We start from the raw sequence: 288,358 nt of genomic DNA on the forward strand, positions 1-288,358 counted from the left end.
GTACTTATTGGTCATTTGTGTATCTTTGAAGAAATGTCTATTCAAGTCCTTTGCCCATTTTTTGTTGAATTGTAGGAGTTCTTTATATATTCTGGATATTAATTCCATATCAGATACTTGATTTGCAAATATTTTCTGTCATTATGTGGGTATCTTTTCACTCTTAATAGTTTCCTTTGATGCACAAAAGTTTTAAATTTTGAGGAAGTCCAATTTATTTTTTCTTTTGTTATCTGTGCTTTTGGTGTCAAATCCAAGAAATCATTGCCACATTCAATGTCATGAAGCTTTCCCCCTATGTTTTCTTTTAAGAGTTTTATATTTTTAGCTTTTACATTTAGTTCTTTGATCCATTTTGAGTTAATTTTGCATATGGTGTAAGGTAATGTTTCCAATTTCATTCTTTTGCATATGGTTATCCAGTTAACACCATTTGTTGTTAAAAACTATCCTTCCCTTGAATGGTTTTGACACCTTTGTTCAAAATCATTGACCATGAATGTGAAGGTTTATTTCTGGGTTGTTTGATTTCACTGGTCTATATATCTGTTTCTATGCCAATACCATGCTTTTTTTTTTTTTAACTTTCATTTATTTTAAGTGTGTTTTTCCAGGACCCATCAGCTCCAAGTCAAGTAGTTGTTTCAATCTAGTTGTGGAGGGCACAGCTCACAGTGGCCCATGTGGGGATCAAACCGGCAACCTTGTTAAGAGCACCGCTCTCTAACCAACAGAGCTAACCGGCCGCCCCGCCACACTTTTGATTATGATAGCTTTGTAGTAAGTTTTGAAATGAGGAAGTGTGAGTCTTCCAAATTTTTTTTAAAAAAGATTGTTTTGGCTATTTGGGGTCCCTGAGATTCCATATAAATTTTAGTATGGATTTTTCTATTTTTAAAAAAAACACCATTGCAATTCTGATAGGGATTGCACTGACTCTATAGATCACTTTGGATAGAATTGCTGTGTTCACAATGTTGTCTTACAAAGTTGGTCCCGGCAGTTCCCCCATGTCGATGTTTCTGAGACAATGAGAGCTTGCAGCTTCCTAGTTAACCATTTTGCTTACAACTCTCCTATTTAGCCACAGTCTTTTTTTTAACCTGACCTTACAAGTGATACACCATTGCTTCTCGCCTATGCTGTTGTTCATACAGACTCACCCTGGAGCAATATGGGAGGGCACTACAAAGGACTGAATGCTGGGAGATGGGGATCACGGGGGTCATCTTAGAGGTTGCTTACCACAGACTAGGACCAGAATTTTCCTCCAAATGATCTTGGTTGAAACCATTGAGTTTTATACATTAAAGCTAGAACTTTAGTTTGGACATTTTAAGGGAAGGTGTTTAGCTCCAATGACAGTGATTACTGTTTGCCCTGGCCTGACACTGACACTCTGCTAGATACTGGACTTTCCAGAACGAGCCAGGCACAGCTTCTGCCTTTGAAGAACTCTCAGACACCTAGAACAGATCATTTCAAAGCACTGTGGCAAAGTTCTTCACAGAGGGCTAGGGGAACGTGAGAAGTATAAATAGCTCAACCCAGAGGGTGAGAAGTATTCCTGTTCCAAATGACACCTGAACAGAACGTGGAGAGATTTGAGCTGGCGGGAGAGGAGAACGGTGGCTGTGTTGGAAAGCATGTGAAGCAGAAGGAACTGCGTGAGGATAGGTTGGAGATTAGTAATGAACGCAGTATTATACTTTCTGAGAACTAACCTTCTGAAAACAATTCACAAGATTATAAACTAAACAGTATAATATGGATAATTCATGTTTTGAGAAAAGGATGCAGAAGGCACTACCGGAACCCATCAGAACTTCATAAAAAGACACAGGAAAGTCCTGTCATAGGAGCTTCTTGGGTTAATTTTGGGTGACTAGAAAGTAGCTGGGTGGAGAAGGTCGTTTCCTGCAGGATGAAGGGGGAGTGGAAAGCATAGGGAATGAGAAAGTGTGGCATTCTATGAGGAACTACCAAGAAGTTCATTATGACGTGAGTGGACATTGCTTGGGGTAGAGACTGCGCAATGGAGGGGAGAGGGTGCTGTGAGAATTGTGCAATAAAAGGCTGTGTGATCTTGTATCCTAGGGCATTTGAAGTATTTTCTGTAGGTGAAGAGGACAGCCAATGACAATCATCAGGATAGTCACACAGTGTATAGGGACATGAGTACTACTCTTTATAGACCCTTATGATAATGAATACTTTAAAATATAGAAAATATTTTAAATTTAGTTATTGAAAACAATTCCAATTATAAAATTAACTCATACTCATTATGGAAAACGGGAAAATGTGTAAACAAAAGAGAAAAACCGTCAATCTCATTACCCAAAGGAACTGCTTATTAACATGTCTGTGTATATTTTCCAAATACATTTATATATTTCAAAACCAGTCTCCAACTGTACAGATATTTTGAAATAATATTTAGTAATTTGTATTTTAAAATTTGTTTTAGAACACATCATCTTGTTAATTGAACACTTAATTGAAATGTAAATGAAAAAAACATGAACACTTTAATAATAGATTTTCTTAAACTTTTAGAAGTTGGATCAAAGACACACATATTTTAAACCCTTTTGTTATGTATTGCTGAATTACTTTTGAAAAGGAGCGTATCAGTTATGCTATTGGTATTTTGTAATGTTCATTCTTTGTGTTATTTTTATTGAATCACTTTTACATAGCATTAATGAGAGTCTGTGAGAGCCCTCCAGTGGCCAAGCTAATTTCTGCAAAAAACATTATCAGTGAAATTAGAAAGGAATTCTATCTAGTTGTTAAATCTTAATGGCAAAAAGAGAGGAGTGACTAAAAATATCTTAGCTGTTAAAAAGGCCTGATCCTGTAGTTAGAGGAAAGATGCCGTTTGCTTTCCTTTGAAGTTCTCCATCTGCCACCAGATTATGAAATGTTTCTGAATCTCATTGCTGTGTAATATGAAGGTTAAGATTACGTTGGTTTTCAGTAGGCTTAGAACAACTGATGAACTACTTTGGTATAAAAGCTAATATTTATTGAGACCTTACTATGTTGTTCAAGATTTTTACGTATAGCAATGCATTTAATTCACATGGTTATTATGAAATAATTACTATTTTTAATACCATTTTCCTGGCAGGAAATGGCATATTGGTTACTTAAACAGAGTTACTTAACATAAAGATTGAATAACTTGCCCAAGGTCACACAACTAGTAAGTAATGGAGACAGGATTCCAACCCAGTGCCCTAACCATCCTGCTCTAATGTCTTCCTTGAATCTTGGTGTCCAAGAATGTTTCCCTTCAGGATAATTGCTTAAAGTAGAGTCATTATTTATGTAAGAAACAAGCAAAGAAAAGGATTGATAGGATTGAGACATAGGTTTCGCTTCTAGCCATTTTTTAACAGAGCAGTATTACGCATTGAATGAATAACAAGAGGGCACGTGATAGTTTTGATCGCTTTATGATTCATGCATTTTTAGCAAAAGAGTTAAAGTTGGACAGATTGTTCTGTATTTTGATGTCCTAGGTAGCTAAATGGAAAGAACTGCTCTTACTTTCTAAGCTAATTGAATGGTGTGGCTTTCTAGTTCATTTTCTTCTTTTTTCCTTTCAGTCCTTACATACTTTATTACTATTATGGTTTTAGAAAATGTGATCTCCAATTTGGCTGAAAATAAGAACTTTTACTGTTCTTCAGAGTATGATTTAATAGGTTGAATTAGACACGATATCATCCAGTATATTCTGAAACTTCTGGTAGAGAAACAGATAAATAGAATTGGCTGTTTGAAGGCAGAAGAGAGAAAACATTCTGGAAAGGACTCAAACCTAACAGTCCAGGTATAAACTTTTCATGATTTTGCTTTATCTCCAAGTTGAAGGAAGGGAATAAAAAGGCTTCTAAAGGAATGGTATTATAATGGCACCATGAAGGCCAAGAAATGGGACCTTGAAAGGCAATTTTTCCCCCCGAATAGCTGAATTTGAAATTCTACTCGAAGTAATTTGTGAAGGTGCTGCTCTTTTCTTGATGGAGATACTATGATAAATGCCAGCATCTCTAGGTGATTAGGGTTTTCTGCTTGAGGCCTGAGCAGCATACCTCCCTTCTATTATAGATGGCTCCACTATACTAAGGACGACAGGTGAGTACCTGAGACAACCAATCAACTTCACTCTGTCTCTTACCCACTCCCAGACCAGTTTTAATCCCCACCTTCTGATTTCTTCTGCAGCTTGTCTTCAGATTCCCATCTGCTATGGGCTGAATATTTGTGTCTCCCCCGAAATTCACATGTTGAAATCTAGTCTCCTATGTGATGGTGTTTGGAGGTGGGGTTTGGGAGCTGAATAGGTCATAAGGATGGAGCCCTCACGAATGGCATTAGTGCCTCTAAAAGATGCCCCAGAGAAGTCCTTGTCCCTTCCACCGCATGAGGACACAGAAGATTGCTGTCTATGAACCAGGAGGAGGACTCTTACCAGACACTGAATCTGCTGGTCTGTGCCTTGATCTTGGACTTCCAGCCTCCAAAGCTGTGAGAAATAAGTTTCTGTTGCCTATAAACCACCCAGTCTGTGGTATTCTGTTATTGCAGCCCTAATCGACTAAGACTGCACCCTAGTCAGACTTGGAGGCTTGCAAATTCAATCTCTCTTCTTTAGAACTCTTCTATTCAGCTCCATTGAACACGTGTATAGAGTGGGTTTATGTTTGTTAGGCACTGTGCCACATGCAAAATAGACAAAACCCCAAAACTCACAGGGCATGCATTTTTCTAAGTCTCTGTTTGATACGTTTGTTTACACTATGAATTTGTACTACAGTGTTTCTAAAAATGTGCGTATGTAAAATTTTTGTATTATCAAATATTAAAATCCACCAGAGGGATTTATCCTTTAAATGGAGGTCTTATTAAAAGTATTTTTAAATGAATAATCTCACCTAAGTAATTTCGTACATGTCCTCTGTTTTCATGTTTGGTTTCCTAAAGTGATGTATCTTTCTTAATATCTGAAGGACGTTTTCATAGAGCAATGTACACTTCATTTGATTCTAATGATCACACGTTTGGAATGTGGGACGTTGCAGTTAATCATGTTTCTCTACCAGTCATGGGCCCCTCCACTCAGAAAATGTTTTCCAGCCATGCAATGATAAAAGACAACCACTAGCAGTCACTGCGAGCCCACTCCTTTAGTCCACGCTTTGCTTTCAATGTGGGCTTCAGAACACATTTGCCAGTGCGACATGGATTAGCACTATAACTGAAGCCCATGTTAAGTTTTAGGTGTAAACAGTAGAAAAACTGTTAACCAGGCCGTGTCCTTTTTCAGAACACATCTGGGGTTTAGGGCACTAATTGGCTCTCTACTCCTCCCCTTGACAGGTCTTCAAATAAGAATAAGATTAAGGAAGTTATGCTCAAGCCATAGGAAAGACTTACATTTTTCATAATGGAAAGAGTATGGGACCTAAGGTGGAAAGACCTGGAATCATGTATCAGGAAGAAACTGGAATTACTTGTTCTGTTATATACTGTAGAAATGTGAAAAGATGGCAACATTTTCTGAGAGAAAAGTCCTAGAAAGGCCTTTGGAAGGTCTGGGGACACACTGTTGATATTTATCTGGGGTGACTGGACCCTGAAAGTCTGAATCTCACAACTGACAGAGTGCCTGGGATGGTGGTAGACCTGGGATGTCAGGTGGTTAAGTTATGCTATACGGGAGGTCAGATTCTCATCGCAAGGAGGGCTTGGCGAATCAAGTCACAGCCAAGGAATGTGGACCACATCCTTGGAGTCTGTGGGCCACCATACCATCACCTGGGGCTAAGAGAGGGTTCCTATGGCCGCTGTCTGCTTCTTGTCTCCCAGCTCCTTGTGCTTCCCTGGCTGCCCCACTTACTTTTCAATGGACCCGGCCTCTCTTTACTTATGGTTAATTCATTCTAACAGGTTATGCTTTGCTCGCCTCCTTTGACTGGCTTTTGTACATCTATGCCGGGCGTGTTCAGAATTTCAATTGCTCTACATTGTCTATGAATAATACTAACAGTAGTTAACATTTATGAGGGCCCATCAATGCTCGGCACTTTGTATAAGTTATCTCACTTAATCCTCACAATAACCCTATGGGGGCATCTGCTATTCTCCCTTTATAGATGAAGAACCCGAGGGTCACATAAATTAAGGGTAGCCCAAGTGATGAAGTCAGAATATGAACTCAGGAGGTTCCGTTCCAAGATCTTCACAACTCTTTCTACCACTCAGTGCCTGAGTTCTGAAATCTGGCTTTATAAGTACCTCTATGTGTGTGACCTGTGGAGGATCTGGGCATGGTTGAATTCTGATTGGTTGAATTTTTATCATTAGAATATCAAATGCTAACAGAGGCATAGGAGTACAGATTTTATAACTGCTTTTTCAATGAAATGATGTTGCTTGGATATATATATATATATATATATATATATATATATATATATATGATATATAAGATTTTATTGGGGAAGGGGAACAGGACTTTGTTGGGGAACAGCGTGTACTTCTGGCACTTTTCCAAGTCAAGTTGTTGTCCTTTCAATCTTAGCTGTGGAGGGCACAGCTCAGTTCCAAGTCCAGTTGCCATTTTTAGTTGTGGGGGGCGCAGCCCACCATCCCTTGCGGGAGTCAAACCCAGCAACCTTGTGGTTGAGAGCCCGCGCTCTAACCAACTGAGCCACCTGTCCGTCCCGGATTTTTATGTTTTATATTGTATTAATATAAAGCAGCCTTTAAAAAAAAATGTTGTAGGGAAGTATCTGAAAACATGCAGATCAATAGACCTTGGTGATAAAATGCCCCCAAACACAATGACTGACTCATAAAAAGGACATATTCCTATAACACAATTTCCACAAATCAAACTTGTATGAACACAGGAAGAACACATAAGAGTGCAAAAGAAAGAGTTTTGAACCATCATATTATAATAACACTAACCCAGGCTTATGGAGGACTTACTTTGTACCAGACATTGTTTCAAGCTCTATATGTATGTTAACTCACATAATCATCAGGAAACCTGTGAGGTACGCACTATTTTTATCCCCATTTTACAATCAGAAAATTGAGGTCCAGAAAAATGTAGTAACTTGGTCCCATAGCTCGTTAAGTGGTGGGGCCAGGCGTTGAATCCAGGCAGCCTGGTCTTCCTTCTTAACCACTGCCCTCCTGGGTGATTATGGTGGCTCTTGTGATTGCAAAAACTGCAGTTACTTTTGCACCAACCTAATACTTGACGCTCTGTCATCTATTACACAGCCTTTTCTTTTTGTGTGCTTGATTTCTTTGGGGTCTCCCCCAGGTCAGTCTTCCCTGGAAGACATGGTGATTTGCCCTGACCCTCAGCCTTAGGGACAGCTACGGCAAAGCTCAGTACCTATGATTTATGATCCACATCTTAGATTTAGAGTGTTGAGTAGGAAGATTTTGTGCTGGAATCCTTCACGCCTTTGCATCTCATGACTGGTGATAGAGGGATATAATGGGATAAGCCAATTGTATAAAAGGAGTTAAAACTGTTTAATGTCAATATAGGAGGACTTCTCTACCTGAGAAAAAGAGGCAACAATAGGTCTTGTTGGAATTGCTGGAGAGAAGATGGATTAATGATGTTGATGATGGTGACAGCTCCCACTACAGAGCACTCTGAGCCAGGCCGCGTTCTCAGTGGAGGGCAGATACTAACTTACTACAGGGCGCCTGGAGCAGTCAGCCTAGCTTTTAACGTGTCACAAATGGGATTCATGAGCCCTTTAGTAATTTTCAGGCAGTGGTAATCAGGACAGGTTCCCAGGAATGGTTAGCGGGTGGTGGGTGGTGAGATGGGCCCATGGAGTCTACCCCTTACCAGCTGTGTGAACTTGGGCAACTGAACTTCTCTCATGCTGTTCCTAGCTCATCAGTTACAATCCTGGGCGGAGGAGGAACTGTATCAGGCGCCCATGGAGTACGGCTGTCCCTGTTCTCATCTGGAAAGGAGCGAGCGGGAAGAAGTTGAGGTGGGATGGAGCGTCGCGGAGACGCGGAGACAGAGATGCGAGGGGCAACAGGAAGACACATAATTGCCAGCAAGATAGAACTCTTGCCTGACGTGAGCCCTCTAGACGCTCTGCATTTCTTGGAGAGAATTAGGTGAATTATTTTACTTTCCAACCCTGGCCGTGCGACGCCGGCGCGGCCGGGCAGGGTGACCGCCCGGCCCCCTTGTTCCCCTCCACACCCGACTTGGGACCCGGCTCTGCGATTGGTCGGCTCGACCCAGGGCCGTTGCCGATTGGCGCTCGTCGGCGGAGGCTACAGGGTTTAAAGCGGGGGGCGGGGGCTCGCTGCCCAGCCGCATCGCTGTCCCCTCCGTGAGCCCGTCGCTGTCCCAGCCGTGCGCCCGTCGCGCTGTCGGAGCCAGACTCGCAGCCTCTCGTGGCCGGTCGCCGCCTCCAGCGTCCCGCCTCGGGCCGTCGCTGGACAGCGGTTCGCGAGCGCGGGAGAGGTGGGACCAGGGCAGGAGCCGTCCAGACCGGTGCGCAGGCAAAGTCAGTGAGGAGCGAGGTGCGGGGACGCCGGGGACGCTATGATGGTGGCCACGTGCCTGCAGGTAGTGGGCTTCGTCACGAGCTTCGTGGGTTGGATCGGCATCATCGTCACCACGTCCACCAATGACTGGGTGGTGACTTGCGGCTACACCATCCCCACCTGCCGCAAGCTGGACGAACTGGGCTCCAAGGGGCTGTGGGCTGACTGCGTCATGGCCACCGGGCTGTATCACTGCAAGCCCCTGGTCGACATCCTCATCCTGCCGGGTAAGGACCCCCGCCTTGCAAGTGGCTGCTCCCAAACCCTTGACAGAGAGGGGGGCACTAGAGAAAACATTTTGAGGGTTTGAAGACTGTTGAGCACATTTTTTGACACTTTGAGTCCCACCTTGTTGTAGAGGAATTAGGTAGCAACGAACTTAACCTCTCTCAGCCTCAGTTTTCTTACCTGGAATTTGGGAGGATAGTAGTGGCCACTGGCCGAGTCACTCTAACAACTTAATGAGCTGAGACTTAGATACACAGAAGGAACTCAGCCCATGTCTTTGTGGGTTGTGCGCATTTAAAGACATTTCCTAATTTCCTTAACAAGGGAAGTAACTTGGGCCCCCAACGCCGTCAGTCTGGGAGCCGGTCCCTTTGTGCCCCCGCCCCCCCCCCCCCCCCGACTTTCTGCTCCCCCTTTAAGCCTCTCCTTAAGTGCCTCCTATTAGTCCTTGTAGTCAGAGTCAATCTCCCACCCCTACCTGTTGCTGCCCTGGTATTGGCTCTTATCACCATCAGGGCACTTTTCTACTTGTTTTTTGTTCATTGTTCATAAGTCCACTTCTACTGCATTTTCAATTCCACTAAGATGTTGATGGTGTCCTATCTTCCTGCATCTTTTCCTGGACTTAGCACTGCCACCCGCACACAGGAGGTATGCACCATGCAAGTCAGTCCTGTGGTTTCACAATCCTTTTCTCCATTTTAGACTTTTAGAATGACAGAGGTTCTGGACCCAGCTTCACGGCATGCTGGCATTGGTAGGTCTTTGTGAGGCTGTCAGGTCCCTTGCTCACAGTTTGGGTGATTTGGACAAGTTACTAACCTCTATGAACCCCAGTTGTCTTCTTTTGAAAATTAAAATCAAACCAATCCCCTATCTTTCAGGGTTATTTTGGGGATTAAATGAGATGAGAAATGTGAACCTCTTTTGGTGTAGTAGATGCTCCAGTAGTAGATGTAAGTGGTAGCTATAATTTTTTTTATCAAAAACCAGGCAAGATATTTGTAGGAACCTTTGACTGAAGTGTAAAAGTATTCTCTGCTTCCTTTCCCTGAAATTAAGTTTATGAAGCAGTCAGTGCCAAGCAGTTTATTTTTAAAAAACATAGACCACCTGACAGAGGGGAGTGCATTTTAGGGAGGGCCTAATCCGTCTTGCTCTCCCTGTCCCTCACACTTTGGGTGGGAATGTGGACAGATTTCAGTCTTCATCTTTTGATTTCCAGACATGGCCTTGACACCCAGCACGTGGACAGCCTGCGTCATGAATTTCAGAAGCTCGGTTTCTATTTGACTGTCTCCACTGTGCCAGCTCCAGCTGTCCTACAAGCCAGAGGGGCACAGGGCTATGGTCAGAGGTCTGCTTCAGACTGTGGGTCTCTCTGGGTATCTTCAGGGCAATAGATACTTGATTGATTGATTACCCTTAGTTCTGAAGAAGCTAGATGGGCGATGGTCAGAAGAGCACTCTTACAGAGTTTGAATTCTGGCAAAGCATGCGTAGCTTGCTAAGAGAGTGTTACAGTCGGGTGTTGGTGCACAGGGCAGCCTGGCCAGGTTTGGTATGAGGGTCCTGGTGTGTGAGGCAGGAGCTGGGGCTTGTTTTTTAGCTTGGTCATTAACTGCCTCTCCCAGGCCATGCCACTAGCTCTAATTCACTCTAAGCCAAAAGGGAGAGTAATACATACAACCCCCCCCCCTTTGTTTTTGGAGGAGGGAGAGTGGTTCAGTGAGAAACAATATATTTAAGTTTGTCATATTCTCCCAGTATCTTGTCAGATTTATTTTACATAAATATTGTACATATTGTAAGCTGTTTCTTAATAAAAGTGTTACCTGGCATTTTATTTGACAGTGTCAAGTTCGAGTTTTACTCTGCTCTTATTATTCAACTTGCTTATTCCTCCATTCATAATTGTACTATGTTTGCATCATCTGTTGTGGGCATTGTGTTACCTCCAGGTGTCTTCCCTCTAGGAATCTCTGGGGCTAGAGGGATGCCTTTGAAGCAATGATCATGGAATACTAACACCAGTAATAATAGCCAACCTTTTTAGAGTACTTAGCAGGTGCTAGGCACTGTTCTAAGCGCTGCATGAATTAACTAGCTTGATCTTAGTTGAATTCTATTAGAGAGACATAGGTACTACGATTATTTTTACTCTATACATGAGGAAAGTGTCAAGACACAGTAGTTCAGTAACTTGCCCAAGAGTCTGTCAACAACTGACTATCAACAGCCCATCCATCACGGAAGACTTCTTGGAAGATTGAAGTTTTATTCTGAATATTTCCAAGGTGATGTCATAATGTAATCGGACTCGTGGCCCCTTCATCCTGGAAGCTTGGACAAATGGTCTAGAGCAGGGATCCCCATCCAGTCTCTCCAGCTCTTAACCTCCCTTTTTTTGTCACTGTGTCACTTTAAACATGTGAAGCGATCACGGGTAACATTTAACACATCCTAAGTCCTGAAATGGGCAAGAGGGAGGAAGACAAGTGGTGCTGAATTCCCGTGAGGCAGTGTTCAGGATCCAAGGGGCCCCTTGGTCTAACCCACCCTGTCTGCTCTCTTGCTTCCAGGCTATGTGCAGGCCTGCCGCGCCCTGATGATTGCAGCCTCAGTCCTGGGCCTACCGGCCATTCTCCTGCTGCTGACGGTTCTTCCCTGCATCCGAATGGGCCACGAGCCTGGCGTGGCCAAGTACAGGCGGGCTCAGCTGGCTGGTGTTATGCTCATTCTGCTGGGTAAGACAGCTTTCTGTATGGTGCCCAATTCTGAGTAAACCTGGTGAGTGTCAGCTCTTGCTGCTGCTTCATCCAGCTCAAGAGACATGTGAAAGGAAGCCAAGTGAGTCCTCTGCAGAATAGACACCCCCCACCCCATGTATATCCCTTTGTGTGTCATGAGCAGTTCACACAGAGGGATAAGTCATGTCTGTGGGGGGTGGGTCACTGCACATGAACATAAGTTAACAAACAAAAGGATTTTGAGGGTAATACCTAAGGGAGAGACCAGAAGGATGGAAAAAAGTTATGCAGTAGCTCTCCATTCAGACTTCACGATGGACTTCCCCTTTGAAAACACCATTACCCAGGCCCCAGAGCAGGTCAACTGAGTCAGAATGTCTGGTTATTAGCCCAGACAAAGATATTTTTTGAAAGCTTCCCAGGTGACTGTTACATGTAGCCAGGGTTGAAAACTTCAGTTAAATTATAAAGAAGAATAGAGAAAGAGGAGGGCAAGAGAAAAGTAAGATGTTGAGGGTGGTAAACCACTAGGTGAGGATTTAGCCTTTCATTTAATAAGCATTCATTGCACGCTTGCTGAGCGCTAAGCACCACGGTGGCACTGGGGCTGCTGGAAAGAAGGCAGTGTCTGCTTTGAGTACTTGGGCATCTTGATAGAGTGTGGCATATGCTCATCTTAAAAAGCAACACAAGCTGTGCACACACTTAGCAAGGCACCTAAACCAGACTGGGGGACCCAGAGCAGAAGAGGACCCCAGAGAGTTGGAGGGAAGGTGATCAGGTTACGGATTAGAGGGAGGGACAGTCCTCACACAGAAAATGGCATGGATTCATTCTCTTCTCCTGATTACTCCCTCACACCGAGGGCTTGATTTAACCACCCAGGGACAGTCTGTCTAGCTCTGTTCTCTTCAGCGATTTCATATCTATTTTTTTCTTGAATGCTAATTCCATCAGTACATTCTGAATGCTGTCTAGACATAAATAAGAACAGCAGCTCTTGTTGCAAAGTGCACTGATATATCAGTGAGGAGAACTGGGTTAGATATAAAGTCAGGTTCTCCTGGGACAAGGAATTCCTATCCCCAAACTGGTATCAGACCATGTGCTTGAGGGATAAGGGGAAGGGATCAGGGCTCTGTTTGGGTCATTGCCACTTAGTGATGGTCAGCAACTGTGACACCAGGGAGGTGAGGGGATGTGAGCGGTAGGGGCACCATTTCACAAGGTGGCAAAGCAATGAAGGTTTTCAGAGGCTTGTGAAGCCTCAGAGAATTCAGTGTGGGTTTGTGTGCGTGTATGTGCACGCACTCGCGGTGACAGGAGTGAAAAGACCAGAAAACCACTGTAATTTCCAGAGAAGAATGTGGGCATGGACATTTTGGTTCCAGCCACAAAGAATTTGTGTGGGAGTGACACACAGAATACGGAATCAGCCTCAAGTGCTTCGTCTAACTCACGGGGGTCCCCTTTTGTGGTACTTTTGATGGTCAGACCTTTGTATCCAAATTCTCTTTCCAATGGGTAGAAACTGGTTTGTAGAATCCAGAGAAACTCTTCTTATCCTAAACATTTGCTGTTGTTTGTGACTTTCCTCTCATTCTTACAGAAGCCCCAGAAGGTTCTCTCTTGGGCTCTGAGGATGCAAAGCTGAAGGATGAGTCTGTTGTGTTAGGTATTCATCTTTAGAAATTCTGGTCTACAATATAAGAGTCACAGAATATCCACAAGGAAGAGAATACATTAAAAAAAACCCCACAAAACCAAACTCAATCCCTATGGAACATAAAGATATAAAAGCAAAACACATATAGACAAATTGGTATATAACACCCTCCCCACCAAAAAAACACCCTCCCCCCCAAAAAAAATAACAACTGAATTGTCTAGTTAAATAAGAAGGGTTATTAAAAAAACAGCAACCAGTTGTTTGAAACTTCCTACCTGAATTAAATAAAGTTTTATCTTTTTCAAATGGGTGGGTGGATGTGGACAGAATCATGGAAAGGAAAGTGAGGTGGGACTGGGTAATGATATGAGTTCCTCAGTCCGTTTGCTGCCTGGAGTAAAACGATGGCAGGGCTGTTGAGAGAGGCTGCAGCTTTCTGGTCACTGGCTGTTAGGACTGGACAGAGGGCACTGCTCCTTGCCCTCTTTGTATCGTTGCATTTCCAGGGTTACCTGCTCCCTCTTTGGTGACTCCTGTCTGGATTTATTTTTCAGGGGGTGGCCCCTTGCCTTTGGGTTGGATATTATTTTGACTGAAACGAGCTAGCTCTGGAAATGTAAAGCTTATTGTCTCAAGTGTAGCACCTGCTGGACTCCTCTAGGTTTCTCCCCATGGAGCCAGAGAGCCTTGTTTGCCCTGTTGGCAGAGGGCGGGAGGAGCTAGAGAGAGTGAAGGCTCCCTTTGTGTTACTCTGGATTGGGTTCTGCCACTCTCCCTCTCCAGGAGAAGCCAGTGCTGGGATTGCGCTGGGTCCCTGAGGTCACCGATGGTGCTCCAGCTGAGGTGTGGTCACTCACCAAAGGGACCAGACAGCATGGGGCTTTGGGGACCTGGGAAGTGGAAATAGTGTTGAAGCTCATCTTGGTATGGAAACTAGAAGTTAAACTATTAGGAAACAATTAGTTAAAATCAGTTCTTCCTGACCCTGAAAATCTTTAATGATTTTTTTTTTGAAAGCTTAAAGACATTATGTCTGTTGTACAACAGCTTTGTCTTCTCGGCAGTCTAAGTTTAATGGTGTGAGGGTTTAGTTCCTGCTGTGGGGAAGCGAATGGGGGCCTGATGCTGCTGGCTTCTTAACCAGACGAGTAGCTCAAGGAGCAGCCGGCTGCTCGTATTGGAACGGATCTGAGACGAATCCAATCTGTGGTTTTTCAAAAGCCTCTGCTGAGGCAGGAGGTGTCTATGCCCCAAATTGCTTTATTTTATTTGGAGTCAGACCAACTGTACTGAATCTCGGATTTACCATGTTCTAGCTGTGTGAACTGGAGCATTACTTAATGTCTCTGAGACTTTATATAAAATGGGGACAATAATACCTCCCTCTGAGGTTGGTAAAAATGGTGAAATGATATATGCAAATGATTTAGCAGAGTGTCTGGCACATAGTACATGCTCAACAAATGGCTGCTATTGTTATTGCTGTTGTTGATTAGAGGAAATAGAGATCTACTTCAGAGGGCAATTGGGAATTCTTCGTTCATGTCTAATTTCTGCAGGGTAATAATCTCCACATGTGGAACTGGTAAGGAGAGACAGTGAACTCCTGGAAACACTAAGTGTAATCTTAGTCTAATAGAAATATTTCCTTTGCTTACTTTGTAGAAATGTGTGTAGGGATCAATAGTTGGAGTTTTTTTATTCCATTATAAAAAGCCACATTAAGCTACCTGATTGAAAATGCTCAAGCTTAGTTTTGATTCAGTCTGAGTCTCACCTCACTGTAACTTAGAAAGTACTTGATTTGGGTATTTTTTGGGGATATGGGGTGAGGAATGGAAGGAAAGGAAATGCATTTTCCTTCCTGAGTGGAATGCTTTCATCTTCTCTCCTCCTTTTAAAAAATATGGCCCCAGGAATACTACTTGTATTGGAAAAAAGTGTTTTAAGTTGGAACTAACAGGTTAATGAAATTGCAGTAAAATAAAGGGTGTATACAAATGTGGCACAAATTGAGCTTGTCATGCACACAGAATCAGATGTCCTACAGGGAACAGGAATCCTTGGGTGTGGAATAAACAGTGATACCCTTTATCTTGGGGTCTTAATTAGAATAGTTAGAAGAGGTCTTCCTCCAAATTCATCAGCTTTATACAAACGAGTCCTTAATCTACATCAAATGGCATCTTAATATAGTTGTGGCTTAAAATGACCTTATCAGTAAAATTGGAAGAATTCAGTGCTTTATGAGGTCTCTCCAGTCTCTAAATTCTGTGATATTAAAAAACCGAAACAAACAAAAACAACACGACCGTGAGATTGGCTTTGTAAAAAGGACATAGAAAAAAAATATATAATGATGTGTGGAATAGAAATAAAGGGAAAAAATGTTGAAAGCAGGCCAGGAAAATAATGTACTCAAATATTCCATTGACTAGATGGTTGTGGTATATATTAGATCTTCATAAAAGTCATTGTCTAAGAGATCTATGTCCCTTGGCAGCTATGTTTTCCTAAGTCAAAATTTAGAGAATGATAAATGAAAAGAACTTTTTTTCTAATTTCAAATTATAAGGGAACAACAAATAAATATAACTCCAACCAACAGCTTGTTAGAAATCTCATTACTTGTTGCCTTGAGTTAACTGGCTTCTTTGTGAAAAGCTAGAGCTAACTGCTATTTAGATCGTGTGTGATAATAGTATAGATTGTAGAGGACAGTGTTCAATGCATTGTGAAGTGTTAAATGGGGGGGAATTTTTTAAGAGAGGATTTATTATGGAAAATTTCAAACATACACATGGTAGAAAGAATAGTCTAATGAACCCCACAAACCCAAATTCATTCTCAATAATGATCAACTCATGGCCCATCTGCTTCATCTGTCTGCTTCTCTTTTCCTTCCAGTCCCCAGATTGTTTTTTTTAAGCAAATCTCAGATGTAATATCAAGGAAGATTATTTTCAATAATCTTGATATAAATCAGATTAACTTAAGTGATTTTAATGAAAATATTGCTTTGTGTTAGAAATGATGCTTTTAAAAGTCCTTTCAGTGCTTCATACTGAAAGTGACAAAGCCTGAAAACAGAGGTGCTCATTGGAGAAAGGAAAAAATGTTGGTTTCATGCTCTCTTGTCTTTCTGGGCCTCTTTGTCTGTCTCTTTCTCTAAGTTGTTACCTCCAAACACACCTGTGCCAATTTTAACTTCCTCATATTTATTTAACTCCATATATCACCATATGTCATCAAGTCCCTAAAGGTATTAAAAACTACATTTACATTTCATTGCTCTAAAATTGGCTTTCCAAATATTCTGTATTTGGCTACATCAAGATCATTGTTAACTTTTAATAAGGGTGTATTCTATCAACTAAAGAATACATTATATTACATTATTTGAAACTTACCAAAAGAGGCAAACAATTTTATTCAATGAAGAGCAAGGAATTCTACTTGTAGAGGACAAGGCCAGATGAATCTATATGTGCACAGCGAAGCTTTCTTCTGCCCTTCTCTCCTTCTTTTGTTTTTTAAGCTAAGACTATCCTCAATTTTCACTGTCTTTCCCTCCACAGATGACAGAATTTTCCCACTTGTGCAGTAAACTATTGCATCTTCTGAAGGTAGAAAGGAGAAACAGATTGAAAAATCTGAGTGTTAAAATTCTCCTGTCCTATTTTTAGAGATTTAATTTAAAAATAAATTCTGATGACATGAAACCAATGAAAATTCCCTCTATCTTTCTTCAATTTTCTTTATCTTACAGGTAACGGTGACTTTTTAAGAGAAACATTTAAAAAAGATTCCTTAAATAACGGAGGGGACCATTAGAATCAATCAATCAATCAATCAATCTCTCTCTCTCTCTCTCTCTCTCTTTTTCTCTCCCTCTCTCTCTCCAAATAGAAATAAATCTAACATGTCTTCTATGTCTTCAAGAAGGCCAAAAATTAGGCTCAAATAAACTCTTACAAAAGTTTAAAGAAAAAACCAAAAATCATTGCCAGTGCTATTAATATTTCATGTTTTAGTTGAGTTTTGACTTTCATTTTTAACTTTATTGATTAAAACATCCCCTTTTCCTTTCAAATCACTGCTGAAGTTGAGTAAATTCTCCCTTTTTAGTTTATAAACATTCTTCATTGTGAGTTCAATTGAAGGTCACTGTTTCCAGTGAACCTCTCATTTCCCTTCATGTTGTGTGGCGGTCTGTCATCCTGTAGTGGTTTTGATGTGGTTGGTCTTTGAGAGCCACAGGAATTCCACTCAGAGTTCATTTATCTAATAGGAAATAAAGACTCTGCTGGTGCTCATTTGTCTTGTTTTGCATGGATTATAAAAGAAGGCAATCTTTAATGAGGTAAATCATGAGCTTGTAACTTTATGTGTGTTAAAGTCACATGAAGGTTTTATGATTTTGGAAGTCAGTTTTGGTGGGTGTGAAGTGGAAAGTAGACTTGAAATGAGACCACCTCTCTTCCACCCATCCATATATGTGTCTATCCACCCATTCACTCATCTAGTCCTTTAGGTTCATTATTTAAATATTTAGACGTTTTTATGATTTTTCCTTTTTTCTAGTGAATTATACTGGAAGAAAATCTAACAAAATCCCTAAAACACTCAACATCAAGATTGATGATTACTTTTGGAATACTGAGCCTGATTCTTTCCTTATGTGAAGATAATCTTGTTTTATTAGTTTGCTTATTAAACTAATAAGGGGAAGAATTAAATGAAGTCAGAAGTAATTTCTAATCTTATTCTATGAAATCTAAACCAAATCTAAAAGTTCAGTTAGGTTTATGTGACCTGTGGGGAATGCTTTTGTGTGTGTGTGTGTTGTATGTGTAAATACAAAGAATTGAAAAATATAAAACTTAATTTAACTGTAAGCTGTTTTGAAACCAGTTAATTGTTTATAGGAAAGATCAGTTGGATTGAACCAAATCAGTTGTTTCAGAATCAAAACTTCTTTCCTCTGTGGCATTCAGCTTTACATTCCCCAACTTTTCTCTCTGTTAAGCTTGGGTGTTTGGAATCCATTGCTAGATTGCTGTTTTTGCCCATAGCAGACAAATTCCTACTTTTGGGGTCTAGGGGTGTTTAGCTGGAGTGTGTATTGATACAGAGAATCTAGAGCAGTAATCTCTGGCTGAAACACTGGCGAAGAGGTTTCAGTCCCTTGTCCTGAAAGAGAAAAAGGCTTTTCTTTGTGCCTCCCTGCGAGTATGCCTACGGTAATAGCGAAGCAGTTCTCCAAGAGTGCCAGAGGTGGAACATTGGCAAGAGGAAGGAAAGAAAAAGACTTTCCCCTGTATCAGGTGTTCAAAGCCCTAGGCTGGACAGTGAAGATTCAATTAACACTGATCTTCTGGAGGGCATTTTATTTACAGAAGGAAAATACATCTTCTCATATACAAATATTACAGAAGCTGGCATGATTGTAGTCACTCTTGAACAAAAATACAGCCATTAACATATGGATAGATTTTTAGCTTCTTAGATAATTTATATAAGCTGCTTAAATATGTGAATAGTTCATAATTAACAGAGTGAATTCAGGCTCTTAGAAAGTCAATTTGAGCAATTCAAAGGCCCTAAATTCATTCTCTCCCTCTGACTTCCACTTGGGATCTATACATTTGTAGGATCGGAATCACATCTGTTGAGGTCTGTCTATTCCCAGTTTGTGGGGGTGGACTTAGTCTTTTGTCAACAAAAGCCTGTGTTACAAGCTACACAAATGCAATGAGATAGTTTAAAAGGCCTTTCAAAATGGTTAAGACAAATCTTTCCTTCATTTTCTAATGTACCAGGCTGTTAGATTTGAAGGTTTATGTTAAAGAAAAACTATATTTCTTCTCTGTGAGCATAGAGGTAAGTTAGAAAATCACTCTGTGAGTAGAAATCAGAAAAAGTTTGCTGAATTAAGAGTAACAAAGGTACTAAAGATAGGTATTATTGCAATGTTCTGTCTTGAATTTATTGAAGTATTTATGGTTAATGATTGGAAACATTAGTATTAATATTATTATTGTTGTTGTTACTATTATTAGTCTGTGAACATCAATGTGTTATCCCAGCTTCAAGCTTTAAAATTTCTCTTCTGCTTGTAATTGTGAGAAATCACATGATAAAGGAAATTATGGAGTTACTTTGTCTAGTGCTGTGTTGTTCAGCACAATAGCCAATATGATTATGTAAATTTAAGTGAATTGCAATTCAGCATTCGGTTTTTCAGTCTCACAGGCTTCAGGAGAAACAGTTGATAACCCACGTAGCTTGTGGCTACACTATTTGACAGTGCTGATCTAGAGCTTTCTTTTTTTTTTTTTTCTTTATAAGCTGCTGCCTGCCCTTGTTTCGTTCCTTTGTTAATGAGGAGGGGAAAACCTAGATGATATAGAGGCTGTTTCTTATTGTAGTCTTTAAAATCTAAACCAAATCTGAAAGTTAGACTTGTTGGTACAAGACTGTGCAGTGCTACCATCATGATCCCATCACAACAAATATCACCATAAAATCCTTGATTGGGTAAACTGTTTTACTCTAAGACTATTCATTTTAGTGTTGAGATTTTTGTGATTGTGAACAGCGTAACACAAACTCAGACTCTTAGCTGATACTCCACTGATGTCTAGCAATAATTTACCACAGCAAGAAAATTTTCATAGCTTTCTCAGGTCTTTGTAATGTGAATTCACTAAATTGAAAAAATATAGTAGAAAATTGAAGTGGGCTTTATCTTGTTTCTCATTTCTAAATAGCTCAGGTCATTCAGTTTTTCAACTGATATGCATTGAACACATACTATGTGCTTTCCTGAACTAAATGCTGACTTTACAAACATAGGTTAAGACATGACCCTTGCCTTCAAGGAACTTGGAACTTGAAATGGAAAATAGACATGTATAGGGATAATTGTTATACAATTAGGTAAATGTAATAATAAAATTATCACTTTGATATATAAAGATATATAAGTAAATACAAACACATATTTTGAATTTAAATGATTTATTTCTACGTTTTTACATTGGACTTCTTTTGTCTCCGCCATCTGTTAGAAAAATAAGGACCTAGCAGTTTGACACAAGCTTTCGATCACCTTATTGTACATGTGCAAACATTTGGGTTCCGATTACCCAGGGAGTAGAGCTGTGTGTATCGATTTTTCCTGGAGTTGGTTGAAAGCCAGGGGTGTGTGTGTGTGGAATGAAGGGCGGCTTGCTCACTGCCCCTGGTGTATGATGGGTATGTCCAGTCACAGCCTTCTCCGTGTCTCCCCAGCTCTGTGCGCCATTGTCGCCACCATCTGGTTCCCTGTGTGTGCCCATCGTGAGACCACCATCGTGAGCTTTGGGTACTCCCTGTACGCAGGCTGGATCGGCGCTGTGCTGTGTCTCGTGGGTGGCTGTGTCATCGTCTGCTGCGCTGGAGATGCCCAGGCGTTTGGCGAAAACCGTTTCTACTACTCTTCGGGTTCCAGCTCCCCTACTCACGCCAAGAGCGCCCATGTATGAGAGGGCTGCCGGCCTGCCCATGGAGGCGCTGCAGGTGCTGGGCCCATGGCCCTAGGTTTGCTCGCCACAGTCGTAGTGGGGGAGCCCACTCCTCTGTCTGGCTCCAAAGCCAAAGGTCTAGAAAAGCATCCTGTCTGGCATTTTGTAGTCTTAACAACCCCGCCCTCCCCATTTTGTTGTCTTAAATCTTTAGCTCAGATAATGCCCACACAGTTTTCTCATGGTTTTGCCCACTATTAGCTCTTGGGCATTCCTTTCTTCATATATATATATATATATATATATATATATATATATATATATGATTTTTTATTTTATTCTTTTTCTTCTTTCTACATTTTAAATACGTTGCAAACATTGCTGAACTGGGTGTGGGGGAGAGAAATACAAGAGACTTTTCAAACTGTTACAGATGACAATGGGCGCCTCATAAAGATGCCTCTCTGTTCCCTCCCTCCTCTTCAGCTCTAAGGTCACTTAGTTATAAGCGATAGAAAAAGATAGACTTGGGGACGCGGGATGGGCAAGGGAGGGGAATCGTGGAAGTTTCCCTTCACGGGAGTTTCCCTTTTGTAAGTTGAGGACAAGGGGTGGGGATATTGTTTAGTTTGTGATTTTACATTTATCTGTACATACTTTTTCAAGATTGTTCATTTTTATAACCATGGTTTTCCTGAAATTCTCAATTCATCAGTATGAAGGAAATGAACCAAATAGACTTTGTGTGATAAATAACAGTACAAGTGAGCATAACGCTAACTGACATTCCACAAAACACTTTTGGTTTCCAGGTTTGTGTGATGTAGTTTTTAATCCTGCACTTGCATACGCTTCCACTTAACACATTTTAAAGGCTTTTTTTCCTTTTCTCTATTTTCATTCTGTTAGCCATCTTGAAGTGATATTAACATAAATTGTACTGTTGAATTTGGCTTTACGGGTGTAAACACTGATGGTGTATCAGTATCTGAGACCCCAAACTCTCCAAATATTGATGGTGCATTTTGTTCTTTAAGTGAAATCTGTGCAATAAAATAACAGACTGTCTGCAAAACTGGCCTTTAATATTCTGTGGTATCTAGAGGTATGACATATTGGTGTTAAAAGGTTTCATTAATCTCTAGTAATTTATCGGGAACCCAATCATTGATGCAAGAAAACTCATTCTGCACTGCCCTGAATAATTAAAACATTATATTTTATTCACTATATTGTGGTGGTAATGTGTGGTCATAAAAGTATAACCTAGATGCTCTCTGGGTTTCTGATGCAGGGTGACATTATGGCATCTTTAAGTCACATATAAATGAGTGGTAGTCAGAAACCATATGTCAAGCATTATGCAGTTAAACTTTTAAAATCTACTTTGTAATTTAGTAAAAGAATTGAGTAGGTATAAAAGAAACCCATTTTTTTAAACCTTTAGGTAATAATATCTAAATGCATTATGTCCAAATGTATACATATAGATATTTGGAAATTTTGGACAAAGACAGACACATTGAGTTGATTTTTGTTTGTTTTCTGTTCCAGAAACTGTCCAGTTATGATTCTGCTCTAAAAAAAAAACAGATTACAATCTACTTTGGCAGTATTTTTCCAGCAATACTAATTTCATTAGCTGATAGTATAATAATTGGCAAACATTTCCTCTTTGGAAATATCCACTCGGGCTGGTCATTTTGGTAGATATTTGTGTACATTAGGAGATTATAACCTGATGGAAACTATTTCTGAATTACTTACATAGAAAAGACAAACTTCACATTGGCCAAAATATTTGCTTAGTTATCATACAGTCATGATAAAGACACTAGTCATGTGATTATATGGGAGGACCCTCCCTACCTCATGAAAACTCAGCAGGTTATGACTGTGAACATGAATGAAGCACAAGGAACTTAGTAGTGGGGGCTGGACAATTAAGGCTTTGGGTCCCCACATCCCCTCTCCTCCCAACCATGGGCCTGAATCAGAAGTGTCAAGTCCTTCTCTTCTTATGAATGTGTGTGCCCACTCACTTATCTCCTCCCCTACGGCTGCTGCTTTCTCATGTGCGAGGGTAGGCATGCTACATAAGCCCCACTTTTCCCTGAAGCAGAAGAAACACCCTAAATCTCTCCAAACTGACTGCTGCCGGCCTAACTAGGGAATTCCGCTTTTGAGGTCCTAACTCCAGTATGAGGGAGCTAAGGAGGGGTAGCTGTTCCTTTAGAATAGCACTGTCCAGTAGAGATATACTAGGAGCCACATATGTCTTGTAAAATTTTCTAGGAGTCACCTTAACAAAGCTAAAAATAAATAAGTGGAATTAATTTTAATATATTGTGTTTAATCCAATACATCTAAAATATTATTTTAATACTTAGGCAGTTAATGGGCTATTTTATGTCCTTTTTTTGGTATTAAGTCTTTGGATTCCAGTGTGTGTTTTACACTTACAGCCCATCTCAATTGTACTAGCCACACTTTAAGTGCTCAATGGCCATGTAGGGCTGGTGGCTATTGGATTGGACAGCACAGCTACAGGACAACAGGTCTGGCCCAGAAACCATCAAGAGGGATTCAGTCTTGATTTTGTCTGCTCTCATTAGAGCTCCATTAGAACCTGGCAAGTAGTGTCAACAATTGTCACCCGGGGAAGACAATATTCCCCATCACAGGTAACACGGCAGACCCAAAGTGCTCTACCCGAAAAACAGGGAAAAGGGAACTCATGCTCTTGAAACCTGTTTGTGCCAGGAACTTCACACGTTTAATTCTCCCCCAGTCCCCATTGTATAGATGATGAAAATGAAATGTGGTGTTCAGATTGTCAAGGTCAGATAGCCACTCTATAGAACTAAAATTGGATTGAAATCTAATTGTAAAACCCTAGTTCTCTAATTTAAGAATCATTACTAGGAAGTCAGGTGAAATACGGATTCGCTGTCTTCACCCTCACAGACCCAACTCTGCTGGGTACCCCAAAATCTGTATTTTTATTGTGTACCCTCAGTGATTCTATGAGGTAGTCCCCATGCAATATAGTGAAGGGAAAGCCCTCTTTCTCATGCCTTTCTGGAGGTCAGCTAATCCTCTTTGTCCCGCTTTGATGGCCCTCAGAAGGGAGATTACTTTGAGAGCTACATCCAGAGTCCCCTTACCCCCCCCCCCCCACACACACACCTTTGGCCTATTCTGAAGAGACTACATGCAGGGGATCTTTGGTCTGAAATGAACCAGTTTAGCTCATGCTTTCCAAGAATTTGATATAAACCAAATCAGAGATAGAATGTTTCAAGGAAATCTCTGAATGTAGGGATGCTAGTTACAAGACAGCAACAAAAAAGAGAAAGTTGTGTACTTAAAGGATACAAGTTACATATTTGTGCTGAGTTGGTGGTTTGGAATAACAATAGAACAAAGTTTGGTTGTATCTTGCCCTGTGTGTGTTTTTTCTTTTAAATTTCAGCTTTGCGTGTCAGGGTCCCTCTATACAATGTACACAATGTGAACCGCAGCATCTTAAATGTTTGGCAGGACATTCATGCTCATGACATCACATGCTGGCAGGACAGGGAGGCCACTGTGGGGCTGGCCCCGGGAAGAGGCCGCATCAGTGCTGCCATTGAGATGTCCCCACAAAAGAGTGTGTGACAGCCAGATGTGCTGCTTAATGGAGACTGAACCAGAATTGTAAGTGAAGCGTTGGCACATGCTGCTTGGGGCTTGAATAGTAGCTCTTGAGGAATCTATATTTCTTTACCTCAACGCAGAATCTGAGAGCTCAGGCTTTGTGGTCGTGTGGCTGGGGGAGGGAATGGAGATGGAGGGACTTGTCACTGCTCCATGACCCATTGTTGAAATGAAAAACGTGGAAAGGTTAAACCATTTCTAGAGGACTGTGGAAGGTAAGAATTGCTTATGCTTTATATCAAAATTACCTTTCAAGGAGAACCCAGCTGTCACAGAGCCCAGTCTGGGGCTTTCTTTAATTAAAACGGTTCTTTCTCTTATGTTGAGTTCTACACAGCTTTGCTTTCCAAACTGTCATGTGCATACAGATCACCCGCGGATCTTGTTAAAATGCAGATTCTGATCCTGCAGGTCTGGGGTAGGGCCTGGGATTCTGCATTTCTAACAGGGTCTCCGGATGCTGGCGCAGTTGATGTAGACTCAGACCTGGAGTAATATAGAAAATTTGATCCCCATAGAAAAATACACATCAGAAAATAAAAGTTTCCCATCATTACATCATTAGAATTTATTTTGTATATATTCTTGGTCATCATTTTATTTTAAAACCAAAATCACTAACATACTCTATGTATAGATTTGTAACCTGCTGTATAAAAAACAAACAATATGTAGAGAACATTTTCTATCTCATGAAGTGTTTTTCTAAAACAACGTTTTGTTTTTTTTTAATATTTATTAGGGTGACAATTATTAGTAAAATTACATAGATTTCAGGTGTACAATTCTGTATTACATCATCTATAAATCCCATTGTGTGTTCACCACCCAGAGTCAGTTCTCCTTCCATCACCATATATTTGATCCCCCTTACCCTCATCTCCCACCCCCTCCCCCCTTACCCTCTGGTAACCACTAAACTACTGTCTGTGTCTATGAGTTTTTGTAAAATGACATTTTTAATATCTGCATAATCTTCCATTGTTTGTGTACCATAATTTACTCAAGGAATTCCGAAGTATATCTTTGTTATTCCGATTCTTTTCTAATTTTTTCTAAGTAATTTTGCCATGAAGATCCTTAGATGTTTGCACATACACATGATGGTCTCTTTAAGATAAATTCCTAGAGAGGAATTGCTGGATCGAATATCCCAAAAGTGTTTTAAGAACCATTCATGTTTTTGCTAGAGAGGTGCCTAGTTTCCCCTAGCTCTTCTAACAGAATTCGGTATATCAATTTAATTTGCTGTTCTTTTAAAATTATTAGAAATAATTAAAATTCACTGATGTTCATATGGAAATATGTAATAAAATTACCTAAGAAAATACTTATTAAAAATAGTTAATGAAGACGTTTCAATAGTATTTATGATGGGAGAAAAGGTGTGAAGAGGGGAGGCTGAGGGTCTGAAGTTCAGCCTGTTCTACATTACAATTCTGCTTCAGTTGACTCTGGTCAAAAGGAGTCCAAACAGGAGCATTTATCTCCAGGAGACCTTGTGTTGGGGACAGTGATGCCAGTAGCATCAGAGTTATGAGGGGGCAGCTCTGGGACTAATGTTAGCTAAATCATTTTTTAAAATTTTATTTGCTCTCTCATAATCTATTAAGGCTAATATATTGAGACAAAAACAAAGCAGGGTAAAAAAAAAATGAATCCGTTGCTCTGTCCCCAACCCTTCTAGACATTAATTTTGTGTTTAAGATAAAAAGAAAATTTACCTGGGTTCTCTTGCTGCCTGTTTTTTTTTTTTTTTAAAAAATTCATGTTTCAACTAAGGGTCAGGAAAAATGCACATGAAGGAGTCCTTTCAGAGGCATGAGAAGGTCCAGGACTGTTGGAGATGAGAGCAATTGTACCACAGGGCAGACGGCCTTTCGGGTGTTGGCTTTGGCTTCCAGGAGCAGGGTAGAACCTTTCCCCGGTTGGGCCAGTCATCGTACCTCAATGCCCTGAGAGGACAGGGAATAGCCCCGGTGGCCAGCAGTTCCTCCATACTGGCCTAGCCAGAGCCCATCCTTTCCTGGAACTGTGGGTCAGAGCACATCCCTCTCTGATAGCAAAAGTGGGAAGAGGTTAGCCTGAGCTCTTAGCAGCTGTGGTTCCAGCCCTGTGGAAAACGTGAGTCTGGGAAAATGAGGCCAAATGCAGAGGGACGTAGAGGCAAAAGAACAGAGAAAGGGCTTTGTGGTATATGAGGGCCGGGTTTCATCATTTCTGAGGTCAGCCTCACACGTGATTTGTTTATACAAACCGATACCCTCACTCACACCTTTACTTTTCTTAATCAAGTTTTGTCAGTTACAACCAATTCTGATTAGAGAGAGATTCTAGTTATAGACATAGGTCCCACAGTGTCCTCTTCCTTTGGGGCATTGCACCTTCTCTTTCACCAGCTGCATGGTCTGAAGGGACCATGACCCTCCTCCTTTGCCACAGTGAAAAGTTCAGAAGATGGATGTGTGATCCAATCAGTTCCAATAAAGTGACTCAATAAAGTTCTCTCCTGGCATTTTTCAAATTGATATTAAAGAAGGAGACCGTTCTTGTCCAGTTAAGAGAGATTCCAGTATCCTTGTGATCTGTCAACCTCGTGAAGGAGCATATCTGTAAGAAGGGCGAGGACGGCAGAAATAAGAGATGGAGAGCAGGGTGCCCAACAATACTCAGGACTCTAGTTCTAGATGACCCTGGAGCCAACACCATCATTTTTAGTCAAAGCTAGTCTGAGCTGGGGCACGTTTAATCAAAAACGTCTTCTTTAACAGAGGGCCACTTGAACCGTTTGTTTGGTTTAGACCTCAAGCCCGAGGCAGTCTCATATTTGGGCCACTGCTTGTGGTAAATTTATATAGGGCAGAAGGCCAAGGTTTCATAACTAATGTTTATCCCAACTGAAACCCATAGATACCCTCTTCACCTCCACCACTGTCCCCTTACCACCTGTCCCTTATATTAGCTGCTAAGTCAGAGATTAGGTAAACGGAAACCACTTTAAGTTTGCAAACGGAGAATTTAATACAGGGAATTGGTTGCAGATAATGGAATAGCTGAAAAACCACATAGGATGAGGAAGTAAATCAGAGTTTGGCAATAGTGGAAAGCCACTACCAAGCGATGGAGAGGCAATGAGAGGCCATGCCTTTAGAACCCAGAAACTGGGACCATGTAGTGGGAGCTGGGACTATGGTGGGGCTGCCAGATGAGGGCTGAGACCACAGAGGGAGGGGTTGTCCTGGGGGATCTGGGACCATGGGATAGACTCGGCTCCTGCTGAGGGAGCTACCCACAGCAGAGCAAAAGAGGGAGAAATACTCTGGTTTCTCCCCTCCTCCCGCTCTACAGAAGCAGCCAGAGGTCAAGGAAGCCTGGGGAATATAGATAGAAGAGTAGGAGAAGGGTAGGAAGTGGTTCTCAGAACAGACAGACAATTAAGGCTGAATATGGCAGAGCAGATCTAAGGATTAGGGAACCTCAAAATCTGGTAGCTGCTGAGGCCTCAAGAGGGGTGGAGTGGAGGGCAGGAACCCTCTGAGAGCCTGCTGTTAAGTGCCTCCCAAATGAGTACTTCTGGACTTGGTTAGGACATTGATTCAAAACTGATTGCAGTCCAGCATGGCGGCACCCAGTGGTGGTGTGAACTGTGAAGAGTTTGTGGAGTTCCAGGAATTACTCAAGGTGATAAGGCGATTGAGGACAGAATAGTACATTTATTAAACACTACGGTTCCAACAGCTTTCTTTACAGGGAAATTGATGCTAGCCAAACCCGTAAACAACTTGATGCATCTTTGACGGCAGCTCATGCAAGTAGGAACAGTCACAAAAAACCGTACAGCTCAGATCTCATCAGTAATAGAAAACCTCCGAAAAGAGAGAGAAAAGAATTTGGACATTTCAACATTATTAAAGCAACTTAGAAAAGAACAGTCAAAATCGAAATGGATGTAGTTAGAACTGAATGTTGAGGAAGTGGTAAATGACAGGAACTGGAACTGGGAATGTATTTAATGAACGCTGCTGAATTCACTTCAAGCCTCCAAAGAATGAATAAAAAGACACTTTTTTCTCTTTTGTTTCTTTTTTAAGGACCAGGTTATCTCATGAGAGCTCAGCATGACAGCCATCAACAGGACAAGCTTCCTAGGATGATTTCTGAGTCAACACTCCAAGAGCTTTTGTTGATTTCAGTCCCACTTAGCCAAGACATCAAGTATAAATTATTCTGATTCTGTAACACATCATTTATATATCACATTGTGTGTTCACCACCCAGAATCAGTTCTCCTTCCATCACCATATATTCGATCCCTTTTATCCTCATTACAGAATTGCACAACTGAAACCTATGTAACTTTACCAACAATTGTCACCCCAATACACTTTAATTAAAATAAATAAATAAATGAATAATTCTGATAATTATGGAGAAATCAACCATTATTTTATAGCGATTCTTAAAAAAATTGTACTACGATAATTTTCTGAAAATAAAAGTAAACAGAAATGAAAAAAAACCCAAACTGATTCCCAAATCTACCTTCCTCAATGGAACCCAGTATGCGTTTGACAGCACTCAGGATGTCTCACAGTTCGACTGCTCAGGTTCGGAGATGAACCTGCTTCTCTTCTGGTGCTTCCTGGAACCGAAACCAGAACCTGAGCTCTAGACCACTTCCTTTCCCATTGATGCTACCTTGGCAGGGCAGGGCGGGGGGCCCTTTCTCATGTTCATTCTCACTGTCTCCTTGTCGCCTCAAGACTGCATTATCTCCTTCCTGGATGACTCCTTCCTCTCCTCCTTCCAGTCAACCTTCTGCTTCATCAATACACAAATCTCAGTATGTGTTCCCCTCACTTGACATCCTTTGATGTGTCCCCTTTGCTCTCTGGATAAAGTGCAAATTCCTTAGCTTGGCATGCAAAGCTTCATACTATGCCTACCTGGCTTTTATGAAAAATATTTATGAGTAAGAGAAACAGACTCTAGTGAGAGGAAACAAAAAAGAGATGTTTTGGGGGGAGGTAGGAAAATAGGACTTTGAGGAAGAAAACTTAGTTTCCACAGGAAACCAAACCCAGAGAAGGGAAAGTGCAAGGACAGTTTTGCAAGGGCTCTGTTGCTAGGATGAAGGAATTCCAATCATGTTTAGTTTTTTTTATCACTTAGTTTAAGATTCAAATACCAGGAAGGGAGCATCTGATTGGCTAGAAGGGTCATGTGGGTCAGACCTGGGACATATGCTCCATGTATATTTCTTTTCCTGGGGGGTGAGAAAGAGAATGATTCTGCCAAAGGAAGTTAGGGTCCTTTTAGCAAGGAAAGGGGACACTCATGCTGAGAGGATGCAAAATAACTCATGTCCATTACACCAATATCCAAAGGTTTAATTCAATCATTAACCTTCTTTTCCATTGGCTCCCTCTGCCACATTGCCCCATGAGCTCATCTAGAGAATGTTTTGGAGGGAGTCAATCATCACTGAACAATGGATACTTTATAGGAGAAATCACCTGGAGCATTATTATAAATTTTACACTCTTTCCGTAAAGCTATTTATATTTTCAGTACATCTAAAAAGCGATTATTAATTAAAATAACTCCCTTAGTCTGTCTTCTCGGAATGGAACAGAATTCTGAATTAAGTAGGCCTTCAGCGTATGATGTCAGCTACACAATTCATGGCTGTGCTATGTTTTTAGATCTGTGCTTCCTTAGAGCTTATGGATATTTTATTAAGACTTGAAATCCTGCTTATTATTTAAAAATTTACAAGCTCTTAAAACTTTGGTCATCTTAAAATGGGTTTTATGAGCATCTGATAAAATTATATTATTTATTTGTTCATTAATTGATGCATTTGTTAATTAAGTAAACATTTAATGAGCACTTGCTATGTGCCAGCCATGCATAGCTATAAGATATAAAAAAGAAAAAAGAGCTCCAGTCATCAAATAACTGACAGTCTAGTGGTGTTTTCAGGTACATCATGAATAATGATGCCATTTGCTTCTTTTTGTTGTCACCTTTAACATACTTTGGAAAGATATACCCTGACTAGAGGGCAAAATAAAATACCAACAGATGCACATTATGGCACAGATTAAAGATAAGCATTTATAGAATATAAAGGCATATTGACTAGGTCTTCTTCCAACGTTGCACCTTTTTTATGAGTGTTGAAAGTCAGCCAATCCCTAAGCTCCCTAAAGTCTATTGATTTAATTATGAGCAAAACAGTGAGGAATCAGCAGGAAAGTGCCTTCCACTCCAGGCTTCCGTACAATGTCCTGCTAAGATCTTCAGCAGAGGAGTATGCTGTTTTTTCTTGGGGCTGGAATTTACCTGAAGGTGTCAATCTCCTGTTTCTCTGAATGATTTAAAAATTCCCTCTCTGGGTGAGATTTAATCGTGATAGTTGCAACAGAAACATAGCTAAATCAGCTGGCATTGACTTATACATAAAATGCATGGCCACGTATAGTTAGCAGAGTAAAGTGGAGACTTGAAGCAATGACCCCCATGCTGGGGACAGTGAATAGTCTGAGTGCGCTGAACTGTTCCAAAGAGAAATAGGAAGAATGATATTTCTTTTCATAGTTGATTAAAAAACAAGAAAACAATAAAAATGAAAGTCTCAGCTTTATTGAGTTACTAATATAGGTATCACATGAGTCATTTCATGAAATGCATTTCATAAACTGTAAAAGTTTGGCAACCCACAATTTTTGCCTAGTATGGTGGTTCTGCCTCACAAAGCCCTCAGGTCTCCGACTCCTTCTAACTCCCATTTTACTTAAAATAGAAACATGGAATGCAGCAAATACATGTATTTGTTCATTTAATTTTTAAAACAATTCTATGAGTTAGGAGCTATCAGATAGCTATTTTACAGATGAGAAACAGGCACAGAAAGTTTAAATAAATTGCCTAAGATTCCATAGCCAGGATTATAACCCTTGCAGTCTGACTATAGAACTTGAAGTATTAACCACTATTCCAGCCTTCAAGTGGAATTTATTCCCTAAGAAAGTGGAATGAATTACAATGGAAAGTCATTTAATGAACGCACAGATTCAAAATTAACATAAAACTCTTTAGCATAAATACTCTCCCAATGAAAAATGTAGGTTTAGAGGTAGGGTTAAATTCTGGACCTGTTTGTTTTCAAAACAAATATTTTTAGAAAGGGATCCTTTCTCTGTAGTCAACTGGAAAATAAAGGGAACTCGAGCTTCTCTACAGTATGAGGGTTATTGAACATTTGTTTCTGCAGAGAGAGGAAATGTAGACTCATATTTTCCATTACTACACAAAAGGATTTTCAGGAAATAAAGGGAATTAGCTACCAAAGAGAGCAAGCACTCATGTAGGCTTTGAAGTCCTAATGAATGGCAGAGATTCCAATCTGTATATGAAAAATCACACGGGACCACCTTTTGCTACGTCTCGGCTGCTGCAGTCCCCACTTGCTAGCAATTCCCAGTGTTCAGACCCAGGATTTGGTTTGCACACAAATGCCAAAACTAGTGCATAACTCTGTTTTTAGCAAAGAACTCATTGGGCTGGAAAACCCTCAATCATTCAATAAGGCCTCCTTAGGAAAACAATGTCGTGATTTTTGCAGAGCCTTTTTGAAGTTAACCAGTTTTGGCTTACAATTTGAAAATAAGAGAGCAGCGCAGGTCAGGAGGTCTTTCTGAGTTTTCAATTTCGCAAGACCTCTAGAAGGGAAGTGGGGCCTTGATTTTGCTAAAACACACATGTGCTCACACACACACACACACACACATATATACGTATGTATACATATGTATGTATATATTTGGATTCAGGATGGAAAAGAAAGAGCCAGGGTTCTAATTTTTCTAGTCATGTACTTTCCCTCCTGGCCCATGGAGGGTGGGCAGTGCCAAGACCTGGGAGGCTATCAAAGACTCCCTCTGTGTCTTAGGATTTGGAATTTATTTCTGATGTCATGATAAGAACAAAAGAACCTTACTCTGTGTCTGGCTGGGTAATTGCAGTGTTCCTGATGGAGATGGGAGTGGAATTCGTGTCCTTGAAGTCTGTCTCCAAAGCCTGAAGTTTTCCCTGCACGAACCTAATTTTATTTAATAACGCTTTGGAGAATTATTCCCCACGCACGCTTCTGAACCCTCCCTGAACCCATGTGTGCTTCAGCTAGCACTGTCACTTGGAGTTAACGAGTTCTGTATGTTTACCGCCCATGGTGAGAATAGTTATTCCATTTACTTGTCCTCAAATTGTCTCCTGTAAGCTGGCTGCTTTGTCCCGTCAGTAGTTCATTTGGTCTCTACCACGTTTGCTCACCTCATCACAAGGGTCAATAAACTGATCGGGACACTTGAGAAGGAGCCCCTTGAGATGCAAGTTTTGCTGAGGAAGATAGGGTAAACATTCTGCAGTGATTGAAGGTGTGGGCGCCACAAGTAAACTAGTTTCACATGCATCCATTTTCTAATCTGTTAAATGGAAACAAAAGCTCCATAGAATTTGAGAGAAGAAAATAAAACATGTTTCAATCTCATTTTCAAAGAACTATATTGCTATATAAGGTAAATGATAAAAATGCCTCTAATTTCCCTTTATGTTCTTTTCATGAACTGGCTGGGCATTTTCTGGAAGCATAGTAGGATTTCATCATCTTCATGAATTCAAATTAGGAAAGATACTAGAATGTGACTTTGTTTGGTCAACTGAATTTATTTAATGATTAGATCTTGAGAGTGTGCCAGAAAATGCCACTAAACTTCAGTATTTAATTGCTGATACATTTTCTTAGCTGGATATATAATTACATGTTATTATCTTTTACTCAGTGGTATGGTTTAAATTCTAGGAGATAGGTTAAATTTTAGTGATGATTTCTTTCCCTTTGATTACTTATAAAATAAACAGACCATGGCCTACCTAAGAGTGTTTTTTCTTCCTCTATTGTGTCTTCTTTCACTGTCTATGCACAGGAGTCATTGGCACTTTTTATATCTCTGCTATTAAATCTTATTTGAAAATTTTCATTCTGCAAACTTTTATTAACTATTTCCTCTGTCTCTAGATGTACATATGTATGTTTATTATCTCTACAGATGAACAATTGTATTAATATATTATGTACAGTATAAAATGTACACAAAAATATGAAAAGAATGGGAAAAATGAGATAACACTTTAATTTTATTTCATATTATTTATTAATAATACAAAGTCTTTTTTCCTCCCTTTATGTTAGTAATAATGTTTTAAAGAGAGCAATGAGTTTGGACCTACTCCCTTGATTAATACTGGGACAAAAACATTCAAAAATCTGATTCTTAGTTCAGTTAATTTAACTACTTGGTTTTAATAGCTGCTTTGACTGAGAAAAGATACCTCGTATGAATACATAGAACCATATAGGAGAAGTAAGCACATCACTGACTGTCTTCCTCAATCATTATACTCCTGTGTCAATCTTCTCCATGCATTTTGAAAAAATCTGTACTAAAATTTGACAGTTCTCCATCTTCTTTGATGCCGTTCACTTGCGTTTTCAAACTAATCAGACAGGTTTGCACTTGCATACTTTCTAAAAAATTGTTTGAAAGCCCACAGAAACTCTTCATTTGTAAGATTTCTAATCAGATTTTAAAAATTTAAGTTTTCTGTATGTCTAGTAGGACTGTTTTTATAGTTTATACATACTATTTTCAGTAATAAAATCACATATATGTCCAAGTGTATCTTTTCAAGATGATCTTTCTATTGCACTAATTTCCTTCTAAATGAAATTGCTTTTCATAAATTGTTATAAGACTACAGATTAAAAATGCTTATTTTGTTTTTAATTCTTGTTACATAGCAAACTTTTGGCTCCACTGTTTTTGCTGCAATGGCTATTTTATGGTTTCTTTGCAAGAATCTTTTAAAATCACTAGCTCTTTTAGTGGAGTTAGTTTAGTGAAAACAGATAAGGCAATCTGCAAATCCACTTAAATGGGTATTTGTAACATACAAAACATAACTTGAATGAAACAGTAAGCGTGGTAAGAGTGGTGCTGTCTATCCCTCTTCAGTGAAGATGATTCTCTGTCCTCAGGAGCTCTTAGAAACCAGGTGACCACTGGACCCTTAGAGGGATGGTCTGATGACTATGTGGCCCAGTATAATTCATAATAAGCTCCGCAGTATAATACAATACAAATCACATTAAACCTTACATTCAACTTATTCAATAAATTACAATAATATGTTAATATATTATAATTTATATACTATAATATATAAATGTTATACAGAATATAAGGCTTAATTTTATTTGTATATAAAATATAATATAAAATATGCACATTCTCTATATTATTTATACATAACATACTATATAATATAAATCAATATATAATAATATATAATACACTATGCTCAACATATTGAATATATTATAATAATATGTTAATATACAACAATGGACATATAATATATAATAAATATTAGATAATATTATATTACTATTCTACTTAATATAATTATATATCATACTTAATTATACTTAATATAAGTCTTAATTTTGTTCTTAATTTTTAGATTCAAATATTTTAGAAAAATAGTTCTAGTATTGTCTTTTTTGTATCTTTTTGGAGGCTTTGGTCTCTAGGAGGAGAGAGACACATAAACAAATAACTGTATTCAACGTGTAAAATGCTATAATTTAAAAAGGAACGCTATGGGAACATGTGTTTAGAGGAGGAAAGGAGAGGAGAGGAGAGGCTAGGGCAGAGGTCAGATTCTGGAAATTCAGAGGGAAGATACATTTGAGAGGAACTTAAAGCATGAATGGGAGTTTGCTGAGTAGACATGGGGATGGAGGACATTTAAGAAGACACAGGAAGACAAGGGAGTTGCCTAGGAAACACTGAGGAGTCTGTTGGAGTCAGAATATAGAGCAGTTTGGGGAGGGTGAGACATGAGACTGGAGAGATGGATGGGATCCAGGGAGTGAAGAGCTTTATTTTGTTGTCAAATGGGAGCCACTGGAGATTTTAAGTAAAGGAATGACCCTGGTGAAGGATGTATTTCATGTATAAGTCATAACCAATATGTACTTTTGAAAATATTTACATTTTTGGTAGGTGTGGATAAAATTCTGTTCAATCTGATTTAGCAAATAATTACTGACCATATTCTGCGTGACAGGTAGTATCCCTAAGAGAACACAAAGGTATATCAACGCATAATTTTACTTGGTAGAAGGATTAAGCTGAATACACAAATATCTGCATTTATCCTTTAAAATTGTGATGTCTTTTTGACATCCTTGACGTTTGGAAAAAAATTAACACTAGTATGCATTTAATACTTAACAACATATATTTGAGCCAAGTGTCTAAGCTAACGAACTCTACTTGAGAATGGATTCCTTCTGCTGAAGGAGTATAAGCGTCTTAAACGTGTATGTGCCAATGTAGAGAGAAAAATCTGTCTGCAGTATGGCTTTGAGGGATAGCTTCTATTATTTGTGTCATTGCCTGGGGAGCCTGCTTGGTTTGCCATTTAGGACCTGGGAAATATTTGAAAATGCCCTAATGTTGTAGAAAATAAAGATTGACAACATTTTATTTTTGAAAATAAAATATATTTTGAAGAACATTTGGAAAAACCAGAACAGTATAAAGAAAAAATGCAAAACCATCCCAAATAAGACTTCTCAGAGGTAACAATGGTTAACAAGTCATATAATCTCCTAAATCTTTTTCTATGCATTTCTAAAATACATGTTTTTCAAAACAAAAGACATACAATATATAATCTTTGCATCCTACTTTAAAAATTTAACATAGTGAAGATCTCATGTCATGAAACATTCTTTAAAGACATTTTTAGATGGATGCATAGTATTGAGTTTCATAGTTACACTATAATTTATTTAACCCTCTAGTTTGGGATGTTAGGTTGATTTTAATTTTTGGGGTATTTTTTCCCTGTAATTACAGATATCTTCTTTGGCATAAACTTTTACCATTGATCTTAGGATCAATTTCTAAAAGTGATTCAAAGGATTTGAAATCTGTCAGAAAGGTGAACTATCAAGTACTTAAGTAGTGATTGAAATTGTTCTCTACTTTGGCAAAAGCATAGGGCGGGCCTCTGGATGATGAAGGAAAACTTAATGTTTATTCATTCATATCTTCAACAGATATTCATTGCATGCCTCCTATGTCCCAGCTCTATACTAGTTGCCAAGGTGCTCCAGGATGCAAGAGAGATGTGTTCACTGTCCTCCTGGCAGTGATCTGGAAAGTTAGAAATCACGGTCAGGGTCGCAGGATGGATCGGTTGGTTAGAGCATGAGCTCTGAACAACAGGGTTGCTTGTTCAAGTCCCACATGGGCCAGTGAGCTGCACCCTCCACAACTAGATTGAAGATGAGCTGCAGCTGAGCTTCTAGAGGGAAGCTGGATGGCTCAGCTGCTTAGAGCATGAGCTCCCATCAACCAGGTTGCCGGTTCAATTCCCATGTGGGATGGTGGGCTGCACCCCCTGCAACTGAAGAGTGAAAATGGCTACTGGACTTGGAGCTGAGTTGCGCCCTCCACAACTAGATTGAAGGACAACGACTTGGAGCTGATGGACCCTGAAGAAACACACTGTTCCCCAATATTCCCCAATAAAATTTATATATATATATATATAAAAAGAAATCGTGGGTCAACTTCTTGTTTGTATATGAGGAAACAGAGGAAGTGGCTCGCCCACCTTTACACAGCAAGATACGAAGAGCCAGAAGTGGAATATGGGTTTCTCTCTCTTGCAGTCCAAGCCTCTTTGCACCCCATCAGCTATCTGTCCCTTCAGAGTGATTTGGGGCATCAGTCAGGGCAGGTTGATAGTGTCTTTCTCCCTTGTTGTATTTAGATCTAGCTCTAGGCAAGGTTGTGAAGTAAATGGGGTCAAGTGTGCCTACGGGATCTTGACCTCTCCCTTCCATGCCGTCTCCTGTCCTGCATTCCCCCAACCACCTCGCAGGCACACAGAGACCTTATAATATTTTCTCATGACTTGTGAAAATCTGCTTTCTGAGAAGAAACTTTTACGTCATTTGTATCGCAATGCGGATGAGTTAAGACACTGTGTTCCTTCTTCCAGGGGGAGTTAACTGTGGAGGCATTTACAGATTTTTTTCTTATTGCGGAATGATGGACATTGTTTCCAATGGAGGCATTTCGGGCACCAGAGAGCAGATAGGGTCTGGTGCCCTTCCTCCACTGGTCCTCCAGTCTCATAGCACATCTTCATATGCCCTTTCCACCATGGTTGGTTAGCCCAATCTCCACTTCCTTATACAAGATTGACAAGGCAAGTGAGAAAGTTGAGGACGTTGTATCCACACCTGGAATTATTTCCAGTACATTAAAGGGGCTGCTTTGGACACAGAGCTTCATAGAAGAGGGAAACCCCATTGCTAGGACACCCCTTAGCTCTTCCCCATCCTGCCCTGTGAGGAGTGTCTCTGCTAGGAAGGAAATTCAATCAGTCTTCCAGCCACCAGAATTGAATTTGAATGGAGTATTTCCTCTTTGGATTCTGTTCCAACTTGTATTCCTGTTGCTGTGTTTGACGTTAATTAGAGTCACAAATCATTCATATTTCCCTTTTCTGAAGGAAAGCCTGCCACAGTATTTATCTCAGTCAGTTAATTGATGTAAAGAGGGCTCATCCCTTCCTGAAAACAGTGTAAATGGCTCCTCTGATGGATAGGTATCAGGCTTACGTATATAAAATAAAAACTGGGAGAATTCAAATTTCTAGTTCATGGGGGCACGTGGTTTTTTACCTGAGCCTCATAGCTTAGAGTTTTTCTTGATTTGATTGAAGCCACCTTGAGAATGGAAGAAATCTGTTCCCAGATAGGGGAAAAGATGCATGTGGGCAAAGGAGCGGAAGGAAACTTGACACAGAAAGGATTCTCATTGCCACTCAGTGAACTGATGATACTTGAAAATGATATCTGGACGAGCTGTCAATTTAGTGTTTACAATATGAGGATTGATCCCTTAAATTTCTAACGGGATATTTAATTTTTAAAATGGTTTTGAGTTATGGCCTAAGGAGAAGACGCCTCTAAAGCAGCTTTGATACTCTGAATAACCTTTTAATTTTTTTCAATGTAAAAAACTATGGTAAAATATACGTAATACAGAATTTACTATCTTAACCATTTTGCAGTGTACGGTTCAGTGATATTAAGTACTTTCATATTGCTGTGCAATGATCATCACCATCCTCTTCTGAACTCTTCCATCTTGCAAAACCGAAACTCTACCTTTTGAACAACAGCTCTTCACTCTCCCCCTCCCACAGCCCCAAGCAGCCATGATTCTCCTTCCTGACTATGGTTTTGATTACTCCACGTACTTCACAATTGGAGTCACACAGCATTTGTCTTTCCGTGACTAGCTCATTTCACTTAGCATCGTGTCCTCGAAATGTATCCGTGTTGTAACATGTATCAGAATTTCCTTCCTTTTTAAAGCTGAATAATATTCTATTGTATGGATATACCGCATTTTCTTTATTCATTCATTGATGGACACCAGAGCTGCATCCGTGTTTTAGCCATTGTGCATAATGCTGTATGAACATACAGCTTCAAGACCCTGCTTTCAATTCTTTTGGCCATACACCCAGGAAAGGGATTGCTAGGTCATGAGGCAATTCTACGTTTAGTTTTTTTGAGGAATTGCTGTACAGTTTTCCGCAGGCGCTGTACCATTTTATATGCTCACTGATGGTGCCCGAGGACTGGACTCCACATCTTTGTTATTAAATAACACTTGTTATTAAATAACCTCTTAATATTGAGCCCCATGGAATGAGGTTGTATTTTGGACTGTTAATCCAATTATTGTTTTGGTCCTGGTGATCCCAACTTCTAGGTTGTCCTGTGACCCTTGTTGGATACTATTTGTAAATAGGCAAATGGGAAACCCTTCCACTAGTAAGACTAAATACGAGGCTTATTGTCCCTAGGAAGGAGAATAATATGTAGGGGGTATTCTTGTCAGGCTGAAAGAAGAGTGAAAGCCAGCCCCAGCTGGCCCTACTGGATGGTGGGCAGAGGAAGAGAAATAGAGGTAGGATAGAGAGAAAAAATACTTGTCCACGCTTTCCCCCTCTATGGTGGGGGTGAGAGAGGAGTGACACAGCCTGAAAATGTTGGATGGGTTAGTGGTATACTTAGCTGGAAAGGATATAAACAGTGGTATGCTAGTAGATGTGTGATGGACAGCTCTCTGGAAAAACAAAAAGAAAAAAACACTCTGATTTTATATCATTTCCAATTTGCATGGTGTGAATTCTCCCACCCTGGCTGATTTCAAGCAACCATTGCAAACCTACCGAACATGGTGTTGGGAAAAACACATGCAATAGAATGTCATTATGTAGTATTTCCCCCATACAGATATAATAGTTGTAAATAACCATGAGAGCATAGATAACAGTTAAATGTAGTAAAATAATTAGTTTTGAGTATTTATGACCTCTGTTTTCAATATAATTAATTGTAAGTTTGTAGAAGTAAAGTTTTAATAAAGGTTGTGTTTAGCAATGGACTCGAAAAGTCATAAAAAGTTAACAATCATTCTCACAGGTAGGGTGCAGCACACCACTGGCTGTAAGCTTCGATGAGCAGAACCCAGAAATGATAGGGTATCATTAGTGAAGGAAGTGGCTGAATACTTGAATCCTAGGTGGTGCTCCTGGTTCCCCAGGGTTCAGGGGGGTTGCAGTGGGTTCTAAAATGGAGGTGCTGAGGGCTTGGTGGACCAGCAAAGGTCTGGAGTCCATACAAAGAGGCTTCAATGTGTAGGAGCTTCATTTTGGGGTGAGAAAGCCTGAAAGCATTGGATGGGTTAGTGGTATATTCAGCTGGAAAGGATGTAAGCAGTAGTATGCCAGACCACTGTGGATTAAATGCTAGACCTATGGATTTTGGAAGTGAATGTCATCATGAAACATTTGGCTATATGGGTTGGTCCCTCTTCAGGGGTCACCTGTCCAGGTAGCCATCCAGGTAGCCATTCTGCAGCAGCATGCACTGTGTCCAGAGCACCAAGTTCTCGTCTGTACCACGAACTTATGCTCTCATATAGGCTCTGTTCCCAGATGCCATTTTGAAGAGAAGCAAGGGGGAAGGGAGGAAATCCAGAGACTGAGCATTTACCCCGAAGAGACTCAATCATTTCAAGAGCCTAACCAGGAAGACAACTGCGATTCCAGAAGTGAATACATTTAGTTTGTTTTTCTCTCCCTTGGAGCCTAGGCAGGTGGACTTTTACAAGGAAGATCATGAATTGTAGGAAATATAGACATGTCGTCTGTGCATCTCACGTGATGTGGAGGACACGTGACCCTGCTGCACCACTGTACCTTTTCTCTGGGTGTCACTACCAGTATTATCAAAAAGTAAAATAAATGAAACCACCACGAATGCTATCATAATTGGGGGTGGGACTGTAGGCAAGTAATGTTTCTCCAATTTGTCCTTAAAATGAACGGGACAATGGAATTAAATGCTCCATGGTTCTGAAGCTGGAGGGAATGTGTGGCTGGGACTAGGAGATGGCACTGGGAATGGGTCACGCAGCAGGCAGCAAAGTGAGCCGGGTCCCAGACAGAGCCCTGCATCGTGTTAGAAAAAAGTGATGAGAGGCACATTGAATTATTTCACGTTCTCCCAACAGTTCACTAAAGCTGAACTTGAATGTTCTCTTCATGGAAGTAAAGTGAATTTAAAAAGGTAGGACGGCACTTACTTTCTTCAAATTTAAATTTTAATAGTCGATGAGCTGTAATTTTTAAAATATTTTTATTCTGAAAACAAATTTTCCACAATAATGCAATTAGTTCAAAAAAAGAAAAAAGAAAAAAATGAGCTTATTTATCTGGCTTTTCTACAAAGGACGATCGAAACATTTAAGGCAAGATTCACTTATTCATCTCCATTTCAGAATGGAAAGAAAGTACCAGACTTCAGGTACTGGTGAAGGTTAACAAAATACGGGAAAGCTTCTTTTTCTTTTTTGTTTTTTCTTTTGGTAGTCTCCTGTGTAAAAGCTTTACATTACTACGGATATTTTATAGTAAGACACTTTTGTTTTTGACTTTGTTTATAAACCCATTTTTAAACTTAAAGGCACACAATAAAGCTTTATGCATTTATTAAAATATACACATTTTGGTAAATTTAGAATTTTCCCTTACTGTCTTTGTAAATCAATATATTGTCAACACCACAGTCATTTCAGAATTAAACATACTCCGTAACATATCTTCATATTATTTCTTTCTTCATGATACACTACAACACCCCATTGTACAGTGCACCAATGGGAATTGAAAACCACAAAACGAACAAACTAACAAACACAGCAATTTCATACCAAAATATATATATGTGTATCAGAGAATGACACCAGAAATTACCAGCTGTAAAAAGCAAGTTGTACTTCTCAAGGACCAAACAAAAATGAAACAAGTGAGTAAAATTTACAAACTGTACTTACAACTTTGGATATGAATTACACAGTAACCTTTCTTTTCCACAGTGAGAAAAAGCTAGAATGTCACGTCCTGTTGTTAGATGGTATCACTACATGGGATGAGAACAATAGCTGCTCCCTTAAAAACCTGCAGCCCCTTCTGCAGCCCAGACAGTTGAGGTATTTATGTGCCATTGTAGCATTACCAGTGTCCTTGCTTTGGAAAGTGGGGGTTTACGGTTTCCAGTGTAGATTCTCTCCTTTGAGAGCGTGAGACAAGTGTATCGGCAACTGCCAAGACCAATTAGGAGGAGATGTGCAAGGGACAGTCTCCTTATCCCAATATCGGAATGAACACAATCCTTCATAGTCTGCACTTTCTGGGAAGTTCACGTTACCCACAATTCCCGTTAGCCAGTGTTACCAGTTCAATGTCAGGGAAATATAATAGAGAAAAAATAAAAAGCACTGAAGGAGTCCCTAATGAAAGAATCTATGCTGCCTCTGCTTCCTAGTTTGAATACAAAGCCATTTCCATTCGTTATTGTACCAAAATGCACTAACTGTTCTCAAAGAGTAAGGAATTAGAGCTAGCTACTTTCAGAAGACTTCAGCCCAAAGCTGTCTTTGTGAAAATCCTATATGAATTTTGTAATTCCATGCATGTAGAATACTGTTTAGTGATTTCTAACACTATTTTATTTGATACTGCAGAATACATGTTCATTTTTGATGGGCTTCAAAACTTCCACTAATCCCTTTTGGGCTTTAAATTCTTAAAAAAAGAGAACATTTTCTTGGAGAAGTAATTTTGGCAAAAGGCAACTGCCTAGGTATTCAGACAGATGCATGTGTTACTCAAGCTGAATATGAAGAGAAAAGCATTTTAGAAAGGAAGTTGCTCCTAAGGGGGGCGGGGAGGGAAATCACAGCAGCCTCTCCTCTAGAGAAAATAAAAGTAGGACAACAATTGTGCACATGAAAGGGACTTTTTGCTACCCATCACCATTCCAACAGAGAAATATGAAGTAAATAAATTCTGTGGTAAAACAGCATCCTGGCGTTCTCTCTCTCTGTCTCTCTCTCTCTGACTACAAAGGGCCCTGGTAGACAAACAGGTCCCTAGTGTCAGGGAGGTTACATGCATACAAGGGAAACCTAGGCTTTGTAAAAATTTTGGATAGAATCACCCTCCTTGACCAGTCTGGTTCCAAATGGCATGAAAATGGAGTGCTGTCATGCAGACCTCATGGCCACCTTGGGAGTGTGTGTTTCCTTTGCACTTCCTCTCCACACAAGCATAAGAAATGAAGGCCATCTGTGGATTGCTCACTAACCTGAAGGCTTAAATCCAAGAGTGGACCGTTAATTGCCACTGGACTCAGAGAGCTGACCCCAGCTCTGGCTTTAGACCCATTTCCCGATTTCTGACTTCTCCACCTAACAAGATTTTCTCTTCTGAGATACAAGATAGGTATTTGACTGTCAGTGGGCTTCCACTGATATCTCAGGACCTTGGTAAAAGCTGGTGGGAATTTCCTCTCGTCTTTGAGGCTGATTCTCAAACTCTTGTAACTTCTCTTTATAATGCAGAGAAGAGGCAATCCCTTGTAAGGTAGACTTCCAACAACTGTGTTGTAGAGGAGGTCAAGTTTATCAACTCTTTTCAGGAGAATAGGGAAAAGATATTTCTTTACAGGAATCTGTGTTTTGTTTCCCAATATATACCAGGTTTACATGCTGACTAGCCCACAGGTTCCAGAGAAGGAGGGATCATTAAATCCAATAACTTTCTTTCCTGTTTATTTAAACAGGCTCATCATGACTATTATGCACACATTTGATTAGATATTAGTTAGTTACTAAGAAGTAGAACTGGATTCTTAACCTAATTCTATCGTTCCATTCCTTTCACTAGTTCAAAGTGGACTTGCACTCCAGCTGAGTAAAATCTTGAGCCAAGGTTTTACTGTTTAGATAAGATCGATATATTAATAAGAACTTATTAGGTTTGGTTGTTTCAACTTATTGTTGAAAAATTTGAAGTGGCTGCAAATAACTTTGCACTGTTTGTCCACATGTTAAATGCTTCTCCTAGGTTAACGATCAAATCAGACACAGGACTCAAAGGAAGAATCATAAATTGCTTTAAGTATGGATATTTTTTTCCCCTTAATATGTTAAATCAACTTGTAGTGTGCATGTGATTTGTTAGCTCCTTGAATAGGCAGATGAAGGCAAGGCCCCAGCTTCTTAAAGTCCAGCCTTCCCTGATTCATACTTTCATCATTTCTTCAGTGCGTCCCCACCCAAGGAGAGCCAGCCAGCTCATTTCTTTGTTGACGTCTATCTGTGGGTGAGCCCTAACCTGCTTTCTCAGCCTGATTGCTTACTTACTGTTCCATATATAAGTCATTCATAAATCATAAGCTCCTGTCAGACTAGCTTCTTGCTTTTCCTGGAAGGAGGCACAGTACATAGTCTACACCTTACTCACGCTGATGCTCCACTTAGCAAGCCTACCCCCGTTTCTACCCAACACAATTCTGTCCGTTCCACGAGGCTCAACACAAGGGCTGCATTCTCTATGATCTTTCCTTCCAATCGAAGGAGGTCCTTTCCATATTTGAACTCCTACGGCACATTATAACTCCCTCATCTCACCTGTCACTTTCACTATTGCTCTTTATTTATATACCCTATTTCCCCTATTTCTTATGCTATAGCACATAATAAGCACTCCACAAAAAACTGTTGAATAAATGATATTTCATTTTTTCTTTCATCCACCCATCCATCAACCTATCTGTCCTTTCATTCATCCGATCATCAGATATTTATTGAACATCCACTATACACCAGGTACCTGTACCTGGCAAAATCCAGGTCTGAAGCTTATCTGTGGGTTTCAATAATCTATGCTGTTGCAATTCTCTGCACGTATGGGGAAAGATTTGTTCTTATCATGCAGGAGTACTTGTTTCTGTCATTACCAACAACTGCATTATTTTTCAAGTGGCCCCCTCACTAGCAATTAGCAATGCAGAGCAAGGTTCTGCATTGTACACTAAACACACTTCCAGCTTTGTCTTATCCTTTCTTTTTTCCCTAAGCTCCTCACTTAATTTTTTTGGTATTACATGTAATTTGATAGCCACCTCAAATCCTTTTGAGACAAAGCAGACTACCAATACATAGACTACAATGAAAAACAATCAAACAATTGTCTCCAAACCCCAAATCTACATGATGAAACCTCGCTGGAAGAGCTCTTGCTATAGAGAATTCAAAAATGTAGGTCTTCCTTGGACTCCTTTCCAGGGGGCTAAGTTTCTATGGTAATTATTTATAAGGTGATCTTATGTTTAAGGTGGTTTCACAAATGTGGTCTTAAGAAAATTGTTAGGAAACACTAATAAAATCATTCTAGATTGATGGTATTTTGAAAACTGCATTGTGAAACCTGGGATTGTTTCACAGAGGCTGTGCAACGTGAAGAAAAACATATCGATTTACCTTAAAATAACCTTTTTCTAACATATTGACTACTTTTTTTTTTAAAGCCAAGGTTCCTAGGGAGATGAGTAAACAACTTTAGAGAAATAAAGAGAGCAAAGCTTAAAAAGATTATAGAAGAGACTCCTGAAATAAGAGTGGTTCATAGAATCTTCCCGAAATCACTACCAACAGTGTTTACCAAAGCATGTGCTCTTTCTTCTCATGCCACAGAAATTGCATATATCTGCCACCAGACCACTATTACTTTAACAGCTAAACCTCACTAGTAAAAGGAAGCTCTTCCACCCACATTAAGATTTTGTTATTTTGCATTCATATTTCTCTTTGAACACTTTTAATGAATATAGCCCCACCCCATCGATCTGGATGTACCTCAAGCTTAACAGATTATATTTAAACCAGGCCAATTTGTGGAGTTCTAAAACCAGTTCAAAACTTCATTTTCACCCAAATTACTGATAATTAGTTTATAATTAACCCTCAAAGATGTATTTCACAGACTAGGTACTGTGTCTTTATGGTTAAATTTAGGGGAGAGAAAACATGGCATTGTCAAACATCACATTAAAATGACCTCAGGAAACCAGAGTTATAAACAATTAATATAGAGGCGTGAAAAAGAAGATCTAGAAAATAGTAATTATTTGAATTTAAATGGCATACGTTGGCTATGGGTATGATATGCAATTTATTTAAAAGCATATTAAAATATAGTTCCAACTGACTGTTTTCTTTTATCCTATGTTACAGCTAGTGCATCACCCATCGGGACCTGTCAGGTTCACCTGTTTTATCTACAGTTAACAGTCTCCAGTTCTGCCCATTCTCTGAACTGTGAGCCTCCCAGGGCAGATGTCACACATCTTTTCATTGCCATCACTTAGCACTTGGGACATCGCAATCAGTGTTAGTTGAGTGAAAAAATGGATGTGTGCCTCTCTCTATCATCCTAAAATGTGCCAAGACGGCACTAGCCTCACCTGTAAGACAGAATAAACTTACACATTAGTCCATGTATTCTGGAAAACTTTTGGCATAATGCTAGATCCAGGAGAGAGAGAGAGCAAGGAATTTGCTACTTTGCCTCCCGTTCATGAAATTCTTACAAAGATTTTAGTTTGATCCAAAGGGGGCCTTTCCACATATGCGTACATATCTCAGTGCTGTGCTGGATTCCCTGTAACCCGAGAGGAGAATTTATAGATCCCTTTTTTTCTGTTGCAGGTTCTCTCATCTAGCTTGTTTCTGAGAAAATTCCTTTAAGAGCCTCCCTTGTGGCCCAGATTTAGACCATACCAGGTAGATATTTTTCTGAGCTTCAGCGAAACTGCTCAGGGAATTAGCAGGAAAAATACATGGCTAACAGTGAGCTACTCCAGGAGAATAAGTTTCAGAAGTGAAATGTGATCTCATGGAATGCCATTACCTAAGACGCTGTGCTTCAACATTTCTGTTTTCAGAGTAGCACCCACCAATCAAGTGGTGGCATATCTCAAAAAGCTACAGAAATGATAATTTTAGAAATCTGAAATAGAATTTGCAATGTGATCTCAGTGGCTGGGTCACTTCTCCTTGTAAAGATTTTTATCTGATTATAAAACAAACAGCCTCCTTCTTCAAGGCATATTAGTGCCATGAAATCATGCTCCAACTTTGCCCTCTTTCATTATATCAGCAGGAGCTTAGAGTCCGGTATAAGAGAAGACATGACAGAGAGTTAGTTTCTGCCAATGCCCTTCTGGCCTTCACTGCAAGAGATAGTTATTTCCTTTTTTTTCCTGATCATTGAAGGAGAGCTTAGATGGTGCTTCTCACCACATTACTGGGTCTGCATGATTACTTTCTGGTGCATCTGACACCTTAGGGGAAATGGTCTCAGAGTCCTTGACCTTTGCTGGACCCCAAAGTTACAGTTTGGAGACATTGATGAATAAAAAGAAGCATGTATCTTTCCATGAATGCGTTTTTGTGCAATTTCAGAACAAAATGTTGCTTGCTGAGGCAGTGCCAGTGCCACCTGCCCACCCTTGGGGAGCAGCTCTCAGCCAGGCATGCTGAGCACAGAGCTTTGCCCTTGTGGTCTCAGGTGGTAGAAATGCTGCCTTGTGCCCACACCCACCTGCTTTGGCCCATCTCCTGGAGGAGCTCAGCCTCAGTGTGGTCCAACATGTTTGCTCCTTGCTTCTGGGGGTCTCAGTAAGAAGCAAAAAGATTCAACCAGCAAAGCAAAGATCTAGGAAACATCTGCTGCCATCAGCTCTGACGGTTGCCCTAAGATAGAATGTCTTGTAGCCTCTTGTTTAGTTTTAGTTTTTGTTGTTTACAAGGGGACCAGTGAGGGGACCCAGGTTAAACCCTTTGACAGAACTACCCTGAAGAGCAAAAGTAGCAAATGACAGGCTATGACGTTGGGGAATGCTGGAGTTTTGAAATGAGAGGCAAAAAAGTTTTCACCTTCTAGCCCACAGGTTAAGTTACTGGAAATAAATCACCACCATTTCTATACACTTCTCGTGTGTTTTCCCCTACTCTGGAGAGTAATCTAACTCATCGTTTGCAATCAGGGCCTCGGAGTTCTGTTTGTGTTTGCTTTTACTCTTCGCTTTGCTACTTGTCCGGGTGTTTGCCTTCGCATCTGACATCTGTTGGTAATAGAAGCCTTTGTCTTCAGCCGGCCCACCCCAGTTCTCCTGGCTCTCACCCTCCGTGGCGTAGGAGAAACCCTCCTCCACGGAGAAAGGGTCATCCACGTCGTAGCGCTGGTATGTGCTTTGGTGCAGGGCCTCTTCTCGGGCGCTGATTTCCAGGGTGCTGTTCCAGATGCCGTATCCAAAATAAATGAGCATACCTGCAGGAGGGGAAAGGCACAGGTGAATGAGCTGTTGCTCTGGGATCCTTGAGACCAATGGGGAGATCACTCTCGATGGTGCAAGCAGAGCAGGTGATGAGTGAATTTTCTCTGGTCCATATTGTTGTTTGAAAAGACTTGAATTAGAGGCCACTTAAAAATTGGGAGATCTTGCATTAAGCAACCCATATGTACAGCTTCCCCTGAAAAAGTCAGAAAGTCTGACAACACTGCACCCACATTCCTAGATGGCAACTTTAGGCTGGCGGTAAGAACTAGTTGACTTGTTAGACAGGATATGGGTTCTCTAGGTCACCACAGTCCCCACCTACCTTGTTGATATCCAGCTTACTACACTTGTGTAGGTGCCAGCCAGGAATTTACATCTTTTAAACCCTGGGTTAAATATTTATGGATCAGCAACAGTGTATTCCCAACATTCTCACTACAGTTTATTATTCTTTGCCTCCATCTTTTATTTTGCCACTCAGCAACGTGTATATATTATCCTACGATTTCCCTTGCTGTTTTTCTCTCACTAAAAGCATAATATGTTAGTGCCTCTCGGAGTGTCTAGTGCATGCCACTGTTACGGCCCTTTGAACATCTGTTGTGTGGTGACCCGCACAGCGTGGCTCCATTTTATAGACTCTGCAGAAAACCGGCACTTAATGTTTGTTGAATGAATGAATGAGAACCCCTAATGAGCATGAAATATCCAGTGCAGCTCCTTGTTTTGATGTCATTCCAAGCAAAAGAAAGAAACATGCCTTCTTAGCTAATGAGTAGCCTTAATATGGGCTAATGTTTCATTCTATTAGAATTTTTTTGAAATAATATATAAAAATAGTTTGAAAGCCCTGATTTTCTACCTGGAAAAGCCCATGAAGTTTCAGAGCTTGGAAAGCTGAAAACCATAGACGTGGGAGGTAATTGGGCATGACGATTAAGAGGGTGAGCTGTGAGTTCAAATCCTGCCTCCACTTAGCTATGTAACCCTGGACTAGTTACTTAGCCTCTTTGTTCCTCAGTTTTCTCTCCTGTAAACCTATGAGAGTTGTAAGTTAAACGGTGTTATATCTATAACATGGGGTTGCTGTAAGAATGATACTAATTAAGCAGTAGTTTTCAACGCTGGCTGCACCTGAGGGGTCACCTGGGGAGTTTTTGAACCATCCTGATGCTCGAGCCCCACCCTTGGAGATTCTGATTTAATTGGTCTGCAGTGTGGCCCAAACATAGGTATGTTTTTAAAGGTCCACAGGTGATTCTAACAGTCAGCCAGGGCTGACAACCTCTGAGATCAGGAATGTAAAGCTCCTGATGCATGTAATCCACTGCCAACTCTGGCCGTATTATGGCCTGTTCACTTGGGGCCACTCAGTTAAGCTTCCTTCCAGCACCCCTCCCCACCAACCGTTTTCTGAGTGGAACCAGTCCCTTTGACTTTACAAACCCTGCAGGTATTTGCTGGGCTTCTTGCTTAGACCAGCAAGGTCAAGCCTGCTTTCTGCTCTGGTACTTGAGAAATCCTGCTCCTTTTTGAATTTGAAATGTGTCTGTTAAAGCTTGGATTTCTTCTTCCTTGTCTCAAATCCCCCTCCACCCCCACCATGAAATCAACTTTTCAGGAGCCAAAGTAAGCAGACATTTATGGTCCACATTGGTAATAAACCCTAGAGTTAATCATTTGCAGATGTAGCTATTACTTCTCAAATAGCTACTTCATTTTTCTGAGCACAGATCTTTACTCTTTCTTGTCTGGGGGTAGGGAGTCACCATGGGGGACAGTTACTTCCCCTCTGTAGAATGAGGCATCGAATTAAGACCTCTTTTAAAAGGGCCAGATGTCTGTCCCTTCACGGAGAATGCCTTTGTTGGAAGCGTGTCTGAGACCCGCAAATAAATTTCAGGGGACAAAAGTGGAATTAGCACACACCTTCTTTTGACCAAGTTTTCTTTTTCTCTCTCTCTGTTTTCTCTTAGACATCCAGGCAAGTGCCAAATCTTGCCTCCTACTCCAGCTTGCATCTATTATATCAGTTCTTGCTTCTCTGATCCCCTTCTCTGACCGTACTTATTTCCATGCTGAACTCAATGCCTTTTTTCTTCCCTTTCCTTTTGCCCCTAACTTCTTTGCCTCTCCTCACATCATTCAAGCACTGGTTTGGCATATGTTCTGACAGACCTTCTCCTGCCCCCACCAGGAACTGGGGTATCAGGTAGATTGATATTTATGGGAACTCTTTAAGAGCCTTGGTGCGATTGCTCATAGGATCACTGGTATTGAGAACTGGAAAAGAGTCTATAGATCATCCACCTATTTGAATACCCTCATTTTACGGAAGAAGAAACAGAGGTTGGGAAACACTAAGTCACTTGCCTGGGTCTAAGAGGGGCAGAACCAGCATTCTTCCATGTGGATCTAGAAAAGGCTCTTGCATGTCCAGTCCTTCGCACCTTCCTTCCCTTGGCTGGTTTATAGACTATGTTTATTGCAGTAAATATTTAATAAAAGACTAGGTCTACATTTGTTCTTTGGGAGTGGCTGGGCCTGGAAAGAACTGTGTGTGTGTGTGTGTGTGTGTGTGTGTGTGTGTGTGTGTGTGTGAATGTGTTGACTATGATTAGTTTGGGAAAGCAGCCCATGGAAACCTGCCACATAAATATTTATGGGCCTTTTAAATGTTTACTCTGAGCCCCCTACAGTTTCAAAGGTGTGTCACTCTGTCTTGAAAAACACATTTCAAATATGAGTGCTGTGAACCAAGAAGGGACAGTGCGTGCAGCCTGACAGAATAGTCAGCTTGGGCAAAGGCATTCTCCTACTAGGTCTTGGCATTCGGTCTGCCTTTGTCCTTCTTGCTAGCCCCTTGAGTCAACTCGGGAAAAGTAGGGTGAGGCAGAGAAGGATCAGGGAAAAGAAAAAAAATGGAGGGTGACAAAGAAACAGAAGGGAACAAGTGAAGTGAGGGAGGGAGGGAGGGAGGGAGTGAGAGAGAGAGAAAGACAGAGAGAGGAGAGAAACATGTACTACCATCTGTCACACATAAACAAGGGCTTTGTGTTGGAGGAGTAAACAGAGCTGCTAAAAGCCTCCTGTGTAGAAGCAGGGTGTTTTGTTTCTGCTCCTTCTTTCACTTGGCTCAGAGAACTAAGCATGAAGTAGTTTCTGAAAAATCTGTGGGGATTCTGGGAATCCTGAATCATCTAAACTAAACTTCTCACAACATCTCTGGGTGCTGAGGCCCTGTAATGATGCACCATTAATGTTGTACCTTTCTTCCAAGGAGCTCAAAATGTTAAACAGATGTTATCTTGTTTAGACTTCTAGCATGCGTGTGTGTGTGTGTGTGTGTGTGTGTGTGTGTGTTTATGTGTTTATGACTATGTGCGTTTCACAGACAGGAAACTGGGCACAGGGCAAAATAAAGGATTGTCCACAGCCACGTGGCTCACGGTGCAACTATGAAACCTTCTGGGTCTCTCCATGTCCTAATCCAGGGTTCACTCATGTACCAGAGTGACTATGAGGTATAGACTGATCGAAAGCAATTTTGCTTAACACTTTATTTTGAAGAATTTCAAACATATACAAAAAGGGGGAGAATGATGTAAAGAATTCCATGTACTCATCACTAGCTCCCTTCTGACACCCACCCGCTCCCCTAGTCCCTTCTCTTTAGATTATTTTGAAACAAATCCCTTCCATCCTGTTTCATCTATAAATATTTTAGTATGTATTTGTCAAACAGACTCCTTTAAAAAACTTAGTGTCATTATCACATCTAAAAACTAATAAGAAGCCCTTAATATCATCTGATATCCAGCAGTATTAAAATTTCCCTGAGTTATTTATACCTGTGGGGGAAAAACTGTTCATCTTATGAGGCTATGCACTTATTTCAATGATGCTATCATTGCTCGAAATAATTCTGGGGCACTGTTACTTCGGTTGGCACTGGGACTGGTGTCATATCTTTTTGTAAACGCTTACAGATGGCAAACTTTTATTTTTGAGAGTGAGTTTGGTTTTGGCATAAGCCAGAAGTCATTTGGAACCAAGCCTCAAGCATAAGATGTCTAATTGTTAAATAATACTATTTATTCTATTTCCACATTTAATTCTGCTATTCCTTTAAGAACTTTGATCTATTGCTTTGTTGTTACACATCTTATATCTGTAATAAATGAATGGCAGGTGTGATGTTGAAAATCATAAGGGAATCAATTTTTGTGCTGCAGCCCAAAAATAGGGGACCTGGAGGCCCCCCTGTTGGACTGGAGTTATTTTTTCAGTTGACGGATCTGGTGGGAGTGGGCACTGAAGGCAGTGACTAGTTAGCAGCCGGCACAGAAGTGTTTCAGTGTTTAACAACAGACATGGCTGTACCCGGGCACATGGGCTGAATGCCAGCCTGGGTCAAAGGTAATGGTTATGAATCCTGTGAAAGGCTGTTTGCAGCGAAGGGAAATGTTGAAAGGGAGGTTTCGGCTTCTTTTCCGGATAGAGTTCTCTGGTGGAGAGGTTCAGGCTACACAAGATGAAGAATCATGCCTTCGGCAATTGAATGGGCTTTCTTTACGCAACAGAACACTTTGTGATTGTAAAACCCTTCATAAAAAAAGCACTTTCTCATCCCTCATCCCAGAGAAGTGAAGAACTGCACAATAAATCAGTGATTGAAATGGCACTGGATCTCACATTGCTTGAGTCTAAATGGATGGTGTTCTCGTCCCACCTTGATGCCCCCAGGGAAGGTTTAGGAATGCCAAGCCTGCCTTCAGATGCTAGGGGACCTCAGCATGAGCTGGCAGAACACCTACTTTCTCTACTTGTATTGATCCATCCTGTGATAATAATTAAGCAAATGACCCCAAACTACAAGTGAGAGTAGTGGGAGGTGGAGGTCCTCTGGATCATATAGGAGAAAACCTGGAACAAACATTCAACTCTGAAAAGAGACTGGGTGACCTGGAGATAGACAGTAACAGATTTCCGACTGTGCGGGCACAAACTTGGGTTATGGGGCAGGTCCTTGACCTCTGGAGTCCCCCAGGAGCTTCCTGCCCTGGGCATGCATGCGGCTCCAGGCTCAGGGACAGAGGAGGTGGGCCCCCTGACCTCAGGCTGGGTGGAGCTGCCTCTTCCTGGGGTGCACTTTCCAGCAGGATGCCCTGCCCGCTGCAGATAACTGAGGTGCTTTGTTATGCTCAGAGCCTTTTTTATTTTCACTACTCTGGGATTAACTTTCCAAAACAGACCTTTGACAATGCAGAAATGAAGACTGGATGGTAATACGGTGTCCTCCCATTCAGCGCAATCCCCCAAAACTTTGCTGGTTATTTTTTAAAATACCACCACAGCCCTGTTGATTGTAATAACAATAAAGTTTGTTTCATATGATGTGGCCAGGTGGTGCAGCTTTAGGGTGGGGTGGTGGAGGGGGTTCTCTCCCTGGCCCTGCAACTGATCTAACATAAAAATCACATTACTTTATACCTCAGTTTCCCATCTACAAAATGGAGTTGCGGACCCTTACTTTATTTGAAGGGTATAACGTCCATGAGACACAATGTGCTCTTGTTAAAGGATATTAAAAAATCCAATAATCGAAGCCAGCAATTCCACTTTTAACTCAATAGAACCCAAAGGAAATGTGTCCATGTGACCACCAAACACATGTACAAGAATGTTCATAGCAGCTCTATTCATAACCGCCCCAAACTGGAAACAAGCTAAATGTCCACGGACACTAGAATGGATAAATACCTTGTGGTATGTTACCACAGGGGAAGGCTGGACGGCAAGGAGAATGGACAAACTAACATTATAGGCAACAAGGTGGATGAATCTCACAAACGTAATGTTGGAGGAAAGAAGCCCAATACCCGTTCTTTCATGGCTCTAAGTGTGTCCCAGGGCCTTCCACCTCTGCGATGGTCCCCTCTCCCTTCATTCTCAGCTGGCCCTGGGGGCAGAACTGTGGGATCACCCTCCCTTTCCTCCCCACGTGCTCCCTGTCCAGTGCAGCACCTCTGCCAGCAGGCAGCCTTGACTATTGCAGGATTACTCTCTATATTCCCTCCTTCTTGGAATCCCACTGGCCCTGTTGCCACCCTCAGCCTGGACTTCACGATCTTTCTTGCTCTTCTGAGAATGATTTTGATGCTGAAGTTGCCAGTGGTTTTCTCCTCCGCCTACAAGGAGAATTTCAAACTTATTTATGGGACATATCATCAGAAATTTGTTTACCTTGGTGCCCTCTCAGATCCCAATTCATAGCATCCTTTTTCCCTCCTCTTCCCTTCATCAAAATGGCCGCGTTGGTCAATTTCCAATAAGATTTCAGATGCTAGCTCAGACAAAGGTCATAAGGGCTGGGGGGAGGGGTCTTCTGTTTGGAATATTTGTGTTTTACTATGGGATACATGGGGTCCATTGCCGAAATCACAAGTTCTAGCATTTTTCTAAATCGATAGATAAAAATGTTTTTCTCAGAGGGACTGAAAACATTCCAGATGAAAACTTGGCAGCTCTCAGGGTAAGGGGGCCCACGAAGCAATCTAACAGATGATCAATTCATAATAAAGACCCATAGGAAACAGTAGACCTCGAAGATGCCCATGAAAATACCATCAGACAGTGATCTCACTGCTCCTGGCTACTTCACATCCCCTGAGACTCTGCCCGACTCTTTTAGGTGTTTTTCTTCACAAAACTGCATCAGCTAAAAGTCAGGAGAGTGAAGGCTGCTTTGTGCTCATTTTGTTGGGATTATTAAACATTTGCTATTGTGTTCTTTCTCTTTTCTGAAGGAAAAGAAACAAATGCTAGGTAATCTTGTTGGGATTTCTGCCTCATTCAACTCTATGAGTTGTGTCTTCTGAAGGTCAAAGCTCAGCAAAACATTGTGACAAAAATGCTGTAATTAAGATTCATTTAGAGAAGGCTGGGTAAAAAAAATGTATCCAAGAAGATTATCAAGTTATGACTCAGCCTAACCATGTAAATCTTCTTTATAAAAAGTAGCTGATGTTTCATAAGACGCTCCATTTAAAAATATCTCTACTCTTCTCCCCAGGAAAGCTATACTCTGAATAGAGATATTAAGAAGAAAAAATCTGACATTTTGGAGACTCAGAAGTTTAGAGATGGGATGTTTATTCTATAATATTAAAGATTTTGTCAGCCAGTCAGGGGTTGCAGGATGGATATATTTTATATATGCAAAAATTTGTTTTGAAAAACAGGGAGCTTTGTAAATAAATTATCTGCCTTACTTGCTCATATCTTCTTCTCTCTAGATGAGTGGCTTTCAAATTTGAGCATGCCTCAGAATCACCTGGAGGACTTGTTCAAACCTAAATTGCCCAGGGAGATTCTGATTCTGTAGGTGCGGGATGGGGTCCAACAGTGCATTTCTAACTACCGTGTTTCCCCGCAAATAAGACCTAACTGGAAAACAAGTCTTAGCATGATTTTTCAGGATGACATCCCCTGAGCATAAGCCCTAATGCGTCTTTTGGAGCAAACGTTAATATGAGACCCGGTCTCATTTTCGGGAAAACATGGTAGTTTCCACATAACCTTGATGCTGCTGGTCTGGGAGCATACTCTGAGAATCACTGTTCCAGATTATTGTAAACCTGGCTGCACATTAAAATGATCTGGGGGAGATTTAAAAAAACACCCCAAATTGACCATAACAGACCAATTGAGTGAGAAAATCTCTGTGCAGAGATCCTGAGCATAGAGTATTTTAGAAGTGACACAAGTGATTCTGACGTGTGTGTAGTCAGGGTTGAGAATCTTTCTTGTAGGTGAAACTCAACACCAATCTTCAAAAATCATGATACCAAAGCAGTTAGTAGCTCGCAGCTGGGTGATGAACTGTGGGCTCCTGTACCCTCTGTCTGACCAGCCCAGGCAGCAGGGGGGCACCCTCCCATGTCAGTATAGGTTTCTAGAGTGCGTTTGAAGTTTGTGCTATCAGCAAGATTACAAAAGGCCCTCTGGGAGTTTTCTCCTGCCTGATAACTGGGAGGGCAGCCTGAGTCAGAACAGGTTCACGTTGTGCTTTGGCATGTGATAGCTAGTCTGGGGGACAATGAATCATTTTAGATGTTGAAAAGAAAGGCAGGAAATAAATAGTTCTTATTGCTTTCCCAATATTTTCTTACTAAAGCACCAAATAGCAACCAGATCAAGGCTAATACATTATCTCCCTTTTTATAGATGAGTAAACTGTAAACTGAGGCCTAAAGGAATGAATTTCCCAAGGTCACAAGACACAGAGGTGGCGGAGCTGTGATTAGAACCTGGGCCTGTTGGACTCCAAAACAAAGGCAAGGGTCCCTGCTACCTCACCACTTTTGCAGAATGCCTTTGGTATTCCAGAAACCATAGATACTATGCTGGACCAGCTACTTAATTTGTGGATACCGGTGTAAAGTGAAACCATGGAGCCTCTCGTTGAAAAACTATGAAGAATTCAAGAAGGCAGCAGCTGAGCATTAATCCCAGTGCAAGGGCCTTATGTGATTGTACAGGTCATATGCCCTGGAAGCCAGCCCTGATGTTACTTGTTAATCTGCACACACTCTATATGAAACATTCTGATCCAATGAATAGGTCTGCTCAGAGGCACCCTGGTAAGGGTGAGCCCCAGATCTGAGCATTGAGATAATGGATTGTAGTAATAGCTCTGTGAATAACTTCCTGTGAATTATTCCTGTTGACCTTGAGCATGCAATTTAACCTCTTGGAGATTCAGAGGACACAACGTTGAGCACCCACATTCCTGGCCTAAAGGCCTGGATGGACTACTAATCAAAGAGTTTCTACACGGCCTTGCCCAGGCTAGTGGATTCACGTGTATTTGTCTTGCTCCTCTTTAAGGCAGAGGTTACTTATTCTATTACTTTCCTATTCCTCAAAGCACCTAAGGATTCTCCTTAGCTAAGTATTTGTTACCAGAGATCCTAGGGTTACTAAGTTGTATAGGGACATAAAAATAATGACTAAGGAACTTTAAAATTAATCTTCACTTACTCTTTTCTCTCAAGTTATCACAGACACAAATCCCTGCCATCTCATCAACATTAATGATTGGTAGACATGATAAACATATAATGTGTTTGTCATAATATAATATAAATGGATCACAAAGGAAAATTAGAAATATTGGGAAAGGTACCGAACTGTCTGAAGGCAGTAAAAGAGAGCAACTGTAACCTACACCCAAAGCTATGGACAATTGAGGACCAGACAGAGTCATATCAGTTATCAACAGAAGAGAAAATTATCAAGGATGATGGTGTGATGGGTACTTCTCAAGAGAATGATCAGAATAGCAAAGGATGAAGAAGGACTTTGGGAAAAAATAAAACAGTCTTGAATATTTTATAAAGGTCAGTGTGTTAAATGGTGCCATGATGTAATTTTGTCAGAAAAATTATGCCAAAAAATCCACACTTAATTAATACTTTGATCATTTAAAAAAATAGGCCCTGATTGGTATTTTAATTTAATTTTGTCATACGTAAGATACTTTTTGCCCCCATAATTTTTAGTTTCATGAATTTTAGTTGCTAAGATAAAATTTCAATCAACCTTTCCCACCCTCACTTTTACGATGCTATTTTCTCTCCTTTTTTAGGTGGATTAATTTAAAGTGGGCTTTTTATGGTATTAATTATCCATAAGAAGACCGTCCGATATTAGTATGAAGTGATGGATTGATCAGCATCATTCTTCAGGACCAGTGACAGAGAGGGTGCGGCTGGCTCTATTGAGTAATGCAGAAAGTGAGTGTCCACAGAACCAGCCAGGTGTGTCTTGGAACAGCAATCCCTTGCCCAGCAAGGAGGTAATTCTGGAGTAAGTCTGTTTAGGCCTTAACAGGAACTTGCACAGCTCTAAGGGAAGTTGCTTACCCACAAAGCACCAGACAGCAAACCGGATCCAAGTGATGGTGGAGAGCTTTAGCATGAGATAGATGTTCACCAGCATGGCGAAGGCAGGCACAAAGGGGAGGCAGGGGGCCATGTAGGGCAGCTTCTTGGGGTTCTCTGGCTGCTGCAGGATCACAAACACCAGGGCGCTGATCAGCAGCAGCATCAGAACAACCAGCAGGATGGCCCACCAGCTCTGCTCGGAGATGTATTGGGAACCAAAAATGATGAAGGAGCAGAAGATGAACATGAGGATGAAGAGCAGGAGCACGCAGATGGTAACCGTGTGCCCTGTCGCGGCTGTGGGACGGTCCATCTTGCCTGGAAGGCCCAGCCGGATCCTCATGGTGTAGTAACGGGGCCCGATCAGTTTTTTTAACTTGATGAGATAAATGTTTTCAGACTCCTCGGCTTCTATGCCTGTGGTCATGTCCACCGTGCCGTAGTTGGGGTGGTTAACAGTGTAGGCCGACTTGTCTGATTTCCCTATGAGCATCTCATTGTCTCCCAAGGACGGTAAGTTCTTGGCCCCGCATGTGTTGGTGGCGGGGCTGGAAAACTCTTCCCCTTCACTCATAGGAGAACACACTTCCTTCTCACCGTCAGCCAGAATGCCCTCCTTCTTCTTTGTGTGCTCCTCAGACAAGAACTTGACAAAACCATCGATGTCGCTCTCTGGTTGGTATCGGAGGAGCAAGACGCAGACAGAGACCAAGGTGTAGGCGAGGAGTGTGCCGATGGACATCATCTCTATCAGGTCCCTCAGGCTGACTAACAGCGAGAGGAGAGCCGCCAGGAACCCCGACACAATGCAGGCCACCACTGGTGTCTCTGTGTAGGAGCTCACATGAGCCAGAAACCTGGGGGTTAACGGAAGCACACGGTTAATAGATGGGGACTGACTCTAGCCTGGCTGAAGGCCTCCTGGGCCTGCCCTTCCAATTTATTTCTGGATTCATTGCTATAAAGACAGCTGTGATTCCTACCCCAGGATTTGGTTCCTGGAATATAATTTTAAAAGATTTTACTGTAATTCCTTAGTTTCGAGACAAACTTTTTTGTTAAAGTTCCTAATTCATTCTGTGAGGAGACTTGAATCTAGGAGGTATTTCAGAAAACTACGTTGAAGTCTAGGCTTTGCCGGGAAGAAGGGGATAGTTGGAGAAATCACACATCTGCTTGGGGTCCTCTAGACCCGCGTTACCCAAAGTGTGGTCCGTGGGTTAGCAGCGCGGACATCACCTTGGAGCTTGTGAGAAACACATATTTTCAGATTTCACCTGGGGCCAACTACCGTGTTTCCCTGAAAATCAGACCTAGCTGGACAATCAGCTCTAATGTGTCTTTTGGAGCAAAAATCAATATGAGACCTGGTATTATATTATATTATATTATATTATATTATATTATATTATATTATATTATATTATATTATATTATATTATATTATATTATATAGAGACCCGGTCCTATATTATATTAAAATAAGACTGGGTCTTACATTAATTTTTGCTCCAAAAGATTCATTAGAGCTGATTATCCAGCTAGGTCTGATTTTCAGGGAAATGCGGTATGTGAAACTCTCTGGAGGTGGGGCTGAATAATTTTCTTGGAAAGCAGAAAAACCTTTTGGATGTGTGAAGTTGTCACACCTCCATCATGGTCAGGTTCTTCTTGATCTGTCCAGCTCCTCCAAAATAGCAGCTCTGACCTGGTGATGAGTTTAGGGGGTGGGCTGAGGAACTGGAGCAGAAGATGACAGCCTGTGGTTGAGATAAAGTCCCTGAGCTGGATCCCTCTGCACCTCCTTGGCTTCCATGGTTTACTCCTTGTTTTGTGCACTAGAAGAATGTCTTCCTTGCAAGCCCCTCACAAATGGGCACTGGGAACCAAGAGATAGGGCCACATTCTATTTGTACCATGGGCAGATAAGCCACTTCATGGCCAACATAGAGGGGTAGAAAAGTCAATATATTGGTGTGGTTAAAAGTCTGGTCTTCGGAGTCAGACAGTCCTGAGTTCAAATCTTGCCTTCCGCACCCGCAGTAACTGGGGGACTTGGGGCAAGTTGGCTGTTGGTTTTTTTTTTGTTTTTTTTTACGTCTCTCTGAGCATACTCATCTAGTGTACTAATCTGCAGAACAGTTATTGTGACAGCTAAATGGGATACTGTGTATAAAGCACCTGGGATACACAAACATTCAATAAATGGTAGCTATTGTTGCTTCAATTTTTTGGTTTTGTTCATAGGGCCGTATCCCCTCTTTGATTATAACTCTGAACATTTTCAACTTCAGAGGGGCTGTGGAGAGAGGAACAGTTACTAGGCCTCAATATGAGGGTAGACCTAAGATGTCTCTGGGATAGATTCTTCCTTTTGGAGGCCACCTAGTATAGCAATTTGGCACCCAGCATCTTTACTAAGGAGCACACAATGTCAAACAGGAGGAGAGGGGACGGTTAGGGGAACAGATCAGTTTGTGCTAGATTGAGGGACCCAGAGTCAAGATGAGGGGCTGTTTCAGGGCCTCAGCTCTTTCCACTCAAACTCTTTGCCAGGATATGTGTGTGACAAGTGCCACAGTCTATGTGACGGGCACTCACATCAACATTATAGTCAGGCTGATAGTGGGTGACATTCTTCCTGGACAGGCATAGCAGAACAGAACACATTCCACAGAGCATAGCCCTTACCTGAAAAGGAGCCCATCACCAGCCATGGCATAAATGACCCGTGGCATTGGGAAGAGGGAGCCCAGCAAGCTGACTGTCAGTCCTGCAACCGACCCAATGGCCACTATGAATTTTGCAGCATAGAACCCATGAGCCACAAACATCTCCATGAGTGGGGATTCCGTGTCGATGGCATAATATGGCACCATCAGAGTTAAGATCATGCTCACCTGTTAAAACAAGAGAAAACATGGCTGGAGGTAGAGGGGATCGACAGCATGGACGAATGTCCCGTAGGAGAGGAAGAGCCCTGGACCTGAAGTCAGAAGTCCTGCACGGTGGTTCGGATCTGCACTTCTCGAAATATGCCTTTAGTTTAAACCAGTCATTTGGCCTCTGGAGCTCTTGGTCTCAGTGTTTTCTCCCCACACGTGGATTTAGTGGACTAGACCAGATAAACTCTAATATCTCTCTGTGCCCTTTCATATTTGAGGAATAAGTCTGCAGGTATTTCAGCCTCATGGAAGCAGAGCTACATTGACAGTCCAATGAAGGACAGATATTACCCAGTGGAAGGAGCTGCAGTCCTGGGCACGGGAGCCAGGGCCTGGCAGTGACCATGGGCACCCAGCCCACATGGACAAGCCTCTCGTTGCTTTTATACTTTCGGGGTCCTACATGGTCTCAGCTGTACTCCCTCTCATCCTGAAGGCCAGAGATCAAAACTCCAAAGATAAGTGCATAGAAGATCTGCAGCCAATGAACTGATGGGACCCAGATGAAGACTCATATTTCCACCTCCTCTTTCTAGCTCAGTCCCAGGAGACAGGCCGGCCAATAAACAAATTATGGCATCAGGGTGGAATCTGGTCCTACTCTGGGCTACAAGACCACCATGGCTTTGCTTAACCAGGACCTATCTCCCCTCATAAGTCATGGATCTGCCATAACATCTCCCCCTTCAGAATTGGCCTGAGACAATAAAGCCCCTTGGCCTCTAAAGGCCAATAATGGCATCAAGAAGGCAGTTCAGAGCCTGAAAGGGAGAGGGCGGTGCATTTCTAGATCACTTCTTTGCTTACTCTTCAGGGAAAGGGAGATGCTGAGGGGGGGTTGGAGGTGACTGAACTATTTTTGTGATGGAAATTCTAGGATGGCAGCTGAGAGATAACACATCAAAAGTGTGAGGAGTGTCAGGTGTGATTCTGAGGACACAAGGCTGAAGGCTTCATTCTGAGAACTCCTCTGTCAGGGAAACCCCAGGGGTGAGCTTGCACTGGTGTGAAAAGAGGAAGCAACAGCAGAAATAAATTGCATTTCCCTCTTGGATTTAAGGGGAAGAGCGTCTCTAGAGTATGATGCAGTCTCTCCCCACTCTGGGAGAGCCTGGCCTCTTCGCTGCCGGGAAGCTCCCAGAAGACAGAAGAGCATTGAGGAGGGTGCACAGAGGCCCACAATGCCTCTGCTCGCACACCCACCCGTTACTGCCAGCCTATGATCTGTGCTATTTGGATGGCGGCCCACTCCCGGCACGCCATCCCTGGGCAGCAGTGGACACCAAGAGCCTGTGTGTAGGGTGGGTGGGGATGGCAACTCGGAGGTCGTGGCTGAAGTGAGGGCCTGGGGCTTCTCCCATGTCCTATTTGGAGTCCTGATTTTCTTCTCGTCGTAGGTGGGTAGGGATATAGGGGGCATGGACACATGCATACAAACACAAAGAAGCCACAAAGAAAGGACCACTTCCTGACAGAAGGGAACCCAGTCCCAGAGCCACATTTTAAGGTCAAATATGACAAGGTCAAGATGAGGGTGCTGCAAACATTTGGTACTTACAGATACATATGCTGTCAGGCAGATGACCAGGGAGGCAGTGATAGCATAAGGGATGGACGTATTGGGATTCTTGGCTTCCTCTCCGGTGGTGGCAATGATGTCAAAACCAATGAAAGCGTAGAAACACGTGGCTGCTCCTTGCAGCACCTGTAGGGATGATGACATTTGTCAGACTCTGAGTGTCAGAGCAGCGCCAGGGCATTCCATGTGGTACCCACAGTTGACCAATGCCCAGCAGACATTACTGAGTGGCCAAAGGGGTAACATGGTAGAACTTTCGCTAAACATTCATGTTCTGATCTCCTCTACTTTCTAGCTGTGTGACACCGGGCAATTGCCTCATGTGTAAAATGGAGAGAAGAAGAATTATGCCCAAATAAAAAGTAAGTCATTCAACACATTCAAATCATTTTTGGAAATAAATGGGGTTATTAAAAAAAAAATCACTAAGTTGGCTAGCCCTAAATCCTGGGGGAACTCAATAACCTCTCTGTGCTTTTATCCAGTGGTTCTCACCATAACAAGGGGCCATGTGACTGCCCCTTGGGGATGTTTTTAAATGTGGGGAGGTACTTGTGACTGTCACAGAGACTTGGGTAGGGCTCTTTTGGTATTAAGTATGGGGGTCCCAGATGCTTCTGTCCAAAGAATTGTCCTGTCCAAAGTACCATTAGTACCCCTGATAGATTTCTCTATGGTAACTTCCAGATCTGAAATGATATTAAAGATTTTCAGATCTCCAGATATCCTATTGTCTTCCATGGGAAGACAGGTAGAGACAGTTTGACTTTTCTTCTTCTTTTGGGAGCTTCAGTGACCTAGTTGGGCTGTAATGCAGAAGTTATGCGGTATGAGGCAGTGTAAAGCAGGGGAAGTGGTATCCAGTGACACCTGCTGGATGTCTAACAGGAGGGTACGTGACTCCAAGGATGGTTGGGCCTTGAAAAGTAAAGATGTCAGTAAAAAGCTTTCACTGAGGAGTGCGTAAATTTCTTTCAAATGATCTACTAAAGTGAAAATGAAGTTTCCCCATCTTAGTATTCTCATTATCAATTGACAGAAAATAATGTGCCTCTTTGAATGCTTGAGGATGTCGTTTTAGGGGAAAGTGAGAGATTGTTTTGGACTTGTGTGTGTGTGTGTGTGTGTGTGTGTGTGTGTGTGTATGAGGTGACTTGGCACCATCCACACTCTAGCCAGGGGTCCAGGAGTGAGGCTCTTTTCAGATTGCACTTTTTTTTCTTTTCTGCTATTCAATTTGTAAATGATGAATTCAAAACATATGCCAAGCAGACAACTGTCCTTAAATTTTTACTCCTACCTTTCCCACTGACTTCTTAATAAGAAAAAAAAATTTACTAAATACTAGAACTTACAAGGGACATCACACTATTGAAGATTTCAACCCTTCAAAAACCACCTTTGCTCATCTACAAAATGAGTTGGTCTCTTCTACAGTATCTCCCATTAGGATTCTAAAGTTCCAATTCTCTAATCGGGAGTTCTTACCCTCCCACGCAATCCAGGGGGAGTCTGTGAATTTTACTGAAAAAAAAAATGACATCTCTATTTTCTCTAGCTACAGACTGAATGTTGGCATTTCTTTTAGTTGTGAATATAGGCCATGAACTATTATAACTGTACCTATAACTTTGTCACCAGTAGTAATCAGACATTTTCCTATCGTATTAGAGTTGCTGCAGAGATCTTAGAATGTCACTTGTGTTCATTGCTACTTTCAAATTATGATAGTTATTAGACTTAAACATTAATATTTAATGTACTAATAAAGAAACACATTGTTATTAAATCATAATTTTAAAATGTGTTAATAACTATATTGCAATATAATTGATTTTTTCTGATTGCCTGTGTAATTAGGAAATTTGTTTATAAACACAATTCTCAGAAGGGGTTTACAGGCGTCACCAGACTGCTATGGAGTCCATAGCACAAAAAAAATCTAAGAACTCCTGGTCTATTCGAGTAACTCGGCTAGAAAGAACTTCTCAAACAAGTGGTTCCATTGCCAGAGCACCACTTTCTGGGAGAGGAGATAACTCCCAATCTCACTCCAGCAAAGTCTTTCAGGGCATGGAAAAGGTATTTGGCCTTTAGACAAGGAAAGAAAACAAATCTCATCTCATCGCTCATGGAAGTTCACAGGCTTGGAGACGAGCTCATTTTCATTTTCCTAGAAAATGTGTCTGGTCTTTAAGGATTAAAAAATGCTGGGATTTCAGGCTTGCTAAGCTCCCCCAATCAAGAAAGTCTTGCTTTCAGACAGCTTCCAGAAAAACAGGTCCTGCTTTCTCTCTATTTAAACAAACACCTTTCTACACACACACACACACACACACACACACACACACACACACACACACCCCTCTTGTAAATCATCCAGTGACTTGTTAGGACAATCAGTCTGCAGATGCATCACTCCCAATAAGGATGTGTCAGGGCTACAACGCCATGCCTGTTTGGTGTGGCTGGTTCTGAATCAACAGGTCATAGATACTGGGCGAGCTCCCTGTCGAGGAAAGGAGGGTAGGAGGGACCTAAACAAGAACTTTGGGTCAAATCTACCCTAGAAAAAGGTGAGAAGTCTATAAACTGCACCATGTGAGGGACAGCTGGGGACCTGGGGATGTCTAACTTGAATAAGACAAGACTCAGTGGAAGTCCTGGGGGCTACCTTCCAACTGTGAAGGACGGTCACGTAGCAATGGAAGGAGAGGTATACTGTACGCTCCAGAGCCATGCATGTGGGTGCGATAGGATTTGGTTAGGAGTACAGACTTTGTAAACTGTTGGACCTAGATTGCTTCTGCCACCTACTAACTTGGTGACTTAGAACAAGTTCCTAACCTCTAAGAGCCTCAGTTTCTTTATCATTTTAAATGGAGATGATACTAGTACTTAGCTCATAGGATTAAATGAGATAATATAATAAAAATTGCAGTCCTGGAATACAGTAGATGCTCAATAAATATCAGCTCTTACCAGTAGTGTTTGTATAACTATTGTAAGTTTTTCTAGAACAGATGAAACCTAAGAGCACAAATTCCTCCTCCTCCTTGTTCTCCTCCTTGTTCTCTTTGTTCTCGACATGTATTTATTAACTGTTCTTATGTGCTAGCACTGTGCTTGGCTTTCATAAGCAAAAAATGCTCCAAGCTTGACCGTATGGGGCTTGGAGCCTAGACAATACTGCATAACCCCAAACGCAACCTTGACTGTGGTAACAAAATGAACAAGATTAATTAATATCTATATGTTTTTTAAAACACAAATGTTACTATTTTCCAAATGAGTGAAAGAATAGATGGCAATTACTGATAAAGATTAGATATCAGAAAGTTAACTATAGTGAAGTTGGGAAGAGACAGAATAAATTTGCAAAGAGAATGTCTGTTAGCCTGAATTTGTATCTATAGAACTAGAAAGCAATTATGGTTGAAGAGAGACTGGATAGATCAAAGGTAGGACATTTGGAGGTTCTACTGCATCAGGCAGGAAACAGAATGTAACTCAGATGGTTCAGATGAAATGAAATGATTTCAATGACAGGATTATAGAAGCCAAGGCTGGGAGGGAATGAGGAGGAAATACCCTAGCCTTGCTTTCTTCTCACATTGGCTGAACACTACAGGAAGCAGCAAGCAGGGGTCTCCTGGAGCACAGAACAGAGCTGGGAAGGGGAAGAATGGAGTTGGGGAGTGGAGACAAAGGGAGAGAAACTGGCACACCTGCCAAGATCAAACAGACCCTGCTGAACAAGATATAGATGAAATAAACAGATTATCAAAGAGAACATAATACAATTAGCAAATAAGGTCACCTTTTCACTTGGGTTTGTTTGAATGAGTTTTTCTTTCTTGCAAGCAAATGATCCCTGATTGGTAAATACAGGAGAGCCATGAAATAAAACTGTGTATGGGTGTGTCTCTACTCAAGTAACCACTAAGACTGCTTTCCACGTTACTCAATCCAGATCGCAGGTCTGGCCCCTGGTATTTAGGATTAGGACACACTTTCATGCCAGAAAGAATGTGTGTGGTCCCTAGGGGTAAGCATCTGAAAATTGGTGGGTGAAGTGTGTGTGTATGTGTGCATGTATGCATGTGTGCTCCTGGGTTCCCTAGTGCTTTAGTCTAACTTACCTTTAACGTTTTACGTAAGTTAAAAAATCGTATTGACTTTTTGATTTGATGACATAAGCGGAAATTGTTTTCTGAAGTGAACCTCGAATAGCTGCTCAGCCAGGCGATCCAGATCAGCCTACGTCTCTATAGAGCTTTGCTGGGGAAGCAGCACTGCCTCAGTTGCTGGAGGGCTGCTGCTTAATTAGTTGTCAAAAGCAATGTCGTTAGTGGCCTGCTACTCACGGTGTGGGTCCCTAAGAGCTGGCCCCCTGTACCTTGCTGATATTTGAAAGGCATTAGGATGAGGCAGCCCTCCCTATTCAGCTTTGGCCAATCTGCCAGATGCTTAGGAGATAATTAGGCACCTTTATATAATTCACTCTCAAGGTAACAAGACAACGTTCCAACTTTAATAGCATTTTCTACCACAGTCATGCTCCAGATCTATTAACAGCCTGTTTGCAGCGACAGTGGAATGTGCTAATAGGTTCCAACAAATGGATTGAAATGTAGAGAACATGAAAAAAGAACTTTTCCTTTGTTTGGAGACTGTCAGCATTCCCCACAAATACTTGCTGTGGACCTTTTTCCTGGGAGATATTTGTGCTGGTACAGCATCTTGTTTGGTTAAAGAAAAACCATAAGATAGCATCAAGAACAAATAACATACAGGGAATACACATCCAACAATATTTGGGGGCTGAAGAATTGCAGATGGAAGCAGGGGTTCAGCTGAGGGCCAGCAGTTACTTGATATAGGGGGAAAATGTTTGTTGTTCTTAAGCTCTTCAAGACCAAAGAAGCATTTGACCCAGAACTTGTAATTGAGTAAACCATTCCTTAAGCTATTTTTTTTGGAAGGAAGTAGTTGGAGCAGAGAAAGAGTAGGCTTATAAGGGGTCCATGGCCAGAGAACAGATTGCTCATTAACCCTTTTAAAGTACTTGAGAATTGTATTTCAAATCATGTAATGGTATCTTTACAAACCATTCCCTACATTAATGGTTTCCTTCATCCCATCCTACCTAAAGCGATTGAAGAACAACGTGGATTGGAACTCTGAACTAGTCCTCTTGTCGGGGGTAGGAGTCAGGTCTTCCCTATGGAGTGGAGAAGTTCATGCAGCTGCCAAGTAGGCAATTCACTTTTGTCGATAATTGTTAGATAACAAAGTAGGGAATGTGTTTATTAACTTGGTGGATGACATGCTCATGAGAAGGTGTCAGACCTTAAAAAATAGGATCTACATTCAAAGTGGCCTTACTGGATTGGAAAAGTGACCTGAAACCAAAGTTGAGAAAGAACAGGTCCAGGCCAGTTCTCCAGGGAGGAAATTTACTATGCAGAAATCCAAGGCCAGGCAGATAGCAGAGAGGATGAGTCAGCAACATCTTCACACTGGGATGTCCTTTGTGCTCAGATGATGCTTTTATTCACAGCCACTAGGGCACATATTTGAATTTCCTGCAGAGAAAATGAATTTGCAGTGAAAAATCCCAAATCCCATCCAACCTTTTTTGGTGGCTAATGACAAGCCTACTCAAGGTAGTAGGTTTGGGTTGGAGTGAAGTCAGTGGCCAAAGGTGCAAAAAAAGACAATTGGTCCCATGTCCACTACCTAGGGTGGGGGTGGGGGGAGTGGAGCACATAAATAAGGGCTTTGGCTCATCCAGGACAGGGATCGAATTTCACCTCCTTTACCATCAAGATCTATGGTCTTAACTTTTCTAAGCTTCGGTTATTTTGATGTAGAAGTGTAGATCATTGTACTTATTTTGCGGGGCTTTTGTGAAGATTAAATGAAAAGTGTATATGGAAAGGTTTGTCATAAAGAAAATGTTAAGTGTTGGAAATGGCATCTTTCCTTTCTTTTTTTATGCCTGATTTCTGATCTTCATTTCTTGCTACAAAAGTTACTGAGAACCTGGGATGTGTAAATGGGAAGCCTCTAAGCCTGGCTTGATTAGCTCCTTCCTTGATGAGGCAGGCTCCTGATGGAGGAGGGACATAGAGGCCCTGAGATGGGAAGAGGAGAAACTGAAAGAGAATAAAGACCCCAGAACAAAGCATTAGGGGAAAGACTGAGAGACTGGTCTTCTTCAGCATGGGCATGAGGTATTTACACAGAGGGTATTAACTTTTTCCAATTTTAACACGGCACCTTGACTGTAGTGTGTGCCATTTAGGTAAGCTGTTAGGAAAAAGTTGAAAATTAAACATGATCCAAGTAATTAAGGAAAGCTTTTAAATTACTCTGACATGATATCTTGGTAAACAGTGTATATTGGGCCCGGACTGGTTTAACCATACTTCCATTTGAAAATAAGAAAAGAGACTAGGCTATCTCTTAATATTCCTCCCAGTTCCAAGACTCTATGACTTTGGGAAAGTTTAGAGGAAATGAAAATGTAACGTGTCAGATTAATTACCTTCTTTCTTTTCTTTTCTTTTCTTTTTTTTTTTTTAAAGGAAGCTCAGCAGAGAGGGTCATCGTACACAAGACATTGATATAGTGGAAAGGGTTTTGTTTGAGGCCACACCGACGGGGACAGGAATTTCAGTCCCAGGACCAACTAGCTAAGTGACCTCAGGTACATTACTCAGCTTTTCTGAGCCTTGGCCTCTCCACCTGTAAGTTGGGGATAGCAGCACCTGCTTTAAAGATTTGTTATAAGAGTGAGTTAATATTCATAGAGCACAATGCTGAGCACCTAGCAGGTACTAGGAGATAAGTTCTCGCTCTTTCCCCATGTCGTTATCACTGTTGCTAACCACTATTGCACATGGAAGCACAATGTGCACGTAAAAACATCCAAGATTTTATTCTCTTTGGAAACATTTGGTATAATTAGTTTTCACACTTGATAGATGAGAACATCTGAAAGCACCAAAGTTAGCTGTTGGCTAAAGTCTTATAGTAAGTCCATGACCCAATAATTTCTTACATTGTTAAGAGAATGGTGAGAACATTTTTGTGTGCTATGATGAAAATGCAATTGAGTTCCAGAAAAACATTCTTTCTTTGTATCTCTTATAACTTGTTGTTTCTTTTATTTGATAGGAAAAGAATGATTTGTGTTATAAAAAAATATAGATTTGGGGATCCAGAAGGGGGTCAAGAAGTGTTTCTTTGTCTCTTCTGGTTTTAACCAGCTTCAGGATTTATTCGTTTCAAGGAGATGGAATGAATTCTGTGGTTCTGTGGAATTTTTACAGATAAGCAGAAGACCAGAAATCTTGGCTGAAATTGCTTCCTTGCTTATTTCTCTGCATTGAACAGCGTGGCATGATTCAGAATAACAGAAGTTATTTTGAGTGTTCTCCAACAGAGATTTCTGGTCCCTGAACATCATGAAGGAAAAACAGTCTAAGCAAAAGCTACAAAAGCAAAACCGGTGGAATCCTAGACTTGCTTCTGCCACCATCCTAGGCAGGTTTGCCTGTCTTGGCTCAGTTTTTCCACCTGTTAAGTGAGGGGATAAGATTAGGGTGAACTCTAAGATCTCTTCCCACTCAGAAGTCTATGATTTATGTTCTATTGTTAAAAAAAAGAGGATGGGCTAGTGAATTTTACCAACGAATCCATAAAGTAAGTATTTTCAGTCGCCGCAGAGAAAGAATCCAGGTGTGACTTAGAACTACTGGTCAATATAAAGAATTTGCCACTCGGAGCTTCCCGTTTTTCTTAAGCATAAGTTGCATCAACCTGGTCACAGGAGTGGAATCTGAAAATGTCCTTTTGGTCCAGCCCATTCTCTTGCCAACCTGCAGACCGCACCAGGTAGATTTCTCTGTGTGACCCATGACACTGGAATGAAATCTATAACCAGGACCCACAGGGCCAGCTCAACTGCCCTCAGACCCCAGAGGGGCTCTCCACCTTGGGTCAAACATTTGGATTAGAGTTAAAAACTGTTCTTTCCCGAGTTCCATACCCAGACAACACTCATGTCTTCCCCACCGTCCTTTCTCCTGGCCTCCTTTACTTCCTTGTTCATTTAGACTGCCTCTATTCTGAATCGACTGTAGAGAGACTCTGTAGGACTGAGCTGCTCATGCACAGGTTTGGGAGTCAGACAGTCCTGGCCCTGGGTCCTTTGTGCTTACTTACACTGTGTGCTCAATAGCAAACCACTTGACCTCTCTTAGTGTGAGTTTTTTCATCTGAAAGACCACAATGTAAATATTTTCCTTGCAAAGTTATTAGAAAGATTAAACAAGATATTACATACATAGCATTTAGCATAGTATTAGGCATAATTGCTAGGGACTCAAAACATTGAATCTATTCTTGTTATCTGTATAAAATAAGATCTTAATAAATATTTGTGAAACAAAGAAATAAAACAAAAACCGCTTCTTCAGAACATTCCAATGAAAGGTGATGAAGAGCATGCCGTGAAAATGATGAGACAGGGCAGCATTTTCCTGAAACTGTGTCTCAGATTGGTCGCAGGGTGGAAGGCGGAGCGTGTGACAGGTACGCGGGGATGTAGGCGTGAACTCACCCCTGACCAGCCGTGGGGCAGGAACTGGCCCTCAGCCCAGTATTTCCCATTGATGAAGAAGAGCCCTGCAATCATGATGAACACCCACACGGCCAGGTTCAGCACGTTGAGGACGTTGTTGAAGCCCACAGAGTTCTTCACCCCCAGCGCGATGATGATGGTGACGATGACCGCGATCACCAGAGCCAGAAGGTCCGGGTATGATTCTTCACCTTTCCCTACGGGGAAAGACACGAGTTAATATTGTCCACCAAAGGGAAAAAAGGGCTGTGCGAGCTCCCAGCCCCACCCCAGGGCATCTGTGCTAAGCTCTGACAGGGGTGGTCAGTTTGTCACAGTGCGGGGAGGGGAGAGGGAGAGGGAACTGTGTGTGTGTGTGTGTGTGTGTGTGTGTGTGTGTGTGTGTGTACTCTGGGCCACAAGTGTCTATGTGCAAATGGGAAGGTTTGGGGATATAGGTAAGATGACCTGATATCCTGGACCAAAAATTGGGATACATGCTGTGACAATTACAACAGGGCCTGTGGAACCATGGTGTAGAACATGAGCGGTCAGGCTCGTCCTGGGACATTTGGGATGTATATATGGGTCTACCATGTTATTTGGAAAATGTTTGATCTTCATTGTTGTTCACTTTATAGTTCATGAATTTTCCTTTCCATTCTAGCAACCTTTCCATTATTTAGAAATTTTAAAATGTGTGGTTTTGAAAACGATTGGAAGAGGATGTTTTTTCCATTTATGTATGTGTGGTTGCCGAGAAAAGACCAGTGGACGCTCCCGGCCTGCTTGGTCTTGTCTGTTGGCCGGTGGACTCCTGCCCTCTATAGAGTGGAAAAGGCACTGCTTCAGCAGTCAGGCTCTTGAACTTCAGCTGTACTTTTGCTCATAACCAGAGAGGTCAACTTAAATGAAATTAAATTGCTATTAAGCACATGATGTAAGGAAGCACACAGGCCCCCGAGCCAGGACCGTTTGGCTCTTTGGGTAGCTGCCTCCTTTTTCTGGACCTCATCTGTCAAGCGAAGGGGTTGGAGGACGCTTTCAGACCTACCATTCTATGAAATCGGTATGCTGAGGAGATGCGGTCTTCATACTTTGTATCTTCTTATGGCATCTGGGTGCTTAGCATTTTAATTGTTAGCTACATAATATGTCCGCACTTAATCATTTGTGTGGTTAATATTGGCATATTAACTAGTTATTAACACGGAAATGTAGCACATGCAAAAGATAATTTAACACTTTTAGAGTGCCTACTATGTGCTTGGCAGGGTGCTAAGTGCTGGGAATAAAAAAGGACGAGTGAGACATAGCCCTACCCTCAAGGGGAGATATACCAGAAAACCAGGGTACACGCGGGCTGTAGAATATTCTCCACTGTAGAATATTTAGACTATTTCTAATTTTTTTGTTTGTTATTAGACATAGGGCTGTGATGAATATATTTTTGTAGAAAGCTTTTATGGAGGTTAGACTGATTTCCTTAGGATAGATCCACGGGAAATAAATTAACTTTGCAAAACAAAAAAAGGACATATTTAAGGCTCTTGATACATTTTGCCAAACTGCATCATCGTGAAAGGGAGCCCATGTATTAGGCTCAGTAAGTTTGCATGTTGGGTAAGAGGATGTGGCAGTCTCACCCAGGCCGTTGAGGGTGCCCACGCTGTCCACCATCCAGCGGCTGATGGTGTGGTTAGCCAGCGAGTCAAACATGCTGCTCAGAGCGCTGGCGCCGGCCGCAGTGCCAATCAGATACTCCAGGATCAGGTTCCAGCCGATGAAAAACGCCACAAACTCCCCGACAGTCACGTAGCTGTAGGTGTAGGCTGACCCCGTGGTCTTGGGGACGCGGACTCCAAACTCTGCATAGCAAACACCTGCATGGGACAAACACACGTGGATGATGGACTTCAGGAAGTGAGCGAACCTCCTGGGGGCTGACCGTCTTGAGTAAGAAAACATTGGGACTATCTGGGATCTTAGGACGAATACACAAAGTTTTATGTGTGTGAACCAATCCAAAGTCAGCCGTAATGTATTCTAACCTCACGTCTGAAAACCATTTTAACCTGAATGCTTGAGAGGCAATCGGAACGGAATCTAATAAACTACTGTAAACTGATCTTCTTTATTTAGAGACATTCCCATTTGTTGTATGTGTCTCTGTGATTGTTCCTTGGGTGTCAGATATCCTGAGTGAGCATGGGCCTAACTCATCGTGACCCCCTCAATTGCTGGCACCAGTGTTAGTTAGTTTATGTATAGCATTCTTCTCGTTCACTGTTACATATTGCCAAATGCGCTTCTCATTTGAGAGTGATACTTTGAGTGATCCCTGAAAATCCTGTACGATATCTAGGAGGGACGATAAAAATGCAAATACAAATAAATGACTAGTTATTAACACGGAAATGTAGCACATGCAAATGATAATTTAACACTTTTAGAGTGCCTACTATGTGCTTGGCAGGGTGATAAGTGCTGGGAATAAAATAGGACGAGTGAGACATAGCCCTACCATCAAGGGGAGATATACCAGAAAACCAGGGTACACGCGGGCTGTATACTGTAGAGGGCTCAATACCGTAGAGATATACAGGAACCATGAGAACAGAGATGAGAGACAAGTACCTCAGCTGGTTTGAGGTATATTAAGAAATTAACTGGGCATAGAAGGTGGAGAGAGCAATGTGAAGTATTTGGATGGAAGGGATTGTGCATGAGGCTCAGGGAGGAAACGAGGCTGGGAAGGCCCATGTCCACCAGAAACATGTATTGAATTGTAATGTCAGATGGAGATCAGGAATCTGCATTTAAAAAAACTCCCCACTTATATTTGAAAAACACTGGTATATTGCCTCATTCTTTGATGAAATTAGAGCTCAAATGAGAAAGAGACAGGAATACACCAACCTTCTGGGAGTTGGGAGAATTTCCTACATTGTGCTAGGAACTCAGGGTGTGAGGCCAGTGGGTGGGGTACCAAGTTGGAGGACAGATATAGGAGAGCTTGGAGGGAACACAGCAGGAACAAGATGAGGAAGGACGTAGGCGAGAACTCACACTTCACCTTCAGTCCCAATTTTGTTAAGGACCAACGCTGAGGTCTCTCATCACAAATCGGGGAACAATAGTTCACTCTTTTGTGAATAAAGACAGCAAATTTCTTTTCTCTTCTCTTTGTTTGAAGGGGGAGAAATCAATGCAAAGAAGCAAAAATAGAGATGTCAAGAGTAATGACACAATGAATGATTAAATGTGATTCCTTCTTTTTAGTGACAACAGTAGTCAGGGCGTCCATGTGGACGCAGCACTGGACCAGTTGGGCTGCGCTGTGGCCTCAACTCTTCCTGGAACCGGTTCCACCTTTTTACATTCAGTTTCTTTTTTTGTAAAATAAAGGAATTAGACTGGGATGCTCGCTTAAGGGTCTTCCTACTCTGTCACTCCAGGATTCTACCCGCTGTATTGGAACGTGCTGAAAAATATATTGAGCATAATCTAACTTTCCTTTTACCTCAATCATTATGCTGCTCTGTAGGCTGGAGATGCTTTCTAGCAAAGCTGTTTGTCCCTACAGTAAATGGCCCAGGCTGCTATTTACTTTGAGTTCCTATGTCAGCCCCCCGCCTCCCCCTTTGTAAAAACAATTTTCCATCTCCTTCCTGGAGGTCAGACTCTAAGTTGCTTCTTCTTGTTGCTGTCAGACCTCCTCTTCTAAATTGCTGCTTCCAACACCCGATGTTTAAATTGTTAGAGTGAGTCTAAAATTAAGAGAAAGTGGTCTTCAAAGCAAGGCTTGAGGAAGTCCTCTGTGAGGAAATTACAGGGTGTGTGAGCACTAAGCAGGAGGACCTGGTGGTGGTATTTTCTCGCTTGGAGGACTTTTGTGTTCTCTTACCCTGAAGAGAGCTGTTTGCTCTTCTAGTGCAGCGTGAGGCAGGGATCAGGAGGCAGCCAACCTCTCTCTGGTGGAGGAGCCACAGCTTTACCCAGTAATTCTCATACGCCATGAGCTTCTTCTCTCTACACTTCTTGATCCCCCAACAATAACAAGGCTGACGAATAGAACTTTTTCCAAGCAATGCTTTTGAAACATATCAATTTGCGAATTTAATTTGGAGAGCCAGTGTTGTGGTTTGTGCAATCAAATGTTGTCTGCCTAATATTTGATCTGCCAAATCGAATTAAAAAATACCCAGTTCACCATCAGAAGCCAATAGCCAGTACTTCAGTAGGTCTCGTGCAGGGAGCAGCCCCTCGCTGTCCTAAGTTGGGGGAAAAGGCCCTGGGCTGTGCTGAGTACAGGGACAGAGGGGATCCTAGCCGTTCTTTCCCAGGGTGCTGCTTGGATCCTGATGACTGAGTTTGGGGAAAACAGTGAGCACATCAATTAGGCACTAACACTGTAAGACAACTTGTGCTCTCAGAAAGCATTCTTTTGGACACATTGTAAGGCATTTTATAATATTTTTAAAATCCTTCTCGTTTATTTGTATGTGGGAATCCAGGCTTTTAGTGGGCATTAGAGAGTATCCCACCTGGCACTGAAGCTTGGCGGAGAGGAGCGAGTGATTTTAACCCCAAATATCCTGCAAACATCTGGAAAATCTTGTGAATCATTCAACTATTTTCAGATATCTGATGTGTAAGAGAGAAATTCAAGTGTAGCTTTCTAACTGCATAAGAAATAAAAACCACTGAAAGGGAAATCTTGTTTTTATCCTAGATTATGTAGTAACTGAGTGTCCAAGAGCAATTAACTTACCTCACATGGATAAAACGAGGGGGCCAATTACGTAAGATTTAGGGTCCCTTCTATTGCTATCATTCTTTGGTTTCATAGCTAGAGTCAACTCTTAATCATCTGAGTCAATGGGGGAAGCTTTGGAGAAAATACTGCAAACTAGTGGTTCTCACCAGAGTTGGTACCGCCTTCTAGGGTTCAAATTCTTGAAACCTTTAGGGGTGCTTATGGTTCTCATGATAACTGTGGGCACAAGCTGCGTTAAATAGGCAGAGGTCTGGCTGTTAGAGATTCTGCAAAGTGTGGGACTCTCCCAAAGAATTAAGCCTTGTCCTGTGTCTTACACATATGTAAAAATCCCTAAGGACATTCATGCAAGTAAAAACCAGTTTTTAATTTCTGAGCCTGAATTTATCTCCATTTTATGTATTAGGACAAAGCATTATTTTTTCATAGCTTTATATACAGTAAATTTTCCAGGACTGCAACAACTGGGTAAATTGAGGGACAGTTGTAATTTGTTCTGTTTGGAATTTACCAAGAGATGGTCATCATTTTGGAAAAAACCACACCATCCACAGCAACATAACTCATGGTCTTTGGACACCAAACAGCACCACTATGTGAGTGTGCATTTGTAGCAGTTGTGTTCGTAGTCGTTGTACAAATGATGGCAAACATCTGATGACTTCATTATGTCCCCCGATGGGCTTATGCTCCAGCATTCACATTGAAATAATATTGTTCTTATTAGAAGTTACTTTTTTATCTTTTATACTCAGGGTATATTAATTTAAAAATAACAGTAAGTGTGTAGGAAGGTAATATTATCTTGAGTTTGTATTTCACAATAGTAAAGGAGCATTGCAAAGTATTTATTACCTAAAGTTGACTTGGTGTACTGGGTAGAGAATCACTGTTCCCAATGAGAGATAAATGTATAAATAATCTTTGCTCAATTTAGTAATGCATTAAGAAAACTTCTTTTCCCAGAGTTACCTTCCTAATCCTATTCACTGATGCTATTGTCAAAGTGATTTTGCATTCCTTGGCTACCCATCAAGTGATTGCAGAAGGAGAGGCATATTGATTCAAAAAGGATAACCATGTAGCTGGAGAAAGCAATATAGAGTACAATGCTGAGGTCCAGATGGCTATCAGTGAGCGACTGCATACTGTAGACCACATGATGGAAGTTTTCCCATTAGAGTTGTTCAGAGATAGTAAGTCTAGGTCCTTGAGAAATATGGAGGATCCATTATAGCAGGCTGGAGGGAATACAAGTAATTTCTCACAGTCTGCGAATCTGATCTCCTTTTCAATTACCCACTCTTGAAGTATATTATAAATATACCTCTGTTTTCATTTTGTCATATCCCTAGTGCTTTGTTTTATTTTTATACCTTGAAATATTTTTGGTTAAATTGACACATTGCCAGCCTAAAAAGCAGTCAAACTTAAGACTCACACATTAAAAAGAGGGTTGAGACAAGATACCAGGAGATTCCATATTTGAAATATTCTTTATCAATCCTCTCTTGTATACCCCAAATGATGTACGATTTGGGGTTCCGAAAAATTTAGTCCCTTTCAATATGAATTCTTCCCAACTCAGAGAGTCTATGGTTCATTCATATCTAGGCATAATAGGCCAGCCTTTGGTTAAATACTCCCGGAGAGCCCACAGGCAATGGTGAACTTTCCAACTGTCCCTAAGACAGGGCCACACAATAGTAAAGATAATCACTACATGTGCCTCCTTCTCTAATTTCATCCTGTCACTCACAGCCTGTTCTGCTTCTCTGTTCCTCTCTTAGAACGAGGAGGCCAGTATTCTCCAACCTAGGAGGGTGTAAAGGAAAGGAGAAAGACGCAGCTGAGAGTAAGGAAAGGCAGCAAAGGGTTTCTTCATTCAAAAAATCCATTTTCTCCCATATTCCACCATAGAAAGCCATTAGATAAATAAGTACTTTTTAAAAATATACTTTCACCTGAAAAGATTAAATCTAGTGGTTATTCACACTCGAATGCTAATTACTCAGAGAAAGAGAGGTTTCCCCATTAACATGTAGTTTAATTTATCGACTAATTCCCTAACCTACTTATCAACTGATTCACCAGTTTCCTAAATAACTTGTGACTTCCTAATTTCCTTCCTTTATGTGGCACACATTGCTAAGTGCCTACTAAATTGATCACTTTGGTGACTACCAGAGACACAAGTGGTAAGTAAGGGAAGTCTCCTGACTGTGAAGCATCTTTCAATCGGGAAAGAGTTTAATAAACAGACGATACCATGTGGCCAGTTTTAATACTGTAGAGTATTTATGAGGTGCTCTTGAAGCTCTGTGGGTGAGTGTGGTTCTTAGGGAGCAGGGGTCTTTGGTGGCTGCGGGAGTGTTAAGGAAGGGGGAGGCTTTGAGCCACATCTTAAGGGAGAGCTGGGCTTTGCCAGGCAGAAAAACATGGGAAAGGCAGACGAAAAGGCATAGCTGGAATGACACATGGAAGCTTACTTTAGGGTTTGAGGACGCTGAGTCTGCAGAGGTGAACTGTTATCCAACGATTGAGAGGGTGGGACCTTTTCAACAGATTGAGGGAATGTAGCTGAAAAGGACTGGACGGTTCATGTACTTCTGTAGTTTTAAAACTTTGTCTTGGTCGTAAAACTCTTTTGCACACAAAGTCTTATTTGAGAGCCTAATACATAACTAAGTAAAAGCACAGCGGCTCTGTTTGAAGAGGGGTGGGAGAACTGAGGCTGGCCTACTCAGGAATCCCCCTCACCCCACACCTCCCCCAAACCTCTGACCCTCCTCTGTGGACCCACAGGTCTGTAGTGAGCATGGCATGGGGTTGGGGTGTCAATTGTTCATTGGGTTTGTTCTTTTACCTCAGATGATGCATCTGAGCTCCAGACCTGAAGTTGCATATTCAGTTAGTGACAGAGCTGAGCTAGAATGGAGGTCTCCTGATATCCAATTCTAGGAGCTTTAAATTCATTCATTCATCCAACACATTTATAAGGTACCATCTCTGTGATTCTATGTTAGCTTTTCGGGACTAAAAGATGAACAGGAAGAATACTGTTTATGTTTTTGTGTGCGTCTTATAGTCTACTGGATGAGGCAGACCAGAAAACCAACAATTACAACAAAACAAGAAAGGAGCTCTTGGTTGCAGGTGGGTGGGAGGGAAACACATGAGCTGCGCTAAGGAACTGCAAAACTGAGTTTTGAAGTAAGGCCTTTAGACAGCCAGAGGACTGTTCAAAGGCAAAGAGGGTATCAGGAGATGAGAAGGAGTGGAGGGAGGTGTCTAAGAAAACAATTTGCCAGCTCTGCAGTTTGATTCAGGCCTCTGGGATCAGTGTCATGGTGACTGTTGCTCAGAGGGTCACTCCCAGAGGGTCTTGCTTTGTGTGGTGGGCACAAGTTGCAGACATCAGGCCTGATGAGTTGTTTTGAACATACTGTATCCTATAATAAGCACTTCATCCTGGGGAAGTAGGAAGGTTGGGGTGGGCTGATCTGGCAAATGGACGAGGTCACCGATTCCTCATCCACGAAGACAGCTCCTCCTGAGTGTCAATTACCTATCATTTTCCAGACACATGATGGAGTCAGCTGTCGGACTACACCAGCGCGACTCACCACTTAGGCCCAAACATATCCTTAAGAAAGTCCTCACCAAAGATAGCATTTTGCCGAGATGCTTATTACCCATTTCCTCCTCATTTTCTTAGTTTTTCTTAAAACATCTTTGTTCCGTTTGTATATTCACAGCAGAACTAAGCCATGTCATCTGTACAGCTATGGTTGCTTAAATGTAGATTGGGAATGGGGTGTAAGGAGAACCCACAGGACCTCTGAGAGAAGCAGAGCTTGAATTCTCTTAGAAATGTTTGTGTGCTCTGTGATGCTGAATCCCAGGTGGTGGGTGATGAAGTGTCCCTATCATTGCTGTCCCTTATGAGAAGCAGGTTGCTGGATTCTGAGACTCAGCGACTCAGCCCTGCCATGTGCTACAGGACCCTGTGATCTGTACCGATGTCCTCTTCCCAAGGTTTTTGATTAGCCAAGAAAACTGTGGGTTTCTTTTTGAGGGAGTAATCCATCAGGTTCTTTCTCCCTCCCATCTCACTGCTACTGTCCCTTCTCCCTGAGCAACCGTGGCCACTCACCTGTCAGTGAATCCCGGGCAATTTTTACAAATGTGTCTGGAAGAAAAGCAATTTGTCTGGGAATGCCTAGGTTTCTTGGCGTCGAAGAAGAGACTTATAATTTTTCTGCCAAGGCAGGCCCCAGGTGGATGCTAACAGCCTATGTTTAGGGGATGGACGGCATCTTTAATCAGGGTGTGTGTGACACTATTAGTTACTAAACCTGACAGGGCTCGAATTAAAGTTGGGTAGGGCGCCGAAAGAGAGCTAGAAAGTTTCCCAAACCACAGCGCTAATATATCAACATATAAACAGGAAGGAAAGAAGCTGCCCACATAGTCAGAGAAGTGACCCCTGAAACAGGTCAAGGAAGTTTAATCATTTGCTGATTAAATGTGACCAGACCATCTATTTAACTCTCTTCTCCAGATGTTCCTCAATGAAAATATTTTAGAGGTTATTCAAGGCCTGATGTCTGTTTCTGTTGTTCCCATAACATGACAAATTCGAGTATTATTTTGTCTGGTCATGCTATTGTTAACTGTTTTACTTTATTGCTTTATCAAATGATGATGAAGATGGCAATAATAATAATGATCATGTGATTGCTGCCAATGGAAGAACGCACAGGGTTAGCTGTTCCCTCAGGTCATCTTCTGACCCAGCTGGGTCTCTCTTCATGGCTGAGGTAGCAGAGGAGCTAGAACTGCCTTTTTCTCTGCTCTTAACATTTTTATGTAGGTGACCTCAGGTTAACATCACAGGCAACCTTGGATAGGAAAAGACTTTACAAAGGGAAAGGCAAAGGCATGTGTTTTGGAATCTACCTATGCCAGGCCCGTTGTATGATTCCTCACCTGACGCTCAGGTGAGCTGTGAGGGAATGCCGAGGCCTCTATCAGCACCCCCTCTTTGCTTTGGGAGACGTAGTGAGGTGTTGCAGGAGCCATACAGCCTCTGAAGAGAGCCCCAGAGAGTGGTTATGACAGTTAAAGAAAATGCACACAGATCACGCTGCCCAATGCCTGGCACACAATACATGCTTAATAAGTGGCAACTAAAATTATTACCAATCGTGGCCTTGAGCAAGTGATCTAATTCACTGAGCCCTAGTTTCCCCATCTGGAAAATGGTAATGATGACATCTACTGTGCAGGTTGCTACAGGTCTTCAGGAATACATGTGTGGTTCCTGGAATACAGTGGGCCCTCCTCCAGTGGGAGCTGTGGCTATTATTACACATGAGAAAGAGCAATCTCAGGGAGTTTTACTTAGCATTGCTCTGGAATGTTTACACAGGAGCCTTTGCCTTGGAGGTGGGATTAAAGGGGTTGGAAGCAAGTATTGTGGGTTGATGGTTTTATAGACACAGCATTGGCAGGGATATCAGAAATTATCTAGAATCTGGACCAAACCCTATATGCGCTCAATTCACTTCTAAAACAGAATGGAAAAATTTCTTCTTAGGTTTTAAGTCTTTAATCTAGAAACATCTGTTCTATTCCACAAATCCAGTTAGAAATGGTGAGGTGAAGAGAAATTTCCCATTTTCTAGCTCAACCTTTCTTTATGAGACCTGTAGCCCCTTGTCCAGATGACTCTGATAACTGGGATAAAAAGGCTTTGTGCAGAAGGAAAAGACAGTGGGAGTTGAAATGACAACCAGCAAGGCTCTCTCACCCAAATGTTTGGCAGCTCATCACTCTCCCAGAGTAGGTAGTGTCCCATTTCTAAAGCAGATGAAAGTGGCACCAATAGAGATGGCAGACCTAAGGAGTTTCTGTGAGGGGCCCAGGCTGCCACTCCCTTGCCCTGAGAATTTAATGGACAGAGTTAAAGATGAGCACCATAAACCCTCATGTGGTCTCCTCAGCCCACTTGAGGAGCAGGTGGAACCGAGATTCCACTGGCATGGGCTGCATTTTTAGCAGATGCCCAGGGGGGTGAGACACAGTGAATCTTTTGTGGGGCTGGATCTGTTCTCTGAGGACCTTCCTAGAGACATCATAAACCCCTCATACAAGGGGTGCCATCTTGACTTCTTCCCAAACTGGACCAACATACAGGGAGGCTGGAGCAGGGCCAGAGACCCAGGATTTAGGAGATGGTTGGAGCGAATCTTTGGGCATGGGGATTTGGTTACAGCTCCTACTTCTAGTTCTCCCCACTCCTCTGATAAAAACACCTACCACTTTCACCTCCCTCTTTTTCCCTTCTCGTTTCCTACTCCCTGGCCCTCAAAACTTTAAAAGAATTTAGCCTTCTATAGGGCATAAGTGTAAAATGTGTATTTTAAGGAGGAAGTGTTGCTACCTACTGGTCTATGAGGATGGAAAGATGGTGTGTGCTTGGTACTTGGTACTGTGCACAGTATCTGTGCATACCTGACAAAGACCCGCGGGTTACTGTTCTTCCTAAGATTCTCACCTAGACGGTCCTGATATATTGTTTCCAAGTGGGCAGTCCCTATTGAGTGCAATGACAATGGTGACAATGACTTTTCTGCAATTCGACTGTAGTAATGAGAACAGTGACTCCTTTGGATATGTTGGTGGCTTCTTTTTTATATTTTATTTTACTTATTTATTTTTTTAAACATTTTTTCTTATTAGGCTTCTTGAAAGAGGAATTCCCCCAAGGCAAACATCAGTGCTCTTGGCTGATTTATAGTATCAAGTGCTTTCATAATGAAAACTCTCTTAGTAATGTTTGCAAAGGAGTAGGCATTTATATTTATGTTTCACCTGTAAGAGAAATTCATTAGACTGGTATTTTCTTAAAAAGCCTAAGAAATTATAAGCTGGGGTATTTATAAATAAAGTTTCAAGATAAATAAATACAGCCGAGGGCTATTATTAAATTTATTCCAAAATAGAAAGTTCCTAGAGAGTTGATAGGATCTAAAGATATGTTTGTGTGGATACATGTATATGAAAATATGGATGTAAATGTATACATGTATGTATGTATGTTTTCAACTACTTTGCAAGGGACTTTTTTGGGGCCAGATCCATGAAAATGGCCAGTGGTGAAGTATAGTATGAAATGTTTGTAATGCATATAACAGATCATTGCTTTTCACACATAGCTACTCACAGGCACTCAGTAAAGCACAGCACGGATTGTGTCCAGGGTGGATGCATTCCTTGGGTTGTTAAATCCAAGATGCATTCTGCTGCTTGCTATTCCTGCTTCTCCATGTCAACGCTTCCCTTTGCATTGTGATGTCTGCCTACACTACAACCCAGACGCTGCCAATTCTAAACCGTAGGTGGCCAACGGGAATGGCCTTTTATGAGTATTTCTGCAGCATGTGACCCAGGGCTTACATCTTCATTTTCTTGTGTAAGGAGCTGTTCTACTCCTACTCCTCTGCCCACTTTTTTTCTTTTTCCCCTGTTGCTTCTTATTTCTGTTCTCCATCTGTCTATAGGCATTTGACAAAGTTCTGCCCTTAGCTGTTTTCTCTGCTTGCACCCTTTGCTTTGGTGATCTCACCCCCTGGCCAGGGCCAGTGGAATTTGCTGGGAGCTTCCTGAGTCCCTTGATAGTCATGGCCCCTTAGCATCAGTGTCTGTGACCTTGCAGTGTGAGGAGGGGCGTGAGTGTTCAAGTAGATGTCCTGGCACATGCAAAGGCCCTGAGCTGTGTGGTCAGCCACTTAGGCTGCCCTGTACCAGGCCTCTGAGGGCGAGGGCTGGTGCTTGGTACGACTCCTCTCCATGGGTTTCCATTGGCACTCCCGTCGCAAACGGCTGTCCTGTGGCCATCGCGCCTTACACATCTCTAGCACCTATTTCAGTGCACAGAGATGAGGCTGCTTAAATATCATTTGTTCAGAGAGACTACTTCGCCATGGTGCCTTGTTAACTTCCTTATAGCACTAATCACAATTTTTAATTATTATATGTATTCATTTGCTTGTTTTCTGCCGCATAGTCCCTTTTTATGTTTTGAAGCACAGCTTTTTTTTTTGAAAGGGGTTGTCCCCATAGGGATGACCGTTCCTCTTGGGCAAATACCTTCAGAAGTAAGAGTATGCTCTGTGTACAAAATTCACCTGGAGAAAGGGTTCATCTGGGGTAGGAGGCAGGCCTGCTAGCTCCTAAGCTAGGTCTGCACCGAGGGCCTTCAGAATCTGAACCAGGGACTGCTCATTTGCATAAGGACACACCCAGCCTCGTGCAGTCGGAGACCTGGCCAATAGTAGTGGTAAGAGTGAGCATCACAACAACAAATATTACTGAGCATGTATATGCGCACCGGCCATACTAAGCCCTTTACGTACCCGATCTTAATCATTACAAGATGGTTATGCTGCAAAGGCTAATGTTATTTACATTTACAGATGATGAATCCAAGATCTGGACAGGTTGTCAGGACTTCCCAATCTTTTCCACCTGACACAACAGACCTAGCTAATGATACTATTTGTATAGAGATGAGAAGGAGGTCACGTATCAAGGGGCGAGGATGCACAGGAAGAGGCGACTATCCTGGGGCCTTTGCCGCTTTCTAGCTATCTGAGGGCTGAGGGAGCAATGCCTTGGCACACCTATCATTTGGGGGCAGCTCTACGTTAAGTCTATTTCCCAAGTCACACAAGTAATAAATGATAGAGCAGGGCTTGAAGTGAGGTAGATCAGCTACAGGAACTAATTGCAACATGGGGTTGGGAATCTGTGCGTGTGTGTGTGTGTGTGCGCGCGTGTGTGTGTGTGTGTGTGTGTGTGTGTGTGTGTGTGTGTGTGTAGGGAGGGGAGTTGAGACACTCAGTCTTTCTTTACAAATCTTTCCCCTCCCTGCGTCCTTTGTTCACTCCGTCCCATACAGGCAATGTAATCCAACCTCTTCACTTTGCAGAGGTGGCAAGTGAGGTCAAGAGACATGCTCGTCTGCCCACAGGTCCCAGTCTGCTGAGCGACAGAGCTGGAACTCGATCTCAGGTGTCCTGACTTCTGATCAGGGGCCTAGTGGCCCCTGCAGCGCTCACAATTGTTTCCCAGGTGCCTGTCTTCTTTCTTCACTTCGATGTCAAGCTCTTTATCTTGGAGTTTTTCCTGTGCTCGGCAGCACCTCTGCCATGCTCAGCCCAGAACAGGTGGCCAGCGCCTCCCACAGCCATGCCAGGCGCTTCTGGTAGGCACTGTCCACTCTGCCAGGCGCTGTAGAAGAGGTAAAAGAAACCCAGGTTCTCCTGGGTTTGCTGGAGGAAACTCAATTTCACAATCAGCAATTTGAGAAACTTGCAAGTTTCTATTAAAATGTGCTCACCTTCTCTGAACTGGTAACTGACATCCTTCCTACCAGGCTGTCACTCAGCTCTGTATAGAAAAGTTACATGCACTTCACAACACCTTTCTCACTGCTGACAGGTGACAGAAAGGCACTGAGCTTAGAAGTCATTTTTATGACCTGGGTTACAAAGTTTTGAGCTAGGAAAGTGCTTTCCTAATCAATAGAATAGAGTGAGCAACAGGCTCTTTTGAAACCCTACTAGGAATGAGGGGTTCCTGGATTCATTTGATTCTTTTTGGCTAGTTTTTAAATGTTGGGCATGTGCATCTGCATGAAGCGGCTTGGGGGTAACAGTCTTTGGAGCTAGGCAGAATTCAATTTAGACTAGGCATTTCCCACTGAATGCCTTGTGGCCCTGGGCAAATCACCTAACCTCTCTGAGCCTCAGGTTAGTCCTCTGCAAAATGACTATAATAATGGTACTTACTTTGTAGGATTTTTTGGGAGATTATGCAACTCATGTTCAGTTAGTGCCAGGCACATTACACGTCCTCAGTGATTTAGCTAATATGATTCATCACAAAATAGAAACACTGACATCCACCTAGCAGGGACATCGACAGGATTAAAGGAGGTGATGTATGCACAGTACCTGGGGCACAGCATTTGCCTAATAATAATAATAATAATAATAATAATAATAATAAATGATAGTAATAATAGCAATGCCTAATATTTATTGAGTGTTTAATAAGTTATATCGTAGATACTTTACAAACATTAGGGGTAGCTGCTATCATTATCAAGATTTTAATAGGTAGCTGTATATTTGGACACTATTTTGGAGAACTCCTCTTCAGAGGCTTGCAGACTGGCGTGCATTTGTTCATCTTTGCACTTCCTCCGCACACTCTCAATATTTCTGCCTCTCACACCCCCCCACTGTGGTTAAGAGTAGTTCTCAGGTATATTTGGGGGAACAAATAAATGCAAGTTTGTGGAATGAAGGAGTGATCCCAGATTACTGAGAATGGGTTGCAAAAGGACCAACCCTCTCTCTTGGTGTTCACCTCTCAAGGCTTCCATTTGAGGAGGGGAAATTAGTTCTTTTCGATAAAACAAAATAAGGAAACTCACCAGACTAACTAAGTAAACTTCAGAAATATCCCTTAGTCATGAAAATCCAACCTGAGATGGATACTGGAATGGGGAGACTCTGCTTAAGCTTTGCGGAGTTCCACAGAACCAGCCCAGGGAGGAGCTTAGGAGCCTTGACTGTGGGAAAGGCATCTGCTTGACAGACTTCTGCTCCCCTTACCACCTCCCCAGGGACTCAGGCACCGTGGGCTCACCTGATGATGACTCAGAAGATGCTAAAGAGCAAATGAGGATGATAGGAAATGTGAATTACAAACTCTGGTGAGTGCTAACCCATAGACTAAGAGTGCCAAGAAAAATGCTACTCAGTGGGATGCTTCTTTATTGCCTTTAGACCCTTTTCAATAATTGCAACTTATTAATCCACATCTACGGTAATGAGAAATATTGGCTTCAAGGATCTCAGGGAGGCTTTCTGAAATGGAAAACCATGAGTTTTGAAGTCCAACCGTCTTAGATTTGAGTTCTGGCTCTGCCACTAAATATGTGCCTGCCTCTCAGGAAGCGACTCTAACCTCTGACCGTCTGGCCCCTCATCTGAGGGCAGAACTAAAACCTCAGATGGAAAGGAGGTGCTCCATGAAAGCACTGTATGAAGTGTCCTGCACACAAAAGTTAGTTGACTCCCTCACGTGGGGTTCTGCGGGGGTCCTTTTTACTGGAGTTTTCTGTTTCTACTTTCACTTTCTGTCACCAGAGCAGTGTTGTACATTTATTATTCTAATGACACTATTTCAAAAACATTCTCATTTATTCTCTGTTTTTTTCTCAGCTAGAAAGAGCACTTATCCTCAGCCTCCCCATCCACGCATGCCCAAATCTTCTCCATCCTGAGCTTCCTTTTGGCATCCCCTATCAAGGCCTACAGCCTCATAATCTCTTCTCTGTTCTACACAGTATGTGCACAACCAGTGTCTCTACCTCTCTTCTCCCCCCACTGCTACTAAAATACAGATCTGGCCATGCCGCTGAGCTTCTCAGGGACTACAGAATTATATCTAACCTTCTTGGCTTGGTCCCCAAATCCCTCCTCTTAGAACCAATTTTTTTAGTAAATTATCTTAATGGACCATTTTGTTCAAGGGTGATAGTCTTGAGAATGGCCAGGATGAATTTGGGAGGGAGCTAGAGAGAAGCAAACTGCTCTGGATAAGATACGGACAAGAGTCTTCGGGCTTGACAGTGACCAGGCTAGGGAGTTTGAAGGAGCAAAGCTGCTCATTAATGGAGCTGGAGGCTGGAGCCAAGACTTTCTCTAAAGACAGGGAGAATTGGAGGGTCCTATATTCAGTTGTAAGCTTGCTGTCTGTTGCAATGGACTGCACTGTCTCTCCCATCTCTGGCCCAAACTTTCCATAAATCCACTGCACATACAACCTTGCCTTGCTGATGCTCAGAGGAGAAACGATTGTGGTGTCATCTGGTTGAATGATGAGATAAAGAAAAGGGCCATCAGAAAGTGAAATGCAGAGCAGAGACAGAACATGTGGAAGCAGAGATTCAGGTTTGGAAGAACGAGGAGAAACGTAAACCTCACTTCCCCCTTGGTTTATTGAGGGGGCTCTAGATTTTCTAACTGTGCATCACTGGGAATCAATTTTACTTAAATATTTCAGAAACAAATTGACCTCAGCAAATGGGAGGGCTTAGGGGTTACACATCCATTATAGATCTGGCAGTGACAGCCAGTTTTCCTTTCCTTTGCCGTCAACAGAACCTCTGTAATACTGAGGGTGGCAATATACCCAATCAGTAGACTACATTTCTCAGCCTCACTTGCTGTGGCGAAGTGTCCAGGTTTTAGTCAATGTAAGCAGAAGTTATAGGGAAAAACTTCTGAGAAAGCTTCTTTTAAAGGGGATAGAAGTGTAGGAAATGACCTGCCTCAACTTTCTGCTGTCCTTCCTGCCTTCTGGAACTCAGATGTACTGACTGGAGCTATTGCAGCCATTTTGGATCTTGAAGTCACCTTGAGGATGGAAGCCAAGCATCTGGATGGTAGAGCAGAAAGATCAAATAGCCAGAGTCCCTATGATGATGGAGCTATAATAGCATCCTCTCTCTCTCTCTCTCTCTCTCTCTCTCTCTCTCTCTCTATATATATATATATATATATATATATATATATATATATATATTTAAATATATATATATTTAAATATATATATATATATATTTAAAGTAAAAGATAAGTGAAACTATCTCTCACTTTTAGTTTTCTATTGTATGCAATTAAACCTATTCCTAATCTGCTAATACAGTAGCAGAATAGCAAAGTGATTAAGGAGTGAGTTCTGGAGCCAGACTGCTTTCACTTTATTCCTTGCTCTGTCACCTCTTAAGCAGAAGTCTTAAGCAAGTTACCAAGCTTTTCCATTTGCTCATCTTTAAAATGAGGATAAGAACTTCACTTGTCATATAGGGCTTTTGTGAGGATTAAGCAAAACAATATGGTAAACACTTAGAACTCTTTTGGTACATAGTAGGTCCTCAATGGTAGCTGCTGCTGTGACTATTACTATTATTACTACTATTATTGCCATAGTTACTTGCCAGTTTTGGTGTTCATCTCCATCAAAAAGCGATGGGTCCTTTAGGGTAGAGACAATTTCTTATTTATTTTTGGGACTGCCCCAGGATTATATGATGGGTACCTAAAACATCTTTATTGGGCTATATCTTATTAGATATTTATTATGAGTAGATGATAAAAATTACTGGCATTGTGCAGCAGTCAGGGTACCGATGCTGTGTATGCATACTCTCATTTAATCCTTACCAAAACCATTTGAGATACAGGCTTGAAGGGGGATTGTAGAAAGTGGATGAATTTAGAAGTCATTCAGACTTATATTTTGTTTGAGGTTCAATTTTAATAATACTAAAAGAGAACTGGAATAAACTTAGAAAAAAGTTAAACCTGCCATCCTTCATATGAACTCAAGTTTGCAGGAGCCTCTTGGGAAAGGTTGCTTTTAACGGCCAGATGTCATGGTGGCTTTGCTTTATGTTTCATCCCAGCCAACTGAATTGGAGAACCTCTGTAAACCATCTTGCCACCATCCCTCAGTCTCTCAACAAAGCTGTTAGGTGGGAACCGGGGCAGAAAAACCATTTCCCCTATCTAGGTTACTTAATCTGATACATACAAAAGGGTTTTTAGGTTTGGTGATAGGCATGGGGTCTGGTTGTGGTCTGCTGAACTGATAAAGAGTAGATAAGAACTTTTGGACCAAGGGTAAATGTTACACCACGAGCTTCTGCCTCTGAAGTTTCCCTTTACTGTGACAGGGCTGTGAGCAGTTCTTGGGTAGGTGAAGGACAGGTAGGAGGATCTTGGAAAGTAATTGTACCTTGGGGTCTTGTCAAATTATAGAGAAAGTGGCTCTCTCTCCTCGTCAGATTTGTTTCACGTTATAAGCTGGTTTGCGTGGCATGGGATATGATGCCAGGCGGCTAAGAAAATCTCTTAAGAATCTGTTGGTCACATAGTTTCTATCTTAACATACATTTCCTCTTCTTGTAAGTCATGGCTGCAGAGCAGTTAGGTTCTGGGTCCTGGAACAGAGCACTTCTTAACCCTGGCTTCACATTCAGATCCTCTGAGGAACTTAAAAATATGCCAACCCCCGGGCTCTATCCCAGGGCAGCTGAATTAGAAGAGCTGGAGGTGCAGCCTGAGCATCAGTATTTTTAAAAAGAAATAAACAGAAATTGGAAGAAAATTCAAAGATGAGCCATAAATAGGGAGAAAATATTTATAAAAACACGTATCTATTGTAATAAAGGTCTTATATCCAGAAAATATAAAGAACTCTTAAAAGTTAATAATAAGAAAATGAGGAACCCAGTTAAAAATGGGCAAAAGATTTGAACAGACACTTAAAGAAGATATATGGACAGCAAATAAACACAAAAAAATTAGTAATTAGGGAAAAGGAAATTCAAACCACATTGAAATATCACTATGTACCTTTTAAAATGGCAAACAAACAAAACAACCACACACATACACACACACACAAAACCACATGACAATTTGTTGGCAAGTGCTGGCAAGGAACAGAGCAACTGAAACTCACATATAGGCAGATGGTGAGAATGAGAAGTAATACAGCTACTATGGAATAACATTTGGCAGTTTACTATAAAGTTGATTATACACTTACCACAAAATCCCACAATACCCATTCTAGGTATTTACTCAAAAGAAATGACAACCGTGTTCACACAAAAAACTGTACACTAATATCTGTAACAGCTTTACTCATAGTGGCCCTAGACTGGAAGTAACCCAAGTGTCATTCAGCTAGTAAATGGATAAGCAAACTGTGCTGTAGCCATACAGTGCGATACTGCTTCTCAGAAATAAAATGGAACAACCCACTGATAGAAACAATATGAATTTATGTTGCATCATACTAAGTGAAAGAAACCAAACTCAAAGGGTTATACACTGAATGATTCCACTTATGTGACATTCTGGAAAAAGCAGAAGAATAGGGACAGAAAACAGATCAATGGTTGCCAGGGGTCTGGGGGAGGGAGCAGAGGAAAACTACAGAGGTAACATGAAGGAATTATTTGGGGGTAATGGGACTCTTGAGGTTATGCAATTGTACATGTTGGTTGAACTCATAGGATTGTATATTTTAAAAAGTATATTTTATTGAGTGTAATTATAACTCAATAAAGCTGACCCACCCTTCCCCAATCCACTATTCACAAAAGAAAGTTCCCTAAGTGATTTAAATTCATAGTCAGGGTTGAAAGATAATGTTGGCACAATAAATTTGAATCTAGGTTCTATTATTTAAATTTCAATTTTTTCATATGTAAAACTGGAGATAATAAAACCTACCTTGAAGAGCTATCATGAATTTTGGATGTGATAATATATGGCAAGCTCCTAAAATGGGGTTTGGCACAAAATAGTAATAACAACTTATTTAGTGCTATATATCTGGAGGTATTATGACCGTTTCCAAAGTGGAGAAACTGAGGCTCAGAGAAGTTATGGAACTTGCTAAGGTTTCACAGGTAGTCAGTGGGTGAGTCAGGTTCCAAGTCTAAAATTAACATTACTGATTATTGTACCACTTCTGAAATCTTAACTTCAAATATTCCACTCTTCACTTCACTTCTGTACTAGCACACTTTCTCAATATTTTTATTTCAATGATTTCCTGAACTCACGGAGAACTCCAATCTCCATTGATCTTACCACTTCTCATGAATCACCGTTACTGTTAGGTTCTCACTTTCAAGCTAGATCATGTGGCCCTGCACTATTTCCTTGGAAAACACTCCTAACCCCATTGCTTTTTTCTCTCTGCCTGGAAAGAAGCTAAACCTAGTTAATCCCAACTTTTTCATTTACTCCACTGTTGCAACCAAGCAGCCATTTATCCTGGAGATAAGTGCAGACTTTGGAGACTGGACTCACCTTCAACTTTATGACCGTGAATCTTACATGGGCAGTTGATTTTGCTCACTCTGACATGCATTGTCCCAAGAGCTTTGCTTATATTTTCACATTTACTCTTCATAAGAACACCATCAGTTAAATACTATTATTATTCCCATTTGGCAGATAAGGAAAACAAAACTGAGAACTTTGAGAGATTCAGTAACTTTCTGAAGAACACACAGCTAGAGAGTGGTGGCGCTTTGATGTGACAGTGGAAGAACAGGGATCTGGAAGGGGCAGTGGGGAGGCAGACCCTCCTGACCTCGTGTGTGGCCAGGAGTTGGGGAATGGCCTTCTCCCCAGACTGAGTGGCAGGGAATTGTGTCCTCATGGTTGAGCCAAGTTTTAGTGAAGACCAGAAGGAGAAAAAGACCACGTATGAAAAAGTCTGAGGGGAGAGGAGAGTTCGATTATTGTGATATGGAGAAGTTGTCAAGGGAGGGATAACACAGGGATAATGATATGGGAGTGGAAAGAAGACAATGGAGGGGGCTTTCCTTAGTGCAGTGACGAAGCATCATAGAGTGAGAGGTCTGGTTGAAGAAACCTGCTATAAATATGCTAACTTTGGCACAAGTTATTTTGGTCTTGTCTCTGGCTGGGGCTCTTGGGGGATTCTGGGTGGCTTCCACAAGTGATGAATCAATCATAAAGGGTAGAGAAGTGTTCTGGACGTAACCATTTGTGGAGAAGGGAGTCCCTGAGGGGGGAAGAAGTAGGCTTTTCTTTTGGTGGCTGGTACACTGGTGAAGGCACCAGTTACTGGGCAGTACCAGGGCCTCAGCAGAGCTAACAACCAACTCTCTGAAAACAACCTCTAGTTTGTAGCACTTGGCAATTTCTTTGGTATAAATACTCCCACCATAACTGATTTCAAGTTGACAACATGACCTCACTGAATGAGAAGTTGGGAAGAAGTGTGCTCTCAGGGCTCTTCGCAGCTGGTGGGAGCAGACCTCAGCACAACACTGGCTGATCCAACCTGAGGCCGATCTGAGCAGCAGAAGTCTAGGTTCTACAGCTCCCATGAGCACTATGACAGGACAGCAGGCTCCCAGAATGCAACCGGGCCCTCTTCTTGTTTCTAAATGTACTATAACATTGGGAAGGATGAGATAGGGGTGATTTATTTACAGGAATCACTGGGGTTTGGGGGACAGGGTCGTAATAGGATGGATCTAGAGGAGACTGTGCAGTCTGCATTAACTGAGCAGGACTCTTAGCCTTCGCCCCATGCTCTCTGCAGCTCCCCCTGGTTATGTGCCTGCCTTTTGTCCTGTCATTGCTAGTCTTCTCTATATGCCGACGCCTTTAGATCTATACATTTATGGTAAAAATCTGGCATCTTTTCCCAAATAATTTCTTTCCCAAATATGTTTGAACATGATTGCAATCGAGTTGATAGAATGTCAACTCTCCATGAAATTTATCCAGGTAAGTCATTTATTGTCATTTATAAAGAAAAAAATATCCTCTGTTCTGCAGGAACCTCAATTATTAGGATATTTATGCATATTAGAGAATGACTTCAGAAAAAGGAGATAGTTGTAAAACCAACAGGGAAGTAAGCCACGATAGGAGACAAATAAAAGCCATCTGGAAATATTTTCCTCGTCAAATTAAAAAGCTGTCCAATATAAACCAGTGCACTTTCTGGTTGCATGTTCCCAGTCTGTGCATCCCTCATGGATGGAGACTATTTAGTCTGGATGTACAGTATTAATGTAGAACTTTTCTTGTGATGGTATGTAGTATTAGTACACAGACCTCCCAATATAAGTTAGCATTCCTGCTTCTCATGAAACATCCAAAAAGACCACTCACCCATTCATGGGTTGAACCACATGATCTGCCTCATGCTTTTGCATTACAGCCATCAAGAAACAGAAAGTTTTCCTTTTCTTTCTTTTTCAAGTTGGCCATTGACCTATCTCTGGCATTCTGGGAAGGTACTGTGTGGATCACAACTCAGGAGAAGAGGAGGGAAAGGAAAAGGAAATAGGACAGCCATTTCACAGATGATAAAAGTGTAAGTCCTGGTACTTTATTAAAAAAACAACAACAACAAATGAGTTTTATGATTCTTTATCAAAGTGAGAGAAGTGCTGGTTGAGCTACCTCTGTGGAATATCAGTCTTTTGAAGTGCTCTGCAGATGGTGCTGTGTGAGTCTCACAGTGGCGTCACATTTCCTACCTTGTTTCCTCATGCTTGGGGGTCACATTGCCAGTGTGAGGCTCATCAGATCCCAATTGTATCAGATTTACTGACTTGTCATTTTGCTACTCTGCCTATCCTTTATTTATTATTTATATCGCAGCTCTGTCCTCCCTTTCCCCCTTACAAAAGGATTGACCTATCGTCCAATGAAAGGCACTTATAATAAAAACAGAGCCATTAGGACATGGCAGGGAATGAGACAGGGAGATGATGGGACACCAGAATAATTACTTGTATGGAAAAACCAATGAAAAGGGAAGCTACTACAGTTGAGCCCAAAATGTAGTCCTGAACTCCCTGGCAGTCAAAGCACAAAGGACGCATGATGACCCCTTCTCTGCCACTTCATACATCTCACCACTAAATACTCTAGAATTGTGGGGTGAACAGGCCAGCAAGCATGCTTTTCACAGGCTTCCCGCAGCACTGAGTCACTTACCTGATAATATGGATGCAACAGCTGCAATGATGAAGGACACAATGACTCCAGGTCCTGCCATTTCCTTGGCCACCAGGCCGGACACCACATACATCCCTGTGCCCACACAGCTGCCAACGCCAAGTGAGATGAGGTCCACGGTGGTGAGCACCTGGGCTAGTTTGGTGCCATGTGCTGTGGTGGCCCCAGTTCCCTCCAGCATCGACTCCACTGGTTTGGTACGTAGGATCCTGGAGTGCATGGCGTACCAGGCAGCCCCCCACTGCACCCGCCGGGGGTCCAGGGAGGCGAGGAAGCCACTCATCTTGGGAGTTTACGGTGAAGGTCAACTGATGGAAGAGGGCTATGGAAGCCTTTAGTGGATGCTTCTGGAACTCATCTAGTGCTCAAGGATCTCCCTTTTAGGAAAGGTCCAGAGGGACCCAAAGAAGCTTTCTTCTGGGCATGAATGTCTGCAGGAGAAAACACAAGAAAGGAGACAATGAGATCAAGTGGGAAATAAACCATGACTTGGAGGCATGGTTTGGGGGTCCATGTACTACACTGGGAGAACTGGTCTAGCCTGTGTACTCATATACAGGAGAGTTGCATTTCCCCTTTGTGTCCCCTCCAGTCCTAAATGACAGTGTGTAGTTTGCACTGTGTCACGTAGTTGTTCTGAAGAGGATGGCCTGACTCAGGGCACCGCCACTGACTTCTCTGGGACCTCCTGTAAGTGACTTCACTTCTCTGTACTTCAGTTTCAGCTGTATAATAGGGATAATAAAGTCTGCCTAGTGTTGATGTGAAAAGTAAATTAGGTTATATCTGAAATGAGCTTAAGAAAATTCCTGGCACATGGAATGTGCTCATCTGTCTAAACTCTGAAGGACTTCTTACCTGGCTCGGCCAAGATTTGATCTATGATTCTTGGGTATACTCTTTGGGGACAAAGTATCCTCATTTTGTACATAAGGATGTACAATTAGATCTATGACTCTCAAGAGGGGCAGTGCCATCCCATGAGATTGTTTGGAACCTTACTCTCAGATGAAATGAAAATTTTTTTGATCTTTTTTTTTTTTTTTTCCTCTCAAAGATTCGGGAATGGGGAAGTGATCCTGGCCTTTGGAGGGTGGGCCCCAGAGATGCTAACTGTGTGGGAATATCTCATCAGACATTATTCTTCTTCTTCTTCTTCTTCTTCTTTTTTTTTAAGATTTTATTGGGGAAGGAGAACAGGACTTTATTGGGGAACAGTGTGTACTTCCAGGACTTTTTTTTCCAAGTCAAATTATTGTCCTTTCAATCTTAGTTCAGCTTCAAGTTGTTGTCCTTTCAGTCTTAGTTGTGGAGGGCACAGCTCAGCTCCAGGTCCAGTTGCTGTTGCTAGTTGCATGGGGCGCAGCCCACCATCCCTTGTGGGACTTGAGGAATTGAACTGGCAACCTTGTGGTTGAGAGCCCACTGGCCCCTGTGAGAATCGAACCAGCAGCCTTCGGAGTTAGGAGGACGGAGCTCTAACTGCCTGAGCCACCGGGCCGGCCTCCTCATCAGACATTCTTGTAGATGAAAATTCTAGTGATGGTGGTCTGAACCTAAAAGCTAACTCTGTTTCACATACAAACACATGGGATTTGGGTGGATGGTTTTAATATACAAGCACATTGAATTTTCCAGAAATGCAACTATAGAACAAATTGAAGGAAGATAATAATTTCTTTAGTTTGGATGTTCACCATTTCCGAAAACCAAGGCCCCCCTGCCTGGCAATGTTACCTTGGTACAGCATCTCCCACACAGCATGTGTATAACAGCCTGCCATTTGGAACTGGCCCATTTGCAGGATTTCTTCGTATAGTGCCTGTATTGGCCAACTGCCCTGGGACATGCCTGAGTGTTCACATACGGAAATGTGTTATATACACGTAGATTATCCATGAATTTTGCTTCAGGACGTTAAAGATGAGTGTGACAAAACATTTATTACAAAAAAGAGGTGCTAAGTCTGATAGAGTTGAGAGCTATTGTATTAGATGATTTCAAAAGTTTTGTCACGTTAGAAAATGCAAAGATTATATGGAGCTACTTTCTTTGGAAGCTAGAAGTTTTATAAAATTCTATAAAGAAAAATGTAAAGTACAGCTGAATACGGTCCTGTGCTGATAAGCCTAGCACATTTACATTTATCATAAGTACCAGCCCATGTAATCTACCGACATTATTAATTAATACTACTTAGCACCTAATGTAATACTTCTCTGCTTCTAAAGCCTTTGCAAACACTACCTAATTAGAAGAATCAGGTGAAACACATCAATTTGCTTCACAGGGGTTGGGTGATGGCCCTACTCGTTAAATTTCTTCCTAGATTTGACAGAGTTGCTTCAAGCTGTGTTTTAATTATTGACAACAAGAGTGGTCTGAGGTGTGGCCTCGATTTAGGGATTCGTTCAAGCTCCCCAGGTGAGTCTAGCAAGGCAGGGTTGGGGCCTAGTGCCCTACACCACTAGGCGTGGCTGAAGTGCGAGGTGTGCAAAGCCAGGTACTGCCTGTGGTGTCTATTTTTGTGAGGCAACCTCACTGGGCTAAGGGATGCCAGACAGCTGGTAAAATATTATTTCTGAGTGCGTCTCTGGAAGAGATTTGTGTTGGAATTGGTAGACTGAGTAAAGGAGATGGCCCTCACCAGTATGGAGGGGTGTTACCCGATCTGTTGAGGGCTGAATAGAACAAAAAAGTGGAGGAAGAGTGAACTCACTGATTCTGCTTGGGCTGAGACATCCCTCTTCTCTTCTCCTCGGACACTGGTATTCCTGGTTCCTGAATTTTGGGAGTCAGACCGGAACTTATACCATCGGTCCCTCCTGATTCTCAGACCTATGGACTCAGACGGAATTACGCCACCGGTTTTCCTGGTTCTCCAGCTTGCAGACAGCTAACAGTGAGACTTCTCGGCCTCCATAACATGTGAGTCAATTTCTGTGATAAATCCCCTCATACACATCTGTATATATCCTATTGATTCTGTTTCTTTGGAGAACCCTGACCAATATATTGACATTTCCCCCATGGGGCCGCAAGTCCCACAGGCCCTTCCTGTTTATCTTCCTGAGCAGGTAGCTGGGCCCCTCAGCAGCTCTCTTCTGCTGGCACTGGCTGTGGATGCAGTGCTGTGTGGAGACACCCTCTGGGATATTGTTCTGATTAGCCCTTCATCAGAAATTATCACAAGGACACCAAGAAATGAACAAGGCTTGTTAGAGAGGCGATGGCTTTTATTTAATAGACAATTAGAAACTGTGATGAAAACATAGAGAATCAATTAGAACAAAAGTTGAGGGTGGTGAGAATTCCTTCCTGGCTCTATTCCCTCCATGTAAGTCTTCTGAGTGCTTGCTTTATTGATCCAAATAGGGGCTTGGAGCATTTCCTGTCTTGGTTGGACATTTACTGGAGAGAACAAAGTGTACAAAAGCAAACATGCTTCTAAGTGACTATTGACAATATCCATATTCATTAACCCCCAGCTTATGTTAATCGAAGACAGTTTTGGAAACTCAATGCTGTTGCTTTCCAAGATGAGCAATAAATGTGCGTTGTGTTTTCTCTAGCACTTTAATTCAAGTTTCTCAAAATACTTCACAGGTTTAACTAAGGAAGGCTTACAAGGCCTCTGGGAGAAGAATCATCACTGTGGTGTTTGCTGGGGTGCTTGAGGGTTCAGTGGGCTCTAAGTATAATGATGGTAAAAGCAGGTTTGGATAAGGATGAGAATAATGATGGCTTAGAAATTCACTGAAGAGGTAACATTATCGAATTAGGTTGGAGTTGGCCTTTGGAGGAGAGGAGAGGAAGGATAACAAAACAGTAAACAGCCAAAAATCATTCCTGCCTGGTTTTGCAAATACACTAAAGGATTACAGAAACCCCTTTATGACATTTCCTTTGAGTAATTGTCCAGCCTTTGCTGGAACATCTGGTGTAGCAGGAAACATTGGCTGGCAGAAACAGCCCTTCACATGGTTGGACAATTAAGATTTTTAGTAAATTCTTCTAATCAATGTCCCCTGGTAAACAAGGTTACTGTTAGAGTGAAAGGTTCCTGGTTTGATGAGCCTCACCTAGTGACTACAGGGTCTCAAGGAGCTTTCGAAGGCCCCTCCCTGCTCCTGAACCCTGGGATCCTACGCAACCCTTCTCCCCACCAGCCTCACAGCTTTTCCTCCTCTAAGCTGAGCTCCTGGCTCCTGGTTAAAGACATAATTCAGCAGCCAGGTTCTCTGGGTTCAAATTCCGGTTCTGCCTTTACTAGCTAAGTGACCTTGGACAAAGCCTCTGTATGCTTCAGTTTTGCCATCTATAAAGTGGGATAATAAGGGTCTCTAGCTCCCAGGGTTGTGGTAAGGAGCAAAGGAGGTAATACATGTGAAGCTTTTAGCAGAATGCCATGGGAGCGTTGTTAGCTAGCGTTACCCTGCTTTGGTCCCTGACCAGTCTTTTTGTCCCCTGCTGTTGACACCCTCTCCCACCACCTCCACCTCCTGAGGCAGCTCCCAGAGAGACTTTGGCTTGTTGCCCAGCCCTTACACGTGGCTTTTCTCTGCTGAAACTCCCCTGAATTTGTTCTGGCTGCATACTGAATGCCCTGGTATTTTCACTGCAAGGAACCTTTCTCATGTTTGTAGAGAATGGCTTTCTCCTTTCCTGTGTTTCATTACCTAAAGGGGCATCTCAGCAGATTTGCTTGGGCATTTGGAGGTTATACCACCTCTCATTCTTTTACACCCGGGACTTTTCGGCCCAAGAGGCACACGCCAAAAGGTGGCTAGGACATGGTGTGTTCATCTGCAAGCATCACCCTGGCCCGAAAGCACGACTCCCTCTGACCTTTATGCCTATGGCTCATTTGGCCAGAGTTCTTGATGGCAGAGTTTCTGCTGAGGCCCTTGCTTCTGTTGCTCTCTTCTAGTCCTTCCAAGCTGGCCAGATATGGCTCTGTGTTTGTACCTCCACTGTGATGTGCTCACCTGTCAGTCACGATGATCTGCACTGTTGGCCAGACACAGGTCGAATGTGTCTGAACCTGAAGGTCGGCCCAACCCTACACAGAACACAGCAAACTGAATTGAGATCTGTGTCCTGGCAACTTTCTTCTGTTGTCCCCAGTTTTGCCATCTGTATCTATACAGATCAGAGCTAATCTGCTTATGAGAAAAGCCTTTAATTTTTTGAAGGCAACTAGTATACCTCTTGGAGTCTTATCTTTCCCAGATTAAACATCTTCAGTTTCTTCACTGTAGTGTCTCACATGATACAACTTCTAGATCAATCACATTCTGATTTGCGCTTCTTGGGCAGGTTGCAGTTTTTCTAGTTTGACATATTTGGGCCATGAAAAAGTGGTAAGGGAGATGTCCTGTCCTGTGAGTGTGTGTGTGTCTGCGCACATGTGTGCATACGCCTCCTAAATCATACAATGTCGGTGCCTGACAAATGTACTCAGATACACAATTGTCTTTAAAACCAAGATTTCTGATTTTCAGATTACTAACCTTCCCAGTTATATCTTTGCTAAGTGTTTGATAGATCAGATCCACCTCAAGTATTTTTTGATCACCCACCATATTACGTAACAGTGTGCTAGCCCATTGATATTGTATGTGGAATCTCAGACACAGATGGCTTTGTTTTGCTTGGAAGGTCTTTAAAGGGGAGTTTGAATCTCTGACAACCGAGTAGCTATGCAAAAGAGGACATACCAATCCAGCTTTCTTTTCAAAGCTTGCTGTTTCTTTTTCTGTTTCTAATAAACTATTGAATGCATTAATCAGCTTTTGCTGCAGTAACAAACAACCTCGAATTTCAGTATGTCACAACAATGACATTTATCTCTTGCTGTGACTCTAGTGTAGGCTGTGGATTGGCTTCAGATCTTTTCCTCAATCTGGACTGTGAGTCTCCACATGTCTTCTCGTTCTGGGATGCAGGCTAGAGGAGCGGTCCCTACCTGACACATGGTGTTCTCTCCTGGCACAGGCCAAGAACAAGGGTCTGGTAGAAACATGCAATGCCTCTTCTACTTCTGGTTGGAAGTGGCATTTCCACAGACTTTCCATTGGCTAAAGTAAGTCAAATGACCAAGCCCAAAGTTAATGGGGTGGGCTGTATACCACTCCCACAGAAGGCAGGTGAGTCATATGGCAAAGGGTGAGGTTGTATGATTTTCTTATAAAGGACGATGTGAATAGCTGTGACAATTATATAACTTATCTCATGAGCCCCTGCTATGTACTAGGTAAAGCAATTGTGCTTTGTTCTTGAGGCTGTTTGTTTGTTTGTTTGTTTGTTGTTTTTGGCTTTTTGTTTTCTGGAATGGCTGAAGTCTGTATATCTGAGGTATAAACTTAAAGAGACTCTGTTGTGTTCATTCCTGTATTTCTACAATTAATTCTGTAAATGTATAAATATTGATTTCCTTTAACAATCAGTATAAATCCAAAATTTATCTACTTCTGACACCAAGCAGAACAAAACAGTAACAAGTCATTTTAAATTCATTTGCTTGAAACAAACAAATCTTTTTTTCTTTTTTTTAAAGGGGATTTTCTTTTCTTTTTCTTTTTTTTTTTTTTTTACAAGGATTGATCTTTATCTCGTTTGGAACAATATTTCTGCTTAAAAATGTTTCCCATTCTGCTTCCTTGTTTGTCAACACTCCAGGGGTTGAGAATATTATCTGTGTATTTATTTGGCAGAAATTATTGTGAAAACACTCTCAAGAGAATGTCTGGCATCTACTTAATGGGAGAAGTGAGGTAAGCTTTTTCAGATATCTGATTACTTCGCACTGAGAAACCTTTCTCCTCTAGCACCCCACTCAGAGAGGAAATCACAGCCTGACATTATCTTCCACTCTTTTTTTCCCACTGATCCAAGATCCAAGATTTCAGGTCTTTGAGTGGCATCATATGTTACTCACTGTGCATATAGTAATATTAACAAACCAGAGCCCAGGGAAAGGAAAAACTCTCCATTAATCAGATTTCAATGGGTAAGCCTTCTTTTAGAAGGGGCAAATCACACAAGAAAATCAGTTAATCTTTCCATGCCACTGCAGAAGAGCTAAGAAATTGTATTAAGTGAACCATTGCCAAAAGTATTTAATGAGTTACTACTATGTGTTTACCTCGATGGCAGCTGTCACACCATACCAGAAATGACTATTCGACATAGGATATCAGGAATTTAGAGGCAGAAAGCTTCAAAGTGTACCAGTGGCCTCTGTTTGTCCTTCAAGATCTTCTCTCACTCACCTACTTGCTGTGTCCTGCGATGCTAACTGGTATGGGACACGTCCAAGGCTCCCTGCCCCTCTGGTTGGATTAGTCAATGGGAGGCACCAACAGGAGATTGGAGGGTGGAGGAGAGGGAGGCTAGGTTTCATCTTCAGCTCCCCTCTGCTAGGTTGCTGTGGGTTGGCTGTGTCCATCTACCAAAGACAAGGTGTGGCACCTGCCAGGTGACCCTCTCCACACAGCCCTCTCCTTCTGAGTCCTGATAACTCTTCTCTCCTTTCTCCTTTCAGGCAGAGTGTGGTGCCCCCAGAAATACACCTTGCCTCATGATTTCTCTACTTGTACTTCATATATAGTTATTTTCATTAGACTGTCCTCAGAATGCCTGATTTGCATGGGTTATCTGTTTCTTGCTGAGACCCTGACTGATACATGGGAATATCCTAGGGCTGGGAGAAATCAGGGCAATCAACCACACTGCCTACTTGTATGTCTACAGAGACATTGGGTTTGAAGCAAAACACTGAGGGCTGAACTTTGACTCTGCTGTGTGATTTTGCGTGAGTCTCAAAATCTCTGAGCTATCGTTTTCTCATATGAAAAATGGGAGTGCTAATAGTTACATTGTAGAGTTGTCATGAGGATTCAACGAAGTGATGCTTATGAATGCAGTTTGGAAATTACAAAGCAGCCTGTCAGTGTAGGCACTGAAACGGTGACCAATATCCCAAATGATGGCTGAGATGCAGTGAAAGACTTAGCAATGAACAAAAATAGACCAAAAGCTGCTTGCCATGCTGGTTGTACCAAGGAAGGATAGCGAACCATTAAAATTTGGAAAACCCCTGGATAGGAAGAGTAGTACGTACAACAATATTTTTTTCTGGTTCACATTTGGTTAGCTAGAAAAGTTAGCTAGACCATAGTTCCCAAGTATACCAGTTACTGGGAGTTCAACTGCATGCAAATGTTATTGGGAAACATGGTAAACCCATAGGCCATTTCTAAAACACATGCAGATTTTCAAAGTTAACACTGTGACAGGTGAGAGTGCATCATCATACAATGAACACCCAACTGTGACTCAGGAGAGCTCAGCTATTGCACTTAGCCTTGTCACAAGCTATCAGTGAAACCTTGAGTAAGTCACAGCTTGCTGAGGATTCTATTTTCTCATTTAAAAAAAGATGGTGACTTACTTTTTAATGCAACACCACAGGTTTACAAAGTACATTCAGAGGTGATGCCTAAGGTGGATTTTCGCACAAAAATTCTTATCTCCCCACCCCAAATGTGATCAGAAAGGCCATTCTGAAATAACAAAATCATGGGAATTTTGTGTCTGAGCTCATCCAACCGAACACCTTCATGTCCCATGTAATTAATCCGGTGTTGCTGAGCCTCCAGAAGCCAACCTTCTCCTGCTTGGGCTGGAAGCCTATCTCAGCACATCATTACATCCCAGAGAGAAGCTCCAAGTGGACTCCTAAGGTGCTGAAGGGCGAGTAGACTTTACTGATACCTTCCTGATAAAACAGAAATGCTATCCCACACCACACATAAATCCATCCTGTATCAGTTCTCTGTGGCTGTTGTAACAAATGACCACAAACTTAGTGGTGTAAAACAACCCAAAATCATTATCTTATAGTTCTGAGTCTGCAGGGCTGAGTTCCTTCTGGAGGGTCTAAGGACAATCTGTTCCTCGCCTTTTCCAGCTTCTGTTAATTAGAAGCCACCTATATTCCTTGACTTGTGGTGCCTTCCTCTGTCTTTAAACCCAGCAGCACAGCACCTTCTCTCCTCTCCCTTCTTATAATGATCCTTGCGATTACATCAGGCCCACCCATTTCGTCCAGGGTAACCTCCCCCTTTTAAGACCCTTAATTTAATCACCTCTGCGAAGCCCCCTATATCATATAAAGTAACATATCACAAATTCCAGAGATTAGGATGGGGACATCTTTGGCGGGTCATTTTTCAGCCTATACACCTCCTAAGAACCGCGCTTTAGACATATCTCTTTTCATATTTCCACACTCTGTGGCAAACTTCCTCTCTTTTCTCTCGTTCTTTTCCTGAAAAAACTTGGCTCAGCCTTTCTCCATACCCTGTCTCCAAAATGTTGTCCCTAATTAAAACAAAAGCTTAACCAAAACTACATCTACCCTTGGTAGAGTAAGTCAGTGAGCTACTTTCAGATGAGCAGCTCTGGAGTCTGAGCACTGAAGTGACTTCTCCAAGGCCACACACCAGGTCATAGCAGGTTTCCTGACCTCCACACCAGTGCCCACCCTGCTGCTCCATATTTAAGAAGGTGAACGGAGCTGCAGTGGCACACTGTAGGTAATCAATAAATATTTGTAGAATAAAGATTCCTCCATAGTGCTAAAAAGAGTACAGGGCATAACGTATTTCTTTATAAAAGACATCATTTATAATAGCAGTTTATAACAATCCTTGCTATCTTGAGACATCTATTGCAGGGTAAGATGACTTTCTTTGCTAATTAGTTTGTGCATAAAATCAAAGAACAAAACCTTAGAAATCATCTGATTCAAGTCTCAGATTATACAAATGAGAAAACTCTCTTTTCATTGAATGCCTTCACAGATCCCTTTGAAAAACTAAATTGTCTATAAATAAGTATATTTAATTATAAATAAGTTATCTTTTATATTTTTGTATTCTTTTATATTCGTGAAGTCAAGGGAAGACAATTAAAAATCTACATTATTTATAACATTAATATCTTTAATACTGAAATTTAGTTAAGGTGAGAGATGTACTTTTTGACGTAGACGGTCCATGTAGCTCCTGGGAGACGTCAGTCTTTTACCCAATCAGAGCAGTAAAAACCTCCTAACTCACAGACTTTTGACAGCCTGGAAATTTAACACATTTTTGAAAAATGGAGATCGGCTTTGCCCTGTGGGTGCACTCTTCATTTCTAGTTTTTGAGTCTACTTTGAGGATGGTACCTGCACAGAGTCTGTGAGTCTGTAGGCCCTTGGGGTGCACACTGGATACACAGCCTAGAGAATTCCTCTCTGGAGGCAAGTTCCTTCCCTGACTATCATCATGTCTTTTCATTAGGAAATGTGAAAGCTAGGAAAGCATATTTCAATGCCAACAGCCCTAAGTCACAGAGGAATGCCAGATTTCATTTGGGGACTTTTAAATGAATTTCCAACCTACAGGCTATTGAACTGAAAAGTGTTTGCTTCCAAGCTGTTGTGTTAAAATTTTTCCAGATTGCACGTTCTTAAGTTCGAATGTATTCCTCACAGAGCATCATAAGGGGGCAATTGTTAATGCAAATATAAATATTCAATAAGAGGGAACAATATGTCCATTATCAGAAGTATTCAAAGAAATGCTAAATAAAAGGAGACATTTTCTCTTATTAACATGGCAAAGGTTAAAAACATAGAAATACTTATTGCTGATGAGGAATCAAAGAAATGATTCTTCCATACATTGGTGGTAGGAATGTGAACTGACATAAATGTGTTTTGGAAAGTAAAACTATCATGTGGAAATAATCAGGTGCAAAAAAGTTTTTTTCTCAAGGGAATCCATTGCAGTATTATTTATAGGGGTAAAAATATGAGACAACATACTGTTCAAAAATAGGAACAGAGTTAAACGAATTATGAGGCATTGAAAGAATAAAATAGTAAGCAAACATTAAAATATTGTTCTAAAATAATAATTTATGGACATTAAAACTACTCAGGATGTATTACATTAAAACAATAAAGGATATAGAATTGTACACAGCATATGATCCAATTTCATTCATATGCCAAAATGTTAAAAGTATGGGTCTATGTACGGTGGGATTAGGAATGATTTCTATTTTCATCAGTTCTGTGACCAGAATGCATTCCTTTAAAATCAGAAAAAAAGTTGAATTAAAAACCAAAACAAAACACAGAAGATCCCAGAATAATGAACATGCTCCTGTTCCTGACCAGGAAGATATATCCTCGGTTTTTGTTTTTATGCTTTTATGCATCTCCACTATAGGAAACTGTTTTAGGATCTGCTCCCCACATGGAATTAGATTAGCCGACATTTTCATCATTCTTTTCACTTTGGAGATTGAGTTTTCAGGCCCAGGGAAAGCTCTAACTTGGTTACAGAATCAACCTTCCACAGCAGATTCGAATCACCAGAAGCCTGGAGATGAGATTCTCCCAGTTGCCACCGTAGCTCAGGCCAACAGCCCTGCTCAGAAGATAAGATCTGCACTAAAGCAAATACCTCAGTTTTATGACCTTGGGTTCTCTTAGCTTGATTATCTTTCTTTCCATGTTGACCATCCCCGAAAGGCAACTAATTCTGGTAACTTCACGGACTGTTCTAAGAATTCTAATTTCACTCAATAGGTTCATCTTACAAAACAAGTGAAAAAAACCCCTCCTTCCACAAATCCCACACCCCCTTTAGGTATTGCCATGCTGTAACTATTGTCCTCCACTGTCTCCATGTCTTCATATCTTAGTCATTAGCCCTCGTCATTCTGTCTTCCACATCTTCCTTGCCACCAAAATGTCTTTTGCTGACGTCATCAATGTTTCCATGTTGTTAAATCCAATGAATGTATTTTAGCTCTCATCTTCCTCACTGGATATGTGAGAGGCATTCAACACAGTTGTTCAAGTCTCCTTCTCCAAATGCTCTCATTTCCTCTTTATAACAGTGAGAGCGATGTGTGTGTGTGTGTGTGTGTGTGTGTGTGTGTGTGTGTGTGGTATGCAAGCTTGACGGTGCTCTCTTATCATTCTTTTAGGAATAAGCTATTGTGATTTTTTTTTCTTTTCCAGTATAATGGAGTTTTAAAAGGAGTAACACATCCTCTAGAAGATCCTTTCTGCTGGTACATTTTCAGGCCTTAATATAGTGACTACTATTAAGTGGAATCACAGAATGAGATTTAGATATGACCATGTATTGGACAGTGTGAGGCAACATCAAGAATCCATTATGCCATGATGCCTGGAATGTCTTTGCTGAAAGCATGGTTTAGAAGGGAAAAGGACACTATCTGAATGCGCTTTAGTTCAACATGAAAAAAAAAAAAGGGAAACTTTGTTTGACAAATATGAATAAAGATATAAATATTCCTTGAGGTAGAAGGTCAGATGGTTTACAAATGTTCAGGTCCATCCGGACAGTTTGGTCATCTTTGCACCTTGACCCAGGCTTGGAGCTGATCTGTCTGAGACTGTTGTCCTTTCTGAGAACTGAAACTCAGGGTGAAAGTGCAAAGTTCCCTTAGTTCCCTTGCCAAGCTAAGCTGGTCGACCGGCTGCCTTGGTGCATTTGGTCTTCTCTCTTCCCCCAGAAGACACCAGTCCAGAGCTGACCTGTTCTTTTATGCTTCCTCCAGAGGAGAAGTCCCTGATGCCTGATGTTTAGAATCAGCCCAAGAAGAGCCCATTTTACTATGTTCTGCATCAATGAGATCCTTGAGCTCATAAGAAGCACAATCTTTCCAGTCCCAAGCATAATGGGAAAGGAATAGGCCAATATGCGTTTCATATTTTGACAACTGAAGGGTATCCCAACAAATGAGCCTCTGCAGTCATAGCCTGGGATTGAGACCACTTAATTGGTTCCACCTTTCATAGGCAGGTGCTGACACTGTAAGGCCTTCTTGGGGTTTGAGTCTGACCAGGACCCTCATTCCACTCTGGTAGTGAGAAATCTCCAAATAAAAAGGGGTGAACTATACCTTTGGGGCATATCACAGGATTGAAACAGTCCCCTTATTATTTTGAACTCAGGGTTTCATTCTGTTGCAAGTAGATAAAGACAAAAAGAGAATCTATTATTCTGAGGCTAAAAACTGAGAAGTTAAATGGTAATACATCTAAAATGCAAATCATAGTGCTTAAAAAAGACAGCCTTCTCTCTCTGCCTTCTATCTTTGCATATCTGAGGTAGAAATATTTGCCCACCCTCTCCTATGTACAACATGCTGCCCATATCTCATCTTGAGTAATCTTCACCTAAAAATTGCACCATTTATATGATGCTTACTATGTACGAGGGATGGTTTTAACTGATTTATTTACAGAGAGTGCCAAAAAATGTATATACATTTTAAGAAAAGAAAAACTGTATTAAAATTGTAATACTCAATATATACCAATAACAAAAGATGAATACAAGTCACTTTTGACTTCTGCAATTACAAGAGGTGCTCATAGTGGTTACCATCAGCATTCAGACACTTCTGACTACGGCAAACTACTGCTTGAGCAACGTTGACCAAAGTGTTAACATCTCTTAAAATGTGTATACCCCCAGTATATTGTTCTTCCAACAACTCTATGAGTGAGATATTATTTTTAATGACCTCCAAATTAAAGATGAGGGATCTGGACCACAGAATATTTAAAGCATTTGTTAGACTCACTACTAAGTGGCTCAGCTGGGATGTGAATCCAGGCACCGTAGCTCCAGAGCAGGGGACTCTCTAGAGCAGCTGTCCAGCAGAGCTTCTGTGACCGTGAAATGCTCTTCTGCAGTCCAGCGCAGTAGCCATAACCACACGTGGCTACTGAACACTTGAAATGTGGCTAGTGTAACTGAAGGACTGCATTGTAAATTTTATTTAATTCACTTAAATTTAGATAGTCACATGTGGCCAGTGGCTATTTTACGGGACAACACTGTAGACTTCCCAAGTAACATCAGAATGGAGGTGCTATCCTGTACAGAAGAAGACACTGAGTGTCAGAGAAGTTGGCGGAGGTATCCAAAGCTCTGAAACCAGAATGTGGACGAGCCAAGATGCCAGGCTGTAAAGCCACATGCTCTGGTCATCAGAGATGCCCTCCTCCCGCCCCCAATCCACCCTTCTGGCTCTTCATCTCTTTCCAAACAGGATCGGAAAGCATATCTTTCTTCCTTCACCCTTATCGAAGTCTCTTTTTCCCTTCCTCTATTATTAACGCAGTAATAGTAGAACAGCACTCCGTGACAGAACGTCATGCTACATGTGCGGGGGATGTGGCATGGCCCTATAGAGTTTGATCAAACTGGAACAGCTTACTTTGGTGGTAACTGGTGTACTCTCTTAACATTCGGAATGGCTTATCCCAAACTATTCTTTTGTTGTCTCGCTCTTCTTGGTTAGTCTCCCCTACTTACCACAGTTCTTTCATCATTGGTAGTGAAATATATACCACGTAATCAAACAGCCTTTGCTGAAAAGTACTGAAGTGATATCTACCTCAAGCTTTGCTATTTAATTTGAAATCACCACCCCCACCAAAAAAAGCTTCTTAAAATTAGGTTCACATTAGCTAATATTATTATTAAAGAAAAAATACACAATCATTTATGTTTTGGGAGAGTGTCACTTTTTCTTAAGCATGATTTTGAATAAACCAATCTTATATTAACCCATGGTGAGCTAAGCACTGTGTCTTGTACCCAGTGACCTTTCAACAACTGTTAACATTCAATTAATTGATCTGCCTTCCTCTACCTTTCTTTAGTGACTTAGGACTTATGTGAATAGGAAATCTCACTTTAATGATTGGACATGGGCATGAACAGAGAAAACGGAACTCTGTTTAACAAAGAAAACCCCAATTCAAATATGGGTGCACCCATAAGGCATCCAGGCAATCCTTTATTTGGCATTAGAAGACAAGAAATGCTGTTACTTTGTCAGATAGTAGCCGGCCCATCTGATCACAAAATACTGTCGCTGTCTTATCTGGAGACTGAGACTCACCCAGCTCCCAGACAGAAGGAGGCAGAATCTAATGTTTCCTGGTGGAGAGCAGTGTGCCAGTATTTCCAATGACCTGGAAAGTGTTCTTTTAGAATGCTGAAACAATGGGGAAAAAGAGCATTTGTGTTCGGGTGTCCTTGGTGCTTCCTATTCCCCTGTGACATACCCTGGACTTCTTGGATGTCAAACGATGAGAAATCTATGCCAGTATGGCAAACCTGATGGTACTGAAAAATCCAGATCATTGATGTAAATTAGTGTTGTCATTTAGAGGGAATTAGGGACTCATTTAGGGGGAAAGGTTCACATGGCGGTACAAATAGAGAAGAACAAGAAGGCATTTTATAATTTCTCTAGCTATGATTTCTAGCACTGTACTTTTAAACAGAAGCTCTTTCTGCTCCCAAGCAATCAGGTCTCCAAGCCACCTCCCAGAGTCATCCCTCTGTCACACCATGCTGTTCCCTGGGGTGCCCACCTATAAAGTGATCAGAGGGGAGGCTCCTCACACTGATGGATAGCTGGCTCTAGAAGGTGATTCGGATCAGCCTTCATTCGTCCAGTCATTTCTTTCTCCCTAAAGGCTGGACTTGAACTAGTATTGTTGGTGAGGGCTGTGGCACCATGCATAGAATGCAGGTGGATGACACACAGATCTTGTTCTTTGAAGTTAGACTCCCAGGGGTCTCAGCTTTTTAGAATCACTTTGAACGTTTTGAGTCACCTGGGGAGCTTCTAAAATTAACACTGTTCAGTGTCACTCCCAAGAGATTTATATTTAATTGTTCTGAGGTGGGAACCTGGCATCAGTGATGTTGAAGGGATCCCCATGTGATTCTAAAGCATAGCGAGGGCTGAGACCACCTGGCTGGAGCGACCTGCAACCTCAGGTCATCAGGATCCCACCCCTTCTATTCTCCCTCCTCCCGGCCCTCCTCACAGTCTCCTGCAGCGACACAACAATAGATAGAGCGGGTTCAACTTTCTGAAGTGGAGGGTTTTATTTTCTTTTATGAACATGAAAATATTTTCCATGTCTTATAAACAAAACAGATATCTATTGCGAATTCAGACAACTTAGATCTAAAAAAGAAAGTCAAAACCACTCATTACCTTCCACTAGAGAGAGGAAATTCATTTTGGTGTATGACTTTCTAGAACATTTTCTAGAAATTATATCTATATTTTTAAAATTCGTGTGTGTGTGTGTGTGTGTGTGTGTGTGTGTGTGTGTGTATAGTTGGTAACTCCATTTCTAAACACTTGGGATAAGGAATTATATAGAAATGTCTGCAAAATATATGTCTACTGTAGCATTGTTTGTATGAACAAAATAATGAGAAGAGCTTCAATTTCCCTTAAAATAAGATTAAACTGATTGTCAACTATACCTAAAATGAGTGATTCTTGCAGCTCTTTAAATTATGTCTATTTACATTTACTGTCATGGAATGATGTCTCTGACACATTAAGCAGTTCATGTACTAAAGGGATTGATTGGGTCATTATTCAGTAGAGTCTGTGTTCCTTTGAGTCTGAGTTCCAGGAGGGCAGACTTGTGTCTGTCACGGGCACTGTACTGGACCCAGCACCAAGCCAGGGCCTGATGGCAAATATGTAGGTGGCACTCAGGACAGAGGAATGAGTAAGTACAAGACATACTTTATAAACTTTGTAAATATATTCACATTCAATTATTATAAGTCTGGGAGGCAGGAAGTACAGGCATTAATGTCCCCACCTTAAACATGAAGAAGGGAGCTTTGGATAGAGAAAATGATGACCCAGCCTGAGTCCAGACTGACCACTGGCCTGAACTCCAGACCAGTCCCCTCTCTGCTTCTCCAGGCTACTCCTCTACAGCTTTTCTACTCAGCCTCAGCTGAAGAAATTTGAGTGTCCCCAATGTGGCACTATGATCTCAGAAATTAAAAAGGCTCCCATCTGACATCCTAGGGAGAGGCATTTGTCTTGAACAGTGACACGAAGATTGCATCCTTTGAGAATAAACGATAGTTACCTCAATCACCCCCATGCTGTATTTTTAAACATGAGCAGAGGAGAAAACATACGTAGATCAATCAGCAAAAATCACCTTTCTCTAAACCCACAGAGATGTGGGGAGTCTGAATGAGAGTGAAGACAGGAAGGCAATTTAAGGTCTTTGCAAGGAAATCTTTATAATTGCAGTGGGAGAGAGGCCCGATGGGTGAAGGCTTGAGTTTAAGGAAACGCCGAAAGCTGGGGTTGCTGTGGTTTTACCTGTCTTTGATTTTACATGCAGAGGGGTAAAGAGGAAGACCTTGGACTATAATTGAATGGTGGTTGTGAGGGTGAGTGTGTGTAATGAGGGGTTGATCTGAACATTGGTCAATGGTCCTCAGTTCTATTAGCCTCAACGCCTTTTTAAATAGTGACGTTACGTTACAAATGTGATGAGCGTTACACCTACTCCTATCCTGACATGAAATTCATGGATAATGTAATCAACCCACAAACATTACTTAAGAAAAATCGATACAGTGCACTCATCTGAAGAACTAGAAGGCAATTAATTTATAATAAAAATCCACTTCAAAACTATAACTGCTCACGCACATTATAATGAAGTACTCAAACTCACGTCTATGCACAGAATCACAGTGATCTCAACAGCCACAAACGATAAAGTTGTGGGGTGTTGGCCATTTGACTTGTGGGTGAAGTGATTTTTCTAAAAACTTCCAAATTAAACCTAATACGAGTATCCTTTGATTTCTACTTTAGTTGCCTTTCTGAAAAATTCAGCATATGTAAATTTTAAAAATTGAGTCACAATTCACATATCATAAAATTCATCCTTTAAAAGTGTATAATTCAGTGGTTTTTAGTGTATTTTCAGAGTTGTGCAACCATCACAATGATCTGATTTCACAACATTTTTATCACCCTCAAAAGAAACCTATACCCATGAACAATTACTTCCCATGGCCCCTTCCCCCAGCTTGTCTACTTTTGTACTTTTGTGTCTCTACTGATTTGCTTATTTTAGACATTTCGTATAAATGCAATACTTCAATATCTAACTTCTTTCGCTTATCATAATTTTCCAAGTTCATTCACATTGTATCATGTATCAAAACTTCATTTGTTTTTATGGCTGAATAATATTCCATGGCATGGATAGACCACATTTTGTTTATCCATTTATTAGTTGATGCCATTTGGATTATTCATTTTTTTTTGGCTATCATGAATAATATTGCTGTGAACATTTGTGCACAGACAAATGTTTTCAAGTCTGTTGGGTACATGCTAGGAGTGGAATGGCTGGGTCATATGGCAACTCTATGGTTAACATTTTGAGGGACCTCCAGACTGTGTTCCAAGGCAGCAGCCACACTTTACATTCCCATCAGCAACATGTGAAGGTTCCAATTTCTCTACATCCTCATCGTCCATCTCTTTTTCTACTATAATCATTCTAGTGAGTGTGAAGTAGTATCTCATTGTGATTTTGGTTTGCATTTCCCCAATAACTAATGGGCATCATGTGCTTATTGGCCATTTGTGTATCTTCTTTAGAGAAATAGCTATTCAAATTCTTTGCCAATTAAAAAAATTGGGTTGTCTTTTAATTGTTGAGTTGTAAGAGATATGTATATATAAGATGTATTATATATATATACATACATATATACATATATATACACACACAAACATATATATGGCTCAAAATATATTCTGAATACTAGACCCTTATCAGTTATATGATTTGCAAATATTTTCTCCCATCCTGTGGGCTGTCTTATCACTCTCTTGATTTTATCATTTGCAATACAAAAGTTTTTGGCTTTGATGTAGTCTAATTCATCTACTTTATCTTTTGCTGTTTATGCTTTTGGTGTCATACCTAAGAAACTATTGCCTAATCCAAGGTCATGAAGACTTACGCACTTGGTTTCTTTAAGAGTTTTATAGTTTTAATGCTTACATTTAGGTCTTTGATCCATTCTGAGTTAATTTTTGTATATGATATGGTATGAGTCCAACTTCATTCTTTTGCATGTGGATACCCAGTTGCCTCGGCACCATTTGTTGAAAAGATTATTCTTTCCCCATTTAATTATCTTGGCACCATTGTCAAAATCAATTGTCTATAAATGTAAGGGTTTATTTCTGGACTCTGGACTCTTCCTCATGCTGCCCTTTGCAGTAAACCTAGTATTATTAGCCCCTGTCAGCTGAATGCCAGTGTGCCACCCAATTAAAACATTGCACAAATATCTAGAACACCCCTCAGGAGGCAATGCCCCATTGCAAGCCATGTCTCTGAGGTTAACTTCTGTACCCTTCAGCCTACTTCTTTCTCTGCCTCCTCTGGCCCATCTCCCACATGGCTGAAATACATGTTTTTCCCGGTTATTGCTTGCTTGAAAGCTTTCAGTGGCTCCTTATGTCCTGTGAAATGAAGTTCAAACTTTTCAACATGGTTCATTGCTCCATTACCCTTCAAATCCTTGTCCTGCACACCACCTGGCCTACGGAACTGGCCTTGCCAGTAGGGCTGCTCCTCCACCAGGCGCACTGACAGCTCTCTGGAAATCACATCCATCCTTCAGGGCCAGTTCCATCAGCTCCTGTGGGAGCCTTGCGGGTCTCCTCTCCAGTAGGTGGTGCCCTGCCTTGCGCTCCCAATGTGTCTTCAGGAGGCCTCCATTCTGGCATTTATCATTCTGCAATGTGAGAGCTGAATACTCTTTCTTCCCCTGACTGTAAGTGCCCTGCTGTGTTTATCTTGGCACCCTCAGCTCCAGCTCAGTGCCAAGTGCACTGCCTGGCACACTGTTGGGGTCAGTGAATTTTGGTTGAAAGAATTAATCCTGCCAAAAGTTCTTACCCCTGAGGAAACTGCTCCAATTCTCTGGAGACATTGGTTGTTTTTGCAGCTCATAAAGACTTATTACCATTTATTTATATAATGCACATGCCTTTATTTGAGGAGATAGGGGTTTGTATATGTTACTGCAGGGAGAACGGAAGGAAGCACCCAGTTCAAAACATCAATATCATCATCATCGTCATCATCATCATCATCCTCACAGAAAAGCCTTCCAAATACTAAAAATTCTCTAATGGAACAAAGCTTTTTTTGTTCCATAAGGAAAGAGGCAGATTAAAACCCAAGTGCCCCCTGAGATATTCAAAGACAATGGAAATGTCTGATGGAAGATAAGCAGAGGATACTGCGTTTGAGGAGGCCCTGGGGACCTAAAAGGAGCCGTAGTGCAGGGAAGAACAGTAGGAAGAATATGTTTGTCTGAAGTGACCGCTGCTATGTTTAAGTGACTTGTTTGCAGACACTGGCACTGGAGCCAACCTTGGACACCAATCCTCCATTACAGCTCTGAGGCCCAAGCCACTGTTAATTTTTTTTTTTTTTTTTGCGTGATTTGACATTTTTAAATTACTCTTTTTTTAAATTGGGGTAATAGATAGGAGGGGGATTGGGGAATAGGGTGAAAAAGGTGAAGGGATTAAGAAGTACAAATTGTTAGTTACAAAATAGTCATGGGGATGTACAGGAAAGCACAGGGATTATAGTCAATAATATGGTGATAACTATGTATAGTGCCAGGTGGGTACTAGACTCATGAGGGTGATCACTTCTTAAATTATATAAATGTCTTACCACTCTGCTGTACACCTGAAATTAATATAAAATAATACTGAATGTCAAAATAAATACACTGTAAAAAATAAAAATAAAATTACTCATTTTTCTTCCCCAAATTAATATACATTACTTTTAAGTCGTAAGAAATATGACAACATAAAAAGAAGCAACATCCATCACCATGAATTCCACTCTCTACAGAGAGCCCTGTGAATAGTCTGGGGTACATACTTCTAGTAACTTGTTCTTTTCAGTATTTTTAACCCTTCCTCGGTCTGACTCTGATGGTCAGTCATTAGGGAAAACCGCAAATCTCAGCTAAAAATGAAAAAAAACACAAAAAAACAGGCAAGAGCCAAGAAGATGGGAAACAAGAAATGCTGGGTCTGGGGACTGCTGCGCTCCACTAGGAGTGACTAGAGTACTGATTTTATTATATGTTGCACTGCACTGCCCTGACGTCAGTAATGCAATTCAGCAGTCCCAGAACGAAATTAACTGTGCGTTAGACGGCAGCTCCTAGCTTTTTCAGCTGAGGAGAAATGGATTTTGTCAGGGTTTATTAATTCAACATTTTCTCCTCTATGTCTGTGTTTCATTTATTCAGTACGGAGTCCAAGGGGCCATGTTGAAGCCTCCCCTTAACTGATGGTCATCATTTCCTTCTCCTGACCGGAGGCTTTTCCTCCAGCTCCACAAATGACCCTCACTAGGCCTGTGCAAGGTCTCTGGCCGGGCTCCCCTCCTTTCTTCCCACAGCCCTCGCCACCTGGACAGCTTAATCGGCCTCTGCTCTCAGGCCCCGCCCCCAAACCTTGTCCCCAAAGCACACAGCTCCTAAAGCCTTGCCCTGGTTGTTACCTTTTTGCTCAGGAACCTTCAACAGTTCCCTGATGCAAAAAGAATGAAGCTCATCCCTTAGAGGTTTATTTGCCTCAGTCTACTTTTCCAGGCTTGTATTCTGTCACTCCCAGATGGCTCTAGTGAAAAGTAACTCTGAAGAGCCTGCCAAGCACTCTGAAAAACATTTCATTTGTTTAGATGATTAGGAAAGTTATACTTTCATAATGCTCATTGTAGACAATTTGGAAAATCCAGAACGTAAAGAAGAAAATAGTAATCACCCATATCCCACTGCCTAAAATTAGCCACTGTTATTAACATTTTGGTGCAAAATGGTCCAACGTTATGCTTATTTTGTACATGAAATATTGTATTCTGCTATTTTCACTTATGATATTATGGACACCTGGTCAGATCATTAAAATATTCTTATAAAATATTATTTGAGGGCTAGCCCAGTGGCTCAGGCGGTTAGAGCTCCGTGCTCCTAACTCCGAAGGCTGCCGGTTCGATTCCCACATGGGCCAGTGGGCTCTCAACCACAAGGTTGCCAGTTCAATTCCTCGACTTCCACAAGGGATGGTGGGCAGCGCCCCCTGCAACTAAAAATTGAACACGGCACCTTGAGCTGAGCTGCCGCTGAGCTCCTGGATGGCTCAGTTGGTTGGAGCGTGTCCTCTCAACCACAAGGGATGGTGTGCTGTGCCCCCTGCAACTAGCAACGGCAACTGGACCTGGAGCTGAGCTGCACCCTCCACAACTAAGACTGAAAGAACAACAACTTGAAGCTGAACAGAACCCTCCACAACTAAGACTGAAAGGACAACAACTTGACTTGGAAAAAAAAAAAGGCCTGGAAGTACACACTGTTCCCCAATAAAGTCCTGTTCCCCTTTCCCAATAAAATCTTTAAAAAAAAAATGATTTGAATGGTTGCTCAGTGTTCCATTATATAGTTGTGCCACAACTGATGTAATCATCCATTTATTGTTAGTATTGTTAGACATTTAGGTTTCTATCAAATTTCCATAATGATAATGCTACAATGAACTTGCTTGCATATAAATCTTTGACCATATTTTTGATATTTGCTTAGAAGAGATTCCTAGAAAATGGAAACTTACAACTCTTCCGCCTAGTATTTTAATAATTGGAATATTTGTTTTATCTCCCTTACTAAATGTATGCCTATCCTGTGCAAACTGGCCCCAAATTCTATCCACAGTGGGGACACTGCAAATGTTGGTTGAATTATAAGACAGTTCACCTCCCTGGATCTCAGTTTCCTTCAGCAGTTTCCTTCATTTGTAAAATAAAAACTTGGAATTATATTGCCTTTTAGACATGACATGCTATGTTTTTTGTACCTTCAGACGTTAAGTAATAACATATATCTAAGATATGATATTCACAAATTGTTGCAATCACAGCCCGTTTCTTGCATGGGTGACTCATTTCCCATGGGGCTCAGGATAGCTTACAGCCTGTACAAGGACTGCGCTCTGGCTGCTGGGAGGCACTATGGCCTCCCCAACTGAGAAGTCCAGGGGTTTGCATTTCCTCAGCCCTGGCTTCAGTTTCTTCTCTGGGTAACCCCAAGCAAAGGACCTTTGCCTCTCAGGGTTTCAGGTCTTTGTCTGTAAATACTGTTAATCAGCCTACTTTGCAGGGTTGAAGGGAAGGTTAATGGGATATTGTATATAGGCCTCCTTGTAACAGTGGGTTTTAATTGGCATAGCTATTATTGCAACACACTTTTCAATAAATCACTCAGGCATCATGTGTCCTGGAGGGTGACATGAAAGTTTGATATCACAGGGTTCTTCTTCTAGGAAAGCCTTCATTCTCTTTTTCAACATCAGCACAGTGAATGGTGAATTACCATATAAGCCTATTTTCTGCATGTGGATTTTCAATAGCAGAATCCAGACGCCTATTGAGGTATTCCTTAGAAAATCTAAACAGACCAGGTATTGATTTTTGCCCCACATAGACAGACACAGACACTCCACAACGAAAGCTATTTCTTTGATTTTTTTAGGTAAGTTATTTCAAGATCTGCATTATACTCACTGAACTGTAGCCTGTTGCTTCTAGCCTATGTAGTGGAATCATCACTGGGTTGGGAGATGTGGACCGAATAAAGCAGTATGACCTACTGGGTAAGAGTGGAGTTCTGGCCTCCAGCTACCTCTGTTCAAACCCCAGTTCTGTCACTGACCACTATGTGACCTTGTAAGTTGAGCTCTCCACATCTATTTGATCTGTTCTTTTGTAAAATGGGTGATAATAGCGTCTTCCCTAAAAGTATTATTCTAAGGATTAAATGAGATGCTCCATGGAACTTACTTAGAAAATGCAGGGTTTATGTTAAGCATCAGTAAATGTTTATTTCTATTTATAGCGAGGCAAGAGCCCTGAATCCTAGCCTTCTCTCTTCACTGAACAGTTTTGTAATCTTGGGCAAGACTCATGCCTTTGAATCAAAAAGAAAGGAAGTGGGTTACTGTATTGCCTAGGCCGGTCATTCCTGACTATCAAGGGAATTGGGTTGTACTACCCAGTGGGGGCCAGAAGGAGAATGTCTGGAATACAGGCGCTCCCCTACGGCATTTAAGTACAACCCCAGTCCTGTGGTTAAAGCCAGTGGGAAACTGCAACAATCCAATTCAGGCAGGAATTTGATATTTAGAAAATAAAATTGAGACAATGAAGGGAGGGGTGGGAGGGATTAACTACTTACATTTCCTCTCAGATTTACAATTCTCAAATTCTAAATCCCCAAGCTACTTCTAGCTTGCTGTGTTTTGTACATTAAGGTATCTGGGCAAATAGCCAGTTTTATTTTCATATCACCATGGTAGATGTGAGTAGCTTAGTAATAAGACTGTGTGGCTGAGAATGAAATAGAATCCACGCCCACTTCGTACAAAAAATGTCAAATGACAGAGTTAAACATGATGTTTTGCCTACGATGTCATTCTGAATGGAGAATTACAAAGTTGGATTTCAGCAACTGGGCTTTTTCGCTGGCTGTAAATATAAGGTTATAGTATAAGAATGGCTTGTTTAAGCTTTTTTGTACACCTTAACCAGAAGGTGCAGCAATTCCTTCCTGTTATAATAGTGCTTAGTCCTGGTCTAAATAATTCTCCCTGCATGCAGCTCTGCTCAGATGGAGAATTTGAGCTGCTGATTTTCATGCTAGTCGCTGCCTGGCCGAGTGACCATCTTGGAAGGTTTATATAGGAGTCCAACTGCATGAAAGTTGCCTTCGTAAAACCCACAAATGGCAGACACTGCTTTCTAAACTTGTACCTCACCAAATTATTAATCTGTCCTTACCAATTGCCACTATTGATACTAACAAAGGACACATTTAAGCTGTATATTAGTGGTTTCAAAGGATTGGTTCAACTTTTAAACGTGTTCAGGGGGAGGATAGAACACAATCTTTTTCTGTTTTAGAGAAGTGGATTGTTGTTCAATTAAAATTGATTTCTTAAGCAATTGTGAGATTGTTGTCTGGGTACCGGAAAAGATGTATTTCTCTTAATCGGTAGAACAAATTGGTTTTGGAAATGCAATATGACTGTACTACCATTTTCCTTAAAAATTTTGTTACTATAAAAGTCATAATTAACTATCATAAAAATTTACAAAGTAGGAAAAAGACCTATAATCCATTACTTTAACATGCCTACTGTTACACCAGTTTTTAAATTATTTTTATGTGGGACATGTAGCATTCAGAGAGTAATTTTTTGTTCCTTTCTTTTTCACTGGCAAATCTTTTTCAAAAGTCTCTGAACACTCATTAGTTTTCATTATTTAAGAAAGGGGTATTGATTAATCTATGTTCCAATTAAATGCCATAGATTAAAAAAATATATTAATTCTAATACCTGGGTTGAAAAAGAGCAAATAGTTTAAACTGACAATGTACAGACTTCTCTCTCTCCCTTGAATTTGGGAGGCCACACTGTGGTTGATTTCATTAAGTGGGTCTTCAGTCTCGCACATTGTATAAATAGTAACCAAATCGAACCAAACCCTTTCAGTCCACTGGCATTTCAGAGGTGAGAAGGGCTGGCTGGTCTTTGCCACCTCTCTGGCCTGGCTGAGTCATCCACTGGGATCAGTAGTCACTGGAAGGCAGAACTTCCTTCCATTACAAAGCACCTGTGCCTAGGGTCTCACCTTGAAGAAACAAACATGAATCAGATGGGTTGGTCAAGCTGTGTGAGAGCCTGGCCAGCGGTGCCTGATGGTCTTGTTATTCCCCGTCTCTCTCCATGAAACTGTGACTCCCAGAGCTCCACTCTCTGTCATGAATTGTTAGGAAGACGTTTCTCTCATCCCCACCCCCCTCGCCCCCAAGCTCACCAAGGCCATCTCACTGCTCTGATATGGGATCAGGCACAGTGTGTCTCCTCTAAAAACAAAATATTAAAAATTTAAATTATGGAATATTTCAGATTATGCCAAAGTATAGAAAACAACATCATAGCCACTCCTTTTGAACATTTTGCTTTAGATCTCTCTTTCTGAAAAGAAATTAAAGGTACCAGTTAACAGTTTAGGCTCCCCTATGTCATCTCTTCCCTTTTTCTCCTGAGTAACCACCATCATGGAGACAGTCTGCATCATTCCCATAGAATTTCCTTTTTTTTTTAACCAGATAAGTTGTGCCTATATAGATTATTGTTTTGTATGTGTTTGAAATGTTTAAAAGTAGTATTAAATAGCCTTTTCACTCAAATTTTTATTCTTGAGATTTACCTGTTTCTAGGTCTAGATAATCTGTTTAACTTAGGTATAATACATTTCATTGATGAATATACTAATTTATTTACCTATTCTCCTAATCCTGGCAGTTTGGCTGTTTCTTTTTTCACCACAAATACACACAATACTGCAGTGTCTATCCTTGAATAGTATGTGTCTCCTTACATGTATGTGGTTGGAGTTGCAGGGGTATTAGGTGGAGGGACATTTACCTTTACTGGATACCACTGAATTGCTCTCTAAAGTGGTTGCAGAAATGCATACTTCCATCAGCAACATGTAAGACTTCTTGTTTCTGCAGATTCTCACCAACACTTAGTGTTATCGGACTTTAAAAGTGTTGCTTATATGACTGGTTTGAAATGGCTTCAATGGGTTTAATTTGCATTTCTGATTATTCAGTTAGTTAAGTAGGTCTTTTCATTTGTTTTTTGACTATATGGGTTTCCTTTTCTGTGATTTGCTTGTTCCTAACCAATTCTTGTTTTCTACTGTTTTGTTTGTTTTTTTCTTATACATCTGTAGGAATTTAAAAATACACATGATATATTCTAATACTTTGTTAGTTGTATGCATTGAATATACTTCTCTAGGTCTATGGCTTTTCTTTTTTTTCTTTTTCTTTTTAGGTTCATTTTATTGTGGTGTCTAGGACACTTACAACTATTGCATTTATTTTGCTGACAGAATCCTAAAATTAAAAAGGGATTTTTCTTTCTGATGAAGCTTGGTTTTCAGAAACTAAAAGGGAAGATGCTAAAATTATATGGCAAATGTAGACCTCCAGTGCTGTCTTTCTCCACCTCTAATAACTAATGTAAAGTGTGCTTCAAAAGGGAATTTATTTGGGAAAATGCTTTAAGTCACCCATTTCTTATGAAAACACTGAGGAGAGAAATTTTACAAAAAAAAAAAAAAAAAGGAGGTATGGGATTAAAGTTTCTTTAGTCAAGACAGCCTGTGTCCTTCAAAAAATTGTTTAAAATATCACTTATGTTCTAAAACCAAAATAAATCACTTAACTGGGAGATGAGCCTCTTCCCCGAGACAAATCAAGGACTGCCTCTCTACAGAGCCCCTCATGATCTACATGTAATAGACCAAGATTTTTGTTCACGGAAAACACGCAAGAGCAGAAAGTGGCCCAGCATTTATTTACAGCTCTTCTCAATAGCAGAAGAAAATCCTGAGCGTAGTTGGACAGTGTTTTTAATTTCCAGTGAAAAATTATATTCAATTAATCTGTTTACTTATGTTATTTTAGCCTATACATTGAAATTGCCTCAGTCACATATACTCATATTTATGAAATTCTGAAACATTCTCAGAAGTTATATTTTCAAACATTGTTGTCTACACATTTTCTCTGAGCTCTCTTTCTGAAATTTGATAAATGCTTGTCTCAGTTCATTCTCCTGCCTCTTAATGGTGTTTTCATATATACGTCTCTTTTATATTTCTCTACTGCATCCTATGCAAGTGCCTTAAATCTAGCTTTTAATTCACCAGTTCTCTCTGTAGCTATGTGTAATCTCCTGCTTCAACTTTACATTTCAATGACCATATTTTCCGTTTCTAAAAGTTCAGTTGGTTCTTTTTCAAACCAGTTTATTTTTTCTCATGACATCTTCCTCTTTTTTTGTGGTCCCTCCCCACTTTCTTTTAGCTCTCTAATTATTTTAAATTCATTTATTTCATAATCTCTTTCAGATTAATCTCACGTTTGGGATGCTAACCTCCAGTTCTTTGTGTTTGCTCATTGTAAATCACAGGGAATGTTTCCTTATATGTTTTATAATTTTTGATTGTGAGCTAACTTCAGTGGAGTTTGTCTTCTCTTAGCTATCACATGTGGCCTGGGTCATGGAAGTATCTTTCCAGAGTTGTTTTACATTTTTCTTCTGCCAGATACTTCATGGATATCCATGGCTCAATTTTTACGTTAAATTCTTAGCCTTGGGATTTTTATACCATGTGACTATTGTAAATCTGGACTCCAAACCCTTGCATGGAAAAGTTTGAGATTTTGACTTTTCATGCAAGACTGTTTTTTGTCCTCTAATTAGAATACTGGGCAGGGACAAGCTTTCTTGATGGTCATTGATCCAATGGGTAGGATTTTTCTAGTTCCTCCTTTCACTGCAAGTGAGGTCCTTTGAGGGTCCTGGATCTATGAAGTGGTCTCAGTTCCAATTCCCCTCCTCCAGTACACGTAAATCTACCATCCCTCCTGCATGGGCCTTCAAATCCAAGTCCTTAAGCATTAGTACTCTTTCCCGAGTCTTATGACTCTTCTTTTTCTCACTCTTGCCTTCAAGAATATGTCCCTGCTTCTTTCTTCTGACTCTTTGATTTCTTCATTCTCTGAGCCTTAATTGGTTCTAATACTACTTCTGGTAATGCATTTTGTGACCTTAAGTCCCTTTACAGTCTAGACTCCACAGCTGTCAGCTCCTTGAGGACATGACACATGTTTTAGTCTTTCAGGGTTAATACAGAACTTAGCAAACTTCTTGCAACGAATATTTGTTAATTAATCCACAAACTTTCCAGGGTGGGCAATTGCTGTGCGTATATCTTCATACAAAATATATAAGCTTAAACTGACATTTTTGGGGCTACCACAAGCCTCAGATCCTATTGGGATACTGTGGAGAGAGCACGGGAGTAGGAGTCAGAAATCCAGGGTTTAGACTAAACTGAGCTAGAAAAATTGTGTATCTTTAGACAAAGCATTCTACCTTTCTGAACCTCAGTTTCTTTGTCTACAAAATGAGCATAGTATATCTGCTCTGCTTACCTTCCAGGGTTGTGCTGAGGATTAAATAAGAAATGTCATGTGGAAAAGTTGTATAAATTTTAAAAGGCCATCCATGGGGTGTTGTTGATAATGTGTTGTTATTTGTGAGTAAGGACATGGGAAACCACTGGAGCAGTAATAGGATTTCCTGATTCCTTCTGGGAAATATTGCTTATTCCATCATTGTCTGGTTGCTGGCTTTACTACAGGAAATATTGTTTTAGTTTGTCAAGCTCCCTTTAATGGTTTACATGCTGACCAAAGGAGCCCTATTGATATTCTAGATGACTTAGACAAAGACGCAATTTTGATTGTTTAACTCAAAGAAATCCATCAAATGTCATCCTCTCCTCTAGCAACGTCCTTCCGTTTCTTTTTTTCTTTTAAGTCAATACAATATTTACCATTACGATACCTTTCTAAACAGAACTGGGGCTCACTCACATCTTGCTTCCATTTCCCTTCTCTGTCCCTCACCAGTGTGTACCCAGGCCCTCCGTATCGATTCACACCAGTGGGCCTCCCCCAACACAAAAGATACACTCACATCAGTTTAACAAATACTGGTTCCTAAAGATTGTCTGTAAAGCAAACTTTTGCAAACAGAATATTGTATGTTCACGTTAAATAACACATGCTCCCCGCTTGGTTTTGATCTGCATTCATTTAGCATTGGATTTAATATCCATTTCTCCATCATGCTCCATTCTCTGACAGACTGTAAACATCCACTCTCTAGGAATCCTGGTGATTTCTTTTATTAAGTAAAGAATCCTTGTCAATAAATATTTGCAGCCCGATCTACTGTTACCATGTCCTTGCAGTGGGTGTTCACTAAGAGGTATCTGTGGGGGTGTAATAGTTATCTTTTCTCTCTGTTTCACTGTTGAGTCAGTACCCCTTTAAACATGTGAGTGACAAAACACTGAGCACAAATCTCACAGGTGTCATAAGAGAATGCTGCGGGGTGGAATGCTGGCAGAATAAACAGCAGTGAATGTTACCTTAGCCAGCTCTGACCAGTGGGTAATCACGGGCATATAAATTACAGGTTCTCTCTGGAGAACAGAATTATTTTCTGAGTCATTTCCAGAGCCTCTGAAGTGGCCCTTCCTGTGGCTAGAGATCTATTGTGCTGAGGTAAGATTTTAGCTGTGGGCCCTCGTGGAGGAGGCATGAAGAGACTAGAAAACACACTCCTAGGAACTAGAGCTGGAAGAAATAATTGGATCTGACACTCTCATTTCATGAAAAAGGAAAGTGAAACCTAAAAGATGTGCCCAGTTAGAGGCCTAGACTGCTAGTTAGAGGCCTATAGTCCCAGGATCCAGGAGGCCTGCCTCCAGTTCACTGGCTTTGGTTTGATTTTATTCAGTTTAAATGTTAGCAGTTTATCCTTTTGCAGAAGTAACAGGCTATCGTCACTGAAGTCACACAGATCTGTGTTAGAGTCACTGCTCCACCTGTTCCAAGTTTATATTCTTCTGAACCTTGATTTATTCATTTAAAAAAAGGGCATAATAAGCCCACCTAGTAGGATTATTGTGCTAATTTGTTTAAACGTATATGAAGGGTCTGGTACATACTAGATTCAAATACAGATATTATTGTTATTTCTCTAGGAGATGGGGGTGGATCTCTGCTACCTCTAATTTTAATAGCAACTTGCACTTGCTATAGCACCTTTTTGGTGACCAAATCTTGCCTCATCTCTCCAGCTTTGGGCTTTATGTAGATTCAGCTTCCACATGGGCTTCTCTTGGGAATTGAGTGTTTATTTTTTAAGTATTTCTAGCCACCTAATAATCTTGTTCTTGTTGCAGTATCCTGAATTGTTAGGAGGAAATCTCTAGTCCCCTTAACCTCTGAGGACCAAAAGAAATAGATTCTCACTTTCTATACCAGCCTGATTCTCTCTCGTGTGAGACAACTGAAGTTGTCCTTGAAATATTAACCAGTGAGTTGAAAGCCCCGGGCTGGGGGTGGGGGTGAGGGTGAGGTAGGATAGTGAGGTGTAAGAGACCCTACCAGAGCTCAGCTTTAGCTGTGATGAGCAAGGCAAAGAACTGATGGTTCTCAAATGCAGTAGTAGTTCAAGGCACCAGAACATAAGTCACTAATTAGGGTCTGATCCTTTCCTTGGAATTGAGGTCTCCATGGCTCTGCTGAGCTGCTGGGTTTGAGCAGGCCAAGGTTAAATAGAGGCAGCTGCAGATGAGTCTGGGGCAGTATGTGTACATGTGCATGTGCATAGTGGTTATTGTTAACTAACCTATAGCAAGACTTGTGTAAATCACCTCCCTCTTTATTGTTTTTCCTAGGAAAAGGGGATGGCACTAAGTACCTTGCTTGGCCTGCAGGCCATGAGGGAGAGAGTTGCCTAGAACATTTGGGAGCCTGAAGGAAAAGCCTGACAGGAAAAGCAGTGATACAACAGTAAGTCAGAAGGCAGGCTGAATTTAGCTTCCTCTTCTTGCTGGTACAAGGGAGGAAATAGTGTGGAAAGAGCGGGCTGGCTAAGCTCTGGCTCCTGCTTGTCCTGTTGATAAATAGATGCCTCAGATTCTTATCTTATGGAAGCAGTCCCTTCCCTGCTGTCACCAGAAAATGGCGGGGGGGGGGAAGGAAGTGGGGAAAAATACTGCATCAGAAAAATAATGGAAAATAACCAAGAAATGGAGGGTGGAAAAATGAAGGCCTTCGGGGCTTTGGCATTTTGCATAGTGGTCCATCCTGGAATTGAATTGAATGCGATCCATGAAATGCATCTTTAAATTAATAGTATGCTGCTGAAAAATTTCAAGCTGGAAACAACTATGACAATCATCCATGGTAGCCTTTCTGTCTTATGGATGAGGCATCTCAGGCCCAGAAAAGCAAAGGGACCCACGTGAGGTGAGGCGCACACAGCTGGGGAGGGGCTGACCTGAATCCATCATTCTGCTCCACTTCCCCGTGGTGTGTCCTTGGAATTGTTCCAGGCATGCCAAGCGCATCTGGTTTCCCCCTCTCTGCGATCCTGCCTGTCCCCACCAACCCTTTCACCACAAGTAGAGAGCGGCTCCTGTCAACAGAGAGAAAGGAAGGCTCCTGAAGTCAGGTGTGAAGCCAAGAAGAGAGGGGCCCTCTGTCTCCCCAGTCCTCAGAGTTGTGTTCATTTCAAATAAGATTTGGGCGACATGGTTCAACGCCAGCCAAGAAATAGCAATAATGGTCCCTGATTCCACAGCTAATAAATGCTATTTTTCTTGCACATTTCCCACAGTTTAATCTAACTTGACTTTTCTAGTTCCACCCTCTCTCTCTGTCTGTCTCATCTGTTGCACTCACTGTTGCCAGAACTTTCCGTGTCACTCTTCTGGTCACAAGTCTATAGCACTGAACCCTTTGGGGCTCCCACTGCCTGTGGCTTAAAGCCTAATCTCCTTAGCTTGCTATTCAAGGTCCAGGAGAGATGAGTTCCACTTGTCCTATAGCAATTGAGCTTATAATGAAACACTTCTCTAGAAAACTCCAAGCAGCTGAGCCCCAAACAAATTCTGGTGAGGATCACCCTAGGGTTTGTTAAGAAAACCAAAAAGCCAACCCTGAGACTTCTGCGTTAACATCTGAAGCAAAGTTAAAATGGACCACCCTCAGTGATGGGATGTTGTCCAGCCCTCGGTTACATTTTAAACATTCCATTCATTTACAACTGATACTATTCTACTTTTTGTTTCGAAATTGGCCCTGCCTACTAGTTGAGCTGTGAAATTACACTGGCAAATTTATTTCATTTTTCTAATGACGGTGGTACCCCCTCGATTTTTTTGTTTTGTTTTGGTTTTGGTTTATGCTAAGAAAGGCTTGATGTCCCTTGTGGTAAGGAGAAAATCACCTTAAAAATCTAAATTTTCTGACAGCCTCTTCAATAAATGGTGCTGGGAGAATTGGATAGCCAAGTGCAAAAGAATGAAACTGGACTGCTATTTGTCACCATGTACCAAAGTTAATTCAAAATGGATCAAAGACTTAAGCATAAGACCTGACACAATAAACTGCATAGAAGAAAACATAGGTACTAAACTTATGGACCTTGGGTTCAAAGAGCATTTTATGAATTTGACTCCAAAGGCAATGGAAGTAAAAGCTAAAATAAACGAATGGGACTATATGAAACTTAAAAGCTTCTGCACAGCAAAAGAAACCATCGACAAAATAAAGAGACCACCAACTGAATGGGAGAAGATTTTTGCAAATAGTGCCTCCGATAAGGGGCTAATATCCAGAACATACAAGGAACTCATGCAACTCAACAACAACAAAAAAAACAACCCAATTGAAAAATGGGCAGAGGACTTGAAGAGACATTTCTCCAAAGAGGACATACAAATGGCAAATAGACATATGAAAAAATGCTCAACATCACTAATCATCAGAGAAATGCAAATCAAAACCACAATGAGATATCACCTCACCCCAGTCAGAATGGCTATCATCAGCAAGACAAATAGTAACAAATGTTGGAGAGGTTGTGGAGAAAAAGGAACCCTCATACACTGTTGGTGGGAATGCAGACTGGTGCAGCCATTATGGAAGGCAGTGTGGAGGTTCCTCAAAGAATTACGAATAGAATTGCCGTATGACCCAGCAATCCCTCTCCTGGGTATCTACCCCAAAAATATGAAAACATTTATACATAAAGACACCTGTGCTCCAATGTTCATTGCAGCTTTGTTTACGGTGGCCAAGACATGGAAACAACCAAAATGTCCTTCGATAGATGAATGGATAAAGAAGTTGTGGTATATATACACAATGGAATACTATTTGGCGGTAAGAAAAGATGATATATGAACATTTGTGACAACATGGATGGATCTTGAGAGTGTAATGCTGAGCGAAATAAGTCAGACAGAAAAAGCAGAGAACCATGTGATTTCACTGATATGTGGTATATAAACCAAAAACAACAAAAGAACAAGACAAACAAATGAGAAACAGAAACTCATAGACACAGACAATAGTTTAGTGGTTATCAGAGGGTAAGGGGGGTGGGGGGTGGGAGATGAGGGTAAGGGGGATCAAATATATGGTGATTGAAGGAGAACTGACTCTGGGTGGTGAACACACAATGGGATTTATAGATGATGTAATACAGAATTGTACACCTGAAATCTATGTAATTTTACTAACAATTGTCACCCCAATAAATTTAAAAAATAAATTTAAAAAAAATCTAAATTTTCCTATATATAAATTAGGCCTCTAGGCTTGGTGAAGTTGGGCTCATTAGTTAATGGATTCGTGATGATGGTCCTTGCAAGTGAATTCTGAAAACTGGGGACATATTGGAGTGATTCAGAACTGAGAAAGAGCCAACTGTTTATTTATGTGTGAGATGTACCTCTTACCCTCAAGCCCAGGACACTGGTAAAGGCTTTGATTAGGGGGAAGGAAAAGCATTTCGCTTCTCCCTGCCCAGCAAAGGCTCCTGCATCTCCCACCCCAGTTCTCCATTTTAAGGGAAAGTACATTAGAAAGAATGAATTCTTTTCCCCTCCTTTTTTTTGTTGACTTATTTTTTGTTTGTTTGTTTTCACTCTCTCATTCAACATTTCCTTAACATGCTCTAGTCCATCAGCAAGATTAAACATTAGAAGTCTCTTAAACTGAACAAAATGGCCTTTCAAATTACTTCCTTCCTTTCAAATCCCCCCATTCTGTTTTGTTTAATAAATAGCTCTTCGACCTTTAGTTCTCTCATTACAGCCTATTAGTCTTCCTGCACTATGTTCTTACTTTGGGGCTAATCACGCAAGCTCAGCCTTTGCTGAAAGAAATGAGTTCCTGTAGGCAAATGAAAATGTGCTTTCACATTCTAGAATATTAATTTAAGTCTAGAGATGTAGTGTGCATCACTGACAGTTTAGGGCAAATTTTTCTCCCAGCAACCATTCACAGGAAACTCGAGGATCTAGGCCATTGCTTTTGTAAGTAGTAACTTGAAATACATTGGTCTGTTGGGCCTGTAATTTTGTTTATGTGACAATTACATAAGAAGAGTTCAAATCACTTCACTAATTAAGAAAACGAAACCAAGACAACCAGTCTTGAATGCCGTCCTCCACACACTCTAGCCAATTGGGACTTGATATTGTTTTTCTTTTAGCAACAATATTCTGAACAGTGGTTCCTATTTTTATTAACAGGTCTTAGTCTGTTTTTTTTTCCCATTGTAGTTTTAGTTTTTAGCATGTTTGTTGAATGAATAACTAAATAAAAAAAAGAGCCACTCCTTTTCTCTTTATGTAGATGGAGTGACAGAGGCCTAGGAAAGCTCTGCCGTGCCCAGAGTCTCACACACTAAGGCTTTGGACCCCTGGGTCTAATCCTCTGATTAGGCCATGAAGGTAGAGCTGCAAAGTTATTCTTATTCAGGCGCTCATGTAAGATACATTAGGACTGGTCTGTCAGAGAGATTTTTAAAATTATGAATGGGCCATATAGGTGGGAAAGATTTTAGTGTCGAATGTCACGGCGTTTGAATCTTGGCCATAGCCCTCTCTGGCTATGAGAACTTGGGCAAGTCATTTAAATTCAATAATCCTCATATGTAGAATTGGGATAATAATACCTACTTCATAGGATCAAATGAGCAAATGGGAGGCGTTGTTACTATTATCGGAAGTATTATGATGTAGCTCTCTAATTATCCTTGACTTTAAGAAGAATACTCAATAATTTGTCATGTTGGACTCGCATGTGTAAAGAGATAACACCATAATGCTTAATTGACAGTTCTCCCCAGATTCTTTGTGATAGCACCATAGCATTCATTTATAACTGTCAGTTGAAACAGACTTGGGGCAGAAAGGAAGAACACAGGCTAGTCACTAAGATAGTACCGAAACAGAGAAGTCTTGTTTCTATTTTGACCGTTAAGTTCTATAGTGGCATATTTCAGTTGTCTGAATTAGGAATTTATTTCTGGCACGACAGTTTATCCTCATTCAGATATTTTCTTCCTCTGTGTTCTGATGCTGGAATAGAAAGTGTGTCAAAAGTCTGTATGACTAGGAAAGAATTTAAAATGAATCCCAAACCATCTGTATTGTTCGTGCCTGCTTGGAACCAGATACCCAGTCAGCTCAAGGGAAAAATAAAAATAGTCAAAATGGTTGTCTGGCCTCTTTCAGAAAAACAATATTGTCTGATTTTTAAAAATCCTTTTGAGAGTTAATTCTTTCCACGTTTTGTGGATGAGTCATAGTCATTCCATGAATGTATTCTGTATTGAGAGTGACTAATGGATACAGTTTCAAATGTCAGTGTCCACACATGGAGATTACTGACAAGGTTAAACCAGATCCGAGGGCTCTCAGACAAAGTCAGATCATGGTACCCTCTGAGGTGGCATAAGCAGAATCAGCATGAAGTACAAAAGATTTGCCCCTTACAGAAATAACTCAACCACTAGGGAGGTTTATTCGTGGTTGGTGGTTAAACTGGAGCATCTATTAGAACTCCCGAAAAAAGACTAGCTTGTAACTAGTATGAGACAGGCTATGAGTTAGGAAGTTATAACGTGTCTGAGAAAATGTCCTCACAGAATATTCTTATATTATAACAGGGACTGCATAGAGACCAGATAAGGTCTCTATCTTCCACCGGAAGAATTTGCTAAAGTTTCTCCAACACTAAGGAAAGGGGGAAAAAAGACTCTCTCTTTGAAGGGCACAACTATTCCTGTAGCCTGAAATGTGTTCTTGGGTGGAATTTGGAAGAATTCTCTAGTCTCTGTTGCAGCCTAGATGGCACATTTCATGGGACTGTCTAACTCCATTAATCCTGATAACGTGCTCACAGGTCATCTTTGATCACTCATTTGCTTTGCTCACTGTCCTGATACCAGGAAGGGGATAACCTGGGCGACACTCACAGCATCCCCCACTGCATGTGACTATATTAGCTTCTGGTTAACAAAGTATCCTCACAGGATTGGGGGCACATGGCTTGATTCTGCAGCGCTATAAGACTTTTGATAGAACTGGTAAAATAGAGGTTCTCTACCTCATAAGCCTGATCAGACTATGAGACAATTATGGCCCTATGAAGCCCTGCCTGAGAAGTCAGTTTTTGGATTGCCCTCTCTTTTCCTTCTTTTTTCAATATAATCTTTACTGAAACACCACCTGTTTTTGGCCGAAACATATTCCTCAGAAGGAACTTAAACAGAAAATGTGAATTCCATTGATTAAAAAAAATATATCTATCACGGTAAACTTGGTACACACTAAATTAAATGCACTATTATGATTAACTCAGGCGAAACACCTAGCCCCTGAAGGAGAAATGGTTTGGGAATTGTCTGTTGTCACTTTCTTGGGTATTACCAATCTTGCTTAAACTCATCCAGTTACCCAATTATCTGGTCCCTGGGATACTGACTCTAATAACCTGCCACTTACAGTGAACTTTGGATGAACTTTGCTCCATTATCAAATGATGGCAGCCATGAACTCTTTCTTCTGAGGCACACTGTTTTCTGTGTGATCTCCAGGTGAGTGATGGCATTGATCGTATATATCCTCTAGACTAGAAAATGTGTTACACTTATCTATAACCAGCTTTGTAATGTGACAGATGGACCAATACAGCATGGGGGTAACAAGTTGTGGGTATTCTAAACGAGGTCCTGGAATGAACCTCTGAGCAACTGCAATCAGTTGTTTCCATCCATTCTGATGGATTTATGCAATGAAAGGGGGGCAGAGATGGCAGAGAGTGGGAAAATGCTATGTTATCGATCCTTGGGAAGTAGCAGCTTGGTATGGTGGAAAAAGCACTGAACTGAGAATCAGAAAATCTAGTCATAGTGCTACTTTTTAGCTGAGCAAACTTTAGCAAGTGGTTTTCTCTCGCTGACTCTCAGTTTCTACTCCTGTAAAAGGAGTGGTTAGTTGAGATGATCTCTATTGGATGAGAGATGGGGGAAAGGTGGCCAGAAAATTGGAAGTGGAAAATAGCCAATCTCAGAAATATAAATGCGCAGATTAACTTGACTATAAGGTGAAATTTAAGACCATAAGTTTGGATAAATTTTTAGGAGGGTGTAGATGGGTGAAAAATTCAATTCTGTTTACAAAGGAGGGCTGGCATCCTGGAGTCTGAAACTCTATCTCTGATGTGCTCTGTGTGAAGGCAACTTCATCTTTCTGAAAACTCCCTCATCTAGAAAATAGAGAGGCAGTGATCATTTATACGCAAGCAGGAACAGCATATTATTTATAGAACCACCAGGAATTAAGATGCCTTCTGTTCAGGTTGTGCCTCTGTAATCTCTGGCAGTTTGAAAAGAGGAGGCAGGGGAGGGTGTGTAAAGCAGGGGAAGAAGGTCATGTCCGTGTGCTGGGTATGCTGTTCGTGTTTTTTGGTGAGAATGCTCTCATGTAGCAGCGACCCAGGATCTGATAGACCAACTGGTTGTAATGAAGGAACTGTATCTTAACAGTGAGCAATGGAAAACTTGGAGCTGCACAAATACTTCATCATCACATTGTGTGTTACATTGGATTATGCTCAAATGACGAATGAAATTCCTGAAGACAGCACAGAACAGGGCAAAATACTGTGACTAAGAGGCTGGTGTAGGCCCTAGTCCTTGTACTGCCATTACCTTGTTGGCTGACCTTGGGCAAGTCACTTAAGAGCTCTGGGTTTTAATTACTTCAACTGTAAAACAGGGAAAGGAGAAGACTGAGATGATTTCTGTGGTTGCTTCTTTCTAGCTGTGAGATTAGACTTCATGATTCTTTCATCTGCCTATGAATCAGCCTTGAATTCAATGATATTCCTAAAAATATTCATAAAAACCCTTTTCAAAAACTAAACTCTAGCCTGAATAAATACATCCACCCAGCTGCATTCAAGACTTTTCAGAATCCTTCCCATATGACCTCGCATCATTACCAGCCAGGTCTCTAATCACATCAGCTTGCACATATATCATTTCCATCCACACTTCCAGCATTTGCTTTTGCTGTTCCCATTTCTACAATAGCCACACGAGAAAATATTACATATAATTCAAAGGACAGTTCCATTGTAATTTCTCTATGAAGATAAATTGTTCCCTGGTTTCTCCTTGGAGGCTCCCTCACACCATGTTTCAGCATATGTCATATTGCATGCATAATTATGGAGTTTACATCTGACTGTCAGATTGTTGGTGATTTGAGGGCAGGGATTGTGTCCAGTGCTGTCTAGTCCCATGCTTGTCAGAAGGTAAGAGTCACAAAGAGACCCAATGTTTCTTCAATGAACTGCAATGGTGGTGGTTTTCAGAATCAAGATTCACTGATTTTGGGTTCTCAATGCCAACCGTTAGTCTAGGCCTTGCATTGTGGGCATGTTACCCTATTGGGACTCCTTGACCCTGCTGAAGTTGAAGGGGGCTTCTTGTAGAGCTTCTGAGGGCCAGTTGAAAACGAGTGATCTCTGACCCCGTATTTTACTTCTCTATAAAATTATTGGAAGTTCAGTAATGATTCTGAGCTGCTATAAGCCGCACATGAGTATGGCTAAATTTCACATGGGGAAGAAGACCAAAAGTAAATTCTCTCTGTGTGTATCCATTGGGAAATCAGGGTCTATGAACCCCACATTACTCCGACTGATATTTCTCAGTGGAGGAGTGCTATTGCTATTTTGGGTGGGTTACTGATTTATTGTGCAGGAGTGTCCGGCTTAGTGCAGGATATTTAGCATTCCTAAGCCTAGTCCACCAAAAGCCAGTAGAAATACCCACCTCCTAGTGTTTGTGACAATAAAAAGTACCCCTCAGTGAGATGGCACTGCCTCAGATTGGGAACCATTGATTTTAGAAGAAACCATAAGGCCTCCCATATTGTAAATACCATTTTCCAGACATGCAAGTTTAAGTCCAAGATCTTCTAACCCTAAAGACATTGATTTACTGTCAACCCTTGTTCAGGACTAGGTATCAACAAATTAAAAGTTATTTTTGACTGACAGGGACTGGAAGGATGGAACGCTTATTTCTTCATTTGTACAGAATGTATGGTTTACAAGGAATTTTAACAAATGCTATCTCATTTGCCCTTCTTATGATATGAGGGACAGTTTCCATTTCCCCTATTTTAAAGGTAAGGAAGCTGAGTCTTGAAGAAGTTGTATGGTGCTGGCTCAAGTCTCGTAACCCTGTCAATGCTGACACTGGAAATCAGGTCTCAGCTGACTCCTAGGTCATCCCACACCCCACAAAATAGCTAGAAAAACAGAGGCAAAAGTAGAGTTATGCATTCCATAATGGCCTTTGGTGTTGGTGGGATATGTAGCTAGTTGACCAAGCTGGAAACTAAAGGTAAAGAATATATACGTGTACATATACGCACAAACATATATATGTATACTTGGCTGCTATCTTAGCCTTCCCAACTTATTAGACATATCATATTAAGTGCTAGATGCCCATCAACAGCTTAGCACAAATTAAAATCCACAGTGAAATAGATGAGTACTGTGGTGTACTGTATTTATGACTAATTTGGTAAGGTAGGTTTAATGACAAGAAAACAAATTTCACACATGATTTTGAAAGTTTTAGTCTGACTCTTGACCCAAGCCCACCACCGGGAAATGATACTCTTGAAGCTCTTCCTCTCAGCCTTAAAAGCTGTCTAGATCATCACTTTGAGTAAAAAAGCTAGAGCAGAAGCCAGAAGACTCCACTGAACAGTAAAGATGTAGAGGAATGACTTTCGTTGCCTTAGAAGGTGCTGGATCCTGCACCAGCCTCCATCCATTTCTGGCAACGCAGGCCATTCACACATTTTGGGAAACACAGCACAGTGGTCCTCATAGCACTCAGTAGCCTGCAAAGCACCAACATTCAATACTGAACCATCGAAACAATTGATCAATGGCATCATTTACAAAAAGATAAGAGCCATCTTGTAGGAAGACAATGCAGATACCTATACAGCTTCACCAGAACCACAGACCCAAGGTTCTAGCCACCCTCTTCATTGCTTTTTTTAGGCAGAAAATATAGATGAAATGGAAATTTCCCAGAAAAGAGGCCTGTGGGCTAATTGGCCCATAAATGACACACAGCAGTTATCTGAGAGACTCATGGTTTTCAAAGAGGCAGTGTAGCATGATGGTTAAGAGCACAAACTATTTGCTGTATGAATTTGGGAAGGTTATTTTACTACTTTGGGATCCAGGTTTTTCACCTGTAAAATGAGGACAATAATGTTACCAACATTATAGGGTCATAGTAAATGTAAATAAGAATTTGCTATCACCTTCGTCATTACTATTATTGTTACTGGGTGAAATGTTGGCACGAAATGTCAGAGCTTCCAACAAGTAATGATGGAAAACTAAGACTCTTGATTGATTTTTGATTATTTGGGCTGAATGAAGTTGAGTATGGATTATTCACGCCCTTGTCACCATTTCATAGAATGCTATTGTTTACGGGACTTGAAACACTACTTAATCCAAATTTCTTGTTTTAGAGATGAGGATGATGAAGATACGAGCGAGGAGTTTAATCCTTGCCCAAATTCTTACAGCAAGGGTTCTGGGGTTTTGAATCTTTTTCTTCTGACTCATAGTTCCAGCCATGAAATTTTTACCTACTGACTGTCCTTAACCAGTAGTTCTTTCACCTGGGAGTGCAAAGGGAAATAATCTGAAATCCAAAAACCTCCATTTTCCCACTCTGAGCAGCTCTGGTAAAAAGTTGGTAGCAGAGGTTAAACTCATTGACTAAGTAAGTTTTTATGACTAATAAAAAGATGCATGATGTTAAAAGATGCAAAGAGCAGTGGATTGAGAGAGAAGAGGCTCAAGTGTCACTTCTGCCTCTGTTATTAACTTGGGTGGCTATTCACAGCCTCAATTTCTCTGTTTGTAAAATGAGAGAGTAGGGTTATGTAGTTGTTACAAGATATTGGCACAATAATATATTATACTATAAATATAATCTCTAATGAATAGTTATGTCTTTACAATTATGAAGACCATTTTGTCATTAGAATGTTCAAACACCTGGATGCATTTTTTTTTAAAAATTTGCTGATTATTTAAAAATCAAACAGAGAAAAACAATTTTAAAAAATGAACAGGGCCTTGGACACCAGCTTGCTATTTGTAGGAAAGTTTATTGGGTTGGACTATTTTGCCTTTGGCAAAAGAAAATCAGTTAATTCCAGGCATTTGCTTACTTACTGACTTGCTAGGATAGAATGATCTATTTTTTCTTTCATTTTTGTCAGTAATCACCAGTTAAAACTCTTAAAACAATTATCCCTAGAAAAGGATAATATTCTGTGACCTGTGAGACTGTGATGTCACCAGGTCTCCTCTAACTACTATATGTGTTTTCCTCTAAGTTAAGCTCCTTCTGAATTTAGGAACAATAGCAATTGCCTGCAACAGTTATGAAGGCCAATCAAATACTTTCTCAAGGAAGTAACAAGTACGTCTTTAAAGTAAAAATGGAAAATAACACACAACTCCATTTAAGCACTGTATTTATGAAATGCAAGACCCTTGGGCTGATGTGTCCCCTTGTTCCCTGGACGAGGGAAGCAAGATACAATTCTCAGGGGCAGTCTGCCTTGGCCATCACTGCCTATGCCCCCAGCGGGGCTTAGAGTGGTTGCCAGGGTAAGATTTGATGTTCTGTGTTTGTCTCCTGTTTTATTTGATAAAGGAAAATGTCACAGGGAATCCTCATTTCTCTGGCTAGATGAGCACATGGCATGAACTGACCTGGAACGATGGCCTGAGCTCAAATATTTATTGAGCACCCATGTGCCAGGCGATAGAAGTTCCACTCACCCAAAGACCATGACATTTCTGTGCCAATATAGGACAGTCCTCAATTATTTTGTTGATTAAGTGAAAGATTGCAAGCACCAGTTTCAAAGCTACATTGTCAGTTCTCATTATTTCCTGTGATGTAAAACCAGTGAAATCCCTCAAGCTAAGGACAGTGAAAATTAAACTCTTTGCAGCTCTGAGGTAATATATTTTTCCCCTTCTAAATCCAGGCCCTTCCATGAGATAAACAAGTCTCATGAAATAAATAAACCATGATTTCCATCAAAAGGTGTTTATTATTAAAGCCAGCATGACCTACTAGAGGCCAGAATTGACAATCTCACTAATTTCCCCTTTAGTAATATAATTCCATATGCAACAGAGGCCTAAAAATGGCATGCTTAACCAGCATCAGGGGCTGAGGGTACATCTCAGCTATTTCTCCGGCAGAACATCCTATAAGTCAATATCCATGCCTTTGTTAAGACTTAATAAAGGCTTAACAAAGGCAAACTAGGTCCTTAAGAAAGGAAATAACCTGCCAGAGCTCCTGGAACTAGAGATAGCATCTAGAGCCCTTAGCCGTACTCAGCTTGATTTCTTAAGTGCTTTGCCAATAAATAAATAAATAAATAAATAAATAAATAAATAAATAAATAAATAAATAACTTGATTGAGATTTCAGGATGAATAACAACCATAATAAATACAACTAAGAATGATCTTACGGAATAGCTTCTTTTGCAGGCTTATTTTCTATAGTGCCTGAACATTGTATTAACCATTGTGTTGTAAGAGAAAAATATTTAAGAATCAAAATGGTAAACCATTAAAAAAAGGTATGGCTGCATTTGTGCCATCTCCCGACCCAGTCAGGGAACTGTAAGAGCACTCCTACTTGAGGCATAAACACTGTAGATCAAGGTGCCGGGTAAGCAGTAGATGTTATCTAGGTGCTTACGGTTCTACTCACAATCCCAACAGATTTTACCTTAGAGAATGGATGGTATAAAAACCTCTTACTTAAGGTCAGAAACCTTACTGTAACTGCAAGAATTCATTTTTTTAATCAGTTTCTTTTATTTGGGTTAATCAATGCATGAAATAGAATTATTTTTATTCTTATTGATTCATGAGATGTGTAGAAGCTCGTTTCAATTAGTAGTTAGTAAAAATATTCCTTTTAAATGATCTCCCTTCCCCACTCATACTGAGGAATACCCATAATACTTCTTAAATCATCTCTGAACTCCTATTATCATGACAAGATGATTATTGACAATTGATTTAAAACTATTAGTTAAAAAAGTTAAAGCTGTTTCAGAACCACTCAGACTTCCTAGTTTTTGTTTTTGTTTTATCTTGAAGCAAATATCCAGGGACAAATAAACTAAATCACAAATAATATTTCAATTCATTGTACCTAACCAACCAGAAATTTCCACAACTAAAACATTCTTTTCTTTAGCATTCTACATTTCAGTGAAAAATGACAACAAAAGCAAATTACATTTATAACAGGGATTAGAAACATTCAGAAATGCATTCAGTTTAAACTACCCTATTTGTTTATTAGTATCCTATCCTATCCTATCCATCTTATCCTATCCAACCCTATCCTAATGAAATTATCAGGCATTACAGATTCAATCATGCTCCTTACAAAGTACTTTCATATACCTACACTTTGAGTCTCACAGTCGCCCTTTGAGATAGGTATGGAAATTCTCATCAACATTTTACAAATGAACAAATAGAGCTATAGAGGGCCTTATAATGTCACCAAGTAGTAAGTGGCACCCAAACTAACTCCAAGTACTGTAGTCTTTCCATATTTATCATACTATACTTACTAAGATAAGATGCACATACATATCCACATATACATGTTATTATATGTAGATGTGATATATATATATATATATATATATATATATATATATATATATATATATATATATACTCACGGGTATATAAGAATTTTCAAGTTATTTCTAAGTTGGAATTCAAGACCCACCATGGAATATTTTATTCTATGGTAAAATGGAATCCATATGAAGCAAACCCCAGAGTTCACCAGCTCCTTCAATGAGTCATGTGCTCTCTTTGCTAGCCTTATTGTCTTGCTCATCTTTGGGCTTCTGCGGATGTTCTAGGCACAAGTGGCTTTTTCTCCTTTCTTGGCAGAAGTTTCAAAGCACAGTCCCAAGTCCTTTTCCTCAATTTCAAGTTCTCAGTTGCTGTGAAAATTTTTTTTAGCACTTTCTAAAGCAACATTGTTCAATAGAACTTTCTGTAATGCTGGAAATGTTCTATATTTGCACTGTCCAATAAGGTAGCCAGTAGCCATATATGGTTGTTGAGCACTTAAAATATGGCTGGTGTGATTCTGGAACTGAATTTTTAGCTACATGTGGCTAGTGACTACAGTATTGAATAGAGTAATTCTATGTAGTTTAAGATTCTGGTTCATAGGACCCAGAGAACCCTAGCAAGAGCGTCCTTGCAGAATGACTCAGTGAGGGTACAACAGAAGTTACGTATTTAATTATGCGTTATATCTTAATTAGTTCTAGAGGGGGTTTGAATCATAATGTTGGTAAGCAGTAAAAAGGCATATAGTGATCTTTAAGTAAGGATAACAAATAGGGGAACTATATAGTGGTAAATATTAAGAGAAAGAGCAGAACAGTGCTATTTGAATTGAATTGAATTTGGGCTGAAACAGAGCAAAAAGAAATGAATAGGACATCAGGTTCTTCTGTATGTTAGAGTGGACTAGAACTCTAGGACCATCTCCAATGAAATTATCTATTTGATAGAACTGTGAAGACTCAATAACATGATTTAGCACAGTGCCTAGCCATGTGGTAAGCATTTGATAGATATTAGCACTTATAATGACCATTTGTTTCTGCCTACAAATTTTTAAGGCTTCTTCCAAGCCCCTAAGAGAACATAGGAAAGTGCTTAGGGTAATTAATTTTGGAAAATTGTTTTGTTGGGAATAGATCACAGAGAGGAGATAGGGACAACATAAAGGCAAGCAGAGAAATGTCACACTGCCATCCCCATTTACAAATGGCTGCCATAGGGAGAACTGTTATTGAGAAAAATGGGTCAGATGTCTCAGGTATGTTGGGTCAGACACCACTGGAACAGTGAGACCCAGAATGGAAAGAATAGGAAGAAAAAGTAGCTAAGAGGACTGCTTGTATTTTAGGTGTTTTTATTTGTGGTATGTTACTGAATATAGTTCAGTAATGGTGATGTTCTTATCAAAGATAACCAAAGAAGGCAGCATGGAAGAGTATTGGCGGCACCAGGGGTGTAGTGGAAAGTGCATTGGCCCTGGAATCAACTCAGTTAGGTTCCAATCCTAACATTTCAGTCACATGACTTAGATTAATGTCCATCTTTTGGTCCCCAAATACTCCTTCTTGTGAAACAACAGTGCTGAATGACTTTAAGGTTATTCCTGCCCTAAAATTCAAGAGTACAGCTTTGAATATGAAAACACCTGTGGGCTCTAGACCTTCAGATTCCTTGAAGCTCTTCTGCTTTTTCAGGAAAGTCTGCTGTGTTAGTCCTCTAACTTGTTCTCGGAATCCTGAAGTTCAAGTTGTGTGAACAACGGTATCTCAAGCAGCATGCACAGAAGCAGTTGGACTGGTGGGAGTGAGTGACAATGGGTGGGTGGAAAGAGGAAAGGGTTGGAAGAGAGAGTAGTGTGTGTGAAAAAGAAAGCAGTGCTTCCTCCTTTGATGTTCTCCTGCTATATTCCCCAATGACAGCAATATGTAATAACAGGTATATGTGTATGTGCATATATATATGTGCATCTTATCTTAGTAATTATATATGACATATAATGATAAATAGCTTGGACTTTGGAGTTAAGCAGACCTGAATTTGAGTCCAACCTCTGAATTTGAGATACCTAACTTCAGTTTTCTGTGATACTTATGGTTAGCAGGCATTGTGAAGTTTAAATGAGATATTACCTACAAGATAGTAAGTGTTCAGTAAACATTCTCTTAACTTGGTCTCCCCAAATTGGCTTAATTCTTTTCCCATCTGACCCATAAAATAAAAGGCTAGTCAAAGAAACAAACATGCAGGGCTGCTTAGAGATCTTTATCTAGAGGATGTAAACAAGGTGCGGGGTGGGGGGAAGGGGAGCGAAAGGGGCTGAAGAGAGAAAAAGCCATAGCCAGGAATAGGAAGCCCAGTCCCTCCGTTAATGAAGCCTCTTCCGTGATGTAGCCTCACAATTCTTTGGTTTCCGAAAGCCACAGAAGTGTTTTTTTAGAATAGCACCCCTAACTGCTTTCCCAACACTTTACCAAGTGTTGATTCACCGGAAGATTCACCGCGCAGGCAGAGGAAACAGAACGAGGCACAACACGTTTCCTGGTCCCCACCCGAAGTTTGCTAAGCTGGATACGCGCCCTGCTCCTCTACCCAGGAGTACGGGGAAGCTCCTTCCAAGTAGAGTCCGGGGGAAGGAAGAGCACCTTTACCAGTCTCTCTACGTCGATGCTTCCGCCTGACCCCCTTTACTGGGTTCTAACGCAGTTTCTGCTTGTGGGAAATGCTGGCAAGCGGTGAGCCGCCAGTGTCCTGGCAGGTTAGCTTCCCACCTCGGAGAACTTTCAGCACCGCGGACAGCACCATCGCCGCAGTTTGCTCGGCAGCCCAGACTCCTGCTTGGGGTTATCCTGCCCTAATGTTCTCCCGGACCCCTTATCCCAGGGCGGGGTGGGGGCCGTGAAGGGGGGAGACGGGTTATCATTTTGTGGTCCTTGGTCAACTCCCTCCAGTGACTGGCCCCGCAGTTCCGCGAGAATCCCTTCCCCAGAGCCGGTTCCTTTGCATCTCTCAGTTCAAGACCTCACTGAACCTAGCTTAGAACAGGTAGTGGGGTCAGGTGTGCCAGGAGCAGACGAGAGCCCTGCTGCTCCAGCCTTCCACCTCCCCCTTCCTTTCGCTTCTAGTCGTTTGGCGACTTCTGTCTTACTCTTTAATCACAATATAAAATACACAATGGGGGGGGGTCAGAAGGGAGAAGGAGATTTGGGGCTGCGTCTTGCGAGGCCACACTGCCCTACTCTGGCCCTCTGGACTCGTAGGAAACTGCTATGCTTTAGAATGGGAGAGGAGAGGAGGTTCTGACCGGGTAAATAAGTAAGGGCCAGAATGCTTTCCCGGGGCTGCCCTCTCTGGCCAGGGACCTTTCCTGGACACGTCCCCCATCACGTCCTCCTCTCTGCCGCCGGCGTGTCTCCTCTCTCTGGGGACAGATGTCCCTCAGAGCGCACTGGCCTGGTTAGGGCACTGGGCTCAGCTGGAGTCCCTTTGAAGAGTTTGCTCTCAGGTAAAAGGATAGACGTTGTCCCCTCCCTCCCCTCGGGCTGCGGCAGGAAAAGCCTTCTCCTAGGCCGAGAACCGAGAGCCGGGTGTGTGCCAAGGCTAGGAGGAAAGGAGGGGCCCGGCGTCTGTGGACACCCGGGCGGCCCGGACACTACTCGTGGCTCCCTCCTCCGCCTCTCTCCCGGGCGGCGCCGAGGCTGCATTTGCTCCAGTCCCGCCTGGCAGCTCCCATGAGTCGGAGCCCGGCGTCCCCAGACCCTGGACGCTGTCCTGGCCTCATTCCGGGCCAGAGCCTGAGAGACCCCTACGCATCTCCTTCCTTCCTTCAGGGGCCCCTTTCTGGAGGGCGCTCTCTGCCCCCGCGCCATGTTCCTGCTTCCTCCCTCCGGGTGGCTCCGGTTCCTGGTTCATTCAACCAGAGACGATCGTCCCATTTGCGGCGGTCCAGGTGAAACACAGGGGGCGCAGAGAAGGACAGACTGCAGTGAAGAGGGAATTACACTCACCTGAGGGCTGAAGGTGATGAACTGGCTCCCGGGGCTGGTGGCTGGCGGTCCGGACGTAAAGCGCCGGGCTCTGTCTCTTCCACTGTGATGCGCGGTGCTAGTGGCAAAGGAAGATAGAAGGCAGCCGCTGTTGCTGAACAGCTCCTCAATTATTCAGATCGCCCCCCCCCCCAAACACACACTCCGCACCCCTCCCTGCGGCCTGTCAGTCCTCCCTCCAGCTCGCTAGTCTCCGCCTTCCAGGAGTCACGTGGGCGGCCCAATCCCTCACATTACAGAGCCGAAGCTTCTCACCAGAAGACCCCGCACGCAGGCACTCACTCGCTCACTCACTCGCCCACTCACTCATTCGCTGTCTGCCACTCTCAACATCTCCTTGGCCTACTGAGCCTCCGGGTGCCATTTCCAGTATGTCAGGCTGTCCGGAGGCTGAGGGGGCCAGAGATGGACAGTTCTCTGTCCTGGGAAAGCAGGAACAGGCAGGACTTTGCAGTGTCGAAGTGTTGAGGAAGCATCTGCCAGCAGCTCTGAATGAGCTGTCTATTCAGACCGGCTTCCTGCCCTCTGAACGCTTACCGCTCCCCTGGAAGAGCCCTTGCTGCTCTCAAATTTCTTCCACCGTCTTGGCATTATTGAAAAGAAAGGATGGGAGAGACTGATTTCCTCTCTCCTTCTAAAAAAGACATGATCCTATTCCTTCAAAGCTCAAGTAGCCCGAGTTTTTCTTTGTGTTTTCAACGTCTTATAAGTGGAAAGACCGTGGATTTGAGAAGTGAAGACCCACAGCAGGAATTCCAGTCTGTGTGAGCTTGGGTTATTTCACTTCTCCTAGCCGTTCTTTCATCTGGAAAATGACAGGACTGCTATGATAATTAGAAATGATAATGTTCTTGACATTGCCTAGCCCAGTGCTGTACACATACTGAGAACTCAGTAAATGAGAGTTCTTCCCCTGACGGTTAAAATAAATTTCAGAAAATAAGAAGGTTATGATTTGTGCCTGTGGAACGGAGGTATCTTTTGTAAACTTGGAAGGAGGAATGTGTGAAGTCAGGCTAGACAGATAACTAGTCTCAGTGGAGACAGGAGAGGCACAAGGCTTATATTTTTCATTGCTTCTGTTAAGATGAGCATCCCAGAGCTATGTTATATCTTTAAAGGATGAGGACTAGATGGTACCAACCTAGGCATGTTTGGTCTCATCAGAGAATGAATTATTTAATGTGCATTGAGTAGACTGATTTAGATGGAAAGTACCTACATGACTTCTTGCATCTTCTGTCCAAGGCCTTACAAAAATGGGAGCTAATAAATGTAACTCCCTGTCCTTGGAAACAAATTCACTGGGCTTGTGTTTGAGGAGAATACTGGCTGAGTGACACCCTCTCCTGGGATGATGCAGTTCAAATCTACCTGTAGGCTGTGGGTTCTAGCTCAGAGGCACTGTCTCTCCCCAGAAAAATGATTGATTAGTGCCAGGCAGTTTTGGTAAGACCACCGTGTTTCCCCAAGAATAAGACCAGGTCTTACATAAATTTTTGCTCCAAAAGATGCATTAGGGCTTATGTTCAGGGGATGGCATCCTGAAAAATCCTGCTCAGGCTTATTTTCCGGTTAGGTCTTATTTTCAAAGAAACGTGGTACTTAGCTCAAGCTCCTTACTGCCCTGGACTAGCTTCCAGGTCTAAAGTCTTGGCACATCCCAAGAATTTAAGCCTATGATAGTCCTGCAAGGCATTTCAGGCCAAGAAGCTGTGAAACATCGCAGGAAAAGCATAGAGTTAAAGAATCAGAAATTTGGAGTCTTGGTGCGGGCTCTGCCAGTTACTTACTATACGACGTTTGGTAAATCACTCAAACTTTCAGTCTCATTTTTAAAATGGGAAAAGAATGTCTATCGGCCTTCTCCATGAAATAGTGGTAATGTTCAAATGAAATAATGTATCAGAAACCATGCTGTGAAAGGCAAAGAGTAAACAAATGTAAGCTGTTAATTATGGACTAAAGAAAACCCTACATTTATTCTAGTCCAGATGCATTATGAGCATGAAAGAATGAGAAGATGAGATTTGTCACGGAATGGGCAGCTACTAAAGTGTCAGTGTAGTTCTGTCAGTCTGTGTGTGTGCATGTAATTCAAGGGGTATAGTGTTTTGAGTGCTGTATGTTTTCATTTGCACTCTCTTCTGTGATGGGTTTCTGGATTAAATCTCATTTTCCCCCCTGGCTTTTCAGTTAGAACAGCACCAGCCACAATCACAGTGGTTATGAATTTTAATATCTGAGATAAGTTTGTCCCTGTATTTCAGGATAGCAGGGTTTAGACTCTTCTGCCTCTGCTAGGTAAAATTGATTTGGTTTGGGTATTCAAAATGGGTTTGATTTCAAAGAAAAGTATTTAGCACACAGGAGCAACTCCTGGCTACTCCTCATTACCTTGAATGGTGAAATGAGCCTCCAACCCACTGCAGATAAACCCAGTGAAATTCATACACAAACCAGAAACTCCTGAGGAGCTTCCCCCACCCTAAAGCAGAGTCCAGTCCAGTTTTCTGGTTTACTACCTTTTAATATTCTTTAGAAAGTGTTAATTGAGATGTCTTTATATTTCGGGAAACCAAAAAACCAGAAGGCACCAAATGCTTCTATACGTATCATGAAAAAAAAAAAATTGTCCAGACTAGGTAAAATGCTACCTCTTACTCCTAACCGTCTCTGCATTGTCATGAGAAAACATGAGAAATGGAAGAATAAGCATGAAATAATTTAATTTTGCCTAAAATATGGTGCCTTTATAAAGCAGTTACTTGGATGAGAATAAATTTCAGAAAATTTTGGACAGTTTCACCGAAATTGCTCTGGGACTCTAAATAATTTTTTTCAAATTAGTTTTGAAAGCTCAAGTCAACTTTACCCAGCAAAAGGCAGAAAGGGGAGCTTGGGGAACAGGTCTTGCATAGATTACAATGGAAAGTTACACCTTAACAATAATTTCTTGATGAGGTTTCCCTTGGGTCCTACTCCTTTATTATAAGCTCTGATCTTTTGCCTGTTGACTGTTACCGGTGTAAGCCACTGCAGACACTTTCCAGCTGTTGGTAGAGGATTATTGAACCAATGAAGAAAAACGGAGTAGATAAAAATGTAGTTGAGCATTTAGAACCACATACAGGAGGAACAATTGATGCATATCTCGGTTTCAGGGTTAAGCAACAATATGACAGAGTGACTGCGAGTTAGATCTGTAAAATACACATCCCAGTTTTCTTGTTCCAACAATTGGAATATGGGAGTTTTGATTCATTTATTCACCGCTTGACACTTTGCCATACAGCCATGAACAATACAGAAATGGTTCCTGCTCTCCTGGAGCTTACAGAATAGTAAAGTGATTCAGGCCCTAAACAAGAAACAAAGAACAAGTAAACAAAGTAAACAAAGAGACAAACCGTGAGAAAACAAAATAGAGCAATATAATAAGGGGTGCCAGTTTAGTTGAGTGGTAGAGAACTGACAAAAGCACATGCAGGGGCCCAGGTACAAATATTATAAATCTCCAAGGAAGGGGCAATGCCTTCTTACTTAAGGCCTTTTGCCAAAAGCCTGTGCCTTTAGCAGTGTAATCACTAAAATCCTTTATGATTGACCTGCTTGGATAGATTATGGTTAGGCCAGATGCCTTAAAAATAATTACCTGTTTTTGTCTTATGATTCATGATGATGAGCACTCGATGATTTCTTCTAGAAGGATCCCAAGCTCATCAATACCCCTGACTTTTGCCTCTGAGCAGATTCAGAAGCTGAGAAACAGCCTGGCCAGAGGCTGGTCTAGAGCCCTCCAAAGGGAGAGGTGTTTCTGGGCAGCAGAAGAGAAGAGACGACACAGAACCAGATCTCAGCGTATTATAGGCTCACAATAAAGATGTATTGAATAAATAACCTGCTGCTGGGATTCTACCAATTGGACTGGGAATTTATAAGCTAATGACCTGTGAGCGATTATTCTCTAGGTATTTATTAAATTCCAAGAGGAAGAAATGGGATGCTGACCTGAGCATGTTCATTTCATTCTGCCCCAATTTGCAATGAGATACAGCACTCTCCCCACCCCCACCCCCTGCAGAGAGAATAAAATCGCTTAATGAGGAAGGTGTGGAGAGAACTCAGGAGTGTCAGACCAATGAAATGCCCTGACATGGAAGGAAACATTAAAGCAAACGCTTCTTTGCATTTACTATGTGTTTCCTTTAAATCCATTCACTTTTTTATTTAAAGTAACTTGTTTTAAAGAAGTTTGTAACACTACTTTAAATAGAAAACTGGTATCTGTTATAAATACAAGATAATCATTTAAATAAACACATGAAAATAAGACAGTCCTATTATAATCAAGCTAAATACTATTGCCTGTGCAGGAGCATGAGGCTTGCTTTCTCCTCATAAAAAAGAAAATTAGCAACTTTTAGAGGGGTATTAAAGACATTGGCACCAAACAGAGACTTTCTCCATGAAGTAATCAGGAAGATTAAATGACAAGTGAAAAAGGAATAACTTCCTCACTCTGTGATTATAGGCCATTTATTCCTGAGTCCTACTATGATCTAAATCAATATGTCTCCTAACTTTAATGTGCATGGAAATCATCTGGGAACCTTGTTAAAAATGTAGAATTGGATTCAGAAGGTCTGGGTGGAACCCCGAAACTTGCGCTTCTAACATAATCTCAGTGATACTGGTGCACCTGGTTCTTGGACCACTCTTTGAGTAGCAAGGATCTAAAGTGATGCTATGGTCCCACGTTTTGGTTAACTCTTATTTTAGAGATGAGAAAAGTGAGGACTTGGAGTTTATGAATAACCTAAGATCTTATCATTCGATGGTAGATGAGCTAGGGCTAAAATTCATTCCACATGCTTCTCGTCTCTCGATCTAGTGCTCTTTCCCCCCAAAACTGTAGGGGCAATGACTTGCTCCTAGGGCCAAAACTCCCTCTCCAAGGGGCTATGGCTTGAAAGCCACGGTTTGGCCTGCTGTATGCTGTAGGTTATGCTGTGGGAACAGACACGCCCAAACTCTCAGTAGTTTAAGATACCAATTCTGTGGTTCACATTATGTCTCTACTGTGGAGCAGGATGTGCTCTGCTCCATGTAGTCACTCTATAGCATGTTCTGATGTCCCATCTCAACATAATACTCCAGAGTTCACCTTGGCAGGCAGGACCAAAGCTGGAGGACCTTGCACCAGCAACTAAATGCTCTGGCTCGGAAGTGATTCACATCACTACTGCCCACAAACCACAGGCCAGAATGTGGCTCCACTCGGCTGCAATTACAAGGGAGGTGGAGAAGAATGATACTTCCATCTGCCTGGAATGAGAGTTGAATCAGATTCAGTGAACGTTAACAGTCTCTATTAAATATGTCATCTTTCTCTCACTAGAAGTTCTTGATTCTGCCATCTCAATCTTTCCCCTCTTCTCAGGCCTCCCCTACCTAAGTTTCCCAGGCCAAGACGGCCACCACTAGTCCATTCCCCCCTGAGTCCTTCTGTACCACACAGAAGGAAAGGGCAGTATAATGCAGGATGCCAGGAAACTTTGGTGATAGCAGGAGCATCAAAATAGGTAGACCAGTCAGGAAAAGTGGCCACGGTGACTGAGGGAGGGAGAGAGAGAAAGGAAAGAAGTAAGGGAAAGGAAAGGAAATGATCATTTCTTGAGGACCTACTAAATATTAGGCCCTGTATTAGGACATTTACATGATTTTGTCTTCATAACATTCTTCTCAAGTTGTTAGTAGCCTGTTTTACACTCAAACAAACAGCAGCTCAGGGGGCTTATATACATAACTTGTCAAGGTCAACATGAGAGTGAATCAGGATCATTGCCAGACTGTAAATTTAAGAGTTACTTTCAGGAAGTCTAAGAAAGTTACTCTTGCAGAGCAAAGGATTGGTCTTAAAGAATAAAGGACAGGTTCAGACTGACGTTGGAATTCCGGAGACGTGGCTGTGCTATGTGCATGTGGCATGTGCAGACACGTGACTGAAACATCCTGATTCCATGGGGGCTCCTGCAGACTTTCGGGGAGACCAAGCTTCTCCTGAAGCCCTGAAATGCGGCTGTAATAATGACGGCCAGACTGCATGTTGAGGAGTCATCCTTTGGAGCCTGAGAGTGGTGGGAGCTCGAATTGCTCCATATGCTGCTGACGTCATGGTGGGAAGGAGCACAGACTCTGGCGTTGGATAGACCTGGGTTTGTATCCAAGCTCAACTACTTCTTAGTGATTTGGTATTTGGCAAATCATTCAAGTTCTCTGAGACTCAGCATTCCAACCTGTGAAAGGGGATAATAATGCCTAACTGCAGAATTGTGGTGATGATTGGAAGTAATATACACTGTGTCCAGCACGTATTGTTGCTCAATATCAGTGGCTATTCCTAGTGTTATTAGTGATAAGAAAGATGGATGAGAAGGAGACTCAGCCTCCACCTACCTGAGTTCAGCCATGGAACTTTCCTATTCTGAGCCTCCACTTTCTCTTCAGAAACTTAGGGAATGGGAACAGATTTCTTCTAAGAGCTCATCTGTAGACTCAAATCAATGAGCCAGGAGTTGTGTTTCTCCCAGAGAGAGCTAGGGAATAGTCCTGGTGAGCAGTTACACCCAGTGTAGCAGTGATAAGGGGAAGAGCTCATGCTGAATGAAGAGGTCCCTGGGCTCCCTGGCAGAGTTCCTGAGCCCCAGACAGTAGCGAACTTCATCTTGTTGCCATTGCCACCAACCAATGACCCATTATTACATCCATAGGCAATGGAGACATGACTATGGGTCAAAGGGTGGTCTGTTTAGCTACCTTTGCATGTAAGGAAGGCCACATTGCTAAGGAAGCAATGCTCGCTGAGGCAGCAGCTGCGGCAGCAGCTTTGAATACAAAACAAAATGTCAATAAGCATCTGAGAGAATTGAAGGGAGAGGAATGAATGGGATTATTAGCTTGCTCCAGTCTCGTAGCCCATGCTATTGCCACCAAGTGGAGAATGTATTACACCAGTAGTGGGTCTATTATGTCCACAGCAGTTTCCCTTCATAAGATGGGCGGGCAAATCACTACCCTCTGAGTAAGCATTCAGTGATTATTTTATTGTCAGCCTTTTACAGATATGTATCCACCTGCCGTGTATAAGCTTTCTCCTGTTTAATTCAATGACTTTTAGAAAATGAGAATACTTTATTCCATTTACTCATTTCTTAAAGCTCTTAAGAAGACCAGAGACTCTGTAAAGTAGTCTGTCTAGCACATTAGGTGAAAGTGATGAGACAATTTAGAAAGGGAATGAAGTTTTAGCCTTTATCCTCTGCAGGTCTCAGCTGGAACGCCTAAATCATGACCACAGAATCCCCAGGGAGGGAGAGCTGAGGCTGCTGCCCTACTCCCACTCCTTCCACAAAAATGTTATGGTGTTTAATTATCCTTGCATTACCATTGTCTGTGTCTCATTGTGTTAGGTATCAGGAGTGCCTGTAAGATGATTCAGGGCAAGAATCAGTATGTCCTGCTTGGGGGATTCAGTCATCAGATTGGCCAGTCACTGGGCACTGGCCCTTGGCTTGTGTTCTGCTTGGTCTGGGACACCTTCTTCATGTGGCTTGGGGCAATTGCTAGTGAACTTCCAGATCTCAAAACATGACTCGGCCTCTTGGATGAAGTCCTGAACTAAACACCAGCTCACTGCTTTTGAGGTTCTGACCCTGCAAGCCCCACTTTGAATGACCTAGCTTAGCCCTGTGTTATTGCATAGGAGAGACACTGAATTTTTTCTTATTTTGATCTATGTTTATATATCTATGTTCAATAGAGGCTTGAGCCTCTATTCAAATGGTTATCATACAGGAGGTACCCATCTAATGTATAACACTGTTAGGATAAATAAGGATGGCTCTTTTTATCCTTACCCTGCCTTGATAAATAATTGCAAAGTTTTGCTTCATCCACAAGCTCTGTTTCCAGTCTTGAGCTTCTCTGCTCAACGATCTCTACCTTCTGATATGAAGATATGATGATGAAGATGCTGACTATAGTAATAACATCTATGCCTTCCCTCCCACGCCCTGCACCTCAAGCCCTGAACTCTCCATAAAACTTGGTCCATCTCACACATACCAATGCTTTTGGCTGGTTAGGAATCCTCATAAAAGAAGTGAGGAAAGATCAACATGAAAGAGAGCATGGTAGGAGAAGTGACCTCTGGCTTTGAGAGGTGTGTGTGCCTACTCAAGGGAATAGCACTCAGTATTTTGTGAATTAAGTCTTTTTCCCATGTTGGGTAAGTGAAGTACAAGATAAAGAAACCCCTGTAAATAATGTGTTTATGTGGAGGGTGAAACAGCCTTCAGGGTTGTAAGGTGTGGAAATGATTGCTCTGTCCTGAGACTTGGGCTGGTTTAGGACAATTGTTGGAGGAGATATTTATTTGAACAAAATGGAAAAGGTGCCAAGTAACAAAGCATCTTTTTGGGGTGATCTCAGCCTGGTCAAGAAGACCAGAAGACTTTTAAAATTAAAATTATAATGGCTAACATTTATTGGGTGCTGACAGGAAGGTCAGATGTCAGTAATTTGTTGACGAAGTTGGTCAAAGTAAACTCCGAACAACCAAATGCAAGATAGAATCTGATGCATGAGTTTTCAAGGAGAATTTCGGAACAGCTGTCCTGCTCATTCAATGAACATTAAAATAGATATTTCCCAAGAGCCTACTATGTGCACAGTGACCAAGCTGGGCCTTTGTGATAAAAGAAAAGAGCCTAAATGAAAGGCTCATGTAACTGAAAAGTTAGGGACTTCAGCCCAGCTGGGTCCAGATGCTGAAAAAAACCTCACTAGGGATCTGTCATCATCTCTCAGTTCTGTTTGTTTCTGAATTAGCTTTATCCTCAGCCAAACTCTCCTCAAGGGTAGCAAATGACCACTAGTGGGCCCAGGTTCACTGTTTACCTAGTTAACACCAGTAGAAAGAGTGTAACTCTTCCAATAGTTTAGCACAAGTCCCAGAGTTGACTCTCATTGAACTGACTGAGGTCATTTGCCCATTTTTTAATTAATCACTAAGTTCAGGAAAATGGAATGTGACAACTGACTAGCTTATGCCCTGTTCCCACCGTAGTTCTGGAAGGTGAGGTTAACACCCCATAAACCACATGAACTGGGAGTGAGGAATGGTGATAGGACACTGTTATCAAAAGAAAAAATAGATTCTAGGCAGAGAAAACAATGGAGCATTTCCCAAACTTTATTGCCCATAAAAATCCTTTTTCTTGCGATTACTCTTCAGTAGAACACACTTGGGGAAATGCGGTCTTTTTTTTTTTTTTTTTAAATTAAAGTTTATTAGGGTGACAATTGTTAGTAAAGTTACATAGATTTCAGATGTACAATTCTGTATTACATCATCTATAAATCCCATTGTGTGTTCACCACCCAGAGTCACTTCTCCTTCCATCACCATATATTTGATCCCCCTTATCCTCATCTCCCACCCCCCGCCCCCCTTACCCTCTGGTAACCACTAAACTATTGTCTGTGTCTATGAGCTTTTGTTTCTCATTTGTTTGTCTTGTTCTTTTGTTGTTTTTGGTTCATATACCACATATCAGTGAAATCATATGGTTCTCTGCTTTTTCTGTCTGACTTATTTCGCTTAGCATTATACTCTCAAGATCCATCCATGTTGTCACAAATGTTCCTATATCATCTTTTCTTACCGCCAAATAGTATTCCATTGTGTATATATACCACAACTTCTTTATCCATTCATCTATCGAAGGACATTTTGGTTGTTTCCACGTCTTGGCCACCGTAAACAAAGCTGCAATGAACATTGGAGCACAGGTGTCTTTATGTATAAATGTTTTCAGATTTTTTGGGTAGATACCCAGGAGAGGGATTGCTGGGTCATACAGTAATTCTATTCGTAATTTTTTGAGGAACCTCCCCACTGCCTTCCATAGCGGCTGCACCAATCGGGAAATGCAGTCTTAAGTGATTTGATCCCTAAATAATGTTGCATAATGATCATGGACTTGTGCCTAGACATTTGTATCTGACCCCATTAAGGTTCTTTGTAAATCAAGATGAAAAATGCATTGACTGATTATTTACACCCTATTATTATAGGAACTGACAGTGATAACAATGCTTAAATTTCTCCTTAAAAGCACCACTCTGCATTTGTTCAGTGCTGTACACTTTATCAAGTGTTTCCCTTCATATACCATCTCATTAGTTCTTAGACACTATCAACTGTAGTTAATTACTCCATGACCTCAGCTACCAGCCATAAGTCTTCTTGTCATTAGCTGTCAGAATATCATACCTGATTCCCAGATCCCCTTAGCTCCACATGTCACCTTGCTGGACTGAAAATCTCTTAATGAAGATGTTAAGTGTGCTAATTAAGCTTGCTTGGGTGAAAATATCTTTTAGTTTAGTTCCATCAGAAATTACCAAGCAGAGGAAAGGCTGCTTGAGTGAAGACTGGCAAATTGCTCCCAGCTGTCAATCTGAAAAGTGACAGAAGGCAATGGTCCAGCCCCTAAGTTATTTCTGCTCAAGACCAGTGGCATTGGGATAGCTTAATTGGAGCTGCCACTGCGCACTGGGTAATTTATTTTTACCCAAGAATGTACAAATGCATGTATGTGTGTATCAAGGAGGCTGCGTTTGGTTGCAAGCTAAGGAAAGCCCAACTCAAATTGACTTGAAAATAAAGGGAATTTGTTGGATCTTATAACCCTATGTCTGCCTTAGATCTTTTTTAGAGCAAGGATGGATGGATAGATATACACAAGACAGATAGATAGATAGAGAGATCATATGTGGGGTCGAGTTCAAGATTTGTTTGATTCTGTGGTTTAACACACTCATCAAAAAGAGCTACTTTTCATGGTGTCAAAATGGCTGCGGTGGTTTCAGGCTTCACATCTGTACCACACACTACCCAGAAGAAGAGAGTATGATTTTTTTTTTTCCCCATGAGCCTCCAGCAAACATCCTCTCTGGCCTTATTGGCCTGAATTAGGTCACATGCCACTGCCTAATCAAGAAGTCTAATCACGTGTTTCGATGATGCCAATTAATGTTCTACCCCTGAAGCCAGACTTGGGATGAGTTTCCCCTTAATCCTATGGGGCCTGAGTGAACTGGGCAGTTACCAAGGGATGGGAGTTAGACATTGGAAACTCAATTTCAAACAAAGCCCGTTAGTGTACGATCGTATTACGGTATTCTCTCTCTGTCTTTTCTTTGAACATTATCTATTTATTTTCATTCTATATAGGATTTCAGACAGGCATGGGCCATCTCTAGGAGAGGTTTGGGAACAACAGAAAGAGCACTGGCTTTGGAATTCAGTGATGTTGTATCGCATCTCCATGACCTTGGGCAAGTCTTATATCTTATATCTGAAATTCAATATTTCTCATTGGATGAGAATCATATTTACCCTGTCCACCTCTGATCTCTGTTGTGATCAATGAAAAGATCATGAATTTAGTAGCATTTTCTAGTTTACAATGCACATGTAAGTTATTACTATTTTTCAAGGCTGGCATCATTTCGTGGGGAATAGAGATTTCAGAGCAATCACTCAAAGCCGTAGATTTGGTTTGAAAAATGTTCTATCTCAAATCTCTGGTTGCAGAAAAAAGCAGCAGCAGTGGCTTTTAGATATATGGTGCTGAGCACAGGAAACAACGACTTTGGAATGGCTGGAGAAAGACCAGATGGATGCCTGTGTGATTAAAGGAGTTATTTTTAGAAACATGGTCAGTATCCTAGGACAGTGTCATGTGGGAAGAAATTCTACCGTATAACGTACTGTATGAGTCGTTTCCCTTGGAATATTCAGAGGTAAAAACATGGGTTTTGGAACAGATAGACATCAAATTGTCATGTAACCTTGAGCCAATCATTAACCTCTTTGGTCCTTAGATTTCTCATATGACAAAGGAGATAATAACACTAACCTCATAGTATTTGGGAAATGGTTATACTATAAGTTGGTGACTCTGCAGTGCCAAACGGTGCCTGGAACCTAGCAGCTGCTTACTGAATGGTAACTCCCGATTGCCTGCAATGACCAGTAAATTTGTAAGTGGATAATAATGTGAGGACCTTACCTTTGAAGATTCCTTTTCTAAGCCTCCTAAGTCCGAAAACATTTTGAATAAAATTCTTTATATTCTTAATCCTAGAAAAAATGATTTGGAGATGACTAAGATATTTAAAGCCAGACAGTGATTTCTAAACCTCTTAAAGTATCTTAGCATACTTGGCTGTCTGTTTCTAAATTGATGTTATTACCAGAGTGATTTGTATTTAAAACTTAACAGGTAGCCATCCATTTAGTTAACAATAAATCAGTTTATAGCTCTAGTTCTCATCTTTTGAAAAGTTTATACAGCTTCTTTTTAGAAACATAGCTATCCTTTATTTTCAAAATTCAAGAAAACTTAATGGTTCTTAGAAATTTGGAAAATCAATTTTGGTGTTTATATACCAGAAATTTCTGCCGGTCAGTACATTTGTGAATGAATAGTTCTGTGTTGGTAATTATTTGTAGTGATGATTCTCTGAATCATCTGAAACATCTCTGAATCACCACACGCAGGCTGAATAACATTCAAAATAGCTTTAGCGTTAAATGCATTTTGTTCTATTTGAATTCTTTGAAATCTGTAATTGTGGCACAAATTATATCTTATCACTAGCTATTTTCATAGGTTGAACTTGAGAAATTTGTTTCTGGATCTGGAAATAACACAGAAGTCTCAATTCAATTGGTAATTCCAAGTAGACTTGTACTCTAATAAAAGCTGTAGTTATTATGCAAATGATGGAAGTTTATGTTTAAGGATGACTGTAACCATTTATAAATAGTGGTAATTACCCAATACTGAGGGCTAGTAGAAAGATCACAGTTCTTTGATCTGTAGTCACAGATAAGAATTAGGTATCAGTTCTAAACCCTAAGTATCTTCACAATCTTGGGCAAATCACTTAACCTCCTTGGTTTCAATTTCTGTATCTGTAAAATAAGGGAATTGCATTAGATGATTGCTGCAATGTCTTTAGATTTTAACATTTTATGCTTCTATCCTCATATGTAATATGTAGTGGGCTTTTAATAAAGAACCAAATTAGGCTATACTTGGATCACTTCATAAGTTATATAAATGCCCAACAACTACGCTATACATCTGAAACTAATATAAAATAAAATTGAACGTCAACTATTATTTTTAGAAATATATAGTCACGGGATGTAAAGTACAGCACAGGGAATATAGTCAAAAGTATTATGATAGCTATGCACGGTGTCAGATGGGTAGTAGACCTGTAGTTATCACTTTGTGAGGTATGTAAATGTCTAATCACCATGTTGTTTTGTACCCCTGAAACGAATAATAAAAAATAAAAAAGTTATGCTACATTGGAAAACAGAATAGCTTGTACCGAATGTTTTAACAGTTATTGCCCAAATACATATTGCCTATATATTATTTTTCATCTTAACTAAGTGTACCTTTACAAAAACAATCAGTTTAATACTATAATGTACGAACAGACCTCAGGGAGCAAACTCCAAACATATAACTTATTATTATTTCTGAAATATAAGTACATTATTTTATATAGGTAATTATGACTATAGCAAATACATTGATAATTGAAATGTAAACAGGTCTGCTTTGAGCATATTTGCTAATATTCTTCCCTTATTAGTAAATATGACATCAAACGCTTTCTTCAATTTTGACATAAATGAATAACTTCAGTTATAGACACTGTTATCTATACGTGTATTTGCTATTATAACAAATATCCATCAACTGGCTAAAATTTATTAACAATCCTCTCAGTCAATATTTGTGCATTTGTTGACACATATGCTTATATCCTTTAATGGCCTGTTCCTTATTTAACTATTAATCAGAAAAATACTTAGCACAAAAAAGCTTTAAAATGTCCAATTATGATAAGCACTGGGATCAACAAACATTGTTGGATGTGTAAACAGCCATCAGTGAAGACAGTTTATGTACAGTTCGAAAAGCCAGTCATTGATAGAGGTTACCCTGCTGGTGGACTTTGGTCATGGCATGTTCACTCAAGCAGCAGGAGTGTTTGCGATGGAAACTCCTCCAGGAGCAAATGTGGCAGCATCAATTTCAGCTGATTAGATTGCTGCCTTAAATATGTGCCAGCAAGTAACAATTTAAGGAGACAGCTGACGTGCCCCAGGAGCTGGAGATCAGACACAATGAGGAATGTGTTTCAGACTTAAACAATGGGAAGCCAAGAGATTCCCAATGTGTCAAGTAGCAAAGGTGACATGATTGTTGAGGTAGAGAAGACATGCTGTGTCTTCTGCGACCCTGACACCAGGCTTTTGATGGAGAAAGAGCTGTGAAAACAATAAAAGGAAACTAAGTATAGTTATTATGGAGAATAGCTAAATATGGAAAAACCAGAAATACCTTGGAGATATAGCAAGTGCAGTTCCGGACCACTGCAATAAAGCAAGTCATAATCGTTTTGCTGGTGGAGGATCTTGCCTTACAATTTGTATAAAAGGTAACTTGTGTGAAGCAGAATAAAGCGAAGAACAATAAAATGAGGTATGCCTGTATCCTTAGGGTTATCCTAAACTCAAGAAAGCACTTATTACTCGTAAGGCCTTTTACGAGTTATTTTCAAAGTGCTGTCAGGCCTTAGTATGTTAATAGGATGACTCTCGTTATAGAAAGAAAAGGCGTATTTCAGGATGGTGCAGGCAAACAAACAGGGACCAATGTCAAACCACGTGTGCCAGACCAAGTGACAAGAACAAGAACCACCAAACCCAAATCATCACAAAGAACAAAGAAATGTACCTAGAAGACAGAGGTAGGGCAGACCACTGTGTTAACTTTATCTGTGTAGTCCATCTTTGTTTTCCTGCTGTTTTCTTGGCTCTTCTCTCCTTCCTACATGGCAGCTTCATGCTGGTATTGAAGTGTTGCCCTAGAATTAGACAGCGTATCTACTAGTAATGAGAGAATACCAAGGGAGAAAAAGGATTGCTTCTAGGGACTTCCTCTCAGGAGATCAAGAAATAACTTCCAAAGGCATGAGAAAAGTAATGTTTTGCATCTAATTGACCCGGTTGACATCATGTAACTAGTCTGGAGCCAATTACAGCAAGGGAGATGGGTGGCCTTTAAATGAATAAAGCTCACCGCTGGGGTTAGTGTGGACAGTTTCTGTCAATACAGAGGCGCCATGTGTGGGAGGAGTAGATACCTGAAGAAAATTGGGGTTCTGTTAGGAGAACAGAGGAGAGGGAAGAATGGGTGCTCAGATACTAGTCTGGGACCTGTTCTTACCAGCTGTATGAAATCGGGCAAGCCAGTTAACCACTTTGAGCTTTGTTTTCCTTATCAAAATAATGGGGGCTACTCACATATCCATGTTCTCGTTCCTTAGTAACAATACTTCCTTTTTGTTCTTGTTGAAATATTACCAGCTGAAATCTATACTACTTAGTCTACTAAGCCTCTCAGGCTTTTGGGGAATCTCCTTAAAAGGTGAACTGACAGTTGATATGTGACATTTTTATCTTTGTCTGCTTTATTTTGCTTCCTACCCTGAATCAGGAGGCAACGATTAGAGCTCGGGCAGCCATTTTGAACCTAGAGGTGATCTTGAGAATAGACCATGTGTTGGGGATGATGGAGAAGAAAGAAGGACCCTGGGTCCTTTGTGACTGCAGAAATGCCAGTTTAGCCCTGGACGGACTTCCTACCTAGAGCCTTCTTTTATGTGAGAGAAAAACTAATTTAAAAATCTTTTAAGCCACTTTTATTTGAAATGTTTGTTACTAGTATTAGGACACTTTACTCAAATGATTATCTTCAATCATCCATGTATAATAATTTTTAAGTAAAGTTGGCATCACTATGGCAAGTCATGGCCATTCAAATGGAAGACTTGTCAAAGCTTCCAGATGCCCATGCAAAATGTTCTCTTCAAAGGAGACTTTTAGTGAAATAAAATTATAATCAAATTAAATAATCGTGCTTTTTATTCATTTCACATATGAATAGTTGAAAATAAGAGCATGCATGAGAGACTGATTTTACAAAAAAAAAAAATGTGTGGAATTCTCCATATTGTTTCACTCTGTAACAATCTACATCAGAGTTCATGATTCATTTAATATTTGTTTTTTTTTTTAAATTTCAGCACCAATTTTTCAAGGAAAAGTGAATCATTTTGGAGGGGAGCATTTCTGTGCTGTTGTAAAACTAAGTGAACAGTTCTTAAAATATCTTGTCATATTAAATTTGAACTGTTGTTAAAGAATGTCTGGAACCACTCAGTGATGGCAGAAATTATTAAGTTCTTTGAGTAGAAATTGTCTGTGTTTATGCCAGGTGTTACTTGTGAAATTATTTTTCTGGAAAAATTAAGATATATTTTTAATCAGTTTCTCTTAAACTAGCTAGATAGATGGCATCCACAAATAGAGAATGACTTGTGCTCTCTTTCATGCCTTCATGTTCAAAGATAATGATATTCACTGATGCTTGCTCTTGCTTCCATCTTACTAACTGAAATCTGTACCCTGACATCAATACCTGCCTGTAACTCCTTTGGCTTTGGGCAAGCTCCTGGCGTTTCTCACTGAGCGCTAGTATGCTTTTTGTTTCTATGATTTCTCTTTTGATTTTGAGAGTTGACATTACCTTGAGTGAAATCATCTGCCTTTAGCTCCTGGCCCATTGAGTTTCCCTTACACCATCTTGCCAGCCACACTCAATTCCTAGACCACACTTCTAAATGGACAAAAAAAATGTCTTATGATTCTTCTTTCTGTTTAAGATGGCGGCCTGAGTGAATGAGGTGAGGAAGGCTTGGGATTGGGGAGGAAGCCAGGGGAGGACCAAGGAAGCGATAGTGGAATTTAGCCCTTGATTTTAGTTTTAAAATCTTGAGATCCTCTAGGTTTATATTTAGACTCATCATCAGGCACTAGATCATTTATTTAAGCAACCATTTGTAGAGTCTCTATGTACCCACTGCCATGGTAGTTACTAGGAATAAACAGAAGATACAATATTTACCTTCCAGGAACTTACTATCTAATGGAGGAGGCAGAAAAGTACACTGAAAATTATAGTTAACTGTGGTGGTGGGTGCTATTGGAAAGCTCTAAGAGAATCAGAGTTTGCCTAAAACAATCATTAGTGTTTATGACTTTCATTTCATGAGCTGGCCTGGAAATAAAATAAGCATTGCTCAGTTAAGCAGGAATGATCATACAATATTTCAGACAATGTTTATTTGTCCCTTTCACCTGCTGAAGACATTTTCCTTAAACTTGGTGTAGTTCTTCGATTGGTAGGATTCCCCCATCCAGGCACCAAATGTTGCTGTCCTGGGTGTTAAAACAGATATTTCTATGTGGGTAAAAAAGATGGTATAAAGAGTGGTGGTTTCTAAAACTAGTTGTGTGTGTGTGTGTGTGGGGGGGGATGAAGATATTTATGTAGAGGGCAGGATAGGCAGAGGGTGGTGGGATCCATTTTGACTAATAGAGAAGGAAGTGTTCATGAGCAGTTGTCAGTCACTGAGAGACAGAGCGCAGGCCCTTTATGGTCTAATTCCTTTTTATGATCCATTGGCTTCAAGAAGGCTCACTACACTAGTGTGGGGGAAGCACAGTGGGTGGAGGTGTTCTCTGCCCTCATGTCCTAATGCAGCAGATGCCATGGATATGTGTAGGCAGCTGTGGGGGGAGCGTCTGGAAACACACTGTACAGCAGCTGTTCCTGGTCCCACTTTCCCAGCAGCTATTGTCAGGGTTGTCGTTGAGAGTGTCTTTATAAATTCATCAATTCTGAAAACATACTTTTCGAAAGTATTTAGACATGTGGCTGTTTTCCATCCCATAGTCATATGACGTCTAGATTTTTCTGTCCAATAGGCTTGTATCTATTTCTTAAGAACAGTGTGGAGGCCGTACAGTGTAGCAGAAAGCCAGACAGACTTGGAAGCTCAGTTTGTTTATTTTCCAGCTGTATGACTTTGGGGAAATTAATTCTTTAAGTATTGGTTTGCTAATACATAAAATGGGGTAAGAAACTTAACTTGCAGAATTGTAGTGATGCTTTACAGGCATAACACATATAAAGTGCCAGCACGGTTCCAGACAAACAGTAGGTGCCCCATAAATGGCGGTTATCAAACTTAAATAGTACCGTTTTCAGTAAAGTTTTTGTTTCTTCGTGGGGGTTGAGTGTATGGACAGAGAAACAGAAGATATTATCTTTGATAGGTGCCAATACACTCTCATTGAAGTAGGCCCAGAACACCTACATTTTTCCTTGATTCTTGCTGGGAAAGAAGCTGAGTCTGGGGCAGTCAGGAATGAGCCCTTGATGGCTTTGAAGCTAAATTTCCTATCCAGGGTGGTCTAGCCATGGGCTATTCAGTTTTCTCGGATTCCTTTTTCTTCTTTTGCATTCTGGAGTACAGAATTGAGTTTAGCATACCCACTCCTAAGTTCATGCCTCACTATCATCATGGGTTCATAGAAAATCCTTCTTTTGTTCATATTTTATTTCAATATTTTCTCCCCTCTTCTTCTAACCCCAAACTCTCTCTCCTCCTTCACTCAAAGGTACCCATTATGGCTTATTTTATGAATGTTTTTCTATTTCACTGTTCATGTGTTTATTTACACGCACACACACATATGTAAATAAAAACACATAGTGTTGTGGGTGTATTTATATGTACAGAAATGGCTTCTTGTCAGAAACCTCATTTTGTTTCTTATTTTAAAACTCTGAATTATATTTTGAGCTGTACTTTCATGGTAATATGCAGATCTATTTCATTCTGTCAGATTCCTGCATAGAATTCCTTCTCATGCATCTATTGCATTTTACTTATGAAATCCCCTAGCGGTTGACTCTTACTCGTTATTGTTTAAAACCACACTCCAGTTAATATTCACTTACATGTTTTCTTGTGCGCTTGCATGCACATTTATGTGGGTTTATATCCAGGAGTAGTATTACACAGTTGTTCAGGACAAACATTCTCTGTAGGCTTGATTGCTTTACAAAATGGCTGCTCTATTTTGCGTTTTCACCAGCAGTGAAGAGGGTTTCTGTTTTCACACATCCCCACCAGCATTTGAAATGATCTGCTTTTCTAATTTTTGCCAGTCTGTTGTGTGTAAAATGGTATCTCTCTATTGTTTTATTTGAATTTCTCTGATTACTGCTTAGATTGATCATTTCTTTATGCAGTTATTAATGGTGTTTCCTTTTCTGTGAATGACTATTCTTATTTGACCACTTTCCTATTTGCTTATCTTTCTTTGTATTGCAGTATTCTTTGTATAGTTTAGATATTAATCTGTTATCAGTCACAGACATTATAAACATTTTCCCCCAGACACTCACCTATCTATTAATTTTGTCTGTAGTGTCTTTTTAGTGAATCAAAATATTTTTTATGGCATAGTTGAATTTAGCAAAAATTTCAAATTGCGTTATAATTGAAATATAACAGATATAAAGTTTTGCGCAAATCATAAGTGTACAGTTTACTGATTACCACAAAGTGAACACTCCTATGTTCAACTTTCAAGACAAGAAATAGAAAGTTATGAATATGTCTCCCTTTGCTCCCTTTTCGTTATTAACCCCTTTTTCTCCCCTAAAGTTAACAACAATTATCCCAACTTAGTGACTTAAAACAATAAACATTTGTTATATCACACAGTTTCTGACTGTCAGGAATCCTGGAGCAGCTTAGTGGGGTGTTTTATATTCAGGTGGGCTCACAAGGCTGCATTAAAGATGTGGGCCAGGACTGTAGTCCTCTGAAGGCTTTACGAAGCTCTGCTTCCCAAAAAGGCTCACTGATGTGGCTGTTGGCTAGAGTCCTCAGTTCCTCTCTGGCTGTTGCAGGAGACCTCAGTGTCTCACCCCACGGGGCTTCTCCATTGGACTGCTCACACAGGATAGCTAACTGTCCCAGGGTGAGGAGATGGAGCGGGTTAGAGAGGGAGGAAGGGAAGAAGGGAGGGAAGAGCTATTGTGCCTTTTTTCTGACCTACATTCTGAAGTCACACACTGTCATTTTCACTTGAGTCTATTTGTTAGCAGTTAGTCTCGAAGTCCAGCCCCCTCCTCAGGGAGACGAGAATTAGATTCCACTTCTAAAAGAACGAAACATCAAAGTATTTGTGGACGTCACTATAGCTACCTTTATTTCTAACATCTTTTAGTTTTTCTTCTTTGTGAACTTTATAGAAATAGAATCATACAATATATATTCTTTTGTCTCTGGCTTTTTTGACTCAGAATTACATTTGTGGAATTCATTTCTGAACATAGTAGTATTCTATTGATTTTAATTTCTGGACAGTATACCAATGTATGAACATATCACAGTTGATCTATTCATGGACCTGGGTTCATTCTAGTTTGGGGTTATAACAAATAACACTGCATGAATGTTCTTAGATGCAATTTTTGGTACACATGTGTATGCATTTCTGATGGATATGTACTTTGGAGTGAGTTGCTGGGTCATAGAGTATGCATATATTCAACTTTAGTAAATGATTGGTACCAGAGAGTTTTCTAAAGTGGTTGTATCCATTTATATTCCCACCAGCAGTGTATGAGAGTTCCCGTTACTCCACATTTTTGATAGCACTAGGTATTATCAGTCTTTCTAATTTTAGGAATTGTAGTAAATATGTAGCACCATCTCATTTCCATTTGTATTTTCTTGATTGCTAGTGAGATTTAGCTCCTTTTCATTTCATTGATAATTTGAATAACTTTTCTTGTAGATTGTCTTGCATTGCACTTTCAGTACAATGTTTAGTAGAAGGGGGGATGCTAACAACCTCAGGATTTGAAATCTGTCCCTATTTCTTTATATTTGCCTTCACATTTAGGGATTTAGTCCACATGAAGGTATTTTTGTTTGTTTGCCTTTTGTTTTTGTTTTTATAGCAAGAGGTAGGGATTCTACTCAATTTTTTCTACATATTAACGTTTCTCCCAATACCATTTTCTAAATAACACAGTCTTTTGCTCTTAATTTGGCTTATCACTTTGATTATATACCAGATGAGAAACGATGGTCACTAACATTGTGTGGGAATGATAGATTTGGTGAAAAATGGCCAAATTCTGGGTACTGTTTGAAAGGCCTTTTTCTAATTTAAATGTTAATACAACCCATGTGTACAGTAAAGAGTACACATACTCTGGATGTGGCATGAGATGATGAAGGTTTCTAATTGTTTTGCTTGGCCTTAGAGTATATCAGCCTCCTCATAGATAGTGTTTATAGGAAGGGCAGCAGTTCATTATAAGTCTTCTTGACACCAACAGTCAAGGCAATGGTAGATAACCTCTTGACACTATCATATGAAGTTGCTCATGTGGCATCTGGCCTGTTGGCAAAGAAGAGCAGAGGAAACAAAAATCTGTGCATAAAGCCTGCTCCAAAAAGTAAGTGAACTAAGTTATCTACTTTTCCTAAAAGCTTTTAAAGAAAGCATAAATAGGTGTTGGACTTCATTAAATACCTTTCCTCCATCTACAGAGATACTTGTGTGGGTTTTCACACATAGTGCTATAATGTGGTATAAATCACATTGATAGATTTTCTAATGTTCATTTCACTCCTGTGTTAAACCCTACTTGGTCATAATGATATTATATTTAATATGCTATTCAATCCAGTCAGCTAAAATAGTAGATGCTATTATATTTGTGCCCTGCTCATATCTACTTGGGGTGAACTACTTCTGTATATGCTAAGCTGACTACCAATACCTGAGATTCTTGGCCTGAGAGGTTTCTCTCATCACTGGAGCCTTCTCTGCCTGTGTGCAGACCAGGCTGCAAGTACCAGAGAATTAACACTTGTCACATTTCAGAAGTAGCCCTTAATGGATGACTGATGGAATTGGGAGGATAAAGGACCCAGTTTCCATGTTCTTTGGGAGGGAAAAAGCTGAGGCATGTGTTCTACACTGGATGGAACTTAATAGATTCAACTCAAGTTGCTCATAATGATAACTTGCTTAAAAATACACTTGTTTCCTTCTTTTATTCTCTTACTTCACTCACTTGTCAGTGTTTCCTAGAATTGCCTTTCAAATAAATGTTTGCTCATGAATCCTTATTTTAGGGTCTGCTTCTGGGGTATTCCAAAATAAGAAAGCTAACATTTTCTTTTGCATTTTGTATCTATGTTCAAAAGTAAAATCACCCTGTAATTTTTAATTTTATATTACCCCTTCCTCATTTTATTATCAAGAGTATACAATCCTAATAAAGATAGTTTGATAGCTTTTCTTTTTCTCTTCTTGAACAACTTATATTAGAGAGTGGTTATCTATTCTTCAAAGTTTTATAGAACTCATAAGCAAGATCATCTGGGTGTGATGCTTTTTGGGGAGGAAAATGAGGGCTTTGATTGCAATTGTAATTTCATTAATGGCAATTGGCTTATACAAGTTTTCTATTTCTTCTTGTGTCAATTTTGCCATATTTTGTATATTGCAAGAGGGCTACTAATTTTAACTAGGATTTTATACATATTGGTTGATAGTTGTTCATAATAGTCACATAAGTGGTATGGTAGAGCTGGCTCATATTGGCTCATGAAAGCTGATGACTGTTAAATTTTCAGGAACGTCATGAGTGCTTGATCTCACATGAGTAACTGGGCACACTGGTAATTGGCCATGGTGGGGGTATTTACACCTTGGAAATAGGCAAACACTACATATTAGAATTTTTTTCCTGGTGTAAACTTGTGATAATTACCAGCATACAACTTTTTTTCTCATACTTCACTGGTCCCTCCTTTTCCATCTCTTTTATTGATTTCTCCTCTTTACCTTGACTCTTAACATTTTAATGCCCCATTACAGAGTCTTGGTCCCCTTCTCTTCTTTGTCTACATTGACTGCCCTTAGTGATCTGATCTACTATCAAGGTTTTAAAAACCACTCATATTCCAGTGAACCCCAACTTTATATCTCCAACCTGGACCTTTTCCCTAAACACTAGACTCACATATCCAGTTGTCAACTCAACATCTCTTACTTGATGTCTAATAGACATCTCAAATACAACATGATTAAAACTGACCTCCTGATATACTCCCTCAAGTCGGCTTCGCTGGAAGTCTTTCCCATCTCAGTTGATGACAGCTTCATATTCTAGTTGCTCAGGCTAAAAGTCTTATAGTCATTCATGACTTCTGTCCTTCTCTCATACTCTATATTCAATCCATTAGAAAATTACATTAGCTGTACATTATAAAAACACAAATCTGGCAATTTCTCCCTATTCTATCCTGAATCTTCATTATTTCCTAACTGAATTATTTCTGTAGCCTCCTAAGGGTTTCCTCACACCCACCTTTGCCCTCCCTAGAGTCTATCATCAAGTCCATCAGGCAGCCAGAATGATCCTCTTTTAAGGATCAGATCATGTTACTTCTCTGCTCAAAACACTCTGATAGCTCCCAGTTCCACTCAGAATATAAACCAGAGTCCTTTTTATGGGCCTCACCTTTACCTCTATGACCACATCCCCTACTAAATTCCCCTCCCCTTAAAGTATACCAGCCACACTTATCTGTTCATCGTTCTTCAAAAACACAAAAACAACAAAACAAAACAACCAGCAAGCATCTGCCTCAGAGCCTCTGTCTGGAAAGCTCTTCCCTCTGATAACTGCACAGCTCACTTCCTCACTTGATTCAAAAAACATGTTTTTTATTATCTCTCTCCTCACTGAAATCCGAGCCCCACAGTGTAAGGATTTTTCTGTCTGTTCCCTGGTGTATCCCAACAGTGAAGCAGAAGAAATCCTGACATACTGCAGTGCTTGGTACATCTCTGCTGAATGGATTATCTACTTAATTAGTCAAGAAATAGCCTTGGCACTCTTATTAAGATTCAAGGCACTCAGTCTCTCTGGGATAATTTCAGGTAATGGGACACATCAGTCCATGCTTCCATGGTGCATCTTCTGAGAGCTACTCCCATGTCCTTTCGCCTGACTGGAGGAAGCAGATCCAGTTTTCTTAGGAAATCACAGTCAGTGGACCACTTCATTCCCTCTTTACCATCTGTAAGTGTGACAGCCTGCTTGGAATGAGAAGAAACATTACTCTTCTTTGGCTGGGAGCCTCACTCTCTTTTGGGACCACTTTGGGACAAAGAAGATTGGAAGAGAGAATTAAAGCTTGGTTAGGTTTTACCTATGCTCAAAGGCCTATGTTCCCTGAATTGACATCCACTATTTTAAGGAATAAGAACCTGCCTTTAACTCCACCTCTACTTAGAAAGTTAGTTCTTAATCAGGCAAACATAAACAGATAATGATTCAGAAATAGGTTTAACAATTTATTGAGGAGATTCAGCTCAGTGGAGTATAACAGTTTTATTTCTTCCAATTAGCACTTTAAACTATGCTCTGATAAGTCCTCTATTTCCTGTTTCTTAATAGCATCTTCAGTTGATTCCATAACTTGTTGTCACTTTTGCTAATTAAGAGTCCTGTTCAATTTCAAAGTCTATTAAAGCTCATCCTGTCCCTTCCCCACAGCACAGGCCTTTGGATGTTGGAAGCAGAAGAAGGAAGATGTACACATCCTGCCCTCTCCTCTTATAGGTCTCCATCCTCTAGAGTACTGGGGGGCTAGAAGAGAGAGATGGTGCAGGTAGGGGTCATCTTACATAACTGGCCACGTGTTTGTGGCAGGGAGATGTCCCTAGCCAACCTCTGTTTTGATCTGGTTCTGCTTAATGCTGATAACCTCTGTTGATAGGATCGTTTTGCGTAGATACTACTCAAGGTTTCTTTGAGGGTGGTGTCAAATTTTGTTTGATTTCCACCCTTGGTACTGAGGATTCCTCAGAGAGAGACAACTGGGGCTCTTTTTGGCCTAGCCAGTGGTCCATTTTTCCACCCCCCTCTCCTGATGGGTATCACCTCACCTGGTCCAGTGGCTGCCCTGGCAACTCTGTAACTCCTCTCTCCTGCTGTATGTTCATTTGCCATCAAAACCATTGAGGTATGTTCCACACCCTCTGAGAGTCCTGGGTACTGGGCTGAGATTGTCCCAACTATCATTTTGTTACATGTCATGATACATTATAGTTCCTTCTCATTCTGATAACCCTTTTCTAAAAATATCCAGACAAGAAGCAAACATCAGTCTTTAGATTCAGGAGCATCTCCTCTTCCCATCTGTGGATATATGTCAAGATGTCCTAAGAATTATTCTCCATACTCTCCCTCTGTCTGAAAGGCAATATTAGAGCAGGGTTTAGATTCTGTAGCTCAGCAAGCATCCATCTAGAAGGTGAGATGATACACATCTCTTCTTGTGGGCACCTTCAAATGATTCCTTTGGAGCCTTCTCTCTATCATGTGGCACTAGGTGACGTGGCAGTTGAAGGTAGGTGTCCACTGAAATACGTGTTCCCCTTCCATAGTACAAAGATGTCTCTGGGAAAGAGCTTCCCAACCAAGGACTACATTTCCCAGGCCCCTTTGAGTCTATGTCTGCCCATGTGACTGGTTCTCACCAATGGAACATGAACAGAAGTGACATGGGCTACTTCCAGGGGAAAGCATTTAAGAAGCAGATGTGCCTCTTCCAAGCACTATTTCCACTTTCAATGGCTGGTTGCAAATGATGAGAACCCAGGAAATGATGGCAAAATCACAGGATGGGAGAAGCCAGAATCTCAGAATCACTTACAGATGAAAGCTCTCTGTTAACAGGAACATCTGCTTTGAACTCTTATGTGAGAAATAAACTATTGTGTTTGAGCTATTATACAGTTTGGGTTCTTTGGTAATGGCAGCTAATGTTACATTAACTATTACATGTGACAAGTAAGCACCTGTCCTTTTCCCTGGTAAAGGGAAAAGAAGCCTTTTGTGATGAACCTGAACACTCTACATGAAACAAATCACTCTCTTTCCCAAATTCCAGTTTTCTTATATAAACTAAGGGCTGGAGTGAAGGTTGGGAATAAGAAGGGATGTTATATTGACTCTTAGTTTGCTATGGGGCCTCTGTGTGCCCCAACCATTGATGGCTTTATTACAAAGTAAAGATACCTACTCACCAATTCTAGGGAAATAGAAAATGTTCCACTCAGCAACTAGTGACAGGAATTTTTGAAAATATGAAAATGTATTCACGGACCCTTCAAAATTATCATCACAAAGCCTTGAGAAAAACCGGAAGCCCCAGTTGTGTAACCACAGAAATGGGCTCCTTGCTTTTGTTGATTGTTGCCTCTGTTCCCTTTTCCTGGCGCTAGTGTTGAGACTTCATGGAGGGGCAGCTATGGTGACCCCCATGGCTGAAGAATATGTCTTACAGTTTAATGGCTGGAGAAACCATCAACCAGGCCTGGCTATGGTGTCGGTAACTACATGACTCTACACAATGTCTCTTCCCTACCTGCTGTTGAGTTGGGGTGTGGTTGGTGCCAGGATCATCAGAATGTGCTTAACTGGGGCTGAGACACCAATGGGGGTATGGAAGGTATAATCAGCTGATAACAGGTAGCAATCCAGACAGATGGGTAGTGGATATCAGGGAAGTCCTGTGGGAAACTAAAGGTGAATGTTCTGGTAGGTGGGAGAACTGTGGCATTGTTTAATTTATAGAATAAGACTGGAAGATAAGAAATCTCAGGCTGGGGTCATTAGGAGGAGTCTACTTTTCAGAAGGTGGGGATCAATGTGGTGGCAAGTCAAGCTTTAGAAGAAACTGGTGCAGGGTAGGAAACCAAGATGGGTGCTCAGGCATTGTAACCCACAGGAACCACAGGAAAAGGCTGCATGGAACTATTTGCAACATTGTCTTGGTGCTGAATCACTGTGTGCCTGTTCTGGGGCTATGTAACCTTCTCTGATGAGAAAGAATGGTCCCAGAGCCTGGCCCAGGGCTAAAACCAAACCAGAAATTTCAGAGAGTCATAGATACAGAAAGGGAATTGGTCAAGTAGATCAACTCCCATGGTGTCTGAAATTACCATCATTAGAGTTAAGACTTTAGGTTAAAATAATGTACAAAGCCATTATTAAAATTCAAGTATTTCCCAGGAGAAGTAATTAACATTGGCATGCCTGCATATTAGAGTATCAGAATAGCTAATTCTGAAGAGAAGACAATTATTTCTTAGGTAAGTATCATATATGAAATGTGGGAGGGAACTAATGTATCTAGGTTCTTATATATTATACTCATTTTTAAATACACATTTTATTTAATCTTCCTCTCATCAACTCCAGGTTCACATCATTATTCTCACCTCAAATTACTTATAATATATAAGTAATTTGCCAAAGGACACAGTTAGTAAGTGTCTGTGGGAAGTTGTACGAATGTTCAATATATTTGCTGTCCCTCCTTGGAGATGGGTTAAACATCCCTGCTCTGATGGTGTCATACTTGGTCATATGACTAGTTTGGTCAGTAAAAGATGAATGGAAGAGATGTGACCAGAAACTTTAAAAGCCACCATATGACTCTGCTGTCTCTTCCCTTTTTCCAGAAGATCAATTTACCAGATAGAGGATGCTCCTTTAACCTGGGTCTTGATATGAAAATAACATGGAACAGAGCCACAGCTGACCTGCAATCAATATATAGCCTGAGTGAGAAATAAACTTTTGTTATTGCAAGCCACTAAGGTGTTGGGCTTGTTTGTTACTGCAGCATAACTTAGCCTAAGCTGATTAATACAGTGACTGACACAGTATTCCAGCCAAGGCCTATCAAACTGCAAAGCCCATGTCCTTTCCCTGCCAGGAGGACACCTCTCAGCGGGAAGGAGACTTAACCACCACCGCTGGGCAGCATGAGGCATCTCCTTCTCCCTCCTTCTACAAATACCCAGTAGAAGCTTGAGAAAGTTTCATGAGTGTGGCCATCCCCAGAGGAACTTTGCCTATATGCGAATATAACATACCTTCGGAGCAGAGCTGATTCCCCAGTTTCCTCTCCTTTCCCGGAGGCACTAAAACAGGGGAAGGAACAGTGATGACAGTGAGGAGTTCCATGCTGCTTGAACGCTTTCCAGATGCTCTCTCTGGCTCGGCTTAGTGGAAACTGGTGCCATCTGGTAGACAAGCACCCAGACAGGAGTGATGGGCCAGCATTCCCCTCCCAGCTTCCTTCCCATCCCTGGAGTAAGTGAGAATTTGTTCATCCCAGATTGGATGTGGACACTTCCATATCGGAAGAGGAATGGTCCAAAGGCCTCTCATTCAAAACAAATAGGTGTTGCAATGAAAACCAGGCTGGGCCTTCAGGTAAAATGGAATTTTGCTACTTAGATGGACTGATTAAGTCAGATTGGCAGAGAAAAACAAACACGCACATAAACAAACAAACAAAACAAGAAAGGAGCTCAGCTAATCCAAAAAGTATTTGACGTTGCTGCTTTATTTTTTTTCTCTAAACACCTATGGCATTTTTCCTCCAGGGATTTAAACTGAGAAGATGGAGTTGACAACCCCTTTCTTTGTTTGAATTTTCCCCTAGAATTCTATATTGCAGGGAAAACCCTGCCTGGGTCAATGGCCTGGAGAATTGTCCTAAAGAGTCACCTCCCCTGGCATCTGTCACAGGAAGCAGCCGTGACTGCCTGGGGCAGAGAGCACTGCAGACTGAGTCCACTGTTAATACTGTAAGCATGGCTCCCATTTTTAGGGAAAGGGGATCTGTGTAGTCAGCCTGCAGGCCACCAGCTCCACCATTTGTTTTGCTTTTAATCTGTCTTTCAATCACTACATAATCTGTCCCAAGTGATTGATCATATTGAGGATCTGATTGGCACTTGAGTTCCTCAGGTCTCTTTTTGCTTTCCTGGAATTCAGAGCATCAAAAGCACCATTTTGTTCTGTTTTATGATGTATCCCTTTGACAGTCTGCAAAACAGATATTTTGTAAAAAAAAAAAAAAAAAAATCTAGGGCTCAATACTGATTTATAAATAGTTTACAAAAGGCAAGAGGATGCAGAAATTCCCTTTGTTCCACAATATGTATGAATATTTGTTCCTGATATATTTATCGATGAGGCTTTCCCTCATTGTGTGGCTCCTCATTTCACCACTTGAGAGAAGAAAAGCATCTTCTTAGGTCTAGTACTCTCAAGATACCTGACGGCTACAGTAGACTTGGCCAGCTGCCTCCTTCCAATGGACCCAACTTTTGTTGTAGTTCTCCATTGTGTCTAGTGCCCCACTGTAGTAATAACCAACATTTGAAGAGGGCTTCACTGCTCTTACAAGGCTTTTACATGCTTTGCCTAATCAAACCTTTACAATTTCTGCAGAGTAGGTTGAGAAGAATATTATTAGGAGTCCTTGTATACAGCAGGTCATACGGTGGTTTCACCACTGTGTTGTGTGGATGAGGGGCCAAGTTGCTTTGGTGTGGTTCTGGATCATGTGCTCTTTTAGCTATAAAAAGTTTGCACAGAATGAGGCAAAAATGAGTCAATAAAGAAGAGTAGAAGAAATGGGGTAAGAGGAAGCAAGGAAGGAATGGGCAGGATATTAAAATAACAGGTAAAGCATTTAGCCAACTGGAAGCTCCAGTTGGCTGGATTTGAGTGCTCCATCAGGCAGACAGGGTGGATCCTTCTCTGATCTAGTGTAAGCCCCGACTCAGCCTGAGCACCTTGTAGGGGCACTCGTTTCAGTATTTGCTGACTGAATTGATTAACAGGGATGATTTATAACACCTCTGCCTCAATGGAGGAATTCTTGTATTTGTATGTGTATGAGTCCCATTCTTCTATTCTTGTCATAACTGGTAACGAATAAAACATGCCAACAATCTAATTTTCTCTTGCCTAGACAATTTCAAATCACATTAGAAATAAGTGTTTTCCACCAATTTCATTTTGTTAGTGAGTTGCTTCAGTAACGGGCCTACCCTATTATAATTCAGTGAACTAATTGACTTCCCAAACTCACTGCAGACAGCACCTTGCTCTGTGCACAGGACTGTTGTTTCTCTCCTCACGTGTTTCCGCTCTTCATTTCTTTTTAACAATAAGAGATGGTGCCTGGGAATCTTTAGAAAATCTCACCTCATTAAACATCAAAGTGTTTAACATCTATATAACATCTATATAAACATCTATATAAACCTCTATATAAACATCTATATAATAATATAGAAGGTACACTTCTGGCTTTAGTGTTGTTTCTTTCCTTTTGTTCAAGCATAGACAGCTTAGCTCACTGACTAAATTGAAAACTCCTTAAGGATGGTGTTGTGTTCCCCCAAATTCATATGTTGAAGCCTTCAAAATGTGACTGCGTTTGGAGAGAGGGCCTTTCAAAGAGGTAGTCAGGTTCAAATGAAGCTGTTAGGGGGTCTAATCAAATCTGACTGTGTCCTTACAAGGAGATTAGGACGCACAAATAGATGCCAGGGATGAACACACACAGAGTAAAGGCCATGTGAGGACACGGCAAGAAGGCCATGCGAGGACACCGGCCGCCAAGAAGAGAGGAGGTCTCAGAAGAAACCAAACCTGCAGACATCTTGGTCTTCCAGATGCCAGAACTGTGAGACAATACATGTGTGTTGTTTAAGCCCCCCAGTCAGTGGTATTTTGTTATGGCAGCCCGAGCAGACTAACACAGATAGTTACATCTTCCACTTCTCTGATACATCTCTGCCCCATGTGCCTCACAAAATGCTCAGCACACAAGTTAGACAGCACCTAATAATATCAGTGTCATTTATTTTTTATCATTTATGTATTTAAGAAAACCTATTTATGGAACATATTTAACATAATTCATTTCATATGCAGCTATGTTGATTTGTTGGCGAACAGTTGCTTCCTATATTCATTAATGAAGACTTAATCATTTGTTTGAATAGATAATATATGTCTGTGGGAAATATTTTAAACAGTATGAAAAATTAGGTATATATGTAATATATAATGTAATACATGATATATATGATATATAATATATAATATACAATATATAATACACAATGTATAATATATAATATATACTCGTATATGCTCCTGTCTGATTTTCTTTTCTATTTCATTTTGTTTCTAGCAAATGGTAGCATAATGTTTACGTTTTCACTTTTTAAAGAGTTAACATACATCTTGGGAATTGCTCCACCTAGGACATAGAGATCCATTTTATTCTCTGTAACTCATTTTGTTGTATTTAAATGCATTGTCTCCCCTGCTTCTTCCACTCTCACCTACACACTTTCATATGAAGCACAAACAGAGGCTCATTCTTGCTGCCATTTCCTGAGAGGAATATTTGAGTGAAGGATTTAATCAGTCACTAAAGCCATAGTGCCTGAAACAGAAGGGCACGATTTTTAGGCAGTCCAAGTAAACAGTGAGAATTTCTCTGACTAATCTTGTGTGTTTCTAGTACAATAAATGTAGGTACACACCAACAATCATGTAGCCTACCTTCCCTCTGACTTTACTGTGCAATTAATATTGTACCAAGGAATAATATCGATTTTTGAAAGAATCATACATAAATCCACCAAACTAGGAAACCAAGGTATTTTTTTTTCCTGTTCTCTATTAGTACTTGTTCATTTGTATACAAACTTTGATAGTTTTAATTACAAATCAGAGCAATTGTGTATTCTGCTTTTCTCTTGAAGTGAATTATAAATATTGCTATTTGTTACTATGTTTACATAATAATAATTGTATATGGTTGCCTAATAGCCTATCCAGTTGATGTATTATTTTCCCTAATTATAATAAAGTACAATTGTATTGTCTGAGCAAAATTAAATAAAAATTACAAGAAAATAAATCTGACATATATTAATGATATACAGAAATGTTATTGAGCTACAAGGTAATTGACTATAAAATAGAGAGCAGCACACATAAATTATAATTAGTATTCTCTATATCCTATGAAATCAAAACTTTCTAAGGGAGAGGCTGTAGAAAAGGGAACTGTTCAGATGCCATCCTGAAAAAGGAACAGTCTTTCCTATTTCTTTAAGAGTTGGTTTCGGGAAATGAGCCTGCAAATTCTGTTTTCCCTTTCCTACAGCTGTACCTCTACTCGCACAGAGGTGGAGGGAGCAAACTAGTATGCCTCAATCAGTTTGGGTTAATCAGATTGATTTCCTAACTACTGTCCATGAAGTATGAATGACTAATGGCCTTCCTTAATTGATTAACTTCATCAACAAATATGTATTCAGCATCTATTACATGTTGAATGTGAAATACATAGGGAAGAAGATAACTTCTGCTCCCTTAGGGTTTATAATGTAAACAAGGTATAGATCAGTAATCAAATGAATAATAAAATAATTGTAAGTTTTAGTAAGTGCTGAGAAGAAATAAACAGGGCACTATCACAGAGAGAAATCAAGGTGGGTCATCCTTTAGATAGGCGATCAGAGAAGGTCTCAATGAGTAAGTCACATTGACACGGAAACTTGAGGGAGAAGAAAGAGTCAGCCACAAGAAGAACAGAGGAAAGAGGAAACAGCAGGGGCAAAGGCTCTAAGGCATGCAGACTATGGGCCGGAGGGACTCTAGTGCACTGGGCAAAAGAAAGTGTGGCCCTGGGTGAGGTGGAAAGAAGGGCAGTGAGCCCATATGCATGGCCGGGGACCCCATGGGAACCTAGATTTCATTACAAGTACAATGGGAAGCCAGATAAAAGTTTTAAGCAGGTGAAAGGCATCATTCCAATCATGTTGAAAAATCACTTTTGGCTGCTGTGTGGAAAATAGATCGGAGGCCGTGCAAGAGTGGAAGTAGAGAGGATAATTAGAAGGTTGTTAGTGTTACCCCCATGAGAGGTGACAATGGCTGGAACCTCCGTGGTGGCAGTGGAGATGGAGACAAGTGGACAAGATGGATCTCAATCAGAGAGAGCTGACAGCTAAAATGGCTATGAAGAATAAGAGAAAAGGAAGGTGTCAGTAATGATGCTAGGATTTCTGGGGGAGTACCAAATTTAAAAGTAGAAGGCAGGAAATCAAAAGTTCTCTTTGGATATTTAAGTTGGACATGACTTATGAGGAATCTGGGTGGAATTGTCAGCTAGGCAGTTAGATACCTGAGTCTGAGATCCATTTGGGCATTGTTAGCAGCCTGATGATATTTAAAGCCTCAGACTGGATGACACGCTGAAGGAGTGTGTGTAGCTGGGGAAGAGAAGGGGCCCTGGACTGAACCTGTAACCTTCCCAGGGATGCCCAGTCATGACCAGAAAGGAGTAAATCCCCACCTGGTGGAACCTCAAACTCTCTGAGGATTCATAATATATTCATTATCAACAGACCCATCAATAGTCAGGGCAATCATCCAGGGGCATTTTTTACAGCTTCTTTCTTGCCTACCTCTCTTAACACTGGTATCACTTTGAACACTATGAACCTTTCTATGAAGAAAAGAGGTAGCAAGTGTGAGGTTTTCATGCTCAGTGAACATGTAGGCTGTCACCTTAGGCAGCTGTATGTTGGAAGCTGTGCACAGTTGCCAGAGTACTTTGCCATTTGTTTCTCTGTTTTCATGGCTGTAAGTAACTATTGTGGGTCTTCCCTGAGACCCAGAACCCCACAAGCTCTTACCTCTGCATCTTCCGGTAGCTTATGGGTCAGCACTTAACAGCTCTATAGGAAGACTGTAAAGTAAGAAGCTAGAAGGGAACTTTGAAAGCATACCTCCCAAGCCTTTTGTTTTACATATGCAGGAATTGGCTCGCCCACCACCACCATGAAATGAAAGGTGTTTCAGGCTTCATTTTAACAACCACTGATCAACTTCTTTGGTCAAGGGAAGCCCATCAGTCTTCATTCAATCTAAGAGATGACTTGTTTACTGTAGCCCCCAAGAAAAGACAAATCCAATGTTTAAAATCTCTCTAATTAGAAAAAGAAATTGAAAGTATTCCCAGGCCCAAAGCATAGATATGCTAAGAAATACCCTACTCATGCTGCCCTTTCCCCAGCCTGAAGAGATGATTTAGATTCCATTATCCAGGCTCACCTTCGGACACACTGCATCTGTGGAAACTCAGAGACTGCTAGATTGTGAATGACCATAAAAAAATGAGCAGGAAGACCTATAAATTAGAGAGATGGGTTTTATGTTGGAAGAAGGAAACCCAAATCCTACATAAAAGGTACCATTCTCCACATGGCCAAATAACAACAGACCGACGTGTGATAAATAATTGATACAACTTGCTCTTACATAAAGCCTGGTTTGAAAAAACAAGAACCAGAGAATGTAGTAAATTTAGTGGAAAAGACAGTGTTTAATCTTTTCTGAGTAACGTCTGATGGGACAAACACACGTTTTCTGATTCTGGTTGTTCTCTGCCTGACATTTTGTACCTGATTTATGGGAAAAAGTGTCTGAATGCCTGCTTGTGATTTCAGTGAATTGAGGCACATACTCTTCCTTCTAGAATGTTAAGATTCATAGATTTGGGGGCCAGCAAGAGCGTTGGCAATTATTCAGTGCATCTCTCTTACTTTCTGAAAATGAAACAAAAGAAGTGAAGGGTTTGATCCAAATGACACAGTGATTAGAGATATGCCCGCCATTTTGGACTCAGGACCCACAGTGCTGCTTTTCCCGCTCTTTGAGTTCAAGCTAGTAGAGAACTGCTTGACATCGGTAAGATTTTGTTTTCTTTTTTAACTGTTCATTTTACACAAGTTTGGCTTTTTATTCTATTAAAAAAGTTTTGGGGACATAGGAAAATGAAAAAAACTACCATGAATGTAATTATTGCTAGCACGTTAATGTATTGCTTTTTTTCTGTGTATATTTAGAAATAGTTGTTATTTAGTGTATATATAATTTTCTTTTTTTTCCAGTTAATATATCATAATCATTTCTAATGGATGCAGAGTACTCAGGCAAATGAGTATACTATAATTCACTGAATGTTTCTGCAGTTGTTGGGCATTTAGGATGATTCCATTTTTTGCTACTATATATAACAATAGTATATGATATTTAAACATCTTATGGCATATGGCTTTTCTGATAGATTATACCCTTAATATGGAACTCCAGAAACAGAATTAGATAGCCATGGTTATTACTATTTGCATAGTCACAGGGTCAGCCCGATTCACTATTGCTTTACAACATTACGTATTATCGTTAAAAATATTTTCTAATTTCCTCATTGAAAATGGCACTTGTTTAAGTTCTCATTTCGTTTGTGACTGCTGAGTCCTCCTCTGGACATCTTCACCCTTCTTATTCTGAGCATTTTAGCTTTCGAAATTGCTTCTAGTTCCCTGGGCAGAATACCCTGTTCCATGGATCTTGTTTGCAGGTCTCTCTAGACAAAATAGGAACCCCTTGAGGATAAGGTCTATGTTTTATTCATCTATAGGTTCCTAGGAGCTTGTATAGTGCCTGGAACACAGTGGTTCTCAATAAGTGTTTATTGAGTGAATGCATGAATGAATGAATGAATAAGTATATGAGGTTGACCCTCCCCCCATGTTTGTGATTTCCGAATGCGTCCTCTGGTTATATCCTTTGTCCATTATCAGTATCAGATGTTTCTTAATTTTTACTAGTATTTAACTATGAGAATATATGAACTCTTTGCCTGTCACATTTCGGCTAATAATACCCTCCAGTGTATTGCTTGCTTCATAAATTAAAACAGAGAGCAGAAGTTGGGCTAATAAATGTGTCATTTCCTGCTGTAATTTCTGTACTTAGAAAGTGCTCAGAAGGTGTTGGGGGGAGGGGATGGAGAGATCACATGTGTTGTTCATGTGAAAAGAGGAAATGTGTCAACCACATTTCAGGCCCTCTGGAGCCCCAGTGCACAGTGAAAAACAAATTCTGCTCATCCATACAGAAAGGTAGATTGAATTAGAAGCCACACAGAGGGGCTGAGTAATTTCTTAATATATTCCATTTGTAAATGAGAAGTGAAAACACTCTTTAGTAATCCTTAAACTGTTGGTGAATCAGCACTCTCCATAGACAACAAACAAATGCCATCCTGCTTACATTGAAAGGAGGAAAAAAAAAAAGTCATTCACCTTGCTTCCCTCCCCCATTGCTGTCAGGTATGCTTTTCATGTTTTAAAAAACATATCAAAAATAGTATCATCCCATTGTCCCTCTGGGTCTGTTGTTGCATTTGCAAACTTTAATATTTTCCTGGTTAATATTTTATAAAGCAGGCAAACTCATAAAATGCAAGCTGTCACAAGCCTGCAAGATCACAGCAGGCCCTTCTAGTCAAAGTGGAAGCTTAAGCCACATGGCTGGAAATAAAGAAAATAATTCTAACATCCTAAGATTGTTAGATCTATTCTTTGGAAGAGGAGATTGCTGATTCACAGGCAAACAAACAAACAAAGAAATGCAACAAAACCCATCTCCCCTACTAGAAAAAAGCTTCTTGAGGTTAGGGACCCATTATAGACGTGTTAGTGTATCCCCAGAACTTGATGCAGCCAGCACCTGGAGATGGCTCTGAACACGTTTGAAGGATGAAGCAATGATTGGGGCAGCCCTGCTTTGAATGGTGGGTACTCCTGTGTGTGTCCCAGATCCACTCTCCACCTTCTACCTGCTTCTCTGTCCAGGAGGCTGACCCACACACGCCACATCAGTGGGGTCCTTCACCTCATGCTTTCCAGAGGAGATCATCCAATGAGGAGTCCCAGAAGGAGTTGGCAGGGATGGAGCAGAGTGAGGTTGGGGTATTTATTCCCTAGACTTCCTCCCGGTAAGATGCCTACAGCTGGCTGCTTTCCAGAGGTCATAGCACCTGCTGGGTGACCCTCTCTGCCCCATCCTCTCTTTCCAGGTTCCACTGGCGCCGGAACCTCATCCCCTCAGCCTAGGAGTTCTGTGCTGTCCTTGTGGTCCCTTCCCTACACCCTGCCCACACCTTAGTAAATGTCCCTTTATTAAACTCTCCTGGGATTATCCTAATTTGAATGTGCTGTCTATTTCCTGCTGGGGCGCTACTGATATAGATGGTCATGGGGTGTGTGCATGTTGTTTCACCGGCTGCACCTTAAACTTCAGCCTGCAGTCTGTATGACCCAAAGGACGAGGGGAGCTTCCCCTTGCTCATACTAGTGAATGTGGGCTGGTGCCACCTTGGGCTGAATGTATGTGCATGGGCTTCAACAAATTTAAAAAGACAATCTGCTTTTATTTGCATTTCTCTGATGATTAGTGATGTTGAGCATCTTTTCATATGTCTATTGGCCATCTGTGTGTCCTCTTTGGAGAAATGTCTATTCAGGTCCTCTGCCCATTTTTAATTGGATTGTTTTGTTATTGTTGTTGTTGTTGTTGTTGAGTTGTATGAGTTCCTTATATATTTTGGATATTAGCCTCTTATCAGAGGTGTTGTTTGCAAAAATCTTCTCCCATTCAGTTAGTTGCCTCTTTATTTTGTCGATGGTTTCTTTTGCTGTGCAGAAGCTTTTTAGTTTGATATAGTTCCATTCATTTATTTTAGCTTTTACTTCCCTTGCCTTTGTGGTCAAATTCATAAAATCCTCTTTTAACCCAAGGTCCATAATATGTTAAGCAAAATAAGTCAGACAGAAAAAGTCAAGAACCATATGATTTCACTGGTATGTGGGATATAAAACTAAAAACAATAGAAGAAGACAAACAAATAAATAAACAAAAACTCATAGACACAGACAATAGGTTAGTGGTTACCAGAGGGTAAGGAGGGAGAAGGTGGTAGATGAGGGTAAAGGGGATCAAATATATGGAGATGGAAGAACCGACTCTGGGTGGTGAACACACAATGTGATATATAGATGATGTATTATAGAATTGAATACCTGAAACCTATGTAACTTTACTAACAATCATCACCCAATAAACTTTAACTAAAAGAAAAAAAAGATAATCTGCTGATAGATTCATTTTCTCTGTTGTCCCCTCCTCACTCCTTATTCTATGGGTTGCAGCTTTGCCTGCAGCCTGAGTGAGTCATCTCTACCACAAAAGCAGTAACTTGGCTCTAAATGTTGACTACTTTGGCTGTTCCTACAGAAGTAGAAAGACCACAAACCAGTGACAACAGTTCCTCTGGTCTTTTGGTATTTTGTGGCTCTTTTGACCTTGTTCCTTCAGTTGTATTTTCATTCAGACTTACCCTCCCCCAACTCACAGGAACCCTGTGTGGTGCAGGGCCAGCGGCAGAACCTGTTCTCATCGTTCCCATCTGCAGTGTGGATGATGGAACCAGATCTAAAGGACAAAGGCTACCTGTGTGCAATGAAATGATCTGACTTATCTCATGCCTGTGCCCTTGTGGGATGTGAAGCCCAGGCCTGGGGGTGTGTGAGACTTCCAGCTCCTTTATTGTGCAACTTTCCTTGATAATCTTTGCTGATGATTTCAATCTACTTCACAACTTCTGCCTCAGAGCCTAGAATGTTCCTAAGTAAGGATGGTGTGAATTGCACATTAAAAATGGGATGTGTCACTCCATTCCATTGTTATGTCTTCAGTGGCTGAGGGTGTGCTAGGTATGGTGACTAAAGGAGACATTCATCTCTCCTCATCCACACAAAGGACTTCACAGATACCTGGGCTACTAGACCAGGCTCGGGGGTCTAAATCCGACTTGATTGTTCAGCTCAGATATTACTTCCTATTTTTCTCTTCCCTGTGTGTTTCAAAGCTCATCTGCCCCTCTGACCATTCAGCGCCTTCCGTAAAATTGGCTTCCCCCTATAATGCTAGACTCAAGCTGATTTTAGATCAGAAGCCAAGAGATCCTTTCAGCAGCACTCAAAGAGATGAAATCTTTAGCTGCAGACTGTCCTTGCTGCTGTAAGAGACTGGCTTGGTTTGAGCAGCAATAATTAATTTTAAAGAAAATTTCCATCTCCAGGCCTTTGCATCTCGCTAATTATTTTCAAGGTAAATTGAATTTGCTTTGCAGTATCTTCTTGCCCCACCTTGCAATAAGCAATTTTAATGTGAAATTGCTGACCTGTACTTGCTCAATTCAGCCATGGATTCCTAATTCTTCTGCAGTGTAGCATTACATCATCTTTGAGCTGCACCAGCGTAATTATCACTTTCTTTATTTTTACCTATAACGAGCAGTGGTATTGCTTCATGAAATGCACAGGAAAGCTTCAGCTAGTTGCTGAAGATGACAGAATACCAACACTGACTTCTATGCTGTGGGTGAGTGGCAGCATGTTAAAAAAAATGGAAGTGTTGTTTATTTAGGGAAAATATTTCAGTGAAATCCACCAACATGGGTGATGTGCTGAATCTTACATGAGAAAAAAAGAAAACCAAACCAAACCAAACCAAGATAGGTTGTGTTTCCTTTGGAATGAACAGATAGCAACAACTTTAAATGCTAAATCATGCAGTTCTGAGCCCTCTTGGGTGGCCCTCAGGGACGGTTATCTGAATTGCCAATCAAATCAGTTGGTTTTCTGCCCTCAGTGTTTCTTTTCTTTCTCACCTTTCATTCAAATGTTCTGTGACGATTAAGAGAGCGTTGTTGGCCTTTTATTTCAAAAGCCTTCCCTACAGTATTTTAATGTAAGAGGTATATTAGTTGTTTACAAATCAGTCTAGCATGACTTAATATTCTTACACCTGTACGGCAACCAGTGATATCAGGAATCTCTAGACTTTGCTGCATTTCTGTTTGGCCCTAAGTTAGGTCATTTCTCCTTCAAAGGTTGCCAAGTACTTCAGAAACGGATTGCCCTGGGTGCCTCCTTGATCCTGTGTGTAGAGGAAAGAGTGTGCACAGGGGAGTCAGGAAGATGGTGAGTTAAGAGCTCCCAATCCAGCAGAAGAGGAGATCCACAAGTTAAAGATGTGTCTTTGACCCCAAGATGGAACCCAGGGCCTTTAAGAAGGGCTCCTGCAAAGTGGGGCTGAAGATCTGAGGACGGAGAGGGTAGATTCCCAGTGGTTCTCAACCGGGGAATTTTGTCCCCCTGGTGTCATTTGCCAGTGTACGGATATGTTTTTTTGGTTGGCACAACTTGGGGGTGGGTGCTAGAGCTGAAATGAGGGAGTGACTTACAGAGGTTCCTCACTAGGAAGTGATGGAAGCAGGCATTTAATGTCCTTCCTCAGCAGCTCCTGCCTATCTCCCTGGGTGCAAACAATGCCTAGGTCCAGCTCTAATTCCTCCTCTTCTCTTCTAACCTCCCACCCAATCTCTAGCCCAGTGTTTCTCAGCTTGGCAGTGTTGACACCATGGCTTAGCTGTGGACGGCGTCCTGTGTGTTGCAGGATGTTTAGCAGCTTCCCTGAGCTCTGTGAGTCATGCCCTCCTTAGGACCCTTGGTTTCCTCTTCTTTTAAATCAGTTCATTATTCCTACAACTAATATCTATTGAAACTCCACCATGTTCTAGAAGCTGTCCCGGGCTTTGGGGGATACCACAGTGAACAAGAAAAGGTCCCTGCCCATAGTTAGTTTATTTTCCGCTGGAGGATAAACAATAAGAAACATAATTAAATAGAAATTTGATATATTGTCAGGCAAAGAGAAGTGCTGTGAATAACAACGAGCACGGTACGGGACCGAGAGTCATGGGAGCTGTTCTTTTAGCCAGGAGCATCGTGGAGGGCACTCTGAGGAGATGACGTTTCAGCAGTCCTGGATGAAGTGAGGGAGCAAGACGTGGAATTGTGAAATTCACAATTAAAATCAGAATCTTCAGTATTTCATAAAAGCTCACCAGGTAGGTGAATGTGTTGCTAGAATTGACAGCCTCTGGTTTAGGTGAACTCAGTGGCAAAGAACAAAATCTTTGTAGAAATGGGGTTAGGAGGAATATAGCAGTTTCTCCCACACAGAGAAAATAGTAGCATCTGAGTTGGGGGAGAAGAACTTGGTATCGTAGAGGGAGGCAGGTTGCCGCTGATGAGAGAACAGGCTGACCTCCCAGGACAGGTGTGGGGACGACGGCACAGCAACACTGCAGAGCCAGGCGCAGGGCTCACCCTGGGAAGCTGGGCCTCCCGGGCTCTGCAGCAGGAGGGTAGAAGAGGCTTACATCTGGGCTTTCTTCAGTTTCAAAGTTCCCTCTGTGTGCACCTCTGTTCCCCTAATTGGTCACCTTACACTTATCTCCTCCCTTGTGCCTGGTTTTTCTTGACTTCAGCCTCCTGACAGGGGTCCAGCTTTGATTCTCTGCTCTTGCTTGAGCTCTGGTCCTTTGAACTCTGGGCGCTTGGAATACCCTCCCAGTAGGTATTTCCAGCTTGTACTGACATCAGCTTCCAGCTGCTAGCCCGGAGTCCTCAGGCCCTGTTTGCAACTAGGGGGCAACTAGTATCTTCTTTTGGGCCCACTGGTTAGTCAACGGTAAGAGCTCTGTACAAACTGTGATTATGTGTACACACACACACACACACACACACACACACTTGTTTTTCTTGACTTTATAAATATAAATGGCGAATACTAGGAACAGGTACCATCAATCAGTTCCCTTTCTCCTATCCACGTCAGATCAGGTTTCCATAACTGAGGCGTATAACTGTCCCAGCAGACAGTGGTAATTGCCAGGCAAGATAAAACCCTGGCTCAAAAGTGCCATGCCTTGTCTTGAAGAGCAGCCCGTGGTGCACACATGCTGGAATAGTGGTCTGTCAGGAATGGAGAAACCTTCCAGTCTCAGTTCAAAGGCAGACCTCAGCTTCACAACCACAGAAAAACGGGACATTTCTCTTACCACACAGAGTTTCAAGTAATTTCATCACTAAGAGTTTACATGTCATTCTATAGATCAAAGAGGAAGCCATCACTGGTTTTTGGCAGATAAATGACATGATTAGAGTTGCTCTTTAGGAAGGTGAATCTTGCAACTACATATAGGATGAGTGGTGGTGGGTGGGGAAGGAACTCAGAGACAAGGTAGGGGGTGCACAGGCTTGGAAAGGCTCAAGGATAGATGGTCCCAGATTGCCTCTCTGTTCTTGGGCCACGCAACTGTGGGACCGAGTGAAGGGACTGATAGTCCCAAAGGCTCTGAACCCTGCCTTCTTTACTCGTGCCCAACAGCCACAAAAGTCACAAGGACCCAGAGCTTCCCTGTCACCACACAGCATATGCAGCTAGAGTAGTGGTGTAAATGGAAACGTTCTTGCTACCAGGAATTCATTACCACCTAATTTGCATGGCCGATTGACAAACCGTGCACCGGGCCAAAAGTCCGGGGCACAGCTCCTTAACTGAAAGCTGGCAACGCTTTTCCATTTGCTATGGCAGAACCTGAGTCCAAGGTGCTTTACTAAGCCATCACCACTCAAGCCAATGGCAACAAGGGAAGAGACTGGGGCATTTCTCACCCTTCATCCTCCAGCTCCAGGTTCCCACTCTGAAAATATGCTCAGGGTTTGGCTACTCATCTGTGTGAAAACTGTGCTTATCTCTGAGGCTGGATACGTGCTTCAACTAAACACCAATTTATCAAGTACCTTGATAGAAAAAGGACATAATTTTACTGCACATATATAAAGATTCTGAAACCCAATAGCACTCCACAGAGTGCACTAATTATAATGAAATTCATTCATAATGAAGGGGAATTAAGTGAATAAACACAAGTCTGTCTGACGTTACAGCCTCAGGAGTAAGTTCATTGCTATTACTGATAGACACCATTACGATGTTGAAGCTAAAAATAGCAGGTGTCTGCAGGGAGAAATAAGGCACTGGGAGCTGCAGGGGCGACAAGAAGCCATCTTGTCTCCTTGCTCAATTAGATCCTAAAGAACTTAGGTCTTGGCTTGGCTTCTGAAAAGGCTGGCCACTGGTATTCAGAGGAGCCTGTCTATCACCCGACCTCAGGGAATCTAGTTCCTTCATGTATTTGCAAGAAAACCTTTAGCATTAGTGGGTGAGATAGGGAAATGCTTGATTGTCAGCTGGACACCAACACCTACAGTAAGTGAATGCCTCTTGGAGCAGCGTGATGGCCCAAGCCAGATGTGTTGTGGGCCACATCCAAGCACGGGGTCTGAGCTGGAGGGAATTTTGAAGATTTTTGGGGGAGAAGGTAGCTGAGCCTGGATCATGTGGATGGTTGATGGGGGCAGAGGAGCCCATTCTTACAGAATTTTCTTAGAACTAGTCTGGTCTCCAGGGTTGGACCACAGCACAAAGAACCCAACAATGCCAGTCTTCTCTCCCAGGATTAGTACTGGATCAGGTAATGACAATTTAGAGCTCAACTGAGACTTGAAAAATGATGGGGCAAGAATGGGCTTTGTTGTCGGATGGGATAAAACCTAGACTGTGGGTGTGTGTGTGTCTGCCATCCTGTGTCATGCTTGAAAATTTCTAGACATTATTCTCTTTGTTTATTTCATGATTTCTCTGCATCATATCAGTAGCAAATGCTTCCTACTCCTTTCCACATTTATTCACGAATAAAATTTTTACCACAGAATATTCCAGTGACCATTTTGATCAGAAAACAATTATTATCAGAAGAAGATGTAATAGTCACAGAGATGAATCCTGGTTATGCATTTTCTGCCCACAGCCGTATGACGGGGACCCCTTCTCCCCTTCCCGCCCTGCCGTGACAGAAGGAATGCACCTTCCCAAGACCTCCGAGACACTGTTGATGATGGCTGTATGAGGTCACCCCTCAGACATACCTGGCCCGCCTTCTAGAGGCGCAAACCTGAGCCGAGACCACACCCCTGCTTCCTCTTAGCAGCGGCAGCACTAACCTGGGGTGGATGGGCCTGGGAGACCACAGTGCCCTCCGTGCACAACTGATTCAGTAGAAGGCACTTTGCTCCCGAGGACTTCTTCTTTGAAGTATCATTGTGTCATCTCCCTGCACCTAGGGATTTCCTATGTCAGACTAACACCTTCTCTGATGTCTTTCCCCCCTTTCTGACAATATGTGGACTGAGGCAAGCTGTTTGAACCCTCGGATATTGTTTCCCCTCCAGGGTGAAGGACTTTGTTGCCACCAATAAGACTAGCACCTCAGATCTTGTGACTCAGTTTTGGCCAGGGGAGGGGCATCCTGGCCTGTGGGATTCGGGTCACAGTGGGACTTTAAGAAACCACACAGTGCCCCCAGGGTTCCCCTGGGACCCCGCAATCTCAGCCCTTAAACGTGACTTTGAGTGTAAGCTAGGAGCTGGGCTATGGGAAAGCAGAGTTCTTAGTTTCTCACTTAAGCTTTTAGGGAACTGTAGCGTCATCCTCACCATGAGAGAGAGAAGACAGCACAGGGCCTGACTCACCCATGCCCTTTTCTCTTCTGTCCTGAGAAGGTCAGAGCTGAGGAGGGAGAGCACTGAAATGGTGTGCTGACACATAAGTTCTCTTCACTGCAAGGGGCACATTTATAAAACAGAAAAGAGTGAATGGCTGGCTCAGCACTAACCCCTGTGTAGGGCCAAGCTGGCAGCAGCTCCAGGCTAACCCCAGTCAATGCTGTTAGAAGGTTCTGTCAGACTTCTGGTGGAGAAACAAGTACCGCCTGGAGGGTGTCCCTCTCTCGGGAGGCTGGACAGATTGATGCATAGCCATCTTGGGTGAGGCTGGAGTACGGGTATTGCTGGAACTCACGCAGCATGGTGGCGTGCAGTCGCCATGAGAAGGTATATGCTGTGGGGTTTGAGTTGAGTGAGGCCCACCGATGCCTGAGGCACATGGGTAAAGTGTGTGATAATTTCTTAGCCTAGATTCAGTCTGTTGGGTTTCACGACCCTTCCCCAGAAGGGCAGCACCCCAGCAACCTCTTGCCTCTTCCTGATGTGCTTGCTGTTGCCACTTAGCAAATGAGCCTTGGTTATAGCTACTGTTGAACTTCAGCCACCTCCAGCCTGTGAGCGGCGCTGGTTCTAAGTCCTCCATCAGCTCTTGCAGGACTCCTGCTCACCCTTCCTCCACCTCCCACTCTCCATCCCTGCCTGCCTCCCCTTCCCTCTCCCCCTTGTTTTCTCCCTCCACCTAATCCCATCGTAACCCTTTCCTCCATTCCCAAGTCTTCCCTTCTCTTCTGATTTGACCACTTTTCTCTTTCTAGACTTTAGGAAGTATTTTGGAAAACATTTTGTTATGTGAGGGTCAAGAGTAAGGAGGCCTGGGTCGGTGGAGCAGCTCTGCCAGTCAGCCAGCTATGCCACATTACCTGGCCTCCAGTGTGCCACGTGGCCCAGATGTTTATTTAAATTCTTGAACACATGATAATATTCCTTACAAATTTTTGCAGGAAAACTTCTGCCTCTCATCCCCAGTCATGCAGTTTTCCTCTCTGTAGGCAAACAAGGTCATACTGTTATCTCCCAGAAGGATACACACATACACACACATACACACAAACTCACACACACTCACACACACATGTAGATTAATGCTCTTTTCCTTCATTTTCATACAAATAGTGACACATCATACACACAGTTCAGCACCCTGTGTTTCCCACTGAACATATTTCTGGGAGGTTTCCACATCAGCACATGGAGAGCTGCCTCCCTCTGTCTTCCGGGTGCTTAGTGCTCCACTGAATAGTCAGTCCTGTATTGGTGGACACAAGACTGTTTGCAGACTTTTCTATGCTTCAGTGCTGCGATGAATAACCTTGCTTACACATCATTGCGCCTGTGTGTGAGCAGACCCGTGGTATGAAGTCTGTGAAGTAGAATTTGTGGGTCAGACTGAAAGAGGCAGCCCAGACAAGCACCTAATAATTGGATGAATGACCTTGGAGAAGGTTCTTGGCATTTCTGGCCCTCGTTTTCTTATTTATAAAGTAGGAGGGCTGGCCTGGGTGACCTGCAAGTCCTTTCCACTTTGGGAGTTTCTGGGATTCAGAACCTCCCACCTGGGAGGCGTTTGGCACCAAACGCGCCTCTGGCCCTTGTGATCTGCCCACAGACACACAGTGTCCCCGGTTCCAGGCCATCACAGCCAGCTGGGAGCCAAATTTCATTCTGTGCACAGCCAGTAGAGCAGGACTTGGAGACACAAGTCATGTCTGACTTCATTTGTCCTCAAGTGGCATCTCTTTTCTGTTCTGACCTTTTTATAGGAAGCTGTTTTGGTAGGCTGTCTGGAAGTTGGAGAGGGTATGGGGGCATTTTGCTTCAATTTACAAAATTGAGGGAAGTGAAAGGGCTAAATATACTTAAGATGAATGGAGTGAAGCATTAGCCAGAATACTGGGTGTATGAGGACAGTAATGAGATATTTAGCATATTACTCAACAATATCGTCAACCAACCAATGCATGTTTGTTGGTATAGTGACTAAAAACAAGCCTGTCTAATGGCTTTGCCCTTACTGAATATTGACTTGTATGGCTGCTGGACTAAGTCTTAGGACAACCACAGTGCAGGTGTGAGCTTCCTACATGTTCTCTGATGCTCACTGTGATCATAGATCAGATCTGAGCATCGGACAATGTTTGACCTGTAAGAAACCCTAGGATCATTCAAGCAAGCCTCTAGCTTATGTACAGATGAGAAAATGGAAACCAGAAATGAGGAAATGCACCAGGGCTGTGGTAACCGAGAGTGAAAGGGCCCCGAAAGCAGATGCTGCCACTCGGGGTGGAGAATGACTGGGGCAGGGGAATGTCCTTCATGGCAGGTAGAGCAAGGTCGACAGGCATCCCCGCCACAGGTGCTCACTCCCCAGTAGCACAGCTGGCATACATGAGGGGCCCAATAGTGCATAGTTGTGGGGTAGGCAGAACTCAGAGTCCAGTAAAAAGGCGTCAATCGTAGAAGGCCTGTGTGTCTCTGGGCAGGCTGCAGACACAGACGTAGGCACAAAGGCAGGAACAAAGCCAGGACAAGATCCCAGGACGGAGACGCCCCATAGAGACAGGGCAGAAGTGCACCTATCAGAATAGGGACTGTAGCCAGACTGATTTGATTTGGGGCAGCAGCTCCTTGTACCACCCTGTCTTGGTTCGTGATTAGCTCTGGAGACTTGGACTAGTAAATTTGCGGATGAGAACATCCCAACCCCAAGTGGGGAGAAGCAAACCAGGACCCAGGTGGTTCTGATGACCTCCTGGACCAATTCCCCTCAAATCCTTCTATCCTCCCTCTGCAGACACACCACTGCCCTTGTCTAGTCTCTCATGTTCCTCTAGGACTAATGCAATAGCTTAACGGACGTAACCTTCTCTATCAATTCCTCCCTCAACCCGTTCTCCACCTGGCAGCCAGACCTGAGCATGTCCCTCCTCTGCCTAAAACACTCAGGGGCTCCTCATGTCTCCCCCAAGTGCCATATGAGACTTGAATGACGCTCCCTCCTTTGCAGCCTCACCTCTTGTCCTTTTGTGCTCCTGGAACACTAAACTGCTATGGTGTTTCTAGCCTTTGAATCTGTGTTCACATTATTACCTTTGCTTAGAACTTCCCTCTTTATCTTGTTTACCTGGGTGATTTTTATTTTCAAAACTCAGCTTTGGCTGTGCCTCCTCCAGCGAGCCTTCTCTGCTTCCCAAGAGCAGCCTGATCCCCACAATCCCTCATCTTTGGCTGTGTGCCCAAATGGAGAATTTTTAAAACTACTGATCCAGGGCCCCCCTCCAGACCTGTTAAATCAGTAGGTCTGTGCTCTGCACGCTGAGGCTTTTAGCTAAGGTCATGACGTCTCAACTGTATTTCCCAGTGGTTCAGAAAAAAAGTATCTATCTATCATCTATCTATCTATCTATCTATCTATCTATCTATCTATCTATCTGTCATCTATCTAAATGTTAATATATGCATATGTATAAATAAGTATTTATTGTACTGTTATTATACCTTTTCAGTTTGAAAAAAATGTTAACTAAAAAAAGGATGAGTTCCATCTAGACCAGCCTGGCCATCTGCTTTGTGCAGAGCTGAGTGGTACCCCTGCACAGAGCTGGTGAGAGCTACAACATACATCATTTGCCCATTTTTGATAGTCTCTTCCTTGTGGCTCGGATTCCCCTAGGAGTTGGCCAGATCCTTGGGGGCTGGAGCTTCTGTCTCAGAAATGTGCACCCCCCTGTCTTTCCAGCCCTAGCATGTGTCTAGTGTGCCATGGGTATTTAAATCTAGGGTATATACATACAGCACATTTAACCTGGATGAGTCACATATGGCTTGTGGCTACAATACATACTGGACAGTACAGATATTCCAAACACAACAAAGGGTATTTTTTTTTTTTTTGGTGGCTAAACATTCATATTATTTCAGACTATGCCCTGGAGATAGCAAATTAACCTTTTTACTCTCGATTTACCTTGAGAACAGTTTTCAATGAATCATGGCATGACAGCTCCAGACGCGACCCTTCAAACAGCGCACGAGTGCACGCAGAACTTCTGAAAGCCCCTAGCTCCCACCTAGATGAAGCCTCCGTGCTCCATCTGTGATCAGGATGGCTTGCCATCTCTCTCCATGGCGGACACAGAGTGCTTACCCCACGTCTCCTGGAGGTGACCTTATATTGCTTCCCAACGCCCCTTGGGGGAGCCTCAGCATCCCGGCTCTGCCCTCCCAGGACTGGGGGATGGAAGGGAGTCTGAGAACAATTAGCGACCTGTCTGAAGGCAGGCAGCAATTTGTCAACACTGATGGAACACAAACTGTTAGGCCCTGGGTGGCCTTTTTAAAATGCTCGGCAGTGCAACCTTTGTACATTCCCAGCATTTTTATAAGAGCAGTATCCAGAATGCGAATAACTAAATTCTCACCATGCATAAAGCTTTACTTAACTGATTTCATCTTTACAGCATCCTCTGAGGCTGTTACTCTTTTCCCCACTTTACATTTGAGGAAACTGAGCCACAACGAATTACATGCTTTGCCTCAGGTCACACAGATAAGACACAAAGAGCAGTCAACCACAGACAGAGCCCAAGCCCCACAGTGCACCACACTGCACCTTTCAGACGGGCATTGGCCCACCAGCGTTTTCTTCTAAGTAGAGAATGGAGATGCCTGCTCTGTGCTCAGCACCTTGAAGGGTGCCTGACACTTACTAGTTATCTGTTGACTGACTCTCACCTATTTGCTGCTGGTTCTGTCCAATCTTAGCTCTAGATCACAATGCTGGCTGAGGGTTGTTCTGGCTTGGCACCTTTTGTCCTGCGCTTGAATTGACTTTGACTCATGCCTGGCCTCCTGGTACATTTGATTTTTGTCTGTGGCTTCTCTGCGAATGAGCTGAGCCCAGCCCCAAAGTCAGAGACGTGTTTACTTGCAATTCAGGCTCGAAACAGGTCTGCTCTTGGCATGAGCACCATCAGGTTTCACTTTCCCACCTGCTGAATGAGGAAACTAGACCAGATGATCTCGAAGGAGAACCAAGCTTCCCACCCCTTTACTGCTGGCAGACGGGCATTGGAGGGTGGAGGATTTGGGGGGGGGGGGGGGGTAGAGGCGGATGTACCAGGATTTCTGTGTGGAAAAAAATGTGCACTGTGCCAGCCTTTATGGGTGATTATAGCTACCATGTTTCCCTGAAAATAAGACCTAACCAGAAAATAAGCCCTAGCGTGATTTTTCATGATGACATCCTCTGAACATAAGCCCTCATGCGTCTTTTGGAGCAAAAATTAATATAAGACCCGGCCTTATTTTCGGGGAGACACAGTAGGAAAGCCTAGGACTGGCTACCCATCCCCTGGCCTTTACATCTAGCTGGATGTAGCAAGTTCCCGTTTTCCCTCTTCCTCCTCCCCAGTGCTAACCCAGATCTGCCTGACTCCAGTCTCTACTCGTTTTCACACTGGCGGGTAGCAGCCGCCTGTCCTGAGGAGAAGTCGTCCTGTGCTTCCTTTCCACTCACCCCCCAACACCTCGTTTTTACGCCTGTGTAACTCCTCATTTTCCTATATTGGAATACCAGGCACAGAGTCCACCGAAGGTTTCCTCAGCGATGGAGGGTGTCCAAAGGTACAGTCTCAGGAGGCCCTGAGAAGCCGGAGGTCCCTTGTTGTAAGGGAAACTGCAGCCTGGTTGCTCCACCCCTCCCCCTGTGCAGGCTCAGACCCCAGGCCCAGGAGATATGCAGGCCCTCACTCACCAGGTCTGGGGCCTTCAAGTTCATGTATTCTGCTCTTGGTAGGAATAAGGACTCCTGGGAGAAGAGGCCTTAAATTTTATGGAGAGAAGCTGGAGAGCAGGGCTATGGGTCGGGGTAGGACGCTGGGCCAGCTAAACCCCGGTCCACGTGCAGGCTTTTCCCTTGAGTTTGGTATCTTTTGATTCTCAAATGAGGGTGTTTCCATGATACCACAGGGCAATATCTGACTCTCTCTCTCTCTCTCTCTCTCTCTCTCTCTCTCTCTCTCTCTCTCTCTCTCACACACACACACACACACACACACACACACACACACGTACTAGATCTGAGATCCTCAAAAAGAACATGAGGAATATTATTCAGCCACAAGAAAGAAGGAAATCCTGTCATTTCCCAAAACACAGATGAACCTTGGAGGACATTATACTAAATGAAATAAGCCAGACAGAAAAAGACAAATACTGCATGGTGTTACTTATATATAGAATCTAAATTAAAAAGCAAAAAGTCAAACTCATAGAAACAAAGTAGAAAATGGGTTGCCAGGGGCTGGGGGTGGGGTGGAAGATATAGCTTGAGTTTGGTGAAAAGGTACAAACTTTCAGCTGGAAGAATAAGGTCTGAGGATCTAACGCATGACATGGTGACGATAGTTGATAATGCTGTTATGTAATTAAAATTTGCTAAGAGAATGGAACTTCAATGTTCTCACAAAAAGGAGATAAATATGTGAGTTGATGGACACATTAATTCATTAGCTGTGGAATCCTTTCACAATGTGTAGTCATATTAAATCACCACAATGTACACTTTAAATACCTGACAATTTTATTTCTCAATTTTATGTCAGTAAAGCTGGGGGTGGGGGGGGATAGCCATGAGGGCAAACTTGTCAGAGGATTTAATGTCACACTTTCAAACTTGATTAAACAAAGCCATCTGGAAACTCTTTCTCCCAGAGGCTGTTATTCTTTAACTCCCTCAAAAGCTGGGGTCAGTGATACTAAAATGCAGAATGACATTTAGCCCACTGAGCAACACCAGCCCTGAGAGTCAAAGGCTTTCCTGGAAAAACCAGCTTTTGCCTCAAATATTAGCAGACTGGATGTGATTTGTAGAATCTTTGGAGCTTTAAATTGTCAGGTGCTATCCATCCCTTCCAGGATCATCCTGGCCCGTTGGGACATAGGCTGCAGACAGAACCTTCCCTCGCCACAGCCTAACAGTTCCGTCTTCCAAAAGACTTCAGTGCTTTCATTCTCCTCCCACAGAGACAACTGAAACCTGGGGACACAGACACATCATGGATGAAAGAGACACAACACAAGTCACTCTAGCAGGTTGTGGAAATGGTAGGCTGCAGATGGAGGCAGGCTCACGGCACCGAGGAAACCAGCATGAGGATGAACTACCACAGCCTGGAGGAGACCTGGGCTGGGCTCCTGGCGAAGGTAACCCAGAGCCACGTCCGGAAAGGTGAGTAAGAGCCAGCCAGGGCAACCCCAGCAAAGCAGACAGCCAAGGGTATGGACGTGGCCATTGTTGGAGGATCAGGCAGGACACATGTGGCAAGAGACGAGCTGCAGCCCCAGGAAGAAGCGGGTCACTGGAAGCCTGTGTGCTGTCATAGGGAACTTGAACTTCACCCTGCAGGCACTGAACCTCCAACAGAGGGTTTCAACTGAGGCAGTAACAGGGACAAATAACAGTAATAGCAGACATTGAATGAGTACTTTTCCATGGCAGGCATCATTCTAAGTGCTTTGCCTGGAAGCATTGACTTATTTAATCCTTACAACAACACTGTAGGTCATCTACTAATGTTATTGCCCCTTCGTAGCTGGGAAAACTGAGACATGAAGTTTCCGTGTGGTAACATAGCTCCTAAGTGACAGAGCTGGGATTTGAAACTAGGAAGTTTGTTTCCTGAGTCCACTCTCTTAGCCACGTTGCTACTATTCATAATTTTGTAGCCATCCCTTTCCAAAAGGGATTTTAGGTGATTTATGATGACACTACATATATACAGAGTCAACAAATTAAAAATAAAATTCAAAGAGAAAGAGGGCTCAGAAACACAGAAAAACAAGGAGGTGATTATAGCAGGGACCCAGGATGGGTAATCACAGAATCCACGCCCTGACCTCCACCAGAGCCTAACATTTCTCACAAGAAAAGTGCAGAATGTGTCAGGATACAACCCTCTTACTCCTTGCTCAGTAAGGGGTAGCATATATGCTTGCTCATCTGGAGAGACACACTGCTACCTTGTACTGAATTCTAGAAGGAAATTTGGGGTCTAATCCCTGATGTTAAATGTGATATAAGATACTAAGTGTATTAGTTCCCTAGGGCTGCTATAACAAATTATTGCAAATTTGTGGCTTATAACAACAGAAATTTATTTTCTCACAGTTCTGAAAGCTGGAATCAAAGGTTGGTTCCTCTGGAGGGCCTGAGGGAGAATCCATGTCTCTCTCCTAGCTTCTGGTGGCTGCATGCCTCTCTCCTAGCTTCTTGCCCTTACTTAGCTTACAGATGCATCACTCCAATCTCTGCCTCCACCTTTGCATGTCCTTCTCCTGTGTGTATCAAAATGCCCTCTCCTTTCTCTTGTAAGGACATCAGCCATTGGATTTAGAGCCCACCCTAAATCCAGGACGATCTCATCTCAAGATCCTTAATTCCCTCTGCAAAGACCATATTTCCAAGTAAGTCCCATTCATAGGTTTCAGGGGTTAGAATTTGGACATTTTTTTTTTGGGGGGGGGGCTCTATTTAACAATACACAAGGCATTTAATAGCAATTCTGCAAAATAATTAGAAATATTTTTTAATGGCTGTTTCTTACAGTGATAAAAGCCAAGGATAGAATTTTTGATTGCATTTCAGCCCACTTGAGATAGGTAGCTCTATTTAATTGAGCCATCGAGGGCTTTATCCATCCTCCTGAAAGCATCCCTGAATAGAATGTCTTGTGAGCTGTGCGTCTTTGGCGGAGAGAACTTCTCTGTAGGTGAACTCAGGTGACAACGAAGCAGAGTTCTGGCCAGCACCTATTGATGGGAGGCTGCCTGATCTAGTAGAGAGGTTTCTAACTTGGGGCACACATGAGAATCACCAGGGGCAGAGTTTGCAAAGTACACAAGCCTCAGTCACACCCAAAGCAAAGGAAGCAGCATCTCTGACATCTACTGTCCTTTCTCTTGTAGTGACTTTTTAATGGGAACCTCTGCGATTGAGTGGTTGGGACAACTTGTTCCAGACTGCTGCTGGTTTCCTTTCAGTCTAATGACACGGTCTGCAGAGTAGAGGTGACCTTAAGAGTCTACCTGGGTTGGCCTTCCTGGTCCTTTCCAAAGAAGGACACATTTGTCCTTCTCTGGAATTCAATGTACTCATCCACAAAATGGGGTAAACATACATAACTCAGAGATGTTATCAAGATGAAAAGAAACATATGTGAAACACTGAACTCAGCATCTGACACATGTGGCAGAAGAGAGAAGTGTATGAAGGGCATCACTGTGTGTCCCAGAAACCACTCGTGTCCTGGAGATTTCTGCTGATGAGCACTTTGCTGACGGAGGAGAATTAGACGCAAACAAGTCTGGTTCTTCTCTCCAGTTTATGAAGAAAAGCCCTAACCACCTGGCCTTCTCATCTTGTTCTTGAAAAGGGTATTGATTTTATATTTGTTCTTCAGCAATCATTGTTGCCCAGGAGGAAAAACTATTTGATGGTACTTCTATGTCTTGCCAGAACAATGAATACTGAGAAGGAGACATTGGGAAGCTCTGGTGCAAACTCAGTTTCTCCTAATAAGCTAGACTCTCTGCTCACCTGTAGACTTAGCCCAGACTTCACAGTAAATCCCCTGAAGCTTGTATATCTCAGAGCTAGAATTTCAAAGAACAGATTTATCAGGGGTGTTTTGAGGGCAGCAGCTAATTTTCAAATAAGAGTTTTCCCAGAAGTCACAAGCCTATCTTTACACTGGGTCTTCCTTATGTGAGAGTCAAAACAATACCTCAGGTATCATTACTGTATAAAAACTGCAATTACTCTAAAATGTCATCTACCCGAGAACTGGCATTCAAAGCCTTCCAGGATCTAACCTATGTTCTAGACTCAATAATTACCTACCAAATCACTGGTCAAGTGTGATAGTTAGCTCAGGCTGCCATAACAATATACCATAGACTGGGCAGGTTAAACAATAGAAATGATTTTCTCACTGTTTGGAGACTGAAAGTCTGAGGTCAAGACACCAGCATGCTCGATTTCTGGTGAGAGCTTTCCTTCTGGTTTGTAGACGGCTGCCTTCTCTCTGTGTCCTCACATGACCTTTCCTTGGTGCATGCATGTGATGGGGGGTGGGGTGGGCAGGGAAAGGGTTGGGGGCAGGGAGGGGGAGAGAGAGGGAGAGGGAGAGAGAGAGAGAGAGAGAGAGAGAGAGAGAGAGTCCTATCAAATCAGGGCCCCACCCTTGTTACCTCATTTAATTATAATTCTTTATTCCAAATGCAGCCACACTGGGGGTAGGGTTTCACCATCCGAATCGGGGAAGGACACAAACACTGAGGCCATAACACCAAGCTGTGGATCCCCACACAAGGCTTGGGTTCTTCTACCACCAGGGCTTGGCGCCATCTATTGTTTTCTACCTGGAGTGGCTTTTGCCCAGTCAACCCATATTCCAATTCTCCCTACCGCAGATGCCATCTTCTCCATGAAACCTTCCTGGATTCCTTTCCCATTCTTCCCCCAGATGGAAGCTGGAAGTTCCCCAGGCTTGTTTGAAGCTTGTATAACATTTCCTTTCTATCTTCTCCTTTCTCGCTTCATATTCTTATCCTGACCTACTTTTTAAGCCTTTGGCCCCCAGCCCTAGCTGTACAGCTATTTGTAGAGATTTTAAAAGTTCAGATGCTAAGGCCCCCTCCAGACCTCCTGAAGAAGAATCATTGATGATGGGCCCCAGGACGGTGTGTCCTGAGATTGGGGCCATAGTGATGAAAACCAGGGGTGAAAACCACCATACTAGGCTGTAAACATAAGACTGTCATTCCTGTTGACACAACATGGTGCCCTTCTGTGCTCCCTGTTATTTACGAGCCTTTTGCGGACATTTCGTTTAGTAGGATGTTGCCTAGACTTCCTTCCCAGATGTTTAGTCACAGATTCACAGATGTAAGTTTGGTTCTGCCAATGAGATGCCCTGTGTGCTCACCTCCTTTTTGTGGGCTTTGTGAAAGAGCAAGCAAACTTAACAAAATGTCCTCAAAGAAGAATAAGAAATGCTATTTATTGAATGCCCATCAAGTGCTGGAAACTATGAGGTACTTTACATACTTTATTGTGTTGTTGTGTTAAAACATACATAACATAAAATTCACCATTTTATAGTGTACAATTCAGTGGTATTTAGAACATTGACAATGTTAATGTAACCAGTGCCAATATCTAGTTCTAGAACATTTTCATCATCCTCAAAGGAAACCCAGTACTTGTTAGGAAGTCACTCCCCTTTCCTCCCTACTTCCTGCCCCTGGCAACCACTGACCTGCTTTCTGTCTCTGTGGCTTTACCGATTCTGGTCATTTTACATAAATGAAATCACACAATACGTGGCCTTTTGTATCTGGTGTCTTTCACTTAACACAAAGTTTTCAAGGTTCGTCCATGGTACGTTGTAGCACGTATCAGTACTTTCTTCCTTTTGATGACTGAATATCTCATTGTATAGATATACTAATTTTGTTTATCCATTCATCACTTTGGGTTATTTCCACCTATTGGTTATTGTAAACAGCGTTGCTGTGAAGATTTATATGCAAGTGTTTGTTTGAACACTTTTTTCAATTGTTTAATATACTTTTAAATATAGATACAGTTAATATCTTATTTTACAGAGCAGAAGAAGGGATTGGGCCTTGAAGGTCTTACTTATTCCAGTCATATAGTTAAGTCACACCGTTGGAATATAAATTCCGGTTTCTGTCTCCAGATTCTAGGCTCTCTCCACTGCTCTATGAGCTGCTTCAGAGAAATCAGACCTGTCCTCTATGGTAAGCGTGTAGCTACACTTTCTTACTTTCTGTTTTCAACTTTGAAACACTCCTTTCCAGGCATCTAAGACATGCTATGTGTGACACGAGCTTGTTCTTTCTTTGATGTCTCTGTCCCAGAAGAGCAGCCAGACCTTAAATTTATCAAGGGAGAAGATTTGTATGGACAGCAGCTTGAACACTTTATTATAAAGGATTACCCAAAGTATAGTTATTCTTTAAAAATGTGTAAATGTACATCCTGAATTGCCATTATGATAAATAGTTCCTCCTTCATCGTGATAAATGTATCTTATCCTCCTAGAATCAATTCTTTATTATGCTTACCAGAGTAGATGTAGAATTTATAGTGTTTACTTTCATAATCAGTCAAACATTAACGACAAAAGAAGACACTGGAGTTCCTGTCATCTTGAGACTTGAGGTGAATGATGAGAAAAGGAAGGAAATGTGAAACCTCTCAAGAAAGAGCCAATGGGAAAGGATTTTTGAGGTGCCTAACAGTTACTGGAAGCAAGGGGAGAAAACCAGGTCCCTGCTGAGGAGTAAAGGTTTCCTCGTTATCTTATGAGGGTCAGCAAATTTGGAGGTTAAGGCTAGTAGAGTAATCCATGAGGCTTTCTTTGGTTGTGAACTGTGGGGACGGGAGCTTGGGGTTTTGGTGTATTGCCAGGAGGAAAATTCCCAGGTGGATCGGAAGAAGGTGTGTTGGGAAAAGTCCCAACATCTCAAGGACCAAATAGCCATCTGGGGCTTGAGAGAGGTGGGCCTGAATAGCCAGACTTGGTTGTTTGTCTAGTTTATCTATTGCTGTAGAAAAAAATCATTGCAAAACAGTGGCTTAAAACAGAACATTTATTATTTCTCATAGTTTCTAGGTCAGGAACTGGGAGACAAGTCAGCTGGCTGGTTCAGGCTCTGGAACGCTCATGCAATTATGGTTGGTCAGCTCCACCTGGAGCTGAAATGGGAGGAGGGGAAGGTGCTGGAGCAGCTGGAGGCTGGCCAGCATTTTTCTCTTCAGGTGGCTTCAGGGCTTTTTCACACATCTCTTTCCCATGTGGGGAAGCTTGGGCTTCCCCACAGCATAGCAGCCTTGGACTTCTTACATGACAGCTCAGTAGCCCAAGTTCAGTATTAAAGAGAGCGAGAGAGCCTGGCAGAAGCTGCACAGCTTTTTATGATCTAGCCTTGGAAGGTCACACAGCATCGTGTCCACCAACTCTGGAGGTCTTGTTGAGGCAATCAAAAGACCTGCTCATGTGTAAGCAGAGGGGACTCCATCTCCTGGTGGGGAAGTGCCAAGGTTCTAGAAGAGCTTGTGGGACTGAAAATATTGTTGCAGCCATTTTTGGGAAATGCAATCTGTCACAGTAACTAAGTACCTTTCTGTACTTTGCATATTGTGTTCTTCTCTTTTACTTAAGATTCTCTACGTGATAATAAGGACCACGGTGGGAAGCCTGAAAAGGGTCAGGGGGCAGGAGAAGACCCAGTTGCAACCCTGGTCCTGTGGCTGTAAAGTCAGAATGTTTATTCACACATCCATTCATTTTTTAAAATTAATTTTATTTTTTAGAGCAGTTTTGTGTTCACAGCAAAATTAAGCAGAAAGCACAGAGAGCTCTTACATACCCCTTGCCCCCACCGATGAAAAACATTCCCTCCATCAACATCCCTCATCAGAGTGGTGCATTTGTTACAACCCATAAATCTACACTGATGCGTTATTATCACCCAAAGTCCATAACTTACATTAGGGTTCTGTTTGGTGCTGTACATTCCATGGCTTCGGACAAATTTATAATGACATGTATCCATCATTACCACACCATACAGAAGAGTTTCACTGCCCTAAAAATTCTCTGTGCTCTGCCTGTTCATGCCTCCCTTCCTTCTAACCCTGGACAGCCACCCATCTCCATAGTTTTGCCTTTTCCAGAATGTCATATAGTGGGAATCATCCAGTATGCAGCCATTTCCAGATTGGTTTCTTTCGCTTAGTAATATGCATTTAAGGATAACCTGGCTTTTCATGGCTTGATCATTTATTTCTGTTGCTGAATACTATTCTGTTGTCTAGATGTTCCACAATTTATTTATTTATTTGCCCACTGAAGGAAACGTTTGTTGCTTCTAAGTTTTGGCAATTCTGAACAAAGCTGCTAAAAATACCTGTGTGCAGGTTTTTGTATGGACTAAGTTTTCAACTCCTTTGGGTAAACACCAAGGAGTGAAATTGCTAGATCATATCTTAAGAGTGTTTAGTTTTGTAAGCAACTGCCAAACTGTCTTCCAAAGTGGCTCTACCATTTTGCATTCCCACCAGCAATGCATGAGAGTTCCTGTGGCTCCACATTCTAGCCAGCATTTGGTGTTGTCCGTGTTTGGGATTTGGGCCATTCTAATAGGTGAGTACTGGTTCATTCATTCTTTCAACATATAATTACTGAGTGTCTGCTATGTGCCAGATAATGTTATCAGTCCTTAGACCACATCAGTGATCAAAACAAACCTAGATCACTGTTCCCATGTGGCATCTGTTCTGGTAGAACACTTATTAAGATGTTTTAAGTGCCAGGTTCTGTCCTGAGCACATTACATAGGTGATCTCATGCAATCCTCACAGCAACTTTATGAAGTGGTAACATTTGTATCCCATTTTATTCTGGCACAGAGAGGGTGAGTAACTTGCCCAAGGTCACACAGCTAGCAAGAGGAAGAGCTACAATATGCATCCAGGTGTGCTGGCTCCAGAGTCTCTGCTCTTCGCTGTGCTGCCTCTAGATCTGGAAGGGATTTTGGAGGTCAGTGAGTTCTTCCCCTTATTCCACAGATATGAACTCAGAGGTACCAGGTGGTGAGGTGACTTCTCCAAGATCGAACAGCTGGTTAATATTAGGACTGGGACTAGAATCTTATCTTTTAGAACATGAGGCTTTTCACTGTACCCTTAGATTATTTGGGCAAAGAAATCTGTGAAGAGTGGGGGCTTAGTTGTATCCTCATTTCCCCCCCACCCTCCTTTCTTCTTTGGGGACAAATAGTGCTTCACTACTATGTTTTCTGTGTTTTCTGCTGGTCAACAGTCTTTGTTCTGTCCTGCATGGGTGGGTAGCAGGTGCTCTGCTCAAGTTCACAAGTGATGTTTCCCAGCACAGCTACCCGTCGTCTGATTATTCCCTTCCTCCTGATTATTTGTGGGTCAAATGCTCCATGTGGGTCTTTGGGATGATCACCCCTGTCAACTTCTATCTGTCCTGTCCTTGGCCTTCAGTGTGTCCAGGCCCCCCCATATCGTTGCCATCATGGCATGCCTGCTAAGGGTTAATAAAGAGAGCGATGCAGGGATCAGTGTTCCTTCTCAAGCAGCCATCTCTGCATGAGAGGCCGTGGAGGGAGAGCACGGCAAGGATGCTGCTCTGTGAACCTCTCATCTCCCAGTCAGAATCATCTATGTCACCAGTGGCCTCTAAACTGCAAGGAACCCAACAGGCATAGAGAGTGAAACGGGGCACAAATGTCCATCATGGGGGACAGGAGAGCACAGCTGCAGAATTTCAGTTTGGAAGTTAGAGTTTGGCAGCCATCCTCTCAGATTTCCCAGAACACTTCCAATTTCATGCAATATAATTATTTTTAATAAAGATGGCTCATTAAATAAATAACTAAATGTGATTTAATTTCTATGCCTTTTATAGGACTTTTCGTTTAAATAAATCTACTAATCAGAAAAATAAAAGCCTTTCTCAGTGCCAAGGGTATGTATTTAGACTTTGGAAATAATTTTCCTTATTTATGGAGCCTCCTGATTGGAAAGGAGTCTAAGAGAATATGGGCTGTGCTCAGATCAGAGAGTTGAGGAGTTGGAATCACACATCTCCATTGATTATATGAGGTTATTATGTATGGTTGCACAGGTTGTGCATTGTACAAGCCTGCCACATATAAGAATTCTCTATTTGTATTGCAGATATTATTGATTTCTATGTTTATTACCATTTCATGACAGATGGACAGATTTTATTCTCGTATAATCAGCTTATCTTATTAAAACTAATTCAAACAGAATGAGGTGATGTATCTTGAGGGAGGAGGTACCTGTTTTAATTTGCACAATGATGTCCTATGGACTGCTGGTTGAATGTCCAGTCAGACACAAATCATGGGCCTAGGTAAGAAGCTACGTGAAGAGCAATGAAGGGAAAGTGGAACAGTTGATTTCAGGACATCAGTTAGCCTGACAGGTGTTTGAATTAACACATTATTTCAGTGGCTCTCAAATTTGGCTACACATTAGAACTTCTTGGTGGAGATTCTGATTTATCTGGTCTGAGACGCAGCCTGGGTATTGGAATATTAAACTTTCCTCATGTAATTCTAATGAGCTGCCACGTTTGAGAACCGTGGTATTATTTGTTGGATGGGTGACAGATGGATAGATACATAGATGCATGTGAGGATGACCGGATGGATGGGAAGCACGGATGGACGAATAAATGAAGGAACCAAGGAACTGGTCATAGAAGTTCATGCCGTAATATAGTTGTCACGATGTGGCGTTGGCTCAAGTCTCCAGACACACTCTCTGTTATCATGCCCCAGCTCCTTGTACCATGAGCTAGCCATACTGAATTTCAATCAATTCGTCTAATATGTGAACTGACACTCTTGCTACTCTGGGCCCTCATCTTCCCTGTTCTCCTTGATTAGCATGCATTTCCGTTTTCTGCTTGCCTGACTAACTCCTACTCACAGTTTTTAGATCTCTGTGTAAAGGTTATTTCATCCTGGAAGATTTCCTGGACTCTTGCTTGACCCTGGATTCGATGGTTTACTCTTTGTGCTTTCATGGCCCCTTGTCCTTCCACATCAGAGCATCTATCACCTGCACACGCCAGCCGGGTTCATAGGGGGAGAAAAGCAAAAACCGAGTGGTTCACTTCTCCTGGCCCCATGCTGTGTGGCCACCCTAATTCAAGCATTTGAGGACAAGTACCCACTTTGACAAAAATCTGTGTATCATCCTCTGATGGCTTACTGAAAACTATGATGCCTTTGGAGGAATCTCCCTCCTCTCACCCTGCCCTACAGTTGTCATTAAAATCTGCCATGTTTCAACCCATAGAGTTCTTGCTGAAAGTAGCTTTCTCTATGACTTTCAGATCAGGGTGAGAGAACCTCGATGATAAGGGCCAGGAGAGACATTAAGAATTTTCTCATCAGATTCTGCTTCATAAAGGTAAGCAAATGGATATTAAACTGGTAATGACTTGCTCAAAGGTCACACAGCAAATCTGTGGCAGAACCAGGACTCAAACCCAAGTTTCCTGGCTCTAGGCTCAGGAATGCCCTCACATTCAAGTAATCTTTGGAAAATTTCCCCCAAATGTAGAGCTTGGTCCTTTCTCCTGTACCCTTCCAATGCTGAGACAGTCCTGCAGCAAAGTCTCCGGACACAGTCTCTCTTTTGCCCCAGCTCCTTGCGCTCCATGTGCAGTGGTGGGAGCAAACGGCAGGAGAGGCGTACTGTTGTCATGGGCACAGTGACTCTCCTGGCAGCTCTTAAAGGTATGTCTGAGAGGTGGGGTTAGGTTGCTGAATCCCCTTTGGGAAGGTGTATTCTGGAGATTCAGAATTGCAAATTTGTCCTCAAAGCACATTCTGATGAGGTAATTACAATGTAAGGGGAGAAATTACTGGTAAATGTGCATCTGGCTGGGAAAAGGCTGCTGAACTGGAAGTTTCCTCTGCCCCATCTGAGAAAAGAAAGTTAAGGGCCTTTGTTTTTGAACCAGAGATGGAACTACCTATTTGTTGATGGGGGAACTATAGGAAGCACCTGAAAATGCAAAAACAGGGGTTTCAAATTGGCAATCTGTGGGCAGAACTTATCTACACACACATTTTGTTTGAGAAACTTGGAGGTTTTTAAAAATATATTAGCCACTACATAAAAATTAAGCGATTCTTACATAAAATAGGAAAACCTGGCAACATTGGGTCCTCACTCCGGTGAGGTGTTGGTAGCAGGGATGAGAGCAATGGCTTCCCCTTGAGATGAGGGCTGAGCTCACCCATTCCCACAGGACCCAATGCTCACTCACACTAACTCTTGGGTCCTGTGGACCTGTGACGTGTGAGGGTCAGCACAGCAAGTGCCTCCCACCCCTCCCTCTCTTCCACACCTTTCTATATCTGGCTTACAGGTAGCATCACATTTTGCTTCCTAGTTTTAATTCTTGAGTTCCTGACTTGTCTGCCAACAGGCCTCCATCCAAGCCCTCTGAGGGCTGGGGGATGCCTTACTCAGTTTTGTAATCTGAGATGCTACACAGGCTCTGGTCCATAATAGGTGCTCACTAACTGTTCTTGAAATAGGTGAATGAGCATTTCAATGTGCTAACTTGAAATCACAGTATAGGCTTGTTTTATTCTTCTTGAGTAAATTATTCAGGAGCTTGGTTTGCTATAAAACATTAAAAAGAAGCTTCACTGAATAAAATTATCTGTAAGATATCGAAACAAGAAAGCTAAGATGATCTCATTTGATTTCTTTTAGTATTTCACTATAGGCCCCACTCTTTCAGGTGAGGTTAAAGACAGTCCTGCTGAAGATGGTGAAGGCGCCCTGTCAGCCCTAAGATCTCATCAGCTGGAGTGATGGCGGGGAGAACAGAGCAGAAAAGCCAGAGAACTTAGAATGAGACAAACCCAGGTCACACCTAGCTTCATCACTTTTGACATTGTATGACTTTGGCTTGTGGCTTTACTTTCTTTTCTTTTTTTAAAAAATAATTATTATTAAATTTATTGGGGTGACATTACTTACTAAAATTATATAGGTTTCAAGTGCACATTTCTATGATACATCACCGATATATTGAATTGTGTGTTCACCACCCAGTCAGTTCTTCTTCCATCACCATATATTTGGACCCCTTTCCCCTCTTCTACCACCTTCCCCTTTACACTCTGGTAACCATTAAGCTGTTTTCTGTGTCTATGAGTTTTTGTTTCTTTGTTTGTTTATCTCGTTCATTTGTTGCTTTCAGTCTTATATCCCATATATGAGTGAAGTCATATGGTTCTTGACTTTTTCTGTCTGATTTATTTAGCTAAGCATGATAATCTCAAGATCCATCCATGTTGTCACAAATGGCACTGTTTCATCTTTTCTTATGGCAGAATAGTATTCCATTGTGTATATATACCACATCTTCTTTATCCAATTATACACCTAAGTACACTGTGGTTGTTTTTCCATGGTTTGGCCACCATAAATAATGCTGTAATGAACATAGGGGTACGTATATCTTTATGGATAAATGTTTTCAGATTTTTGGGCAGACACCTAGAAGAGGGATTGTTGGGTTGTATGGTAATTCTATTTTTAATTTTTTGAGGAACCTCCATACTGTTTTCCATAGTAGTGTTAAATTGTCACTTTTTAAAGATGACGTGATTTTTTTTATATAGAAAAACCCTAAAGACGCCACAAAAAAACTATAAGAAACAATAAACAAACACAGTAAAGTTGCAGGATACAAAATCAATGTACAAAAATCCATTGCTTTCCTATATAGTACTAACAATGAAATTTCAGAAGAAATAAAAAAAATACAATTCCTTTTGCAATTGCAACTAAAAGAAAGAAATACTGAGGACTAAACTTAACAAATGATGTGAAGGACCTATACACTGAAAACTATAAGACATTATTAAAAGAAATTGAAGACGGCACAAGAAATGGAAATATAATTCCGCGTTCATAGGTTGGAAAAAATCAACACAGTTAAAATGGCCATATTATCCAAAGCAATATACCCAAAGTATATTACCCAAAGCAAGATTTAACACAATCCCCATCAAGATACCAATGGCATTTTCAAAAAAAGAAATAGAACAAAATATCATCATATTTGTATGGAATCACAAAGGCCTTGAATGGCCAAAACAATCCTAAGAAAAAAAATAATAAGGCTGGAGGTATCACACTCCCTGACTTCAATTTATGCTACAAAATGACAATCATCAGGATAGCATGGTATTGGCAGAAAAACAGACACACAGACCAATGGAATAGAATTGAGAACCCAAAAATAAAACCACTTTTATATGGGCAGAGTTTTCAACAAAGGAGTAAAAAACATACAATGGAGAAAAGAAAGCCTCTTTAATAAATGGTGCTGGGAGAATTGGAAAGCCACATGCAAAAAAGTGAAACTAGACTGTTATCTGTCACCATATACCAAAATTAACTCAAAATGGATCAAAGACCTAAACATAAGACCTGAAACAATAAATTGCATAGAAGAAAGCAGAGGTACTAAATTTATGGACCTTAGGTTCAGAAAGGATTTTATGAATTTGACCTCAAAGGCAAGGGAAAGCAAAAATGAATGAATGGGATTATATTAAACTAAAAAGCTTCTGCACAGCAAAAGAAACCATCAACAAAACAAAGATGCAACCAACCGAATGGGAGAAGATATTTGCAAACAACACCTCTGATAAGGGGCTCATAGTCAAAATATATAAAGAACTCATAGAACTCAACAACAGCATAAAAACAATCCAATTAAAATGGGCAGAAGACCTGAATAGACACTTCCCCCAAAAAAGACAAATGGCCAACAGATATATGAAAAGATGCTCAACTTCACTAGCTCTTAGGGAAACGCAAATCAAAACCACAATGAGATACCACCTCACCCCTGTTAGAATGGCTGTTATCAACAAGTCAAATAATAACAATTGTTGGAGAGATTGTGGGGGAAAAGGAACCCTCATACACTGCTGGTGGGAATGTGTATTGATACAGCCGCTGTGGCTTTACTTTCTTGAGCTTTAACTGAAGGCTTCACCCTCCTTTTAAATCATGAAAACAATTGTTTTCATAAGTAATATAAGAACATGGTACAAAATACAAAAGGTGCAAAACAAAAAATCTATCCTACCCACTGCTAAAGCCACTCAGTTCCCCTCACAGAGGCAGCCCGTTACCAGGTTCTTGTGTATCCAGAGGTATCCTACAAATACAGAATATATACAAATATAAGTACATATATGTGTGTGTGTATATATATGTGTGTATATATATATATATATATATATATATATATATATATATACACATATATATGTAAAAGATATATACGGAGTGTGCCAAAAAATGTACACACATTTTAAGAAAGGAGAAAAACTGTATTAAAATTGTAATATTGAACATATATCGATAACAAAAGATGAATACAAGTCATGTGTATACATTTTTTGGCACCCCTGGTATAGAAAAGTACATATATACCTTTTATACAACATTCACACCGTACTGTATCTTCTTTCTTCAATTAATAGATCTTGATGATCCTTCCACCTCAATAAGAGTGACCTCACTTTTAATGGCTGCACAATATTCTATTGATGGGCGTGCCATCAATTGATTTAACTGGTCTGCTATCAATACAGAGTTTGCTTCTAAGATGCTATTTTAACACTCCTGAAGTGACTAGGATGCACAAGCACGTTTTGCAGGTATCAGACCTCCCTCCCTAAAAGGATAATTCAAACTGAAACAGATTTATTAAGGTTCTGTTGAACACCTAACCCATCTGTTTTCCTATGACGGGCGTGTGCTGTGTTCACGACCCTTTGCTTTTCTCTTTGCCTTTATTCATTTGCCGGCCAATCTGTGAAATGGAAATAGTTACAACTTCCAGAGTTGTTTTGAGGATTTATGTCAAGTGTTTAGCACTCCTTTAAACCTTCTCCCTTCAGAAGGTTTCTGAGAGAATCTTCGTTGGTCATCTGTGCCAAGAAAAGGCCAGGCTCTGACTGCTGCAGGGTGTTTGTGCCAGGGAGTGGCTTCCACGGTGAGCAACACATTCCTGAGCATATATTGTTCTGAGCTGAATGAGAGATGTTCTGGCGACACTGCTGATGGAACGTTTTACATTGTTAAACACTAATCAATTAAGGACTTCGTTTAGGTAAAAGAAAAAGATGAAAGCCGTCATTCTTAGGAGCAAAACTATTGACTTGTCACCAGTGAAGTAGAAAACGGCTTGTTTCTCAGCCTCACGTGAATCAAAGAGCAAATGCTGTTGCAAACTGAAAACCAGCCCTTTGGGTGGTCTGCTATTCTGATCGCAATGACTCCTGACCTCTTCCTTGTCATCTACCAGGCCAGCTCTTATTTGTTTTATCCTTTCAGATGAACTTTGTTTGCTCCCTATGAAGAGGCAGAGACTATTATTGGTGACTTTCCAACTCATTTTCTTTTTCAAATCCTCTTCTGGGTTACTTCTCCATGTCTTCCCCTGAATAGAAAACATATAGTCCTGTGAGGGCCGAGGCCCAGCAGCCAGTCCATGATGCTGGGCTGTCTGCGTCAGCACTGAGGATCTCTGACAGGTTGCAGAGCTCCCCCTGGGACGGTACCTGCTCTGGCCCAAGGGCAGGTGATCAGAATGAGGATTCCAGAGAGCTCAGGCCACACTTCAGGGTTCCTTATATCCTTCCTGGGGAAAACGTTACTGAGTACCTTCAGATTTGTATGCAAAAGACCACTGTACAAATGAAAAGACTAATAATTATTAAGAATACATATTATAATTATATAACTTAAAAGCTTTCTTAAGTATTTTTGTTAGTCTTGATCCAAATTATTGCCTGGGGTTATGTGTTTTTAAATAATGAAATGATTTAGGTATTTACGTTCTAGACCTCAGAGTAGGTAAGCTATTTTTATATTGATTTTTTATCTGTGCCAGAAACAGTACTAATAGCAAGCAAGGGAAGCGAGCATCTTATGGGCCCACTGACATTCCATTAAATCCAAGTTCACTGTTATTGTGTCCACAGCAGCACCATAGACTTGTCCCATACTGCTGAAAGGATATCTTTCACCTGAACGAAGTCTCAGTGGCAGGAAAAGTTGGGAAAGCTTGGCCTAACGCTCAAAACCTCTTCCCAGGCCTGGTAAGGGGCGGTAGCAGTTGCTGTTAGAGCCCGATTCTCTTGGCCTTGGCTGTGCATCGGAATCACATGGGGAGCTTTCAAACTTCTTGTGCCTGGATGACACCTTTGCCTGGACCAAGTGAGTCGGAATCCCTGGGCAGGAGGTGCATGAGGGTGGACGCGACGGCTGTGAAGGTGGAAGTGGGACCTGGGCGAGCACTACAGTGTTAGAGAAAAAAGACTCCTTTTCTGAATGTCACTATTTCCCTCTTGCTCTGGGGTCAGTGGGCAGGAGGACAACGGGAGAAATGAAAAAAGGGATCATTTAGGGGCTTCAAACCACCTCAGAGAATAAACATCCCACCACTGGAAGCACAGGCACCCTCTCCTCTTAGTGGGGATGTGGGGGTGGGCGTGGGGGGGAATGAGGGTGGGAGGTGGGGAGCGTGGGGAGCTGGGAGCAGGAGATGTGGTTCTGTCTGGGCTGCGTGTATGTCAGGTAGGCCAGGTGTCTTCTCCAGGCTTCCTGTGCACGCACGTGTGTATCTCATATATAGACAAGTATATGTTTATATATTTTTATGCTTACATATTTATTTTAAATTGTATTATATTTAATTTATTTGTTCATTATTTATATTAATACAAATATATAAAAAGCTGCCAGCCACAAAAGAGCTCTGGCATAGTCTGAGTTTCTTAAGAGCAGGTGAAAGTGAGGCAAACAGTGATTCCAGCTGCTTTTTCCTGAGTTTCAGAGCAGAACCTGTATAGAGGGGGAGGGCCTGGTGCCTTATTCTGAACGAAGGTAGGTTTGACTTCTGGATGGACTGGTAGAAACCTGTTTCCCACCCGTTCACTACACACATATGAGTACGCACACACTCCTCCAGTTGCAGAACTATGCCTGTTCCTTCCTAAAACTTTGGCAATGATCTGGGCCATTTTCTCCATACAGACCCCAACTATGACCCTTTTGTGTCTTTCTCCTCATGTTTAAAGCCAGCCACATATAGTCTGACATATGGGCTTTCTGTATCCTTTATCTCCCCTTAGATAACATTTCCTGCCCTGGGACAGGGTGTAGGAGTACACAGATAATGATTTCCATCCTGAGATGGCTGTGCTCAGCCATCTTCTGCTTATTAAACTGGGCTTCTGTACCCTTTACTACAATATAATTGCTGCAGAGCAGAGGTGAGAGGGCAACAAGCCATAAGCACCACTTCTAGTGGGTACAGGTAGAGTGTCACAGGGCCTGGCCCATGGGCTTTCCCACCCTGGTACACACAGGGCCCAAGAAAGATACCAATGGAGACTCAACATCATGTGTCTAAATACCTAGTTGTTTTACATCAAGATAAGAGACCAATAAATTAATATAGTCTGTCTTTCTACTCTCACAAATATGTCTTTATAAAGACCTGGGAGGCCAGGCTCCACTTTAGAATTCTTGAACTCCTCCGAGTTCCTCCCCAGAACACGATGGCTAGCCCCTGGCTCGCAATCCATGCTGATAGCCCACTCCCCTTCCTTCCCCATACCCTTGCTCTATTTCACCCCACAGGGAGCCTCCTGCATGTAGACACACCAGCTGACCTACCCAAGTTCTGTCCACACTACCTTGCCAACAGCTTCCCCTTGGCCACCACCGAGGCCTGGGTGGGCCTAAGTGATGACAGAGCCCACCCTTTGGAAGATGGAGGCCCAGAAGAGGCTTGCACAGGTTTGGTGACACGGGGGCAAGGAATTACAGGGTCTTGAGGATCTGCAATGTGGTCAAGAAGGGAAGACATGGACACTGTGCGAGCCAATTCTCAGCCTTCGGAGAAGGAGCATGGCCTGAAAAGCTCCAGAGCTGGGTCGCCTACGAGGATGCCTGATGCCAGTGTGCAGCCAAGAGGGTTTTTTCTTTTTTCAGTAGAATTTTTATTTTGGAATAATTTTAGGTCTCTTATCATGATGTAAATAATTTTAGGTTTATAGAAAAGTTGAAAATGTAGGAAGCAGTTGCAAATATAACCAACAGAGAGTTCCTGTGTACTTCTCGCTCAGTTTCTCCCTTTATTAACATCTTACATTACCATGGTACATTTGTCACAACCAAGAAATGACCATAGAAACAAAAAGATGTGAACACACACACACACAAATAAACCAAACAAACACACACACACACACACACACAAAAAAAAAAAATCATCACTAATACATAACTATTAATTAAACTCCAGATGTTATCCAAATTTCACCAGTTATTTCATCTACGACCTCTTTCTGTTTCAGTGTCTAATCCAGGGTACTGCACTGCATTTAGCTGTTGTGTCTCCCCATTTTCTTCTGATCTCTGACAGTTTCTCAGTCTTTCCTTCATGACTTTGACAGTCCTGCAGAGTACTGTAGAATATCTTCCAATCTGATTTTGTTTAACATTTTTACTCATGTTTAGCCTTGGTTTCTGGAAAGAATACCACAGAGAAGTGCCCTTCTCATCACTTCAGAGGGTACTTGTGATCCATGTGACGTCACAGTTGATGCCAACCTTCATCACTAGTGTAAGATAGCGTTTCTCCGCTGTGAAGTTACTATTTTCCCCTTTCCATACTTGACCTTTTGGAAGCATGTCACTAAATCCAGCCCACTCTCAGGAGAGTATGATATTAAGGGGAGTATCTATGAATATTTAATGAATTCTCCTGAAAGGAATATTTGTCTCTTCTTTCTCATTTATTTGTTCAATCATTTATATTAGTATGACTCAAGTATATTTATTTTATATTTTGGTTATAATCCAATACTGTATTATTTATTTCGTTGCTCAAATTGTTCCAGCTTTGGCCATAGGGAGCTCTTTGAGTTGGCTCCAAAGTATCTTTGACTTGCTCTCATTTTTTTTGTTTTTTCAGTACTCTCTTACTTTCTGGTACTATGAGATGCTCCAAGATTAGCTTATATTTTCTCTACCCTAGACCTAGAATCAGCCATTTCTCTAAGGAATCCTGGTTCCCTTCACTGAAGAATGGTGTTAGAAATCAAAATCTTGGTGCTAGGTGTGCTCATTGCTACTGGAGCGTAAATGTGAAGTAAGATGTTTTGAATCTAATGCTTTGATTATAGTAATAGTTATAGCCTATATCCCCTTTCCCATTCTCCTATTTGACTACAAAAGAAGGAATAAAGTCATCCTGCATATGCTAGAAAGAGCAGAAGAGGTTCCTGCCTATTCCCAGGAGTGTGACTACTCCCTTTTTTCTACCCTACATCACGTGCAAGAAGTTATTCAGATACAGCTAGTTGGGCATACCTTGATTCTTGGGTTGGGCATCAGTTTGGCCCGGAAGATGGCAAAGAGATAGGCCGAGCTATCTGAGGAGTGGTGGGAGAGAATCTCATGAAGTTGTTAACATTCGGTCTCCTTTTCCCTGTGTTGCACTGAACACTTGAACATTGGCCCTATGTATTTTTTCCTTCTTGGACACAATGATTCTCTGAAGAAGTCCAAACTCAAATGCCTCTGGGAGATAAGCAGATAATGTAATTAAAGTGAAGAAGTAGGAAAAATAAGATATAACAATAGGCAGGAACAGAAGGCAGTGGCAAACCTGAGAGTGCTTGCTTAACCTAAACGCATACAAGTTCTTTTTTTTCTCTACAATATTCTGTTGTCCAAATCAAACATCCCCTTGCCCATTTGGCTCTCAGGTGCTCTGTGGGGGGAAACTTGGTGGCATACTTTTAAGCAATGCCACATAGGGTCAAACAGGCAAGACTGAATTTGCCTTTCTGGGCAATAGTGACACTTTTTTTATGTCAGCTGCCTTCTATCTCTTCTGCAAGTATTTCCTTGCAAGATCTGAAGGAGGAGATCCTTCACTTGGAAATCAAGAGCTCTGGACCCCAGAAGTTCACTCACTTGTCAGTGGCAACACAGCTGACCTCACCTTAGGCCTAGACATTGGAGCTCAATCCTTACTAACTTCACACAGTTATAGTGAGGACTGCATGGTTTACTGTTGGCCTTCCTGACGTAGGTTACTGGAAGTTGTTTACAGATGCCTTGATTTGTCAATCAGTATAGGCTAAGTCATGCTGCAGTAAAAAACAACCCCCAAGACTCAGTGGCTTAACACAAGTTTAAGGTGTCCCAAGGATGACCATAGAGTTTTGAATTGTGCCTATTGTCCTTTTCACTCTCAAAATTGTCCAGTTTGTAATCCTAATTCTCAACCATGCTACATGTCCAAAGCAGGTCAGAAGAAGAGCTTAGCCCACTGGTAACCCTCAGAGACTCAACCTAGTAGAGGCATCATCTTGACACAAGCTTTCGTCATTTCAGCAGTGAGAAGGAAATGTGGCAAACTGCACATTGACTTGCAAGGTTCCCATTCACAGATCATTGGCTGAAGATAGTCATATGACCACACCAGACTTCAAAGGGGAAGAGAAATCCAATGGCCAGAAAATGAAAGCAGGAAATAATTTATGAGTAGCACTAATGACCATCCTCACTTAGGATCAAAGGTTTTATTTGGCATTTAGAAACCATCAATGAAGATGAAGTCTATAAATGCTTCATCTGATTTTGTTGACATATTTAATTAAATATATCTTGTCTAGCCTCATCTAAGAAATCATGTTTCCTACTCCCAAAACACTTATAGGACATTGTGAAAGGGGGTACTCTGGGATATTCCATCTACTTGTGGCTTGAGTTTGGTTCTCATCTTCTCTGCCCATATCTCACTTGTGATCCCATCTTGCATTCAAATTCCTCCACTGTACTTCTTACTACTTCTTAATCCATTTTGCCTTCCCCTAATCCTTAAGACTCGTAAGTAAGCTATTTCACCCCATTCCCCTCTCTCTCTGTCCTTGGCTCCTTAGGGAGAAACATTTCTTCAGGTTTATCTCAGCTTTCAAAACTCCTGTCCTTCAACTTACAGATTTTTCTCAATGCAGTGTGATGATGTGCATAAACCATTCTGTAAAATGTGTTTTAATAAACAAGGTCAATAATGAAGTGATTGCTCTCAAAACTGGTGTAGAAAGGAAATGCAGTACTGAGCCTTCAGAAAGTGTGAGTCCTGCTGCTGCCCTTTGTTCTAGTTGAACCCCACATTTAAAAGGGGGCTCTTGTGTGGACCAGGAGGGGAATGTCTAAGATAAAGAGGAGTGTAGGAAATATGGTTTAAACAGGAATGGAAATATGTAGGAGACTGGTAGGATATGTGAAGGTTGGTACAGTGCAAACACGATAAGAGTTATGATAATCCCTGCCACTAAATATTTGAAGTGCCCAACTGAGTGTGGTACTGGTATCAACCCTCCAGGGTGGTACTACCACTACTATAATTGCTACTTCTACTGACGGTAAGTGTTGCTTCTTTGGAAGGACTCTTCCGATTTCATTCAGTTGGCTCATTATCCAAAGCATAAAAAAAAAAGTAATAAATATCCAAAGTATAAAAAGAAAGTAATTTTTGAAGGGCACTGGAAAATTTGCATTATTGCTAATTTCAGGAGCAAATGTTGAATGGCTTTTGCAGAAAATTGGTATGAGCTGTTTGTTAAACACACATCATAAGATATGCACCTTGCCTGGCAAAGAATCATAATCTGATCCACAGGATTTCATTTTCAAAACCTTAGGGAAGATTTTACATCATTGAAGAGTGAGGAACTACTTATCTAAGTCACTTATGGCTTCCAATAACTATGTTAATTTATAGTTGTAGCCTTTCACAGTTGCTGGGCATGACCATCTTAGACATACACTCAGAAGCTTGAAAGTTGGCCAAAGCAGTTAGGCAATGAGTGCTATTATGAATACATACATATTTTTTCTCAGTAGTTATTCATTTCCTGCTCTGGTTAAAACGCCAAGTGTGTAAATAAAAGAACAACAGGACGTATTAAAAATGGATATCCTATACTGAAAGACTTTTCTAGAGAATAATAAGCAATCTTTCATGCCTTGATCTTTTTAAATTTGGAAGTCTGTCACTTTGTTGCTTAGAATCCTAGCAACTTTGGAATTATGTAAATTTTTAATGCATTATTAGAGGGGTGAATAAAAATCCATAAATAAGAAAATAAAAATCTTTACTTTACACCTTAGCCATTCTCCACTGCAGTCAATCCTTTTTATCAGGCCTAGTGCTTGGGTGCAAAATGCTGCTTTCCCAGTCCCAAAGGGGTAATGTTATCAAGAAATGAAATAGAGGACTAGAAATAGAAAAATAGTGTAAAATAATGAAACTGAAAAGTCTACCACTCATTGACCATTGGATAGTTACGAGTTGCCTATAGTGTAACACAAGTTGGTCGTCTCAGTCAATCAAAAACCTACCCTTTTCTTCATCTTCCCTGTTTCTCTTACCTTAAAGGCTTCTTACCCTTTGCCTATCCCTTATACATAGGATACTCCAGGTTCTCTTTTGTCCTTTTCTCTTCTCACACACCATTTTTCTTCTTTGGCTATCATATACACTCCCCCAACTTCAACTGTCGTCTCCAGGCAGGTGATTCTCCCAAATCGGAGCAATCCTCATGCTCCTTTGGGCTTTAGACCCACATTTCTACCAGCCTTCTTGATATAGTAGCTCCATGTGGTCATTTGCTGGACATCGTAATTTCGCTGTGTAGGCAAGGGTGCCTGGAATCTGGGAGTCTCAGGTGGGTATACATCGTGAGCCAACGATTCGTGTTCATGGAGCTGAGGTGAGAGATAGAGGCAATGTCTTGTAGAGAAGCTGATTCAAACCATACAGATCATTCAAATGCCTCATCATTTGGAATGATCTGTGCAGAGAAGGAGAATCTGGAGCCAAGACTTTATGACAAAAGCAGAAAAACCAGATAACCAAGAGAAATCAAGTAAGTGAGGGAGGTGAAGCTTGGAGGCAATTACCAAGGTGAAGAGAGTAAATGTGAGGTTTTCGCTGGAGCTTCTGTGCCCTTATATGGATCAGCTTCCTCACCTCAATGGATTGGTCAGAGGCAAGAACACAAGTCATGATGAACATTGACACCCTTCCCAGCATTTTCAGACTTGGACTCAAGAAAGAACACAAATAGTCTCTCTCTGGTAGCTGAACGCTATTGAATACTCTGCTAGAGAAGCAGAGCAACAGAGAAAGAGCAAAAGAAGGATGCAATTGCTTGAGATGGAAAAAAATAGTTCTTAGAAGCACTGAAGTCTCTGATTCCATTTGACTCAGATTTCACTATATGCGTGCCCCTTTCAAGACTTGGTTTTTCTGTAATATAGCACCAATAAAATCCATCCTCACTTGAAGGTTAGTTCAAGTTCATCCTTGAAACCAAAGAGTTTAAATGAAGACAGTCACAAAATCCTGTTGAAACTCTTCAATGACTGGGTCACATGTTCTTGTTTTTCCATTTCCTCTGCTGGATGATATGGTGGGGGGGTGGGCACAGTGGTGTATTGCTTATCTTGACGCCTCTTCCAACTGATAAAGATGAATTGGACCTTTAAGGAAACACGATCAGGCAGGGGTGGGGTGGGGTGGTGGTCTGTGGGAGGAGCTAGGGTTTATGGAAGTTCATGCAAGAACCTTATAGGAAGAACTTTATGTTTATAATAAAGTGCTATGATTCTAACTTCCTTTTTCCCTTCCTTAAGTACCCCTCCATCTTATCATGCTGGCCAGAATGTGTATGTATGTGTTAGGCTGCAACCTTGTGTTTTTCCTTTTCTCAAATAAATTCTTTTTGGTGATGAAATACCTATTCAACATTATTTTTAAGTTGACACAATCTAGCACAATACCTGGCACAGAGAAGGTACCAAGATCATGAAATGAGACGACTTCCTGCAGCACTCCCCAGTGGCTCATCTGTGTTTCTTCAGCACTCTGCTTCAGAGATCACTTATGTGTGTCTTATCACCAGTGATTTATGTTGGAGGCTTGACCAGTGTATAGGAGCAAGGGTGCGACCCTAGAGGCGTGGGCTTGATTTTGGCTCTACTATCAAACCGCTTCTCATTGTCACATTTGGTCCACATTTCTCACTGCTGCTTGTCTATGCTAAAATGGTGAGGTTGTTGCTTCTCAATCAGCTCTGTGTTTCTCTCCAATAGATTGTTTTCTTAGACAAAACGATGAAAATAATTTGAAACACAGAACGACAGTCTAGCATGTCCTCTCAGCATGCACCTTGTGAAGACACAGGAAATATGGGGAAAACAGGAAGAGCAGAATGATAAGGCAGGATGGGCTCTTGGAAAAACCGGGCAGAAAGACACGCATTTTATATCGAGGTCTTCTGTCAGCCCCCTGCCTTTTGTTGACCAGGGGTTGGGTTCAGCCTGTGCTCTCCTCTGACACTCCTTCCTCTTCTGTTTCATTCCAGGGCATTCAAGCCCAATGATTTGTTTTGGAAATGCTATCATTTGTTAGCTTAGCTTTTATCTCGGTTGGATGCCTTTCCTGTTTCACTGCTTTCCTTCAGGGAGGCAGAGCCAACACTTGATTCTGGGAGTTTTATTCAACACACCCCTGTTGTTAGATGAAGCTGAAGAAACTTTGATTAACAAGCCTACCCAGGTTCAACGATGGCCTAGGGTGGGTTTCTGCCACCCTGTGCAGCTGCAAGAGAGATGAAGTGAATGGAGCTTCTGTTTGGGATACCGGCCTGGTCAACCCCAGCAGGGTGAAGCCAGAGGATGATCCATTCATGTCTGTGGAGCAGCTGCTCTCATCAAAGCTGCTCCAAATGCTGATGCTAAAGTTGGGACTAGAGTTCCAAGATTCCTGTGCTGCCCAGGGCTATTTCTGATGATGCAAAATTGTTCTTCTCAGGTGATGCAGATTTCCTCACTGGGATTCTGGGAACTTGAGAGATGAGGAAGGAAAAAAAGAGAACTCAGGAATACAGAGATGATCCCATCTGGATGGGAAAAAGCACGTGATTTAGTTACTCACCATTGGCCGATGAGTTAATCAATCATGACTAGGTAATGAAGCCTCCATACATACCCTAAACAATGGGGTGTGGAGAGCTTCTGGGTTGGTGAACAAGAATGCACCCACATGCTGGGAGGATGGTGTGCCTCAAACTACACAGGAACACTTCCAGACCTTTCTTCATCGGGCTGTTCATTTGCATTCTTTAAAATATCCTTGTAAGAAATCGGTAATGGGACATACACTGTTTTCCTGGGTTCTGTGACCCATTTTAGCAAATCATTGAACCTGAGAGGTAGAGGTCATGGGGATCCCCAGTTTATAGCTGGCCAGTCAGAAGATGACAATCTGGGACTTGTGATGGCTTCTGAAGCAGAAGCATACTCTTGTGGTAACGAGTCCTTACCTTGTGGCGTCTGTGCTAACTCTAGGCAGTTAGTGTCAAAATTGAGTTAAATTGTAGGGCACTCACTCTGTTGAGAATAGGAACATTACTTAGTCTGGAAAACCCTGCACATTTGATGTCAGAAGTGTCATGAGGGTAGAGGAAATAGTTTTGTTTTAATGTACTATTTCAGTTTTGATGTAAAACCTCAGTTTGTAGTAAGCAATACTACAATTAATGGGTTCAATGGTAGAATTAATAATTGAGAGAAGAATGTATAACTGCGACTGAAAACAGAGGTATAAGCAGATTCTGCCCCTTTGACAAAATCTGTCCCTTTGATTTGTTAATAGTTCCTATAGAAGTATGCATAGAGTATATCCTGTCTGCCTTTGGGAAGTACACGTGTGTCAGATGGAATGAAAGCATGTGTGGTGTGTGAGACCAACGTTGAAGTTTACAGAAAGCTGATATATTTGCTATCATGTTCTTATACCTTGAGTATAGGTTGTTGGTTATCTCATCAGATGCTTCTGTTTCACGAGTCTTATGCAATTTCACTCCTTTTCATTTCCGATACACCTTCTTCTCCAGTCTTCTTCGTCTTTCTTTCTTTTTTTTTCTCTTATCCAATTTGCCATACATTTAAGGACTTATTCTTTGATTTTCCAACTATTTTTACATTCCTTCAATCACTTAGCCTTTTGAGTCAATAAATACTCTAAAGTATATGAAACGATTTGCATAAATATATGTTCACAGATGCATGTACTTATAAAAATGCTTCTATGCACTACTTTTAAAGTAAGTAACACTAGCTTAGGGTTACACTTAAAGAAATTCTTTAAAAAACTAAGTACGTGAACACATGCAGTCCTTCTAAGGACTACCTACCTCACATTTATTAAGGTAAATAAACACTTACAAATGAACAGATGTGGTTTTCACATGATCACAGGATGCTTGAACATTGAGTAGAGCGAATACATGAAAAATCACACCGGGTTCTGGTCTAACTCTTTAAAAACATATATATATATATATATATATATATATATATATATATATATATATATATATATATGTTTTCTTTAAATGTGTGTGGGTGGGTGGGTTGGTGAGAGAGAGAGAGAAACTCCCATGTAGAGAACTGCAGTTTAGAATGGGTCAGCATATGGTAGAAGCACCATAGCAGACTGACTGTCCAACACTGGCAGATCAAGAAGTGGGGGAGCGGAGGTGACAGTAAACTCATTTTGTGCAGGACCGTTTTTCTTTGTAGCCTTTTGCAATAAGTTAGCAGAAACACCTGCAGCAGAGAACAGAAAGCCTGTGACACAGAGCTGAGAGGTTAGAGAAGAGCGTCCTGCAGGGAGCAGTTTTCATTTCTTCCAAAGCAGAAAGAACAAGAGGGGAACTCTCCCGTTTCCAGAAGACTCCAACAGCACAAATAATGACCTCTGAGTCCCTGTCAGCAAGGGTGGGGAGGGGCATGTCAGCAGTCCTAAAAAGTGATAACAGCTATGACCACAGCAAAACCCTCAAACTCTCTTGATTTCATGGTCCAAACCACCTACTGATGTACTCAACTCTCAGCCCATTCCTTCTGTGAATGTTTCATCCAATCTACTTATTTACAAGCATGGCATGCTCTTTGACACTCTTTGTGTTTTCTCTACATTGCTTTCTATCTTCAGGTTGTCTTCTCCTTCAGGGATCAGCCTGTGTTTTTATAGCTTCCTATGAATATGCAACACACACCATGCACAAAAGTTTTTCGATGGTGAAGATTGAAGCTAAAGAAAGGGGGAGCCCTCAGACTCACATGCATTTGGACAAATCTCAGAGAAATGAAAATAAAAAGGGAATGGAAAGGTTTTTGTTGTTGATGTTGTCATTGCTGTTTTCCAATGAAGCACAAGTCTTTGTATCCAGTACGCTGGAGTCACTTATTTTAATTAAATAAATAAAAGTGGATGGAATCAATATATCCAGATATGATATAAAAAGTCTGGGCAAAGATATTGTGATGATCATTTTGTAATGTATAAAAATATCAAATTGCTATGTTGCACACCTAAAATGAATATAATATTGTCTGTCAACTATAATTCAATTAAACATAAATAAAAATAAAAAGTCTAGGTAAAATTCCAATCAGAGATGCTACAATGAACATTTAGTTTCATTTCCTCAAAAAATCCCACTAGCACATCAATAAGATGGTTTTTCTAAAGCATAAATTCAAGGAAAAGAAACGAAGAGAAGACTGTAGCAATGCATTCTTGGAAGCTGAGAAACTACAAGAATGAGTGATAGCTGACCTTAGCAGATCTGAGAAAGCTGAATCCTGAGCTGGTAGAAGGAAAAAGTGAGGAAAAAAAACACACAAAACAGCATAGCAGATCCCTTAAAGGGCTCAGGATTTGATGGCACCAAGACCCCTACTAGTGGGAGTATGTGTGTGATTAAAGACAACAAGATCGACTGAAAGTACATTAAGGAAGCCGTTAGGTCCTGAGATCCCCTCCCCAAATCCAAATGACTGCCTCTTCTCCACCTTGGATGAAGAATGGAGATTTATTCTCTGGAGACCATAACAGAAGGTCTCTGACCAGGGGACTTCCAAGATACTGACTATTACATGACTGTTGAATAAATTACTCCCTCTGCAATAAAAAAGAAAACTTGATGGGATAGAACAACAATTTTTTTTTAAGTTCATAGATTCTGTGAGTCCATTAGTTCAGACAGCACATGGTAAAGACAGCACATTTCTGCTCCACATGCCTGTGGCTTCTGAAGACTCAATGGTTAGGTAGGTGCTGGAATCATCCAGAGGTGTCTCCACTCAGTATGTCTGGCTGGCTGTGGCTTAGGGCCTCCGCTGGACTCAGTTGTCCCCAACACCTCTGTGTGGCTCCCAGTGTGATATCTCTGCCTAGGCTTATTTGGGCTTCCTCACAGCAAGGTGGCTGGATTCCTAAAGCAAATGTCCATGAAAGCAAGGGAGCAGTGTATGTTTTTTTGTTATCTAGCCTCTTTCAAGAGATGGTGTTCCAAAGGATGGACCCAGCTTATGGTTTTGAAGTATCTGCCCGTATCTCAGAACAATAACAAAAAATCATAGCATCATCCTCTGTGTCAGGGGATTACATTTCAGTCATTTTATTTAGGCTGCAAATTCACCACTGAAGAGTCTGCTAATCCCAGCTCCCTTACAGAGTAGTCTTGCAATTTGGATCACCTGACTTGAGGTCACTTGAGGTCTCTTAGTTTTGGTCAGAGTCTGCATAGCAGGTAAGTGAATTGAAAGAAAACTGCTTTTCTACTCAGCTTTTCTACAAAATATGATATTGAAATATATATATATATATATATATATATATATATATATATATATATAGATGAACATTAAAAACACTATATTTAAACATGCTGTTTGTATTGAGCAAGGTTTAAAGAAATAAACACCTGTATATATTTTTAGTATTTTATTAACTAAACTTCATTAATTATGGTTCCTAAAATATCCTATATTTCTCTGTAGATAAAACCATGACTTTTTTCTCTCCATTTGTTTGTCTCTCAGCTTGTATGAAATTTAACTCTGCAATGGAGTGACATAGTTGTTCTTGCAGCAATCCATAGTTGCTCAGTTATTTCAGTCTTGTCGTCATTCCTTAAACTGAGGAAGAACTGTGAGTAGAGTGAGAAAAACAGCATCACGTCTCCTCCCCTCCTTGGAGGGGAGCCTCGCTTTTTCTGTCAGAGAGCAAAAGCAGCAAAAGTAACACTGTGGTCACACTATAGTCACACAGCAGTGTTAACACCTTTCCTCAATCAGGAAAAAAAAAAGTTTTTTGAGAAGCTCTCACTCCTCCCCTAAACTTACAAACAACTCCTTAGAAAATGAGGTGATCTTTCCAGCACCTCCCATAATTTGTAAATGAGTTTTCATCATTACCCAAAAAATGTATAGGATGGTCACGAGCACCAACTGTGAGGGGATACCAATGGACCAAGCTTAGAAATAGAATGGGATAAGCTTCCTTTCAGAGTGGACAGAAGAATTAAACCCAAACTCTGTCAGGAGAAGCTTTGATAATGCCTCTGACCGTCCTGCGGTTGCCATTTCCTGAGATGTTCTCAGGGACACAGAATGCAGAGTCCAGGAGACTGTCAGATTGAAACCAGCATCTCACAGGCTTTACAGCTTTAGCAGGAAGGGCACAAATATTAAGACACACCCCTTGCACCTTATTGGGGAGCCAAATTAGAATCAGGAAAACAAACCTTATTTTCTGTACCAGGATCTTTCAGTCATGGAGATTAACTGGCCAGGGGCACATGGGAAAGAGCAAACTATCACATTGATTGAGGCCATCCTCCTCTTGGGAAACCCACCCTAAGAAAAAGATTTATGAAGCTCCTGAACTATGTTTTTGTCTGGGTCTACTGGATTATTTTAGGAAGTTATATATAAAAATAATGGGGGAAGTAGTCACAGAGAAGGGAACGAGTCTAGAAAATCACTGTGAGTTGACTATGAAGAAAACTGCCCAGCTTTCTTTGGGTAGGGCTTGGAATGGTTTCAGAAGTGTTTCTGGTAAGAATGTATTTCCTGCTTGCTATATATAAAAACACTACAACATCTTCCAGAATGTATATGTATATCCTTCTAAAGATATAATTGGAATGTGGGCAAAATTTTTACACACACATGTTCAATAAAGCTTTTTTTATAATGGTAAAATATTGAAAACAACCTAATTAAGGATCTAGTTAAGTAAATTATTACAAACTCTGGTATGTATACTAAATAGAATATTATGCATGTACTAAAAATGCAGATTGTATAACACAAAAAAATGCTAATCCTGTAGAACATGTTAAGGACATTATTTCTTTATCCACTGCCAGGAGCAAGGGCCCTGCCTCCACACACTGCTATTTACAGTTCCTGTAGCCCCTTAAGAGTGAAGACTAGTTGATGAGACGTCTTTCTACCGTTGCCCACCTCTGCCCCTCCAGGCCACTGAGGGGGAGACTGAGAAGAAGGTAGAATTGGAAAAAGAACAAGGGTACAGTTTGGCTACATGGGCAAAAATAATGTAAACATCACAAATTGAGGAAACAGAAAGGGAAATGAAAGGAACTGCATTCACTCGCCACCTCATCTCCTTGGGCTGTCTGTACCCCCGCCCCAACAAAGGAGTGGTCACCAGCCATGTCTACCATTTGTTATATGCCGTAGACATGTCACACACCATCCTAGGTGTTTTAGAAACATTACTTGTAACATTTCCAACAGCCTTCTGGGAATATATTACAATCTCAATTTTTTTCACATTTGAAAATAAAGATCAGGATGGTATAAGCAACCAACCTATGATTACTCAACTATTATTCAGAATTCAAACTCAAGTACATCTGCTGCTTAGAAAATCAGGTCTAGGAATAGAAAAATGACTTTTGCTTATTTTTTTCTTTCCCTCCCCCCACTGCCGCAATTTTATTCAGATATAATGGACATATAACACTGTGTAAGTTTAAAGTGTACCATGTGTTGATCTGTTACATTTATAAACTGCAAAACGATAACCACCATAATATTAGCTACTACATCTGTCCCATCCATAGTCACCATTTTGTGTGTATGTGGTGAGAAGAAAAATGACCTTTCTTACATGATGGGGAAGTGATTACCAAATCCCGAAATAAGACCAGGGAAATGTATAGCTGCAGGAATTTAGAAAGAAAGTCCTTCTAATCCATGTTGGGCTGGCTCCTGGTGTGGCCACCTGCAAGGCGACTTTGTTATCCTCTTGTTTCTTTTAATTATGTATTGAACCAACAACAGTAGACTTGCCACTGAATATGGCACAAAAGCTTGGCCTTTCACTATAGTTGAGCAAGTTCTCAGGGCAGCAAACAATCACCAAACAGGAATTCCAGCTGACAGTGTGTATCTAGCCACATGCTAGAGGCATCTGCCTCTCTGGAAGGATGTTTTCTCTGGCTCTAAGTTGGCTGACTTGTCTCCCTACTGGCTGGAGAGACTGGATTGTGTACGTCTCCCTCAAAACCTGTTCAATGATGGTAGCTTGCAATCAGCATGGTGCAGGTATTTGCACCATGGAAATTGCAAACACTGAAGATGAGGGCTCTTATCTTGTAGATTCACCTGATTATTGAGCATCTCTCTGAAGACCAGACGCCATCCGTCCTGCTGTGGCAAAGACAAGGTGGTAACGCAATGAGTAATATCAGCTATGTCTGCAAACCTATTGGCATTTTAGGGAACCTGTAAATATACTTCTTTTTCCTGACCTAGTTTTGAACCAATTCGTATATACAGAACAATCAGGCAGATGGAGACTAATGTATCGGTTCTTTCGCTAGTAAAGGCTATACTTGTGAATGAGGTTTAAGTGCAGCAAGAAGGACTTTCCTAATACTGCACCCCAGAATCAGGCAGACTTACCCACCTGATCACAAGCTCATCTGTACAGTCACCAGGCACCCCGTGTGGAGCTGTCCTAACTGAAAAACTTACAGCACAGAGACTCAGAAAGAACACTTGCTTTTTGTGAGCAGCTGACCCCCTAGAAGAAAGAGAAGAAAGGACCAAGCTCCCTTTGACTGGTTCCTCCCCTAATGTCACCAGTAAGAGTTAGTCACTCCACTCCGGGGAGGAATCAGTGAGGGAGCATATAAGCATCGAGTGCCTACCACGTGGAAAGAAATACCAAAGTAAGGAATAACCATTGTTGTCCTATGACAACCTGAAAACAACCAAGTGGGAAGGTGATGAAAACTGTAAACTGTTTCCCAAGTTCCTAATTTATTGTACAAATTGAGTGTCACATGGTGAGTTGACATTAGCTTCTCCAGGCTTGGGAACTTAACAGATGAGATACAGATGGTTTAGAATCCACATGTTGCTTTCACAGCTGGAGTGTTTTTTAGACATTAACTGAAGGATAAGATCATCAAAGCAGTGCCTCCATGTGCGGCCAGTACACAATTCACTCTACCTGTGAGAGTAGAAGAGGTGAAATATATATTTTTTTAATACTGGTGAATTGAAATTGAGCATCAGTTTCTGGACCTGCCATGATTTCAGTCTTGCAAAAGGCACAAATTCTGCAGCCTGTGTGCTTCAATATACAGAGCTGCCCCTTGGCTTGGCCAGAAGAATTCCTGTAAACTGGATTCTGTAGGTCTCAATCTGGACACACTTCTGCCTCCCCAGGATTGATGTTTTAAAAAGTATCAGATTGTCCTGTATCTTGAGGACTATATGGTGGTATTCTTATGGGCATGTACACACACCCACACACAGACACATCTCTTCCGACAATGACATTGCAGATGGTATCTACAAAAGCAACTGTAGTCTATGAAAGCCAATTATGGGGCTGCAGAGTCCCCTCCACGCCTGAGTTATCCTGTGCAATCAGGTTAGAGGTGAGAAATTCTAATGGGATCTGCCTGAGAGTAAGCTTTGCCTTTCCCTCTGCTCTCTGCGACCTTTACCCAGAAGCCTCTAGAATACACAGCCTTTATTCTGACACCACTGACTCACTCTCTCCATTGTTTGTGAGTTAATACAGCTTTACCTGGCTAGTCAGCAGGCTACAGAAGAGGTGGCATTCTTCAGTGTGTCTTTACAAAGTTTTTCATTAGTGCATATTCTTCTAGTTCTCATTTAGAAAATGTGGAAATATTCTATCAGATTGCTGCTGGTGTCCTGCTTGCTATAGCAGTCTAGGTCAGAGCAGCATTGAACTGTGTGGATTGGCTGGTTTGCAGACTTAGCTCTTAGCTCTATTTCTATTACAATGAACCTTCCCAAGAACTAGCTGTCCCTTTAGAACAAGGAAAGGGATATAACTATTTCTATAGACCCTTAGTTTAGTGTGAAAGACAATAGTTATTCTGGATGTGCTTTTATATACCCATGTCTCTTAGTGCATTATTATTCAGAATATTTACTAGGTGGCAAAAGATCAATGATAATTTGCTGGCTAGGACAGAAAATAAGAATCAGAATCCTGTGGAATGTCTCTGGTGCAAGTTGGGTCATGATCTCTGGTTCCTTCCACTGGCCTCACGAGTCTCCTTCTGTCACAATATGATCTAGAATCTCTTCTGGGCCTAATTATGTTTGATCTGTAATTTTTAAAGCTTTAGAGTTCAATTAAAACCAAAATGGGAATGCACTTTAGATTCTATGGTTAGAGCCTTCCTGGTTGATTGCACTACATTAATACCTCTAGAGAGTCTCTTATTTTATTGAACATACGAGGTCAGACAATTAAGTTCGCGAACTCATCCTAGAACAAGTGCTATAGACCTCATTGCTGAATATCACTACGGTCACCTTTGACGTACTCGCCTTAGGAAGCTATGTACCAATGCCAGTGTCTAGTCCACTCTTCAAAGCGATTTTGGAACTCTTTCTGGAATGGCCATCAGAGCTATTGTCGTGTTACCTGTGATGTCCTGAATGTCATCAAAATGTCTTCCTTTCAATATTTTCTTTATCTTTGGATAAAGAAAGAAGTCATTGGGGGCCAGATCAGGTGAACAGGGAGAGTGTTCCAATAGTTATTTTTTACCGGCTAAAAACTCCCTCACAGACAGTGCCGTGTGAGGGGGTGCGTTGTCATGATGCAAGAGCCATGAATTATTGGCAAAAAGTTCAGGTTGTTTTCATCTAACTCTTTCACGCAGCCTTTTCAGCACTTCCAAATAGTAAATTTGGTTAACTGTTAGTCCAGTTGGTACAAATTCGTAGTGAATAATCCCTCTGATATAAAAAAAAAATGGTTAGCAACATCGTTTCAACAAATTCGTGAACTTAATTGCCAGAGCTCGTAAGCCTGAACTTTATATTGAAACTTGGCATTTGTCTGTTCACCTAGTTAACAACTACTTATTGAAGGCCCTCATGTACCAGTCTCTGTGCTGGGCACCAAGCATTAACGTGTACTCGAAGAGTGGAATGAAGGGAAAGATATGCTGGCAAACCATTACAAGTTAACAAGCATTGTAATGGTGGATTACGGGAAACAGTGGAAGGATGGAAGAGATACATAAGACTGCCTGGGTGAGTCATGAATCACTGAGCTAAACTTGAAGAATGAAAATAAGTTTTTCAAGAGGACAGTTAGGGGAAGAGCCTTCCAGACAGAGTGGAAGGCACTGGTGCCTTAGAGAACATGGCATTTTGGGGAACTAAGAAAAGTTCAGTATTATTGGAGAACACAGGGCAAAGGAATGGGGGATGAGGCTTACAGTGTGCCAGGTACTGTTCTAACTGCTTAATATTGGTTATCTCACTAATTTCTACAGCACTGGGAGCATAGTACTATTAGCCCCATTTTATAGATGAGGAAGTTGAGGCTGAGAGGGGTTATATAACTTGCTCAAAGTTACTGACCTACTAGATATTAAAGCTGAGGTTTGAACCCCCCCATAAAAGTGACATTATTAATCACTATACAAAATTGCCTCCCCCATGCTTATCTTCATATTCAAACTTTTCATAGGCAAACTTTTTTGATTTCTGTCTCATCAAGTGGCTACCAAAGTCCCTGTTTTGAATCAAGATATTTTTATCTACAAGGTCAGCCAAGATAGCTCGTGTGTGGAATGCAGTCATTTTACAACATCATCACTGCTTGGCTAAAAGGAATGCAGATCCAACCCCATTTCTCCAAACACAACAACCGCTGTATGGCCGAGGACTTTCAAGTTCAAATATGAGACTCAATCAATATCAGCTAATCAAATTGTAGCCCCACCAAAACTTGGGCACACCTTTAAAGTAGCTGTAGCAGGGTCTGAGCTGTCGGTGGGTGGGGGTTTTGGAGCGAGCTCTTTGAAATTAGAGGAACAAGTACGTTTATTAAAAAGCATGAGGAAAAGGGGTGCCTTTAGTGCTCTCATCACCCTGCTTCTCATGCGTCTCTTTGTTCTCCTAATGTCCTACCTTGTGCATGACGAGCTAGTCTGGCGTGATGGAGAGCCCAGTGACCCTGCAGTCTAAGATCTTCAGTTCGGTCACTTATGATACTGTGTGGGAGCTTGGGCAAGAAACGATTTTTCTTTTCTTTCTTTCTTTTCTAAACTTCCTTGCTGGTGTAGAAGAGTGGCTGAAAGTGCAGATTCTGGGGCCAGACTTCCAAAACTCAAATTCGAGCTTTGCCATTCCCACTGTGTACCCGTGGGCAAGATATGGAACTGTTTGTGCATCGGTTTTCACATCAGTCAGGGATAGTACTAGCACCTACCTCATGAGGCTGTTGGCAAGAGTAACTGAGATCATTTGTAGGAGAATCTTAGAATGGTGTCTGACAGAGAAAGCACACAGTAAACGTTAGCTTTCATTACTGTTGTGTTCTTCTAGGTCTAGGCTTCCCTGCCCCATTCAAGGCTAAGTGCTCCTTCTTGGAGAAAATTGTTCTTTCTCTTAAATTTTTTTTCCTACTTAAGGAAGGCAATTTTAACTTCTGTGCACTATAATACACTGGCTGGCATTGCACTGACGTGTAGATCTGCAGGAGCCAGACATCCAGCCTTGGCATGACACATCTAGTACTCGGTGTCCTTTGTTTGCTGCAGTATCTTAAGACAGACAGGAATCCATTTTGTTCCAGACAAACAATGGTGACCTTATTTCCTGTTTGCTCTGTGGTGAGAATTATTGTCTGTTTGCCATAACCAAACCTTATGAGCTTTGTATAGTGGGAAAACAAATACTGATGAACTTTTTATTTGTTTCTTTTAATGAGGGGAAGCCTACTCTTTTAAGTTGACAGGTTCTACTGGAAATAAATCATATTGCTATGGAAACCAGGCCCAACATCACTGATATGTGGTTGCTATATATGTTCTTTGAATGTACATGCTGTAAGCATTATATTTTAGCACGTACTTGGACTTTCAATTTTGTTTCCATAGTGTTAGACTACAGCCTGTCTGCTGATTGCTTCTCTGTTGCGTCTTTTAGGATTTCTTGCTATCTTTGGGATGTTGAATCTTTGGAATGTTGAGTCATGTACTGGAAACCACAAAAATCTTGTGATTAGTTCTGGCTATGCTACTTCTGTCCATGTGTCCTGGGGCAGGCTTTCCAATCTTTGTGATTCAATACAATTATAAATTCTCTAGACTATGAAAATAAAGATAGTATCTTGTAAGGCTTGGGTGAAGATCAAATAAGATGATATGTACACAGATACTAAATATATTCTAAAGTGCTACTTAAAGCTAAACAGTTTTGCTTTCAGAAAAACCTACTTGCTGCATAAATTACATATTCCAAGTAATTTTTAAAGTTTCTATTTCTTCCTTAGTGTTCGCGTATGAGAAGTGTGAAGATGCAGGGGATGAATGCAGACATACTCGGATAAGAATCCCAGCAGCACTACTCACAATCTGTGTAATCCTGTGCAGGCGAGATAACCTCTCCACGCTTCACTTCCCCCCTTTTAAAATGAAAATGATAAAATTTACATCCAGGTTATTGAATAGATTAGAAAAACAATGACACATCCAACACAGTGCTTGCAGGTCGTAAGCACTTAACATTGGTACTCACTATTGGAAAGAATTGTGCTGTGCCCAAGCTGACACCATTAAACAAATTCTACACTACTCAGCAATTTGGCCCTGTTCTCTCTTTACCAAAGGGAATACCAACTTTTTTTTTTAACACGGGAAAATTCTTACCCATTCTTGAAGAACATTTATTTAGAAATAACAACTATTATGAATTCTGCAATAAATATTTATTGAGTATCTACTAAGTGCATAGAAAGATAGATAGAAGGACAAAATTCTTGCCCTTCGTAGTGTCATAACCTGTGGGAGTAGAGCAGACATACACACAAGAAACTGCCATGTCGATTGTAACCCACTGGTACTACTCATATAACAAGTAACTCTGGTGACCATTATAATACAATTACCAAGAAAACAGAGCTGAACTCTTTTAAATAGAATTTTTTCTTGTGTGAGAGTCCATGAAAACTCAGAACAAAAGAAACATGGCAAGACATAGATACTACGATCCAGCAGTGAAACATCTGCCCTTACAAAGCTTTGGAGAGCCTTTGGCTGACCCTGCGGTTGAAAGTTGAATGAGAAGAGAGAGAGAGTGCTAGTCATTATGCAGAATGCCTTTGGGCCTTGTTCAGCCTGGTAATTGCCCTCTGTACTAATATAGTCACCAAGACACTCAATTTGGATAGAAGTTGAACATATATGTTCTCCTCGGACAAGAACTCACCGTTGTTGGAGAGAAGAAAGAGGTCTAAATTGAAACAGACCAGTCAGCAACGCAGTCAAGGAATGTTAAGTCAGAGTCAAAGAAAGAGAGGCATCTCCTTTTCAGTTCTGGGGGCTGTTCAGCCTGGCTTATTTAGTAAGTTAAATGTAGCTATACCTTAGTTATGAAGCAAATAAATAGCACCTGGGCATGGATCGAATGTGATGAATTTTAATAAAACTTCTGCAGCAGTAGCAAAAACTACACATGTTCCCGTATTCATAAACACACACATGCACGCATACATGTGCACACACACACACACACACACACACACACACACATGGACCCTGGATGAGGATGCTCTTCATTGCTCAGTGAATTATTCTCCTCAGATCAGCAGGGTAAAATAGCTATGTTTTTGTCTTCTTTTCCTTCCCTTTCCTCCCCATTCCCTTCCCTTTCCTTCCTTTTTCTATTCTCCACTCCCTTCCCTCCCTTCTTTTCTTATTTCTTATCTGCTCTTGATTTTAAGGACAATAGGATGCCAGTGGAAGGGCAAATCACTCATTTAGAACTGGCAAATCTCTCCCACTGCTATGCCAGGAGCCTCCTTTGGAAGTTACTGAGGTAACAATATGTATCTCAGAATGAATGGTGGGTCTGAGTCTTCCCTTGGACTTCTTTATGGGAGGCAGCTGAGCATTTATTGAGTCTCCTGAAGGAGAAATGTCTTACTGACTGAGATGAGGCAGCAGAGAGTCGATCATGTGCTCCAGAGAGGCTATTGGGAGGCATATTTTGAATAATGTTCTTCTTCATAAGGAAATTGAATGAGAATGAATTGTTTCCCTGAGTAAAGTGAATGTAGAGTCCTAGGAACTCAGATACAATAGAGTATTTGTTGAGTGAATAAATTGACCAACAAGAAAAAAGGAAGACAGGTTTATAAAAGTAAAAGCTTTTGAATGAGAGGGAAAGATTACTTGAAATTCCAAAATACCTCACATCTGCTTACCTTTTCCTCCTTGAATCGCAGCTTCTAGTTTTCCTCTCAACACAATCTTCCTGCACTGCACCTTCTCAGTCAGAATCACACACACACACACCACACACCACACACCACACCTCACACACACACACACACACACACACACACACACACACCAAAGATTCCTAGTCCTCCGCGCCTGGAAACCCCACCACTACACCTTGAACTAGGGCTGAGTAGACCTGAATCCCTATGGACAGCTCTGCTACCAGCTCGCCAACATCAGAGACCCAACAATCAACCCTAGAATGTCATCAGAACTTGACTACCCAACTTTGGTTTGCCATGCGGATATTTTTGTGTCTGGGATGGTCCAATTCAGTGGTTTTATATGAAAATCAATGCCTTGTGAGGAAATCTGGGAGACTCATCTTCTCAACTCCCACCCATTTCCCAGATACCTTCTGCCTGGAGCTGTTTTGCCAACTTTCTCTGCTGAACTCAAGGGAAGAGGTGTTCAGATAATAATTATAGGTATGAAAGGCGCCAAAGGAGTAGGTTTTAAAATTGGGGTGAGCCAGGGTAGAGCTAGGATATAGGCCAGGGCCAAAAGGGCAGGGTCAGGGCCTCAGACGGCCTGGAGCTAGATGGGATATAGGACGGTTGGTTGTTAAAGAGAGAGTTGAAGAAAATGGAAGGGGTTGATACCAAGGCCAAACAATGAAAAACGTGGGCAAACAGCCTTGAAGGCAGGACAAAATATACAACTCTTGTTTTTGTTTACTTACGTGTTTGTTTTAAAATCTATGGGTGTTGTTTTTTTTTTTTTTTTTTTTTTTTTTTTTCAATTGAAGCAGAGCTTTCCTCAGCCTGCAGGCATTTCTTTTCTTGTTTATTTTGAAAAACTTTCTGCAGTAGGAATCTTTGTTTGGTCAGCCAGGCCCTGGGTGTTTAAATTGTGGGGCAGTGCAGCCTAGCAGACAAAAGAGAGTCTGGGCAGTCACTGAGACCTCAATTTGAGTGCTAACCCTGCCATTTGCTGGGCATGGGAACCATTGCCAAGTCATTTCACCCACTCCAAATCTCAGTATCCTCATTTTTAAATGGCAGGAATAATAGATATTCATAGGATAGTTGTGAGGCTTGAATGAGATGAAATGTGAGAAACAGCTGAAAAATGGGATGTTCTCAATATGAGGCAGGTATTTACTGCTGCTGCTGTTGAAATCTACCTCGTCTCACATAGCTCCCCAGAGACCTCTCCATGAGTTGCTTCTCCTGGGTGTGGACGGGATCCAGGAGAAGGTAAGCGACCTTGAGTCCATACCAGTTACTTCTGGCCAAGGGCATTTAGTGGAGCTGAGAATTAGACTGCCTGCCATGGCTTCATTGGAGAGGCAGATGGCCCTGTTTCCCACAGCTACGCCTCGGAAGCATCTGAGCAATGGGAACTAACTGCAAAGTGAACCTCCTAAACACTTCCATCTTGTGGAGAGATCTAGCCTCATTTTGGTTTGACTTCTTGCCCTTTGCATTTTAGACATGCAGCCCCCTGGCTGCCCACCAAAAGTTTGCAGAGCTCAGGGCAGCAATGTAATCTGTAATGATGAAGTCTTAGGTCCAACCATTCCCTTTTGGCCACAGTGGAAATCTTAATCTCAGTTACAATACTCTGAAACAGCTGTGCTCCCATTCCAAGTTATTTTTATACTAGATAACTTCCTGTCACTATTGTCTATCTATTCGATGAAATGAAAGGGAAAAAAAAATCCCATAACTCATGTCTTTGGGTTTTCCTTATAAAATAGAATCCTTTTTGTAGGATTCCATAAATAAACAAACCACCACCATCACCTTCACCACTACCACCACCAACAACAACAACAAACAGAAAAAAGAAAGTAAGGACTTTAGATTCAATGGTAGGCCATGGTCAAATCTGCAGCAGGCTAGATGAAATGGTAAGAAATGAATAAAGAATATAACTGTCAGTATGTGACTTTCCGATGTGATACGCCCTTGAAAGCTAATGTGACCCCACCCAAAGCCTAGGGCGTAAGAGGCAGCAAGCCAGGGGCCGCTTTCTCATTCCAAACACACAGCGTTAACCACCAGACCTCAGGGATAAGGGAGCTGCATCCACTCACTCGTGTGTCTCCTTGATACTGATAGTTTGCTCATCTGTTAAACACTGTTTCTGAATCGTAGTTGTCTTTCTAGCCCAATCCTCTAATTTCATTCCAATCTTTATGGACTGGCCTAGCTCAGAACAAGAAACACCTGGGTTTACATTCTGGCTCTGCCATTTGATGATCTATGATCATTGGCAAGTTATTTAACCTTCTAGCTCTAGTTTTCTCATCTGCAAAGCAACACGCACTTCAGAGATGTTCTGAGCATCAGATGACATAACACAAATGAAGGGTCTACAGCACCCACTGAAGTCGCTGTCAGTAACTGTTTCTTCCCACCTCTTCCACAGGGAACCAGGTGAAACAGCCCTTAGCCTCATCTATGAATTGAGATTAACACATATCTTGTTGATTCCCTTTTTCCATTTTAACATCTTGCAATTGGAAGCATCTTACAGTCTGGATAACCAGAGGGCAGTCATGACATGGCTGTTATTGCTTATGCACAAGTGGATTTTTTGTTATTCCTGATGTGTTGACTGGAAAACCATAGCCTTATCCATTTGAGAACAATTCGAGGAAGTGTTGTGAGCCCACAACTTCTAATAATGTAAAAACAATGTCCTCACATCAAAACCAGCAAAATGGGTATCAGCAGCATGAAAGAAAATATCAGACAATAGTGGAGCACTTTTTAAAGAACAGCAGGATTACAAATACACTTGGTGGCCTAGAGGACGACGTCAAGTACAAAAACACAGGCACCTATGGACAACTCAATAGAAAAGTCATTCGGAAGAATCAGTTTCCAAAAGTAAAGAGGTTTTCAGAATACCTTAACTAATTTATTTTGATGTATTTTCCTTTCAATGTACGTATAAAAATATGTAGTAAAAAGCTATGCCTGAATAAAGTCTAAGAGAGCTCTTTAGACATGTACACAAGAAAAAGCTAAGTGATAAGAGCATATTGCATCAAAACTTAATTGGCAATATTTTTTCAACCTTAGTGGTACGTAAAATAATGGTAAGCTTACAACTATTGGCATTTTAGATTCATGATCTATGGTCAAAACAAAACACAACAAAATAAAACAAAACAGTCCCTGGTTTGTTACAAGAAGTAAATGAGCCAGTGTATGTGAGAATACCTGGCATGCAATACTCATCCGACACATGCTAATTGACTCTCATTCGGAATCAGCTGCCATGCACTTAGAATTAAATGTAACCTCGAAGGTCATTCTCCTGGAATGGTTATATATTCTTCTGCCAGTTACAGTGGTGCCACTGTGTCTGCAGACCACTTTGAGGAGTTTCTCAAATGGAGATATCACCATCCCCTGGCTACATTAGTTTGGAGCAGAGTCTGGAGCAGCTCCTAAACCAGAGCAGCCAGCTCTATGCTGGCACTGATCTGGTGCTACAGCTCAGCCCAGCAGACATGCTCTATGGGTGGCAATTGATCTTCTAGAAGATCCCCCAACTTGTGACATTTGATACGCACAGATGCAGCCAACAGCAGAGTGCAGAGGGAGCCAGCGGACCCGCAGAAAGAGACAGGCAACAGAAGCTACCAGGTAGTAGACGCCAAGACCAAAAAGGACTGCAGAGAAGCAGAGCTCAAGTAGCAGAAGCATAAGAAAAGCAGGATAAGAAAGAAGCAGAAATAGAGGCAATCTGAACAAGCCCAAATCACCCAAATCCAACCTACAGTTAGGATTCAGTGTAATGCAGTCCTTAATTTCACATTACTTATGAGATTTTTACAAGGAAATACAAATGCTTTTTAGCTTGTTTTTTTTCTCTTTTCTTTCTTAAATTTATTGGGGTGACAATTGTTAGTAAAATTACATAGATTTCAGTTGTACAATTCTGTATTACATCATCTATAAATCCCATTGTGTGTTCACCACCCAGAGTCAGTTCTCCTTCCATCACCATATATTTGATCCCCCTTACCCTCATCTCCCACCCCCCGCCCCCCTTACCCTCTGGTAACCACTAAACTATTGTCTGTGTCTGTGAGTTTTTGTTTCTCATTTGTTTGTCTTGTTCTTTTGTTGTTTTTGGTTTATATACCACATATCAGTGAAATCATATGGTTCTCTACTTTTTCTGTCTGACTTATTTTGCTTAGCATCATACTCTCAAGATCCATCCATGTTGTCACAAATGTTCCTATACCATCTTTTCTTACCGAATAGTATTCCATTGTGTATATATACCACAACTTCTTTATCCATTCATCTATCGAAGGATGTTTTGGTTGTTTCCATGTCTTGGCCACCGTAAACAAAGCTGCAATGAACATTGGAGCACACGTGTCTTTATGTATAAATGTTTTCAGATTTTTTGGGTAGATACCCAGGAGAGGAGTTGCTGGGTCATATGGTAATTCTATTCGTAATTTTTTGAGGAAACTCCACAAGGCCTTCCATAACAGTTTAGCTCGTTCTTTGTAACTCTCTTTTCTTATTAACTGATTCAGAGGTCTTTCATTTAAAAGCAGTTTTTAAACAACTCAGAGATTAGGCTTATAGTTAATTATTATGCCTAGGGCAATTAAACTAATCAAAACATTTCCATATCTGCAATTCACAATAACCACAAAGACTGTACAGATCACATTTAATTTTCAGCAAATTGTCTTAGGCAGCAATTCTGTTGCTTATAAATTTTGGGAAAAGTCATTTCTCTTAATGTATGGCATATTTACTATAACTAAAAGCATATGTATTTTGTTCTCAGCTTAAGTTTCCAAAAGCACAATCTGTATTATGTTGATGCTACATTTAACTTAGGCAATACATGTATAAATAAACCTGTGTATACACCTATGTACATTTTATATGTACAACTCTGTATTTTAATATGATTATATATTATATACATCTGAATATAACGGGGGGGGGGGCGGGTGGAGCTACCCCACTGACTAATACCACATGGCAGGTATTGAGCTTAGTATTTTTTCAGTCTTTACAAAAGTCGTGGAAGGTAGATTTACCTTTTATAAAAACTTTGATTGTTCTTGATTTCTAGAAAATTGTTTTCCAGGTCTTTAAAAGTCATTGCTAAGGGACAAAATGTTTGTTGTCAGATTCTTAAGGTCAGTTCTATCCTTCGTAGCCATCCTCCACAGGCCAGGAAGTAAGTAAACTGAGGCCAATGGAGATGTCTTTGAGTTTGGAATAATTAACTTAATTATGAGTGGGACTAAATTGGAACCAATTACTTGGAAAAGGAAGGTGCAATATATCATTATCAACCCCTGGCATCATTCAATTACCCATTTCCATTATAATTGGATACTTTCAAGTGTGTGTTTGTTAAGGCTTTAAATAGGTCTCCTTTTTCTAACCAATGTGGGTGTTTTCCATACAGGGACACCTAATAATAAAAGATGTGCTAAATTCTGTTGGGATGAGAGGTGGTCAGCAGGACATTCAAGCATACACAGGAGTTTAATACATATTTCTTGCCTTCAGGAAACTTTAGTCAGGCTGGGACTATGTAATCACAGAGGAAAATAGCTATTAATTCAAGGTGGATTTGATATGCTATATGAAGCTTTAAAGCATTAAATAAGGCTGGCGATATCAGTTAGGGTCCTGGCAGAACATAGATGTCAGATTCAAATTGGGAATTCGAGGAGGTTTTAACTTTTTTCAAAAGGCTATTTACAAAGGTGAGTGTCAGGTAGAAGAAAGCCATAAAGAGAACTCAGGGAGTAAGAGAGCTAGTTCATGGCCCTCACTTCCTGGGGCTCAGAGCCGGGTGGAAAGTGGACCTGGGGGGGCAAACGGAAGGCACTGGCCCTGAAAGGATCACCAAGTGCTGCAATGTTTTGGTGACGGCTGCGAGGAGGTGAGCATGGACCTCCGCTTTGAAAGAACAGAAATAGGATACATGGGTGTAAGAGGAGAGACGAGGGCACTACGTTCAGCGTGAACATGGGACATAAAGATTCAGATTCGAGAATATGAATACTCTGGGGTGGCCAGGGGTGGAGGAGTGAGATATACAATTACAACGTAGTTTGGGGCCAAATTGTAAAGGCTTTGAATGCCAAGCCAAGGAGTTTGTACTTGATCCTGAGAACAACAGCCAGTGAATGTTTTTAAATAAATAATGAAGCTGGTATTTTCTAAAAATTAATCTACATCAATGCAAAAACTGGTTTGGAAGAAAGAGGCACAGTGGCAGAATTTTTGGCTTAGAGACAATAATTGCCTGGGGTAAGATCATGGAGGGGAGTGGGACCGAAAGGGGAAGAAACAGATATGAGACACAATCCTCTTAAAGACAAGTTTAAAAGCCTGCTTCCAGGAGGTTCTTGTTTTCCCAAATGGTAATCCTAATTGGAATCGTCAGTAAGCTAGGACAAATGCCCCACTGAGCTGACAAAATACCCCCAGGTTGGACTTTCATGAATATAGGGCAGTGAAAACGGCTTGACCTGGATCTAGAAGATTGGTTTGAATCACCACTCTGCTACGTATGAGCTGGATGTCCTTCCTTCAGCAGATCTCTTGGACCCGCTGAACCTTTAATTCTTGAAGTGAGATTCTAATACCTATCGCATAGGGTGGTTTGGGCATTCAGTCAGCAAGACTTGTAGATTGCAGAGAAAAACAATGGGGTGAGGACCACACAAGGGGCGAGGGGTGAGGGTAGGATTACTGTTCTTCCCAATCCCCAGGAAGACCTTGTCACTCTGGGCAGGGCAAGTGGAGAGGAAGTAGGCTCTTGCCAAAACAACAGTAACTTAAGTCTCTGATCTCTTCCTTGCCAAAGCTGTTGTGTGATCAGATTTGATTGATTGCTATAAGCCTCAGTCTCCCAATTATCTCTCCACTGCTGGGTAAGGCAGTACATTTTATCTGACAAGGTTTCTGTTTTGTTTTTTTTAATCTTGGTTTGTTTTCATTCTTCTAGTCCATGACCCCAAAAGGTTTTTTCTGTTTTTCTCCTCAGATTGTCACTAATGCTAGTTTTTGCTGAAGATAATTTCCCCCAATGCTGTGTACCTTTTTTGGCCTGAGTATATAGCAACATGCTGAAATACAGATAAAAGTGGTGAGACCATTCAAATAAAATGGATGTAAAAATTGTTTTTTGTTTTTTTTTACATTTTTGAAGTTTGTAGGCAGACACCTTTATGGATTTCCCAGTGAAAGTACTGCTTTCATTTTTAGGCAATTTTTACAAATAATTTGTTTTCTTCCTTTCATAGAATGTCTACAAATCTGCTATAGCTATAAAATAACATGGCAATTCTGAGATGTAGACATTAAGTAGCTGGCTAGTTTCACTCAGCAGCTAAGGCTCAAAATTAAGTCAAAATGTATGCTTTCACATATTTCAAATCACCTCCTGCCATGGAATTCTATGGCTGGCTTTGAATAATTGAAACCATTACTTTAATCCCTCTAAGGCTAGGGATTCTCTTTAGTTGATTTCGATGGCTTGGTAATGGTTTTGGAGCGGGGTGGGGGTGGGGGTGGGACGAGAAATGCAGAAACTAATAGATTATAGTAGAAAATCTGAGTCTCATTGCCCTGATTTTTTCTGTATTCCTCAGTGGTTGACCTTTTCATTCAACACTTATTCATAAACATTAATGAAGCCCTGCTATAAAAATCAGTGCTGTGCTAGGTGGTTGGGGAGAAAGGCAACAACTTACAAAATATGGCTCCTCTTCTCTATGTGCTTTCTGGAGACCTAAGACCCAAGTAATGTTGATGATAAGTGATTGTCTTCTGTCTCGCCTCAGTCACATACTCCATAGCCACACCCTAGACCTGGCCATTTCATGCATCCCACTCTCAGACCTACTGATCATATCTTTCCAGGCACTTCTTTTAATGCCCCAACTCCAACAATTCTTCAATCTCACCAGAAACTACAATCAATCCCTTCACTGTCCCTCGTCCCCCTAAGATCTTACTTCTCCCTACTCAGCTTACATTCCATGGCCCATCATTCACAATAATTCACTGCTGCATTGAAGACAGATACCCCTTTAAGAGAGATCCAAGATGGCAGATTAGATAAACAGTGGGCCTGTGTCCTTCCATGAACATATTAAAATTACAATTAAATTATAGAAAAATCAACCTGTGGAACCATCCAAAATCTACCCAAGCAGAAGTCCTATAACTGAAAATATAAAGAAACCACGATGGGAATGGTAGGAGGGACAGAGACACAGAATGGGCCCCAAAGCTCCCTGTGGCAGTTGAGAATCAGGGGGGATATCTCTGCCACGGAGATTCCCACTGGAAGAGTGAGGCTCTCAGCCTGTAGTACTGGTGCTGGGAACAGCAGCCTCCACAACAGCTGGCGGTGAAAAATAGTGTGGATTCCGACCATTTGGTGGCATGGAAGGCAGCAGGGAAACCCAGACGACCTCTTAATGGTTCACGCACAGACTCACTCACTCGCAGGCACTCACCTTGGGCTCCAGCGGAGGGGGGCCTCAGAGACATACAGGGGGCAGGCTGAGGTGTGTGACTTCAGGTGGAAGACTGGAGGACAGTCAGCATCTCCCTGGTGAGGGGTCCTTCTCCCGAGCAGCCAGCAAGCGGGTGCCATCTTTCCTATGTTGAGCCCACCCCCACAGGGCCAAATCTGAATCTGATTGGCCTGGTGAGCTCCACTGCTCCGCCCTGCTGATTCAGGTGGAAACCCACCCCACCCAACTCGAGAACCGCTGAAGGCACTTTCTTCAATGAGCCGCCATACCCTCCTGCATTGCACTCTTTTTGGAAAACTATCCAAGTCCACATGCCCTAGGCAGGCAGCGACCGGCCTCGGTGTGCTCTGAGATTTTTGCTGAGTTGCTCCAGGCTCAGCACTGGCACCAAACCAGAGTCTACATTAACCTGGTGACCACAAATCTTCCCACTCTAGTGACTCCCTGAAACCCTGCCTCACCCAACTCAGGTACCACATGAGGCTTTATCAGTGACTGAACCTTAAGGGAGCCAGCAGGTGGCAGCAGGCCTCCAGGTGTCTTGGCTTTTTTGTGGAGCTACCCCAGGCCCAGTACTCATGGCATCCATCCTTGGTTTGCAGCCTGGCCTCTCCCATGCCGTTTCCCTGTTGGTCTCCTCAGCATGAAACGTCTATGTGTTTCTTTGCTGAGCCTGAATGGAATATTCCATCTGTGGAAAATAAATTTCAAGTTTAAATTTGAAATCTTTATTCCTGTCTGGCAAACTGACAATACCCTTAACAATCTGGAAGGAAGTGATTTTTCTGTTGCCATCAGCTACAAAACGTTGGATGCCCACAGTGCTACTTATCAGATTTACATGGATTCCAGGTGAATCTGATCCAGTGGCTACAAAGAATAGCCTGAATATTAAATATTGTTATTCAATTCCTCCATCCCCAAAATGTCTGTGATATAGAAGAAGAAATTGAATCTAATTGAGTGAGGATTTAAAATGATGTTTTGTTCACCACTGAAATTCATGGGACTGCCAGAGAGGGGAGAAGGAAAAACTTTTGTTGTCTTTTTCAAAATCCATTCTCTTCAGAATAAAGTTAAAAAACATATTGGTCAGTTTTGCTGTGGCAATAAACAACTCCCAAATTTTAGTTACAACAACAAAGGTTTTATTTCTTACGTTAGTTATGGATTATTGTGTGGTCAACTGTGGGTCAGCTCCATGGGTCATCTTCATTCCAGAACTCATCTGAGGGAGCAGTTCCTCTATGGGGTAAGCCATTCTGCTGGCAGAGTGAAAAAAGCAAGAGAGCTGTTGGAAATAAAGAAAGGCTTTTAAGACTTTTACTCAACCATGGCATACATCAGGTCCACAGGTCATGGCCAAAGAAAGTCACATGACGAAGCCCAGTATCAATGGAGCAGAAATGTATACTCTTCTGAAGGAAGGCACTAAAAGCCCCAGGGAAATGGCTGGAGTTGTGTACTTCTCTTGCAGAAAGGAACGGTAAAGAGCTGGGAGCATAATAAAATCTGCTACACATTCCTTACCCTAGCACTGGAAACACGTAGTAGAGTCAGCCTCATCTCCCACCACATCCCTTATCTGTGCTCCGGCCACATCAACTGGTCACCTTTGCCCTAAGCCCTACATGCTCGCAAGCTTCTATGTTTTGTTTCCTTAGCTGAAAACGCAGTTTCCTCCATTGTCTGCCAACTGAGATTGCTCTCAGTCTGCAAGTTCCAGCTCAAATTTCATTTACTTTATAAAGCTTTTCTCCATTCCCCAGCTGAAATTAAATACTTCTCCTTTGAGCTAATAGGGAAGACTGGTTGTATAACTATCTAGCTTTAATTTTAATCTTCCTTTGCAAGTCTGATAAAACAAAACAAAACAAAACAAAACAAAAAAACTCCTGGAAGGCAGAACCCAGGAATTCTGTTATGTTGGAGCCCCTTTCCAGCTTCTTTGGGATGAGAGACTTGACCAGAATAGACACTTAATAAACTCCATTTAGTCACTAAAAACCTACATGTTCACCATCAAGCTTATCATAATGTGAAATTATATCTTTCCTATAGGAAGCACATGTGGGAAACCACATAGAGGAATTTTCCTCAGTCAGAAATAGTCATTAAGATTATCTTGTTGGTTCCACAATCTAGTCTCTACCAGTCATGTGTGTGTGTGTGATCTCTACCCTCCCACCAATAAAGCATTGTGGGCACCATGTTTTCATAGCAACATTGCTTCCCTTGCCGATGATTGTTGCATTGATAAGTGGTGTTTCATTTCCTTTTTTTTTTCACTGCAAAGCAAACTGCAATTTGACCCAAGTTTCCTTCTTAACACAATGTAAAAAAATAAAATTTTAACAATAACAACGTAAGGGAGATAGAACTTATTAGGAACAGTTTTTGTCTAGTAGTGAAGCTAAATTAGCATTAGTTCAACATAGATTGTTATAAATGTAATATGTTAATTGTAATCTGCTTTTTCTAAGGTAGCCCAAGCCATCCATGGAAGAAGCCAGGGCGAAGGAATTCCCAGGCCAGAAGCGTTTGGTCTAAATGTATGAGAAAAAAATTTATACTTCGATGGAAAACTATGCCTTGTCTGAAGTATACCTTCCTGGGTTGTCTGACTCTGATTCCATGGGAGCTATTTTACTCTGAAAATTGTAGGTAACTGATAGCAATGCAAACTCATTACTGTCCATAAACATACAAATGAATTCTGTCCTGGGGAGGGACAATTCTCCCCCTACTCCAAGAAAAAAGCAGTTGTGCCTCCATTTGCCCATTCATTTCAACATTCCTTTACTCTATATAAATTTGGAATGTAAATTTGTGCTTCTTTGACTTCTCCTTTAATCCAGTTATAATATGTGCCGGGTTCTCTCCATTAATGAGTCAAATTAACACATGTTCATTTTATAGCTCAATGAGATTCATGACTTTGCCTTTTTTGAAAATTAGCCTTTAATGATTGTCATGTCTTTTCTGGCACATCAAAAGGATGCTCTGCTGAAGTAAAATCGACCTTCTGCCCAGCATCCACTCAGCTCCATTCTGCTGTAAATCCTCACATTGGGAAAAAAAAATGTTCAATTAGGTTTTCACAAGGCTTGCTGTGTTAAAATGTGGGGAAGAACTATAACTGGAAATAGAGACTCTGACAGCAAAAGAAAATAGGTTGGGGAAGAAATCCATGAAGAACGCATGGATTTCTTAACCACTTAGTAAAAGCTCTGAGAAATTAGGCTGCAATGGGAGAAGGAGGATAAAAGAAAATAGGATAAATCATGGCTCAGAGCAGTTGCCTCTGAGACCCACCCAAATCTTCCGTTCTCTCTCTACTGAGCCGTTTTACTCCACCCACACTCCACATCAACTCTGCAAATGGGTTATTAGCAAGAGTTATGTGCTCTGTTCATCGCGGGAATGTTTTAGTCAGCACAGAAACCTGGGCTTTACTCCTCCTAGGAAACAGCCAGGGAGGATCTGGGCGAGAAGTTATAGGAAGAAGATAGAAGCGTGGAAGGGGAAACGACTCAACCGAATCGCCATTCCAAGATCTCTTTGTAGCCTGAGTCCCCCTAAAGATTTATATGGGTGTTGGGGCAAAGAGAATGAGGCAAGGGGAAGTGCAAGACACACTCCCCAAATTAAACTCAGGACCCCCACCTCTGCCTTGCCCAGGGTATCCAAACTGCTTCCATACTGTCTCTGCTATTAAAGTTTGCCTGTTGCAAACCTGACAGTTCACTCTGCTTCCAGCTTCTTGATGGTCTTGCTGGATGTCTGTTGCCATGGCTACTACTTTTCCTAACGGTTTCTGGACCATTAGCTTCATTATCTGTTTGGTTACTTGCTTGGGGATCCTGCTGCTCATTCCTTCCAGACAGTAGAGCTTTCACTTGACTCCAAAGGATGCCCAACTCCTTCAGTCCTCACTATCCTGTCTGATGAGGAATGTGGAGAAAGCTCCTGGGATTGAGCCACAGCTCCCCCTTTGCTGTTTTATCCCCTGTGGCCCCATCCCTAGTCCAGAGCCTCATTATCTCTTTTTGGGGGTGTGCAACAATCTCCTAAGTGGATTGTATTAACTTGTGGAAACAAATAGACCCCCAAATTTTAATGGCTTAGCACAATAAAAATGTATTTCTCATTATATAGTTGGTAGGGCAGCTCTCCTCGACACAATCTTTTCAGAGACTCTGAGTGATGAAAACTTGTCTGTGTTCACTATGTGGCTTTCAAGGGCTTCCTGGGCGTTGACACTCCATTCAGCCGGAAAAGGGAATGACAATGAGAAAACGTGCATGGGAGTTTTCTATGGGCCTGGCCTGGAAATGGCACGCATCCTGTCTGCTCTCATTTCATCAGAATAAACAGTTCACATGGCCACACTTAAGTTTAAGGAAGCCTGGGAAACATAGACCAAGCGTACGTCCAGAGAAGGGGAGGATGGGTTTGGGAGACCGCTGGTGGTCTTCACCAAAGGTTCTCCCACCTCCAATCTTGTTCCCCTCCTGTCCTTCGTACCAGCTCCTGTTCTAGAGGTGGAAGATGCAGAGTCTCACAGCTAGTGAGTAGGAGAGCCAATACAAGTCCAGGTTTGTCAAGCTTCAAAATCCACATGCTTCCACTGCATCAGCCTCCTGGAGTAGTTTTCCCCATCCCATCTTCACCTCTTCATTGCTTTCTCCTCCTTCAATCTCACCACATTCTCCAGAGTGGAAAGGGTTTTTGGTAAGAGAAATAATCCACTCTCCTTCTTTCACCTAACTTAAACCTTAGTGTTGATGTAAACATCTTTTTTCTTTCTCAGATCCTCCCAGGTGCCCCGTTTTGCCTCTTTTCCCAGGCCCCTTTCCACTGTTTCACCACTATGTTCCTAAATTTGCAAATCCCCAAGTTGGGATTGACCGTGTGAGGCAAAGTTTAGCTCTAACCCTGACAGAAAGGTCTCCCCATCACCAGCCCCACTGAGGTCCAGGTCTCTCCCTCACCTGTTTCCCGACCTCTACTCCACTGGTCAAAACAAGTCACAAGGCCAGTCCAGAGTTTATATGGGAGGGAAATGCCACAGACTGAGTGGCTTAAACAACAGAATGTATTTTCTCACAGCTGTAGAGGCTGGAAGCCCAAAATCAAGGTGCCAGTAGAGTTGGTTTCTCCTGAGACTTCTCTCTGTGGCATCCACCATTTGATGAAAGGAGTGGCAAATAATTTGTGGTCATCTTTAATCAGCTACAAATACAATAAAAATAAATGATAACACATTTGCATAATGTTTTGGAGTTATGATATTTTTACAAAAATTATTTTATTTAAAAAAGTTTAGATTTTATTTTTACTCCCATTTTTCCAAATGGGGGAAAAAACCTTGGCATAGTAAAGTGACTTGCCCAATATCACTTGTCTAGGAAGTGACCGAACAAGGGCTTATATTAGGCCTCCTGGCTCTTTATCTTGTGCTTTTTGCATTACTTCTGCCTAGTTCTAGCCCTAAGGGATCGTGGAAGTGATTCCTTTTATTGCCCATCCACATTTACTTTGGCAACCCCAAATAAAAAGGCTAAACAGCTAGAGAGAGAGGTAGAATAGCTATGAAAATAGTCTAAGGAAACCGATGGACTGAAACATGTATTTATGACACTAAATTATGACTTCTGGGCTTCACCAAAACTACACTGAATATGTTACGGCAGGAGACAAAGCCTAAGAAAACTATTAACCACTGTGTGGTATTGATATGGTTTTCATATATCAAAGAAATGATCACAGACATTTCAAGTGTACATCTGGGCAAGGCTTCCCTTGAGCCGATGACCTATAAGATTAGGCACAAGTGTATGAATCATAGACACTGTATTTTATTCTGAAGTAGCATCTCAGTGCCCAGGGTGGGGCCATGCCAACCACGTTAGCTGACAGTGAGACAAGGAAGGAGAAATAAAAGAGGAGGGACGGGAAGGAGGTAGAAGGAGATGGCGGAGAAGCTTAGAGAAGCCCAGGTCTCTTCTAGCTACCCAAGCACTCTGCCATCGCCTCAGCCGCAGTGAGGACATAGCTCTCTCTGCAAAGGGCTGCCCTGGACGGTTGGGCAGGTTGTTCTGCAGAAGAGCACTCAGAAGAGGGGCAAGTGGGAGCTACAATCCAGCCTGCATTCCACTTTCCAACCATGTACTGTGGGCAGACTCTGCCTACTCAGGGCAGGAAAGGGAGTTTCCTGTTTTCCTCAAAGGCACGTCTCTTTCCTCGTGTTATGTACATGCAGGGGGTGCCATTTTCTAATTTGTCACAAAGGCATCTTCTATGCTACCAAGGGGACCAGCAGCAGATGAGCTGCTTACTGCAAAATAGGCTTCAATGTCATAAATTAAAAAGCCACACTCAAGCAAAGCCCTTTCAGAAACCTGCCATCCCTGACCTCAACTCTCATGCAGATCACACAGTCCGTGGTCTTTCAGCATGAAAACCTGCCCGGAATTGTGTGGGGTTGTTCCATGGACTCTTCCATGGGTTGTTTGGACAGCTCATTTAGCTTCTGTTTCTCCTAACTCCTGTCATTTAAATGAGAGAGCTGGACCAGGTGCCACTGGTGTCTCTTCCTGGTTAGAAAATGCTGCAGCTCACAATTCTGTGAATGGTAATAAGCCAGGGAGTGGGTCAGATTTGAAAGTCCAATCTGGGCTTTTCTCTGGTGAACTTTATATTTTTTTTCTTTCTGGCCATTTTGTTAGTCCTGACTAATACTATGAGCAGGGACTACAGGTGTCCAGAGAAAAAAGATTTCAGCTTGAAATAAGATAAAAATTAGTAAACACAAACAAACATTCAGTCTCTTCCTCTCCCTCAGTTTACTTTCTTACACACACACAAACACACACGTATATATGTGTTGTGCATGCATGCATGCACACACACGTGCACACACACGTGCACACACACGTGCACACATACACACTGAGCTTAGGACAGAACTTCCCTCATTTCAAAGCATAAACCACATGATAAAATTTCTGAGCTCCAATCATTTAATGCACTCTTATTTCTTTAAAACCCAGAAGCGACTAAAGTGCAGAGAATCCATGCCCAGGGTATTTCTATTTCCATGTTTTCATATACAATTTTTGAAGGAAGTAGTTCATATTAATAAATGAGTTGGTTTGCCTCCCCAGCTCTCTCCTCACATTAAGTGTTATCAGAAACCTCATAAATCACTCCACATCTCCCAGACTCATCTTTGTAACACAAAGGGAACCCTGCTCTATTCCGAAGCCTTCTATTTATCTCCCATACACTCTACGTATTTATATTATTTACGTTTTTCCATAAAGCAAGCGATTCCCCAGCTACCCAAGCAGGAAGATAGATGCTTTATTCCTTGTGCTGATAGGTTAAAAGCAGTCGGAGGGAGAAGAGTTGTGGTGGAGAGGTTGGGCAGAGAAAGGCAGACTTGTTGGATTATGAAACACATGAAAATGGGGAAGCAGGAAATCGGGCGGCAGGGAGAATAGAGGAATGTAATTAATATTGATTTAATGCTTATCTGACGCTCTATGCGTCCTTTCCTGCTAGAATGCCTACCTGGATGTCCCACGGGCACCTGATAATCAGTAAGTCCCAAACTGAAGTTGTTCCCCGTGCTGCACAGACAGGCCCCTCCTATTCCCCAACTGAATGGCCCCACCATCGACCCAGGGATTTTCATATATTATCTCATGCAATCCTCACATTCACCCATGAAGTAGAAATTACCACTCCAAGTTAACAGATGAGGAAACTGAGGCTCAGGGTTAGCACAAATATGACAGTGTGCTAGGGCTTCCATAACGACATACCACAGACTGGGTGGCTTAAACAACAGAATGTACTTTCTCACAGCTCTAGAGGCTGGAAGCCCAAAATCAAGGTGCTAGTAGAGTTGGTTTCTCCTGAGACTTCTCTCTTTGGCTTGCAAATGCATAACTTCTTGCTGTGTCCTCAACTGGCCTTTCCTTTGTGCACCTGAATCTCTGGTGTCACTTCCTCTTCTTATAGGGACAATAGTCCTATTGGATTAGGTCCACCATATGACCTCATTTGACAATCATATTCTAACATAGTCAATCATAATCACATTCAAATACAGTTACATTCTAAGGTACTGGGGGTTAGACCTGAACATTGGGGGGCACAATTCAAACCATAACACCAAAGGACCCACCCAATCCAACATGGACTCAGGCCCAGGTCCTTTCACTCCAATTCCAAAGCATCTTTATCTGCTCTCATTCATTAACCTTTTGGAATAGATGGTAGATGGTAATCTGAGAGGAGGGGGTGCTGCAGAGCTTTGGGGATTCAGTGTGATAGATAAGCATGTCACACTCAGGTCTGAGTATATTCGTAACAGTCCATACATTCATTCAGACACAAATATTTATTAAGTGCTTATTATAGCCCAAGCACTTTTTTCTAGACATAGGCAAAATAAAAGTAAGCATAAGCAAGCCAAGTCTTCTCATATTTACAGCTCAATATTCACTCAAAGTATGAATCTTACAAATACATTTTTAAAAAACGTACAATAAAGTACAAATAAATTACCATTGTGTGAGAACTGTGGAGCAGAAGCAGAAGACCGTGGTTTTGGGGTGCAGCAGAGGGACAAAATTGGTCCGGAGAGTGTAGTGGTACCTCCCAGCTCCCGCTGCAAGAGAGATCATCTCCCAGCCCCAGTGCTGGGGCTGCTGCTTCTCTGCTGAGTCCTTCTGCAGAAATTGCCCTCAGTCAAAGAAAGCCTTCTTAGCATAAGAATCTCAAGATCCTCCATGTTGTCACAAATGGTCGTATTTCATCTTTTCTTATGGCAGAATAGTATTCCATTGTGTGTGTGTATATATATATATATATATATATATATATATATATATATATATATATATATATCACATCTTCTTTATCCAATCATCTATAAAAAAGAAGGAAAAGAAAAGAAAGAAAGACTCCTTACCCAAGGAGCCCGCTCCCACATTAGAAGACTGACCTGTGTTGGGAGGAGGGCTTTATTTGTGCCTAAAGATCTGGCCTCCCCTCCTTACCTCCTTATGATCAAGAGGGGACCACTCCCAAGGGCCATCCCAGCTCCAGGGTGACTTTGGAATTAGTTGAGCTCTTGATGCATCGCAGGTCAACTTCTCCCATTGTCTAGTCTCCTTCTGTCACTTCCCCACAGATGTTATCCTGAAGACACTCCCATTGAACTAGCAAGTCTTCATAACAAATTTCCAAAGACTGGGAGGCTTACACAACAGACAAGTATTGCCTCACAGCTCTGGAGGCTAGAGATCTGAGATCAAGGTGTAGGCAGGGGTGGTTTCTTCTGATGGCTGTGAGGGTCTCTGTCCTTGGCTTGTAGATGGTTATCGTCTCCTTCCGTCTCCTCATATTGTCTTCTTCCTAAGTGTCTCTCTGTCCAAATTTTCCCTTTTAATAAAGACACCAATCATATTGGATCAAGGCACAACCAAGAGACCTCACTTTAACTTGATTACGTTTGTAAAGAACTTATCTCTAAATATGGTCACATTCTGCAGTACTTTGGGTTAGGACTTCAACATATGAATTTGGGGGCCAGGATTCAACCCAAACTTGAAAAATGGCATTGGTTAGGTGAAAATAGGAGCAGTGGTCAAGGGTGGTGAGCGAGGCGTGCCAGGGAGAGGGAACGTTATATATAAGGATGGGAAACGGCGAAGGAGCAGTTTGTGAGAGGAGCCTGAGGCTGCCAGGAAGGGTCTTGACCACTCACTCATTCACAACCCATTCACACACCAGCCCAGGAAGGGCTGATTGCCAGGCTGCTACCCACAGAATGTCCTGGGGCGTGCCGAACAAAGATGGTGTTCCTTGCAGATAGTAGATTTGCTTATGGGTGAATCATGACTGAGGGGAGAGCTGAGTTTGGCTGGGCCAGAAGAAGTAAGCCTTAGGTTAGAGCCAAAATACATCAAAGGGGTCTTCGAGCTCTAAGAATAAGTAAAGCCAGACAAGGGGTGAGGTTGTCATGAAGAGACAGTCTGAGTGGAGAGTGGTATTTAGAGAAGAAGCTGGACAAAACAGAGCAATTTACAACTAAGGCTGAGAACGCTGGGGTCCTCCACTCACCACAGCCTTCAAAAGAGGAGAGGAAAGGAAGAGGGACAAAATTGTATTTCCCCTACTTCACAGTCTTGCCTTTTCCTGGTACCCACAGAATGATGAATTGACTACAAGATAGGGGCTTTTAGTCACTAGCTAATATGGAATAAATAGTCAGAAGAGCCCAGACTGAAACTACCCAAATAAGAACCTCACTAAGCAAAGGGCTAGAACTCAGTTGTGTTTTATTCAGAGACTTTAGCACACACCACAGAGTCTGGCATGTGGTAGGACCACGAGGAATACTGGAATATTTGTCCTCTTGTTAACCTAAATGAACATCCCAAGGATACCAAGAATTTCTAGGTGAATCCTATAAGTCTATCCCCAGCCTGGGAGATATTCTTTTGGAAAGGGATATGTTATTGCAGTTCATTCCATTTTCAAACCTTTTCAATGCTGATTTTGGTTTTGTTACAGTACTACTGCCTGAGGCTTTTTAATAAGAAGACTGAGATCCCCCGCTCAGAGAGGTCACTGGGCCCACCTGCATTCCACTTGTCAGTGCCACAGGCTGGACACACTGTCCAGGCAGAGGGTTGGGGCAATCACAGCACTCACTGTCCTTCATCGCTGACGTCCATTTTCTTGGTTGTTTCACATAGTTTGCCCAGGTTTTCTTTTCAGGTGGGAAGGCAGGTCCTATCCTTATTATTCCATCTTTGTCTGGAGTGAAATTCAGCTATATGTTCACTTGCTTTTATGGGCAAATACAGAACCACACACAGAGCCAGCTTAGGTCATCCTGTCTTGATAAAACTTCTTTTTTTTCACAGAAGATTTCATTTTCTTGACATTGCCTTATCTTTCTGTTTAGTTAATAATGAACAAAAAGCAGCCCACAGAACCTCTGCTGATTATCTTTTCTGTTCATGTGATACCTTTCCTGAAAAGACCAGTGCTAGGCAGTAGTGTTTAAATAATAAAACAGAGATTAAAATGTCTTCAGTTAGACAAACCAGGCTTTCATTATTGCTTCTACCACTGTCTCTATCAGCAAAACAGACAAGGGTGAGCAATGAAATGTGTTAAGAAAGAGGCTTTCAATTTATACTACGCATACCTCTGTACTCTGTTATAAGGAAGATGCATTTTCTTGTAACTTAAAAAATAATTTAAAATAACAAAATACAAAATACATGATAGTGATAATATCTAATCCACAGGGCTATCATTAGTATTAATTGAAATAATATGCATGCTTATTAAAGTGGAGTTATAATTTAGCCCATCTTTCCACTGTTCCAAGTACAGAGCAATCATACTCGAAATAGGCCATTGAATCTCACAAATAATAGAAGTATATCTTTTATAAAAGGCCCAATTTTCTTTCTTTCTCTTCCAAAAATTCTGCGAGCATTTCTATGGGCCCAGTGGGGTTCCATAAGAATAGTTTGGACATTGCTGTATAGATTTCTACTGAATGACCTTTGATTGAACAAACCTCAGAAATGCTGGTGAAGGAAGGCCTTTCAAATAGACTGAACTGAGGTTCATGGTGGTAACTAGCTGAGGACAGATGAAGAAAAGAAGATAAAAAGCCTAGTTAGAAAGAAAACAAAATTAACTTGGTGATTAATATTTACTGCATGAAATTAATCTTGAACTAGTCACTCACTACCTCTCATTCTTTGAATTCTTGGGTCATACCACACTCAGTTTCTTGTATCCCAACTCCTGTCATAATTTTTGAACAGGTACCACAAATATATGGCACATTTATTACTCTTCCCTCCTCCTATGGGCAAATATTGCTAATTTATCATGATCCTCTTTCTATCTTAAAATGGCTTCAGAATCCTTCTCAACACAACCGTCCAGGCAGCCAGAGTATTCAGTCATAGTTGGCATAAAATCTGAAACGTCTTTACCATCCTATGAAGGTGTCAATGTTCATTTAAGAGACTCATCCAATAACCTAGCCCTGCAAGTCCTAGACCTCCTTGTATGAATGACCTCTTCATTTCAGCCACCACTCCCACCCTAGAAATTGGCATCAATTGGAACAATTGTCTAGTATCCTTCCAGATGACAACAATCTTTAATCTTTCTAATGCTCTCATGACTCCACTTCTTCTGCCCTTGTTCTTTGACAGCAGTACCTCCATTTTATGCAGAAGTTCCTCTCCTGGCCTTTCTTCCCAACCCTGGATCCCAGGTGAAAGCCTAAACCACTCTGCCAGCATCTTCAAATTGCCACCACCCAGTCCCGCACTCCCTTGCTATATCCATGCAGCAAAGTATGGCACTGGATTAGTGCTACAGTTTCTGTCAGCTGGGTGCTGATGGAAAACGTCCAACAACCACACAGATTCATGCAACAGCAGACTCCTGGCCTCGACCCTCAGCCAGGTTCTCAGTGTTGACAGTTACTTCTTGTACTTGACTTTTATCAGCTCCTTCCTCCATTTCCCTCGACGACTCTCAAATTTTCTCCATTGCCTCTAAGACTCTTCCTCAACCCCTCTACCCTCAGCAAATCATCTTGTCCTTATTTTTTTCCAGCTGCTTCAGCTTTCTGAACTTTCCCTGTAAACATATCTATGGCAGTGCCTTCCCTTACCGTCAATATGCAGACCATGATAAATGGCACAGCCCCATTTACTATTATTATTCTCAAGCTATTGTGCTTGCCCGAGAATCCCTAAATCCTTGTTTATTGAGTCTGCCCATATTCTTGCAATGAACTTCAACTGGGTCTGGATGGTTACTCACAAACCCTGGGATCTGCCTAGGGCTTGTCTAACTCTCTCAGGTCCTCAAGACTATGTTAGCATCTCTCACCTTCTGTGTCAGATCCCCAAGGTCACTTTAGCACCTCTCACCTTCTGAGTAGAAAGGGGTCCTCTGATTCTCAGCTGTCCTCTTTGATCCCCTCCTTTCTGTTCCCCCAGAGCTCTTCCTTTATGCCCATCACTGAGGAAGTACCCCCTCCCTGTGACAGTCAACCCCGCCACCTATGGTTTATAACCCTAGACCTTATCCATCAATTATCTTTTCTATCATCTTTGTTTTCCAATCTCTTTACAGAGAAATTGGAAGTCTCTAGATAGATTGAAATCTCCGACAGTCTTAAAAATAAAATAGAATAAACATTTAAACTTCCTACCCAATGAGCTACCTCTTCATCATTCCCCTTCCTTTCTTCAGAAAACTTTTTGGAAATCTTTGCTAGCAGCCTCATTTTCTTAAAACTTATTTGTTCCCAACCCCTTAAAATGTGGCTGCTGCTCCCACAGTTTTACTGAAACTTCTTTCCTTAAGGTTAACAGTGAGTAACCCACAAGGCAACAGTCTCTCCCTGCTTTTATCAACCTAAATCCCCACACCGAAATACCTGTATTTTTTATCTTCCTGTTTAAAAAACAACATATTTACTCTAACATAAGCTATCCATACAGAATGTGCATGCCACATAAATATGGGGCTTGATGGATTGCTGTCCATGTAATCACTTCCCAGGACAATTAAGTAAACAGTACCAGCATCCCGGAAGTCGGCTGTGACAATTCCAATCCCCATCCTACCCTCCTAAGCCAACCACTACCCTGACTTTACGGCAGTTAGTCCCTTATCCTCTTACCACTAGTGTGCATCCCTAAATACTTAGTTTTGCTTGTTTTAAAATTCTATATACATAGAACCACACACTATATACTTGTCTAGACCTGTCTTCTTTCACTCAAAATCCTATTTGTGAGATTTATCTGTTTTCTTGTATTCATTGATAATTTATTCATTTTTATTGCTCTTATAGTGTTCCACACTATATACCTCAGTGTATTTATCCATTCTGCTGTTGATGACAATTTAGGTTGTTTTCAGATGGAGGAGTATTAATAGTGCTGCCATGAACATGCTCCTATGTCTTTTGATGCGTGGGCACACATTTCTTTGTGGGCTATGCCTAACAGTGAAATTACTGATCGCATGCATCTACCACTTCAATAAACAATGCCAAACTTTTCTCCAAAGTGTTTGTCCTAATTTGCCCTCCCACCAGCAATATATCAATTTCCACAGCTCTAAATCCTGACCATAACTTGGCAAGTCAGTTTAATTAACTCAATTTAATTTTAAAATTATCAAAAATGATTTCTCTACTGAAATAAAGTAACTACATAGATTTCTCACTACTATGGCATACTTACATTTAGCTAAAGTCACAAAAACACTTTAATATTCACAATGATGAGTGTCACCATTACCGTTCTAATCTATAAAGCTCATGAATAAAGAAAAATACAAAAACCTCAAGTTTTACAAAACAAAAACTTCAGAATCTACATACATTAATAATAAAACCATTTCTTTCAGGCATATGTGTGTTTTTAATTTGCTTTTCCAAGGTTACAAATTGGAAAGCTTTCACACATTTTTAGACATTTGGATAACTTTTTATTTTTTAAGAAGTACCTTTTCGAGTCTTTGCCTCTTTTTGCCTGTGTCGCTTTTCATTTTCTTACTTATTTGTAGTAGTTTTTCATATACTCTCCATCATATCCAGTGACAGTTATTTGTGTCGCCAATGTCTTCTCTGCTCTCTGCCTTGCCTTTTCTCTCTCTTAATGGTTACTTTTGAAGGACAGTTTTTAATTGTAATTTAATTGCTTGATCTTTTCCTTAATGGCTAGTGCTTTTACTCTCCTAACCCTTATTCTTGAAGTCCTTTCTTCTCAATGTTTTTGGAGCCCTACATTTTCTCAATTCTCTTCTCCTTCGCAAGGATCTGTCTCAGTTTCTTTCATGTGCTTTTCTTCTTTCCCTCGTCTTCAGTGCAGCCGTCCCCCACAGAAGGTGCTGCCCTCTGCCTCTGGTCCACACTCTTCTTTCTCTGCTCTCACTTCTTGGCAGGTCATCTCCCTCTGCCCAACACCAGGCCGGCATATCCCTGTGCTGAGCAGATCACTTCAACAATTCAGCTCCATAACATCTATTGAGCCACTTTTCAGCAGCGGGCATTATACTGGGTGCTGGAGCACCTTATATGAACATCACACAATTTCTTCCTTAGGGTAAATCCTTAGGGCTGAATAAATATACCTACAGTCTAGTCACACTGATGTCTCAATACTACTCATATGAAATCATCAACTCGCCCATTTCCAGCATGCACTTACTGCTAGGGTAATGGAACCATCATCTATTGGCACCCAATGTGCAAGGGGCATCCTGGGCTCCTCCTCCTTCTTGTTTATCTAATCTCCAATGATGTGACGTCTTGTTGGCTTGAATTCTATACTTGAAACTTCCATCACCTGTTTTTTCCATTCCTACGGTGTCTTCACATTTAGTTCCTTGCTGTGCCTCCCACAGATGGTGTTAGCCCCTCACCGGTATCTCTTCCTCCTCTGACTTGACTGGCTCCATTCTCATAGGACCGTTTTACCTTTGAGTCCTTGCTCTGTGCCAGCCTCTCTGCTAAACACTTCCCATTCGTTCCATCGTTTAATACTCACAATAAACCAATAAGGTAGGCACTGTCATTAGCCTAATTTTACAGATGAGGAAATGAGCATTAAGGAAGTTCCAGAATTGGTTCAAAAATCACTAAACTGACAAATGGAAGAGACTGAATTTGCATTCAGGGTTGCCTGACCCCAGAGTCCAGGCCTGTAACCAATAGGTAGGATCTCCTCTTGGCTGGCCTCTTGGCCTCCTAGATCCATTGGTTTCAAATAGCAGCAGGGGAATGTTATTAGGAAGGTAAACATCATCACTCAGGATTCAGCACCAAACATGCTTTGTGCTCTCCAGGGCAACGTGAGGAAGAAGAAGGAGAACAGGTTTGCCACGTATTTTAGAGGGGTCTGAGTAAGTCAAGCTCACAGGGTCTGGATCCCAGAAGGACCCCCTGGGACTTCTATCTGGGAACATTTCGTTTCAACTCTAAATATCTTCTAAGCTTGTATTGTGTGCCTCGCATTGTACTTCATGGTGGTTTGATTAAAATCTTTTGGACTGCCCGAGTGGTGGTTATAGCTCTGACGATGTGAGCGTGGTATTAAGATGAGTAGGGTATGTTGAGTGTATAAAAGAGAGGCCTGGGGTTTGGTAGGCTGGAGGTTACAGGAGCCTTTTAGGGAGCAGGGAGGAAACTGTCCTAAGTAGCTGGTACAGGGTACCGATCTGTACATTCATACTCATACTGATACAAGTTTGATGGCGAATCAGTAACACACATCTCTGTCTCTCAAGGCATTGTATTTAGAACCTACTTGGTGCATAATACCATATGCAAACTCCAAATAAATAGAAGGCAGGGTCCCTCCTCTTTTTAGTTGTTGATGATACAGCTGAGGAGACATGAAGAAGATTTAAGCTTACAGAGCAACACAAAGAAATAAGATTCAAAATGGCAGTGGTTATTTCCAGAAGGTACTATGCCCACAAGCAAGGCAGGTTATAGACTATAAAAAGGAACTCTGCAGATATACATCAGTGTTCCCCAACCCCTCTTCTAAATCTTTCCCTTGCATTCACAAAGCCAGACTGGAAGATGGAAATCTGATTAAAACACTCATTCCCTTTAGATTTTTCAGTCCTATGGGACCCAGAATGTGGTGTTAAAAGCCTAATGCCTAAGTGTTCTAGAGCCTCCAAAGGATTAAGTGATCAACAGACTTGGTCCTTGAGGATAAGGACAGTATATTTGGGTCTCCATCACCTACGTCAGTGTCTGGCAATTAGTAGTCACTTAATAAGCGTTGGTTAATGAATGAATGTATGATGCTAGAGGGACTTCCCACGCTAGGTGAAAGGAGCATGGTGGTCAAGTGATGGGTGGAAGAGTGGGGAAAGTCTTGGGAGCAACTGCCAAGGGGCTTCTGATAAATATAGATTCAAATCATATTGACTGGGCTCCACCAGAGACCTCATGCTGCTGCCCTCTGCTTGGACATGTGCGATCCCACTCTCTGATGTCATCAGGAAAGCAGAAGAAAAAATGAAATTCTGCCTGAGGCCAGTTTTAGAAGATGAGAGAGAATAGAGTCATTCCTGCCCGTCACTGCTGCTTGTTCAATTTGAACAGGCAAGATTCAGAAATGAGCAAACATTAATGTAAAAAATAAAAGAAAATTGATGTGAAATGCTCTGACAAGAACTCCTGTGTGATGTTTTGTAGTGTAGTTTGGATGAGACAAAACTGCTTGAAATTATTGTTACTGATTTGGAATATTCTGTCATCCATTTTATTTTCTAACTTAAGAAAGTACTGAAGAAATCTACGACTATTCAAACATTTAGAAGTCAATATCTCTCCTTCACTGAAAAGGAATTTTGAATATAAATAAAACATGGCAAGGTATTGTTCCTCCTTCAGAGGCACAAGCAAATTTGCTTTGGTATTTATAGATTTCATAACCGGTGATTCATGCTCAAAGAGAAAGCAGCAGCCCACGAGGGATTTGCTTACATGAAAAGTGCACTTATTATATTAACTCAATTAGATCCACATTAGAATCTGTTTTCATGTGGAAGAAACCAAACAATAAAATCACTGTAATTTGAGGTCCTGAGCAAACACCCTGGATTTCAAAATGACTCACAGGAAAATAATGAACAACCCATAGCTCACAAATTAGGACATAAATATGATCTCCATAATTCTTCCAATATGGTGATGTAACAGCGTGTTAGTAGTAGCCATAGAAATAGTGACTAATTTGAGATGTTTGTGACATAGAGAACAAGTGGGGGAAATGGCCCATGATTTGTGATTCAGTTGGCAAGAGCTTGCAACACATTGCCAAGTAAAAGTAGCACCATCAAATGGTGGTGAATTATTTTTCTTACTTACTCATTTCCCTCAAAATTTATATAGCTACAGTTACATTATCAATGGTAAACAATAAATCAATTTGAAGAGCAATGATAACTCATCCTTTGCATATATAAGCAATGTATACATATATGTATAGATTTGTATATTATACATATACATATATATACACACGTATTACATTTATATGTATGTACATATGTGTGCATTTTTCTTATTGTCCTCTCTTCTGAATACACTATGAGGACAAATTGTCCCTGCAAACCTCAGTACTGGGATAAGGTATACATAGAGAGCCACAGTCATAATTGTATTCAAGTTTTGTTGTCTTTTCTCTCCCTAGGAAATTTCTGAAGGAATCAAATATGCAAACCCAGAATACTAAGAAATTGCTGGTCAGAAATAAATGGCCACAATAAAACCACCTTATTGATGAACTCTGACTTTCTTAAATGAAAACGAGAGAGTTGCATTAATACATTGGTTTTGCAATGTCTTTACAAATTAAAAGCCCTCTTTTATTTTCTCTCTAGCAGATCTGAAACTTCTGCATGCCTGGTATCTAGATCAGTTTGCTGATTGAAATGAATACAGGCGAGTTCTGAGGCAGCTCTGTCCAGGGCTATGACGAGAAAGAAGTGATCACCTTTTATAACCCACATGAAAATACCCGTGCTAAAATTTGTTGATTCATGACAACGATAATGATTACTATGGGGTGAACTATATTCCCCCCCGATACATATGTTGAAGTCCTAACCCCTAGTACCTGTGAATGTGGCCTTATTTGAAAATAGGGTCTTTGCAAATGTAAATCATTAAGATGAGATCATACTGGAGTAGGGTGGATTCTTAATCTTATGTGACTGGTGTCCTTCAAAGACAAGGAGAAGAAACACAGACACAGAAGGAAGGGGGCCATGTGAAGACAGAGGCAGAGATGGGAGTTTCGCTGCCACAAGCCAAGGAACGCCTGGAGGTACCACAAGCTGGAAGAAGCAAAGAAGGATTTTCCCCTAGAGGCTGGCTTTGAAAGGAACACGGCCCTCTTAGCACCTTAACTTCAGACTTTGAGCCTCCAGAACTGTAAGAAAACAAATTTTTGTTGTTTTAAGCCACCTAGTTTGTGGTACTTTGTTATAGCGCTCCTAGGAAACTAATGCAATGGTTATTATAATAGTATTAATAACAACAGCAATGTGCCATGTATTGTGTTTATGTGCCAGTAAGAATTCCAAGCGCTTTCCATGTATTAACTCATTGGTCTTATGGTGGTTACTATTCACTACCCCTCATTTTATAGAGGAGAAAGCAGGCATGGAAAGCAAAGGAAAGCCTGGTGGAATTGTGCAATGGAGAAATTTGTTTTTATGTAAATAAAACAAGCCATCTAAACAGCCTTCAAGAGCAGGCATCTTTCCAGCAGAGGCCTCCTGGACAGGGTATGGGGCGGCTGTCAGGAAACATCACCTCTGCCCTTGATTTGGTTATAAACTGACTTTCAGTGCCTCTTGGTTATCCATTTCCTTATTTGTAACACCAGGGAGATAGGGTGATCTCAGAGGTGTCTCCCAAGGCTGAAATTCTAAGACTCCACTGGAAACTTGTGATTCAAGTGATCGAATAGCAGTGGCTTGCCAGGGGCCCTGAGGGTGGGGTTAGATACTCCCACGAGACTGGCTGTACAAATGTTCAAGATACAGGCTCTGGTTTTCTGCTCAGGCCCACGGGCACATGCCCAGATGTGGCACTGGTCATCTGGTCCCAGGGCCTGAGGAATCAACACGTCCCGGCGATGCAGCTGACCCTGCACTGGCCAGTGTAGGTGGCCCTCCCTTCTTCACCATGTGGCTAAGCAGCTTCTCTCTCAGCTTTCTGGGGGAGAGCCGGCATGACTTCAAGGGGCACCGATTTTCCCAGGGGTACAGCAGGCACAGAAGGCCCAGTGTGCGTGTGTTTGCAAAGCTTCTTGATTGGAAGGATTCTTTTTAAAACAATGGCTGTTCAACGTCTTATTTCTAACCTATGCTGTAGCATCACTCCAGGTCCACTGAGTCCTAACAGATGAAGCTCTGGCTAGTCATCGTCATACCTCCTGGTAACAATGCCCATGTGATCTCCTGGCCAATCTACTATGCTAGACAGAAAATCCTCAAATGTGAAAAATACCCCTCAAATTCATCCCCACAGGCTGTGCTGCAATGCTGGGCCCTTTGTCTGGGATATGCTGCTGTGAACGCCTCCTCCCATTCACTCACCAGCAGGTCAACCTCGCCGAAGCTGCGGAAACCTAACGCCATCTGCTTTGTACCCTGACCTGGTATAAAGTTAGAGTGCGCAACACCAGTGTTTTGAAGGGGGTGAAACCAGTTGGTAACAGGCACCTTGGGGTGCAAACTAGACATAGACAGGTAGACTACCGGGAAAAACCTGCTTATTGAATCCAGAGTTATCTGGTTCAGCAGGTAATTTTTAAGACTCACCACAGAAATAAAGTCTCTGTGTTCTCTTGCCTGGCTATGTAAGAGAATTGAAATCTATTTCTATAGTATTTCTCCTCTAGCTTTCCAGAGAGGCTCTGGAGTCAGACTTCCTGCCCTAGAATCCCAGCTCTACCACTTACTAGCTCCGGGACCTTGGGAAGTTACTTAACTTCTCTGGGCCTCAGTTTCTATACCTGTAAAATGGAGTACAAAAGTCCTCTCTTTGTCATGGGTGTTACAGGTTGAATTGTATCCCTCCAAAATTCATATGTTGAAATCCCAAGCCCCAGTACCTCAGAAGGTGACCTTATTTGGAAATAGGGTCATTTGATGTAATTAATTAAATAAGGTCATCCTTGAGTAGAGTGGGCCCCTAATCCAATATAAATAAGGTCCTTATAAAAAGAACACCGTGTGAAAAGAAAGATACAGGCAGAGGGAAGACAATGTTAAGAGATACAGGAAGAAGACAGCCATCCACAAGCCAAGGAGAGAGGCCTGGAATGGATCCTTCCCTCACAGCCCTCAGAAGGACCCAGCCCTGCCGACCTTGATTTAGGACTTTGAAGCTCCAAAACTGTGAGGCAAAAAATCGTTGTCTACGCCACTTTGTGGTGCTTTGTTACGGCAGCCCTCTCAAACTAAGACAAGGGGATATTAGTCAGGATTTGATGAGCTATTGCATATAAAGCACGTAACAGGTTCCTGGTCCTACATAAGCAGTATATAACTGAAAGCTGTCATTTTTATTATTATTGTTATTGTTGCTACTGACACACTAGACTGCTAGTAAGTGGAGTAACGAGGTACGTATGTTGGATCTTTCAGACACCAATCCCACATTTTAGCCCACAGACTTTTGTTGTGAATTTACTTTAGTTGTTAATTAAAAATTGATTTCTGTCCACTAAAGGAAAATTTGAATCTTCAGAAAGGATAAAAACAAACTCCTTTAATTGCTCATTTTTCAGAGGCAATCAATTTTGCCATATTTCTTTCCAATCCTTTTCATGCTTTTCTTAGACAGTTGATTTCATTCTCTCTACATGTACAATGCAGTGCCCTGTTTATCAATTAGCACTATATGTCCTAGTATTTTCCATGCCATTCAGACATTTCATAAGCATAACTTTTAATACCACATAACAGTCCATCTAATGCTTATACATGATTTATTTTTAGCTTTCTCTTATTGTTGTTCATTTATGTTATGCCTTTTAACTTCCAAACTGTTTTCTTCTTGCACCTAAAATTAGGATCTTGAAAACTGATTTTTCTCCTCACATCTCACTCTTTTTCTCCCCAAAGATGTCTTTCTCTCTCTCCCCTTCTCCTCATCCTTTTTCTCCCAATCTCAGCTTTATAAATTTACATTTATAACTTCTTTTCATTAATACCACTTTTGCATGCAAAGAGAGTTTTCTCTTCTTATTTGGTGTCCACGATAACCCTCTGGTATAAGCAGAGGATATAGAAACTAAAATTCAGAGAAGGGATTTGCCCAAGGTCACTAAACCCAGAAGAACCTTAATTCAATGTATACACGAGATCACTCTATATCATGGTTCTTTTAGACACCTGTTTTAAAAAGCAACAGAAAATACACATAAGTTTAGGAAAATTGCTTTTCATTGTTCATATTTATTACATGGCTCATGCATCTCTTACTTAACAATAGTTATATGTTCTTCCAAGAGTTTTAAAAATAAGGAAAAACAAAATAATTGGCACAGAGAAGCTTTGACAAAGGCCTAAATGAGGCAGAAAGTAGTCATGTGTGGATTTTCAAACCTTATCAGCAAGTATTTGTTCTGGCCTCAGCATGGAATTCCCCACTGGCTTCTAACTGACTCCCACTCTTTTTAAAATAAGGAAAATACTAATTTGTGAATGAGCATTGAGGATTATCTCCTATGACCTCCAGCTATATTAAGTTCTCTCCCTGAAGGGAAACACTACCCCTCATAATCGTCCTCTTAGCCCCATCTTTCCAGGTTTAAAAAGCAGCTTTGTTCAGGTATAAGGTCAGATTTCCCTTTGTTCAGGTCTTCAGGGAACCAATGGGCTTCCAGGGAATGTGAAGATAACCAGATTACCTGGGACTTCTTTCTCTCCCAGATGGTCTTCCCAAGACAACATCATCTTGGAATTTTCTGCTTCCTTTTGTCAAAGAAAAAAGGGAAACATCTTAATCTATGTATAACTAAAGACTAAACCTTTACTGCTCTACTTTTATTTTATCAGTTTTTCAGGACATCATTTTCAAAGCCACAACTCATTTCAATAGCTGGAATAATACTAGTATTTTCTTTAACAGCAAACACTTTTATACTGCTTGTCATGTGCCAGGCACTGTTCTGAGTATTTTATATTAATTCATTGAATCCTCACAACAGCCCTATAAGGTACACTCAATTATTGGCTCATTTTACAGATTGGCAAACTGAGGCACAAAGTTATTTGCCTTGCCCTAAATTACACATACAACAAGAGCCTGAGGGAGGATTTAGAGAAGGCAGTCCAGCTTTACTTTGCACTCTTACTCACTGCATCACACAGACCTCTTAAGTACTGGGTTAATCACTTTATACACGTCATCTTATTTAATCTCCACATACTGTAAGGTATATTATTACCTCCATTTTACAGCTGAGAAAAATGAATGTCAGTGGGGTTAAGCATCTTGCTTGGATCTCACACTGGCAAGCTCAGAGAGAAGAAACCGATTTGCCTTCTTATTTCTCTGGTATATGCAGCTATTGACCTCATGATGACACATCTCAGAGGACGTTTTGAATGCTGATCATAGGCTCTTCCTAGAAATAAACTGGTGTCGTCAATAAACAAAGTCCAAATAGGGCTGCTCTGCCACTCTGTTGTGTGCTGTTGCATTTCTCCTGAGGAAAATCGCTTTTACCACAACCATGCAAAGTTGAATACTTGTAAGTCACCAGGTTGCTGGGAAGCAAGGGGGAATTGATGACCATCTACAAAAAGACACCAGAGAGAGAAACGCGTGAGGAATGGGCTATTATCTTCAGGTTAGGTGAAAAAACAGAGATGGTGAGGCAACATCAGAGAGATGCTTTGACCTTGACCCTAGGCAGGAAGTCAAATTAAGTCTAATCACTCACTTTAATAAAAGACATTTCTCAAAGGAACCCAATCTCACACAGCTATTTCAACAGGCATCTTGCCCTTGTGGAAAAACAAGCTTGGTCTCCAAATCATTTTAAGCTTGCCTGTTACCGCAATGGGGAGCTTAATTTGGGAGGTAATGAGAGCGTCAAAGGAAATGAGAACCATTAACTGAGGCACAATGAAAGCATGGAGATGCTGGTAAAGGAAAAAATGATATTTGTGGAGCTATGGAGTTGGGGGCAGGAGGCGTAGATGAAGAGAGCAAGAGGGAGGGGTGACTCCTGAGCTTGGTAGCAGGAACACAAGATTCTTAAGCACAAAGAAGGTTTTTTTTTAAATACAATTTTACAAAATGAGGCCACAGATTATTTTTCAGTTAGTATCAGGGAGGGTTTCATGTGGCAACAGCTGGAAACATATTCTTTCAGAAGCACAGATCTTTTGATTGTTTTATTGCACTCTGGGGGAGTATTGTTGTAAATAACAAACCAGATTTCTTTCTGAGACTATGGGTACCTGGGCCTGCATTGTGGTCCCATCCATCTTAATTGGAAAGGCAGACGGTTTGGAATCCAATCCTGTAATTTCCTTTCTATAAGATTTCCTCCCCAGGTACTCCAGTCAGCCCATATTTTCCAATCCAAGGAAGCAGGAGCCATTCTTAGCAAGAAATATTGACCCTTAAACATATCAGAACTGAATCATATCCTATCCCTCATACATGGTTATTTTCCCCTGAGTGCTCTGTCACAGGGAAGTGAGGCATGATATCCATGAGTGGCGATTCACTGGACACAGACAGAAATAAAAGTGCAATACAAAACTTTTAGGTGAATGTACAGTATATTCTTGGGCTTCTACAAAGGAGCAGCAGAATAACAAGAACAGCATTTTCTAGTTGTATATAGATCGCACTCCAAATCATCTGGATACTGACATAAATTTCAATTTGATTGGAAAGGCCCTTATCGCTATCAGCTGACCTGTTGTTTCCACTCTTACAGGGTCTGGCTGGCTGCTTAACAAATGCAATTGAATGTTGACCACAGAGTGAGAAAGCCAGAAATCTGATTCGAGTCCTCGGAAGAATGATGCACTGGCTGCTCAAGCTGCAAGTTTTAAAATTCTGGTATTTAAAAACATGTGGTGTGTTCAGGGGTACAAACCAGAAAGCCAAGTCTCATGGAATCATAGCACTTGAAGGGATTGTGTGAGGTCCTTTTAGGTCCATCCTTAACTTTGAAGGTGGCCTTCAAGCATGCAAGGAAACCGTTTCATCCATTTCACCAACTTTGCCCTTTCTGTTGAGAAATTTCTCTTGCCAACTCTTTCCTTTTCTAAAATGCCAACTCTTTCCTTTCTCGCCTGTCTCTTATTCTCCTTGTCCCTTCTCCTGTTTTTCACATTTTCTCTTCAATTTTGCTGTTCTTTTCTTGACTGTATCCAACATCATTATGCTCCTTAAAATTTAGAACAACCCCTCCTTGAAAATTTGGTATTGCCTTATATATTCACTACAAAAGATTAATATTTATTCATTTATTCATTTTGGGTTCCACTCTGGGTCTTGCGAATTTCAAAAATGTCACACCGTTGACCCCTATTCAAATCACAGTTGTTTTGTATTATTCTCTCACTTACAGCTTGAAGTCTGGGGAGCTAGTACCTTAACTTTACCACCTGAAGGCATCTCCTTCAGTTTTAATCCAACTTTTTTCTAATTGTTTTACGGTCACTCATTCCAAATTGTGAGGTGCCCATCTGGTTTATGCTGGCATTGACAAATTTAGGGTGTACACTTTCAATGCAGTTCTTTAAATATTGATTTTTAAAAAAAAAATTCCCAGTACTTTCTCCAAGGACACTCACATGCTCCTTGAAGCTTAACATAGATCCCAATGCTATTATATTTGTACAAAACACTTAGCTTGTGAAGGGTCATAATAAAGCTAAAATAAAAATTTTAAAGCAGGCTAAGAGAACATAAAGGAAAGAAGAATTGCATCACCGACAAGTAAATACATGAATTGTGCTGTATGGAACATGTGGAGAAAGATACAAACCCTACCTTTGGCTTTACTGTGAAGTTCAACTATCGTTCCATTACACTAATGGTTGATCACTAAAAAAGAAGGATCGTACAGAAAGGAATCAAGAAATAAGAGATTATTTTCTTCTCAACTGCTTGTGTGTCAGCAGTATAATAGTTACCAATACTGTGCCGTATATTTGAAAGTTGCTAACAGGGTAGATCTTAAAAGTTCCATCACAAGAAAAAAATACTGTAACTACCAGTATGTGAGGTGATGGATGTTAACTAACCTATGATAATCATTTCTCAATATATACATATATTAAATAATCATATTGTACACCTAAAACCAATACAATAATTTATGTCCATTATAGCTCAATAAAAGTGGGAAAAAATAATAGCTACCATTTATTGAGAACTTCCTATATACTTCCATTGTGCTGACTGCTTTATATACATTAACTTACTTAATAATTACAATAAGCTTGTTCCTAGGCATTTTTCTCCCTTTCATGAATGAGATGATTAGTTGAAAAAAAAATTCCTCAAGGTCACACAGTTAAGAAGTGGTCAGGCCAGGATTTAGCCTCCGACACCTACACCCATGCAATTAACCACCAGGCTTTTAACACCTATGCTTTATGGCCAGTGAAAGCTTGTCTCACGATTAGCAAACATAACATCCTTGCTCCAACTAGGTCTTTCCAAAATAAAATGAACCTGACCTAAGCTGATGTTCTATGCATTCCAACAGTTTAGCAGGCATCCGTCCCCTTGCCTACCTAGGTGTCAGCCTCACAAAGCCAGGTACGAATCCACCTTGAAGAGTCACATCGCGTTATCATTCTCACCTGTACAACTTTGCCTCTCAGTCATGAAAGGCACACACCCCATCTGCTTTATTGTCCCTCTGCCCGGAGTCCCATTCACATCCTGCAGTGCTTGGGCCACCAGAGCTTCCCTCTGCCTTCCCATTGCCACCTGATGGACCCCGGGAAGTCCTTTACAGCCTTGATGACAAATCCTCGGGGAAGGAAATTCAGTTGCTGAATGTTTTCTATGTATCAGGAGCTTTACGAAACATTTTGCTTAGGGTAATATCATTTAATAACAATTTAATAGTAATAATAATGTAATAAAGCATGGAAAAGTGCAGGCTTCAGAGTCAGATGTGGGTTTAAATCTAGGCCTTGCTACTGTAAGACCTTGAGCAAGTTAATTCATCTGAATCTCATCATAAAATGAGGGTAATTGTGTTGTTTGATGACTGAATTAGATAGTTATATAAAAAAAACAAACCCTTAGCAAGTGCCTGGCTCATAGTTGGTACTCAGTAACTGTTGAAAGCTGAGGATTGAAAAGTCAGTTAAAACTAAGATTTAAAACTCTTTCAGTACAACAACAAGAGTGAACTGTAAGGTCAAGTACAGACTCTGGGTGATAAGGGTGTGTCGATGGAGGCTCATCAATTGTAACAGATGTAGCCCTCTGGCGAGGGACACTGATAATGGGGGAGGCTGTGAATGTGTGGGGATGAGGGCATATGGGAAATCTCTGTACCTTCTGCTCAGTACTGCTGTGGGACCTAAAACAGCTCTACAAAATAAGGCCTTAACAACAACAGAAACAACAAAATCTTTTAGAACCCAAATCTCGTACTTGTAAAGAAAATCTCAATTCTACCTGTATTTTTTTGGTCTGTCTAGAGAAGTTTGTAAATTGTATTAATAACGGTTATTTTGTAGTTTGAGCTTCTACATAGAAAAAAAAAATTGTAATGAACCTTTACTAATTCTTATTTACAAAAATTAAACACCCCATCCTTCCACCCAGATTTTAAAAATATATTTCCCTGTAACATGTCACTGCATGTTGTTTTATGCTGGCCAGATGGAAGACAGTGTGGTCCCGGCACTGGTTCTCCAACCTGCTGAGGGTGAGGCTTGGACATCGGAACTTTAGAAATCTCCGGTGATTCTAATAATTAAAAACCAACTTTGAGAACCACTGGTGCAGGGAGGGCTTGGAGCACAGCTCTGGCGCTTGCTAGCTGTATGGCCTGAGTAAGTCACACCACCTCTGAGGCTTTGTTCTTTTATTTATAAACTGGGATAAAAATAACTATGCTGCAGGGTTGCTGCAAGATTAGACATATGAGAAAAATGTTAGTCAAATAGCAGTTTCAATAGAGGGTGCCAAAAAATGTACACGTTTTAAGAGATGTTATCTATGTATTACTTTTCGAAGTTGAATTGAATTACGGTAGAAACAAGTAGTGTTACGTTAGCTCAAAAGATGGCATTAATCAAATGAATGCTAGCATCACTCATTGTATTACAATTTTAATACAGTTTTTTCTTTTCTTAAAATGTGTACACAGTTTTTTGGGCACCCTCTGTATAATAGCTACTTCAGTAGTTTTGTTAAAATGTAATTTTCATACAATAAAAGTCATCTGTTTTAAATGTACAATTTGATGAGTTTTGACAAGTACATGTAGTAGTCTTGTAACCATCCCTCAATGAAGACATAGGCAGGCCTTGCTTTGTGTAGTAGTGTGGAATCACTACATGGAAAAATGACCACGCAAGCTGAGACCATGCCAAGTGATCTTAATAAATAATGGAAAATTTTGGTCAAAATATTAAAAACTCTCTTGTTGTCAGTTATAAATGAATAGTTTTTTTAAAGCAGTAAAATAAAGATATATTTAGTACACTGTAATTTAAAATATCAGAAACACTGAGAATTACAGTATTTCATTTACTTGTGAAAAGCTTACCAAGAGTAGTTCAACAGTGCTTGCCTTTTTCTTGTTGTATTATTTATCATGCAGAGTGAGCATCTTTTCTACACGTTGGGGCATTGTCACACTCCTTTCTAAGTGTGGATCACCTTCCAGTATTGCATCCTTTGCACTTTCAATGTCATCCAACTCATAAAATGGCTCTCTGAGAATGTTTTTAACGTGGGTTTTGTTTTTCTTTTGTCACTTCTGGGATATCTCATTCTTTTCATCACAACCATTGTCTTCATTTATGCCCATAATAAGTACACCTTCATTAAATTCCTCTGGCTGTTTATCTAAAGTCTCTCAAACGATGGCATTTCCACCATCAGCTATTTCTTCTATAGATTTACATTCAATTTGAATTTCACTTCCAACATTATCACTTTTCATTTCTTTGCTGCAATTTCTCCTTTCTTGGCCAGTTCCTTCTTTCAATTGTCCATTTTTGCAAAGTGTCATATGGGTCTATTACTGGGATACCAGGAGGTAACACAAAGATAATGTTTTGCTGTCTGTGAGTAAACTGGATGACAGGTGGCCAGTGACCAATAATCAACAGACTGAATGAAGAGATGTGGTCAGTCACTTATAATGAACCACATCTGTTCTTCACATAGTGACTCGTGGACTGAAGAGCTAGCTGCAATGTTTGCACCCTAAGCAATTCATCCCAGGTAAGACACTATAGCAACTGGAATGTGAACTATGTTGTTGGGAGACTGGTGTTATTTCACTAATCTGTGATAACTGACATTTGGGTGTATCAAAAGCATGAACCCCAGGACTGCCTGTATTGAACATTTCCAACACCCCACGTAGCTCCGTGGTGCCCAAGTGCAGTCAGTTCCTACCCCCAACCCCTGGGCCCTGGCAAACACTGCTTTGCTTTCTGTCACTGTAGTTTTGACTCTTCTGGAATTTCATATAAATGGAATCAAACAGTTTCAAGTCTGCTGTGTCTGGCTTCTTTCACTTAGCATAATGCTTTTGAAATGTATTTATGTTGTTGCATATGTACCATGGCCATTTTTCTCTTTTGTACCATTACACCAATCTCTCCTTTTAAATGCAAAATACAATGAAACAAAATACATAGATAAACAAACAAACAAATAAATAAATAAACTTTCTTTGATTCCACAGCTTCCCCTATCTTTCTCCTCTTTGCAGCCAAACTTTTTGAAACAATTATCCCTTTATTTTCTCTCCTCTCACTGCATTCTGGTTTCAGCCCCACTACACCTCTGAAACAAGGTCACAAACAACTCCATTTTTGCTATATTCATGGACACTTCACCTTCATCTTTCTTACCTTTTTGGCCATATTGGATGCTGTTGACCACTTTTCCTTTAAACTCTCCCAGTTCTCTTCTTTCCTCTCTGACCCCACCTTCTCAGGCTCCCTGGGAGGCATCCCCTCCTTGATATGAGTTTAACATAAGTGTTTCCCTGGGATGTAAGTCCTGGGGCCTCTGTTGTGAAAACTTGCATCCCCTCCCTGGACAACCTCAACTATCCCCATAGTTTTCTCTAACTCCACTCTCTTTCCTGAATTCCAAACAAATGTATGCTACTTTCTAATAAACATCTGCATTTGAATGTCTCATAGATATCTCAGAATCATATATTCAAAATTAAACTCATCATGTTAACACCCTCCCCTCCAAAAAACAAAAGACAAAAAACTGTTCTTCCATCTGAATTTCCAATTTTAGTAAATGGTTTCAGTATCAATCATTTGTCCAAACCAGATTCATCTTTCTTTCTGACTCCCAGTGCCCCAGGTTCAAAAAATCAGTGACTAGTCAATGCTACCATCCAGATCTGATTCTCTACACTTCTCTCCAGTCTCATTCCTGTAACCCCTGTTCTAGCCCCCATTATTTCTGCCCCCCGACCTCTTTGCTGCCCTGTAATGTTTTCATCATTATACGACTTTTCCAAAACACCAATCTGATCTTTCACCTTCCTGTTTAAAACTATTTAGTGTGTCACCATCCTAAGAACCTAAGGAAGAAAAGCCTTCCGTGATCTGGCCTGTGTGCCATTCCCCGACCCCAGCTCACCACCTCAGTCTTTACAGGTAATAAATATCTTAGGTGTCAGCCATTTGGGAGAGACCATCTGACTCTTTGTTCCTTGGACCTTAAAGAGAAGAAACTAGGAATGTAATGAAGTGGCAAATTCTTGGTCATTTCCCATGAGGCTGGGTCTTGGCAGATGACTGAGCTGCTGGTTGCTGTCTGCTTCACAGGAGAGGGTAAGTCCCCCAACCCAAAGGCAGAGGAGCTGTGTTCAGATGATGACAAAACTTACAAGAGACAAGAAGGACGAGGCAATGGGAAGGGGAGAGGAACTTGGAAGCCCCATCTTGGAAGTGCAGGGCTCAAGTGAATCGGCAGAGGCTTCCTTGTTCGGTCCAGTATCCAGGAAGGACCTAGTCAAAAGGCTCCTGATAAGGACAAAAGCCTTACTGATCTCAGAGATCTTCTTATAATCATTGAGAGCATCTTTCTAATCAGCCAACTTGGACTTGGGGTAGGGCAAAGAGAGCCCATGAGCAGGTGCCACTCCCTTCTCAGCTGTCCTGATCAAAGCAAGGACTGGAGATCTGAACTGACCTTGACTGCAGGGTTCACTTTATCATTGAGTGTTTTTCGGTTACTGGTTTTTTCTCAGGATTCTTTTCTACACTACAGCCCACACCCCAGCTCCTCTTCTCTACGCAGAGCTATCTCTTTGTGAAAGAGTCTCAGTTACGAACAGGATCCCTGCAGAAGCAGCAAGACTGTCTTTCCAGTGCTGAGTTAACCAGAAGGAAGAATAAACACACATTCTGGTCTCTGCAAATCAAAGGCACCAAAAGAAATTGTTGTTAAAGAATTTGGTTACCATTCCCAAGAAAAGGTATCAAACAGTCCTATGGGAAAACTGAGAACTTCATGGCACTTCCTAACACTTACTTTATAGTTTCACAGTATTTAATTTTAATGTATATGTGAAGGCACAACCAGAGATGTTAGTCCAGACAGTTTTGCTGGATATCTGCTCAGAGACCACCCCACTTCTGACAGGCCCTTGAAGGAAGTCATAGGAAGAAATCGTGCTCCTGAGCAAAGGTGGTTTTCCTCTCAGTAATTCACAGACATGGCTGGAGTAGTCAAGAGGACCTTACAGGTCACCTGATTGCCCCACCCTGCCCACCCATTTTACATTTAAAAAAGTGGGTGTGGGTGAGGTCAGGTGAGTTGCCCAAGAATAGGTTATTTGTCCAAGGTCGGGTGACTTGCTCAGTGTCACACAGTTAAGCTGGTATCAAAAGCCAAGATCGCAAACCTGGTCTAACTCTGGGATAATATTTTTCGCACAATATCATATGTGGCTCAACAGCTGTTCACAGTCCCCTTTCTCGCTGTTACTTCCAAATGGCAGACCCTTCTCACTTTGGAATTTGCAAGCCTCTTTTGAATAACCAGAATCCGTGATTCTATCATCCTCAGTTTACAGGGTTGGGTCATGTTTCCAGCTCGTTATGGGGAGGCGGGGCTATGCGGGGGGGGGGGGGGGAGGGAGGCCTGAGGACGTCACCATAGACCATTCAGTGAGTCAGGGGCGAGCCAACTCCCCAGCTCCCTGATCCCCGATTTTTTTTTTTTCTCCTGTTTCTGAATCAACTGAGCCAGTCAGTCTCTTCTGCTGTAAACACCACAGAGCTGGGAGACAATGAGGCTGCTTATTTAGAAAAGACCTGCTTCCCTGCTGAGTGTCACTACATGTCTCTTTTTATGCACTTGAACAGTCTGTTCCTGCATGTGGCTACTAGGCAAACAAGTGAGAGGGATGACTGTGAAATAGCCCCCTTAATGCGGATTGCTTCATGTCCTCAGTGACAAAAATAAACCCACCAAAGTCTCAGGTGGGAGTGTAAGTGGGTAACAAAGCTTAAGTGGAGGCTGTGGCAAAGGACCAAATCATTAGGACCATTGAGCCTGATGTGCCTTTATTAGATCACACCGTGTAAGACACACTGCCAGGAAATAAACATTCCCTCTGCCCTGAAAAAATAACTGCCATCTGTCTTAATATCAAAACTGGAGCTTGCAAGGTAGCCATGAAGGAAGGAAAGACCTACCTCCCCTTCCCCTTCCTCTTCCCCCACTCTTCCCTTTCCTCTGGCAGTGTTTCTCAAACTATTGTGAGCACTTCTTCAAAATGCAGGTATTTGGGGCTCACTCCTAGAGGAAGGGAGGTCTGGGGGAGAGTGGGGTGCCTGGGTATCTGCATTTCTAATAAGCACCCTCAGACCACACTAAGGTGTTACTTCCCCTTTACTGTTGCTGCCACTGGGTGGCCTCTGATGGGCAATGCTCCTCATTTATTGCTCTTACTGGAGCATCTCCCCTTCCAAACAAGCCTGGAACATTTCCACCAGATGATGCTAAAGGCCTTGGAATGGAAAAAGTAGATAAACAGACAGTAGCTTGCAATTAAATAATTTGGTTTACAAAAGATAGTTTTTTCATCTTCAGTGTGGAGTCCCCTACATGGCTATCTCCCAGCCAGACGCCAGCCTTCCCATGCAAGAGGACATATTTTTTGCCACCCAGGTGGGCATGCCTTCATGCAAATGGAGATGACTTGAAGTCCAGACCCAAGAGAGGAAAGCGCAGGAGGAGCCAAGAGTTCCCTCTGCAGCCTACCAACAGTCCATCTTCTGAGTTTCACTATTCTGTCTAGGGAACTACCTACCTTTTTCCTCGGCAATTGATTCTAGGAGAATCTAAATTGGTCATGGGAGAAGATACAATCCCTCATGATTTTACCTAAGCCAATGCCACTTCTGGATGAAAATCAATTCCAGAAAAATAAAAACAAGAGCGATTTGGAAGGGGGTGGTGGTAGTAGAAAGGGTCAGCTCATTTCATTTCATTCGGGACTGATCTTGATGGTAAGAGCTCTGTGATTTGAGAGGCAGCAGCTTGCAAAATAGGCTAGGTTTGACATTATAATTTAGCTATTTGTTCATTCAGCCAGTATTTTTTTGAGCACCTACTATATGCTAGACCCCATGGTAGGCCCTGTAAACACTGTAAAACAATTAACAAGACAGGCTCTTGCCCTTCTCTTCACAGCACTTAGAGCCCAGCGAGGATGACAACTGAGACAACTCAACAGGCGCCTCATCTGACGGCCCACAGGCCACATCTGGGCCTACATAACATGTTACACATAAGGCCCTTTCCCATGAAAATCTGGATTTCTAACTTCTTCAAAATCAGAAAAGAGGGCAAGAGTTGGCATGTGTTCTCCAATGACAGTACTAGTCTGGAGCTGAGACGTGGCCTTCCATTTAGAGAAGCATGCACTCTCCAATTCACCACACTCTGCCCTTCTCCTAATTATCTCACATAGCGCCAGTTTCACCCATTTGACTTACCTGCACCCGAACGCATTTGAGTTATAGACTCTGGTGTAGAAACAGATGGAAGAGGAGGTAACCTTGTCTGGAGAATGAAGGATGAATGGGGATCTCCCAGGCGATGAGGGGCAAGAAAGGAAGTAGGTTAGGACCATGAGGCAGAGGAAACAACACATGTAAAGGCCCAGAGATGAAGGCTGGGGAGTCTAACCGCAAGGGGCTAGATGTCCATCAAGGTTAAGGAAGAGGCATGACAATCCTGCAGGCTAATGAGAGGGGAAAGGTGCATCTGCAAGTGTGCATATAAAGTGGAAAATGATCCAAACAGCTAGAAAAAGGCCAGATTTTCTATATCAGGTAATGGAAGGGGGGAGACTGTTTCCAAGGAAAATGTTTATTTTTCAGCCGGATACAACCGATTAGGCTAGAGGTGCGGATACATTAAAAATCGACTTAGAGAGAAGACACTGCTCATTTCAAAACAACAGCTCCCTCACCAACCTCGCCTCCTCCACTACAAAGTGTCAAATCCCTGCATGGGAGAAAGCCATTAGAACTCAACTTTACAGTGCTAACATGGTCTGCTTAGATTTCATCTCCTGGAATATTTACTTTGGATAAAAGGCAAGTTCTCTGCAGCAGTCAAGGGGGATTACAATAGATGGAACAAGCAAGGCATTTTATAGATGAACCCAAATGCCAAGAGGGATGTCAACTAAAATTAATTGACTCTCCCATGTCCATAGGCCTTCGTCTAATCTTGCATCTGTTCTTTATACCAGGATATCAAAGCTCTTTTGGAGCACATATTTTCCTGCTTCAATTAATGCAGAAACTTGAAGAGTGTTGCAGCCAGTCAAATCAAGATGAGGAATAGTGAGGATTGAGGCCCCAAGAAAGGAGCTCCCAGTTGTCTTGCCCTATATGCATCTAACTGGATTCTCCAAGGACTCTTATCCAGCCAAAAGCTCACAGTGTTTGAAAGACCATCGCCCTTAGTCATTCACACCCCAGGTATTGGGGCGCTCCCTCATTTATTATAACTGGGAGGAAATTTATCCACCAGGAAGCAGCTGGTGGTCTACAAATCAAGGAGTGACTGGCTTGGTTTTGGTATTTATTATTTTAGCTGAAGGCCACACATCACAGATGTAATACTTCAGTCCCCATTTTATTTGCTTTAAGCCAATACAGTGAATCCTGGAAACATCGATAAAGCTCCACAGAAACTGGTATACCTAATTTTTATTAACCAAATATTTTTAGAGCTTCTGTTACGTTGCCAGGAACTGTTCTGGGGATAGCACTGAAGAAAATCGGCAACACAGTCCCGGCTCACACAGAACTTACTTTTTTTTTTTTTAAATTAAAATTTATTGGGGTGACAATGGTCAACAAAACTACATAGGTTTCAAGTGTATAAATCTATAATACATCATCTATATATTGCATTATGTGTTCACCACTCAGTCAGTTCTCCTTCCATTGCTATATATTTGACCTCCTTACCCTCATCTACCATCCCACCTCCCCCTAACCCTCTGGTAACCACTAAACTGTTGTCTGTGAGTTTTTGCTTCTTTATTTGTTTGTCTTGTTCCTTTGTTGCATTTTAGTGTGGGAAAAATAGATAGCAAGCAAATAACCACATAATGCGTCAGGCAGTGCTACGTTTACATATGAAGAGTAAAGTGGTCAGAGACAATCAGGAAATGCCTCTCTGAGCAACGTGACATTTAAGCAGAGGCTAAGGGAGCAGGGAAGCAAGCCACAGAGTCTGCTGGAAGAGCTTTCTGAAGATAAGAAACAGCCAGGGCAAGAGTCGCCAGAAGAGTTTATGTAACTTCTGCCATCCTGTTACAGCTTCTGTGACAGACTCATGCCGCAGGCCTAGCAAAAAAGGGCACTGACTTTCCTTTCCCCTCGTTTCCTTTCCTTGTCTTTTCCTCTCTCCCTTCGTCTCTTCCTTCCTTCCTCTCCAAACCTTTGCTTACTGAAGAAGCCTGTCCAACCCCTTTGCTCCGGGGTAAATGCACTACTGATGATAAACCTCAGATGCTTTTGTGGCAAGACAAGTTTCCCTTTTCGGGGACCTTGTGGCTCCTGAGGCTAAGAGAGAAAGAGGCTTTTGTATTGTACGTCAAGGCAAAGTTTCTAGCTTCTCTTAGCAGGATATTCTAGCAGGAATTTTTTTGCACAGACACCCCCAGATCAGGATCTGAAAAAGCCTGTCCCCACCTCATAGCCGCCACCATGGAGCAGGAGATGACTGGGGGGTTACAACAGAAATCCGATAAAGAACAGGCAGGACCTGGAGAATGGGGAACAAGTAATGAAAGGGCTTAGAAGAGCCAAGGGACTGTGTGTGTGTGTGTATGTGCATGTGTGTGTGGTTGTGTATTGGTGCAAAGAAGATGGTACAGGAAGGATAAGCTTGGCTGACTGAGTGCTTAACCACAAGGTAGCCCCCAGAAGTCTAGGGTGAAGTCCATGTGTCTGTGGATGCACCTGGAGACAAGATGGATGGTGTAGAAAAGCGATTTCTGAAACTTCCCCCACTGCACACTAACCCCCACACCCACCCCTTACTGACTCAGTATGAGAAGGATTAATCCTGAAACCAAAAAGATGAACTCAGAATTTTAGAATTCTGTGAATTTACTTGACTTGCTGATCGTAACTATTTTGGGTACTGATAGTATCACCTCTTCTTTGAGGGTTAAGAATGTACCCTTAAAACACGATTACCTAGAAGCTGGCATCCTTGTTTTCCCAGAATAGAGTGAGAGTGTGTTGAGAGTTCGTTGTTATTTTGCTTCTCCTTCAGATTTTACCTACCTTTCTCCACCTGCAAAAAGTCTATATCCTCTTTGAAAAGCACTTATAACTCCCTCGGAATTTGTTAGGTTAAAATGAGACCCATCACCCCTCCTTAGTACCAGCCTAAAAACCAATTCTATTCATTTGACTGAATTGTGTATTAACAGTTGTCGACTGAGTTTCATTCCACATCTTTACAACCTAACTAGTACCAGTGAATCTAGCTGCTAAATCTGCATCCTTATTTCATCTATCCGCCTCTAGGCTATCAGCTCACACAAATACAAATCACTATAGAGCCTCCTTGCATTCGTTCAAGAAGTGAGAGTTACGAGGGATTAGTTTGAGGGACACATGTGTGATACATTCAGCTAGGGTCTTTCCTGCAGTGTACAAACACTGATAACACAGAAAATTATCAGGCCAAGCCTTGATAATTAATCCTTTGTTAATTTTGGACATAGCACCCTCATATTGCCCGATTATACATGATAGAAACATTACAAGTTGGTTGTCAGTATATCGTACCTCAATCTGGCATATTTAGATTGCACACAATTTCTCTTATTTGTTCTCTTTCAGTGAAAGAGCCATTCCTTCCCGGAGAAAATCCTTATCTACTTGAGCACTGATTATTACCCCTCAGTCTTGCTGTCACTAGGTTAAATTATCCCTGTCAAGCTCCTTATTGCCCAACCATCTATCTACCTTGGGCTCCCCTTCCCTGGGCCTTCACATGGCACTCAATTTGCTGTGATCCATAGCTGACTGTCTCAAACTTCTGTGATGTAGACAATGAGATGCAGGTCAGTGGACCATACAACCAACTGGATTATGTATCAAGAACCTCAGGGACAAGGGGACACATAGTTGCTCTGTGCCTGACCTCTGATGGCCAAGGGAGTTTGGAAGAATTCTTCCATATTTGTGTGAGAAGATGTGACTGCTCCCATAGAGAGAACAGTGCCCCTTCCCTAGGAAACATTTAAGAATCGGCCAATGGCTTTCTCTTTCACACTGCACATGCTCCACTGCTACCCCTCCTCTATGTCAGACCCCCACTATGTCTATGCCAGCTGGAATTGCTTCGTATAATGACAGACATTACTGATGGGAACCTATGATATATGTAAACTATCTGGGGGCCTAAACGAAGTTGAAACCTCACCCTTAAAATATGGGTCAACACTACGTCGTGTGGGGACTCAGCTCCTGCTCCCCGTACAAGAATGCAGGATAAGGTGAGGCCGAAAAGGAACACTCACGGAGCCATAGATAGGGGAGTCATACCGCTATATTCTCGCTGGCGGCTGGGTTGGAGACACAGGAGGCAGGAGCCACATGATCCGCAATTTGCTGTCTGCTTCTCTGCCACCCAACCAACCAACTTCCCAACGTAGCCATGGCAGTTAAATTCGTGGCTAATGGCTAACTGGTTACAGCTGATGGCCATCTACTACCGGAGCCAGCACCTTTCTACGTGAGGCCGAGAGCCTGGAAACTGCTCTCTGGGACTCTGTCACCACAACCACAGATTAAGGAAACTGAAATGGAGGAGAAACAGGTTGATTTCACTCTCACTGCCAAGCAGTTCCAATGGGTTCAATCAAACAACCCTCTCGCAGGACTGCATCAAGCTGAGAGCCCCATCAATCCTAACCAGCCAGCTGCCCGGGGAACACCCAGATATGAAGGTCAGCTGTGCTCAGAAAAGATCCTCCAAGACATGCTAGTTCCACGGTACATCCCAAATCCAATCCAACCATCAGATATAATAATAATAATAATAATAATAATAATAATAACAAACCATCCACATACGCTTCGGATTTAAGGGGTTTCTGGAATGCAGGAGTTTTGCTACCACAACTAGAAAAAGTTCTGGGCAAATCAGGATGAAGTTGTCACCCTATGAGAGACCATAACATGTAAGTAGTAAGTTAGGGGCAACCCTTCATTTCCAGTGCTAGTATAGCTCTAGGGAGACACTTGGCTATAGAAATGGAGAGCTATGGTAGTCATGTGTAAGTAATATATAGTCTGAGGCTTATTTAAATTTTTTTTAAAAAATAAAGTCTCTTCTGCAAATACCTGGAACTCAATCAGTTACTCCAAAATTAGCTTTAAGTGATAAAATTTTATGTAATTTGACAACCATCTCTAAAATAAGTGATTAAAGGCTTCAGTAAAAAAATGAATTATCTGAAAACAAGGCCCTTAGGAATTATTAATATTCTAAGATATTTGCCCAATTAGAAGCTCTTTGAGTCTCAGTTTTACATTTCATGCCAACAAAGGTTGCTTAGCAACAGTCAGCCATCTCTTTTTCTCTCACTAATTTCCTCTTCTGCCTTTACAATTGCAGACTAAAGGGAATAAAAGCTACTGCTCTGTGATGACTTCCTCCTCTCAGTTCATAAACAGAAAAACGAGGATTGTTTAAGTGTGATGGTACCTTATGCTCCTACCAAGGTGTTACAGTCTGAAGAACCTGTTACTAAAAGAAGCTAGATTCTAATGTTGTCTTAACTCATTAAAACCCACCTAAGAGTGAAAGCGGTTTAAGCACCAATAATTCTGGAAGGGCCATTGCTTCATTAGCCTGGTATTTTTGTGTCCCAGAATCTTGACCCAGTTAGTAGTTGATGGAGGGGATGGAAACTAAGATTGTTGAGGACCAACTTTGTGCGATGCCTTAACTAAGTGATGGTGTAAATGGGTTCTTAGAATTGGACTTGGACTGGATCAATTGGGATTTTTTGTTTGAGGTGTCTGTGTGTAGGAAGGGGGCAGGAGTTCGGACAGAGACAGAAATCATACAGGACTCCAAGAGCGAGGGCCACAGCAGGAGTTAGCATTATGGAGCCTAGAACCACCCTGTCAGTCATCCCCAGGGATCTCAGCAGAAAGATCTCACTCAATTTTCCTTTAGTGTTCCACCTTCCCAGAACACCACCACTCTCGGTCTGCTCTTCTCCTTGTGTGGCTTATTGAGTCTCCTTTTGCGTGCACACACATTCTCTCTCTCTGCCCTTTTTCCTTACCCTAACCACAGATCTCAGCTTATTCAAAACTCAGCACTACTGCTCCTACATACTGGCCTGCTCAGGGTCCCCCATTTACCTCAGAGACTCTCTCTCTCGCTTTCAGCTTCAGCTCTTATACTAACTTCTTGATTGTCTCTAGATTTCTCAAGACAAGTATCCAAAAGTGAGTTTTTCAGTCTAAGCAAAAAGACTTAGGTCAAAGGTCAACTGTAAATCAGTAATCCATAGATCGAGTGCCCAACCCTGGCCCAATCAGCTGGCACCAGGGTGAAGGAGTTATTATGAGTTAAATCATGTGCTCTCAAAACTCACATGTTGAAGTCCTAACCCTAAGTCCCTCAGAATGTGACCTTGTTTGGAAACAGGGTCATTATAGATGTGATTAGTTAAGTTTGGATGAGGTCACACTGGAGTGGGGTGAGCACCTAATCCAACATGACTGATGTCTTTATGAGAAGGGGTAATTTGGACACAGACATGCACAGGAAGAAAGCGATGTGAAAAGACAGGAAGACAGCCATTGACAAGGCAAGGAGAGAAGCCTGAAACTGATCGGTTTTTTACAGCCCTTGCAAGAACCAACCCTGCCAACACCTGGATTTCAGACTCGGGTCTCCAGAACCGCGAGATAATAAATTTCCGTTGTTAAAGCCAGCCAGTTTGTGGTACTTTGTTATAGCAGCCCTAGGGCACTATCCAGATATTGGTACCTGGAAGTGGGGTGCTGTTGCAACAAATACCTAAAAATGTGGAAATTGGTTTGGAATTGGGTCATGGGTCATGATTAGAGGCTAAAAGAGTTTTGACGTGCAAGATAGTAAAAGCCTAGATTGCTCAGAAGAGTCTTTTGGGAGAAATATGGATGTTAAAGGAGATTCGGATGAGTTTTCAGAAAGAAAAGGACTATAGAGAAAAGTTTTATTGTCTCAGCGAATACATATATTGTCATGAACAGAATGTTGCCAAAAACATGAATGTTAAATGTGCCTTTTGTGAGATTGTCTTAGTCAGCCTTGGCTGCTATATAAAAAAGTCATAAACTAGGTGACGTAAACCACAGACATTTATTCCTCACAGTTCTGGAGGCTGGAAGTCCAAAATCAAGATGCCAACAGATTAGATGCCGGGTGACAGCCCTCCTCCCGGTTTACAGATAGATGGCTGCCTTCTCTCTGTGTCCTCATATGGTGGAGAGAGGGCTGTAGTTTCTCTTTCTCTTCTTATAAGGACACTAATTTCATCACGACGTCCCTATCCTCATGACCTTATTTAACCTAATTACTCCCCAAGGTTCCACCTCCAAATACTTTCACACTGGGGCTTAAGGTTTCAATATATGAATTTTGAGGGGAACACAAACATTCAGTCCACAACAGAGATCTCAGGCAGAAATGAGGAACATGTTATCGGATACTGGAGGAAAGGTGATCCTTGTGACAGAGGACTTGGCTGAATTGCGTTCTGCTGAATGGAAAGTAGAATTTGTAAGCAATGAACTTGGATATTTAGCTGAAGAGATTTCTACGCAAAGTCTTGAAGGTGTAGCCTGGTTTCTCCTTGCTGCTTATAGTAAAATGCAAAAAATTAGAAATAAACTAAAGAAGGAACTGCTAAGCAAAAAGGAACCAGTACTTGATGATTTGGAAGATTCTTAGCCCATTCAGATAGCCCTATCTGGAAACAGAGCCAGGGGTCTGGCTGGATAGCCATTTGCTAAAGAGATGAGGTGTGTGATTCATGGATTCAATCAATCATCTCAGCAGAAGCTGATAGAGATGCAGTTATCCAGAAAAGATCTGTGCAAGACCCTCTTGTCTGGTGGCTTCACGTGAATTGCATGAGAGCTCAACAAGTATTTTGATAATTTCGTATCGACAGAAACACTGCCAGCCAGGACTGAAAGGAACAGAGACGGGATAAAATAAAGGAAGAATGAGTTTGAGGGCAAACCCATGAATGCTGAGGCTGGCAGGACTGCCATGACGAGGGCCATCTCCTCCTCGGCTTCAGAGGGCAGGCTGCCTTCCAGGATCAGAATTAATACAGGAGGCCACATTGTTCTAAACATGGCAGACTCGTCCCCGTCAGCAGGAAATTTGGGCAGGAATCTTCCTTTAGGGTTGTGGGCATGGTGAATATCTGGTACAGGAGCTTTACATATTTTATATAATTTAGTTTCCACAGCAGCCTGGGGCATCAGCTTTTTTCTCCTCATTTTGCCAGGTCCGACACCAAGCAATTTTCTTGAGGTCTCATGGTTGGCAAGTGGAAGAATCAGAGTTTAAACTGCGGTCTGCTTACAAAGTCTTTTCAGTTCACCGTGACACGGGATATTGAACCTGGAATTTTGTAACGATAACAAAGATGTTACGTAAAATTAACTAAACTCATTCAATGGAATGAAAACTAAACATACTTCACTATTCAGGTAACGTAAGCACGAGTGTGTATAGCTATACATATATCTCCATCTATGTCTACATTCCTATCCATATCTATCTGTGTGTGTATGTGTGTATTTACATAAAAAGAATAATAAATAGCATAGCCCTGGTAATAACTTCCAATCCTTCAATCCTTCTTAACTAGAAATTGCTGAAACCTTGAGCCAAGGACGGCCAAAGAAAATGTTTCTTTTTCATTTATTGTCAATCTCTAGATTCTCATCCTTTCTAAAGGCATTCACCACCCTCGTCATCTGCATTTGAAATGGCCACTTCCTTATAGAGGAGTTTTTAATGTTTTAGAGAATTCACAAATCTCTTGGCAGCAGTGACTTTTAAAGTTCATTCTTTAAGTCTTCATTACATGCTAGAATTTAAGAAGATTTACTCTTTCTTAATACATATTGCAAAATGCCAGCTGAAATTTCTTATTACTTGGGAGATGTCTTGTCTCTATTTAAATTGCACAGCATCTCTCTGCCCTGTCTTTTTGAGTTTTTTACTCTTACGTTCTGTGCTGCTTTACGTGGTGGGAGGCAGAGTTTTATAAACATGTGCCTTTTGAACAGAGAGACAAATTTTAGTCTGATCCTCCCCTTTTGAAATGTTTCCCCAGCATAATAGTGCCCGGATTTTGTGCTACTTTCCGATTCACCCCAGTGAATATTCTTCTGTGTGCAGAAAAGCTGCATTTTCCAGTGTATGCATTTCTTGGCCATTATTATATAGGCTTCATTAAATAGCCAAAATAAAATTCCAAGAACTAGATATAACAACAACCATTTCAAGTGTAACTTCAAATAATCACAGAAAGTTAGTCTCTGCTCTTACTGCAGTCTTGCTTTTGTTGTTTTTTTTCGTTCTGTTTTGTTAATAGAGATGTCCATGGTTCTCTTTTGTTTTTGTCTGGCTTCCAACGCTGGATTACTGAGCTACTTGAAGTTTGTTTTGTTGTTGTTGTTGTCTTAATCAAAGTGTACCATGAAGTGACAACTACAGCTTTTGCCCAGAAGTCCACAGAGAAGCCTGTTGGAGGTCCTCTTGTTTGAATAGTAGTCTCTGACAGCGCCATGAGAGTTTGCTGTGTTTACTTGTATAGCCCAGTAATCAGAGAAGCACTCGGTACATACAAAATGTTATACGAAGAGAAGATAAATTTTTAAAAAATGAAAAGTTCTAAAAATACCACAAGCATAGGCTACAAACCCAGGCGTTCTAATCGGTTCAATTTCAAGTGATTTCCATCAAAAGAAGGAAAAAATATGGTGCATTTATCATTGTACGTGCTGTATTACCAAACATATTTTTGATAGAACAAAACTTCTGGTTTGGCTAAGTGTTAATGAGAATGGCTTTCTTCACTTCTAATTGTATACTTCTGATACTTGGAAGGAGTTCCACAGACTAGCTTCTGGCTACATGCATTTCAAACCACGTTTTTTTCTCCACCCTCCACTCACTAGTCCTGGATGCCAATTGAACACATTTGTGTATAGTATGGTCTCTGCCACTGTAACTTCATGTCAAGATGTCAGGTAAGTTGGGCTAAAGTCCTGTAGGGGTATTTCCGGAGCCATTCCTACACCAGAATGCCTAGCAATATCTAAACTGTACATAAAAGTCTCTGTCAAGCATGTAAATATATCCCACAAAAGCCAGACCAAATGTGTACTCAATTCGCCTGCCCCTGCACAAATGTCGATGGCCACTCAACATTGCTGGACACGAGGGAAGTGTGATGGAGTGGAAACAGATATGATTAAAATTTTTACTTTGGAAAGTTTTACAATTTAGCGGCATTGGCTTTGTAGTAAATACACCTCTGATATGCTCGGAGGTGGGCCTGTCACCCATAACTTGGGGAGAGGGCAGTGCTAGGGGCATCCCAGTCTTTCCTTGGATTCAGATACAGAGGATGGAGAGGGAATGTCTCCTTCTGCTGAGGTTGCTAGGCTGAAACACTGTGATGAGGCAGCAATGTGAGAGCAAACAAGTCCACAAAGAGGGAAACAGCTGAGTGGGGAGAGAGACCGAGAGAAATTGCAACGTCATTTGAGCTCTTACACTGGACCATGTCTGAACCTAGATACATCTCTGCATGCTCCTGTTCTGAGTCAACAAACTTCCTTTTTGACTTAAGCCAGTTTGAATTCAGGTTTCTGTCATTTGAAGCCTGGAGTCCTGACTAATATACAAAATGAAAGGCTGTCAGCATTGTCTTGCTACGGTAGTAGAAGTCTGAGTCTCATATTGCCGAGAAAAAAAAGAAAAACAGTAATTTAAGGGCATATGGATAGTTTCTCCCTTGGAGGTCTGGAACATTGTTTCAACCAGAGAGCTCAAGTACCCTCCAGTAATAATGATAGTGACACCTTACATGTGCACAGCATTCTAACGTTCAAAGCGATTTTATACACATTATCTCATTTCATCCTTGCAGAAGACAAGCATTTTCATCAAAGTTTTTCAGATGAAGAAACCGAGACTCAGAGAGTTTCAATCAGTTGCCTAAGGTCATCCAGATGGTGTGGGGCAGAGCTAGAATGGAAGCCTCGGTCCTATGCTTCTCATCCATCCCGCTTTCTGTGACACAGCCTGCCCCCCTGGGCACACTGCAGACCCAGGACCTCCCATGCCCAGCAGAACGTACACTTGATGTCTGACGATAAACCATCCAATGGATCTGGGCCAGTTCCATTCCTGGCCCACGGCCACTAGTTCTTTGCCTTCATCATCCAACCTTCTGGATTATTCATCCAGCAACTTTAACTCCTCTGGTTACCTTCTTTTAATCCTTTGTCTGAACTCCAAACTTTCAACACCCTCCCCATATCCTCACTGCTGAGAATCACAAAGTCCCTGGCCTTTGCCTCAATAACTTGGTATCAAACACTTATGACATCTTTGACCACTGGTTACTGGTATCTTCAACCATGATTTCTACCCTCACCTCTGAACACTCCCTTCTCTACCATATAACATGGGTTCTTGGATCTTTAGCTCACCGCTCACCTAAATCAATCCTAATTATTATTGTCCTCCTTTCTACTTTCATCTCTTTATGAAGCATTTGGCCCTGTATTTTCAGAGGCGATGGAGAGAGAGAGAGAGAATGAGAATCAGCCACACAGACATCATTGCACCCGTTCGCACTGGCATGTGTTCCATTTTATGAGTGTAATTGGAAAAACAGAGTTTATTAGAGCTTAAGGGACTCTATTTCAAGGACTTTGAGATGAGGCTTTTCCTTATAAATGGAGTGCTAATCATTGGCAAAAAGTTTCAGATGCCTTTTTACTGGGAAGGAAAAAAGAGTGTTGATTCTAGAGAATACTTTGTTACTGAGCATTTCAACCAAGAACTCCCTAAATAACAGCCCAAATGGAGCAGCTTTCTTGTTTGCAGCACTACAGAATCACAAGTGGACTGGCAGAAGGTGCCCAAAGAGGCCGCAAGGAGGAAATTACGTGCCAACACCTTGATGTCAGATTTCTAACCTCCACAGCCAAGGGACAATAAATTCCTGTTGTTCTACACCACGCAGTTGATGGTAATTTGTTAAACAACCCTAGGAAATTAACATACACTTAAATTTATGCCTTTCACTCTATGTAAATTTTACCTAAACCAAATATTTATAAAAATATTGAATTCTAGTTCATAATGTGAAGTATTTAAGTGTCTGAAACTACATTTGAATTGTTGAAAGTAAATGGTGGGTATAGTAGTTGATTATACAACAACATTGCATGATATACAGTTCTTTAAACTTTTCTATGTATTTGCAATTTTTCATAATAAAATGTTGGGAAAATAATTGTGAACCTTGCCTCATTAGTGGGAGGCAAAATCAATTTCGTGGGTTAGACTGGCATTTTTAAAAGTAAAGTTGAATAGAAAAGTAAACATATAATAAGGGCAAGTGTTTAATTTCACGGATGTGGGGATATCAAAACATAACAAAACAAGAACTGCTTTTGAAAAATCTAATATTCTGCCACT

General features: G+C 41.4%; 2 protein-coding genes, 1 long non-coding RNA gene and 2 pseudogenes across 5 annotated transcripts; 3 read left to right on the forward strand and 2 right to left on the reverse strand.

The window, feature by feature from the left end:
* The first annotated feature begins 8,367 nt into the window (after positions 1 to 8,367).
* On the forward strand, positions 8,368 to 21,852 carry CLDN11 (claudin 11). Its single transcript, XM_019735325.3, has 3 exons — positions 8,368 to 8,849; positions 11,433 to 11,597; positions 20,566 to 21,852. The coding sequence occupies exons 1-3, from the start codon at positions 8,621 to 8,623 to the stop codon at positions 20,796 to 20,798; spliced, it is 627 nt and encodes a 208-aa protein (XP_019590884.1). The 5' UTR covers positions 8,368 to 8,620; the 3' UTR covers positions 20,799 to 21,852.
* Positions 21,853 to 21,990: 138 nt separating this feature from the next.
* LOC141570594 (protein MIX23 pseudogene) lies at positions 21,991 to 30,145 on the forward strand (annotated as a pseudogene).
* An 11,182-nt stretch (positions 30,146 to 41,327) lies between these two features.
* SLC7A14 (solute carrier family 7 member 14) lies at positions 41,328 to 144,253 on the reverse strand. Of its 2 annotated transcripts, XM_088794691.1 has the most exons (9): positions 144,128 to 144,253; positions 143,783 to 143,879; positions 94,942 to 95,393; positions 73,149 to 73,385; positions 71,503 to 71,720; positions 62,850 to 62,996; positions 61,038 to 61,246; positions 58,326 to 59,203; positions 41,328 to 48,386 (listed from the first exon to the last, which is right to left on the reverse strand). In XM_088794691.1, the coding sequence occupies exons 3-9, from the start codon at positions 95,243 to 95,245 to the stop codon at positions 48,064 to 48,066; spliced, it is 2,316 nt and encodes a 771-aa protein (XP_088650817.1). In that variant the 5' UTR covers positions 95,246 to 95,393; positions 143,783 to 143,879; positions 144,128 to 144,253; the 3' UTR covers positions 41,328 to 48,063. The 2 variants fall into 2 exon arrangements, with proteins under 2 accessions (XP_088650817.1, XP_019590872.1); XM_019735313.3 differs by lacking the exon at positions 144,128 to 144,253 and having other exon boundaries at positions 143,783 to 144,034.
* An 11,553-nt stretch (positions 144,254 to 155,806) lies between these two features.
* Positions 155,807 to 174,100, forward strand: LOC109449090 (uncharacterized). Of its 2 annotated transcripts, XR_012497517.1 has the most exons (4): positions 155,807 to 155,935; positions 158,592 to 158,734; positions 159,484 to 159,649; positions 171,474 to 174,100. It is a non-coding gene; the product is annotated as an uncharacterized LOC109449090 (long non-coding RNA). The 2 variants fall into 2 exon arrangements; XR_002137641.3 differs by lacking the exon at positions 171,474 to 174,100 and having other exon boundaries at positions 159,484 to 159,846.
* Positions 174,101 to 227,264: 53,164 nt separating this feature from the next.
* LOC109449100 (ATP synthase F(0) complex subunit k, mitochondrial pseudogene) lies at positions 227,265 to 227,455 on the reverse strand (annotated as a pseudogene).
* Positions 227,456 to 288,358: the final 60,903 nt, after the last annotated feature.

The sequence above is a fragment of the Rhinolophus sinicus genome, chromosome 17, assembly GCF_057876585.1.
Source record: "Rhinolophus sinicus isolate RSI-liver-muscle chromosome 17, RSI-T2T, whole genome shotgun sequence".
In the NCBI taxonomy this organism is placed as follows: Eukaryota; Metazoa; Chordata; class Mammalia; order Chiroptera; family Rhinolophidae; genus Rhinolophus; species Rhinolophus sinicus.

What these genes read in the sequence shown, in the direction of transcription:
- SLC7A14 (XM_088794691.1), bottom strand. Translation starts at nt 95,245, where the DNA reads ATGAGTGGCTTCCTCGCCTCCCTGGACCCCCGGCGGGTGCAGTGGGGG. An exon ending in GGGCACCCTCAACGGCCTGG is followed by an intron (nt 71,721 to 73,148) that starts GTGAGACTGCCA and finishes CTTTCCCCGTAG; the next exon opens with GGAAAGGTGAAGAATCATAC. An exon ending in TGCTGTCTGGTGCTTTGTGG is followed by an intron (nt 48,387 to 58,325) that starts GTAAGCAACTTC and finishes CCCCTCCTGCAG; the next exon opens with GTATGCTCATTTATTTTGGA.
- CLDN11 (XM_019735325.3), top strand. Translation starts at nt 8,621, where the DNA reads ATGATGGTGGCCACGTGCCTGCAGGTAGTGGGCTTCGTCACGAGCTTC. An exon ending in CGACATCCTCATCCTGCCGG is followed by an intron (nt 8,850 to 11,432) that starts GTAAGGACCCCC and finishes TCTTGCTTCCAG; the next exon opens with GCTATGTGCAGGCCTGCCGC. An exon ending in TGTTATGCTCATTCTGCTGG is followed by an intron (nt 11,598 to 20,565) that starts GTAAGACAGCTT and finishes GTGTCTCCCCAG; the next exon opens with CTCTGTGCGCCATTGTCGCC.